Source organism: Panthera onca, chromosome D1 (genome assembly GCF_046562875.1).
Source record: "Panthera onca isolate mPanOnc1 chromosome D1, mPanOnc1 haplotype 2, whole genome shotgun sequence".
In the NCBI taxonomy this organism is placed as follows: Eukaryota; Metazoa; Chordata; class Mammalia; order Carnivora; family Felidae; genus Panthera; species Panthera onca.
In genome coordinates, this window is record NC_138348.1 from 6,173,279 (window position 1) to 6,434,885 (window position 261,607).

The 261,607-nt window shown below is 44.8% G+C and overlaps 7 protein-coding genes and 1 non-coding gene across 12 annotated transcripts; 3 read left to right on the forward strand and 5 right to left on the reverse strand.

The window, feature by feature from the left end:
- Positions 1 to 9,359: 9,359 nt before the first annotated feature.
- On the reverse strand, positions 9,360 to 163,171 carry PACS1 (phosphofurin acidic cluster sorting protein 1). Of its 2 annotated transcripts, none has more exons than XM_060607293.3 (24): positions 162,376 to 163,171; positions 50,972 to 51,059; positions 40,360 to 40,449; positions 39,542 to 39,667; positions 34,241 to 34,385; positions 33,871 to 33,962; positions 33,694 to 33,774; positions 30,470 to 30,529; positions 29,324 to 29,484; positions 28,859 to 28,952; positions 24,338 to 24,418; positions 22,812 to 22,927; positions 22,499 to 22,634; positions 21,147 to 21,251; positions 20,313 to 20,419; positions 19,453 to 19,607; positions 19,207 to 19,317; positions 18,330 to 18,432; positions 17,574 to 17,616; positions 15,385 to 15,427; positions 14,991 to 15,126; positions 12,314 to 12,540; positions 10,953 to 11,072; positions 9,360 to 10,799 (listed from the first exon to the last, which is right to left on the reverse strand). In XM_060607293.3, exons 1-24 carry the CDS (start codon positions 162,723 to 162,725, stop codon positions 10,684 to 10,686), a joined length of 2,886 nt encoding a protein of 961 aa, XP_060463276.1. In that variant the 5' UTR covers positions 162,726 to 163,171; the 3' UTR covers positions 9,360 to 10,683. The 2 variants fall into 2 exon arrangements, with proteins under 2 accessions (XP_060463276.1, XP_060463277.1); XM_060607294.3 differs by lacking the exon at positions 162,376 to 163,171 and adding an exon at positions 150,742 to 152,019.
- Positions 163,172 to 164,592: 1,421 nt separating this feature from the next.
- SF3B2 (splicing factor 3b subunit 2) lies at positions 164,593 to 180,523 on the reverse strand. 3 transcript variants are annotated; one of them, XM_060607297.3, is made up of 22 exons: positions 180,351 to 180,523; positions 180,125 to 180,174; positions 179,757 to 179,834; positions 178,747 to 178,995; positions 178,480 to 178,527; positions 176,417 to 176,534; positions 175,809 to 175,909; positions 175,405 to 175,501; positions 175,132 to 175,223; positions 174,522 to 174,737; positions 174,235 to 174,372; positions 173,988 to 174,068; positions 173,545 to 173,772; positions 172,619 to 172,768; positions 171,864 to 171,953; positions 171,644 to 171,751; positions 170,290 to 170,397; positions 169,868 to 170,010; positions 169,683 to 169,784; positions 165,436 to 165,535; positions 165,160 to 165,345; positions 164,593 to 164,839 (listed from the first exon to the last, which is right to left on the reverse strand). In XM_060607297.3, exons 1-22 carry the CDS (start codon positions 180,481 to 180,483, stop codon positions 164,768 to 164,770), a joined length of 2,688 nt encoding a protein of 895 aa, XP_060463280.1. In that variant the 5' UTR covers positions 180,484 to 180,523; the 3' UTR covers positions 164,593 to 164,767. The 3 variants fall into 3 exon arrangements, with proteins under 3 accessions (XP_060463280.1, XP_060463278.1, XP_060463279.1); XM_060607295.3 differs by having other exon boundaries at positions 178,480 to 178,530; XM_060607296.3 differs by having other exon boundaries at positions 178,480 to 178,530; positions 180,125 to 180,171; positions 180,351 to 180,522.
- Positions 180,524 to 187,197: 6,674 nt separating this feature from the next.
- Positions 187,198 to 191,288, forward strand: GAL3ST3 (galactose-3-O-sulfotransferase 3). The gene is made up of 2 exons (XM_060607292.3): positions 187,198 to 187,322; positions 189,562 to 191,288. Exons 1-2 carry the CDS (start codon positions 187,198 to 187,200, stop codon positions 190,730 to 190,732), a joined length of 1,296 nt encoding a protein of 431 aa, XP_060463275.2. The 3' UTR covers positions 190,733 to 191,288.
- Positions 191,289 to 217,083: 25,795 nt separating this feature from the next.
- CATSPER1 (cation channel sperm associated 1) lies at positions 217,084 to 226,800 on the forward strand. The gene is made up of 12 exons (XM_060607290.3): positions 217,084 to 218,512; positions 219,490 to 219,702; positions 221,014 to 221,127; positions 221,298 to 221,448; positions 221,742 to 221,833; positions 221,966 to 222,109; positions 222,263 to 222,326; positions 222,521 to 222,593; positions 222,732 to 222,792; positions 224,236 to 224,311; positions 226,363 to 226,477; positions 226,638 to 226,800. The coding sequence occupies exons 1-12, from the start codon at positions 217,174 to 217,176 to the stop codon at positions 226,662 to 226,664; spliced, it is 2,469 nt and encodes an 822-aa protein (XP_060463273.3). The 5' UTR covers positions 217,084 to 217,173; the 3' UTR covers positions 226,665 to 226,800.
- A 2,280-nt stretch (positions 226,801 to 229,080) lies between these two features.
- Positions 229,081 to 230,486, reverse strand: CST6 (cystatin E/M). The gene is made up of 3 exons (XM_060608036.1): positions 230,208 to 230,486; positions 229,602 to 229,727; positions 229,081 to 229,263 (listed from the first exon to the last, which is right to left on the reverse strand). The coding sequence occupies exons 1-3, from the start codon at positions 230,445 to 230,447 to the stop codon at positions 229,177 to 229,179; spliced, it is 453 nt and encodes a 150-aa protein (XP_060464019.1). The 5' UTR covers positions 230,448 to 230,486; the 3' UTR covers positions 229,081 to 229,176.
- Positions 230,487 to 236,159: 5,673 nt separating this feature from the next.
- Positions 236,160 to 237,908, reverse strand: BANF1 (barrier to autointegration nuclear assembly factor 1). Of its 2 annotated transcripts, XM_060607289.3 has the most exons (3): positions 237,530 to 237,552; positions 236,934 to 237,071; positions 236,160 to 236,695 (listed from the first exon to the last, which is right to left on the reverse strand). In XM_060607289.3, the coding sequence occupies exons 2-3, from the start codon at positions 237,054 to 237,056 to the stop codon at positions 236,549 to 236,551; spliced, it is 270 nt and encodes an 89-aa protein (XP_060463272.1). In that variant the 5' UTR covers positions 237,057 to 237,071; positions 237,530 to 237,552; the 3' UTR covers positions 236,160 to 236,548. The 2 variants fall into 2 exon arrangements, 1 of the variants encoding a protein (XP_060463272.1); XR_009602488.3 differs by lacking the exons at positions 236,160 to 236,695; positions 237,530 to 237,552 and adding an exon at positions 237,777 to 237,908 and having other exon boundaries at positions 236,954 to 237,071.
- Positions 237,909 to 238,203: 295 nt separating this feature from the next.
- EIF1AD (eukaryotic translation initiation factor 1A domain containing) lies at positions 238,204 to 242,967 on the forward strand. Its single transcript, XM_060607288.3, has 6 exons — positions 238,204 to 238,457; positions 239,805 to 239,983; positions 240,130 to 240,238; positions 240,340 to 240,448; positions 240,617 to 240,667; positions 241,167 to 242,967. Exons 2-6 carry the CDS (start codon positions 239,897 to 239,899, stop codon positions 241,309 to 241,311), a joined length of 501 nt encoding a protein of 166 aa, XP_060463271.1. The 5' UTR covers positions 238,204 to 238,457; positions 239,805 to 239,896; the 3' UTR covers positions 241,312 to 242,967.
- An 11,831-nt stretch (positions 242,968 to 254,798) lies between these two features.
- On the reverse strand, positions 254,799 to 254,883 carry TRNAR-UCG (transfer RNA arginine (anticodon UCG)). Its single transcript has one exon. It is a non-coding gene; the product is annotated as a tRNA-Arg (tRNA).
- Between the last annotated feature and the right edge of the window lie 6,724 nt (positions 254,884 to 261,607).

A 261,607-nucleotide genomic window follows, 5' to 3' on the forward strand; every position in this document is an offset into this window, starting at 1 on the left:
GCCCCGCGTCAGGCTCTGGGCTGATGGCTCGGAGCCTGGAGCCTGTTTCCGATTCTGTGTCTCCCTCTCTCTCTGCCCCTCCCCCGTTCATGCTCTGTCTCTCTCTGTCCCAAAAATAAATAAACGTTGGAAAAAAAAAAAAAAAAAAGGGTGGAAGGGTGCACCTATTGGCCTTGCCGAAACTCTTCCAGGCCCAGGTTTTGATCAGGTGCTCTGCAGCCCTGGATTGGAAGCTACTCTGGCACTGCCCCAACTGCTTCTAGGTCAGTGTCACTGGTGAGTGACAGCAGGATAACCACCTGAGGGACAAAACCTGCACAACAAGGCCTGGCACTGGTACCCGAGGAACTTGGGTGTTCCTTGAGTCAGGGTGGGCTCAGACTCAGAGTCCACCAGGTTCAGTGTCCTGGTGGATGCAAGAATCCCTTTGGCACCATCTGATGGAGAGATGGTCCTACACCTCTAGGTCAAGTATGTCCCAGGACAAGGAGCTCACTACATTCTGCTGTGAGACTGCTCTGAAGGCTAGGAAGTTTTTCCTTAGCCCCAAAAGTACCTTCCTGCAGTATTCATGGACACCAAACTGAAGCTGTCTTCAGGAAGGACAGCTTTTCTCTTTTGCCGATGGAGATACTTGGAGATGACAATGGCGCCCCACCCAATCTTTGCCTTGCCTAGACTGACAAACACGATCTCTTTCCTCACCCTTGCCCCAGGTTCCTGACCCTTCTCCATCCTAATTTCTCTTTTCAGGGTGTATTTTAGGTGTCAGTCCATACACTGCTCAGAATGTGGAGCTCAGTCCAGAGCTCAGGGAGCCAGACAGGGAGTGAACTTCACAGATCATAGAGGGATGGTCCCCCCGCTCAATGAGAGTGCCACCTGTCCACTGTGAAGTCGCAAGTCAGGCTAATTTTGACAGCCACCACACTGTATCTGCTTGGGGTCAGCTGGCCAGCTAAACCTAGATTGTGTACATCTTGGTTATATCCAGCCAGGTTATCCCAGATCCTGTGCCTCTGCCAATTATTTTTTCTCCCTGTGATTTTTAAAGGTAGCTAATATAGTCCTATGATGCAAAATTCAAAAGGCACATACAAGAACTGTACTTCTTTCTCTCTGACCACTGTCCTCGGCCCTTCAGCTCTCCTCCCCAGGATCTCCTACTGTGACCAGTGTCTGGTGCTCATCCTTTAGGCTGTTTGCATTAGTGCAGAGCTGGTTTATCCTGTCGGTTTCATCTGGTCAGTGTTCTTCCAGGGCCCTGCAGGTAGGAGTCTTTTGTGTTTGGGATCTGTCTTCCTTAGTCCTTACTTCAGCCTTTTCTCCGGAGGAGTGCTGGCTAGGGTGTGATAATCCAACCTCCCATGCAGGGAGACTCCATCAGATCATGACTGCATTCCCAACTTGCCAGCGAGTTCCTGGGGAGGAAATGGAATCTGGAGCTCAGGGCCCCTTTGTCATTTTTACTGAGTCTCAGTTTCTGAATCTCTTGTGCAGGGACTTTATTAGAAGGCTCTTTTTTTTTTTTTTTAATAAAAGTTTTTGAGTTTATTTTGAGAGAGAGAGAGAGAAAGTGAGGGAGGGACAAAGAGTAAGGGAGAGACAGAATCCCAAGCTGGCTCTGCACTGTCAGCATTAGAGCCCAACGTGGGGCTCAAACTCCCGAACCCATGAGATCATGACCAGAGCTGAGATCAAGAGTCAGATGCTTAACCGAGCCACCCAGGTGCCCCTAGAAGGCTCTTCTAGAGATTGGGATTCATTGGTGCAAGGGTGGGTCCTGGGCATCTCTTATTATTTCAAAACTTCAGTGGCGCCTGTGCTGTGTGCCCTGGGTTGAAAGCTTCTGAGATGTTTTTACAGGTAAGGAGACTATGGCCCAGAGAGGTGAAGGCAGCTGCACGTGCAGAGAGCCTGCTGTTCTTGGGGAGCTCAGGCTCCCAGGGACCACCATGTCTTTCTCTCATCTACAGTCTGGTTATTTTGTCCCCATGTATAAGGCAGACTGACCACATGGGGCAGAGGTCAAGAGAACTGAGGTCAGATGGCTGGTTCACACCCATGCAAAAGCACAGTTGTACACGCCCTCAACATGGCCTCAGGCAGGTCCATCCAGAGGCACTGAACAGACACCTGTCTGCCACATGCACACCTCCACGTGCGTGTGTTGATAGGCCCACGTAGGTGCATACCATACATAACCAAGCACAAACACACATCCACAACCTCTGCTTTCTTCTCTTGTGCTTTCTCTCCGTCTAATAAAGGAGCACATTCCTCTTACCATCTTTTTCCAGTCGCCCTTTATGACTTCTCCTGGATCCTTGCTCTGGCTTTCCTGCTCCCTGCAGTCTTTGGTGCTTTCTTTGTGATTCTCTTTAGGCATCTGGCCCTGCTCCTCCCTGTGTACTGAGTGGAGGAAGGCAGGGTCTGCCCTACTGGGTTCTCAGGGCCTTATCTTGCTTTCAGTGCTTAATCTTGAATGTGTCCAACCTTTTTAGCCACTGGCTTTTTATCTTGTCCCTGAGGATTCTACTGTGCATCTCCGAGGGGAAGAGACTGTTACTTATCCTGCTCTGTTCTGCATTCCCCCCACAGCTGCTGGTCTCATGCCAGGCTGCTGATGGGTGCTCTGTTGATGGAGAAAAAGGGAGGAGTCTGTCCCAGTGGTGATTCAGCTCCTTATGCCATTTTCCGCAGAGCTTATCAGCTTGCCCCCGCCTGTCCCATGCCTGGGCAAGTTGTTCTTGCTACTTTTAATGTTTTCTCTCTTGAAATCACTCCCACTGTTCTGCCCCTTCCCCTTGGATCCTCAGAAGCACGCATCCCATTGAAATCTGCGTTCTTATTCTTTTTTCTTTGGCTAGTTTCACTACTTTTCTTTGAAGTGTTTGGGGGGCACTTTTTTTTTTAAGTATAATTTATTGTCAAGTTAGCTAACATACGGTGTATACAGTGTGCTCTTGGCTTCGGGAGTAGATTCCCATGATTCATCGCTTACATATAACAACCAGTGCTCATCCCAACAAGAGCCCTCCTCAATCCATACCACTCATTTGCCCCCCTCCCCTGCCCCCTCAGTTTGTTCTCATCAACCCTCGGTTTGTTCTCTGTATTTAAGAGTCTCTTAGGGTCTGTCCCCCTCTCTGTTTGAAACTGTTTTTCTCCCCTTCCCTTCTGGGGGGCACTTTTTCCAAGCATACATCTACCCTGAAATGTCAGCAGGTTCACCCTTAAGTGCTCAAGACTGGAGGCTTCTTAAAGGTCATGCCTCCTTCACATGACGAGCGGCTCACCGCTTCCTGAGGGGCCTGTTCCACCGTGAACATCCCTGGTTGTCAGTTCTTTCTGCCACCAGGTCAAGAATCAAAGCTGCTTAGGGCTCCTCTGAGAGGCTCCTGGTTCCTATCCTCGTAGCCACTTGGCAAACCTGCATCCTCTCTACCTTGTGAGCTCCCGGCTAGACTAGAAGTGTCATCAAGCAGCTCAGTGAGAGGGCACACAGGCTTTGGGGTCATACTTAGCTAAGTTCAGTGCCACGTTTCTCCGTCTGCCGGCTGTGGGCCTTTAGGCATGCTCTGTAACTTCATCTGTTTCCTCATTTGTAAAATAAAGTTCCTAATACTTACCTCTTTGGGTCCTTGAGAGAACGGAATAAAACAGCAGAGTTAAGACCTTAACATTATGCCTGGTACGTAACAGACACAGTTACTAGTAGTTATTTATTAATATTATCACCACCAAGCTTACTATTTGGTAGACCCGTGCTAGTGAATGGAGAGGGTGGGGAGAAAGTATATGAAATGTTGGGCAGTCTCTTACGGTGTTGTTGGAGGGAAAACACATTTGGGATGAAAGCGAGCAATAAACAAGGCAGCAAATGGAAAGGCACGTCTGAATACGAGGGCCGAGATGTTTGGTGCTCGTAATAGGTGCCCTACGTGGTCAGGATGGAGGGAGCCCGGCCCAGCCAGGGGTGTTCTCACCTTCTCCCTCCTGGCAGCTCTCCCGCATGTTAAGGAAGCTCCAATCTTCATCCAACCCAGATCATTTCCCTGAGCTCCATCCAGACCTATATATTCAACTCCAATTGGACACTAACCTCTGAACAGCACACACCACCCTTGCCCTAAAAGCACCATCTCCTGCCCAAATCTCCTCCAGGGATGTACCACCAGCTGCCTGTTCACCTAGAGCAGCCAGCCAGTCCCTATCCTTGGCTCTTCTCTTTTGGCCCTAAACCTGTGGATCCTGCCTCTTAAACTGGCCTACAGTCTCCATTTTCCTGCACTGCTCCTACCTTCACCATAGTCTACGTCTCTGTCCCATCCTTTCTCAATTGCTGCAACACCCTTCAAACTCTTCTGGTCTTCAGTCTTGTTTCCTCCAATCTGCTGTCACAAGGTGATCTTGCTAAATTCCCTCACCTCACTTTTCTGCCTAAAGCCCTTTACTGGCTTTCCACTGATCCCAGGATAAAGCGCACAGTCCTCGCTCAGGCACAGAGTAATGATAATCACAGCTACAAGGCTCCTCAGTGCCCCAGCCACTTCCTTTCTCTTCAGCCCTATTACTCACCATGCCCATTGCTTTTCGGCCACGCTAAACCACATGGGGGTCTGAGAAGAAGCCAGATTCTCTCTTATCTCTAGTTTTTGCTATTTCTTGCATCCAGAACATCCATCATGTCAGGCATCTTTAAGATGCCACTCAGGTGTCGTTTCCTTTGTGACATATTCTTGGATACCCCTTTCCCCAGGCTAGATTAGATACCCTTCTGGCATGTTCCCATGCAATGTGTCATGCTCGGTGGCAATTGTCTATTTGTCTGTCTTCCCTGCTCACCTCAGAGTTCCCATATAGGTAAGAACCCAACCCCGTATTCATCCTTGTACCATCATACCTAGGACAGGAACTGGCCCATGGTAGGAATACATGTAGGATGTATGGATGATGGGAAATTTGGGATCTGAGTGGGGCCTTGAGAGATGGTCTGGAGTCAGATGACCTGAGTTAGAAATCCGGCTCCTTCTCAGCCGATCTGTGTGCATTGGACAAGTGATTTAATGTCTCACTCAACCCTTTAGCTGGCCTTTTAGTGTCTGCCATACGCCAGAGTGATGGATGCTGGAGATGTAGCCTGAGTCTCTGGCCACCTGGAGCTCCCATTCTAATGGGGTACAAAGACATTTGTTGCAGGTGACGGTGAATGCCAGGACTGCAGAAAGGGCTCAAGTAAAGGCTAACAACTGGGCTTTGGGAAGGGAGGTTGGGAAAGCCTCTCTGAGGAGGTATCCTAAAGGCAAAGGAGGTAGCTCTGTGGGGTGGGGAGAGCATTTAAGGTGGGAAGAGCCACATGTTCGGGCCTGGTGCAGGGAAGAGGGATGTGATTACTGCAAGATCAGGTGTGGTTCAAGGGTGATGAGCATGGGGGAGAGAGCAGCTGGAAGTGAAGTGAGGGGTAGTGGGGCTGGATGTGCAGGCCCAATAGACCACAGGTTGGGTGGCTATAGATAGCCACTGAAGGGCTCTAGCAAGGGAGTAAGGCACTCTGGCTTATGTTTGGGAACTCTGTGAGAGGCAGAATGGACAGGGGTCACTGTGGTGACACAGGACAACTAGGCAGCTTCTGGCTTAAGTAACAGGATGGATCCTGTGTTATTACCAAAACTGGGGAGGATAAAAGGAAATCAAGAGTTCTGTTTGGGCCGTGCTAGGTTTGAGATGTCTGTGAGTATTCAAGTCATGTAAATGCTTAAAAATGAGAGTTAGAGCTGGGACAGAGAGGGTAGGGGGAGCTCTCTGACCTTGAGCTTCCTCTTTGGTAACAAGGAAGTATCAGCTGGATTGATTTCCTAGGGCTGCTTGAAGTAGTCCATGAAATAAACCACATGAAGCACTCTGGCAGCAGCCTGACTAAAGAAAAATGCCCTCGGGTGATGTTGAGAGGGCTGTCCATGCCGTCCATCCCTGGACATGGCAGTGGGTGATGAGAAGTAGTTTAAAAACAGCAGATCTGAAATCTGCTATCTAGAAGAATTCCAAATACTGGATATCGAGGAAAACCTTTCATTCCTTAAGTGTAGGCTATGCTTAGTGGCTTCCTTCCTAAGAGCACAGTATGGAAGGGGGTGTGACTTTACTAGTCAACACTACCTTGGCTGACAAATCATGTTGATGGCAGGGACCCTTGGCGTGATGTGCTGGCAAATTCCAGTCGAGGGGCATTCTACAAAATACCTGACCAGTATCCTCAAAACTGTCAAGGTTATCAAAATGAGGGAAAGTCTAAGAAAATGTCACAACCCAAAAGATTACATGTAGCGTGGTATCTTGGATACTGGATATCTTGGATTCTGGAATGCATAAAAGGCTTCGGAAAAAAACTAAGGAACTGGAGTTAAATATGGACTTTAGTTTATAATAATGTGTCGGTGTTGGGTCATTAGTTAGGATAAACATACCATGTTAACAACAGGAAAAACTAGGTGAGGGGATACAGAAACTCTTTGTTCCATCCTTGTAACTTTTCTGTAAGTCTAAAACTATTCTAAAATATAAGTTTGTTTTTAAATTAATAATAAAACCAGCCTAGAGTTGGTATACAGGTTAGACAGAGGTCCTTCCACCTTCTGCACCCAAATGCCATCCTTCGTCTTTAGAGAATGTTTCTGGCAGCCCCAGTCCAGCTTTCACCCTTGAGGACTGAGCAAACCATCTCAATGTGTAGATAGGAGTTGCCTTGTTTTTGGAATTCTGGAAACCATTCCTACACAACCTTTTTCCTTCTCTTTGGAGTCTATCTTCTTACTCCAGGGCCTATGAGAAAACTCAGGTATGCTTGGGGCTGAGGCATTAAAGTGTCTGAGTGGTGCATCTGGACTGGGGACTCCATTCTAGCAGCACAGGCCTCTTCATTCACTCTGTCAACAGATACTCATTGTGTACCTATGATGAGCCAAGAAGTATCCTGGGTACCAAGGATATAGCAGGTAAAAAAAAAAAAATTCCTGTTTTCTTGGAGCTTACTCTCCAGTGCGGAGAGACAAACAAATGAATAATTAAGTGCCAAGGAGTGAGAAGTGCTAATAAGGAAAAATAAAGAAGGGTGAGAGAAAAGGGAGGTGCTATTTTAGACAGGTTGAGCAGGGAAGGCTTCTCTGAGGTGACATTTAAGCCAAGACTTCAATGAGGGAGCAAGCTGCATGGACCTAGAGGCAGGTGCAACAGCTTGTGCAAAGACCCTGAGGCAGAACGTGCCCGGTGTGTCCGAGGCATGTAAAAGAGGCCAGCGGGAGAAGGGCAGAGTGAGAAGAGAGATCAAGCGAGGAGGTCAGATCATATAGGCTTTGTGGGTTATGATGAGGGCTTTGGATTATATTCTTAGTGGGATGGAAAGCCATTGGACAGTTTAACACAGACTGATTAACATTTTAAAAAGCTCTCTCTGGCTGTTGTGTGGAGAACAGACTACAGGAAGAGTAGGTGGAAGCACAGACAGTTAAGAGGCTATTAGAACATCCAGACAAGAGATAGCAGCAGTGAGAGGGGTAGGGAGCTGTTGGGTTCTGGATCTGTCTCAGGAAAGCCTATAGGATTTGCTGGTGGACTGGATGTTGGGTATGAGAGACAAGAGTCAGTGGTGCTTCCAAAGGGTTTGGCCTCAGAATGGAAGAATAAAGGGAGAAGTCTGTGCACAGGGGAGCATTTCATACCACAGGGCTGAGTGTGGGAGAGAGAAGACCAGAGGCCGGAGCCCTGTGTTCCCCAGCGTTCTGAGGCTGGGGAGCTGAAGAGGGTAACTTAAGGGAGGTCAAGAAAGGGCGGGTCAGAGAAGTGGAAGGAGAGCAGAGCGCTGTCCACAGGTCAAGTGGAGAAAGTCATTCTAACAGGCAGTGGGCATGTACAGGACAGGTCAAGCAAGAAAACAGACCCTTGGATGTGGCCACTCAGGTCACTGGTGACCTTGGTAAGGGAGCTTCTGACGGGGCTGTTGAGGAGAAAAGCTTGCAGGAGTGCAAGTGGAGGCGGGGAGCATGAACACCACTTGGAGAATCTCACTTTAAAGGGAGCAGAGCCATGGCGTGGCAGCCAGAGGGGATCTAGAAGCAGAGAAGTTGTTTTTAACCAGGGAGCTGTTCCTGCGTGTTGGTGCGCAGATGCGAAAGATCCGGTAGAGATGACGGCAGGAGAAAGGGGGCAACTGCAAGAGCAAAGCCCTGGAGGTGGGAGGAGGGGAGGCCCAGGATGTGGAGTCAGACGCAGCAGGCTGGGGGTTTATGCCTCTTCCTCACCCTCATCTTTCCCATCATCTGCTCGGTCTCCTCAGTTCTAAGCTGGACCCACACCTCTCCCGCCTGGGCCTCCCATGAGCCCCCAGGTCCCCGCAGCCCCGGCACTGCCTGAGCCCTCTCCCACTGCCTCCCACCCTGGAGGCCTCTCCTGGAGCTTCCACTCTGCCCTGAGGCCACACTCACATCTTCTCTAGCTCACCTTAGACACAATTTGACTTCTGGCATTTCCTCTCACGAACCAAACTTGTTCGGTAACTAACATGCAGACTGCATTTCTGGGACACTTTCATAGACCTCACTGGACTCTTCCCCTTGGGAGGCAGGCATTATTTCCATGTTTCCGGCTCAGAGAGTTTGGTGCAGGGCCACACTGCTGGGTCCCAGAGTCTCCCTCCAATAGGTCATTAGACCACAGGGCTTGGGGGACCAGTGACAGCCCATCCTACCCGGTCACACACTCCCCTGTGGCTGTGTCCTGCAGGGCAAGGATGCCAAGTCCCAATCTCTGGGCACTTCACCACGAGAGGAAGGTTGGTGTGCAGGCCTCTCTCCTGGGAGTGTGCAAAGAACCAGGCACCCGGAGAGCAGGGGCTGTGACTGTGTTCCATCTCCAAGTTAAAGGCAGGCAGGAAAGCCAACCTAATGACAGACCCCAGCTCCACCCTCTCCCCCTAGGCCTCAGACTTCACCAGCATCCAAAAACTATGGCAGGACATCAGCCCAGTAGAGGGAAAGAACCCAAGTTCTAATTATCAATCAGAAGACAGAAACTGCCCTTGACATGTCACGGTCTTGGGAAGTGGGATTTGGGGATGGTGAGTCCCAGAGAAAAAAGGTTATTTTGGTGTGAGAAGAGTGTTATTTCTGTTTCTGACCTCTGCTTGCCTCATACCGGGAAAGACAGCTTCATGCCTGTTTCTATAATTAAGGAAATGAGAATGCGCTTCTTCCAGCCATTTGAGAGGAGTTGATTTGGAGAGGAGTCGGCTGTGTTGTGCAGAGGGGAGAGGGTCGGATAGATCCTGCATCACAGTGAGAGGCATAGAAGCCCAAGCCTTGCTAGTTGGTAAGAAATCACCAGTTTATTGAATGAAAAACCCAACATCCACTCAGTCCCCCAAACCCCACCCCTCTCCGGCCCCAAGAGAGCAGCTCAGCCCAGGAGATGCTCTGGACAGCAGGGCTGAGCAGGGGTATAAGGGCTGGAGGAGTTTGGGGAGGTATGGAGAATGAGAAAAACACTTTTCAAAATGAAGTTCTGTGCAAAAACTTCTAGAAGGGGTGAGGGCAACGGTAAAGCTCTGGAGGTGCTGGGGTGGTGGACAGAGGGCTGCGGCTGGGATGGCGGCCCTGCGTGCTCAGCTTCTCCTGAGAAGGCTGATGGTCGAGGCTGAGGAGTTGGCTCAGATCCCCATGGCAAGAGGGAGGGTTTGGAGCCTGCTGGAGAGACACCTGGCTGGGAAGGTGGGCTCTCTGTCCAGGTGGGAGGAGGGGAAGAACACACTAGGGAACGGGACACAAATGGACATGGTGGGCACGGGGAGATGTAGGGTCACAGACAATATGCCGGTGGGGGTCTGCCTCCCATCTGTCCCAGTCTGGAGTTCAGGAAGAGGCAGGCTGTGCTGGAGGGCAGGGGGTGGGAGGCAGAGGGAGGAGAGTCATCAACAAGGGGGAGCCACAAGGACAGCGACTGGTGCCCAAGCGAGTCACATGGAACCACCAAGAGACTGGCTGTGCAGAGAACCAAAGAAACACTCAAGGATGCTCGTGACATCTAGGGGGGACCTGGGGGTCAGTGAGGAAGTCGTGCATGGGGGAGACCAGGAAGGCCCCTCCACCCCAGAAATACATGGCATCACCACAGAAATGCGGTTCTGGGGATGAGGGAGGGGTGGGGCTGCTCCTGTGACTGTGGAGGGGAGGGGGTCCCTTGGGCTCAGGGTGCCCCTCCTACCCCACACTGGGAGAACCCACCGGAGTGGGAAGTGGCCCTGGGCCCCACTTGAGGGGGGGCAGGTTGGGCAGCTGGCAGAGGGATGGGGAGGGCTGGATTCCCTGCTGTGGGCCAGGGTTCCAGGTTTCCTATCTCCAGGAAGGAACTGGTGCCATGTGGGGAGACTGGAAGTGGGTGAAGGGAGGCCCAGGGATGGGTGCCAAAAGGCAAAATCGACACGCCCTGGCCTGGAATGGGAGGGAGAGGACTGAGCAGGAGGGAGGGGAGCAGCGTCCCCACTGGCAGTGTCCTTCAGGACTGGGCAAGAGAGATACAGGCCTCAGGGCCAGGAAAGGGAACGCTGGACCCAGGCCTGCTGGCCTCCCCCTGCCCGCAGGCGGTGAGGCTGGTGGCAGTGCCAGGAGGGAGAGTGGCCAGGAGATAGTGCCCTCAGGTGGCCTTGCTGCCACTGAATAGTCCCACTGGAAAGTGCTTGACATGGGTGGGCCACTGGGCCGCCAGCTGGAAGAACTTGATGTCACTCCACTCGACTCCGTCGATGGACACTGGGGTGACAGGGGAAGGAGGGGGTGACCAAGGCTGCTAAGGCCACCTCCCCAGGGTCCCTCGGGGAGGGCCATCGCCTCCCTCCCCGCAGAGTCCCCTGCCCCTCTTCTTCCCGCCCTGCCCAGCACCCCTCCTCCCGTGTCTCCCCGTACCTCTGAGCATGGTCTGCTGCTGCTTGGCAGAGCAGATGAGGCGGCTGATGCCCTCGATGACCTGGCTCTTGGAATCTACCTCCTTTTCTCGAGGTTTCTTGCTCAGGAAGATCGTGGGAACTGGAAAGCAAGCAGAACCACCAGTGTCACAACCCTTGGAAAAGTATTCACCCCCTCCCCTCTCTCAGCCCCACCGGCCCCTCTTCCTGTGTGTGTGTGTGGCGGGGGGGGGGTGGGGGGGGTGGGGGGTGGGGAGATGATCTGCTGACGGACATCCTCTCCCCCCAGCTCTGGGTAGGCAGGCAGCACGTACCAGGATCTTTGAGTCCTGCCCCCTCCCAGCATAGGCCTCTCCTTGGGCTTCAGTATCATCAACTGTGTAACGAGGACCTGGGGCCAGTTGGGTCTCTGAGGTCCCTTCCAGCTTGGGTGTTCTAGGTAGCCTGTAGGGCAAGGAGCCTGTGCCCTTGGGCTCCTGCCTACTCACTCGCACCCACGTAGGGCCGAGTCTGGTGCGGCTAGGAGGAGGGAGGCCACACCGGAGCGTCTGCACCATCTCTGTTCTAGGGATGTCGGGGCAGCAAGGAGAACACATAGAGCTGTCAGGCCTGCCCTTGTTGCTCTGGCTTTTGGCCTGGCACAGTCCCCCGCCTGCCCTCAAGAGGAACTCTGTGGAACAGAGGCACGAACAGAAAGGGGCCCAGCTGCTTTGGGAATGCTCTGAGGAGGAAGGGTCCAGCGATTAGAGAAAGCCCCTGACAGTTGGGCGATGGGTGGGGCTGGGAGGGCCCACGGGTCACCTGGCAGACTTGTGTGCTATGGCAGGTGCACAGCCCAATCAGCAGAACAGACGGCAGCAAGCTCTGCCCTAGCCCTGGCCTGGCTGTGGGGATTCTTGCCTCATACTCTCAGAGCATAGGACCCAGGCCACCCCCAACTCTACCTCTAGTGACTTAAGTGCCCCATCTTATCCAAAATGGGCTGTACTCCTCTTAATTCTTAAGCAACAAACATTCTGCTTCATGGGGACACAGTGATGTCCTCCTCTGTCACATGGTCCATCCCTGAGGGTAGTGGCTGGAAAGGCTCCCTTCATTATGGCAGCACTAACTGCCTTGGCCCCTAAGGTGCTGATGTTCAGCAGGTAGGGACCAACTGCTCACTGGGAACATCCATTTCCTTTGCTAAAGAAGGAACGGCCTTGTCTCGCAGGTGACGCAGGTCCCCGGGCTGGACCCCATGATATATGTGCTCTTCACCTTCATCCAAAGATCTCCCAGAAGCAGATTCTGTCCCAGGCCCTGAGAGGAGATGGGGAACCCCGGTGGCCCCGACTGTCCCTGGCCTCAGACGTCACTTACCTTTCTTGTTCTTCTCTTTGGTGACCACAGTCATTGCCATGGTACCGGAAAGCTGGGCCTCCCCACCATGGGGCAGGCGGGAAACCTGCACTGAGCGGAAGACGCTCTTGAGGGTGTTCTTGGAACTGGCGTCCCTCTTGTCGCCTTCCCTTCTCCGCTCACCAGGGTGGCCCAGCCAGTAGTCCACCTGGAGGCCAATCACGTCCCCATATGGGCTGTTGGGGCTCCTGAGGAAGGGGAACAGTAATGGAGAGTAGGCTCTGCCTTCAGTTTCCAACTACATGGCCAGATTGGAGGGCCCGGGGGAGACTGCCAGGCTCTGGGAGGGGTGAGAGGAGGCGGCAGATTAAACGGTTCTGGGTTCCCTCCAGTCTCATGGAATTGGTTCGTGTGGGAAGGGAGAGACAGGCTGATCAGAGGACAAAGCCAGGAGCGGATAAAGACCTGAGACACTGTGAGGGAGCCAAATACAAAGTCACAGGGCGATAAGGGAAGCAGAGAGGAAAGGAGCTTTAGGAAGAAAGCCTGCACGCATACATACACACACTCATATGCACACACACACACACCCCCAGCAAGCACGTATGCACACATATACATACACATGCACACATATGTACACACCCAACAAGCAGAGCCCAGGCAAAACCCAGCCAAGGGCTGGAGAGATTAAGTGGGGCAGAGACAGAAACACCTTGGCCAGCTCCACAGCAGCCCCAGGAGGGAGAGCTGATGGTTGCTGACCTGCGGCTTTCTCTTATTTATGGCACTTCTAGCTCAGGGATAATTTTAGCGCCGAGGGGAAAAAGGGCTGATGTTTTCTTGAAAGGAGGCGTCAGACACAATAGGTACACAGGCTACAAAAGTCATCTGACATTTCTTTCTGCCTACTTTCAGTGATTCCATTAAAAACCAGCTTAAATGGGATAGAAAAGGAGGTCAAAGTTAAGGGCTGGTCCCCAGACCCTCAGGAAGCCTGGAACCATGAGGCATTACCGGCTGTGTGGGACTTCGTCCTTTCCTGCACTGTCCCTTCCATAAGCCAGTAGAGACCACATGATGGGAAGTGAAAAGGGGAGGAGAGGGTGAGGGACGATGAGGGTTGGGATCCGAGGTGCAATGCAGGCTTCTCGCCATCTAAGAACATTCATGTTCTTCAGGGACCGTGACCCTGTCATTGGTGTTTCTGGGACAACCACGGGCTAGTGCCTCCCCTCCCTGCTGCTGAGGACCATTCCCAGGAGAAACACAAAGAGGTAAGGCAGCAAAAGGGAAACAGGGAGGAAGAAGGTGCAGGAGCCCATTTCTGTTCCTGACTCACACCTGCCCTTTCCTCACCTCCCAGCCTGCTCCCTCAAGCCCCCTGCAGGAGCATTCTGCTCCACACGCCGTCTGTCATCTCCTCCTGTTCTCAGCCCTGGCATGAGAGGTGCCTTCTGAGAGGCCACCCTGACTGCCTGATCTAAACTATGGGTACTTGAGATCCTAAAGAAATTCCTTCTCCTTTCAGAACCATCCCCCTACTATTTTTTCATAGCACTTACTGCAACCTACACAATTTGAAAGTTTTTGCTGCTCTGGCATTGCCAGGACCCAGAAGCCTGAGCTCCGGGACTCGGATGAGTCTTTCTTATTTGCTGCTACAGCTCCAGTGCCTCAAACGGGCACTCTGCTGACAGACAGACTGAATGCATGAGAGAAGGCAATAATACCTCCCGTGTGCCAGGTACCAAACCATACAGGTTCTTATTTAAGCCTCACAAACTGTGACATGGCTATTTCACTCTACTTACAAAGATGAAAATGAAGCTTAGTAACTTGTCCCAATGACAGATTCTTTGCTTGACCAAACTTTAGAAACTTTAGTCTGGCTCCCAAACTTTTTCCTAGGCCCATTTGTGTACATCTTTGTAAAATCCAGTTAGCAAAAACCCTGCTAAGACAGTTGGCAAGAGCCCCCACCCTCCCTGTCTGATCACCTGGGATACCTGCTCAGGTTCCTCATCCGCCACCACCCCCAGAAGGTGTCTGACACCCTGACCTGTCTTCAGCAAGAATCTCCCGACCCCTAATGTTTCTTCTTAGTCATTTTCCATCCACACCTGCTCCCTGGGTAGAAATCCCCACTTGTTTCGGTTGTGTTGGAGTTGAGCCACCGCCCCCGCAAAATCCATGGCAGTGCTCCCTACACCTATCTCAACGGTCACACCTTGATGTGGTCTCTCTCACTGAGCCTTAGAAAGTGTCGTTGAGTAATTAGTTTTTTACCAAAAGCTAATGTAGCGGACCTAACACAGACCCACGACTCGAACCCAGGTGTGCAGGACTCCCGTGCCCACACTCTTTCCCCCTCGCTGGGCAGTCCCCCAGCAAGACTCCTGTACAGCACTCTACAGGTTACAGAAGGTCTCTCTGTCATTTGTCTCATTCAATTCTTTTACCTGGGAGACAGGGAAGAGAGTATCCTCCATTGTTCAGGGCTGTTCCACTTGCCCGGCTAGTGACCGAAGTCTCTGAATTCGAACTCCAACGTCCTTGCCACTAACCTGCCTTCTACACTCAGTATAACATCACTGTTATACAATGCTGCAGGCGGGGGTGAGGGGGCAGTTAGTACGGTTCCTGGGCCCTGAGGGAGAGGGTCGGTGGGAAGGAGAGGTATGGGCAAGAGCCTTACCCCACGACGGCGAGGGCACTGCTCATGGATGGGGACGAAGGAGGGGTGGCTGTGGTATCTCGGCTCAGGCCTGAGCTGGAAGGCGGTGATGTGGAGGGCACAGTAAGGCTGACCACAGGCGAGTCATCCCCATCACCTGTCAGGGGGACAAGCACAGGGGGACAGCCAAGGGGTCAAGGTACCCCTCTGTCTCAGCTGTAGCTGAGCTTTTAACACCTCCCCACCACCCCCTGCCACCGCTTCACCCAGGAAGTGAAGGTGGCCACAGTTTTCCTGCTCAAATTCTGACTTAAACTTAGGAGCCCCCAAATTTTCACCTTCTGGCCTGCTGGACTAGAGATGAGCCTAGAAGGCATCACCTCACTTCACAGAAGCAAAAGAATCCCAGCCTCACCTGCAGTAGAGGGAGAATCTTCAACCAGACCCACCTTCACCACCTGAGAGAAAGAAGAGATACCGCACTAAGTCCTCTCACTAAAGCTGGACACATTTTGATCCAGTTGGAAGCAAGTGTTTGGACACAACAGCCATTACTATATATTATTTGATCAGAGGCTTTTAAAATCTTTGCAAATCCAGAGCAGCCCAGATCTGTAAGATACGTATAAAAGCCCAGTTCCAAACAATGATGTGGGGGCACATGAGGCCTTGTGGCTCATCTCTAGGGAGGGCAAAAAGCCACCTTGAAGGCAGGAACCATTTCAGTATTCTGATCTCATTTCTTCTAAGGTCACGTGGGTAGGAGGCCATTTTCCCATGTCAGAGAAGTAAAGAACCGCTCTGAGAAAGCTTAGTAAGACAGGGTGTTGCAGGGGAGGAGCTCTCTGAAAGCCTGCCTGTTGCACCAAGCAGGGGAACATGCTGATGTGCTGATACCAGCTTCCTCCTTTCCAGATCTGGGACAATATGGATAAGGAGGTGATCCCAGGCACCTTCCTGCCCCTTTCCTGCCTCAAGGAAGTGGTATTAATTTCAGCTTCCCAAAGGATTTTAGATTTCTCATAGAGAATTCTGGGAAGGACAGAGGGGGCCCTCCAGCGGCCAGCAAAGGGCATAGCTAGAAACAGACTAAATGTTACAGCTATGACTTGAAGTGACAGGTGAATTCCTGTGAAGTAGCAGGCCAAGGGCCTAGCACCCGGCAGAGGTGCAGCAGAGCTGAGAGGTCACAGAAGCTGCACCCTGGGGACTGGCAGGGAGTGGAGATAACGTGCAAATGGTCCTGTCATGGCTACTTAGAACACAGTGCTGCTATTCACGGAAGTTTGTCCCAAATTCTCTATGTGTCCTTATTTTAGTTCTCAGAAAGTAACATACCGACACTCTGAACTTCCTGGACACAACTCCCTTGCTCCCCTGGCATTATACGAGGCTGCCGGTTCCTTTGTTGGTTTAAATTTTAAATTTTTAATATTTCTCTCTTGTCTGTGAGGCCAGAGTGTGCAGCAACCCATAGCTCCACAAAGATGTGTATCAAACCATCAGCTTAGGCTACAGGCTGTGGTCTGGAGCCTCCAACATGGCAATGGAAGTAGCCCCAGTGGCTAACAGGAACTGAGTGGATCGTTCAGACAGTAGGCTTTAGCAAGGCACAAGAAAGGGCAACCGAATTTCTCCAGGCTCAGGGATCTCCCATGATCACTCAAGGCATCCAGAGTCTGGGACGAGCAAAGAATAAGCCCTTCATCTGCATATGTCCCCCTACCCAAAGCTAGGAGAGTATAGGAAAAGATACAAGCTGACTTGGAAGTGAAATTCAATTGTCTCATACATGGAAATCTGAATTTTCAACCACGCTTTTGTGGAGTGCTTTGGCCCCACAGGGTGTCAGCTCTGTCACCTCTGGGGTCCCTTTCTTGGTTGGGCCGAGCTACTGCCAAATGAAACAAAGGCCAGTGCCACCTGACATCAGGGATATTCGAGACATTTCCCTTTTATTTTCAAAATCAATGAACTCATCTAGAGATTCTCCTTTGACTAAATAGGAAGGGAAAGGAGGGATCCTTCTTTTCAGTGGTACATTTGACCCTGAAGACAGAAATACCTACTTCTTGGACTTCTCTTCAGAATATCATCTATCATTATTTCATTTCTGAGGCAGCCTTCTTTTCCCTGGAGACTGCAGAACCTATGCTCTGGATGTCCCTCCCTAGGCCAAGGCACCAGGTTCTGGGCTTGGTGTAATAAATATGAGGATACTAGTGATGATCTGGGGTAGCCCATGATTCAGGAAAAGAGGATACTGAAAGGAACAGCTCAGTACATGTTCCAGCCCAGGGTTTCTCCACTTTGGCATTATTGACATTGGGGCCAGATTAATCTGTTTGGCGGGGCTGGGGAGCTGTCTGGTGCACTGTAGGAAGTTTAGCGGCATCCCTGGTCTCTACCCACTGGATGCCACTAGCACCCCAACTTCCAGCTGTGACAGCCAAAAATGTCTCCGGGCATGGCCAGATGTCCCCTCGGGGCAGAATCACCTCTGGATGAGAACTACTGTCTAGATGAATCTTTTATTTGTGTATGTGTATGTGGGGAGGCCAGGAGAATGGATGGGGTACTGAGGAGTGGGGAGTCAGTACTCACGCCAATGAAGGGGATAAACTTCTGATAGGAGTCTTCATCAGGGCTGTTGGGAGAGAAAGAAAAGCTTTATAGTTAGTGGGTGATACTGCATGGAGAGCTGGGGATACAAGCTTTTGATATTTAAAAAAATTTTTTTTTTCAACGTTTATTCATTTTTGAGAGACAGAGAGAAACAGAATACAAGCTGGGGAGGGGCAGAGAGAGAGAGAGAGAGAGAGAGAGGGAGGGAGGGAGGGAGAAAGAATCTGAAGCAGGCTCCAGGCTCTGAGCTATCAGCACAGAGCCTGATGTGGGGCTCGAACCCACGAACCGTGAAATCCTGACCTGAATCGAAGTCAGATGCTTAACTGACTGAGCCACCCAGGTGCCCCAGCTTTTGATATTTTATTGTGGCTTCAAGGGAGTCCAGACACTACATGACACTTTCCATCATGTCTCAGGATGGCAGAGGAGCCACAGATAGAGGCAAAAGATCCGATTCTGCATACTTCACCACCTGCTCCCACGTGCGGATTTCAGCCCCTAGGATGGGCTTCTCTTATGCTAAGGGGGCATCTATTTGGGTGGGGAGGCCCAGGACAAGGATGGCGGGGCCTGGATGGAAGGCAGTAAAAACACTGCCTCTCCTATTCTCTTGAGTTGCTACAAAGAGAAACAGGTGGGGAGAAGGAAAATACAGAAAAGCAAAGAAAACTCAAGATTTAGCTAGCCCACCCACCCTAGCAGTTTCAAGAAATCCCCTGAAGTGAAACTTACAACTTATGCCTGCAGGTCAGCATGGCTTCAGCTACGGGGAGCTGGTGTGTGACACCTGCCCCACTGACATACTGCATGACCCGCCCGACCACGTCCAGTTGCTCTGCAGAAAAGACAAGAGATGACTGCCGGTTTATTTCAGCAGGCAAACCTGAAAACCTTCTGAGAGATCCCCTTGTTGAGACCCATCAGAAGACCCTCGGAGTTGAGGGAGAGAAAGGGTTCTAAAGATCCTCTGGTTTTGAATATAAGGAACGAAGAACCAAAGCGCTGTTCTCTCCCTTCTGATCTCCGTTTGCAGTTCCTCAAAGCTCCGCTCTCCTCCAGGCTAATCGTGCTCACGCTTCTATTTTGTTCATATCAATCTCGTAACCTAGAGGGACTCCTCCACTCTACCAATCTGTGCCTATCACTTCCTTCAAGGTCTGGTGACACATTTGCTACTCCTCAGCCTTGCAGAACTCAAGCTCACTCTAAGCGCTGCCACTTTTACTCTGTATTTCAGAGAAAAGACGTGGTCAGCACAGTGTTATTAGCTTATAAACAGATTGCTTAGTAACTCTTCTCTGTTTCTTATGCTTGATTTCTACAACTAGAAATGTCCTCCTCATCACCTCCTCGTGGCCCTCCTTATTTCTAGATGCATAGGAGCACAGCAAACAGCAGAGCTTAAAAATGTCCAGAGTGAAGCGGGACTGCACATAATGGGCCTCCTCCTATTAAATACTTACTGCGAAAATAAACATGCAAAGGGATTGGGAGTGGTAGAACCATAGGGAGGAAAAAAAGTAAGCTCTCCTGGCCCCTCCTTTGGCCAAGACTGGCCCTCCATGAGCCAGGTGGCATTTTGCCTCAATCCCTCACAAACGGCCATTACCTGACACTGGGGGCTCCGAGCGACTGAAGAGGTCTCTCCAGCCAGAATCAAGGAAGTTACTGCTGTATCTACTGTCGACTGAGCCCAAGTATTTGGCCACAGGGTGAGAACCTGGGAGATGGAAACCAGAGAAGGTAAAGTGGTTAAGGGACAAAATACGGCCTGGCCTTTGAGCTCCCTAACTGTCCCTTCTTAGGGCCCAGCCCCAACATGCTGCTTCAGGAGTGAAATCTACTCCATTTTTACCGAGGGGAATGATGAGAAAGCGCATGTAGCCAAGCCAGTCGGAGGTCTTGCTGGCCAGCGACTTGACAAAGAACCGGAGGATGGAGCTCAGGTAACTCTGGCCTCCCACTGCTGCCACCTTCACCGGCCTCGGCATGGAGGAGTTGCAGTTGCAGCTGGGGAGCAAGGGAAGAGTCACAACCACATTTAGAGGGTTCACCAGCATCCTACTCAGACAAAGGCCCCAAGCTTTGACTTCACTTGATTCCACAACCCACAGAGGGAAAATAAGGCAATAAACAAAATAATACACAGAGAGGCAATGAACTACAGTGCTTTTGCAGTAAGGAGAGAAACCTAGGATCAGAGAGGCAGGTGACTGTCTAGAAGGAAGAAAGAATTAGCTTAGGCTAATGGGAGACAATCTGGCAGTGCTGCCAGGGGTCAGCGGTTGGGCGTGAGCCCGGACGCCTGGAGGACCTGCGGTTCTCATTCCCGTTGGCGGGGACTCTGGGCCCCTCTGGGGAGGTCCTGACTCTGGATGCCAAGTATCGTGGCACAGTTAGAGGGATGAGAGTAAAAGGCCTTTGTAAAACCCTGGTTTTCTCCCTGGTCTTCTTCGTCCTGGGTTTAAGGAGAAGATGTGGCAGGTCAAGAGTACAAGTTGGGAGGCAGGGAGAGCAGGAGAATGACATTTTCACACCCTGACCTCTGGGGCCAGCAGGGACAACAGAGCACCGTGGCCCGCCACTGTAAACCACACGGCGACTGAGGAGTTTTGGGCTGGTGAGGCAGGGCACTCCTGTCACTGCTTAGAAGTCAGGGTGGGAGGATGAAGTCAGAGGGAGCCCCAAAGGGCAGGAGACAAGCAGAGCCCTTACTAGCGCTGAATACGGGTGAGCAAGGCAGACAGCACGGCCTGGACCTCCACGGTGGAGCAGGTACACACGACAGGCTTCCGTTGGTCCTGGAGCAGCTCTGCCACGTACTGGGGGGCAGGGAGGGAAAGGGCAGGGACACAGGTGAGTCCACGCAGCAAGAACGCAGCTCCCCCACAGGCACCAAGGAGCAGGCGAGGCCCAGCTTGAGTGGCAGGGCCCGTCCTCTGTCCTTCAGATCAAAGCCGGGCAAAGGTCAGGTCTCTGGCTGCCAGTGAAGAGAAGGTGGGGCTAGACCCCATATAGACATGCTAAGCAGGAAATGTGGGAAGGTTAAGGAATCTTTAGATTCTCATGTTGCCTCTGTAGCGTATGTTCCAGGTGTCGGGGCCACTAGGAAAGAGGGATTCTGCCGCCAGGATCTACCCGGGGGCCGGGGGCAGCGGTGACTGGGGGCCAGAGGGTATTGCTCTCCCTCTTCTGAATTGCCTTCCTGGGAACTAGGGCAACCTCTGGCATTTTGTAGCACTCCGTACCTTTCGAGATACCTGTATTCTGTTATGCTGACAGAAAAACCACACACGACCACCCTGGAAGGAAGGCAGGACCAGTAACACTATCACTTTTCTACAGATGAGGAAGCTGAGGTACAAAAAGTTAGTGACGTGAGGTCCCACAGGCCGGAAAATGACAGAACTGGGACGGGAGCCTAGAACTACAGGCTGAGTTCAGGGAAGAGGGGCCTGAGACATGGGGATCATATTCCCGTTTCTCCACGTCCTGCCTCTTGCTCCCCAGAACCCCTCCTCCCCAGCCCTGCCATCTTTAGCGCTTTACCTGGCCCTGCCAGTCCGCAGTGTTGACAAGGATGACATTTTCTGGGAGAGCTGCATCTGATACCAGGATCTGATTCAGCTGGTCATACACAACCTTTCTTGGAATCTGCAGGGACAAATGTGTCTGTCAGGTAGTCCCCAGGGAGCGTGAGGGGAGAGCAGGGTGCACTAGGGTAGAGAATCTCTGGGGCAGGGGTATTCAGGGAGAATACAGGGAGACACTGGGAATTTCTGGAGGAGACCCAGTATCCCACTGGCCAGGGCAAAATGGAAAGGACAAGGATAAAGAGTAAGCAGAGAGTCCTCAGAGAACACACTCAGACACCAGGAACAAAGCCCCAGCAGTAGTCCTGAAGGAGGAGGGGGAGGGCAGACTAAGCTAGAAACACGATCAGCATGCCCTGAAGGGTAATGATGCAGCCGAAGTACCAGGAGAGGAGGAGGGCGGTAACAGTTACCAGGTGCTCACAGAAACGAAATTGAGGGCAATGGGGAGAGAACCAAGGAGAGCCGGCAGTGGGTACAGTGTGGGGAGCCCCACTGTCACAGGGAACAAAAGGTACTTCAGGAACAGTGATTAGCAAGGAGGACGACACCTGACACCTCGCCCCAGGCACAGGCTATTCTGGTCTCCAGTTCATTTTCAGCTATGCAATAGCGGCAAACTCAGGAAGCCACGTTGACACAGACTTTTCTCTTGGTGCTATTTATCAGGTAAGCGAACAGGCTTGCTGTTAGCTCTGGAGGAAGTGTAGTTGTGTGAGGTGCCAGTTTAGAAAGGTTCCTTCCCCAAGCCCCGATACCACTGGCCTTCAGAAAGAGAAAATAATTCCTGAGGTCTGGTTTCTTCTGCTTCTATTCCAGCCTACTCTTGGGTCTTTTAATCAAAATATTTTAATATTGTTGATTTGCCAGCTTGAAATCACATTAACTGGCCCATAGTAGTACGAAGGGTATCTGAGTCCAGGTGGGTGATGTCCAATGAGATATTGACGGCTGCTGTCCTCTAGAATAACTGATTCACCACACAATCTCTAGACTGAGGTCTGATGGAGGCAGAACAAATCAGGTGTGGAACTGCCACTTGGGGGTGATGGCAGGCTGTGACAATGCTGGCATTTCCTGCTCCCTCCTCCGCTCCCTGCAGATCAGCACCGAAGCCAATTCCGCACTGGTAGTAAGTAACACATATGTTAGACTTCTCTGATTTAGATCTGTCTTCAAGACTTTTATTCAGAACATTCCACAGTATTCCCTCTTTTCTCTCTACCTAACTGCCCAAGGAAGATGACAGAACAGAAGCCAAGGTCTAGGGATGCTCAGAGGGCCCTGGCCTTGAGAGGGAGGGGGTACCTGCGTGCTGTGGCCCAAGTCGGGGGACCTCTCACTGTCGGAGCTGTTGGTTCTCTCACTCAGGGGCTTGGAGAGCTGCCGCTCCTTCAGGGGTGTGCTCCGCTTCTGCCGGGGCGTGTGTACCCCATCCACTTTGCTGCCAGAGATGTGGAAAGGAGGTAGTTAAATAGCCCCCGTGACCCCAAAGCCATTATCAGCCACTCTTCCCCCGCCCATGAGCCTATGCTAACTATGGTCACAAGCCTCACACCATCTGCTTGGTTTCCTTAATTCTACCCTCCCTGTTTTAGGATTTTCTTCCAATCTCGAGTACCTGGGAGAAGCAGAACCTTGGAGATCTGTTTTGCTGGACTTCATGGGAGTTTTGACCTTCTCTGGCACAACCAGACTTGTGCTCATATCTCCAAACATGTCCTGGTCAGTAATTTCCTGCCAGGGAGGAAAGGAAACAGCGAGGGTTACTTCCCCCTCAGTGACCACCCAGGAGCCTGGAGAGTCTCACAACGAGGGTCCGTCTCTCGCTCTCTTTTCCTAGAAGCACGTGGTTCTGCACCTATCTCTCCAATGAGGAAGTTTACTGTTTAATTTAATGGAGTGTACCCACTCTGCTGGGTACTGTCTCTTGCTACTCGATCTGTCCTCTGCATTTACGAACTATTATTTGTCAACACACAAACCTGGGCTGATGATCTGGCTTCTTTAGGTGGGGAGGAGAATTTTGATTGTGACATGACATGATTAGAATTTCTTTTTCTTCCCTTCCTTCCCTTCCTCCTTTCCTCCCTCCCTCTCCCCCTCCCCTCTCTGTTTCTTGGAATTTCATTTTGAAATGACCACTGCAGTATAGACCACAGTCGGGCAAGAGTGGAAGCTGGGTTTTCAGATTATTGGTGAACTATGAAGTGCAAGTGTCTAGTAAGCTTTAAATTAACCTTGCATCAAGTCTAATGTTTGGTTATTCACCGGATCTTTGATGTAGCATTATTTACTATAGGAAACAGAAGCCTAAGATAATTCTTCCCTGGACTCCGTCAACTACCAGGTCTCACTGTGAGGCTAATGCCTAGCACACCCCCCAGTGGTACCTGGTAAAGTTCTCTGCTCCCTCCCACCCACTGTGTCCAGCCTCCGGTCCCACTGGAAGAACTTCAGTCTATTCTGAGAGGCCCAGCTCAGATGTCCCCCTCCAGTCAGAATCACTTGTCCTTCCCTGAGCCTCCACAGAACCTCAGGTGTGCAGAGCTTGGCTCTCCTCCTGGAGGGTGGTGTCTTGATGGCAGAGGCCTTGGTGTTCTCACCTTCGCATCTTTAGTGCTTAGCACGTGTAGTTACCCAGTAAGTATGTGTGGAGCCAGTGTATAAATTGGGCACTCCAAGCGATACGTTCCATTTCTCTAGGGCTTGGCTCGCCCTCCTGGGCAGCTCCAGTCTCTTAGGGGAAGGACTTGACCAATAATCACTTGGAGATTTAACGTGTAGGCTGCCTGCTCACACTAAAAGCAACTCTGGAGGAAGGGATGGTTTTTCAGGGGAAGATACTGGTTGTCATCTCGCAGAAGTAAATAAGGATGACAGATAGTGAGAAATTATCCAAATTAGCATTTAATCAGATCTAATAAAAGAGCAGAATGGGGACATTTCTGGTTTGCTAATTTGGGGAATGACCTGGTCTCCAGGGTAGGTTATATTCCATGGGTAAGGATTCCAGGAGAAAGAGAACACAGAACATTCACAAGTCCACAGACGTAGGCAAAATTCCCAGGGAGGTCTTGAAGGTCTTTTGGCTTTATTTCTAAAGGCACAAAAACTAAGTTACACAGGAGACTGAGCTGCACATACCAGAGTGTCTGTTTCAGTCAAGCTGTCATCTTGATTTTTAATCCAAGCAGATTTGACTTTTTCTAGAGCAGCCAATTCCATCTGCAAAAATTAGAATAATTAGTCATCACCATCCAAATAACTACCATTCTAACTGGTTCTCTTGGTCCCTCGGAAGCTTAAAATGCTTCCACTTAATTTGAAGATCTCATCAAAATCTTTGGAATTTCCATCTTCTAAGAAGTGTGTTTGGTGAAAACTAAGTGTCAGAAGGATCAGCTATTCTGTCGTCATTAAATCAGTAGCACAGTGCAACTCAGAGCCCAGCAACTCTCATCTCTCGGACTCTCACAAGATGTCACAGGGAAGAGAAGATCAGCGTTTAGATGACTTTGTATGGGCCCCGCAAGGCCTCTAACTCTGGGGACAGTAAATGCCTTCGGAGGACATCCGGGGCCTCTTCTGCTTCTCAGAAGTTGCTGGGAAGGAAAATCTTACAGTTCAGGTCTTTGACTTTGAGACTAAAGACATCCATGGTAGCCAAATTTATTTTGCTTGGTAGAAACATCTACAGACCCCTCAAGATAAATGAATATACTAAGCAAAACACGCCCAATGCTACGCCATTTAGGTGTGAATTAATTCTCCCTCTGTCCCCAACTCTTATTAGCGTTTTTCATAAACGTTAAAAATTTACTTTGTAAATAACTGACACATAGAACTATATTTTTCGTATTTGCTAACATTGTTTCTGGCTGTGCAGATGTCTACGTAAAAGTCACAAGAGTTTGAGCGTTGTTGTGGGTCTTAGATGTAGGGAAGGTACTGGCCTTAGTGAATCTTTCTGGAAACCAGAGAGTCAGGAAAGATCAAAGATATCCTACCTCCTCCCAATCACTCAAATTCCTTCCTCTGAGTAAATTAAATAGTACTGAGAAACACTGGGCTTATAAATTCAAGGGGGTACTTGGAAAACTAATGAACAACTATAGCAGATGTAGGCCCTGTGTCATATTCTATCTACACCATATGGTTTCTCTACCTCAGCCCTGCTGACATCTTGGCCAGACCCTTCTTTGTTGTGGGGGATGTGTCCTGTGCATAGCAGGATGTTAAACAGCATCCCTGGCCTCTACCCACTAAGTGCCAGCAGCAACACCCCCAACCCCTCAAGTTGTGACAATCAAAACTGTCCCTGGTCGTTGCCAGCGCCAAATGTTCCTTGAGAAGGAGGCAAAAACCACTCCTGGTTGGGAGGCACTGCCCTAAACCATCTGCAAGACTAACCAACATACTTTAACTAGACCTTGTGACCCCAAATCTTGAGATGGTTTGGCTCAGAGCCAAACATAATAGTTTGCCTCAGATTGCAAGCTAGTTCATTACATTGTCTATATGAAGAACCAATGTTAACAGAGTCCAGAATCATGGGAAAGTCCTGGTTAGATTTAAGACTAAAGATGATTTCACTCAGTTTTGGATTTCAGTATCACAAATGAATTAAACACATTTAAAGAGAATGAACTGGGGCAATAACACCATTCTGCTGAAGGGTTTTAAAGTAGCATGTCAAGCCCTGGGACAAGTACAGAATTGTTTCCATGGTGAAGCTGCAACAACCTTCACTTGGCCTGGGGTTAAAGGGAACCTGCTGGCTATTCACGGACTCTTCTAGATGTTCCAAGCAGTCCCACTAGGAGCAAACTCCCAATTCTCCAAATTTCTGTTTTTGCTCCTATAAATATGAAGGGCTTTTCTCACCCCAGAACCCTGGAACACAGCCGTGCAGCAGCTGTGTCTAATTGGGTAGGACTGGAGGCAGATGCCACCAGTCCACAGTACTGTGCCCATGGGGCAATGCCGGTGCTACAGGGAGGGTACATGCTCCTGTGAGGGGGGCAGAGTGGGGTAGTATCTAGGCTCTCATTTGTATGAAGTACTAGTCTCTAACACCGTTATTTACAGTGCAATGGAAATAGCAACTTTTAGCAGCAGGAAGTCTCGGCTGAAAGGCTGTATCTCTCGACCTCCCTGACTGAAGCACTGTCAGGGTCTCTTGTTATTAGCCTGGAAAACCAAATTCTGCTGCTACTGTGTACTCAAGTCCTGGGAAAGCTAACAACTGTAATAATTTGTATCAGCAGAAATTCCTTCTGGTTTTAGTGATACACTGAATCCTCTGAAACTGGGGAACAAAAAAGAAGATTAAGAAAAACAAATAACAATGCTAGGAAATCAGAAAGAGAGGATAAAAGTTGGGCAGCATGTGCATACCTGCCTATATATGCGTGATCTCAGTATTTTTTTTCCTTCTATATTTGGAGCTTCCCTGTAAAAGCATGGCCTTGCTATGTATTTCCCCAAGTGCCTTTCATACTAAAGGATCCCAGAGTTCTACATCCACATCAAGACATATGGGGCTCTTCAAAACAGAAATATCACAGAGAATCAGCAAAGCAAGTTTGAAATCTGGCCAACAGAGCCAGAGTTTGAAGGACTCACTAAAAAGACATAGACATTCTAACAATTTCAGGAGACCAGAACCGAAATGGTTCTGAGACTATAATAAGAACAGCAACAGCAGCCTCCGTTTACTGCTTTTACTGCGTATTTCCCATGTGGTAAGCCAATACATCTATCCAGCGAGCACATGCCAGAGGATTTACCCGCATTCTCTCATGGTATCTTCACACTGCCCCACAAGGCATGTGCCTTTTGCAGGTACTCTGTAGACGAGGAAACCAAGGCCTGGCAACTGCCCCAGATCACACAGTCAGTGGAATGATGGAGTCAAGATTCAAACTCAGAGGTCTGACTCCAGAACACATGCTCTCAACTTCAGTCCCCCCCTGCCCAGAGAAAAGTTCTGCTTAGATAAGGGCCCTTGGGCCATCATATTGTAAAGACTGATACTCAGTTGACTTTTGAGCTAACTGGGCTGCTATGCTAACTCTAAGGCACCTGAGGCTCAGAGGATCAGTGGTTCTTCTCTCTAAACTGTGTTAGCCAAACAACTGGGACTGAAGTAGAACTTACAGACAAGTTCTATCCACCAAGAAACACCTTCATTAGTATAAAATAATGTATTGATGTGATAACAACAATCCCTACCATTTATTGAGAATTCATTATATGTTAGGTGTTATGCTTAGTGTTTGGGGGGCATTATCTCAGTTAATAATTGCATTTTGTTACAGTATTCCTTGTTCCGCATTCCTAGGACACTATGAAACAGTTCTCCTTTGGCCAGGTGGCAGTTTTCTCTCTAGAAGGGTCATCCCTTGTATTTATATTTGAGATGGAATCTGGCTGTAGTGGCCAATGATCTGTCTATGTGGACACTGACCATTCAGGAGGGCCGTTTAGAAAGCCCATGAGGGAGAGCAGCTACAAGCCACATAAATAGTAAGGTGAGGCCTCCTCAGCTCCAGATCAGAGTGCAAGGTCTTCAAATGGCATGCCAGAGGCTTCTCTGTGGAGGGATTCTCCTTGTGGGCTGCAGTTTTCCACCCCACATTTCTTCAGTAATGCCACCTGCTGCCACTGTTCTAGGGCCAGACAGTGCCGGCCGGCTGTGCCTTCGCTGGGAAGAGGGATGAGGTGGGAGACAGCCCCACCTGGTGGCAGCAAGCAGTAAGGCAGCCCAAGAGCTGACCCATGAGCTGCCACAGGGTCTGCAGACCCCTGGGACGGATGGCAGCCCTTCCACAGACACAGTACTTTTCAGGGGATGGAGTACCTCACATGTCATTTCTTCACAATTAATACCTATTCACAAGGTGAGTTTTGTATGCCCTCTGTTGAAGTGGAGCGAACAGAACTTAAAGGACTCAGTTTCTTAGACCTAAAGAAAAGACACTGGGCTTGCAACAGCACACCGTAAACGACACTAAAATCATGCACAACATCTTCCCTTTAGCTGTAAATGAGAACAGCTTCGTAGGGCCTGAGGTAGATACAGCATCAACCCAGGCTCCAACCCCTGATCCACTGCTAGGGGAGCCTTCCCAAGTAGGAACAGAGCATGGTCCAGGGTGATGCTGGCCTCCCGTGGTGCTACAGCAGACAGAAACTTTTTCCTTTCGGTCATCAGGCAAAATGGAAATCTACCCGCTAAATTCCTAATTCTTTGAGGGCACTGCCCCCCCCTAGGAATAAAGCCTATGTAGGTGGGCTTCCTGCCTCTTTACGTTCTTTACCTAGGCTGGAAAGCAGAGCTGCTTAACATTGGCAGGATGCCACACTCCCAGCTACCATGTTACAGATGTCGAGGGAGAAATCTGAGGCGCTGTGTGTTCTGGGAAGGAAGGCTCCAAGTCGTGGTAGGAACTGACCAAAAAAGAACACCCAAACAGCCACAGCAATGCCCACAAAGAACCAAGCTCCCAGCCAGGACTCTGATGAGGACACCCAAGGTCAACACAAGATAAGACTGCTCTTCTAAGGTCACAAAACGAGCCAAGAGCAGAGTGCTCAGAGTGTTAAGCCCCAACACTCCCCTGGTCCCTCTCCCCAACCCCCATATCCGTCGGTCTTGCTCACAGGGCTGGTGGTGTCTTTGCCGAGGCTACCCTTGCTGTTGAGGCTGCCAATCTCCGTCTGTGAGCTGGACTGCGACATCCCCTCAAAGAAGGGCCTGCGGCAAAGAAGCACAGCCAGGGTCAGTGGCCACCGGGGCCCGGAGCAGCAGCCCGTGGAAGGTTGGGTAGCGATGCAGTGTTCAAGAAAGATCAACAACCCGGGCTCGAAGGATGCCCGCTGAGGAAGGGCACAGCAGAGTGGACAAGGAGGGCCTGGACCAAAGGACTTCAGGAAAGTCCTATCAGGACTTTTGCCGGCTAGAGGCAAAAACAGTGATCCTTATCCAGACAGCTGGAGGTTCAACAGGGTGAGGAGCCAAACTCCCTGGTAATGGAGGGGAAGTGAGGGAGGGGGCCTAGGAGACTGTGCTGGCTTAGGAAGGAGACATGCAGGGAGACAATTCGATAGAAGAGGTCTGGGCCTCACTTGAGCTTGGGCTTTGGAGTGCTAAGGATGCTCTCCGTCTCTTCCATTTCAGGGCCACTGTCGCTGGGATTGTACATCTCCAGACTATCATACAGTTCATCCAAGTCCTCTTCCACCTCTCGTATCTGCTCTCGGGATACGTGTTCCAGCCCGAAGCCTACCTGTGGGGGACAAAAAGCTTTGAGTTTGGGGTTACCTCTATTAACAACTATGGTAGATGTATAACTCTTTCCTCCTGGACAGGTACCAACTGGCCTCCTTAACTAGTCGTCCTTAAGGGGCAATGCCATAGCTTCACATGCATTGGGGTAATCTTAGTGTCCTTTCTGCGATCTAATCCTGAGAGCAGGGATGTGGTGAGGCCACCTTTCCCTTTCAGTGCCTCCCTACCACTCCACACTATGGGCCTGGCATGAGAAGAAAAGTACAAGTGCTAATGTACTTCTGCCAAAGCATGGGCACAAGAAAACCCAGAGGACTATGACTCTGTGCGGGCCGGTTCCATTTTCCAGGAGCCCACAGAAGGACAAAGACACCTCTCGACAATTTTCTTCTCCATCTCTTTCCAGTCCATTCAGAAGAGAAGCCTGTGAAAACTGGCACCAGGCCGGTCAGAGCCCAGGGAGGACACGGCATCTCTAGTTTTTATTTTAAGTTTATTTATTTATTTTGAGAGAGAGGGTGCAAACATAAGTGGGGGAGGGGCAGATAGAGAATCCCGAGCAGGCTCCCACACTGACAGTGCAGAGCCCAACGTGGGGCTCAATCCCACAAACTAGGGCTGACCACTGAGGACGCCCCTACCTCACAGGCTGTTGCTCACAATGTTCCCCGTCCAATAGGAGGGAAAATTCAACAACAACAACTAGATTTGTTACTGGCACCCCGTAGCAGAGGCGTGGTATTAAACAACAGTTGAGTATAACCATGCTACCCTTGCTTCCAGGTACCGTGAAACCTTGGGTGCTACATGGAAAGCTTTCCTTTCTCTTTTCAAGTAGCTTAAAGCCCTTCTTTAGCTATGTTCTCACTTGGGGGTCCTGCAATCCTGACTCCTAGTGGCAGGAAAGAGCACACCCCAGGAACGACGGTGAAACTCAGGGGATTCTTCTACTCACCATCAACCTCGGGAGTAAGGGGTCGTACCTCATCTGAAACTTTAAACCGCTTCAGGAGGGCCACAAACTTCTGTTTGATGTTAGGTTGCTGTAGGGACAAATTGCACAATAATTCTCAAACAATACCCATTTGTGGACTGATCAAGTGAAGTCAACAGAGTGATCCAGAGCCCACTTTTGTAAAGAGCTGTGGGAGGACACGAAGACGGGAAGAGTTTCTCCCCTCTGGCACATAAAACCCACCAGGGAAGCAGGCATGAGCATTTAATGCTGGGGCAGTTCCCAGGGCTGTGGGCATAGATGGAAGGAGGGCTCATCTCTCCCTAGGGCCCTCCACCACCCACACATCTCCAGCTCATCCATTTTTCCAGTCCTTCAGATCCATGGTGCTGCTTGGTGATTTCCACCTGCACATACAGGCACCTCAAACCCAGCATTTCCAAGAATTCATCACCTTCTCCCTGTGTTCCTATCCAGGGTACCATTATCCCCCACTGATTGTAGGAGTCTGAACCTCGAGTCTCTCCCCTCCCCTTTCTCCTCAGAGCCGAGTGTTCACTAACTCCTATGCTCTTTTTCATCTGTAATACTACTGCTTTCCTCCAGGCCTTTTTCTCCCCACAACTCTGTGGGATCACCGCAATGGCCTTTGACCGACACTCCCCCAACCCTCACGCTCCCGGCCAGTTTCCAGTCTTGTTCTCTCCAGAGTCCATAGTGATTATCACAAATGCAAATCTAATGTTACTCTCCCCAAATTAGAGGTCTTCATTGGTCCCCAGTGCCCAGGGAACGAGCTGCAGCATCGGGCCCATGTGTGTCTGAAGGCTGCTCTGCCGGTCTCTAGCCTCACATCACCAACCAACACCCCACACCAGCATTCAAGTGGAAACTGCTTATAGTTCTGTAAGGAATGGCATGCTGCTGTACCCCTCTGGGCCTTTACACACGGTACCTTCTGCCCTGACTAAACATTCTCCCCCAATCCACTTGGCGAATCTCTGTTTATCCTTAGAAACCCATCTCTCTGCATCCGGTCTGTGAAGCTCTCTTGGCACTTCTGCTCAGAGTCGGTCACTTTCCCCTTAGTGCCATCACTGTCCCTTACACCAAACTCTAACTTCTAGCCCCTACTCTACTATGTCGCAGCCACTTGTTTAGACGTCGTTTGTGTCTAGACACTGTGACCTCCTTGATGGTATGGACGAGCCCTTTCTTATCTCAATGTCTCAAACTCCAGGCACAGTGATGAGCTTGGGGTCTTAAGTACTTCCTGACTGAATGATAGACTTGCCATCTGGAGACGGAAGAGACTAACTTGCAAGTAAGGCTGAGCCAGGCCTTCAAGAAAAAGCAGGGGCTCCAAAGGTAGAAGGGGCATCCACAGCGGAGAAAAAACAAACAAACAGCAAGTCAATTAGTGTGTCTAGAACAAAGTATTCTTGGTAGGGAGAGAAGAATGCATGTGTACAAAAGGAGACAGAAACTAAAGAACTGTTACTAAGTCTCTGGTAATCTGACTAGAAAGTGCCTGGAGCTAAAAAAAATAAAATAAAAAAAAATAAAAACAAAGAACAACCTTGGAGGTAGAGGATATTAATAGGAGCACTGAACTCTGGTCATATAACAGGGTAAAGCTGGTTCATAGGAGACCACAGGGAGAGGGGATTTATAAAGCTCCAGGAGGCATCCTATGGGAAGAAAGTAGGACCTCTCTTTGGTTACAGAGCAGGAAAAAGAAAAACTTAACAGAAGGAGCTACAACACAGAGTGATCCTCCAGTCTCTTCCCATTGTGAGTACAACGATACAAGATGTCTAAGGCTCTGGGGACATGCCTTATCCAGGTCATTTTGGAGTGCCAATCAAGGACTAGACACCTGAGGACAATGAAGCAGTTCTCACACTCTCTAGTCATTATTCAACGGGGGAAATCAAGACCATAGTCTTGAGAATTTACATTTAAGCCCAATGATACCTCAGGAGGCATGGAGAGGACAGTGTTGTTTCATGGTGAATGCCAGGTTTAGATACAACACATCTGGAAGGTCTGGCCTACATTTAGTTCATTCCTGAAGGTGATAGGAATCTCTGTTCTTGGGGTCCCTAGGCTAGCTCTGTACTAGAGAATCAGGATGTGTCAGGAAAAATGAAACTGAGTTTCTAGCACTTTGACTCTCCCACACTTTAGCACAGGAACTCCAGAATCAGTCAAAGTTAACTTAGACCAAGAAACAGACTCTTAACTATAGCTATAGAACAAACTGCTGGTTACCAGTGGGAAGGTGGGTGGGGGGTGGCTGAAATAGGGGAAGGGGATTAAGAGTATGATGAACTTATCATGATGAACTCTGAGTAATTTAGAGAATTGCTGAATCACCATGCTGTACACCTGAAACTAATATAACAGTATGTTAACTATACTGGAAATTAAATTAAATTAAAAAAAAAAAACCCACCAAGGTTAACCTAGAAATCCAGGTATTAAGTGTCTCAGTCCAGGACTCTTAATTTCACCAAAATAGTGACTCTTGAGGAATCTTATGTAGGAGACACAATTCAAAGGCATTTGGCCTCTAAGGTTATGGATCCATTAAGGATCCAAATATATCCAATGTATATATATCCAGTGTGTGTGTGTGTGTGTGTGTGTGTGTGTGTGTGTGTGTGTGTGAGAGAGAGAGAGAGAGAGAGAGAGAGAGAGAGAATATCTGTATCTATATCTATATGTCTGTATCTCTCCAACTATATCCAATGGAATTAGACCTTACCAATTGCTTACAGTTCTAAGCACTAGCTTATTATTTCTGGGTTAAAATGATTAAAAATTTGATACCCCTAGAGAAGACTGGGTCTGTCTATGTGGTAGGCAGGACATACTTTGAAGTAACCTCCTTGAGAGGGAACATGGGGTGTCTGAGGTGTTCTGCTTCTCGATAAAGCATTTTCTGCTCTAAAGTCTAAAACAGGGTTTCTCAACCTATTTTCTATCCTGACATAACCTGAAAAATATAACACACTCCCATAAGTAACACTGCTTCTCTACAACAGTGACTTTTAATTAGGTAGTGGTGGGGGTGGGGTGGGGGTGGGGGAGGAGGAGGAGGAGGAGATAGAGGGGTATACCAGAACCTTCAGGGAACGGCCATGTGCAGATTTTTAAAAAGACTCCAGGAGGTTTCAGTATAGCACTCTCATCCTACCTCCAAATTGAAAATCTCAGGTAAACATTCCCCAGACGTTCGAGGCTCACCCTTGTGATGGCAGAGGTTGAGGTTAGTTTCCTCCGGGTCTTCTTTACTTTCCGTAGATCCTCATCTTCATAAAACAGGTCCTAAGTGGGTAAAGGCATGGAATGAAGTTAGGGAACCCCAGGAGGGTCTGGAATTATTTCTCAAGACACTACACGTGAGGGGCTGTGGAAAGTTACCTGCCCGTGCAACGGATCATCACTGCCTTCCTGTTCTGATGAGAAACTTTCCTCCTCTTCCTCGGAATAATTGTCAATATCAGGAGAACGATCTGGAAAGAGACACCTTAGTAAGACAACCTTGAAGTGTGAAGATCTGGCCTAAGAGAATTTGGTTGGCTGGAATCAGGGCTCTCGTCGGGCGGAAATAGGTCTGGGGGAGAGGCGAGGGCCACAGCCATGGTAAGCCATGTTTTATTTTGAGGGATCTCTAAACTTCTCTTTCACAAGAACATTTTAGGCCCCATCAAGTTCAGCTTTCCCAGGACGGGGAACAGGTGATGGGCTTGTTCTTGACCCACAGGGCCTCCAGATACCACATACATCTTACCAGACAGCTTGGATTTGATTCCTTCATGGTCAATGGGCTGGCTGGACAGAGAGTAGATCTTTATTTCTGCCACAGGCACAGAGACATCCTTCACGTTACTGTGCAGGCCAAGCACCAGAGCGCCTTCATTAGGGTGCTGCATCACCTGAGACCACAGGGCAGTAATGCAAATGCCTTACTAGGGGAGGTGAGTTGTCCATTTTGATAAATCCAAATGGATGTGCAAGCCGATGGGAATGACATTCTGCTAATACATTTTCTTTCTCACTATCTTTCAAATCCAGGCCTACTTTTCTGCCATTGCCTTCAAACTCCTACTTGAAAATTATCTCCAGAAGTGCCAGTCACTGGTCAGGCCTTGTGCTTAAAAGAAAATCGAGGCTCGAGCCTGAAAATGATGGCTAATCTCTGGGACTACATTTTAGTTTTAGTACTCGACAGAGAACTAGTTCTCCAGGCTGGGGACAGCCTGCAGATGGTGATCACCTGTGTCTGGCAATGGGAAAAACGATCTATAGTACCTGAGAAAACACAGGTGGGGAAATATGGCATCCATAATACTTCACTCCCCATAGTCCCTCATACTGATTCAAAACCTGAAGAGGAAAGATAGATGGGCTGCCACAATCTCATATATTCTATTTATTAAGGTCACAGAAACTTTCCTATTTAATGTACTAAAGCACAGACATAAGTTTTTGTGTTTTTTTTTAAGTTTATTTATTTATTTTGAGAGAGAGAAAGAGTGAGTGAGCAGGGGAGGGGCAGAGAGAGAGGGAGAGAGAGAGAGAGAAAGAATCCCAAGCAGGCTTCATACCATCAGTACAGAGCCTGATGTGGGGCTCGAACTCATCAACTGTGAGATCATGACATGAGCTGAAACCAAGGGCTGGGTGTTTAACTGACGGAGTCACCCAGACGCCCCCAGACCTAAGTTTTAAAACTGACTGTGGGCCAGCTCCACAGGAGCTGGGAGCATGGCAGCCACAGAGCTCTGCACAGGGGGAAGACCTCTCCATGCCAGCCATGCAGGGTGTTTCATGAGAATGGAAGAATGGGAGGCCACTAGATCCTGAAGTCATGCATGTCATCAACTATTTCCAAACAGCAGGATTTGAGGAGCAAACTAGTGCTTTCTGGGAACAGGAAATTGATGGAAAATCCCTGCTACTGATGACAAGAAATGATGTACTGATAGGACTTCAGTTTTTAAAAGGGGGGCCTGCTCTCAAAATCTACCAGTATCGGGGTGCCTGGGTGGCTCAGTTGGTTGAGCGTCCAACCTCGGCTCAGGTCATGATCTTGCAGTCCGTGAGTTCGAGCCCCGCGTCGGGCTCTGTGCCGACAGCTCAGAGCCTGGAGCCTGTTTCAGATTCTGTGTCTTCTCTCTCTGACCCTCCCCCATTAATGCTCTGTCTCTCTCTCTCTCAAAAATAAATAAACGTTAAAAAAAAAATTAAAAAACAAATAAACCAGAAAATCTACCAGTATCATGTAAAACCTCTGCTGACAAAGCATTTAAAGAACAACTCTTCATAGTACAAACTGGGGTCTTAGACCTCAAAAAACATACTGACATAATTTAGTTTCATGTGATAAAACTTAAAAAAAAAATATTTGTTTATTTTTTAGATAGAGCGTGAGTGGGGTAGAGGGACAGAGAGAGAGAGAGCAAGAATCTCAAACAGGCTCCATGCTCAGTGAGGAGACTGATGCGGGCCTTGATCCCACGACCCCAGGATCTGACCTGAGCTGAAATCAAGAGTTGGACGCTCAACTGACTGAGCCACCCAGGCACCCCTCATGTGATGAAACTTTGTAAACAGAATACATACATGTGTAGATGTGAAGAATTTCAGTCAAATGAAATGTCTTGGGCGAACTAGGCAATCCATCAGCTGACCTGAATTCAACCAGGAGGAACAAGGATAACTTGTGGACAGGATGGTTTTCCTTGTAGAGCTTGTCAAAGCGAGTCATCTTTGACATGACTGGACCTCCCTCCCCACTAAAGGGATTTTCTTCACAGACTGCTTTTCCAAAATCTTTGAAAAAGGATTGAATTGAATGATCTTTTGGTTTCAGATGTAGGGAGATTAAAAACAAGAAAACTTGGAAAAGGGGAAAAAGAGAGACTGCTGTCTCCCTTGAATTCCTCTTCTCCTTAGAGCTTGTATTATTTGGATGGAATTGTTGACACTACTTTTTATAGAGGCTCCTCCACTTGACCTAGGTTTTTTTTTTTTAAAGTTCTTTTTAACATTTATTTATTTTTGAGAGACAGAGAGAGACAGAGCAGGAGTGGGGGAGGGTCGGAGAGAGAGAGGGAGACACAGAATCTGAAACAGGCTCCAGGCTCTGAGCTGTCAGCACCGAGCCCGATGCGGGGCTTGAACTCACGAACCGCGAGATCATGACCTGAGCTGAAGTCGGACGCTCAACCGACGGAGCCACCCAGGCGCCCCAAGGTTTTGCTGGGCTATACTGTGATGTTTGAAATGAACATGCTTCATGGCCCCTACAGGTGGAACCTCTGAAAAGAGAAAATCTGTTGTGTCTTGGAGATATCCATCCATATTCAGCTTTTTTCACCGGGGATAATGGTATTTTCTGTATAGATTTACTTTCAAATTGGCTCTTTGTTTCCACGGAAGAAAACACTTTTTCACTTTATGGTTGGTATCTACACTAATTTTTTTCTGAAGGAATTTGCCAAAAGTTATAGAGCCAAAAACCTTGTTACTAGTATAAGTATTTATGAATATATATTCTTCATGATGGTGTATTATTTTTTTGATTGCTCCGATGCTTTGATTTTTGATTTGAGAACCTGTTTTTAAGAACTTGAAAAAGCAGTCTTGCTACATCTCTGTTCAGAGACATTTGTTCGAATCTCCATGTGTCAATGCCTTACTGAATTGGTGCTTTGTCGTTGCAATAAAGCATTGCTTCGGTTTAAAATAAATAATAAAAAAATAAAACTTATTTGTGGCCCCCTTTTTTCCCCCTTTGTCAGGGTTAAGAGGATTTATCTGGCACATAAGGGAACTACACAAATGAGCAAACATATTGAAGATAATGGGAGCCTGCTTTCATCCTGCTGGAGGAGGGAATCAGAACAATGGACAGGGGAAAGGCAAGCATAAGACCAATGGTGTTGGGTTAGAATTGATTGGAATGTGTGAGCTCATGATCAGACAGACAGACAGACAGGGAAACAGGTATGACATGCGTGTGGTGTGTATGTATGTGTGTATGAGAGCATAAGCACATATGCAGATACATTTCCTAGCTCTGTCTGTTCAGGGGGAGTAGAAGCAATGACACTCCAGCTGGGAAAATAACTCTTAATAGTCATGGAACCCATTTAGAAACCAATGGTTTCTAAATACTATTCTCCGCCAAAAGGAACCAGGACTCTTCGGAGAATCAGTTCACTCCAAGGCTGGGTCAGGGAAAGTACAAGATGCTATTTTGTACCAGAAAGTAAAGAAGTGTATAAAGAATGATGGCACATATCAAAAAAGATATAGGGACTAGCTTGGAGGGGTTCCTGCTGGCCAAATCTGAGATAATTTAAGCATGAAAAAAAAAAAAGATAGAAACAGATTGAACCCCACTGAAGCAAACAGGAATCCACAGGTCCATAACTAACACATATAAGTGAAATGATCAATAAATGGGGAAGAAGAGAAAGCTCTGCCTTACAATAGAAAATGAATTAATATATGCAGCAGGAATGATGGGATTAGAAATTCACTGGCAAGCACCAAAGTAATAATTGATCCAGGCAAGAATCACTAATAGATGGTAAAACTAGTTGAAGATATGATGAGAAAAAAGGTTTGTTACACTGTCTCAAAACATCTCCCTATAAAATATTGTTTTAAATTGGGAAATACAAAAAAAAGTGTTAATTTAGGTTGGAAATCCTGGCAGACATCATCTTAACCAAGCAATAAAAGCTAACCTCGCCAGAAATGGAACCAATCGACGTGGAGCATTGCCTGTGTAGCACTTAGAAGAACACGGCATTACTTCTGTGGTAGTTCTGCCAAAAATGCATAAGCTGAATCTAATCTTCAGAAAACATCAGACAAACCCAAACTGAGGAACATCCAACGAGGTAACTAGCCTGTACTCTTTTTTTTTTTTTTTTTTTCCTTCCTTCCTTCCTTCCTTCCTTCCTTCCTTCCTTCCCTTCCCTTCCCTTCCTTAAGTTTATTTATTGAGAGGGAGAGAGGATCTGAAGCGGGCTCTGTGCTGATGGCAGAGAGCCTGACGTGAGGCTCAAAGTCATGAGCCGTGAGATCATGACCTGAGCTGAAGTCGGACACCCAGCTGACTGAGCCACCCAGGTGCCTCTAGCCTGTACTCTTAAAAAAAGTCAAAGGAATGAAAGACAAGGAAAATCTGAGGGACTGATGAAAATTGAAGGAGACTAAAAAGGCAAGACAATTAAATGAACACTATCCCAGATTAAATCCTGGGCCTGTAATGGATATTATCGAGACACTTGGCACAATCTGAGCGGGGGCCGTGGGCTGGATGATGATCCTATATCCGTGTTGATGTCCTGACCTTTATGGTGGGCATGATGCTGACTACACAGGAGAGTATTCTTATTTTTAAGAAATTAACATAGTATGGCATTAACGTGTAGTAGGGCATCATGTCTGCAACTTACTCTCAGTGGTTCAGAAAAGAAAATAATATGCATAAATGTTTATATATAGAGAGAAAAATAAGGCAAATGTGGTAATATGTTAGCACTGAAGAATCTGAGTGCAGGGTATATGGGCATTCTTTACACTACTCTTACAATTTTTCTAAGTTTGAATTTTCTTTGAAACTTAAAGAAAAACATTTTGTGAGGGAGAAATTACTTGGGATAAAAAGAACAATTACTGGGGCGCCTGGGTGGCTCAGTCGGTTAAGCATCCGACTTCAGCTCAGGTCACGATCTCACGGTCCGTGAGTTTGAGCCCCCGCATCGGGCTCTGTGCTGACAGCTCAGAGCCTGGAGCCTGCTTCCGATTCTGTGTCTCCTTCTCTCTCTGCCCCTCCCCCATTCATGCTCTGTCTCTCTCTGTCTCAAAAATAAATAAAAACGTTAAAAAAAAAAAAAAAGAACAATTACTTGGGATATCCTGAATTTCCAAAAACAGAATTAAGTTGTAAAATAAAATGAAACACCCAGCCATTAGGCTGGCAAAATCATTTGCTAGCAGGCTCAACTGGCTGGGCCTGGTGTGCCTCACAAACTCTCGGACTTAAAGACTGGAGACTGTGCCCCCTCACCTCTGCCATGTTGATAAGTCCCACAGCCAGGGTCTTATAGCCCAAGATGGTCCGGTTCTTGTAACGCTTTCTCCTTTGCAACATGATCTGTAGCTTGTTGGCATCTCGCTTCAGGAAATGAGGGTACTGCCAAGTACAAAAGAGTCAAGCATCGTTAATGAGCTCCTGGGCCCTTGGGTTCTGGTCCTGTTGGAGGATATGCAATCCTTCCGTGCTTCACTATCTCCTGTCTGTACAAGGGGGCTGCGTGGGGGGAACCAGGGGTGAAGGAGACACCATTAAGTTGCCGCTGAGGCTTCGATTCTCCTTGGTGCCTGATTTCCATTCTGTAGCTCTGTGGTACACACGTGTTCAGAACTTTGCCTCTTTCTTTGCCAAGTGATCAAATGTTTTCTCCATATGCTTCAATTTGGGATCCTGGGATTGTGATGAGAGAGAGAGACATACTAAAGAGGCATAAGGAGAAGGGAAGGAATTGAGATTACAACATGGGGGCAGAATGAGACTGAAGGGGACACACTCAGCTGGAGTGTGTGCCGCAGATTACTAAGGAGAGGTAACGGGGCTGAGCGAGATTGGGTGGGGGACCAACAGCCTTATCCAAGGAAAGGGAAAAAAAAGAACTCGGGTCTCAGCATCCTCACTGTGGCTGGCTGAGTGACTGCTTCAGCCCTCCAGGCTAGCCACAGAAGCTCAATTCATTGGGTAACTTTCATTCATTGGGCTGTGGCTGCTCTGGGATAGAAAAATCTCCAGACTGCAGGACTACCTGGGGACTAGGCTAGACATTAGTGACCTAAGATTCAGCAGCTTCTCACCTGAAGGGAGAAGGTTAATTGGAGTTCTGTTTCCACAAGTCCACTAGCTGGAAGGATGATCTCGTTGGAGCGAAGAATCCTTTTTGAACCCTGAAACCAAAAAAAAAAAAAAAAAAAAAAAGGTCAAATCCGTGTCATCAAAAATCAGACCAAAAGAAATACTAAGTTTGCAAACAACTTTTAAACTCTACAAACATTCTTACCAAATATTTTATCGGTTTTTATTATACTCATTAAAATCAAGCCATACCGTAAGTATGATTTTACATGTATTATGTTGTATGTTCATAAAAGATTTTCACATAAAAGTGGTTTATTTTTGGACGTGACTTTTCCAACATTCCCCAGAAGAGTCAGGCAGGTAGCAGCACCACGCTCACCTCTGCCTCCCTTCTTCCTCGCAAATTGACACTTCACTTGCACTGTCTTGCCTTTTCACATGCTTTTTCTTTCTCTTCTTGGATGCTCATTTGTGCTTCTGCACACAGCTAAGGCACTCCCCTTTCAGGTCCCCGCTTAATGTTTTCCCAGGAACCTCTCCTTTCAGCTCCACTTCTTCCAGCCTAAGAATGGGTTAGATACCCAGCATTTTTAGCTCTAAAGTTGGGCCAAACTATTCCTAAAGTGTAAAAAGAGATCAGCAGGAGGGCCTGAGGAATGCCAATAAATTTGTATAAATTACTTTTTCAAAAAAAATTGAGATTTAAAAACCGTGAAATGTCTACATCTTGAACACACAGGATCAATGAGTTGATAAATGCATATACCTATGTAACCCGCATCTGCCTCAAGATATGCAACATTTCCGGGGTGCCTGGGCGGCTCAGTCGGTTGAGTGTCTGACTCCTGATTTTGGCTCAGGTCATGATCCCAGGGTTGTGAGACTGAGCCCCATGTTGGGCTCTATGCTGAGCATGGATCCTGCTTGAGATTCTCTCTCGCTCCCTCTCCCTCTCCCTCTCTCTCTCTCTCTCTCTCTCTCCCCCCCTCCCTGGCTCATACTCTCTCTAAAATAAAATGAAAAATTAAAAAGAAGAAAGACGTACATTTCTATCGCTCCAGAAAAACTCTGTGATCCTGCCCAGACAATCCTACACTGCTCTCTCAGAGGCAAGCACTGTTCTGACTTCTTTCACCATAGGTTAGTTTTACCGATTCTAACATTCCGTATAAATGGGGTCATACGGTATGTGCTATTCTGGTTGGGCTTCTTCAAACATCATCTTTGAGGTTCATACAGGGTGTTGCATATATTAGCAGTTCATTCCTTTTTATTGCCGAGTAGAATTCTATTCTACTGTTGCTGAACATTCACATTTGTGTTGTTTCTAGTTTTTGGCTACTATGGCCAAAGCTGCCATTCTTGTTAGAAGTCTTTATAGACATATGTGTTACTTTTTCTAGGGCAAACACCTAAGAAAGGAATTGCTGGGTCTTAGGGTAGATGTATGCTTAACTTTATGAGAAACTGCCAGACCAGTTTCAAAGTGTTGGTACCATTCCCACCCCAGGAGCAGTGTCTAAAAGCCCCAGTTGCTCCTTATCTTCACTAGCAGTTGGTGTGATCAGGTCTTGATTCATGGATTCTAATGGGTACGCACAGTGGAATATCACTGTGGTTACAATTTGCATTTCCCTGATGACTAATACTATTAAGCACATTTTCATTAGTTTATTGATCATTTGTAAATCTCCATGTAAATCTCTATGAGGTGCCTGGTCAAACATTTTCATCCAGGTTTTTTTAACTTGTTTTTGAGTTGTAAGAGTTTTTTTATTTATACAAGTCACTTGTCAGACATATGTATTGTAAATTATTTTCTTGTCTATTCAGTTTATTAATGGTATCTTTGGATGAAGTATTTAATTTTGACCAAGTCTACTTTATTATTTTTTAATGGTTAATGCATTCTGGCTCCTATCTAAAAGATCTTTGCCTACTCCAAGACTGTGAAGTTACTCTGCCATGTTGGAGCAGATATTCTGCTGCTTCCTTGTAGAAATTTTATAATTTTGGGGCACTGGGTGGCTCAGTTGGTTAAGCCTCTGACTTCGGCTCAGGTCATGATCTCGCGGTCCGTGGGTTTGAGCCCTGTGTTGGGCTCTATGCTGACAGCTCAGAGCCCGTAACCTGCTTCAGATTCTGCATCTCCCTCTCTCTCTAACCCTCCTACACTCACACTCTGTCACTCTCTCTCAAAAATTAACATTAAAAATTTTTTTAAAAAGAATTTTTATAATTTTAGTTTTTATATTTAGGTTTCTTATCCATTTCTAATTATTTTTAATTAGACTGAGTCACCTAGGCGTCCCTCCATTTCTAATTTTTAAAAAATATTTTTATTTATTTTTGAGAGAGAGAGAGAGAGAGAGAGAGAGCGCACGCATATGAGCTGTGCTGACAGCAGAGAGCCCAATGTGGAGCTAGAACTCGTGAGCTGTGAGATCATGAGCTGAGCTCAGGTGGGACACTTGACCAACTGAGCCACCCCAAGCACTCCCAACTTTTGCTTTTACAAAATGCAAATTTTGCTTAATGCAGGAAGGAAAATCTAAATACAGTATTTCAGAATGTTTTTGTAACTAGAATAGAATTGTAATTAGAATAGTTTTGTAACTAGAATAGAATACCAATTAAAATAACAAAGGAAATTCTGCCTTGTCTGTTAGAAAACACTTTTTGTAGTAACCGCTATTACAAACAAGAATCTTGACAAAGTTTTCACCTGAGTTCAATGATTTTTAAAATCTCTGTAAAATGAATCTCAGAAACGCTGAGAGAATTCAGAATGTGGCTTATATATATAGTGGTGGTTTCAACAAAAGGTAGGAAACATTTGGCAATATTTAGAGATATTTTTGGTTGTTATAACTGGGGTGGTATCTGTGTGTATGTGAGGTATTTCTAGAGCGTAGAGGTCAAGGTTGTTGCTGACCATCCTATGATGTACAGAGCAGACCCCACAACACAATGATCTGGCCCAAATGTCTAGAGTGCTGCTGCTGAGAAACACTGTTCTAGCTGAAACCTCACCTCCACTGAGGACATGCTTCTTGGGTAGTTCTCTCAAACGGTGGTTGCTTTTCTCCTGTAATACGCACACTTGGCTTGGAGATGAGGAAGATGTCCTCCTTATTTTCATCACCAGCTCTAGAACATTCTCCCTTCCACCTCGCCAAAAACCCTATTCTGAATTGATACCCTCAGTTCATATGACCCTCTATTCCCTGCTGTGGCTGGGATCTTTAACTGTAGTCATTTCTGCTTATTTCTTGATTTCAGCTCCTCACTCACTGTTCCTTTCCCCGGTACTATCTCAGCCATAACGCTCTATGGTTTCAATATATGCTCTTTCCAACATCTTGGCTGCCTCAATCTCATAATCCCTCTCTTTCAATGATCTTGTCCTCACACTTGTCTTAGCTACTCACCCACATGATCACATGCTGAATCTTATCATTACCAATAATTACAAGCAATATCTAATCTCAGTTTCATGTACCCCACTCTCTGATTACACCTATCTTTTCAGCTCATTCTCTCTGGTTTGTCAACAATAATTCTTCTGCCGGGGCCTATGATCCAAAGATCCTTCCATTGTTTCAATTTTCCTCATGGCCCTGCTGTCCCTCTTTCCTCCTTACCCAGCTTAAATGCCACAGTCAATCTTTATAAATAAACATGTTCTTGCACACACCCTGCTGCTAGTCTGCCATAGTCATTTGGTAAATTACAACTCTGTTGAAGTCCAACTGCACTAGCTGAACATGCCCAGAAGGAATCATATAATCAGGCGGCCTGGTCTGTCTTTAATACATGTCCCTGAATCTGTAGTGGGCTGACAAGACAGTCTGGCAATTACTCTGTATTTTCCCAAGTCTTTCCCCTTTTCTGCTCTGCTTGATGATGCATTTTTCCTCAAACCCCTAACACCTCCTAACCTCTCCTCACTTTAGTTGATAACCTTTATTCCTACTTAGCTGAGAAGACAGAAGCACTAGGAAAAGGGCTCCCACAACTCCCAGCACACTTACCTACTTAGCACATTTGTGCTCATGTCCCCTCCGACCCTCCTGTTATACAGATGGAGGCCCTACTCCCATCTGAAGTCAACCACTGCACTTGGGCACCAGAACTCATCCCTCCTCACCTGCTCAGATACTCTTCTACCCAGTCTTTCAGGTCCTACAAAATCAACCTTCCTCTTTATTCTGGATCATTTCTATTAGCAAACATGTTGTTATCTCTCTGATCTTAAAACAAAACAACAACCCCAAAAAACCCTCTCTTGTCACCATGTGCCCTGCTGGCTACCAACCCCTATCTCGCCTTCCCTTAGCAAACTCAAGAGCTGTCTATTTTTGCTCTCCTGAAGTCCTCTGCTTTCATTTTTCTTGTAAATGCATTCCAGTCAACCTTCCTATCTCCACCATCCCACCAAAAATGCTACTGACAAGGTCTCAAATAACCTTCACTTTAAAGAACCTGATGACCCATTCTCATCTCCTTGGGCTTATCTGCGCCTTTTGATAGTCACTCTTGACTTCCAGCAACACTTCCTTCATCTGGCTTCCAGGATCCCATACTCTCTTTGATTTCCTCTTATCCTCTGGCTGTTCTCTCTAGGCTTCGATTTCCGGTCCTTCCTCCCCTCTCTGACTTCCTAATGCTGGAGTGCCTGGGGCCTTAATCCTTAGACTTGTTCTCTTCTCTGCAGTCACTCACTCCACTCCTAATTATCTCATCCAATTTTAAGGTCTTAATTAAATATACTCTCCAAATTATCTCTCTATCCCAGACCTCTCTCCTGGACTCTAAACCCATATATTCAATTATCTATTCAACATCTCCTCCTGCATGTTTAATAGGCATCTCAGACATAACATGATAAGCTGAGTTTTGGATCTTTCCCTCAAACCTGCTTCAGCCAGTCTTCTCCATCTCACTTAATGGCATTTCCACCCGCTAGTTGTTTAGGGAAAACCTCTGGCAGGGTGCCTGCCTGGCTCATTCTGTAGAGCACGTCGTTCTTGATCTTGGGGTTGTGACTTCAAGCACCATGTTGGGTGCAGAGATTGCTTAAATAAACTTCAAAAAGAAAAGAAAACAATCCGGTGCTACCCTCATCTCTTGCCTCAACCACTGTTATGGCCTATTAACGAACTGGTCTTCCTCATTCCTCTTCCCTACCTACAGTCTCTTCTCTATACAACAGCCACAGTGATCCCATCACTTCTTTGTTCAAAACCCTCCAATTCACACAGATCGAAAGCCAGAGACTTTGTAATTATCTGCACATATCCTGTTCCTCCCTTCTTTTTTTAAAAAAATGTTTATTTTTGAGAGAGAGAGAGAGAGAGAGAGAGCGAGCACAAGTGGTGGAGGGGAAGAGAAAGAGAGGATCCGACGTGGGCTCCATGCTGATTGCAGAGAGCCCGATGCAGGGCTCGAACTCACGAACCTTGAGATCATGACCTGAGCTGAAGTTGGACGCTTAACTGACTGAGCCACCCAAGCACCCCCACTACACCTTACGTCTTTGACCTCACCTCCTTCTGCTTTCGTTCCTCTCCAGCCTCACTGGCCACCACTTCCTTCCTCTTGGTTCTGCCAGAAACATTCCTGCCTTAGGGCTTTGCTTTGCCTTTTCCCTCTGCCTAGAATGCTCTTTCTCCAGATATTGCATGGCTCCCTCCTTTCACCTTCAAAGTCTTTGCATAAATGTCATGTCTCAATGAGGCCTACCCTGACCACCCTAACTTCTCTCACCTCTGGCATGCTAGATCCCTTTATCTTATTTATTTCCCCACAGGACATATCTCCTTCCAATAGCAACAGCCCTTATTGTTTGAACTCTCACTATCCAAATATGTGCTATAAATACTTGTAAAACTTTCTTTCCCAATTGCATTATCTGAATTGCAAACCTGTTAAAACCAATCTGTGTGTGCAGGTAACAGGACATAGAGTACAGGGCAGTCCCGGGATCACAGTGAGCACTGGTGCTTTCAAAGCATGGTGCACTACTATTCTCATCTTTCTCGTCCTTCTCCAAAGATTTGCTCTTCATGGGCCACAGTACTTGCTTCTTCCAGGGCCTAGGGCACTACCTACTTGGGTCCAATTTCAGAATTATCTTTAGTACCTTTACATATCATCTTTAAGCTATATAACAGTAGATCTTCATTTGCAGTATAGAAGCAAGACACTTTATATCTGATACTACAATATCATTACTTATAGTGCATAAAAATACCCATTATTGAGTATTATTACTGCATTAATAATTAGGTTCCTGCTGTTTTTTTATTTTTTATTTGAGAGAGAGTGTGTGTGAGTGGGGGAGAGGGGCAGAGGGAGAGAGAGAAAGAATCTTAAGCAGGCTCCACGCTCAGTGCAGAACCTGATGTGGGGCTCGATACCACAACCCTGGGATCATGATGGGAGCCGAAATCAAGTTGGACACTCAACTAACTGAGCCACCCAGGAACCTGGGTTCCTAGTGTTTTAAATGTTTCCTTTTTAAATGCAAAATTATTCATGAATGGTCACCTAAAATTTTAAGAGTCCTGTAGTAATATTTTGAGAAAATAGGTAGAGGGGCACCTGGGTGGCTCAGTTGGTTAAGTGTCCGACTTCGGCTCAGGTCATGATGTCGTGGTTTATGGGTTTGAGCCCTGCATCGATTGGGCTCTCTGGTGACAGCTCAGAGCCTGAAGCCTGCTTCAGATTCTGTGTCTCCCCCCATCTCTGCTCTTCCCCTGCTCATGCTCTGTGTCTCTCTCTCAATAATAAATCAACATTAAAAAAAATTTATAAAGAGTTGGGACCCTTGGTTTCGGCTTAGGTCACGAACTCACGAACCATGAGATCAAGCCCCACACACAAAAATTACACATCCAAGTAGCTTTTGTTTATGTAGGTACAACTATCAGTATTTACCATATTAGGAATTTAAACTGAGACATTTAAAAATATGTATAGGGGTGCTTGGGTGGTTCAGCTGGTTGTGTCCGACTCTTGGTTTCAGCTCGGGTATGGTCTCTTGGTTCATGAGTTCAAGCCCTGCATCAGGCTCACACTAACAGCACAGGGGCATGCTTGGATTCTCTCTCTCTCTCTCCCTCTGCCCCTCCTGCTCGTGCTCTCTTTCTCTCAAATAAATAATATATTTTAAAAATATAATAAAAATATGTATTAATTCACTTAAAAATAATAAACCTTTCACATGTTTACATAAGAACATTTTTTAATGAAAAATGTCTTTTCCAAAACAAAAACAATTTAGTAAGAAGATGGCATGTTTTTTTTTAAACAATTTTATTGGGATAGAATTCAAATACTATACAATTCACCCATTTAAAGTGTACATTTCAATAGCTTTTAGTATATTCAGAGCTGTGCAAACATTACCGCAATAAGTTCTACAGCATTTTCATCACCCCCAAAAGAAACCCGATACTCTTTAGCTGTCACCCTACTAATCTTCTCACCCTCTACCCCCAACCCCAGGCAACCACTAATTTACTTTCTGACTCTATCAATGTACCTATCATGGACATTTCATATAAATGGAATCATACGACATGTGGTCTTTTGTGACTGGCTTCTTTCATTTATTAGCACAATGTTTCCAAGCTTCATCCATGTTGTAGCATGGATATACCACCTTTCACTTATCCATTCGTCAGTCAATGGACTTGGTTTGTTTCCAGTTTTTAGCTCTTATGAATAAATGCTGCCAATGAACATTTATGTGCAGTTTTATGTAGACATGTTTTCATTTCCCTTGGGTAATATCTAGGAGTAGAATTGCTGGGCCACCTCATGACTCTATGTCACACCTTTTCAGGAACTGCCAGACTATTTTTAAGGTGGCTGCATGATTTTACATTTCCAACAGCAGTATGAAGGAGACAGCATTCTTTTACATTTCTGCAAATCTCTTTAATGTCTGACTAATAGTTGGATTCTCCTACCTGCTTCTGTATTCAATTTGTTGCAAAATATTGTTTTGGTTGGGTATATGAAAAAAATCCACACTCAAAGAGATACAAAGTTAAAAAAAAAAAAGGAGGAGACTTTTATAGCACTGTTACATATTAAAATCCAATTAACAGAAAAAGGACATCAGTGGCAAAACTGAGAAATCTGAATAAAGTCTTTAATTTAGTTAATAGTATTGTACCAATGATAATTTCTTAGTTTTGATAAAGGTACCATGGTTAAGAAAGATGTTAACATTGGGAGAAGGTGGGTGAGGGGAATACAGAAACTCTATATATTATCCCCGCATCTCTCCTGCAAATTTAAAATTGTTTCAAAATAAAATGTTAAAAACAAAACCCAATCCATTGGTCTATTTTGTTCTTTGAACAGATCTTTTACCCAGCATGATTTTGTAACCTCATGCACTGGTCATTTGGAAAACACGGGTTCACTGAATCAGGCAAACCTTTCTACACATTTTACTATACAACTGAGAAAACCACTGCCATTACTATCACCACTGATCTCTTCAGTAAAGTCCTTAAGAACTGGGAAGCTGTCAGGCTTATACTGACACATTTTCCAAAATTCTAATTTTCACATGAAAGATCAAATTTTATTTATCATTGGCCCAAAAGATTCTCAGTTGTTTCCCTTTAAGTGATAGGTTGTTCATTTTCAAGAAAATGTCTTCCAAGTAGCCGAGTCTGAATAACCAGTTTGTCTGTAAGCCCTTCTTTCACATAAAAATGCTATTCCGTTACAAAAGCAACTATTTTAATTCACAACTCAATTGCACAAGTGTTTGTTCAAGACAACTGCATACTTCACCATGAGCAGAAGTGCTTTATGCATGTTTCCCATTTCTGTTTTATCCCCTCACTGCTGTATCCCCTGTGCCTAGAGTAATGCTTTGCATACAATAGGTGCTCAGTAAATATGTATTAAATGAACGAATAAATGAATAAACAAGCCACTGGATAAATGAGTGTGATAACATCTGTAATTACTTTCAGCTGCTTGGAAGTAAAGCAATAAAAAATTCAGGATATTTATAGTTTTTGGGTATAATTTTAAATTTTACAGAATGTTAAATATTTAATCAGGAAATAAAGGACATTATTTCTTTTGGCAAAGGCATTTGACTGTGGGGATGGCAAAAGCAGCAGGGAACTTTTAAAACCATACCAACAGTGTTTGTACTGGAAAGCAACAGCTTTTATAGCAAAGGCAATGGTTCCTGAAAACTGGAACCCTGCCCATGACCTAGAAATGGGTATAAAATCAGGACAGAAAGAAAAGACACTGTAAGTCTCCACTTGCACATCGTTGCCGTGTACTTGTTTTTTTCAACTCAGGATGCCTGGGAATGTTTCACAGAATTGGGAGGAATTACACGCACAAAGATGAACAGGAAATCAAAATATAAAGTGGGACATGCAGGCATTCATAAAGAGTAATTAAAATACTTTAAGTTTTGAGGACTAAATTAAGATAACGTATTTATCTCAGAAAGAGAGCTGAGGATCTCAGTGTAGGGGACACATACTGGGAGTGCCACAGATGTGGATTTTAATGAGGCCACTATTAGAACAATAGACTGCTCATAATAGGTGATCTAGCTAATAAACTGTGCTGGTTAGTAGGAGTTACCATACAGTTCACTACTTTCCAACCAGTAAGAATTCACTAAATACACCATTCTTAAGCTAAAGGATCCAATCATTATTTAATGACTCTAGAATCTCAGTAAACTCTAGGGAGTCATCCTTAGGAAGGACTTACCAGTTAAGGAAGGCCTGGTAGTGGAGTTTAATGACTATATAAATTACCTGCTCTTTAGTTTCTGGTACCACTTCTGCTACCTGGTAGTTAGCTGGCAACAGGTAAATTCCTTAACCTTCCTGTAGTTCAGTTTCTCCCTTCTTTCCTGAACTTTTGGAATGCTTAGAGTACGAATGTTTGTGAAATATTTTGGGTCCCTTTAAGATACTGAATAAGTATAAAGAATAAGTGGGTGGATTGCCCAGAAGCTAAAATGTTCAGTAAGTTTTTAATTGCCAAATTTGAAACAATAATCTATAAATTTCTTCTACCCTATAGAAAACCTCGAAACAAACACTGGCCACCACAGCAATTTCTGAATCATTTATCCAACACTTTAGCATCTGTATCACTTGATCTTCATACTAATCCTGTTAGATATGCAAGGCAGGAAGAACCATTTTAAATCTTCAGACAAAGACACTAAAGTTTAAAGAAACCGAGTGGTTTAACTAAGAGACAGAACTGGGACTCCTTAAGTCTCATGAGCTCAGTCATCTTATACTCCTGCTCCTTGTTTGGCTGAGGGAGGGAGGGAGGGAGGGAGGGAGGGAAGGAAGGAAGGAAGGAAGGAAGGAAGGAAGGAAGGAGAAAAGGAAAGGAAAGGGAAAAGGGGAAAGGGGAAAGGAAAGGAAAGGAGGAAGGGAAGGGAAGGGAAGGGAAGGGGAGGGGAGGGGAGGGGAGGGGAGGGGAGGGGAGGAAGGGAGAGGCAGACCCTCATCAGTATTTCTCAAGTCCCAACAGCAGGCATAAAGTTATCCAGCTTCCTTGGACCCTGAACAATCCTGCTCAACTTACCTGTAGCTTCACAGCAATGACCACCGAGTTAAGATCTTTGTCCATTTCTTTTAGCATGACGAGTTTCTTCAGGGTCAAGCTGAATAGCCTACAAAAAATTTGAGAAAGACAATCCAGTCAAACGTAAGGAATTTAGGAGAAAAGTGATAGATGATCTGATGGGGAAACCGCTCTACCTAAAGAAAGAATGTTAGAATGCCAAACAGCGTCCTCCTTTAGTAAAAAAGCACTCTCCTGTTTAACTTTTATAAACAAGTGTCAAAAGGTATATTCTTCCATGAATCTCTGCGGATGCCCATTGATGTCAAGCTAAAACTGACACACTTTTTCCCTCATATGTGGGAGAAATTTCTGAGGGGAGACCAAGGACAGGTACAGATGTTTGTTTTGCTTATCCAGTCCCTCTTCTACTTTACATCTGATCACACCTGAAACATTTACAGATGTACATCTGTAGCAACAAGGAGATAATCCACACAGACAAAATAGACACCGTTTGCAGAAAATGATTTAAATGGCCACAATTTGGGTTTCAGTTGAATTGTGCTTGAGGTGTGCAGAAAATCTTCAGTGCCACCCAATGAGGAAGTTCCCCCTAACTGAAAGAGACAGGACTGTCCCTTGCTCTGGAGTCAGCAACTGTCATTTGACTTGACCTTGCCTTACCAAAACAGGCCTACCCTGGTCTTCTAGGAAGAGTTGGGAGGGAAACTTTGGATACTGCCTTTCTACTTCTGGTTTAAGTGGTTCAAATCCAGCACATTCTCTTCCTTGGAGAGGCTCTGACAAATGGGGACTCACACAAAGGATGCTGCTTACCAGAGTCATAACAAGTTCTCAGACTCCATTTTATGCTTCCTCTCTCTCCCGTGCTGCAGCTATCTTGCCCCTGCTTTCTATCTGTCTCAGCTCTCTGTGCTCCTTCCTCATACTCTAAACTCCAGTCATACTGAGTCTCCTTTAGGTCCTTGGGTGACACACACCTCTGGCCTTCTACCAAAGGGCTTGGCATAGTATAGCTGCTCAGCAAACATCTGTTAGATAAAATGTTATAACTTCCTAATGCCTCCTCATTCACTGACTAGCGCTGGGAGCAAGAGCTACCTCACCTGTGCTCCTAAAACATGCTCAGGTTTATTAAACTGCGATCACCTGGGTTCATGCTCTTTCCTCCAAAATCTCCCCCTCAATGCCTACCCACAGCATTATAGGTTTCTCTTTCCCTTCAGAGCAGAGACATGCTGGCCCAAAAGGAACTCTGGTTCTGCCAACATCAAAGGGATTATTATATTCCACAGAGTTGGCTGTTAAGAAACGTATGAACTGTGTTGTTCAACTATGTATCTTCAAGCCCTGCTAGAAAGGAAAGGGAACACGACTGGATGAACAAATGGAAGAGACTGGATATGCTGTCTTGTTCCTCATTGAAGGCTGCTATTTATGAACGCTTTCAACGGGTTAAGTTTTTGTTTCTTTCCAAAGCAAACATTTTCTAGCTTCTGACTGATGTATCTATATCCAAGATATAAAGAGTCACAGAACTGAATCTGGGACACATGCTTCTTCCCCTCTGCTTGTTATCCTTCTTCACCCTTTTACACATTCCATACATTTAGTGAGCGTCTCTTGTACTCTGGGTACCAGGTTAGTCGTTGGAATTGTAGAGGGATGTGGTTCGCAGCCTCATGGAGATTATACACACCAGAGGGGAAGACGAGTAATGACTTACACTCCTTGCCCTCAGCTTTTTCATGTCCCATAAGGCTCTGGACCATCTTTCCTTTTACATAACATGTAAAAATTGTCGGGTAATACAGCAGAATTTTGTTAGGAAGGAAAAACATATCATAGACCAACAAGTGTTTACTGACTCAATAAACCTTTATGCCACAGCACCTATGTCAACAAGAAAGCCAAGAATGATTTAGTACCTGAGGTAACAAGGCAATAGCAAGACTGGATTTTCTCAGTGTTTGCTTAGAAACTAGATATACCACACTGATTTCCATACTACTGGCAATAGTTCAATAGATATTTTTTGTTTGTGTTTAATGGTATGACTCAAAGGGATGTGGGGACTTAAATGCATTCTAGTTCTTCAAAGTATAAGAAAATGTGTATGACTCATTAGGCACCCACCATGTAACACGTACTTGTTATATACTGCATTATCTCATGTAAGTCTTATAATAATTCTAACAGGTGGGTAATATATCCACCCATTTTACAGATAAGGATGCCTGAAGGATTAAGAGACTTGACCAAGATCACACAAACTGGTCGAGCCAAGATGCAAACTTAGGCCTATCTTAGCCCAGAACCCAATTTAAGTTACTACAAGGCACTTTATTAGAAAGTTAGAAGAAAGTATTTTAATTACAAGTAAATATTTTCAACATACATTTAATATAACAGAAAAACTCTGAAGAAATAAGATACATTTCTGCTTAAACCACGCTCACACACAGTTGGCTGCAACAGCCCTAGACAGCTCCAAGGATGACTAAGCCTGACTGAGCCTGGCAAGATGTTCTGACTGGAGGTGCCGCAATGCATAAGAGGCTGAATTAGATTATGATCCTAGATGTTCTTGCTACCGTATGTTTTACTGGTTGGGTACTTCTTATGCAGTAAAAATACAGAATCCAAGGCCTAAAAGGAAAGGGTCCTTCCCTGATCATATTCCTGTTTTAATCAGTTTTTCTACAGCAGAAAATAACTTCACACTAAAATTATAAAAACTAATAATTCCAAGTGCTGGTGAAGATGTGGCATAACCGAAGTCCCCTGTGTGGCTGGTGAGCGCAAAACTGTACAACTGCATTCAAGAAAAGCACTTGGTAGTTTATCAGTTGACATTAATTATATGACTATTCCTACGCCGAGCTCCCAAGAGAACCCAAGAAAATGAAGGCAGACCCCACAAAAAGACAGGTACAGGAATGTTCAAAGCAGCTCCACTCATAAAAGCCCTAAATCAGAAATAACTAAAATGTCTACCAACAGAAGAATGGACAAACAAATGTGCTATGCAAAAAAGAACAAGCTACTGACACATGGGACAACATGAATGAATTTCAAAAACACTATACTATGTTGGTCTAAAGAAGGCAGACACAAAAGACTACAAACAATATGATTCCATCCATATGAAGTTCAAGAATCAATAAGACCAATGCATGGTGATAGGTGACAGCACAGTAACCGAGGCAAGTGGAGGCATGCATTGGGAAGGGACACGAGACAAGGGAACCCTTTAGAGTAACTGATACATCATGGTGGCCACGTGGGTATACACACATGCCAAACCCCACAGAGCTTTAGATCCAAGACCCATGCAGCCCGCTGTATACAAACTACACATTACTTTTTTTTTTTTTTTAAGACCAGAATGAAGGCTTTAGAGCCAGACATAGCCAGATCTGAATTACAGTTCTGTCACATTACTCTCACTTATCCAATCAGCCTACAATGAGCCAGGCACTGTTCTAGTTATTTGTGACGTTATCAGTAAACAAAACAGACAAAAATTTGTGTCACAACTTTAATTTTTATATTCTAGTGAAAAGAGTCACAAACAATAAACACAGATTTTTAAAAATTTCATAGTATGTTAGATACTGACACATACATAGTATGTGTTAAAACAGAAGTAGGTAAGGGGGATTGTGAGTGTGAAGCAGAGGGCAAGGAGGGTTGTAATTTTAAGTAAGTTGGTCAGGGTAGACCTCACTGAGGAGTTCTACATTAAGGGAAAAAAGTGCAAAGGTCTTAAGGTATAGCACACTGGTCTGTTTGAGACAGAGGAGGCCAGTGGAACTGAAGTAGAGTGAGCAAGGGTAAGAGTGGTGTGGGATAAAGTCAAATACACGTCTGGTGGGTGGGGGGCCTTAGCAGCCATGTAGGGCTGTGCAAACCATAATAAGGACTGGCTCTTATTCTGCAAGGAATGGGGAGTCTGGGGAGCTACTGGCTTTAAGTGAGAGACATGGCTTGTTTTATATTTTAATAGGATTGTTCTAGCTGTTCTATAGGATAGAATGAAGGAGAACAGAGGGGAAGGGGGAAAAGTTGAATCAGAAGGCAACTACCAGAGTGCAAGCAGTAGACCACTTGTAGTTTAGAGGGTAGGGTAGCAGGGTGGCAGCACCGGAGGTGGTAAAAAATGGTTTGAATTCTGAATACACTATTGAAGATGTAGGTCAACTCCTGGGTTTTGGGCCTGAACATCTGGAAACAACCCGGTGCGGTTATCATTAACTGAGGTGGGTAAAACTTTGGGTAAAGCAGGCTTGAGGAATTTAAGATCAACTGGACACTTTAAATTTGAGAGGTCTCTTAGATTTCTAAGTAGAGATGATGAGCAGCGAGTTAGATATAGAAGTCTGCCTCTGGGCTGAAAACATTAATATGTAACTGTGGCATAAAGGTGGAATATAAAGAAATGAAACTGGATGAGATGATCCATAGACTGAGCACATATACAAAGACAAGAGCACCAGGGTCAAGCCCAAGAATACTTCCACATTAAGGACCAAGAGGTGAAGATGATGAACTAACAAAGCGATCAAGAAGGATCACCAGGGAGGCAGGAGAAACACCAAATAAGTGGGATATTCTAGAAGTCAAGAGAGACTGGTCAGCTGTATCAAATGTTGCTGATGGGTCAAGAGAAAGACTGAGAACGGATGACTCAATTTAGCCACACGGACCTTAACAAGAACAATTTCACAGAATAGTGAAAAGGAAGGCATAACTGGAATGAATTTGAAAGAGAAGGGGAGGAAAGAACTGGAGACAGAAAATATAAAGACACAAATCTGTCTCAGTCCTAGCTCTACCCCCAGCATCCTGAGTAGTAAACTTCTTGTCCAACAGAAATACAGTGCAGGCCACAGGTATAACTTTCCTTTCTGGGAGTCTGCAATTTTGCTATGTGCTAGGAAGAGGGTACCCAACCAACGAGCCCCCAGTAAAGACCTGGGCCCTAACTCTCTAAGGAGCTTTCCTGGTAACAGTATTCTCTAGGTGTTGTCACAATTCAGTGCATCTTGTGTGGCTGCACTGGGTGAAAACTCTTGAAAGCTTGCACCTGGTTTCCTCCAGACTTTGCCCATGTACCCTTCCTCTTTGCTGACTTTGCTTTCGTATTCCTTTTGCCGAAATAAGTCATAGCTGTGACTACGGCTATGTTCTGAATCCTATGAGTCCTCTTAGGAATCCTTGAACCTGGTGGTGATCTGGGGGACCCCCAGCCCAGAGTGGGCAGAAAGGGACAATTATAAAAGGGTACTTTTGGGGTGATGGATATGTTCATTACCTTAATTGCGGTGATGATTTCACAAGTATGTATTTATGTAAAAACTTGTCAGATTGAACACTTTAAATATGTGCAGTCTATTGTATGTCAATTACACTTCAATAAAGCTGTTTTTTTTTTTTTTAAAGGAAGGTTCCGCCTATATAGTCTGCTAATTGGCTGCCCCACATCTATTTTCCCCTTTCTGCTTAATAACAGAGCACCAATTTTTAGCTAAGCATGTTGCTTCCTAAAATAAAAGACCACACTTCTCAGCTTCTTTTGCAGTTAGGTGAAAACACATGCATAAAATCTGGCCTGTGCATAAGTGGACATATTAGGTATGACGAGCGGGAAGATTTTTTAAAGGGAGTCCACTCACCTAACAGGTTCTTTCTCCTCCTTCTGGTCTGCAGTGTAGGCTGATGGCTCTAGCTCCTGCAGTTAACTTGGACCATGAGGGAACCTTGATAATTCGAGCCATGTGTGAGGAATGTGAATTAGATTTCTTTTTTAATGTTTATTCATTTTTGAGAGAGAGAGAGAGAGAGCGAGCGAGCGAGCATGGGGAAGAGGCAGATAGAGAGGGAGACACAGAATCTGAAGTAGGCTCCAGGCTCTGAGGTGTCAGCACAGATCCTGACCCGGGGCTCAAACTCATGAACTGTGAGATCATGACCCGAGCCGAAGTCAGTCGCTTAGTGGACTCAGGCACCCAGGTGCCCTAGGAATGTGAATTAGAAAGAGAGAAGCCAGGATCTTTGATGACACTGTAGGAGCTACTATTATCAACCCTGGATCGTTTATCTCTGGATTTTTAAATTTTATTTTTCATTTAATTTTTAAAGTTTTATTTGTTTACTTATTTTTTAATTTGAAATTTATTGTCAAATTGGTTTCCATTCAACACCCAGTGCTCCTTCCAACAGGTGCCCTCCTCAATGCCCATCACCCACCCTCCCCTCCCTCCCACTCCCCATCAACCCTCAGTTTATTCTGTTTAGAGCTGCACTTTCAACAATAGCCAAATTATGGAAAGAGCCTAAATGTCCATCAACTGATGAATGGATAAAGAAATTGTAGTTTATATACACAGTGGAATACTACTTGGCAATGAGAAAGAATGAAATATGGCCTTTTGCAGCAACGTGGATGGAACTGGAGAGTGTTATGCTAAGTGAAATAAGTAATTTTTTTATTTTTAAATAATCTCTACATCCGACGTGGGGCTTGAGCTCACAATTCCGAGATAAGAGCTGATCTCTACCAACTGAGCCAGCCAGGCACCCCTTTTTATTTTTTTATGTGAGGAAGAAATAAACTGCTATCTTACATAAATATCTTGTTCGGGGATTTGTGTGTGTGTGTGTGTGTGTGTGTGTGTGTGTGTGTGTTATATGTAGGTAAACCTATTTTTAAGTGATATACCAGGAACAGATTCCCAAAGTGTTAGGACTCAGTCACCAGCTCCCAAATACTTTTAAGAGAACCAGATGAATTATTCCCAAAGTCAATTTTAAAGAGTGATGCCCTATCAAGAAATCCTGACTCTCACCCTTATGAAAGGAAGGGAAGATATCTCACAAGTTAAAGGAAAAAAGGTTCTTTCCACGATCCTTAGAAGAACCAAATTCCTAGACTTCTGCATTCCAGAGAGCTCCCCAGGAACCTCTGCGGTACCGTGGGTTGGAAGCCAGTCTCATGGTACAACTTGGGAACGTGGGAGCTGGCTAAAGACTCCTCTGTACCTCCCTTCCAACTTGTCTCCTCATCTGGTGACGAGACAAGAGTGAAGTTCTAGCTAAAAGTTTTTAACCAAAGGTTTCAAATGGAATGTATGGCTGGGATTCCCCAGCTAGTCCACCTCTGGAATGTCGGTCAAAGGCCAGATAGAGAAACATGCACCTCTATGTGCCAGAACGCAAAGAAGTCAACCATCTGCCTTTAAAGTAAAACAGAATATCACAAAGACGGCTGAAATCCAAAGGACTTATAAAGGAGGATTCCAGGTTATTCAGCTCAAAAATAATCTTCCCTTCTACAAAGGCATTTTGAACTTATACTGATAATAGGACTTGTTTATTGTCATTTTTTAAGACTCCATTTGTAAATGCTAGTGAAGTCCAGCATTAATAAAACAACGAAATGTCAAATCAAAGTCCCCTGATTACTCAAAGTGCTTCTTCCTTCTGCATTTTGGTCTCTTCCTGATCCCACTCCTTTCTTTCCTTGTTGGGTAACCTTTGGTGACCTCTGTGCCTCAATTTTTCCACATAAAATGAAGACAACAACAGCACCCCACTTAATAACATTGTAATATGGTTTAATTGAGGGAATGGAAGGCAAAACAAGGCCCGGCACGTGGTAAGATGCTATACCTGCTACACTTGGAATTGTCATCAGCAATCACCATTATTTATCTGTTCACTGTTTAAGGCTGTATTTGATCTCCTTTGGGGATGTGGGGGATCGACTTCCTTCCAAAAAGAGCAGTGAGGCAACGGCCATTCTAAACAGGGAGGGAGCTCCTGGCCTCTACTCTCATCCCCTGTGCCCAAGTCATTTCCCTTCTACTTTGCAGGCACTGGAGCCCTTGAAGAGAACACCCTCACTGCCACCACCCACAGGAAGGACAGTCAGAGTAACACTGATGGAGTCTAGAACTGGGTTAAAGATTTTCTTTTTGCCCAGCAAGATTTCCATCAACCATTTACTGTATAGATCTTCACTGTACTTAGCTCTATACTAGAAGCTATAAGGTACATAGAAAAATAAGGCATAATCTCTGTTTTGGGGCACTTTATAACCTAGTTGAGAAGACAGGATTTAAGTATATCAAACAATTCTCTAACAACTGTAACTGCATACAAAATTAAGTACTAAGTTACATACAAGAAGATTATGAGTGATTGTGCTACAGCTTCAGGGAGGACATATCACTTGAGCCCAGATAAATTCTCTCAAGAAATTATTTTCTTTGATTCCATTAGACTGAATCTGAAAGAATAAAGCTGTCTCCTTGATAAGTGGATAGAGAATGATACAATAATATAATAACAAGAATCTTTTGAACCTTCTAAATTATTCTATTTTGTGCTTCACTGTAAGATAAAGGAGAAACAGCCTTAAATGTTTTCTACAAATGGTTCCCAACCTGTATTTCACAGCTGTTTCAAACTTAACTCCATGTAAATCAGAACTAGAGAGGCTCACCAAAAGACAGTCCTATTCTACCCCCATTCCCCAAATCTATTCTGTACTAGGGTATCAATGAACAGTGAAATGGCCACATTTTGCACAGAAAAGGGGGAAGAAAGGAGAAACAAAGATCTGGAGGGAATCAAAAACTGCATAGTGAGTCTCTGAATCACACTGATGGTCCTTTTGGGACCAGAAGACTGGTGACCTGGATGATTTTTGGCCCTACCAAGAAATGACTATGTTATATGAGCAAGTCAATTTTTTTTCCCTTTCAGTTCTTTAATCGCAAGATGGGGAGAAAAAAAACAAAGCTCTACCTTCTCCCTGCAATAGCATTTATCAGGACAAAGAGCAAATTAGTAGAAAAATTTATGGAAAAAATGTTCCTTTATGAGAGTAATTTTCTTTTCTTTTTTTATAAATTTTTTTTAATGTTTATTTATTTTTGAGACAGAGAGAGACAGAGCATGAACGGGGGAGGGCCAGAGAGAGGAAGACACAGAATCCGAAGCAGGCTCCAGGCTCTGAGCTGTCGGCACAGAGCCCGACGTGGGGCTCGAACTCACAGACTGCGAGATCATGACCTGAGCAGAAGTCGGACGCTTAACTGACTGAGCCACCCAGGCACCCCAGTAATTTTCATTTCTACAATTGCTTCAATTTTAACAGGGCACCTGTACATGTCTGGATGAGCTTCAATCACAATAACACAAAAGGTAAATTTCTGAGCAGTGTACTTAAAAAAATTTTTTTTAACATTTATTTATTTTTAAGAGAGAGACAAAGCACGAGAGGGGGGAGGGGCACAGAGAGAGGGAGACAAAATCCAAAGCTGGCTCCAGGCTTTGAGCTGTCAGCACAGAGCTTGACACGGGACTTCAACCCATGAACTGTGAGATCAAGACCTGAGCCAAAGTTGGACGCTTAACCGACTGAGCTACCCAGGTGCCCCCTCCTTCCCCCACAGTAGTGTACTTTTACTGCTTAAGAAGTTACTTGAACATGTGGACATTGAAGTTATAATTTTATATAAGCATAGACTGAGAAACAATGAATTAAAGCAGTAATATTTTAAAATTAATAACTCTAAAGCAGATTTTTAAAAAGCAAACCAACTCAGTTGTCATCCCGAAAGGCACAACTTGGGAGAGATGGCTTGAATGAGATAGAGAGAAATGGACTTTACAATGAATGGGTTAAGAGGAAAAAAGACTTCTTGCTTGTTATTGTATCACAAAGAAATCAGATGGAACTAGGCAATGTTCACATGGTGAAACAGCACAGAATGAGAAAAAACTCAGACCCAAACAGAAAACATTACCGAAGAATAGGCTCTGGCATGTTTTATTCTGTAGCCATAGGATGTGACTTTCTGTGAAGCAAAGGAACATAAGGTTAAGTAAACCCCTAATTTTCAGCCACTTAGCATATGTTTATTTTGGGGGCATAAATGCCAATTTCTTGCACATGCCAACAGGATTTATAACATTACCCCCCCCCCCTTTCTACAATCTCCTTGATGATAATCTAAATGGAAAGGGCCTCAAATATGGGGGGGGGGAGGAAAGAGGAGGGGTCTTGCTATTAAAACTACACATGAAAATCCTCAAGTCTGTAGTTCCTTCAGTGATACAGAACAGTTTTATCACCTATAAACTAGAACTGCTGTGTGAACTAAGAAGTATGAGAAGTACCAAAGCATAGAGCCTGGCATATCAGAAGTGCTCAAACAGGTTAAGTGCCCTCCTTCCTTAACCTTTCTTTGCTCAAAGGAAGTCTACATACCATCAGCATCTGCCAAGTCCTAGTCACTTAAATCACACTCCTTCATTATGACAATCCCTTAATCCAAGTGTTTCTGTGATAGAGGCAGAAGACGTGTATGGGAAGAACAAAACAAACAAAAAACCCTCTGAATTTTGGTCCAGCCAAAAGTAAGTGATCTTGATGTGAGAAACAAAGGCAAGCCGAGTGCAAAGCACAAGCTAACCCCCTCCTTAACTGACAGAGATCCCAGGCAGGACATGAGTCTCCATCAGTTTGCAACTGTCTTAATGATTTATAAGAAAAAAGGCAATCTCCAGAAACCTACAGACTCAATTTCCTGGAGCCCTAACATCACTGTTCCCTCCATAGGATAGAAAATCTTAATCAGTCACTCCAAGTGCAGCTCTTTTTGCCCATGGGTCCTGACCCCATGCTTTAATAAAATCACTTTTTTGTATTGAAGAGGTCTCAAGAATTCTTTCTTGGCCATCAGCTCTGAACCCCAACACTTCAAACCACATCCATCTGAGTCAGAGGCAAGAAACAATAAAGTGCATTAAAACAAAAAGATAAACATACCTGAGAGAGACTCTCAAGGCAAGCATGGTTGAATATTAGGGACTTATTAATACATCTTATCACATTAATAGGTTTGAAAGAAAAAAATGCAATTAGTTTATTAGATGCTAAAAAGGCATTTGATAAAATTCAACATACATTACTAATTTTAAAAAAGACCCTTAAGAGGTACCTGGCTAGCTCAGTCTGTACAGCCTGCAACTCTTGATCTTGGGTTGAGTTGGAGCCTCATACTGAGTATAGAGAGAACTTAGAAAAAATAAAAAATAAATAGGGGCGCGACTGAGTGGCACAGTCAGTTAAGCATCTGACTTCAGCTCAGGTCATGATCTTGTAGTTTGTGAGTTTAAGCAAAGGACTGTCCATAATTTCTTTGAAGTGACAAAAAATACACTAGTGCCAGTTGTGGGCACCTTCCAACATTCTGAAAAATCACTGATTTCTGCCAAACACCGTGGCCTGAGACTGAGCACAGAAGACAATCGCCTACAATCCCGCAGAGAGAGAGAGAGAGAGAGAGAGAGAGAGAGAGAAAAGAACCATTGGCTCAGTTGTGATCATGTGATGTTCGGCATCCTATACTGCTTGTTGCAAGACATCACTTGTTTATCAACTTAAAATTTATTAGCAATGGTTTGCTTGTCTTGTGGAACACTTGCAGAACAAGTTACAATCCAAGGTTTTACTGTAAATGATACCAAAGCTGAAAACAATTTCCAGTTGCACATATATGACTGTGTACTAGAACTCAAGAGAATCAACCAAAAAGCTAGGAGAATCATAATGAAAATATCAAAATAAATATATAAAAACACAAAATGTCCTTAATGCAAACGATAATAATTACCTATAATTAGAAAGTAGAGATGCACATAGTAGGATGCACACAGCAGTATTCAAGGGGGAAATTATTTTGTAATTAACTTCACAATACTTTAGAAAAGAATTTTAATACTTGTTCAATCTAGGAGATGAATATTCATGGAGGTTCATTAAACCCTTTACTTTTCTGTAGGTTTAAAAAATGTCATAGTAACAAGAAAGAAAAGAAAGAAAGAAAGAAAGAAAGAAAGAAAGAAAGGCCACTATTCCTGAAACCAATACTATACTATATGTTAATTAACTTGAATTTAAGTAAAATCTTGGAAAGGGAAGGGAAGGAAGGGAGAGGAGGGGAGGGGAGGAAAGGAAAGGAAAGGAATCCAGCCAAGAAACTTTTGGGGAAAAAAGAGTAAAGAAGAAGGCTTTATCCAACAGGATATTAACATGGATTCTAAAGCCAAAGTAATTAAAACGTCTTGGTATTGGGAAAAGAATAAACAAAGAGATTAATGGAAGGGAACAGAGTCCAAAATTAGACCTAAGTATAAACAAAAATTTACTCTATGAAAGAAATAGTTGAGTTACTCAATTAATAAATAGTATCGTAAAACTGGCTAGTTATTTGAATAAAAACAGTGATGGCTATCTCACCCCTTACAGTACTGCATACACAGATACAGTATATTTAGAAATGAGGGTTAGTTAAAACATTTTCAGGTAAACAAAAAGTTGCTGTCAAGATGTTAGTCAGGGTTCAGGTGTCTGGGTGGCTTCATTGATTAAGCATCCGACTTCAGCTCGGGTTATGATCTCGTGGTTCAAGCAAGTGGGTTCAAGTGGGTTCAAGCCCCATGTTGGGCTCTGTGCTGACAGCTTAGAGTCTGGAGCCTGCTTCAGATTCTGTGTCTCTTCTTTCCCTGCCTCTCCCCTGCTCACACTTTGTCTCTCTCTCTCTCAAAAATAAATAAACATTAAAAAAAAAAAAAGATGTTAGGGCTGCAATCATCTTGCCCAGGGCTGCAGCATCCCCTTCCCAGGTGGCTCACTTACAAGTACTGGCAATTGACAGGTGGCCACAGTTCCTCTTCCAGGGCTGACTGACAACCTCATAACATGGCAGCTGGCTTCCCCATAGAGTGAAGGTTCCAAGAAAGAGCAAGGTAAAAGGAGAAATGTATCTTATGACCCAGCCTCAGAAGTCACACTCCATCATTTCCTGAATGTTCCTTACATTTCCTGAATGTTCCTTACACTGTGTAACCACTAGGACAGTGTAACCAATGCCCTTTCAGGTTAGAATGGTCGGCCCTATAGAGTGGGAGGGAACTACTTAAGAGTATGAATTCTAGAAGGTGAATCACTGTAGGTGCCTTGGACAGTGGCTTGAACATTAATGCTACTTCTTAAGGATTATTGTAAAAATAAGAAAATGGTCCTAAAATATCAGGATAGGAAAAGAAATGGTGGACAAATAAAATCGCAAAAATGTAGGTAAATTTAAACAAACATGGCTAACATGAAATAATGTTTGATTTACACATTGTAAATATTACAGCATGCACGAGACAGGAAATGACCCAATCACAGAATGTTTTAAAGGTCCCTGAATTGTTTCAGAGGGAAAAAACGGGAAACTAACATTAAACTCTTACGTAGTCAACACTCAAAGTTTGAGAGTAATCATGAAGAAACTAAAAGTTGAATACCTATCTTTCAAACTCATAGTTTAAACGGTATGTGAGAAAAACCCTCCACCAATTCAAAAGGAAACAAAGAAAAAGCGTTAAAAAAATAATTACCCAGAAACACAGGAAAAAGAAGAAATGAGAAAATACTCTGAACCCAACATTAATGAAACATTATGTATCAAAACTAAAGAGGTTCTTGGAGGAGATTTTATTTCATTATTATTTTTTCAGGAAACAACCGTCTTAAGTAGTTATGTTAGATAAGAAGAAATGCTGAAACTAATGAGCTAAGCAGCCATTAAGACATTTAAAGAAAATAAATAAACCCAAACACCTAAAAGTAAGAAAATGGTAAGGACAAAACTAATTTTATAAAATAGACAATAAGATACATGTCTTAGTAATAAAATTTAGAAACCTGAAATTGTTATTTTTTTCATTTTTAAAAATGTTTATTTGAGAGAGAAAGAGAATGGGGGGAGGGAGGGAGAGAGAGAGAGGAAGACAGAAGATCTGAAGCAGGTTCTGTGCTGACAGCAGAGAGCCTGATGTGGTGCTTGAATTCATGAACTGCAATATCATGACCTGAGCCGAAGTCAGCCACCTAACCGACTGAGCCACCCAGGCGTCCCTGGAATTGTTTTTGAAAGGACATATTCCAGATAAAGCAGAGACTTACAAGACCATGCCACAAACCACTTATGCAAATTAAGTTGGAAATTTAGATGAAAAAGGCAGATTCCTAAAAAATATAACATAAGAGAAATGACCAGGGAAGATGGAGAAAACCTGAGTGGTCCTATAACCACTGAAGACACTGGGCAATAATTTTGAACTCTTCTAAGAAAGAAAACATCAGGTCCAGATAATTTTTAAAGGCAAATTCTATCAAACATTCAAGGAAGAGATAATTTTAACCTTATACACATTTTCCAGAGGATAAAAAAAGGGAATACTTTCCAATTCATTTCATAAAATTACCATGGATCCTAATCCACAAAAGAGAAAAATTAAAAGCCAATCTCATTTATAAGCATAAACATAAACTTTCAAAACAAAATATTAGCAAATAAAACCTAGTAATGTATTCTAAAAAATACACCATGACCCATTTGGGTTAACTGCACAAATGTAAGGTGGTTAGAAAACCTAATGTAATTTTCTTCATCAACAGATTAAAGACTAAAATATACAATCATATCATATCAATATGATCAAATCATATTAAACACTTGGTAAAAGTAAACATCCTTTCATGTAAATGCTCTTAGCAAACTTAGAATAGAAAAACATTCCTTGACATAAAGGATACACACCAAAGACCTTAACGATAAAGTATTAGAACATTCCCTTTAAAAGCAAGACTATGACAAGGTATCCATTTCCACTTCTATTCAAGGGTATACTGTCATATGCTAGTCAGCCCAGTAAGAGAATAAAGCACAAAAACAAAAACACATAAAAATATAAGGATTAAAATGGAAGAAACAAAAGTCATCAGCTTATTTGGGAAATCTGAAAGAATTCTCATTATCAGACTGATGAGAGTTTAACCAGGTTGCTAGATTTCCAAAAATCAACTTCATTTCTAAACATCAGCAACAAAGAAATAAAATGTAATTAAAAAAAAGATACTATTCACAAAGCAACCAAAGTTAAGACACCTGGAATAAAACAATAATAGCAAGAGGTAACAATTACTAAGCATTTATTACGTATCCCTATGAAAAAGAGACTCTTGTTAACTGTTTTGCAGATGAGGAAACTGAGGCACAGAGAGGCTGATTTACCGAAGATCGCAGTTAGTAAGCAGCTAAGTGAGGATTTAAACCCAGGCAGTCTGGTTCTAGAGCCTTTGCTCTTAATCACTACTCTAAACTGCCTTCCTTTGCAAGATGTGCAAGGCCTCCATGGAGTTGCAGGATATTTTGTACATGTATAAATATTGTTCTGAGACATTAAAGAGGTAAAAGAAATGCCATGCTCATGCATAAGGGAAATTCTAGCATCAAGATCTTAATACTCCCCCAAATTGATACACAAAATTAATAGAACACTGATCAAAATTCCAACAGGATTTTCCATAGATGCTAATTCTAAAATTTATAAGGAAAAAGGCAAAGAAAAACCAAGATACTCTTCAAGAAGAGAGACAGGTGGGTAAGTCAGCCTATCAGATAACCAGATTTATTACAAGGGAATATTAGTTGAGACAGTATGGATTAGTACAGTAACAGAGAGCTCAACATAACAGACCGGAGTGCCTAGAAACAATCCTACAATTAATTTTTTTAATGTTTACTTTATTTATTTTGAGACAGGGAGAGAGAAAGCGTGAGCAGGGGAGGGGCAGAGAGACAGAGGTAGAAAGAGAGGATCTGAAGCAGACTCTGCACAGACAGCGCAGAGTCCGACACAGGGCTCGAGCTCACAAACTGTGAGATCATGACCCGAGCCAAAATCAAGAGTCAGATGCTTAACCAACTGAGCCACCCAGGCGCCCCCAATCCTACAATTATACCAAAACTTTGTAAGAATAAAGTAGTATTTCAACAACTGAGAAAAGAATAACTATGAAATAGGCGAAAAACTGAATCCATATCTTACACTATATATAAAAAATAATCTCCAGGGGGAATAAATGCGAAATGCAAAATTATAGGAGAAATATGGGATATTATCTTTCATTACTCTGAGGTAACGATGGATTTCTTCAGCAAGATACTGAAAACACTGAGAAATTCAACCCCATATTAAAAAGTTCTCATGAACTTGGAGGAGACATGTGAAATTCATAATACTGAGAAAGGGTCTAGAATATAAAGAACTACAATTCCATAAGAAAAGACTCACAAATCAATAGAATTGTGGGCAGAAGATATGAACAGATGTTTCATATTTCCAGAAGAGGAAACACTAATAGCTAATAAATACACAAAAATATGCTAAACCTCATTATGAATCAGGGAAATGCAAATTAAAATCAAAATATCATTCACACCCACAAAATTGGCAAAGCTAAATGTGGGTGAAGACGCAGTGCAATGGGAACTCATATGCTGCTAGTGGGAGTATCGACTAGTACAATCACTGAGAAAACTATTAGGTATCATCTTATCAAGCTGAACATGTGTAGAACCCATGATCCAGAACTTTCTCTCTTAGGGAAACTCTTACCCTTGTGTACCAGGAGACACGTGCAAAAGTATTCACAGCACTCATGACCCCTATGACCTTGGGTAAACTACTTCATCTTCCTACACCTCTCTTTCCTCGTGTGTAAAATGAGGACTGCCATGCCAACCTCATTATCGCGACGATTCATACGTACAAAAGCACTGAGAACAGTGCCTGGCTCATGTTGTATCCTCTACAAATTAGGTATTATTTGTATTATGCTCGTTAGAACCCATACGTACACTGTTGAAGAGCAGAAAGATAAACTGGGGTATATTTATACAATCAAGTGCTATCCAGCAGTGAAAACGTATGAACTAATAAGCTTACACTTCACCATACATTGATCTCAAAACATAACTTTGAGTTGCAGAAGACTACATATAGTATGTTACAATATCAAATCCAAAACCAAGCAAAAATAAACTATTAATTGTTTAGGGACATACATGAAAGTAAAACTATAAAGAGCATGTGGCTGAAATATAAAAGGAAGTTGGGGTATATGAAGGAAACAAAGAAGGCACAGGGAGTGAGGAGAGCAGGAAGATGTGGGGTTGGAAAGGCAAATGGAGGCTGGGCTATACAGCAGAGACCTTTACTTGATCGTGGGAAGCCACTGAAGTATTATAAACCAGTGGATGATATAAAATCATTTGTGCAAGACCACCCTACTGTCATGTGAATAACTGTCCACAGAAAAGGGAGGGTGCAAACAGGAAGACCAGTTAGGAGGCTGTTGCAGTGGTCCAGGTAACACAGGAAGAAGATTTGATCTGGAGTAGTAGTAGTAGGGATGGCTAGAAGGGTAGAATTCAGGAACACTCTGGTAGAACTGATAGATCTTGCTAATGGATTAAATGCAGGAGATGGAGCAAAGAAAGCTCAAAGATGTTTACAGGGTTTTGTTTGTTTGTTTTTTTTTTTTTGAGTAACTGAGTGTATGCGATGGCATTACAGTTTACTGAGATGAGGGAGATGGGGAAGTTTTGGAAAAGTCAGGAGATTATTAAGTTTGAGACATCCTGAATATCCGAGTGGAAAAATTAAAGTAGACAACTGGCTATACGAGTCTTGAGCTCAAGGGAAAGATCAGGCTAGAGCTAGAGATTTGGGGGTCATGGCATAAAGATGGTATTTAGAAGAATGGGAATGGCTGAGCTCCTCCAGAGGAAAGTCAAATAAAAAGAGAAAAGGCTGGCATGCCTGGGTGGCTCATTGGTTAAGTGACTCACTCTTGATCTTGGCTCAGGCCATGATCTCATCATGGTCTGTAAGATTGTCAGCTGTGCTGACAGCTTAGCGCCTGCTTGGGATTCTCTCTCTTCCTCTCTCTCTCTCTGCCCCTCTCCTCCTTGGTTACACACACACGCACTCTCTCTCTCTCACTCTCAAAATAAATAAACATTTAACAACAACAAAAAAGGCCAAGGATGGAACCCTGGGCATTCCAATGTATACATACAAGTACGGCAGCAGAAGAGAAAGCTTCCAGTGAGGTAGGAAAAGGATGTGCCCTCATGAACCTAGAGAAGAAAGTGCTTAAGATGATGCATCAAACACTGCTGGGAAATAGAATAAACTGAGGCCAGAAAATGGAGAATACTAGTGACCACAATACTAGGCATTTCAATGTAGTAAAAACAAAAGCTTGGTTGAGGGACTTTTTCTCCATAAAAATACAAGCAGTTGCAGGGCGCCTGGGTGGCTCAGTCAATTGAGCAGAGGACTCTCGATTTCAGCTCAGGTCATGATCCCAGGGTTGTGGGATCGAGCTCTGTGTCGGGCTCTGTGCTGAGCATGGAGCCTGCTTAAGATTCACCTCTCTCTCTCTCTCTCCCCACCCCCCCGCCCCTCTCCCCTGCTTGCGCTCTTTCTCTCTGAAAGAAAGATAGAAAGGGAGAGAGGGAGAGTGGAAGGAAGGAAGGAAGGAAGGAAGGAAGGAAGGAAGGAAGGTGAAAAGCAGTTGCAGATGAAGAGGAGAACAGGGAACAAGATTTCAAGCTGGAAAAAGAGCAATGTGGTACAGAAGAAAGAACTTGGTCTCCATACTGACTAGCAAGTGAATGTAACAATTACCACTGTCTAACATTCAGCTTCTTCTTAAGATATTGGGACCAAATGGTCTTGTCTAAAGTCCTTGTGGTTCTCAGAATTCCCCTGGAAAGAGGGAGGTTTATCTGAGAATACAGGGAAGAGAAGTGACTGGGGACCTGAACAGAATAAGTCAACAAGATAGAAAAGATTTTTTAAAAGCAGTTCTGGTATGACTCTAGAATTATACACAGAAAAATGATATAGCATAAAAGTACCCAGAATGTTTCAATTATGTACTACCATATCATTATCCCAGGACCACTGTACTATTTTTGAAATCACAAAGGTGAGGAGTTGATCTTTCTTTCCTTTGTAATGAGACTTGACAGACAAACTGAACAACACATGAGGAAGAAATCTTTAACTCTGAAGTTCAGAAGCATAACGAAAGCAAAATGCTAAAAACAAAGATCTCTCTCTGTCTCCTCTTGTCCCAATTATAGAGGTAACTCAGCCATCCAAATCCTGCCGCTCCACACACACTAAAGAGCCAGAAAGGAAACCCCAAACTGTTACCTCCATTCTGTTTCCCTTTCTTGTTTGCCTTCTCTTTCCTTTATTCTCTCCCAATATTCAGCCGCTGGCAGATTCTTACCATGTTTAAAATAACAAAACAGGAAAACTGTAATTTGGGTTCAAGATGTCTATCTCTACAAAGACAATTAACATTTTTAAAAGTAGGGCACGCTGGGTCTGAAACAGCTTGCCATTTTACCTTTAAATGATACATTTTTAAGTACTGTATAACCAGCTGTTTTTCTTTCTTTCTTTCTTTCTTTCTTTCTTTCTTTCTTTCTTTCTTTCTTTTTTTCTTTTTTTTTTTTTTTTTCCAGAGATAGTTCCATCTTTCTCTGATCTCCCCATCCATCCTACCTCAAAGCAGGAGCCACATTTTGTTCCAGAAACAAACAGCTGCTGGCAGCGGGAGGTAACAGGATAATCCTTAGGCATTCTTGTTAAAGGACTTCACAGAGAGGAACTACCATTATCTTACTGTTTGAAATCATAGGGCTTCAAATAAGAATACGTGACACATCACAGCTATCTATTCAGAGATCTTCCACCTTGAAAAGAATGCGGAGATGTGAATGAGCATCTTTAAAGTCCACTATTGGGGCTGTAATACCTGGAGTACAAATTCAGATTAAGATCTAAATAATCATTTACTTTTTTTTAGATCAGAAATGTTAGAAGCAACAAACTAAAAAATGAAACGAAACAAAATGAAACGAAACAAAATGAAATGAAATGAAATGAAATGAAATAAAGCCTGGTCCCAAAGTAATTATAAATGTTAGGTGAGATTAAGATACTGGGATAAGAAGAGTATCAGGTCAGGCTCTACCAAACCTATTTTCAATCTTTTTTTTTATATCAAAATAAAATTTTTTTAACATTTATTCATTTTTGAGAGCAGAGACAGAGCATGAGCGGGGGAGGGGCAGAGAGAGACAAGGAGACACAGAATCTGAAATAGGCTCCAGGCTCTGAGCTGTCAGCACAGAGCCCAACGTGGGGCTCGAACTCACGAACCCTGAGATCATGCCCTGAGCCGAAGTCGGATGCTCAACCAACTGAGCCACCCAGGCGCCCCTATATTAAAATAAAATAAAACTTACTTGTATGGTTTTTAGTATTGTTTTAGTTATTCTCTAATGGCAAATTTAATGGACACATTTATAAGTCTGCCTGATGCACAGACACACAGACATACACTCTCCCTCTCTCTTTCTTCACCTTTCCTAAGGGCTCCAAATAAAAAGGGTTGTTTTATTATGCTTTTCAGGATTATTTACATCTAAAATGTTATTTTTTACTTTTTCCACCCCAAATTTATTGTCTATAATATTTTGAGATTTCTTACTTGGCTTTAGTCTACAAATGCAAGATTTTAAGAAAATATTTTTGTGTGTCTGCATAAAATAGTTGTCCCATTGACAACTTCAAATATGCCTTATTTTCACCTTTCACTGTATTCGTTTCCTAGGGCTGTCATAACACGTTACCACAAACTTGTTGACTTAAAACAAAAGCACCTACGGGTGCCTGGGTGCCTCAGTCGTGTAAGCGTCCGACTTCAGCTCAGGTCATGATCTCGCGGTTTATGGGTCTGAGCCACGTGCTGGGCTCTGTGCTGACAGCTTGGAGCCTGAAGCCTACTTCGGATTCTGTGTCTGCCTCTGTCTGTCCCTCCCCCACTCTCTCTCTCACTCAAAAAAAAAAAAAAAATTGAAAAAATTAAAAAAATAAAATAAAATACATACACTCTTCAGGCCAGCAGTCCTTAAAAAACATAAATCCAAAACCAAAAAACACCAGAAATCTATACTCTCATAGCTCTACTGGCCAGAAGTCCAAAATTAAGGTGTCGGCAGGGCTGTATTCATTTCCTCTAAAGTCTCTGAGGGAGAGTCCTTCCTTGCCTCTTAGTTTCTGGTGGCTGCTGGCTGTCCCTGGCATTCCTTGGCTTGCAGACATATCACTCCAATGTCTATCACTGTCTTTACCATAAACTTCTCCCTGTGTTTATCCTGTTTCTGTATGTCTCAAATCTCTCTCTCTCTGTTCCCGTATAAGAACACCAGTCATTGGATTTAGGGTCCACCCTAAATTCTGGAGGATCTTGTCTTAAGATCCTTAATTACATCTGCAAAGACCCTATTTCCAAATAAGGTCACATTCAAAGGTACCAGGGGTTAGGAAATAGGCATATCTTTTAGGGTCAAGGGTTCAACCCACTACATAGATTAGTATCCACCTGGCTGGGATCCTAAAATAAAATATGTCTGCCTCTCATGGCACTTGTCATGTTCTTCCTAGAATCCAGCTTGACTTGAGAAAAGGTATTATTTATAGGAAGTCAATAATGAATCCCTTAGGAATGCTCACTTCCTAATTTAGCTAACTTTGAATTCAAATAAGAGTTTTTTTCTATAGGAAAAAAACATAGCCAAATGAATCTCTACTTTATCTGGCTGAGATTTCAAGTGAGAATTTACTCATTGTCCCAATGGAATTTTATTATTACTATTGCCCATAATATATACATTCTAATTTTCTACTTGAGTTTAAAACCATGGATTTATTCCTTTTTCCCCCAAATCCAGGAAGAAATTATTTTCCATTAGGGAGAACTAAGGTTCCATTTAATCCAGTAACCCCCTCTTGGTAATCTGTAACTACTTTTAGTTCCCTTTCTCTCCCACAGTGTCATCCTTTACGCTAAGTCATGCAAATCATGCGCACGTGCACGCGTGTGGGCACGTGCGCACGTTTATTCCCCGTAGGACTCCTTGACAGCCTTTCCACTCATCAGTCCTACTTATTTATATTTTCTTTTCTTCAAGTTTGTTTATTTAAACAATCTCTATACCCAATGTGGGGCTTAACCTCACAACCCTAAGATCAAGAGTTGCACACTCTTCCGACTGAGCCAGACAGGCGCCCCTATTTATCTTTTCTATTTCGGAGGCTAATGGGAGTTCTTTAAGTCTTGGCCATACACACACAGAAAGAACAGCAGCAGTACAGCCCTTAGAAAAATAGCCTTCCACTATTCTAAATGCTTTATGTATATTAACTTAATCCTCATTCTATGAACAGTATCATCATCTGTGTTATACAAATGAACAAACTGAGAGATCGGTAAATGGTGAGACCAGAATACGAACCCAAGCAGGTGGGCTCCAGAGTCCATGTTCTTAAATGCAAGACTGCCTCTGATGTAATGTGCCAAAATGTTCCATAGTGGTGAGGTTACAGGTGAGTTTTTAAAACTGCTTCTCTATATATCCCACATTTCCTACAATAATTATATAGATTAATTCTGTGACCCAAAAATATTCATTTAAGTAGAAGGAAAAAAAGTATCCATTTGTGAGGGTACAACATAATAGTAAGCATAGAACACCATGAGCCAGGCACTGTTTGCAATATGTGATTTATATACATTAATTTAATCCTCAAAACAATTATGATCTTCAATCATAGATGAGAAAATAGAGGCACAGAGAAGTTCAATAGCTTGCCCAAGGTCATACCGCTAGCATGTGGCAGCCAGGATTGTCTAGCTTGAGGCTGTGATCTTAACTAGGTTACGTTGCCCAAAATGAGATACAAAAGTGTGGTGCTAAACTCCAGTCTGACTCTGCTAGAGTGTACTAATGCCAAGAAAAGATGTGTTTCACATCCTGTCACCCAAACCGGATAAAAGACTATTTGAAAACTTTCCTTTGCCACTAAACCTCTGTACCTATTGCTGCTCATTAGTACAGCCATCCTAAGTACCACCCGTCTCCTGATTTCCCACCACTGAGGGGCTTTTGCCCTTCCCATAGGTCACACTGCTTCCACCTCTTACCGCACTCACCATGTGCTTCCTGGAATCACAGTCATCCCATCCTAAATGTGTCTGAAGGACAAGGACTCTGTTCTTACTCTGACGTGAATCCCTCTAACTCCTAGCACAGTGGTTTAGAAGAAAACACATGTCCAGTTTGTTTAAACTGTAATCTCTACCATTCAATGTAAATATATTTAAAAGGAAGATTTTTAAGGGAAAAAAATGTGCTTCACCACACTAAGTACAAAAAACCTAAGTGTTTTCATTCTAATAGACTTCTTAATTGGACAATTTTAGCCCAGATTAGAGGGCATTTATTTTTTTTTAATATGAAATTTATTGCCAACTTGGTTTCCATACAAAACCCAGTGCTCATTCCAACAGGTGCCTAGAGGGCATTCAAATTACCCCTTTCTAAACAGTGTCACAAATGCAGAATACTTTTTCCCTTTGTCATTGGATAAACTGGGCATTTTGCCAAATCTTTTTCTAACTAGGTCCTGTGGTTAATTTCTTAATCTGTCAGCATCTCCTTGCATCTTGGTAAAAGACAGTTGGACTTTTTTCCATTGTTTTTGTGAAAGTGAGGTAATCTTCCTATGGCAGCCTCACAGGAATAGACTCATCACTAAATAGCTGCCATCCTTTACCTATCAGGTGAGCAAATACCACCACCACCACCTAAAACAAACAAACAAAAGCCCTACAGCACTGTGGGCAAGGTTGTGGGAAAATGGGCATTCATACACTGCTTGTAGGAACCTACTTTGGCACACCTTTACAGAGGACAATTTCTACCCAACTTGCAAATGCATATAATCTTTGACTCAGGCTTTCTACTGCAAGAATTGATTCTATAGATATACATTGTAAATCTCACGATGATAGCTGTATAGCAGGCTCATACACTAATAATCCAGATGAGGAGAAAAAGGCCTCTAAGAAATAAATTTTTGGGTAAAAGGGGAACTCCATGCAACGATAGTATAAATGAGGTATCAGGGGTGCCTGAATGACTCTGTAGGTTAAGTGTCCGACTCTTGATTTCGGCTCAGATCATGATCTTACAGTTTGTGAGATTGAGCCTTGTGACAAGCTCTGTGCTGATAGTGTGGGGCCTGCTTGGGATTCTCTCTCTCCCTCTCTCTGCCCCTCCCCTGCTCTTTAATGTACTCTCTCTCTCTCTCTCTCTCTCTCTCAAAATAAAGAAATTAAAAAAAAAAAGAGGTATCATAAAAACTTGAGGATATAATAAAAGCATGTTAAATCTGCCAACAAGAAAAAAGAAAAGCAATGGTAAATCCTAGGAATAAAACCCGGAAAGTCATAAAAGAAATGATCCAAAATGAGGCAAGGTAAAATATGACATAATTTTTTTTAAGTTTATTTATTTTGAGAGAGAGATAGAGGGAGGGAGGGGCAGGCAGAGAGTCCTAAGCAAGCTCTGCACTGTGAGTGCAGAGCCTGACACAGGGCTCGAACTCACCAACCCATGAGATCGTGACCTGAGCCAAAATCAAGAGCTGGATATTCAACCTACTGAGCAACCCAGGTGCCCCAAAATACAATTTTAAGTAAAATTTATGAAAAAAGAAGTCATGTGATCTTATCCTGGGAACTCTCCTTTGAATATAGAAAATGTAATCTTGGTACTGCAAATACTTAGATTTGTAGGACTACAGTCACAATAATTATACAGTGATAATTATTTATTATGTTATTTATTATGTCTTTCAATTTTAAAGTAGGAGAATAATATCTAACTAAAGTTAATGGCATTAATGGAAGCAGAAACAGAAGTATAACTAAAACATGTAGGTCACAAAGTTAACAACAACAACTACAACAACAATAAATTTGAAGATAGTTTCCAAACACAGGTAGGAGGAAGAAGAAAGAAAATAAAGGGCTACACATTAAATTCTCATTTTTCACAATAGAAAGTCAATAAATCTTTTATAATTCAACAAAGAGAGGCAAAAAAAAAGTGCAGTTATGTCCCATGGGAGGGGCTCTTCCTAGTTAAAGGGGTGATTCTTGGTTGGTCTAATCCAAAGATGCTAGTATGTATATATTTATAAGAGAGAAAGAAAGAAAGTGTAAGTGAGGGGCAGAGAGAGAGGAGACAGAGTGGAGCCCAAAGTGGGGCTCGAGCTCACCTGAAGCGGGGTCTGAGCTCACTCACTGTGGGGCTCGAGAGCATGAACTGTGATATCATGACCTGATCCGAAGTTAGATGCTTAACCGACTGAGCCACCCAGGTGGCCCCAAAGATGCTAGTCTTATTCTAAGAACAAAAAGAACTGCAAAGACGTCTTAACTTGTATCAAGTAACCACACTAGTAACAACATGGTATTATTTAAAAACTATTATATATAGTGTAGGATAAAAGACATAAGTAATTATGATAATGTTAAGATTTTTAGCATAAAAGAAATGCAAGTTAAAAGAAAAAAGTTTAAAACCCTGAAATCAAGATTTAAAAAAAATTTTTTTAATGTTTTTATTTTTGAGAGAGAGTGAGAGCATGAGTGGGGGAGGGGCAGAGAGAGAGAGAGAGAGAGAGAGGGAGACGCAGAATCTGAAGCAGGCTTCAGGCTCTAAGCTGTCAGCACAGAGCCTGACGTGGGGCTCAAAAACCATGAGCCGTGAGATCATGACCTGAGCCGAGGTCATAGGCTTAACCAACTGAGCCACCCAGGCACCCCAAATCAAGGTTTGTTTTTTTTTTTTTTTAAAGAAGAGAATTCTTTAGTTCTGACCACTTGAAAAGGCTTAGAAGCAATGATCATCTCAGTTGCATTAAGTATCCCTATTACCCCAATTGTGGTCTCTAAATACTATTTCCCATTAAAAGGAAAGTAATGGATTGTAAGCCTGGGGCAGGAAGTGTATAAGCCTAGAAAAATCTTATCATACCAGAAAGCAAGGAAGACATCAAAGACTACTAGGATTGTATCAAAATGCCATGGAAGCCACCTTGACAGAAATCTCAATGGCCAAAGATAGGACAATTTGAACATCCAAAATAATGATGGCAATAGATTGAAAATCACCAAATATATAAAAATCCACGAGTTCATAACACACACACACACACACGCACACACACCCCGACTTTGAAGGTAGCCAGGGAATGAACTCATCATTCTGAAAATAGGGAAATAAATAAAAAGAGTCAAACCCTCATTTACATGGCATGTTACCTCACTCTACTCACGCTTAAACAATGACAGCTGGACAGCTGGACAGAGGACATCACTATGTCCTCAACATCTGTCATGCATCAACATCCAGAGGCAGAAAATAAGAACTCACTTTCTTAGGTCTCATTTTCTTTTTAAAGTTTATTTATTTATTTTGAGAGACAGCACATGAGTGCAGGGGAGGGGAAGAGAGAGGGGGAGAGAGACAGAGAGAATCCCAAAGCAGGCTCTGCACTGCCAGTACAGAGCCTGACGTGGGGCTTGAACTCACAAACCATGAGATCATGACCTGAGCCAAAATCAAGAACTGGACGGTACCCGGGTGCCCCAGCTTAAACTTTTTTAAACTTAATTTTTATTTGTATCAAAATAACAAGTATACACTATTTACAAGAGCAAATCATACTACAAGGCTTAATCAGCAAAAGTTTCCTTCATCCCTTCTTACTTCTTAGTTGGCAGGAATAGGAAAGAAGTAGTAACCTGAAAGGGTGAGGTGCTAACTGGGTACTAACTCTTCCATGCTTCAGACTTTCAACTAATATTCCTATTTTCAGGCTCAATGTATATCCCATGTTCACAGATACCTAAAACTTATCCCAGAACATCGCCTACTTACAGCTGAAAATGGGTTTGCTTCTCATTAGCTTCCACCGTAAGTTGGAAGTTTGCTTCTCATTAGTTCCATTATAAGCTTCCATCTGTATCTCATATAGTCCCTGTGCCTGCTTTTGTTTTCCTTTCTCTCAGGTAAGTATCTAGGAATGGATTACTGGGTCCTATGGTAAGTATATGTTTAATATTAAAAGAAACTGCCAACTGTTTCCGAACAAGCCATACCACTTTACTTTACATTCTCGGCTGAACACTAAGAAAGTTCAACTTGTTCCACATTTGTCAATTTTAGCTATGCTGGTAGATGTACAGTGGTAGTTCACTATGGTTTTAAACTGTTTTTCACTGACGACTAATACTGGAAGTATCTTTTCATGTAACTTCTGGCCATTATTATAGCTTACTTGTGAAGTATTCACATCTTTGGCCCATTTTGAAAAGTGGGGTTACCAGCTTATTGTTGGATTACAACTTCTTTACAGTCCTTGTCAGACACATACATTGCACACACATTGCATCTATTTTATCCCACACTATGGTGTGCTTTTTCCTTTTCTTAATAGTGTTTTCAAAGACCAGCATTTTACTTAATTTTAAATGTTGATTTATTTAAAAGAGAGAGCGTGCGAGCGAGGAGAGGGGCAGAGAGCGAGGAGAGAGAATCCCAAGAGGTCTCCACACCATCAGTGTGGAACCCAACATGGGGCTTGAGATCATGACCTGAGCTGAAATTAAACAGTTGGCTGCTCAACCGACTGAGCCACCCAGGCGTCCCAAAGACCAACATTTAAAATTTTTATAAAGTCCAATTTAGCATTCATTTATTTTATGGTTTGTGCTTGTTGTGTCCTATTTAGGAAATCTTTTCTTACCCAAAGGTCATAAATATTTTCTCTTATGTTTTCTTCCAGAAGCTTTATGGTTTTAAACCTTACTTTTAGGCCTCTGATCCATTTTGACTTATTTTCTGTGTAGGATATACAGTAAGGGCTAATGTTGGTTTACTTTCATATAAAAATTCAGTTGGCCCTGCATCATTTGTGGAAAAGACTTTTCCTTTCCCTACTGAATCGTTTTGACACTGCTGCAGAAAACTTCTTGTCTACGTATGTGTGGATCTATGTATGTAGGACTACTCTTTTTTTTTTTTTAAGTTTATTTGTTTATTTTGAGAGAGAGAGCAAGCAGGGAGGAGCAGAGAAAGAGAATCCCAAGCAGGCTCCATGCTTTCAGCACAGACCCTGATGTGGGGCTCGCTCCCACAAACGGAGATCATGATGTGAGCCAAGGTCACGAGTCGGATGCTTGGGGCGCCTGGGTCTCTCAGTGGGTTGGGTGTCCGACTTCGGCTCAGGTCATGATCTCACGGTCTGTGAGTTCGAGCCCCGCGTCGAGCTCTGTGCTGACAGCTCAGAGCCTGGAGCTGCTTCCGATTCTGTCTCCCTCTCTCTGTCCCTCCCCCACTTGCACTCTGTCTCTGTTTCTCAAAGATAAATAAATGTTAAAAAATTTCTTAAACCAATTGAGCCACCCACACGCCCCTATGTAGGTCAACTTCTGAACTCTATTCTGTCTTGTTTTACCTATATGTCTGTTCTTTTGCTAGAACCGTAACTTCATGGTACTACACGTAAGTCCTTCCACTTTGCGCTTGTAAAAACTGGATTTGCCTATTCCAGGTCTCCTGCATTTCTATATGCATTTTAGAGCTGGTGTGTCAATTTCTACAACAAAAATAAAACAAAATTCCGAGACTGTATTATATCTACAGATTTGTAGAAAATTAGTATCTTTATGATATTGAGATTTTCAATCCATGGGCCCATTTAGGTCTTTTTTTATTTCTCTCAGAAATGTTCAGTAGTTTTCAGTATACAGGCTCCACACACATTTTGTTAAATTTACCTCTAAGTATCTCATGTATCTGGATAATAAGGCAAATGGAACTATACTCCCCCACCCCCAATTATTTGTTGCTAGTGTATAAACAATGATTTGGTTTTGAGTAAACTCACCTTGTATCCTACAACTTTGTTAAACTAACTTATTAGTCATAGATGCTTTTTTTTGTAATCTCTTAATGAATTTTTACATACATGATCATTTCATCTGCAAATAGCAACCATTTTATTTATCTTTTACAAATCTTAGCCTTTTTCATCTTTTTCTTGCCTTATTGCACTGACTACAACTTCCAGTACAATGCTGAATAGATGCATTTAGAGTAACATCTGGGGATGCCTGGGTAGCTCAGTCGGTTAAGCATCCGACTTCAGCTCAGGTCATGATTTCAGTTTGTGCGTTCAAGCCCTGCATTGGGTTCACAGCTATCAGTGAAAGCCCGCTTCAGATCCTCTGTCCTCTCTTTCTGCCCTGACTCAAGTGTGCTCTCTGTCTCTCTCAAAAATAAACATTTAAAAATAATAAAGTAGACATCTGTGCTTTGCTACCAATCCTCCAAATAAGTTATTGAGTTATATAGCTTTTTTCTCTTCATTCTGTTAATATGATAATTTACATGATTGATTTTCAGGTATCTAATCAACCTTGCATTAATGAGATGAACCCTACTTGGTCACAATGTATTATACTTTTGTATATATTTTTAGATTTTATTTGCTAATATTTTGTTATGTATTTTTACAGCCACATTCATGAAAGGTATTGGTCTGTGGTTTTCTTTTTTGTACTGTTTTTGCTTGGTTTTGGTACCAAAGTAATACCAGCCTCACAAAATTAGTTATGAAGTATGTGCAATAGGTATTACATTCAACAGAATAAAACAGTGAATCCATCTGGACCTGAAGCTTGCTTTGTGACATAGTTTTTATTTGGTAAATATAGGGCTATTCATTATTCAAGTTTCTTGTTTCTTCTTGTGTCAGCTTCGGTCATTTGTGATTTTCAAGAAATTTGTTCCGGGGCACCTGGCTGGCTGAGTGAGTGAAGCATCCAACTCTGGATCTTGGGGTCATGAGTTCAAGCCCCGTGTTGGGTGTAGATTACTATTATTTATTCAATTTTTTTTTTAATGTTTATTTATTTTTGAGACAGAGAGAGACAAAGCATGAACGGGGGAGGGGCAGAGAGAGAGGGAGACACAGAATCGGAAGCAGGCTCCAGGCTCCGGGCCATCAGCCCAGAGCCCGACGCGGGGCTCGAACTCACGGACCGCGAGATCGTGACCTGAGCCGAAGTCGGACGCTCAACCGACTGAGCCACCCAGGCGCCCCTATTTATTCAATTTTTTAAAGTTTTCAAATTTATTTTGAGAGAGAGCAAGCAGAGGAGGGGCAGAGAGAAAGAAAGGGAGAGAGAAAAACTCAGCAGGCTCCGTACTGTCAGCACAGAGCCCGACACGGGGCTTGGACTCATGAACCACGAGATCATGACCTGAGCTGAAACCAAGAATCAGACACTTGACCAACTGAGCAACCCAGGTGCTCCAGGTATAGAATACTTTTTAAAAAATTAAAAATTAACTTGTTCATTTTAATTGCTAATTTATTGGCATAAAATTGTTCATAATAGTTCCTTATTATCCTTCTAATGTCTAGTGGATCTGTAGTGGTGCCCCTATTTCATCCCTAATGCTTATAACCTGTGTCTTCCCTTTTTCTTGGTCGCCATAGTTAGAGGTTTATTGATTTTATTTATCTTTTCTAATAATCAACTCTTGGTTCAACTGATTTTTTTTTCTATATTTATATTCTCTCTCTCAATGATTTCTGTTCAAATCTTTTAACCCTTTTCTACTCAAGGTTTAAGTAAAAAGTCTACTTTTTCAAGCATTCCAAGTTACAGCTTATATAATTAACTTTAGATCTTTCTTCTTTTCTAATTTTAGTATATATGCTATGGAAGCAACAGTAGTCTTTCTTTTCTAATAAGTACTTAAACCTGTAAATTTCTCTGAGCAGTGCTTTTGCTGCATCCCACAAATTTTGATGTTATATTTTCATTATCATTCAGTTCAAAATATTTTCTAACTTCCCTTGTGATTTCTTCTTTGATCCCCAGGTTGCTGAAAAATCAATTTCCATATATTTGGAGCTTTTCTACATGTCTCTATAATTCATGATTTCTCATTTAATTCTTTTGGAGTCAGAGAATATACCCTATATCACTTTTTCAAGATTTTATTTTAAGTAATCTCTACACACAACGTGGTGCTTGAACTCACATCTCCAAGATCAAGAGTTGCATGCTGTCCTGTCTGAGCCAGCCAGGTACCCCAGATATCAATCTTTTAATTCTACGGAGATTTGTTTATGGCCCAACACATGGTTAAATCTTGGTTACTGTTTCATATGCATGTAAAAATGGAATGTATTCTGTATATTACTCTGTAACAATTATGTTACGCTGGTTGCCGTGTCACTCAGATCTTCTTTGCCTTTACTGATTTTTGTTTCATTTTTCAATCAGTTACTAAGAAAAGAATGTTAACATCTCTAATAATGATTATGGATTTGTCTATATCTCCCTTTAATTGCATCAGTTTTTGCTTAAATATTTTGAGGCTCTATTATGGGCATACACATCTCCTTTTATATCTCCTTAATGTACTCTTTTTTTTTAATGTTTATTTCTTTATTTTGAGGGGGAGAGGGGCAGAGAGAGAGAGAGAGAGAAAGAATCCCAAGCAGGGATGTCAGCACAGAGCCTGATGTGGGGCTCCATCTCATGAACCACAAGATCATGTGAGGCAAAATCAAGAGTTGGCTGCTTAACCGACTGAGCCACCCAGGCACCCCCATACGGATTCCTTTATCCTATAGTGTCTTTCTTTATCTCTAGTAATATTCCTTGTCTTGAAGTCTATTTTGTTTGATGTTAACATAGCTACTTCAACTTTCTTATGCTATTTACATAGTATATCTTCTTTCATCCTTTTACTTTCTATTTTTTTTAAATTTTTTTTAATGTTTGTTTATTTCTGAGACAGAGAGAGACAGACCATGAGTGGGGGAGGGGCAGAGAGAGGGAGACACAGAATCCAAAGGAGGCTCCAGGCTCTGAGCTGTCAGCACAGAGCCCCACATGGGGCTCGAACTCACAAACCATGAGTTCATGACCTGAACCCAAGTCAGAAGCTTAACCGACTGAGCCACCCAGGTGCCCCATTACTTTCTATTTTTTATAAGGTTTTTAAAAAATGTTTATTTATTTTGGGGCACCTGGATAGCTCAGTTGGTTAAGCATCTGACTTTGGCTCAGGTCATAATCTCACGGCTAGTGAGTTTGAGCCCCACATCAGGATCTTCTGTCCCCCTTTCTCTCTGTCCCTCCCCTGTTGGTGCTCTAGCAGAGAGAGAGGGAGAGAGAGAGCCCCAAGCAGGCTCCACACTCAGCACAGACCCCGGCACGGGACTCAATCTCACGACTGTGAGATCATGACCAGAGCCAAAATCAAGAGTCAGACACTTCACCAACTAAGCCACCCTATTGCCCCATCCTTTTACTTTCAACCTGTGTCTCTGTATTTAAAATTTATCTGGTCACAAAAAGGCAAAATATAAGAACCTTACAAGAGTAAATTTCCATTTGCCCCATACTATCTTGGTGCTACTGTTATCATGCTACAGCTCTACACATTATAAACCCAACAACACGGTATTATAATGTTTCGTTTAACATCATATTTTGGAGCAATTCAAGAAAAAAATAGTCTTTTACTTTTACCATTTCACAGATTTACCATTTCTAGTGCTCTTCATCTCTTTCTGTAGATCTGAGCTACCATGTGGTGTCATTTCCCTTCCTTCCAAAAACTTCCTTTAGTGTAAGTAGTGTAAGTCTGCTGATAATGAATTTTCTGTTTTTGTTTATCAGGAAATGTCTTTATCCTTCATTTCTGAAAGACAGTTTCTCTGGATGTTGGATTCTTGGTTAGTAGGTTTTTTTCTTTCAGTATTTGAATGTCTGGTCTCCACTGTCTCCGATAAGTTAGCCATATTTGTAACACTGATGTTCTATATGTAATGTGTCAGTTTTCTCTATCTGCTTTCAAGATTTTCTTTTACCTGTGGTTTTAGCAGTTTGACAATGATGTGCTTACAACTGCCTTTCTTGTGTTTGTTCTCCTCAGAGTATACTGAATTTCTTGGATCTGCAAATTAATATTTGGGGAGTTTGGGGCCACTGGTTTCTTCAAAGTGTTTTTGGCTCATTTTTTCCCTCTCCTTTTGGAACTTCAATTTCAGCTACATCAAACTACTTCATATTGTCCTACAAGTCTCTGAGGTTCTGTTCACTTTTCTTCAATATTTTTCGTTTCTCTCTTCTTTAAACTGGGTAATTTTTTTTATTTTTCAAAATATTTTATTTTTGAGAGAGAGAGAGAGCGAGCACAAGCAGGGGAAGGCCGACAGAGAATGGGGGACAGAGGATCTGAAGCTGGCTCTGCGCTGATAGCAGTGAGCCTGATATGGGGCCCAAACTCATGAACTGTGAGATTATGACCTGAGCTGAAGTTGGACGCTCAACTGACTGAGCCACCCAGGTGCTCCTAACAGAGTAATTTGTATTGTTCTGTTTTCAAAGGCAGATTATTTTGTCTATTATTTTTGAAAGTAATCAATTAACCTATTTATTTACTTATTTTCTTTTTACATAATCTCTATGCCCAATGTGGGCACAACCTTGAGATCAAGAGTCACATGCTCTACCAACCGAGCCACCCAGACGTCCCTTGTCTATTATTTCAAAACCGCTCTGCTGTTGAGAACATCTAGTGAGTTCTTATTTCAGTTATTATTTTATTTAATTCCTAAAATTTCCAGTTTTTCAGTTTCCATTTCTTTGTTGTAATTTATCTCTTCAATCACTTTCCTCTTTAATTCTCTGATAGTTTCCTATACTTGGTATCTGTAATAGTTCAAGTCTTTGCCTGCAAAATCCAACATCTGTACCTACTTAGACACTCAAGTTGATTTCTACTGATTGCCTTTCTTCCTGTGAGTTACACTTTTCTGTTTCTTTATATGTCTAGTAATTGCAGGCTGAAAACTAGACACAATAGATAAGATGTTGCAGCAATTCTAGATTCTGCTGTCCTTTTGAGGACTGTTGCTTTTTCATTCTACTAGGCAGTTAACTTGACTAGATTCAAACTACAAATATGTCTCTCCTGTGGTATACCACAGCTGATAAATCTGTTCAGTTCTTACAGCTTCTAGCTCCTGCTTTCTTAGCCTGGCTCCCTAGGGCCTCCTCTGCATAATTTGGCAAGTAGCCAAAGATCTGGGCCACTTATACTCAGATTTGAGGGCTCATGCTCTCTGTGATTTTGTTTTCTGTGATTTCCCCCTCATTTTCTAAATGCTCTGCCAGTCTCAGGGTCTGTTTTCTGACACCACAAGCCAGTACTTCAGCTTTCTACTGCCTGAGTTATGCACAGTTTAGGAATGTATTCAGTTAAATTAAAAAACACAAAACAAAAACAAAAAACAAACTTAGAGAGTTCAGCTAGTGTAAGTCTGTCTTTCAAGGACTGATTCTTGCCTCTGTTTGGTTTGGTTGGTTTTTATTTTTGTTTTGTTTTGCTGGGTCCCTTGGGGTCTCCCCTACACATCTGGAGTTTAACAACTGTGATGGCTAATTTTACATATCAACTTGACTAGGTTAGCTGTTTTACCAGAGAGCTGGTAAAACATTATTTCTGAGTGTGTCTGTAAGGGTGTTTCTAAAAGACGTTAGCATTTAAATTTTTTTTAAGCATTTTTCATTTTTGAGAGACAGGGTGTGAATGGGGGAGGGGCAGAGAGAGACGGAGACACAGAATCTGAAGCAGGCTCCAGGCTCTGAGCTGTCAGCACAGAGCCGGATGTAGGGCCTGCGGGGGGCCGTGAGATCATGATTTGAGCCACCTAGGTGCCCCAAAAGATGTTAGCATTTAAATTGGTGACCAAGTAAGGCAGAGAGTCCTCACTGAGGGTGGGTGTGTGTCATCTAATCCACTGAGGGCCTAAATAGAACAAAAAGGGTAGTGGTGGGGGGGTATCCTTGGCTGGCTCAGTCAGTAGAGCAAGTGCCTCTTAATCTCAGGGTTGTAAGTTCGAGCCTCATGTTGGGTGTAGAGGTTACTTAAAAATTGGGGCGCTTGGGTGGCTCAGTCAGTTAAGTGTCCGACTTCGGCTCAGGTCATAATCTCACAGTCCATGGGTTTGAGCCCCACATCAGGCTCTGTGCTAACAGCTCAGAGGCCTAGAGCCTACTTCAGATTCTGCATCTCACTCTCTGCTCCTCCCCTGCTTTCATTCTGTCTCCTTCTCTTTCAAAAATAAATAGGGGCGCCTGGGTGGCGCAGTCGGTTAAGCGTCCGACTTCAGCCAGGTCACGATCTCGCGGTCCGTGAGTTCGAGCCCCGCGTCAGGCTCTGTGCTGACGGCTCGGAGCCTGGAGCCTGTTTCCGATTCTGTGTCTCCCTCTCTCTCTGCCCCTCCCCCGTTCATGCTCTGTCTCTCTCTGTCCCAAAAATAAATAAAAAAACGTTGAAAAAAAAAAAATTCAAAAATAAATAAATGTCAAAAAAATAAAATAAAATAAAATAATAACATCTTAGGGGTGCCTGGGTGGCTCAGTGGGTTAAGTGTCTGACTTAGGTCACTGATGAAGTCATGATCTCACAGTTTGTGAGTTTGAGCCCCACCATGGGCTTCCTGCTGTCAGCACAGAGCCTGCTTTGTTCCCCTCTCTTTCTGCCTCTACCCTGCTCACACTCTCACGCTCTCCCACAAAAATAAAAACATATTTTAAAAATTAAATGAAAAATAAAATCTTTTAAAAAATCTTAAGAAAACAAAAAAGAACAGGAAGGTAGAGGAAAGGTAAATTTGCTCTCTCTCTGCTTGAGCTGAAGCATCCATCTTCTCCTGCCCTTGGCCATCAGCACTGCTGGTTCTTGGGGTCTTGGGCTTAGACTGGGACTTTCACCATCAGCCCTCTAATTCTCAGGCCTTTGGACCTGGACTGAATTACACCACCAGCTTTCCTGGTCCTCCAACTTCCAGACTCCAGACCATGGGACTTCTTGGCCTCCATAATTAAGTGGGCCAATTCCTACAGTAAATCTCCTCACATGTATCTAAACACATCCTATTGATTTTGTCTCTCTGGAGAACCCTAATATAACAGTCAACCAGGGATTTGGCAGCAGTTTTACTCAGATATTGAACCTCATCCTTTCTGTGATTCTCTCTTGCTTTCAGAATTTCCCCTTGAATTTCCAGCTGCTCTTCCATCCCCAGTCTCTCTTCTCTGTCACCTCTCACCTGTAGGCTAGTTTTCCACTGTCCTTGCATTCTGCTGTAGCCGCCACCACGGGGACTAGAATATGCCTCTGAGCAAAAAAAAAAGAAAAAAAGCCACCAATTTGCAAAGTCTTGCTCCTTACCTTACAAATTTTTAGGCATCAATTCTCCTCCAGTTTCTATCTGCTCTTGGAAGTTTTTAGTGTTTTCTTATATTTTGTTCAGATTTTCTATTATTATTCTAATAGAATAGAAGGTTTGAGCAACCACTTCATTCCATCTCCTTTACTGGAAATCTCCCCTAATCCAACGGAGAAGCATTTACAATCAAATATAACTTTATTTTCTTTATAATACCCTACCTTTAAAGGCATAGTGTTATATACAAAAAATTTATAAGTAATAAAATTTTTAAAACAAGGAACAATAACATCTCAATGGTAAAGTCCTGATTGTCTTCAGAAATTCATTGAGTCAAACAGTCCATGTGCCACATGTAACAAAGGTAGAAAAGGCTTGGGACTGTTTTTTTCTATTTTAATGAAAAGGAAACAACATAAAATGAAAGAAAAATAGCCCATGCCCCAAATTAAAGAAGCTAGCTAGAAACTGGAATTCTGAACCTAGAAAATGAGTCTTCTTCCTGCCTAGGACTCGCCACAACTCAGTCTGTTCTACATTTAGTAACTGGAGGACATGGGGAAAATAGAACTCTTCTTTGTTTTAGTTTTGTTTCGCTTTGTTTTGATAGTCTCAATGGGTATTTTTGCAGTGAGGAGAAAAAAAACATGGATTGAATAGCTATATTACTGATTACAGTACTGGATTCCAATTACTGTATGGAAGAATTGCTGTATTATATGTCTCTAATAAAGTATAAATATTTGCAGGTGATCTGCTATGTGCAATGCGCTACATAAAACAGGAACAGAGAAATGGGATGAGGGAGAAGCAAACAAATATGAGTAAGATCAGTGTGCCCCCAAAGGTTTTTTTGGTAAACCTCCCAATTCCAAATTTCAGTTAGTATTATGCTGCGAGTTGCTTTTCAAAAAAGTCTGTGTGTGTGTGTGTGTGTGTGTGTGTGTGTGTGTGTGTGTGTGTTTATAAAGTATTACTGGTACATTGTAGAAAAAATATCTAATTTATTTTGGAAATATATAAGAGAGTGAAAGAAATATCCCATATGCCTCTAAAGACGATTACTGTTAAAAGTCTAAGGAAAAAAATGTGTGAATGTGTGCCCATCAACCTTTCAGCATATGCTTTTTGTACTTCTCTCTCCCTCTTTCTAACAAAATGGATATTATTCATATCTTGCAACTTATATTAATTAAGTGGGTGTCTTTCCATGTTAGTAATCTTCCTGGACTAAACCTGCAGAATTTCTCTCCCCTAAGATAAAGGTGGCTCAGTGGGTTAAACGTCTGACTTAGGTCGCTGATCAGGTCATGATCTCACAGTTCATGGGTTTGAGCCCCACAATGGGGTTGCTGCTATCAGCACAGAGCCTGCTTTGTCCCCCTCTCTCTCTGCCTCTACCCTGTTCACACTCTCGTACTCTCTCTCACAAAAATAAAAACATATTTTAAAAATTAAATAAAAAATAAAATCTTTTTAAAAATCTTAAAAAACCGAAAAGAACAAGAAGGTGGACAAAAGGTAAATTTGCTCTCTGCTTGAGCTGAAGCATCCATCTTCTCCTGCCCTTGGCCATCAGCACTGCTGGTTCTTGGGGTCTATGGTGCGCAGCCAGGATGTCTCCACTTAACTGCCTTTTTTTTTTTTTAACTCTTGTTTTTATTTTTTTTATAAATTATTTAAAAAAATTTTTTTTAAATGTTTATTTATTTTTGAGAGAGAGACACACACAGTGCGAGTGGAGGAGGGGCAGAAAGAGAGGGAGACACAGAATCTGAAGCAGGCTCCAGGCTCTGAGAGGTCAGCACAGAGCCCGATGCGGGGTTTGAACCCACGAACCGTGATATCATGACCTGAGCTGAAGTTGGACACTAAACCGACTGAGTCACCCAGGCGCCCCAGTTCTTGTTTTTATTTTTAAACCTGACTTCCTAGGGCTTGCTGTGTCTATACAGTTTAACAATCAGCCAATGATTGGCTAAAGGTTGTGCTTTCGTATCTAGGCTTCCAGCCTCTGCCCAAGGATCTATGGAGGGATTACAGAACACAAAGTGTAGGTGTGCCCCAACTTTTACTTTCTGCTGGACCCTCTTGCATCTCCATCTATATACATTCAGCTTCTCAGCCCAGCAGGGACATGTGGATAGCTTGGGACCTCTTTAGTCTTACCTACAAGTGTGCATAGGCTCCAGGCAGGACTGCGTAGAGAGCTTTTCAAGCCTTTCTACAGCTGTGTCATTTCCAGATTCTCCATTAAGTTTTTGGCTAGTCCACCAGTCTATTGCTTGACCCAACTGGGACGATTATTTAGGCTACCAGAACTGCCTTGTTCGCCTGCCACAGAGATCACAACTTTCACGGACAATACCGATGGGCACGGGCGTTTTATCTTCTGTTCCAAATCAAGTGGGCCTCCTCTGGCAGCCAAGTTGCTAGTTTTCATGGTCTGCTCCACCCTTAGAGAACTACTACACTAGGGAGACAGGTAGTCCCAGGCAGGACATCAAAAACTCCCACTGTTATTACCCTCAAATCAGTAGTTTCCCACGGACAAATACTTCTCAGTCTGTTGTTTGCATTTGTTCTATTTCCAGAGCCCTGAAATGTTTTGGGTTTTTTTTGACAATTTCGCCCAGTTTATTGTTGATTTTGAGAAGGGATTTGCCAGCTTCCTCATTCCACCTATCAAAGTCCTGCCTCCGTCCTCACCTACTTTTCTTTTTTTTTAATGTTTGTTTATTTCTAAGAGACAGAGAGGAAGGAGAGTGGGGAGGGGCAGAGACAGAGGGGGACAGAGGATCCGAAGCAGGCTGCTCAACTGACTGAGCCACCCAGGTACCCATCGGTTATTTTTGAATCTTCTTTCATCTTCAAGTGTACCACTCAGTCTCATGACATAAAACTACATTATAAGTCAAATATGACAACATAAAGAAAAATGAACATTCCTCACATCCCAAGGTCTTCCTATGCTATTCTACCACACACCTCTAGGTGTTGAAAGAACAAAATATAACTTTTTTTTAGTTTTTAAAAAACATCTATTTATTTACTTTGAGAGAAAAGAAAAAGAGTGAGTGGGGGAGGGACAGAGAAAGGGAGAGAGATAATCCCAAGCAGGCTCTGTGCTGACAGCACAGAGCCCTACGTGGGGCTCGATCCCATGAACTGTGAGATCATGACCTGAGCCAAAATCAGTAGTCGGATACTTAACCAACTGAGCCACCCAGGCACCCCCAAAATATAACTTTTTAAAAGATGGCTATATAACTCTACCGGGTCTAAAAATAAACCACGCCCTTGTGTTTCAAGTCTTACCTCGGTACCATAAACAGGTTTCACCTTGACCCTTTCATGAAAGAAAGCTGCTTGGCTATTTCTTGTTCTCCTTTCCTGTCAGCTACGTGTTCTCTCTATTGACTGGCATCTGAAATCACCCATCAGCTACCGAAAGCTGGTTGCCCAATATCTAGTGAAGACAGACTACCCTGATAGCCTTTTATGTTTATTTGTACAAATAACAAACCCAGAACTTCTTTTCCCTTGTCTAATAAACTTTGTTCTCTTCCTCAACATGATCCCATTTCTTTTTGTAATATAAATGGCTCATACTGCTGTACCTTACCCTATTAAAACTGCAAAATATCACATGGTTTGCTCTGGTCATTCAGCAAACAGGTATTATCATTAACTTTTGTTAGTCTTCCTATTCTTTGATAAGAACCCAACTCAAGAAAAAACTAAATATAGTTAGTTATCAGTAAGAGGCAAAGGGGATCAAAGTTCAAGAATCTCTAACTCAGTTCTACGATTATGCAATCCCTCACCCCCAAAATTTCAATATTGTTGCTATGCTGATACTGGCTGAGTTTGTGAAAAAACATTGATTATTCCAAATCACTTTGGAATTTCTTAAAATGCTTTTTCCTCACAAAATTCTCCAATAGCAAGTGGCTTCCCAAACTGAATATTATAAACTAAATCAGGGCAAACACTATGGCAATCTAATTTCTCATCCATTTCTTCCCTTAGGTTGGTGGTACAACATGACAGACGCACACAAAAGAGCAACAACCACCATAAAGGACTCTGAGGCAACCACAGCCAATGTAGATGAGTACACAACAGTGAGGGCATCAGCCGCAAAACATCCCAAAACCAGACATCCACTATTCTTTATGCTCAGAGGCTGCTCCAAAACGCTTTCCCAGCATATTAGCGTCACAAGTGAGTAAGAAATAAGCCACCTGAGGAATGAAGAAGGTGGAAATGCCTCAGATAGCATCTCTTCCAGACAGCAAGATGCTTTAAATAATCCACACAAAGACTCTCGAAGCCAGTAGTCCATTACAAGTAGAGTTAACTGATAAGGTAGGATTGGTTACAAGAAGGTAATTCAATTGCAAGACTCTTGACAACACCATAATCTAATACTGCTTGGGAGGGAAATCACTCTTTTTGTTTGGCATATTCATTAACAGAACCACCTGACTGCAGTTTTAAAAATTCCATCAGGAGGGGCACCTGGGTGGCTCAGTCGGTTGAGAGACCAACTTCGACTCAGGTCACGATCTCACAGTTTGTGAGTTCGAGCCCCGCGTCAGGCTCTGTGCTGACAGCTCAGAGCCTGGAGCCTGCTTTGGATTCTGTGTCTCCCTCTCTCTCTGCCCCTCCCCTACTCATGCTCTGTCTCCTCTGTCTCAGAAATAAATAAACATTAAAAAAATTTTTTTTAATTCCATCAGGAATAAAAAAACCTCTTATAGTCTTTAGTCATTAGATTGACCTGACCTATCTATAAATAAAAACAATTTCTGGCCGGGGCGCCTGAGTGGCTCAGTGGGTTAAGCGACTGATTTTGGCTTGTATCATGATCTCCCGGTTCGTGAGTTCGAGTCCCACATTAGGCTCTGTGCTGATAGCTGGAAGCCTGGAGCCTGCTTCGGATTCTGTGTCTCCCTCTCTCTCTGCCCCTCCCCCAGTTACACTTTCTTTCTCTCTCTCTCTCTCAAAAATAAATAAACATTAAAAGAAATTTAAAACAATTTCTGGTTGGGGTGCCTGGGCAGCCGACCTCAATTCAGGTCATGATCTCACAGTTCATGGGCTCAGGACTGGCGTGAGGCTCTGTGCTGACAGTTCAGAGCCTGGAGTCTGCTTCGGATTCTATCTCTCTCTCTCTCTCCCCACTCATGCTCTGTCTCTGTCTCTCAAAAATAAATAAATGTTAAAAAAAAAACAAACAATTTCTCGTCAAACCACACAGCCGGAGTCAAAGTAGGCTAAACTTTGGTTTGTTGAGTCATTTTATTTTCTCAGTGATGGCATACCAGATACAAATATCATTCATGGATTTGGAGCTTTCCCAGTGAAGGTGTCCACATGAAGTGGATAGAATGTAAAAACCCTGGACATCATTCAGATCAATGCAATGTCTCAGGGCTGTGCTAATGGTGTAAGTAGTGTTAGATGGCAGCTTGCTTGAACCCTTCTCCGCTCTTTTCAAGACTTCCATTCCCATTTGGCTTTAACGAACAGCTCTGAATTATAGAATGCATCAGGTTTATATCTGACAAAAATTATTTACTTCCTCTTTTTTTATAAGCTGCTGGTTCAGAAGAGATAAAACATTCTACCTGGACTATAGAAAAAGAATATATTTGTCTCTCTATATATAATCTCAAAATCTTTTCAATGTTAATAATATTCGGGATGAGAAAACACCTTCCAAATCCACCAAGAGAGAAATTAAAGATATAAAAATAATAACATTGCATTAAATATATTAGAAGTTCAAGGTAAATAAACTTTAAGACTTTATAAAATAGAATAATACTGCAGCACAACAGACAACAAAATGTATAATGTACACAAAATATATGAATGCGATGAATTTATTCTCTGCAGCATTGTTTGCAATAGTAAGAAATTTGAAACAATTTAAGCATCTTTCCTTTTTTCCTAAATAAAATCCATGAAGTCTCTAAACATTCCCCTCATACTGGAGGAAAAAGTTCTTAACTAAAGGTCAGTCAAAAATCTTGTTTTTGCAGGGCCTCTGGGTGGCTCAGTCAGTTAAGCGCCCAACTCTTGGTTTTGGCTCAAGTCATGATCTCACAGTTCGTGAGTTCAAGCCCCGCGTCGGGCTCCGCGCTGATGATGCGGAGCCTGCCTGGGACCTCTCTCTCCCTTTCTCTCTGCCCCTCCCCTGCTCATGCTTGTGCTCCCTCTGTCTCCTCCTTAAAAATAAACTTTAAAAACTAAAATAAATAATTTTTTAAAAATCTTTTTGTGTTCTAGATGAGAAGCTTCAGTATCACTTCAGAAACTTGTGAAAAATGCAGAATCCCAGGCCCTACCCCAGACCTACTGAATCAGAACCTGCATGTCAATAGATCCTGGTTATTCCTATGTACATTAAAGTTGGGGAAACAATGAATATAAACAATGCCCAAATAAGTCTTACAACTGACACTAAAATCCTAATCTCTAATATATGATGTTGCATCTCTTGATATAAGAAAGAGTGAGTGGTGGCCCTCTATCTACTAATGTCCACAGGACAGCCCGATACTGGCCAACATTTTTGTCACTCTTTCTCATCAAAGGTTTGGATAACGACATGAAAGAGATGCTTAATTTGCAGGTGGCACAAAGCAAGAGGTTGCTAATGCAAGAAGTAACAGAGTCAAACCACCTTGACAGGCTGAACATTTAACTATGGTAAGTATATAAAGAGTTTTACATTTAGGCTAAAAATTTCAATAATGAATGTGTAAGATGTGTGATGGTATTCTTGGCAGCAAAACATAGGAAAATCCTCGGAATATATCCACAAGTATGTCATGAATTTAACATAATGGGATTTCAAATCAGCAGGAGAAAATGAATAATAAATAGTACTGGAGGGTTGCCTGGTGGCTCAGTCAGTTAAGCATCTAACTCTTGATTTTGACTGAGGTCATGATCTCACAGTTCATGGGTTCGAGCTCCACATCGGGATTTTCTCTCTTTCTTTCTCTTTTTGCCTATTCCCTGCTCATGTGCGCATGCGCTCCCTCTCAAAGAAAGAAAGAAAGAAAGAAAGAAAGAAAGAAAGAAAGAAAGAAGGAAAGACCAACAGGCCAAGAGAAAGCTTAACCTGGAGAGACTGAGGCTGAGAGCTGACCTCCAATAGCTGAAGTGCATTCTTGTGAATTAAAAAATTGAGTCATTTCTTGCTATAAATGGTTGAATCAGGATTGGGGGTGGAAATTCCCATGAGTTAAATGTCAGCTGAGCATATAAAAGAACTTTCTAAGAATTAGCAGAGTCCATAAATGGATTCAGGCCAAGACTAAACAGCCAACTTCCAGGAAATTTTTGGAAGGAAGGACCACATTAGAAGGGAAACTAAGCTGTGTGATCATTGAGGTTCTGTCAAACTCTAAAATTATGTAAGTCCATCCCAAAGATCACACGGGCTCTGGAAAAGTAAGAGCATGAAATCAAATAATGACAGGCTCTCACAACTCCACAAACACTGAACACAAGAACACTTGTGGATATATTCCGATATGCTCATCACTCATAACTCTTTATCATAAGTACAGCAGTCTCTGGGGGAGGGGGAGAGGATATGAATGATTTGCTGAATCATGATTTCCTGTACCCAGGAGTATGATGAGCTTTTTTGTGGTAGTGGGGTTGAGCAATCCTGTTTCACTCACTCTCCTAGGCTCCTCCATTATTGAAAATGAAAGCAGTTTTTTTTAATGAATATAATTTATTGTCAAGTTGGCTTACATACAACACTCAGTGCTCATCCCAACAAGAGTCTTCCTCAACGCCCATCACCCATTTTCCCCTCTCCCCCACCCCCATCCACCCTCAGTTTGTTCTCTGTATTTAACAGTCTCTTGTGGTTTGCCTGCCTCCCTCCCTCTCTATTTGTAATTTTCCCCCTTCCCTTCCCCTATGGTCTTCTGTTAAGTTTCTCAAGATCCACATGAGTGAAAACATATGACATCTGTCCTTCTTTGACTGATTTATTTCACTCAGCATAATACCTTCCAGTTCCATCCACGTGACTGCAAATGGCATGTTTTCATTAAAAGCAGAGTTTTGAAAGACAGTGAATTAGGGGCGCCTGGGTGGCGCAGTCGGTTAAGCGTCCGACTTCAGCCAGGTCACGATCTTGCAGTCCGTGAGTTCGAGCCCCGCGTCAGGCTCTGGGCTGACGGCTCGGAGCCTGGAGCCTGTTTCCGATTCTGTGTCTCCCTCTCTCTCTGCCCCTGCCCCGTTCATGCTCTGTCTCTCTCTGTCCCAAAAATAAATTAAAAACGTTGGAAAAAAAAAAAAAAAAAGACAGTGAATTAGTGTTGGAGGGTTAAGTATGAAGTCTCCATAGTATGGTTCTTTGTTGCATAAAACCCATAACCCATAACCCATGGGAGCTACCTAGGTATCAATGTCACTTTCACTACAGTCTTATTATGAGCTAAAGAGCACAAACAAATAAATGATACAAGAATTCAACTTACAAACGGGTTGTATTCCCGTTTGCAAGTCAGTTGGATAGAATTTGCAACAGCACTAAGAATGTGGAGAGCAGGAGAGAAGGAAAGCTAAGAGGAGGGTGGGTCCCTCAGCTAGCCTATATCAGTGCACACTCAATCCACAATGTATCTGAAATACTGAGCACCAGCATTTTTCCCAAATAGAAATACCACTGGAATATTAGTAGTTTATAAAGTGAAGTAAAGTTGAAGAACTGTTTTATTTACCTGGAATCCTAATGCTTAAGACAAAAGCTGAGAAGGTTAACAAAAATCTGTAAAGATTCTGAAAAGAACGTCTTATGTTATCTCAAAAGCTCTACAAGTCAGCAACAGTGAGTCTTTCTTGAGGTATCTAATTTCACTCCAAAATTAAATGCTTCCTTTTACCTTAATAAGGACATTCTGCTAAATACTTTTTAGCTGTGATTGGGCAAAGTTTTTAGTTCAAAACTGTAATGAAGAAAATGAGTGGGAAGAAGAAAGAAGATACTTTTGAGGTAAGAGAACAAATAAGAAGATCCCAAAGAGGAGATAAGAAGGATTATCTCAAGTAAAATTACCCAAAATGCAAGACAGAATAAAAGTCCATAAAGGATGGGGTAGGGAGAGAATTCTCCAGGAAAGGGAAAGAAGATGACACTGACCAAATTTCTGTCCAGGCCATCAGGGGGCACCATGATTCCAGGACAACTCAGCTATTACCAGGGTGTAGGGAGAAGAATCTAACTGGACTTTCATATTTATAAGACATTCCAAAATGGGAATACGATACTAAATTGTAAACCATGAGAAATGCTTTCATAGACAGGTTAATGGAGGGAAAAAAACATTAAAAAAACAAACAAACAAAACTAGTTATCTGCCATTTGTTCCTATATTAGCTTATCCAAATCAGAAAGGACAGTGATAAGCAGTACCATTTGGTGTCCAGAAGGAAGGAAGGTCAGGGAAAGCTGAAGAAATTTCTTCATGGAGCTCTGCTGCTCTGAACTTAGGAAGGAGTCAGGATGGTCAAGGCAGCATAGAGTATGGCTGGGGCCCCTCAGACCCAGGTTGTGGTGCAGGGGGATTAAGCCAATGGGGATTTCAGATGAGGGCAGAGGTAAGAGACGAGAGCAATGACAATTTATATTCACCATAGGAATAAATATGTTTTATAGATATGTTAAAGCTAGCTTTTCATATCTCTGAGAAATGAGAATAAACATGGGGTAGATGTCACCGGCATCTGAAAAAGAAGGAGGTCAAATGTCTTGCTCAGTATCACACTTAATCAGGACAAGTATTACTGGTATAATGGTTTCACTTGTCTGGTTCTTTCCACTAGACATAGATTCATTATTTAAAAAAAAAGCTTTTTTTAAACAAAAAGCATTGTTTTAAGGTACATTTAACAAAAAAAAAGTCTGCTAAATATCCTGGCCTGGACAATACATACAAGCAAATCTGTTTCTTCAGAAGCTACTCTGTGTGGTCCTCCTACCTCAGACCTTCTGGCAAGCAAAATCTAAGACATCTCTTCACCTATATTACCTCATGAACCATTAGCCTTACTAGCTGTTCTGACAACCTGGACCAGGGTTAGCAACATCCTTAGTCTTAAGTGCCAATCAACAGCGAGGCTTCCAGCAGTCACTAGAGAAGCCAAAGAGGAGACCCAGAGGAGTGACAGCCAAAGGAAACACAAAGAGGAGAGAAGTATAAGTATAAAAACAGAGAAGAAACTGGTATAGTAGTTTACTTTACAGAGTGCCACTCAAATTGTCATTCAGTGAGATCTCTCTTGCTAGTTGCTTTCATCTGTCCCTGCAGTGGAATAAGAATGGTTATTCATCCGTGCAATTTTAATAATATTGGCTTAAAATTTATGTAACACAACCAAAAATGTTAGAAATGCTGTTTTTACATCAACACTTGGTGTTTAGGAGTTCTCCCAGAGGAGGTAATGAGCTTTCAGAATTGTGGGGGCAGCTTTGTTCTGAGACAGGATGGGCACACACTGCCAGGGTGTCTGCTAGGCATTTTCATAAGTTATTTCATTTAATCTTCAAAAATATCAATAAGGAATGGGTCATTATCTCCACTCTATAAACAACAAAACACATACAGAAAAGATAAATGACTCACCTGAAGTTTTAAAACCAGTGACTGGCAGAGCCAGATTCAAACTGGAGGCTGAAATGACAGCTGCCTTCCTCTCCCTGAGAAACAAAAAAGCAATTCCTCCCACCAGCAGTATATGGGCCACTTAGGACTGTCTGCACTGCAAGAGATACTGCCTCCAAAGTCCATTCATTCATTCAAAATAGATTTACTAACTGCCACCATGTGCTAGAGCAATGTTGCAAACACAGATACAACCATGAATGAGCCAGATTCAATGCCCTACTCTCATAAACCTAGCTGTGAAGCTGTGGGGGGAGGGAGGGAGTGATGCAGTGAATAAATATAATAAGCAACATAAATAATATCAGAGAGTAACAATGACTACCAAAGAGTGAGAAACAGAGGGGAATGGGGCAAGGGTCCTGATTCAGACTGAGTAGTCAGGGAAGGCTACTTTGAGGGAGCAACATAAAGCCGAGAATGGAAGGCAAGAACCAGCTGTGCAGATAACTAGGGGTAGAATATTTGAGGTAAGGGAACTTCAAGTAAATTCTCTGAGGAAGAAAGAGGGTTGGTATGAAACAAAAAATAGACCTATTTGGCTGGAGCAGAATAGGGGAGAGAATAAGAGGTGAAGTTAGACGAATACACAGAGATAGGTCATATTGGTCTTGAGGCAAAGCTAAAGTGCTTGCATTTTATTCCATGATTGGAAATGAACAGAGATTTTTTTTTTTTTAAGCATGGAAGTGACATGTTCTGACCAGTGTTTATAAGAGGTTACTCTGTCTCCTAATGAACTGGAAGGAGGCCAGTGGGAAGGCCAATGCTGGAGTCCATAGGACAGATGATAGGTTTATAGTAGTAGCAGGTGGCATTGAAAAGACAGGGGCAGGGGTACCTGGGTGGCTCAGTCAGTTGACCATCTGACTCTTGATTTCAGCTCAGGTCATGATCCCAGGGTTGTGGGATTGAGCCCTGCGTCAGGCTCCATGCTAAACATGGAGTCTTCTTAAGATTCTCCTCTCTCTCTCCCTCCCTCTGCCTCTCTCCCCCACTCACTCACGCTCTCTCTCTCTCTAAAAAACATTTCATTAAAAAAAGGAAAAGACAGGGACATATATAAGATATATTTTGGAGCTAGAATGTATAGCACTTGCTGACAGGCTAGATGTCAAGAACATGAAAAAGGAAAGAAGCAATGACTTTTAGGCTGTTGGCTTAAGCAATGGGGTGGAGGGTGGTGCCCATTTCCTTTGATGAATAAAGGCTGGAAGATACTTTTTGTTTTTAATAGGGAAAGGATAAAATAAAGAGGTCTGTTCTAGCAATGCTAAGTTTGAGATATCAGAGACTCGGAGCTATCAGGCAGGCAGTGGGTAAACTGATTCAGAGATCAATGAAAAAATCAAACTGGAGATATAAATTTAAGAGACACCTAAAAACCTAATGTGTTTCTTCTAATTAGAAGAAACTTTAGGGTAATTTCTTAATGACCTGAAGATAGGAAAAGATTTCTTTAAAAAGTTATCAAAAAGCACAAATCTTGGGGCGCCTGGGTGGCTCAGTCGGCATCCAACTTCGGCTCAGGTCATGATCTCACAGTTTGGGAGTTAGAGCCCCGCATCAGGCTCTCTGCTATCAGCACAGATCCCACTTCAGATCCTCTGTCCCCTCTCTGCCCCTCCCCTGCTCACACTTTCTCTCTCTCAAAAATAAACATTAAAAAAAAAAGCACAAATCTTTATACTTAGAAACACTGAAGGAAATGACTATATCAAAATGAAGGACTTCTGTTGAATAAAAGGCATTATGCACAAAGTTAACAGATGAGGGAAGGCCAGGAGAAGACGTCGACAACGTTTGTAACTGACCTAGGATTAATATCTAGAACATATAAGAAACTTCACTGGAAAAATGAGAAAATGACATGACCAGGTCATTCATTAAAAGAGATATCCAAAGATGAATATATACAGAGACCTCGTCCTCACTAGTAATCATAGAAATATAAATTAAAACAAGATAATACATTACATCCACCAAATTGACAAAAGTTCAAAAGACAGATAGCAAGTGCTGCACTTTGTAGTGGGAATTTAAAGGGAGCAATCATGTAATAATCAGTGAAACTGAGTATTCTCTGTGACCTAACAATTACACTTGTTGGTATTTAGCTAGAGAAACTCTCGTACAAGTCTTTAAATAGATACATATATGAGGGCTTTCATCAGAGCATTGTTTGCGGTGCAGAGAGTAGGAGAACAAACTAGGTGTCCATCGCTAAAGGAACAAATAAATAAAAGGTGGTGGATGCTAGTGATAAAACACAATGAAACAGCTAAATGCAACATGTAAACACAACCACATGGACAGAACTTAAAAAACAGAGTTAAATAAAAAAGGATCAGAATGAGAATTATGACATAATACTATCTATATAAATTTATAAAAAATACCATATAGGGATACAAACGTATCCAAGGAAAAATACTAAACACATGAGAAAAGATGCCAATGGGGACGGAAGTGGGAGAAAAGACAGAAAATGACAATAATGAGAAATAATAAAACAAGGAAGCAGTCTTGTAGTATCAATATAAAGTTCTATGAACTGAGTTGTATAATAAACTCTGCATTTGAGAACTAAAAAAAATAACAAACTTGCAGGGCAACGGAATGTTCCTTCTGTTCCAACTATCTTTCTCAAAGTGCCTGTCATTCCGGCAGTTGATTCATTAGATAAGGAAGGGAGCCAGAAGGGAGAAAGGAGGGCACCATGCCATAGTATAGATGTGGCCACACTGTAACATGCACCCACCTTTACCACGGCATTTATGCATTTATCAGAGTGCTGAGAGTGTGTGTGTGTGTGTGTGTGTGTGTGTGTACACACACAATTATCTTCACACCCTGAGAGTTAGATCCTTAAGGGTAGAACTCATCTTCATAAACCCAGAACTCAGCACAGTGGATGCGACAAAAAACATAGTATAAATGCTGACTGGGTGACCGGTTTTGTTGCTTGGTAGACTGGATGAAAAATCAAAATTAGAACCCAACTTAACTGTTTTCAACTCAGGTGTACATTTAGTACAGCTATTATAATTCTTGACTCTTATAATGTAGCCAAATGCATGTTCAATAAGTTATCACTGGAGATGGCTAGGTCATCTAGATGCTAGATGTCCCTAGGTTGCTAGCATTATTTCTTCTAGCATTAAAACACATGCCCATTTGGATGACAGATACATGAACAAACATATCACAAAAGTAAACTCTACGGCTTCAAGGAAACATCAGAGATGCTACAGCAAAATCAGAAGTGTGAATGATAAAAAATTTTAAGTAGGGGGAAAAATAGAAATGTAGTACAAGTCAGATGATTCCTACTACCTGGCAGTGCTAGGTAGCATTAAACCACTGAAATTACTATTTGACACTGTATGCACAACATGTGAAAGCCCTCTGTGCTAACTTTTAATCAATTTTTTTAAATTAAAATTTTCTTTTTTATTTGAGAGAAAGAGAGCATATGTGCAAGCAGGGAAGAGGGGCAGAGGGAGACAGAATCCCAAGCAGTTTCCATGCCCAGTGCAGAGCCTAACCAGGGCTTGATCCCACAACCCTGAGATCATGACCTGAGCCAAAACCAAGAGTCAGACGCTCAACCAACTGAGCCATCCAGTATAAAAATTTAATCAATTTTAGGGGCGCCTGGGTGGCTCAGTCGGTTGAGCGGCCGACTTCGGCTCAGGTCACGATCTCATACTCCGTGAGTTCGAGCCCCGCGTTGGGCTCTGTGCTGACCTCTCAGAGCCTGGAGCCTGTTTCAGATTCTGTGTCTCCCTCTCTCTGACCCTCCCCCGTTCATGCTCTGTCTCTCTCTGTCTCAAAAATCAATAAACGTTAAAAAAAAAAATTTAAAAAAATTAAAAAAAAATAAAAATTTAATCAATTTTAATTAATTAAAAATTAATCCATCTTTTAAAGTTTTTATTTATTTATTTTGAGAGAGACAGAGACAGTGTGAATAGGGGAGGGACAGAGAGAGAGAGGGAGAGGGAGAGAGGGAGAGGGAGAGAGTGAGAGAGAGAGACAGAGAGAGAGAGAATGAATCCCAAGCAGACTCTGTACCGTCAGCTCGCAGCCCAATGTGAGCCCCCAAAATTCATCAAATTTTAAATCAACTTAATTACAGCATAACTTATATACAATAAAAGGTACCCATTTTAAATGAACAGTTTAGTAAGTTTAAATGTATGCACCGTGTAACCACCACCATGGTCAAAATATAGACCACTTCTATCACCCCAAAAGTTCCTTCATGTCCCTCTGTAGATAGTCCACTCCTCTGTCCCTGGCTCCAGGTGAACGCTGATTACCTTAGGTCAAGATAGCCATTTTTATGTACTTAACATAAAACAGGTTTAATTTTATATTGGGAAAATTTCAAACACACAGTAGAAGGGTATAATGAACCTGATATAACTAACACTCAGCTTCAACAATTTTTAATGCATGACCAATCCTGTTATCACCCATACTCTTGCCCACACCCCTACTTGCATTGTTCTTAAGCAAATCCTAGACACCATTTCTCTTCTCATGTAAATATATATATATATATATATATATATATATATACATATATATATATATGTGTGTGTGTATATACACACACATATGTATTTTTTTTTATATTGAGAGAGAGAGAGAGAAAGAGAGAGGGCATACGGACACAAGCAGGGGAGCAGCAGAGGGAGAGGGAGAATCCCAAGCAGGCTCCATGCTCAGTACAGAGCCCCATGCCGGTTCAATCCCACATCCCACAACTATAAGAGCATGACCTGAGCTGAAATCAAGAGTCGGATGCTTAACCAACTGAGCCACCCAGGCACCTCATATGTAAATATTTTAATACGTAGCTCTAAAAGATATTCTTTCAAAACATATCCATAATACCATCGTCATTTAAAATAACTGACCATAAGTTTCTCAAGACTATCAAATAATCGGTCAATATTCACACATTTCTCAGGTTGCCTCACATTTTTTCCTTCATTTTGTTTTCTAAATCAGAGCCCTATATTACCATTGGCTCATTTATCTCTTAAGTCTGTTTTCATCTATAAGTACCCCTTCTATCCTTTCCCCCCTTATAATTTATTTGTTAAAGAAACTAGTTTATTTGTCCTATAAAATCCTTATAGTTTGGAATATACTGACTGCAGCCGTAAAAAACATTTACCATGTTCTCTGTTCCCTTGCATTCCATACAAATTTGTAGTAAGATGTAGAGGTTTTAACAAGCTCAGGTTGGCAAGGCTGCTTTACTATCAGGAGACATATATATATATATATATATATATATATATATATATATATACACACACACACACACACACACACACACACATACATACACACACACAGTCTAATATTCTCTTTTTGTCTCACTTTTGGAAAAACATAGTCTTTTCCTCAACTAATTGAAAATAAAAGCAATTATTACAGGGTATAAAACTCCTTTAATCGAGAGAAATGCAAGACATCAATCCCCATTAAACACACTGCTTCTGGACTAGAGTCATTCCTACAAAGAAGAGTACTCACTGAGTCATTGTTTGAAATTTTAGATGGTTCTAACCACTGTATCCACATGTCACTTATTTGAAGTTATACATAACATAAACTTCCATGTTCAAATCTTGTGTATGTCACAGCTCCTCCTGTTATATTTTTAGCTCCTGAGAGAAGAGAGACAGTCTTACACCTCTACTCAGTTCCTAACACAGACAGCCCTGCACACAGACGAGAATGATAACCATGCAGTTCTCAGCTGAGGAAAGGCCCTTCTCTCTCCTTGGTGCAGTCCAGCTTCTTTTATCCATTCTTCACAACTTTCCTCCAGAGTCTGCACCATCCACATTTTATCAACCAGAAAGCAGAGGCACATAGAAATATGAACAGTGAATCAACGGAAGCTTACAATAACTCAAAATCACTGGTCGCTCAGGAAAACCTGCTGAGTTAAGTAGTGTTTCTACTTTAATGACTCCTCCTTCCCTTCAGGGAAATATGCGAGTCTACACAATATGAGTCTTTGAGAGAAAAAGCTGTGGATATTGCGTAGACAAAGAACCAGAGGGCCGGTAATGGGACCTTCCTGCTCTCTTTGGCAGGACAAGTCCCTGCTTGACAAGAGCCAAGTTATCACAAATGGGAGTAAGAATCAGTTTAATTAAAGAGACAGGCCATAAGGAGTGCCTGGCTGGCTCAGTCGGTGGAACATGTGATTCTTGATCTCAAAATTGTGAGTTTGAGGCCCATGTTAGGTGTAGAGATTACTTAAAAATAAAATCTTTAAAAAAAAGGTGGGGGGGGGGGGGGAGATAAGTCATGAAATTTGGGATGGGGAAGAAGAGTTTAGATTCTCACCTCACCAGAGTCCAGTGTTGAAGCGTGTTATTATGGCACTATGCAGAGGAAGTTAAGAGTCATTAGCAGAACACTGGGGCCTCTCCTTCCCATTTTGATAAAACCCTCTGCCACCTGCAGCAAAGTGTTGCACTCATAGCTACTGGGCCCTCCGTTGCCAGTCACCTCCCACTCATCTCTGTGCTTGGCTGGTTCTTTACTGCCTCCAGAAATAAAAGTTAGAACATTAGACTTGCTATGCCAGCAATCACTACCTGGTAACATAAAATCCAGAAGCACAGGCCTATACTTACTAACAGCATAACCTCCAACAAAAGGATAGAGCTCTCACTCATCCCTACCCCCACGCCTGGACAAGCACAGATTAAATTAAGAATTCTCAAAATTCCCAATGGTGTCAAAAGCATTTAAAGTTGCCAGGTCAAAGATTCATTTTTTCAGCAGACAACCACAAAGGATTTCAGTGCTACATACAGTGGAAATGATTGTAAGAAATTCTAAATATGGACAGATCAGTAATTTAAACTTTTTCTAATGGCTGATACCTTCTTTTCAGTTCAATATCTGATTCTAAGTCAGACTCCAATTAAGGAAAGCAAGACCCAGTTTTCTGGTTCCACTGGGATTTACTCATTCAGGGATTACCTGTCTGCCAGTTGTGAATCTGTTTCCAGTCAATACTCTACTGAAAACTGTCGTGACTAACCAATGTGTTTCAGAACAAGGAAACACCCTGGTTACTAGGAGTCAAGGGCAAAGTAAAGCCCACAACAAGGAACTCTCACTCCTGGTCTGGTGCTTTCCCCAGCAGGCCACTGCCATTGTCTTGAACCAACTGTGTAAAGTCTGAAAATCAACCTACCTAGGTTCTTGATTTCCTCTTCAGAAAAGTGAGACCAGCTGATCTTTAAAAGCTATCTCTATTCCAAGATTCTACAATTCTTTTGACAAATATGTGCAAATCATATGCCAAGCATAGAAGTGTGCACAAAAAATCAGAAGTAAACTTGGAAGAGCCGCCAACAGGAGACATGTACAAAAAATAAAATGCAAAGAAGAGAAAGTCCATGACAGGGGCGCCTGGGTGGCTCAGTCAGTTGAGCCTGAGTGTCCAACTCTTGCTTTCAGCTCAGGTCATGATCTCACGATTCATGAGATCAAGCCCCGTGTCAGGCTCCACACTGACAGCACAGAGGCTGCTTGGCATTCTCTCTCTCCCTCTCTCTCTCTGCCCCTCCTCCACTTGACACGCGCGCTCTCTCTCTCTAAATAAATAAATATTAAAAAAAGAAAGAAAGTCCATGACAGAATAGTAGTACATAACAAGGGCTTAAATTAACACAAGATATAGTGTTCAGTGAACAAAGAAAGTCACAGAAGAGAAAGTACAATACAAAATTATTTCTGTGAGGGAAAATATATGTGCATATGTATGGTTATATATGTATCCTTCATGAAGTATGGAGAGAAATTAGTATAGCCAACTATCAACAATGATTATCCCAGGGAAGGACTCCAAGAAATCTCCAATTTCTACTTAATTTTTTTTCCAATTTCTACTTTAGAAATTGAATCTTAATTAATCTTATTTAATCTTTTAATCTTTTTTCCTAGTATGTTTTACTTTTGCAATCAGAAAAACAAATTTTTTTAAGGAAAAAAGCAGGGGCACCTGGCTGGCTCAGTTGGTAGAGCATGTGATTCTTGATCTCAGGGTTGTGAGTTCAAGCCCCATGTTGAGCATGGAGCCTATAGGGGAAAAAAAAGAAAAGGAAAAAAGCAAAAGAAGAAATTCAAAGCTAGCAATTTGCCAGGGCAATAACATCAATAATCCTATATCATACTCTCTCCCCTCTATTCAGATGGAAAGTTAACTGTCCTTTATTATCTCCTTATATATGGCAGAGGTAGCTGTATTCAACTATGAAACCACTGTTGATAGAAATCAGAAAATAGAGGGGTGTCTGGGTGGCTTAGTCCATTAAGTGTCTGACTCTTGATTTTAGTTCGGGTCATGGTCCCACAGTTTGTGAAATCTAGTCCCGCGTTGCGCTCTACGTTGGCAACATGGAGCCTGCTTGGGATTCTCTCTCTCTCCCTCTCTCTCTGCCCTTCCCCTACTCGAGCTCTTTCTCTCTATCAAAATAAACAAACATTGGGGTGCCTGGGTGGCTCAGTCAGTTAAGTGGCTGACTTCGGCTCAGGTCATGATCTCACAGCTTGTGAGTTCAAGCCCCACATCAGGCTCTGTGCTGACAGCTCAGAGCCTGGAGCCTGCTTTGGATTCTGTGTCTCCCTCTCTCTCTCTCTGCCCCTCCCCTGCTCACACTCTGTCTCTCTCTCTCTCAAAAAATAAATAAACATTAAAACATTAAAAAAAAAACAAAAAAAAACAAAAAACAAAATAAACAAACATTAAAAAATTAAAAAAAAAAAAAAAAGAAATCAGGAAATAGCGCATGAGAAACAGAACCCCCATGGGGCGCCTGGGTGGCGCAGTCGGTTAAGCGTCCGACTTCAGCCAGGTCACGATCTCCCGGTCTGTGAGTTCGAGCCCCGCGTCAGGCTCTGGGCTGATGGCTCGGAGCCTGGAGCCTGTTTCCGATTCTGTGTCTCCCTCTCTCTCTGCCCCTCCCCCGTTCATGCTCTGTCTCTCTCTGTCCCAAAAATAAATAAAAAACGTTGAAAAAAAAAATTAAAAAAAAAAAAAAAAAAAAAAAAAGAGAAACAGAACCCCACTGGTCAATCTGACTGAACACTAACACTTAAGTGGCAACTATCTGAAATGTAAGCACTAAAGCTGACAAGATATTTCAAGCAAAAATGAATAGTTTTCTTCTTAAATTACTTTGATACTTAAACTATCCCAGTGCTCCATTTTGTTTTCCTTACATAGGCATAATTAGATTTTAGTTAGAATAAGACCACAGTCAAATTATACACTGGTAACTCTACTCATAAGAGTGACTAATGCATACTCTCATTCACTTTCAATTACTTAATGTGACTTAGCCCTTTGACCCTAAAAATCACTCTGAATCTACTCTCAAAATAGATGATGGAATACAATTATTTCTAAGATCACTTTCAGTTATTTGGTTCATATTTTTTTAATATGGGATCAAATTCCATTGAGCATCAAGGTACTGTCTCAAAATATTTCAAATACTGAAATTTCATTATATCAAATGATGCCAAAAATAGAAATTTAATTGCAACAAGATTTGGTCTATGTATTGATGAAATGATGCTGCATTTTAAACAGAATTTACAGGACATTGAAGTTCATAGCAGCAGTACTCACAATGGCCAAAAGGTGGAAACAACCCAAATGTCCATCGAGAAAGAGAGATGTGGAAAGGAACAGTCCCTCTTCGTCCCCTGGATAGTCTTATATCTATCTGTGTCACCTGAAATCACAACAGGCTACCTGAGACCATGGGGAGCCACCCACGACAAGTGAATGCACTGAAGATGGCAGGGCAGGAAGATGGAATGAACAGCAATGTCTTTGCTGAGTTGCTAAATTAACCAGTACTGGAGTCACCCTGTCTCCAGACTCCTTGTTATCGGAAATAGTGTCTGTGTGTTTAAGTCATTGAGTTGGTGTTTCTGTTCCTTGAAGAAGGACTGATAGCATTTATTGACCTAAAAAACTTTGCGCTCTGTGAGACTTATACAACAATGAAAGGTAGTATGATCTCTAAAATTAAAAAAAAAAACAAACAAACCTTGTTCTTGTCATTAAAACATGAGAAAGACAAGGAGCACCTGGGTAGTTCAGTCAGTTGAGCATCCAACTCTTGATTTCGGTTCAGGTCATGATCTCACAAACCCAGTGAGATTGAGCCCTATGGCAGGCTCAAGTGCTGTCAATGTGGAGCCTGTTTGGGGATTCTCTCTCTCTCTTTCTCTAAAATGAATAATTTTTTTTTTAATAAGAAAGGCTTAGAACAAGTAAAGAACAAGGTTATTAGGAAAAGCAAAGTGGGTCTACACATTTAACAATCTGATGATAAAACACAGGCTCAGATGGGAATGCAAGTTGGTGCAGCCACTCTGGAAAACAGTATGGAGGTTCCTCAAACAACTAAAAATAGAACTACCCTAAGACCCAGCAATTGCATTACTAGGTATTTATCCAAGGGATACAAGTGTGCTGTTTCAAAGGGACACATGCACCCCAATGTTTATAGCAGCACTATCAACGACAGCCAAAGTATGGAAAGAGCCTAAATGTCCATCAATGGATGAATGGATAATAAGATACACACACACACACACACACACACACACACACACACACACACACACACTGGAGTATTACTGGCAATCAAAAAGAATGAAATCTTGCCATTTGCAGCTATGTGGATGGAACTGGAGGGTATTATGCTAAGTGAAATTAGTCAGAGAAAGACAAATATCATATGACTTCACTCATATGAGGACTTTAAGAGACAAAACAGACGAACATAAGGGAAGGGAAACAAAAATAATATAAAAACAGGGAGGGGGACAAAACAGAAGACACTCATAAATATGGAGAACAAACAGAGGGTTACTAGAGGAGGTGTGGGGGGGAAGGGGCTAAATGGGTCAGGGGCATTAAGGAATCTACTCCTGAAATCATTGTTGCACTATATGCTAACTAATTTGGATGTAAATTTTAAAAAATAATAAAATTTAAAATAAAAAGAAAGAAAGAAAACATGGGCTCAAAACTAGCCTGAATGGGTGATTGTGCTTCATTTCAGAAATACTAATTGGAAGATAAGGACTGAAAATAGTCTTTATGTTTACAACAACCCTATGAGGTAGTGATACTATCCTCATTTTACAAATGAAGAAACTGAAGCACTTGTCCAAAGTCACCTCATCCATGCAGCTTCTCCTCCAGGAACTCTTCTCTCTTTTCACTTAGCTAACTCCTACACATCTGTCAGTTTCAATTTAAATAAATATCACTTCCTTAGGACAAAAAGGCTTCTCTGATGTGTCCAGACAAGGTCCAAAGCCCCTGTTACACACTCCACTGCATTCTGTGCTCTACTGCAGCACAGTGTACACTCATGACTATTTCAATATCTGTCTTCCCCACTAGGGTGCACATACCCTGAGAATAGTTCTGTCTTGTCTGCCACCATAGGGTATTTCCAAAGCTGTGTAGAAAGCCTCGCCCGTAAGGGGCTCACAGTCTGATAGAGCGGTAGCAAGTAAATAGTTCCTTACAATGTAATGTGGGAGGCAGAAAGCCATGCATAAGACTCCATGGAAACACAAGACTGGGAGTGAAGAAGGCTTCATGGAGAAGATGTCCCTTGAACTGAGTTCTGAAGGATAGCAATGCAAGAAAAAGCAGAAAAAGGAGAAAGGTGTTCTAAGCAGACAGAGCTTAAGGAGATGTAGAGAAAAGAAAGAGGCTATGAAACTTTAGGGAAACTCCCACTAACTCACTATGGCTACAGCTTGATGCTAGGTAGCAAAAAAAATGAAACCTGAGAGATAGGGAAGTTTCAGTTCCATATTTAAAGATAGCAAAACATTGCAGAGACCTCTAAAATAATCTAACGACAATAGATATGATGGAGGCACTCACTGTACATCAGGCACCATGCTAAGCACTTCACGTGTATAATTTTGTTTCATCTTCACAACCACCCTGAGTATTACTATTCCCATAAGGAAGTCAGACCACACACAGCTAATAAGTAAATGGCAAGCCAGGCCTTGAGCCACAGCCATAATACAGGACTCCAAAGCCTGTGCTCTTAACTACAGTCTAATAGTTGCCTAGCTTACTATACATTGATATGATCTTACATAGTAACATGTAATTCAAATAATTATCTTGATTCTACCAGGAGAGTTGGCTATTTAGTGGAACCCCATATCTTTTTCTCATTAAGCATATACAAATCATAAACACAAATATTTTATACATTGGTTTTATTTAAAGTATATAATTAGTATTCAATAGACTTTTATAGATGAAGATCAAAAGAAAGTTATTCAAAGATATAAAATGCAGTGTCCTGACTGACAATCCAGGGCTACCATTGTTGTTGTTTAAGTAATCTCTATGCCTAACATGGGGCTCAAACTCACGACCCCAAGATCAAGAGTTGCATGTTCTCCCGACTGGGCCAGCTAGGTGCCCCCTGACTGATAATTCAATAAGGTCTCTAGAACTATGTTACCTTTACACCACCAAAAATTACATTTAGCAAACATTAGAACTTCTCGGTCTGTCTTCTCTCTCATCAAAACTAACCTTCCTAAGGGGAATTAAAATTATTCATTAAACAACTCAATCAATTATTGAGAACAAGTGGAAAGGGAAAAAGTAGTTAGTACAGAGGAAAGATGGCATGACACACAAAATCTCTTTTCCCTACTATCATCTGTCTCAAGCATGGGAAATGACAATGTGATTGAATGTACGAAGATAGACACTCTATATGCCAGTTCAAGTTAAAACAGAGCTAGAAAATGTATCACTCAGGGAAAGTCTTAGTTCAAAAAACTTAGTATTTTAGGAAACCAGTTACCAGCAAAACGGCAAATGTATTAAGTCACAGTTGATGGGCTTTTAATAAATCATTAAAACAACTACTGGAAAATCTTCTTTGCTTTTTAAAATGTCTCCTAATATATAATAGGAGTCCACAGACTGATAATAATCATTAAACACTTATTGGTGCCAGGAGTTTTAAGAACACAATCTCATTTAATTCTTACAAGGTCATTCTTTTTTTTTTTTTAATTTTTTAAATGTTTATTTTCCAGAGACAGAGACAGCGAGAGCAGGGGAGGGGCAGAGAGAGAGAAGGAGACACAGAACCTGAAGCAGGCACGAACTCAGGAACCACGAGATCATGACCTGAGCCGAAGTTGGACACTTAACCTCTGAACAACCCAGGTGCCCTACAGGGTCATTCTTTTAAAAAAAAAAAAAATTTTTTTTTGTTAACGTTTATTTATTTTTGACAGAGAGAGAGAGACAGAGAATGAGTGGGGGAGGGGCAGAGAAAGAGAGAGAGAGAGAGAGAGAGAGACACACACACACACACACACACACAGAATCCAAAGCAGGCTCCAGGCTCTGAGCTGTCAGCACAGAGCCCAACTCGGGGCTCGAACTCACAGACCGCGAGGTCATGACCTGAACTGAAGTCAGACGCTCAACCGACTGAGCCACCCAGGTGCCCCCCTCCTTTAAAAAAAAATTTTTTTTTTAATGTTTATGTATTTTTGACAGAGAGAGAGACAGGGCATCAGAGGGGGAGGGGGAGGGGCAGAGGGAGAGACACACAGAATCTGAAGCAGGCTCCAGGCTCCGAGCTGTCCGCACAGAGCCCGCCTCCAGGGTCATTCTTGTAACTACATTTTTAGATGAGTGAACTAAGGCACACACAGTTTAGGTAAGTTGCTCAAGGGCATATTAGTAGCAAGTGACAGAGCCAGGATTCACATAAATCTGTCTGACACCAAAGTGCATGCTCCTTCCACAATGCAGCAATGTCTTTAATGAGCTGAAAGATGCCTAGTGACTAATTTACTCACCAATCAACCCTATCATTTAGAGACTTGTAGGCAGATTAAAGGACTTTCCTAATGTCCCCTGGTTAGTTTACAACACAACCGAAAGCGAACCCCATATTTCCTACTCCTCAAACAAGCACGTTCTGTATTCATTTTGACTCATACTAAATCTTTTTGAAAAACATTAAAAATTCCCCCATAAACAAATTCAAAATAGACAAAACAAGAATGATGTAAACGCCTGTTACTGTGCACTGAGGTGTGTATGCATTATGTTTTAGTGGCAGATAGGAAAAGTCTCAGTTTCTATACATGCTAGTTGCAACTAGCAGCTAACAGAAGTTAACAGGATTTTATGCATTCCTTTGACCACTATCAAGTGTTCAGCCTCCTGCTTTTCAGTAGGGCATTGACAGCATTGAAGCAGGAGATGGCAAAACCTTTTCTATAAAGGGCCTAAATATTTGAGGCCTTGTGGATTGTGCCATTTCTTTTTTTTTTTTTTTTTTTTTTTAATTTTTTTTAACGTTTATTTATTTTTGAGAGAGAGAGAGACAGAGCATGAACAGGGGAGGGTCAGAGAGAGGGAGACACAGAATCCGAAACAGGCTCCAGGCTCTGAGCTGTCAGCACAGAGCCCAATGCGGGGCTCAAACTCACGGACCGTGAGATCGTGACCTGAGCCGAAGTCGGCCGCTTAACCGACTGAGCCACCCAGGCACCCCAGATTGTGCCATTTCTGTTGCAAATACTCTATAGTTTTAAGGAGAAAAAAAGTAGCCACAGACAATACAGATGAGCGCAGTTGTTGTGTTCCAACAAAATTTAATTTATGGATATGTAAATTTGAATTTCATATAATTTTCACGTCACAAAATATTATCATTCTTGTGATTTCTTTGAACTCCTTAAAAAGATATGGCTTGTGGGCTACAGAAAAAGGCAGTGTACCAGAGGGCATCTCCCCATTCTGCATTAAAATAAAGAAGTAATGGGGCGCCTGGGTGGCGCAGTCGGTTAAGCGTCCGACTTCAGCCAGGTCACGATCTCGCGGTCCGTGAGTTCGAGCCCCGCGTCAGGCTCTGGGCTGATGGCTCGGAGCCTGGAGCCTGTTTCCGATTCTGTGTCTCCCTCTCTCTCTGCCCCTCCCCCGTTCATGCTCTGTCTCTCTCTGTCCCAAAAATAAATTAAAAAAAAAAAAAAAATTATTTAAAAAAATAAAATAAAGAAGTACTGGGGCGCCTGGGTGGCTCAGTCGGTTGAGCCTTCGACTTCGGCTCAGGTCATGAGCTCACGGTCCGTGAGTTCGAGCCCCGCGTCGGGCTCTGTGCTGACAGCTCAGAGCCTGGAGCCTGCTTCTGCTTCTGTGTCTCCCTCTCTCTCTGACCCTCCCCCATTCATGCTCTGTCTCTCTCTGTCTCCAAAATAAATAAACATTAAAAAAATTAAAAAAAAAAATAAAGAAGTACTTTAGGGGTGCCTGGGTGGCTCAGTCAGTTAAGCATCTGACTTCGGCTCAGGTCACGATCTCACGGTCTGTGAGTTCGAGCTCCGCGTTGGGCTCTGTGCTGACAGCTCAGAGCCTGGAGCCTGCTTTGGATTCTATGTCTCCCTCTCTCTCTGACCCTCCCCTGTTCATGCTCTGTCTCTCTCTGTCTCAAAAATAAATAAACATTAAACTAAAGAAGTACCTTCCCTCAGAAGAGAGCAAAGGAAAAGCATCCAGCAACATAGCAAGGCTATGGTCTTTTTTCTCCTCTCAGTTCTGATGCCAATGATGCAGGAAGCCTTCGGGACCATCCCTCAGTCCCGCTTGGGGGAGGTGTCCCACTTTTGTGTTCTCACTCAAACTTGGGCCTATCTCTATTCTAGCACTTATCACAACATACTATGATTGATTATTCAATTGTCTGTACTTCCCCAAGCATGAGGGCAAGCAATGTTTTCATTTGTTTTTTAATTTGTATTCTGACATGGATGCTCAAAAAAAGTGGGAAAGATAAAAGAGGAACAAGCTCAGAAATTTTTTAAAAATTTTATGTCTACTTATTTTTGAGAGAGAGAGAGCATGCGAGCATGTGCGATCGGGGGAGGGGCAAAGAGGGGGACAGAGGATCCAAAGCCCGCTCCATGCTGACAGCAGACCGCCGGATGCGGATGCGGTGCTCAAACCCATGAATCGTGAGATCATGACCTGAGCTAGTCAGACATTCAACTGACTAAGCCACCCAGGCGCCCCCAAGTTCAGAAATTCTTACCTTTATACAGTATACCTTTATACAAGCCTCTGTGTCACACAGATTCGATGGCACACACACCTGGGGTGTAAATCAGTGGTGCACATACTTTTTGCATATGTTGTTTATGTCCCATAAATATGCACAAACACTTCAATCTGTTCTGTACTGTTATACCTGCTCAAGGCCAGGCCTCTGATTAACTTGTTTAGACTAATCTAGATAAGAAGGATCTAGGCATAAATTTAAAATGACCCCAGGGTCAGGGCACCTGGGTGGCTCAGCTGGTTGAGCGCCGACTTGGGCTCAGGTCATGATCTTGTGGTTCATGAGTTTGATCCCTGCATCGGGCTCTGTCTGAGCTGACAGCTCAGAGCCTGGAGCCTGTTTCAGATTCTGTGTGTGTGTGTGTGTGTGTGTGTGTGTGTGTGTGTGTGTGTGTGTGTGTGTGTGTGTGTGTGTCTGCTCCTCCTCTGCTCACACTCTTTCTCTCTCCCCAAGAATGAATAAACATTAAAAAAAAAAAATGACCCCAGGGTCTCCAGAAAAACTTCAGGGTATTCTGGGGTTCTACAGAGCACAAATGGAAAAATCCCTGTCCTACAAAGTAGCCTCAAAAAAGAAATGACGTCTTCAAATCATTTAAAGAAAACATGAAAAGCCACATTACCCAATACAATATGAAAATCAGGGTGTGTGGGTGGCTCAGTTGGTTAAGCATCCAATTCTTGATTTCGGCTTAGGTCATGATTTCACAGTTTGTGAGAGTGAGATCGAGCCCTGTATCTGGCTCCACGCTGACATGGTGCTTGGGATTCTCTCTCTCTCTCTGCCCCTTCCTTGTGCACATACATACGTGTGGGCTCTGGCTCAAAATAAACATTTTTTAAAAATTAAAAAAAAAAAAGAAAATCAACATGGAAAAGTCTACCTCATCACTATCACAGGGATAAACATCTTTTAATCACACAAAGTCAGATGGCTGACCCTCTACTGCAGGGTTCTTAACCTTTCCTTTGTCATGAGTCCCTTTGGTAGAATGCAGAAGCCAACAGACCCCTTCTCAGAACAATGCTTGTGAATATATAAAATAATATGCAGTTTTAAAAAAGAAACCAGTTACAATAATAACTAACCCACACTACCTCCCCTGTAACATCCTGACTTTTTTCGCTGCTTTATTTTTATGCTTAGCATTTGTCACTAACAAACTATACTATTTTGTGTTTTGTTATTTAGTAGCTGTCTCCACAGCTAGAACCTAGTTTTCATGAGGGCAGAGAAGTTTATCTATTTTGTTCATCCCTCTATTCCCAAAACCTACAAAATGCCTGACATATAGTAATACCTAATGTATATTTGTTGAATTATTATAATCCCTGTCTCCTGGGGCACCTGGGTGGCTCAGTCGGCTAAATGTCTGACTTTGGCTCAGGTCATGATCTCACCGTTTGTGAGTTCGAGCCCCGCGTCGGGCTCTGTGCTGACAGCTCAGAGCCTGGAGCCTCCTTTGGACTCTGTGTCTCCCTCTCTCTCTGCCCCTCCCCTGCTCACATTCTGTCTCTCTCTCTCTCTCTCTCTCTCTCTCTCTCTTGAAAATAAACATTAAAAACAAAAATTAAATTCCTGTCTCCTAAGAGCTATACTCTAAGGACAAATCAAAGCCAGTTCTACTAGAAATCTGTCATCCTTAAGAAAGATAATATATAATTCTTCATATTTACAAACACCTTCTTGGTAGACACTGGAACCCTCTTACAAGCACAATCTCATTCATTCACAGTAAACTTAATATCTAATGATGAAAGGCAAAGAAATGACATAAGGTACATAAGGCAAATGCTTCGTCAGGGAACAAAATCCATGGGCCAGGTCTGCTTTTTCACTCTGTTCCTTCACTTTACCCGTTGCCTTCTGAAGCTTTTGCTGCATTACCCTAAAGTATAGAATTGTTCCCGCTAAAGGTATCTATCTAGTTATACACTACCAATAAGAGACACTTCCATGGGATCTGGCTTTCATAGGATCCAAGAAGACTCATTCGTAACAAATAGCTAAACGCTCCTTTGCAACCAAGTTCTAGAATTTCCAACTTCTTCCAAAGGCAATTCTTAAATAGAGGAAATGGTTTTCTTTTAAAATGAGTCTTTGTTTTAATGTTCATTTTTTTAATGTTTATTTACTTTTGAGAGACAGAGAGTCAAAGCACAAGTGGGGAAGGGGCAGAGAGAGAGAGGGTGACGCAGAAACTGAAGCAGGCTCCAGGCTCCAAGCTGTCAGCACAGAGCCTGAGCGGGGCTCGAATTCATGAACCATGAGATCATGACCTGAGCCAAATTCAGACGCCCGACCGAAAGAGCCACCCAGGCGCCTCTCTTTTAAAATTCATCTTAATCACAATAAAGTAAAAGGAATGAAAACTCTCAGACATGATGGGCTACCTATACTGTTTGTTTCATATAATCCTAAGAGAAAGCAAGCTCAAAGCCAAGACAACTAAACCCACAGAGAAATGTAATGATTTCTACTAACTGCAGTACCTTCACTCTATAGCGTGATAACAAATTAGAATGACAAATCAGAAACCGAAAAAAGAAAGAGGGGGAGGAAAGATGAGGTTAACAACAAGGTCAGTTAATATGAAAGAAAACAGCGTCCTCCGACTGTTTCATAACTAAGTAAGCCGTCAAAACCTAACATGAAGGCAGTTTGGGCTAACCTCCTTGGGTGGTTAAAACAAACGTCAGCCTGCTCTCCACCCCTCTATTTGCCCAAAAGTAGAGCTGAGAAAACACGCTTATATCATGGGGATTTTGAGATATTCAAACACATCTGCTTAAAATGCAACTTTCTAATTCTGCTTCAATATCAGAATTTTTCATATTTGTACATCTGCCTACATCCTGGAAAAGAAAATGTGAAGAAGCAGCCTTTCGGTGTGTGTTTGCTAATAAACTAGCAACAGCTGGTCATCAACAGAGGCTGACTGAAACTTCCACAGCGATGATGTGCATTGACAGGATATCAAATTAAAACACATACACACACACACCAATGGAGAGAGAAAACATTTTTCACATATGCTTGACTCCAGCTCAACGAGAAAATATTAACCTAGAGCAACCATTACCACCAACAGCTGATTTCTTATATCAATCTAGTTCTAATCCTTAGCCATGTATGCTTCTTTTGAACTAACTAGGTAATTAAAAACTGTAAGATAATTTTGCAACTACTTATAGTGCTGTTGCTTTACAATCACACCTAAAAAGAAAGCCCTGAAGACATAAGGCTAATTAAGACCTATGGTCACACAGAACTTACATTTAACCTATTCTTCCAAAGCAAAGATTTCAAATGGTGTCCCAACATTAAAACATCAGTGAAGTACTCCATACCTCAATAAACTTTAAAAAAAAAAAAAAAAAAAAAGGTAGTATAGTTGGTGGGAATGCAAACTGGTGTAGCCACTCTGGAAAAGAGTATAGAGGTTCCTCAAAAAATTAAAAACAGAACTACCCTACAACCCATCCAAAGGATACAGGAGTTCTGTTTTGAAGGGGTACATGCACCCCAATGTTTATAGCAGTGGAGCTATCGACAATAGCCAAAGTATGGAAAGAGTCCAAATGTCCATCAACGGATGAAGATGTGGTGTGTGTGCATGTGTGTGTGGGTGTGTGTGGGTGTGTGGGTGTGTGTATATATATATATATATATATATATATATATATATACACACATATATATGTATATATATATATATATACACACATATATATGTATATATATATATATATACACACACACACCCACACACATATATATGTATAATAGAATATTACTCAGCAATCAAAAAGAATGAAATCTTGCCATTTCCAATAACATAATCTTGCCATTTCCAATAATGTAGATGAAACTAGAGTGTGTTATGCTAAGCGAAATTAGTCACAGAAAGACAAATACCATGACTTCACTCATATGTAGAATTTAAAAGATAAAACAGAGGAACATAAGGGAAGGAAAGCAAAAATAATATAAAAATAGGGAGGGGGACAAACCATAAGAGACTCTTAAATATAGCAAACAAACTGAGAGTTGCTGGAGGGGCTGTGGGAGGGGGGATGAGCTAAATGGACAAGGGGCATTAAGGAATTTACTCCTGAAATCACTGTCGCACTATATGCTAACTAATGTGGATGTAAATTAGAAAAAAAATAATAAATGAAAAAAATGAAAAAAAAAGAAATAGAGGCACCTGGGTGGCTCAGTTGGTTGAGCGCGTGACTCTTGGTTTCGGCTCAGGTCATGATCTCACAGTTCAGGAGTTCCAGACCCACATCAGGCTCCACACTGACAGTGCAGAGCCTGCTTGTCCTCATTCCCTCTCTCTCTCAAAATGAATAAACTTAAAGTAGTATAATTATACAAATGAACAAAAAATGAAAAACCCTACAACCACAAATTTATTTACATTAATCTAAAATAAACTAAGTATTTAGGGTATTAGTTAAATAAACTGTGTTTGGTCCATTCTGTGGAATACTACATAGTCATTAAAAAGAATGAAAGAAGGGCACCTGGCTGGTTCAATCACTGGAGAGTGCAACTCTTGATCTCGGGATTCTGAGTTCCAGCCCTATGCTGTGTGTGGAGATTACTTAAAAATAAAATCTTAAAAAAAAGAGAGAGAAAAAGAATGAGAGAGACCTTTAAGTACTAAAAAATGGAAAAATCTCCAAGATACCTTGTTCAGGAAGAGTAAGCTGATCAATTCATACTGATTCTACTTCTGTAAAATATTTATGTGAATCTGTGTATATATATTGTATGTGAATGCTTGGGAAAAGATCTAGAAGAATACATGCCAAATTCTTAATAGTGATTTTGTCTGAGGAGCAGGGAGAAGTGAGAGAGCTCTGCCAGGATTTTCACATTATATTCTGTGTATGGCCTAAATATTTTATAAGGCTGTAGTCATATTTCACTTGTGTATAAAAAGTCTTTTTTTTTGAGAAGGGGACGCAACTGAGTGAGGGACAGAGAGAGACTGAGAATCTCACAAGGGGTAGAGAGAGAAAGAGAAGCAGGGCTCGTGTTTTTTACCCAATGCGGGGCTTGAGCTCACCCGAAGTAGGGCTCGAATTCACCCAATGTGGGACTCAAACTCACGAACTGTTAGATCATGACCTGACCCAAAGTCAGATGCTTAACAACTGAGCCACCCAGGTGCCCCTCAAAAAGTCTTAATAAAGGAAGAAAGGACTAGATGATTCTATGAACTAAAGGAAAGAAAAACAAGATGAAAATATGTTTGATAACAAATAAAGTATAATGTCAGAGCAAGAGTTTGACTATTAGTCTTCTAGCTACCATATCTCAATGTAAATAGCTTTTAGTTCACCCATTATGTTGACAGTAAAGGATGAATCATAAAGAATAAGATTTCTGAAGTGGTAAGTCTACTATGATCAAAATGATGATAGATGTTAAACTAGATTTACTGTGGTAACCACTTTTGCAACATATACAAATATCAAATGTTCATGTTGTATACTTGAAACTAGTATGTCAATTATACCTCATTAAAAATATATACAAGTCATATCTAAAAGAACTGAGAGTTTATTTAAAAAAATTTTCTTTATGTTTATTTATTTTTGAGAGAGAGACAGAAAGAGCGCAAGCGAGCAGGGGAGGGGCAGAGAAAGAGGGAGACACAGAATCTGAAACAGGCTCCAGGATCTGAGCTGTCAGCACAGAACCCGATGTGGGGCTCGAACCCACAAACTACAAGATCATGACCTGAGCCAAAGTGGGATGCTTAACCAACTGAGCCACCCAGGCACCCCAGAACTGAGAGTTTAAAATGTACACTTCTTATGTCTTCCTATCAAGCCAAATGAACTACAAATATTTTCTTGTTTATTGTAAAACAGCCATATTTCCATTGAAAGAACTTGTTCTTTGGAATTGAAATCCAACTAGCCTTGATGGCAAGTTCCATCTGAAAATTACCAATAGCACTGAAATTAAAAAGATGCTCTGCCAACTAAAGTTAGAGGACAGGAGACCCAAAGAATGTTGGTACTGATTCAGAAACAAGAATGCTTGCATGTCTAGGATGAGTCAGCAGACAGCTAGGAGATCTTGAAATTTAAAGTTATTGGCTCAAAAAGTAGAAAAGTAAGACAAAAGAAATCCAAAATGCACTTAGATGCAGAGACCAGAAGTTTTTTAACTTTACTGAAGTATAGGTTATATGCAATAAAATGGACCCGTTTTAACTGTACATTTTGATGCTTTGACAAATGTACACACTTGTGCAATCACCACCATATTCAAGACACAGAACATTTCCCAAACCCCAGAAGGTTTTTTGTGTCTCATCCGAGTCAAACTATTCCCATGTCTGGCCCCAGTTAAACATTTTTGTCACTATAAATTTTTTTTTTTTACATTTATTCGTTTTTGAGAGACAGAGAGAGACAGAGCACAAGCGAGGGAGGGGCGGAGAGAGAGGGAGACACAGAACGGGAAGCAGGCTCCAGGCTCTGAGCTGTCAGCACAGAGCCCGACGTGGGGTTCGAACTCACGAGCTGTGAGATCATGACCTGAGCCGAAGTCGGACGCCTAACCAACTGAGCCACCCAGACGCCCCACATTTTTGTCACTATAGACTAGATTTGTCTTTTCTAAAATTTCATATAAATGGCTCTTCTGTGTAAGGCTTCCTTTTACTCAGCATAATGTTTTCAAGGTTCATTCCTGTTATATCATTCCTTTTTTTTATAAAAAGTTTTTATTTATTTAAGTAATATCTATATCCAAAGTGGACCTCAAACTCATAACGCCAAGATCAACAGTCGTATGCTCTTCAGATTCTGTGTCTCCCTCTCTTTCTGCCCCTCCCCTGCTCTCTCTCTCTCTCTAACAATAAACGTTAAAAAAAAAAAAAGTTGCATGTTCATCCAACTGAGCCAGTCAGGCACTCCAGCGCTTCATTCCTTTTAATGGCCAAATAATAGTCTATTGTATGGAGCCCAATTTGTTTATCTGTTCATCTATCAATGGACATTTGGGTTGTTTCCAGTTTGGGATTATAATGATTCAGTCTCTATGAATATACGAACACCAGCAGCTCTGATGGCTTTCAGTTTCTAACTCAGTACGGTCCACACACTCTCAGTTCACCACAGCTCCAACCCTTACACTGGCTCTATAACCATGAGAAAAGGAATCAGTCATTCAACAAATAGATATTAAGGACCTACTGTATGCCAGGAACTATTCAGGCACTTGGGATACAGTAATAATTAAGACCGTACAATCCCTCTTCTGTACAACTTACAATCTTTTGGGGGAGACAAACAAAAATAAACAGGAAAATTTCAGACAGGATATGTAACAAATGTTAAAATAATATATTAACAGTGTGCCAAATTCAAGTCCAGCAGCCAGGGAAGGCCTATCTGAGCTGAGATCTGAAGACACAAATGAGATAGCCATGTAACATCTGAGATTAAAGCACTCTAGGCAAAGAGAACTCCAAGTGCAAAGGTCCTAAGGACACAATGAACTCCTCTCCAAAAAGTAGAGAAAACGCCAGGGTGACAGAAATGTAATGAACCAGATTAGGTGAAGGGCTAAGAGATGAAACTGAAGAGGTAGGCAAAAGCCTATAGGCCATAATAATAAGTTTGGGTTTTATTGGAGGGTATTAAGCAGGAAAGTAAAATAATCAGATTTGCATTTCAAAAAAGACCGCACTGGCTGTGTACACAATTGTAAAGGGAAAGAGTGGAAGCAGATCAGGTAGGTGGCTACTGCATAACGCAGGTGGTGTTGACTTGGACTACGGGGAAAGCAAAGGAAACATGAGAGATCAGGATGGTTTTAAGACGTCCTAGAAGTAGAATCAACAGGTCTTGCTAATATGTTAGATATGGTTAGTATAAAAAAGAAGAATCTATGACAATTCCTGTGTTAGACTTGGGCAACTGGGTGGTTGACAGTGCCATTTGCTGAAACGGGGAAAACTAGAGGAAAAATAAGTTTGGAGTTGTAGGGAGAATCAAGAGTTCTTTGCTAGTTAGGCTAAATTTATGATGCCAATTGAACATCCACAGGCAGATGTCAAATAGGCACTTGGATATATGAATTTGTGGTTAAGAGGAAAAGTCAATGCTGGATACATAGTATTAGGGAATAGTATCTGAAACCAAGAAGCAGATTATACAATTTTGCTTCTGAAAGTAATATACATATACCTTGGTGCACCACCATCACACCAGATAAATAGGACTCCAAAAACAATTTCACTTGGAATCAGAGGTAAGGGGGATAGGAAGGGATGAATTTTATATCTGAACACACACACACAATGCTGAATTTAAACACTTTTTCGAGACTAAACATAAGGGATACCTGGGTGGCTCAGTTAAGCATCTGGCTCTTGATTTAGGCTCAGGTCACGATCTCATGGTTTGTCAGATCAGGCCCCACATTGCCTCCACACTGATGGCGCAGAGCCTGCTTGGGATTCTCTCCCTCCTTCTCTCTCAAAATAAGTAAATATTTTAAAAAAAGATTAAGCATAAGATTTCAAAGAAATGTTGTGGCTGTAGCAGGCAGTCTTTGGACTGTAAAAGACCCCTAGAGATACATTTTCATCTCTCTCTGAGTATTTCAGGGAAAAAGCTGGAGAAGCATCAGAATACGCAACAATTAACAACTATCTATACAGACTGCACCACTGTGTCTGTAGCTGTGGGGATTACAAAAAGATAGAGTAGTACAATTGTTAAGGACATGGACTTGCATGCAGTCTTTAGAGCCAAACAGATCTAGGTTCAACTCGTACCCTTGCTACCTATTATCTGTGGAAACAATAACTCTCATAACGTTACCGTAGGGTTAAATGATGGAATACTTACAACGCACTTAACCATAGCCTCTGATTAAACATTAACCCCTAATACTGTCTCTCTCCAGGGTCTCACTGTCTAATGAAATCTACAAAGTACAAGTTTCTAAAAGAACAATAATATAAACTACATACGAAAAGTGCTAAACATGGTTGGTAGGGTGGTCAGGAAGCATTGAAATTTGGGCTAAAGAAGATTATTACAGAGAAAAAGGAAGGCTTTTAGCTTTTATTTACTTTTATTTTTATTTGAGGGGGAATAATTTAAAAAAAGAAAGAAAGTGAAAATGTGGACAAGATGAGAACTACCATTTACTGAGAACTTACTGAGAATTCTTGCTTATCGGTTCTTTTAAAAAAAAAACTTCTTTAAGATATAATTCACATGCTATACAATTCATTCACTTAAATTTTATAATTCAATTTTTGTTAGTGTATTTACAGAGTTGTGGAACCATCACCACAATCCATTTTAGAAGATTTTATTCAACCCAAAAAGAAATCCCATACCCATCAGCTAGCAGTCACTCCCCATTTCCCCTCAACTCTACAAGCCCTTGGCAAACATTAATCTGTTTTCTAACTCTACAGATTTTCCTATTCTGGTAACTTCATATAAATAGAATCATATAATATGTGACTGGCTCCTTTCACTGAGCATAATGTTTCCAGAGCTCATCTATGTTGTAGGTTAATCTTTACTTCATTTTTTTGGCAAATAAATTCTACTGTATAGACATTTTCTTTATCTATCCATCAGTTGATGGACATGTGGGTTATTTCCACTTTTTAACTACTATGCGTAATGCTGCTATGAACACTCACATATAAGTTTTATATGGACACGTCTTCATTTTTCTTAAGTATACACAGGACTCCCCCCTCCCCCCCCCCCCCCCCCCCACTTACCCATGGTTATGCTTTCTACGATTTCAGTTAACTGCAGTGAACCATGGTCCAAAAGTGGATGATCTTCCTCTGGTGTACTGTCAGAAAGTCAATAGTTACCTAACACCACATCATAATAACCATGTCATTCATCTCGCTTCATCTCATCATGTAGACATTTTATCATCTCACATCATCACAAGAAGGGTGAGTACAGTACAATAAGATATTTTGAGAGAGGCGTGCTGCTCCAACTCTTGTTTTCAGCTCAAATCATGATCTTACAGAGATCAGGGAGCCCCAAGTCGGGCTGCACATTGACAGCATGGAGCCTGCTTGGGATTCTGCCCCCCTCTCTCTCTGCTCCCCTCTGCCCAAAAAAAGATATTTTGAGAGAGACCACATTCACATAACTTTTATTACAGTATATTATTATAGTTGTCTATTTTATTATTAGTTATTGTTGTTACTGTGCCTCATGTATAAATTAAACTTTATCACAGGTATATACGTATAGGAAAAACAGTATACATAAGGTTCAGTACACTCCATGGTTTCAGGTATCCACTGGGGTCCTGGAAAGTATCCCCTTGGATAACAGGAGACTGCTGTACCTAGGAGTGGAATTGCTGAGTTTTACAGTTAAACTGCTTTGTCTTTTGAAGAACTGTCCACACTGTTAAAGGAAACACGGTCAGCTCCAAATATTAAAATGACAGTAACTAATTACCTAACATTTCTGGGCAACTGAAGTTACTATCACTTTTCATACTTTCAAATTGTTTATATGGTTTTTAAGTTTGTCATAAAAAGTCTGTAGGGAAAGGTAAGCATGCAGAAAATAAAGAGCAGATCAACAGGCCAGTAAAAGAGAACACTATACCTTTACATCCTCCTTGAAAAAACTGAACACTTCCTGGGACAAACTGGATACAAAAGCCAACATTATAGTCATTTGTGAGAAATGAGAAAAAGAGGTGCTTAGTATCAATTAAGTGCACCCATGTATATAGGATAGGTGTACGAATGGGAAAGCTACACGACCAAGTGAAATGTTTTGCCAACTCTTCTATCCTCTTAAAAGACTGTCGACTGCATTTTATGTTCTCTTTTATGGTCCAAGGTCAAAGAAACAGTGGAAATTTCTTTTATACTGATCAATTAATTTCACTAGTTTATTTTTCCCTTTGTTGTGTGGCCATTAGAAAATTTAAAGTACATATATCTGTAAATATTCTAAAAGCCAACAGATTGGGGCACCTGGGTGGCTCAGCTGGTTAAGCATCTGACTTCAGCTCAGGTCATGATCTCACGGTTCGTGGGTTTGAGCCCGGAGTCAGACTCTGTGCTGACAGCTCAGAGCCTGGAGCCTGGAGCCTGCGTCAGATTCTGTGTTTCGCTCTCTCTCCACCCCTCTCCCACTCCTCTTCTGTCTCTCTCAAAAATAAACAAATATTTTTAAAAAGTCAATGGATTATATACTTTAAATGAGTGAATTCCATGGTATATGAGTCAGATCTCAATAAAGTTGTTTTGGGTTTGTTTTTTTTTAAGTACATGTGTGGCTGGTATTGTATTTCTATTTCACAGTGAGTTTCTCCATTTCTGAAGTTACCATGAGTCAGTTAGTAATAATGAGAAAAGAAGAAAAAAGGTGAAAAATCACATTTATTTCCTGTTCATATCATAGCCTTTGTGATGGGCCTATTTAAATTTTTTAGCGTTTATTTATTTTTGAGAGAAAAAGAGTGTGAGTGGGAGAGGGGCAGAGAGAGAGAGAAGGAGACACAGAATTGGAAGCAGGCTCCAGGCTCTGAGCTGTCAGCACAGAGCCCGATGTGGGGCTCAAACTCACACGCAGTGAGATTATGACCTGAGCTGAAGTTGGACGCCTAACCAACCGACTGAGCCACCCAGGCGCCCCTGTGATGGACCTATTTAAAAAGCAATATAAAATTATATAGCTAATAAAAAAGAGAACCATCTACAGAAGAAATTAACTTTAATAATTACAATGGACAGTAAGCAGAGTATTAGGGAATATTCCACATGAGGATAGAAAAAAATGGAATAAAGAAACCAAAAATATATAAGGCCAGCACTACAATCAAGAAGACCAAGAAAGTCCCACAACAACGAACACCTAGTAAATGTTCAATACATGTTAGATGGAAGGACAGAAGAGATGGGTGAATGAACAAGCACATTTGGAATAGAAAGATAAAAGGAAGGATAGTAGAAAACAAAAAAGATACTTAATAACTTTTTAAAAGCCTCTACTACAAAATTATAGAAGTAATTGAAAATTAGCTCAGTTTACATGTCAGCAGATCACCTGTCTGGGGGAAGTTTACAACCCAAGGACCAGAAACATCAGAGACAAAGAGCTGGGCACAGAAGCATCCAAAAAGAGAAGGATCACAGAGAGTATCTAGCAGATTTTGAGTATTTTGTGGAGTGTGCTAAGAAGTAAAGACATGGTGCCTCAGTTGGTTGAGCACCCAACTCTTGATTTTGGCTCAGGTCATGATCCTGGGATTGTGAGATCAAGCCCCATCTCAGGCTCTGAGCTGAGTGTGGAGCCTGCTTGAGTGTTGGGTTTTTTTTCCTCTCTCTTTCTCTCCTTCTGCCCTTCTCTCCCACTCATGTGCATGAGTGCATGCTCTCTCTCTAAAATGATAGTAAAAGAAAAAAAGAAGTAAAGACATGCCATTAAAATCAGGAGGCATTTGGTAAGAGCTTTAGTACTTTATCAAAAGATCATGAAGCAATAAGGCATGCAATAAGTGCTTTTTGATTATTTCAAGACCATGAATCATCAGTGAGACCAGTGTAGGAAAAGGCTACTCCCTCTAACTCCATGCTGTTAGAGAAATCAATTATACTCTCATAAGCGTGTCTGAGCACAGGCAGGAAAACCAGCTCAGTTTAAAGTGTATGGCAACCAAGACCAACTTAATTTAATGTTATATGTATCCCCCTGAGAGGAGAAAATGTTGGCTGATTATGTAAGGAATTCTCTGGAGTCATAACGTATCAAACCACTTATGCCATTTATATAGTAAGAACTTCACAAAATGCTGCATCAGTAATTGCAGTTTCATAAACAGAGTATTACTGTTGTCTGACAACCTCCTTTATCATTTATTAATGGCAAACAGTAGGCTCTGACAGGAATAGTTTTCACTTAACACCAGGAATTGCCTTTGGAGAAAGCTAAGAGATAAGGAAAGAGAACCAAAGGTTCAACTCAACTTGAAGAAAAGAAGTAAGAAAAAAAAAAGTCAGTAATTTTCAATAGAGTATGAAAAGGAAAATCATTGGTTGTTAAATTAACACAGTTAAATGTCTGAGAAGTAGAGGTTGAGAAGAGGGGCTGGAGTAACCATAGCTGACAGGACTAAAGGCAGGCGAAGACAAAGAGGGTTTGCCCTAGAGTTCGAAGGAACTGCCTTCTTGTCACTGTATGCGTGATTTCCTCATATTACTATGTTTTATGCTATTATGCACAAACCATGGATATATTTATTTAAAGACGTGCAAGAATATACACGACCATCCCAAAGAAGCTTTCCTTGACACGTGTATACACCCCTACAGTACTTATCACCCTTCTCTGTCTCCTGTATAAACTGAGCTTCATGAGGACAAGGTACAGGCTATCCCCTGAATCTAACATGGGTTTGGCATCTCATCTGAAGCATAATGTTATTTGTTCCAGTAAAAGAAATGACACTTGGTATGGACTGAATTGTGTATCTCCCTCCTCAAATTCGTATGTTGATGTCCTAACCTCCAATGTGACCATATTTGGAGACAGGGCCTTTAGGGAGGTAAAGTTAAATGAAGGCATAAGAATGAGACCCTAATCCGGTAGGATTAATGTCCTTATAAGAAGAGACACCAAAGATCCATCTCTTTCCCTCTCTCTCTGTGTGCACAGAGGAAAGGCCATGTGATGACACAGTGAGAAGTGGCTGCCTCCAAGTCAGGAAGAAAGGTCTTAATAGAAACCAGCCCTTACGGCACCTTGATCTTGGATTTCCAGTCTCCAAAACTATGAGAAAATGAATGTTTGTTGTTTTGTAATGGCAGCCCACAATGACTAATGCAACACTCAAACTAGAATACAGATGTTCTCTTGGTCTCATTGTAAGTTGTAAGAAGGCAGCTCCTTAGCAGGAGACTATGAGATGGTATCATGTGCAGGACATCAAGGACATCAATACTTGTCTTTCAAAGCTAGGATGAGAGGGGTAGCTGGGTGGCTCAGTCGGTTGAGTGTCCAACTCTTGATTTTGGCTCTGGTCACGATCCCAGGGTCATGAGATCAAGCCTCGTGTCAGGCTCTGTGCTGAGCATGGAGCCTACTTGGGATTGTCTCTCTTTGTCTCTCTCCCTCTGCTCCTTTCCCCCAGTTGTTCTCTCTTTCTAAATAAATAAATATACATATACATATACATATACATACATACATATATATATATATATATATATACACACACACATATACATATATATATTTTTTTTTTTTAATGCTAGAATTAGATTTTTTATAAGTGGGTAGACTAGGCTAGGTCCTGCAAGCTAGTTATGCAGACTCAAGAGCCATATGCCATAAGCCAGACTGTTGTACTTCTGACATTTTCTGTACTCATTTCCCTATTGGTCTTGGTACTAAAACATTTCCTGGAGATCTCTAGCCAATCTCAGTTATGCCAAAGCAGGACCAAGAGAAGGTGTTTTCCTTTTTGCTTATTAAAGGGAAAAACAAGGGCACCTGGGTGGCTCAGTGAGTTGAGCATTCAACTTTAGCACAGGTCATGATCTCATGGTTCATGAGTTTGAGCCCTGCATCTGAGCTGACAGCTCAGAGCCTGAAGCCTGCTTCGGATTCTGTGTCTTCCTCTCACATTGTCTCTCTCTCTCTCCCGAAAATTATATAAACATTAAAAAAATTTTTTTAAAAAGGGAACAACAGTATCCCTGGGGTCAAGGTAGTACGGTGTAACAGTCATATAAGAAGATTCCAAGTAGAAGGTGAAACTCAGTGTCCTAGCCACTTCAGTCATTCAACAAATATTTACTAAGCGCTTACCATACAACTGACCCATATCTAACCACTAGGGATCCAACAGGAAAACCCCTTGCCCTCACAGAGGAGCTTTCATTCTAGTTGGGAGAGTGGAGGAGATAGTAAACAATAAGTATATTTTATAAGGAAATATAAAATATATAAAAAGTATATAAAATATATATTAAAAGTGTGTTAGAAGTTGACAAGTGCTGTGTACAAAAAGAGGTAGGAATGATACGGGGGCAGGGGGCTCAGGGCAGACCTAACTGGGAAGGTGACCCTTAGGCAAACACTTACAGGAAGAGCAAGAATGAACTGTGTATCTACCCAGCAGAGGCAGGACAAAGAAGCAGGTCATGTCTGACATTTTCCAGGAAGGGCAAGATTTCTGTTGACAGAATGGAGGGACCTATGAGGAAGCAGTAGGTGATCAAATTAGTAAGAAAGGCAGAGAGTCATTTTAGGTAGGCTCTCGTAGAGTACTTAGAAGGGTGTTGACTTTTACTTTGAATTAAACGCGAAAAGGTACTTCATCATCTTCCCATTGGTTAAACTTGGGAGGTAAGATTGTGGAATCCCTCTGTATTTTGTTTTGTACTGCAGAATTCCAGCTCCTAACAAGACACTCAGATGAAGCCTCGAGGCAATGGCTGGAATGCTATATATAACCTAGAAATGTAGTTTGGTAGAACAAACACAAACACCTATTGGAAACTCATCATATTCTTAGGAGATACAGAGAGAACAATTTTGCACATGGAAAAACTGAGACACAAAGAAAAGACCTATCCATGTTTTCAAAGGCAGTCTGAAAGTGAAATGGGAAGAAAACCAAATGAACTCCAAACGAGTGCAGCCAAAAGGAAACACTGCCTTTCTAAGGCACAGAGGAAAAGCTAGCCAGAATGTGCATCTCAGACCAAGAGGAAAGAAGGGACATGCTCTCAGAAACACACTCGTACCCAACCACTCCTTTCCACCTTGCCTATTCATGTTCTATTTTAAATAAGAGGGGTTTTGTCTAAATGTAAGCCTCAAATCAGGCTCTAACCAAGGATGCTTACAGGCATACTTCCTGCTGGGAAGAATACTGTAACAATTTATGATGGGATAAAGTGAAACAAACACCTATCCATAATACCCATCAACCTTTCCAATGCTGAGATTCAATATGAGCCCCTATTTCTGATTACTGCATTATTTGTGATCTACAGTAAAGGTTATATATCTGGACATGGTACAGAGGTAGGGGCAGGCAAAGAAACATGGAAAAATTATTTATTTTAAAATCATTATTGAAAACATGAGGAAACAATAGTATTAAAGAAAATTTTGGAGAGAAAAAAAACACCCCAAAACCCATTGTCTGAAAACAATGATTTCATGTTGGTATTATCTTGCAGTCTTTGTCTATATCCACATATAATTTAGACAGGCAGTGTGCATGTAAGATTTTGACCCATCTAAACATGGTTCCACATTTCTAGCGTCTTCGTAGTTACTAGTTTTAATTGCTGCTTACTACTCCATTGTATCAATGAAGCGGTTTTCTAAACTTTGTTGGGAAAAAAGTATAACACATTTACGTTAACAGCATCATTGCCATCTAGACATATCATTCTTATTCTCTCAAAAGGCTCCAAATGTGTCTAGTGCAGAAGAGAAGCAAAAAGACTAAGGCAATAATTATTTATTCAGCAATTATTTACTGAGTGCCTAGCCTACTAAGTATCCAGCATTGATCCAGGCCCTGGGAATAGAGTAGTGAACACAAAAACCACAAAATCTCTAATTTCACGGAGTTTAAGTTCTAGTTGGGGGCGGGGGTGGGAGGAAAAAGACAATAAACAAGGTAACAAACGGAAAAAGGAATTCTTAGAGAAACTTACTTTCTCAAGCTATAGAGTGAATGATAAAGACAGAGCAAAACAAATTCCAAAGCTTCTGATTCACAACTATGGCTGTTCCTAATCTATACATTCAACACAGTCTTCTGACAGTAAACCCAGAAACCAGTTTCTTCTAGATCAGGGCTGAGCAAACTTTTCCTATAAAAGCCAGACAGTAAATATTTTGGGGCTTTGAAGGCCATAGGGTCTCTGTTGCAACTACCCAACTGTGTCATTATAGGGTGAAAGCTCTCATAGATAATGTGAAAATGAACGGATGTAGCTGTTGGCCAATAAAATTTTACTTAACAAACACCAGCTGAGAATAACACTTGGCCCGCAAGTTCTATATGGCTCATAAGATCCACTCAAACATTGTTAACCAGAAATAGAGAGAAGATACATATGCAATCCTCAGCTGGAAAATCCCATTGAGTTTTCCTCTGCAATGACTCATTTTGTCATTTCCTTTCCACTTCCATTGCCACATCCCCAAATCAGATTTTTATTACCTTTCACTTTATTACCTTTCACTTTCACTTATGTACATCCCCCTGCTTTTGCATATGCTATTCCTTTAACCCACATTCCCTTTCTTCCATTCACCACCTATTAAAATCTTCTCTGTAAAGTCCAGTTCAACTAACTATAAATTAGATAATATCGAGGACTTACTGTTAATTATTTCAGGAAGGATAATAACATTGAGGTTGTGTATTTTTCATAAGTGTTCCTATCTGAGGCACCTGGCTAGCTGAGTCACTGGAGTGTGCAACTCTTGATCTCAGGATTGTGTGTTTGAGGCCCATGCTGGGTGTAGAAATTACTTAAAGATTAAAACTTTAAAAAAAATAAAAATAAGTGGTGCTTGGGTGGCTCAGTCAGTTGAGCGTCTGACTTTGGCTCAGGTCATGATCTCCTGGTTCATGAGTCCAAGCCCCACATTGGGCTCTATACTGACAACTCAGAGCCTTGAGTCTACTTCAGATTCTGTCTCCCTCTCTCTCTACCCCTCCCCCACCTCTGTCTCAAAAATAAACACAAACATTTTAAATAAATAAACAAATAAATAAATGTGTCCCTGTCTTGGGACACCTGGGTGGCTCTGTCAGTTAAGCATCCACTTAGGCTCAGGACACAATCTCTCGGTTAGGGACTTCAAGCCCCACGTCAGGCTCTCTGTTGTCAGCACAGAACCTGTTTTGGACCCTCTGTCCCCGCTCTCTCTCAAAACTAAATAAACATTTTTAGGGAAAAAAAAGTGTTGTTGCCTTTTAGAGATATATATAGAAATTGTTATAGAAGAAATGCTGTGATATCTGAGATTTGCTCCAAAATAATGGGGGGTGGGGTGCCAGGGTAGCTCAGTCAGTTAAGCCTCCAACTTCTGCTCAGGTCATGATCTTGCCCTTTGTGAGTTCAAGCCCTGCATTGGGCTCTGTGCTGACAGCTCAGAGCCTGGAGCCTGCTTTGGATTCTGTGTCTTTCTCTGTCTCTCCACCCCTCCTCAACTTGCTCACGGGCACTGTGCGCACACGCATGCTCTCTTTCTCTCACTCTCTCTCAAAAATAAACATTAAAAAATTTCAAAATAATCTAGGGGTGAATCTGGGGGAAGGGAGTGGGGATACAGATGAAACAACCTTGAGCTGTTAATGAAGCTGAGTATTGAGTTCATAGGGATTCACTGCACATTTTCTCTATTTTTCCCTATTCTTAAAATTTTCCATGAAAGAAAGTTGAAAAAATTCCAGTTCAAATGCCAGATTCTACAGAGGAAGTAATGTCTTTTTTTCCTGTACTACATGAGCATGTACCTCCATTTATTACTTCTTTCAATCTGCTTTGTACTCCTATTTGCTGTTTATACCAAGACAGTGAGTTCTTTAAGGACAGGTTCATATCACATTCATCTTTGTAACTTTCCCAACATGTTTTACATATAATTGAGATCTTTTATTGTCTGCTGAAGTTTATCTGAAAAAAGACCAAAATCAAAGAGACCAGAAAGAAAAACAATAGCAGGAGCACCTTACACTCCGGATCAAAATTCAATCTGAAAAACTTTTATCATATCTACTGAATCATTTACATAGAGCTCTTGGGCTATCCGTAGCTTTGAACTTTAGTCATCCAAACTACAAGTAGAAAATTGCAATCACTCCCTTCAACATTCCTGGAGCCTGGGGAGAGGGCAGGGAGGGAAAGATTTTTGTTCCTAAAAAGGAGATGGCATTATTCTCTACTACTGACTTCAACACCACTAGTATTTTCTTTTTTTTCTTTATTAAAAAAAATTTTTTTAATATTTCTTTATTTTTGAGAGACAAAGTATGAGTGAGGGAGGGGCAGAAAGAGAGAGAGAAAGACACAGAATCTGAAGAGGCTCCAGGCTCTGAGCTGTCAGCACAGACCCCGACGGGGGCTTGAACTCACAAGCCAAAGTCAGATGTTTAACCGACTGAGCCACCCAGGGACCTCAACACCACTAGTATTTTCAATCATCATCATCATCATCATCATCATCATCATCATCATCCCAATGAAATCAGAGTGGTTATCAGGTCAAGAGTTTCAGTGGAATCAGGTGTCTGTCCTATTTATTATGCATCCATTACTTAGCTATACTGCAAATCCTCTCTCTAACATAAGAGAGAAAAAAATCTTCCTTCAGCCATTCAATGATGCTAATTATCACAAAGAACCTAGGTTGGTTTGATGTGAAAGAGATTAAAGAAGTTCCAATCAGGTAGCTCTGGCTTCAGATTTTAAATGTCCTAAGTGCCTCTGAAAGACTAGCAAATACACACTGCTATATTTAGCAAAAGGTTCTCTCAACCCACATTATATAAAATGAAAATAAAAACTCTGCTTCTGAAAGATGGCCAGCTTTAAAAAAAAACAAAACTTAATGGATAAAATGTGAATACCCAGGATCCTGGCCTGGAATGAAGAAATCTCATTTGCTGGGTCCACCACAAACAGCAAACAATGAGCAAGACACCACACTCTTTCAAGTGATCATCTATCCCGTAGCTTTGCCTATAAGTTCCAATCCTGCCCATGGACTCATATGCTTACCATGTCTCCAAGTGTCTCCAATTTCCTGATAGGCAATTTTACTATATGCAAAAACACTTATTTCCAAAAAAAAAAAAAAAAAAAAAAGCCATCAATGCACCTTCCCATTACCATTTTTCCCCTCCTTGTCTCCTTTGATGGCACATCTGCTTTAAGACTCCAGGAATATTAGGGTGCCCGGGTGGCTCAGTCGGTGAAGCGACCGACTTCAGCTCAGGTCATGATCTCGCAGTTCATGAGTTCGAGCCCCGTGTCGGGCTCTGTTACGACAGCTCAGAGCCTGGAACCTGCTTCCGATTCTGTGTCTCCCTCTCTCTCTGCCCCTCCCCTGCTCATGCTGTCTCAAAAATAAATAAAAACATTAAAAAAAAAAATTAAGACTCCAGGAATATTGAGTACTCCTCTCTCTTCCTCATTCCTGACCACTTTTTCTTTAAACCTTGTCCCTCTCCATTCCTATTCTTGTTCCTATTCTCTGAGTCTAATCTTTATCCCTTCATAATTAAATAACCAAATCAGAAAACAGAATATGTGCACAGCTATTAAAAAGAATAGAGTAGAACAAAATCTCTTGACTTACAGGCATTTTTACAAGGTGTTCAGTAAGAAAAGCAAGATGCAAAAATCAATTTTAATATAATTCTATTTTTTAATGTTTATTTATTTTTGACAGAGAGAGCAAGAGCGAGCATGTGCGAGGCGGAGGAGAGGCAGAGAGAGGGAGATGGAGAATCCAAAGCAGACTCTGTACTGACAGCAGAGAGCCGAGGCAGGGCTTGAACCCACGAACCATGACATCATGACCTGAGCTGAAGACAGATGCTTAACCGACTGAGCCATCCAGGTGCCCCTATGATTCTATTTTTCAATGTTTATTTTTGAGAGCAAGCGCATGCGCATGCGCATGCACACGCACCCCAGTGGGGGGAGGGGCAGAGAGAGAGGAGGACAGAGGATCCAAACCGGGCTCTGTGCTGACAACAGCGAGCCCAATGGGGCTCAAACTTACGAACCATGAGATCATGACCTAAGCCAAAGTCGGCCACTTAACTGACTGAACCACCCAGGCTCCCCAGTATGATGCTATTTTTAAAACAATATCCCCAATCCACTATATGATGTGTATATACATTTTTATATTATACAAGAAAAAATATATAGAAGGATGAAGATATGAGTTACATGGTAGGGAGATAATTCAAAATGAGAAAATAAAGAGAAGGGGGAAATGAGGCAAGCAAAAGAGAAAACAACAGACTTCACTAAACAATATATATAGAAAATATGATCCCTTTTATGTATCTGTGTAAATATATATATATTTATTTTTTAAAGTTTTAAACAAAATGAAAAGTATTAAACAAATTCAAATGTACAAATGAAAGGACCTTCTATTTATTCAGAAAAATATTTTTAAATACTATGCTGATTTTAAAACATGTCTACAGGGCACCTGGCTGGCTTAGTCGGTAGAGCATGCAACTCCTGATCTCAGAGTTGTGAGTTCAAGCCCCATGATGAATGTAGAGATTACTTAAAATTACAAAAATCTTAAAAAAAAAAAAAAAAGTCTACAAATTATTTGACAGTCCTCTCATGAAAAGGTAGAAACAGGGGCACCTGGGTGGCTCAGTCGTTAAACATCTGACTTGGGCTCAGGTCATGATCTCACAGTTTGTGAGTTCGGGTCTCACATCAGGTGAACTCAAGCCCTGAGTCAGATAAGCCCCACTTCTCTCTCTCTCCACTCTCTCTCTCTGCCCCTCCTAAGATTCTCTCTCTGCTCCTCGCTCACTTGAGCCCTCTCTCTCTCTCTCAAAAAAAATTTTTTTTTTTATTAAAAGAAAGAAAGAAAAAGTAGAAACAAATTCCTCTCCCCTTAAATATGGGGCTGGGCTTAGGCACTTACTTCCAAGGAACAGAATGCAGTGAAAATGATACTGTGTGACTTCATAGGCTAAGTAAGAAAAGGCAACATGGCTTCCACCTGGCTCTCTTTTGTAATGTGTGCCCTTGGAACACAGCCACTATGATGTAAGAAGAAAAAAGCCACATGGAAGGCCACCTATAGATGTTCTAGCCACAGCCCTGGCTGAGGTCCCAGCCAACAAGCTAGCATTAGCCACCAGACATGGCAGTGAAAGAGCCTACATATGATTCCAGCTCCCACCCAGCCTTTGAGCCATTCTGCTCCTTGAATGGAGCAGAGAATTCTTGCCAAGCTCTGCCTAAACTGCAGATTTGTGTGCGAAATAACATTGTCCATATTTCAAGTGACTAAGTTTTGGAGTGGCTTTTTTACATAACAATAGGTAACAGGAACAAATACTATTTAAGATTTTACAGAGTAAACTAGGTTGCTTCTCACTTTCCACCTCTTTGTCCTAGGAGTCATGTTAAGAAGTTTACCATTTCTCTGTTTTCCTGCTTCCGTCTGCTAGTGTTCAAGGACATAAGGTACTCAAGTGGGGTACATACATGGCAAATGGAGAAGGCCAGGGTGGTTGGGAGGGAGGTCAATTACAATAAGCAAGTAAGTTAATGAATTGAGCAAATAAATAAATATTCTGAGACTAATGAAAGCCAGATTTCTCATTCTTGAAAAAAGGTACTTACAAACATGAAAAGCGGTAAGGCTAGAGAGAAACCCAAGGTATTATATTGAAATTAAAGATATGAGCTTGACAGGCACCTGGTGGGTCAGTCAGCTGAGCATCCAACTCTTGATTTCGGCTCAGGTTGTGATCCCAGGGTCGTGGGATTGAGCCCCACATTGGGCTCCATGTTGAGTGGGGAGCCTGCTTAAGATTCTTTCTCTCTCCCTCTCCCCCCTTTCCCCCTCTGCACATGCTCTCTCTCTAATTAAACAAAGAAGTAAATAAGATATTAGTTTGCACGGCTTTTAAAGATATATACAGAAATAGATAAAGAAAGAAATGAGAGAGAGAAAGAGAGAGAGAGAGAGCGAGCTGTACATACATACCTATATTTCTGGGCTCTGTCTGAAAAGAGCACCTAAAAGCAAGGACATCCTAAAGCACTGAGCACAACAAACCGTCAAATGTTGGTTTCTAAATACCATCCTCCATGAAAAGAACCTGGACTCCTTAGAGAAATGGCTGATTCCAGGAATAGGGCAGGGAAAATACAAGATGACCCTGGAACATCCTGTTGTTCTAGAAATCTAGAAGTGTTCAAAGGATAAGGACATATAAAAGGGAAACAGCTTGAAAGGGCTCCGGCTGACCAAAACTGGAGTAATCTGAGCATCAAAATAAATAATAATACTAACAAATTACAACTCAATGAATAAATCATAAATCTGAGTCCATACTGAAAGAAAGGTAGGGAGGGGGGAGGGAAGGAATGAGAAAACTCATCTTTACAGCAGAAGGCCAATTTATAAATGCAGAAGGCATAATGGAAACAAACAAAAATCATCACTTGGCAAACATATCATGGCTGCTGATTTAGGGAGGACAGTAATGCTGGTAGCTTGAATTTGATGAGGAATAATATACTGGCATAATCTCAAACTGTCTACACATAAAATACTTGTCAGTTATAAAAAGAAAAACAATGACTTTACAGTGAAGAAAAGCAGAGATAAGTGGCAGCCACCAACATGACCAGATGATCAAGGTTAACATCACTGGTAATGGGATTGCTTAATATCGTGTGTCCCTTGATATGAAGTACTGAGAATATTACACATCATTTCTATGATATTTTTGCCAAGAAATCATGACCTGAGTCTGGTCATGAGGAAATATTAATGGATTCAGCTTGCAGATCATCCTCCTGAATATAGGACTGTTGAGGACAAAAATGACAGTAAAAGACTAAGGGGTTACTGCAGGCTGAAGGACATGGAGGACATGACAATGAAGTCCACTGCATGTTCTGCACTGGGATCCTGGACCAAAATGGAAAAGGAAACATTGTTGGGGCAGCTGGCAAAATGTGAACAGGGCCTGTTGCTAAAGGAGTAGGTTTTTATCGATGTTAATTACCTGACTTAGATATGTAGTAGTTAATTAGGAGTGCCCTTGACTGGGGAAAATACACACAGAAATAGTATGGAATCACAGGACAACACACATGAAACTTGTTCTCAAATGGCTCAGAAAAACCAATTTAGAGAAAGATAGTCTAATAGAGTAAATATGGTAAAATATTAACAGTTTGGGAATCTGGCTGAAGTGAGAGGAATGTGGAAGTTCCTCCCAATCACAGACTGGAAGAAAATAGTACAAGTATATTTCATTTTACTGCGCTTCACAGATAAAATATTTTTTACGAATGTAAGGTTTGTAACAACCCAGTGTCAACCAAGTCTGTCCATACCATTTTCCAAATGTACTTGCTCACTTTCTGTCTCTGTCACATTTTGGTAAGTCTCTCAATATTTCAAGCTCTTTTGTTATTATTATATTTGTTATGGTGATCTGTAATCAGTGATTATGACTTGCTAAAAGCTCAGGTAGTGGTTAGCATTTTTTAGCAATAAAGTATTTTTTTTAATGTTTATTTATTTTGAGACAGAGAAGGAGTGCCCGTGCACGCGCGCTCTTGAGCAGGGGAGGGGCAGAGAGAGAGGTAAAGAGAATCCCAAGCAGGCTCTTCACTGTCAGCACAGAGCCCAACACAGTCTCACAAACTGTGAGATCATGACCTGAGCCAAAATCTAAAGTCAGACACTTAACCTGACTGAGCCACTCAAGGCGCCCGGCAATAAAGTATTTCTAAATCGAGGTATTTATGTTGTTTTTTAGACATAATGCTATTGCACACTTAATAGACTATGAACACAACTTTAACATCTATTGGGAAACCAAAAAATTCATTTGACTCCCTTTCTTGCAATATTTGTATCAGTGGGGTGGTCTGGAACTAAATCCACAATATCTCTGAGATATGCCTGTGTATATCAGATGCACACACATGCATGCACACACACTCACATATACACACACGTATCTGAAAGGACCTGATCTGTAAGATATAAATAACTGCTACAAATAAATTATTAAAAGACAAACATACCAATTTATAAAACAGGGAAGATTTAAACAGATTTTTCACAGAAAAGCTATCTATCCAAATGGCCAGTCAGTAGGTACTCAATGTCATATTAAAGAAAGGCAAATTAGGGGTGCCTGGGTGGCTCAGTCGGTTAAGAATCCAACTCCTGGTTTTGGTTCAGCTCATGATCTCGCAGTTTGGGAGTTCAAGCCCTGTATTAGGTTCCATGATGACAGTGCAGAGCCTGCTTGGGATTCTTTCTTTCTCTCTCTCTCTCTCTCTCTCCCTCTCTCTCTGCCCCTTCCCTGCTCATGCATGTGTTCTCTCTCTAAAAACAAAAAACTTAAAAATAAAAAAAAGAAATGCAAATTAAATGAGAGGGAGTTACCATTTCGCACCCATGACCATGGCTAATTAAAAAGACTGACAAAACTTGGGGTGCCCGGGTGGCTCAGTCAGTTGAGCACCGACTTGGGCTCAGGTCATGATCTCACGGTTCGTGAGTTCGAGCCCCACGTCAGGTTCTGTGCTGACAGCTCAGAGTCTGGAGGCTGCTTCCGATTCTGTGTCTCCGTCTCTCTCTGCCCCTCCCATGCTCGTGTTCTGTCTCTCAAAAATAAATAAACATTTAAAAAAATTTTTTTTAAAGACTGACAAACTAAATGCTAGTAGGGATGTGGAGCAATGGGAGCTTTCATACATTACTAGTCTTAGTTATCTACTGCTGTGTAATAACAGTGCCACGAACTTAGCAGCTTAAAACAACAGGCATTTATTATCTCACAGTTTCAATGGGTTAGAAGTCCAAGCATAGTTTAAGTGGGTCCTCAATAAGATTTCAACCAAGCTGTTGGCTGGGGCTATGGTCTCAAGAGAGGCTTGAGTTTCCAAGCTCACATGGATATTGGCAGCATTCAGTTCTTTGTGGGCTACTGGACTGAGGACCATGCGTTTTTGCTGACTGTGAACTTGAAGCTACCCTCAGCTCCCTGCCATACGGCCCTCTCCATAGGTAGCTCACAACATGGCAACTTGCTTCTTCAAAGCTGGTAAGGAGAGAGTGTCCTCACAATATAGCCATTACAATCTGATGTAACATTATCACATACACATAACGATGTATACCTTGTCACTCTTGTCATAGCCTATTAGAAAGGAACAAGTCCCACCCATATTCAAGGGGAGGGAATTACATTAGGCATAAATGCCAAGAGACAGGGGCATGGGGGCCACCTTAGAATCTGTCTGCCACACCAAGTAGGAATGTAAACTAACACAATCACTTTTGGTAAAATGGCAGTTTCTTATAAAGTTAAACAAATAGCTACACTAAGACCTACCATTTTACTCCTACATATCTACCCACAAAGAAATGAAAATATATGCCCATATAAAGACTTGTACAAGAAAACTCATAGCAGTTTTAGTCATAAAAGCCAAAAACTGTAAACAACCTCTGTGTCCATCAACAGAAAAACATATAAACAAATTGTAGTCTCTTTTTCAATGAAATACTACTTGGCAACAAAAAAGAATGAACTACTAACACACACGACATGGATGAATCTGACAAAAGAAGGTCAACACAAGAACACATCCTACTGTATATGATTCCATTTATATGAGGTTCAAGAACATACCAATTAATCTCTGGTGATATAAACCAGAACAGTTACTGCCTATGAGAGGTGGGGACTGACTGCAAGTAATCAGTATGTTCTATATATTGATTCAAGTATTGATTACATAAATGTATATATTTGTCAAAACTCACCAAGCTATAAACTCAAGATCTGTGCATTTTACTGCACTTAAATTTACTTCTAAAAAAGAAATACTCATGTACATATTAATAGAAAAGAGAGTTTAGCATGGTAATTAAAAGAACAGATTCTGAGGCTGCACTGCCAAGGTTTAGACTCTGGCTATGTTACTTTCTTGGGCAAGTTACCTAACCTACCTATTTGATAATTAAATGAGTTAACACACACACAGCAATTAGAACAGCACCTAGTATGTATCAGGCACTCAATGTTAGCTATTATTAAACAAAACAAAAAAAAACAATTATTAATGTTAGGAAAAATTAAAAGTTGGCCGGGAAAGGAAAATCACAGTTTACTACATGACTGAACAGTGACTTGCTTTTCTATTGTCATAATAATAAAAACAAAAATTACACTTTTATTGGGAGAATGTGGTGATGGTGGCAATCTTCCACATATGGAATTCACCATAAAAAAAGACTGTCTCAGAAACAAGCCTTGTAGAACTACTTGACTCTCCAAAATATATGTATAACACTGATTAAAAATAAATACAACAAGGAAAAAAAACTATTAGGGGGAAGTGGACTATTAAAATATAAAACCAGGCTGGGGTGCCTGGATGGCTCACTCAGTTAAGCATCTGACTCTTGATTTCGGCTTAGGTCTTGATCTCACAGCTGACATCATGGAGCCTGCTTGGAATTCTGTCTCTCCCTCTCTTCCTGCCCCTCTCACATACACGCATGTGTGCGCACACATTCTCTCTCTCTCTCAAAATAAATAAACTTAAAAAAATTAATAAAGCCAGGTAGGAAGGGGTATCCGGGTGGCTCTATCGGTTAGGCATCCAACTCTTGGCTTCAGCTGAGGTCATGATGTTGTGGTTTCGCGAGTTCAAACCCCACCACATCAGGCTCTGCATCGGCAGCATGAAGCCTGCTTAGGATCCTCACTCTCCCTCTCTCTCTGTCTCTCCACCACTTGATCTGTGTCTGTCTCTCTCAAAATATATAAACTAAACTAAACTAAAATAAAATAAAATATAACAAAACAGGAAAATAATCAAGTACTGACACTCAAATGAAACCAAAACACAACTAAAAGAAGCATCTAACTGTATAAGAAGTCTAGGGGCACCTGGGTGGCTCAGTCTGTTAAGTGTCCGACTTTGGCACAGGTCATGATCTCAACAATTTGTGGGTTCGAGCCCCACCTGCTGACAGCACAGAGCCTGGAGCCTGCTTCAGATTGTCTCCCTCTCTCTGCCCCTCCCTGCCCCCCCTCCGGCACTCTTTCTCTCTCTCAAAAATAAATAAACATTTAAAAGAAGAAGAAGAAGAAGAAGAAGAAGAAGAAGAAGAAGAAGCAGCAGCAGCAGCAGCAGCAGCTGCAGTCTAGAGAGAATATTAACCATGGGAGAAACATACTGAAATTCAGTATCATTTGAGTATTATGTATATTCCATATTAAAATCGCAGAGATAGTATTCTTCCTCTCTCACAACTACATTTCAAGGTCTTATCACCTTTTTATTCAGTAGTAGGCCAGGCATTTCTCAATCCACTGGCTAGAAAACCATATAGAGAATTAATATGAATAAGGATTTAATTATAATAATGTATCACCTATATTCACATGGAAACTTTCACTGAGGAACATAAAACTTGCGTTGATTTTACCATAATCTTCAAAGCATTTCTAAGCAGTAAGATCATGAAGGAAATGGAAAGTGAGTGGTTTGCCTACTTTCATTCTGAAAACCAAAATTAAGATATAGGAATCACAACAGAGTAGTGATCTTTTTACCTTCCTATAAACACACAAGCTTTTAGAAAACAGACACCACTTTCCACCAACTTATTGCTATAGTGACCATGCGAGAAGAACCCCAGTGGAGCAGATCCAGCCTATTTAAGAGGCTTCACCTTGGTGACTGTGCTAACTGTCCCAAACTCACAAATCAACATCAATGGCATTTCTCTTGTACTCTAAGACAAACTGTCTCATCTTTTCTTCCCAACAATCTTGAATAGTCAGCTAGGCAGCTATTTTATTTCTTTCCATTCTAATGAGAAGATTGAAGATTAAAAGGTAACTTAATCCCAAATCACAGAGTTTTCATTAAAGGAAGACTTAATTCTTCTGGCTCCAAATCCAGTGTTCAATCCACTCTACCAGTATATTTATGCAAACAGAAGTTTGTGAAGATGAATCATTTGCTAATTTTTAAAGTCTAGATTATAGATGGCAACATTTGAAACTACTGGCTTGGGGCACCTGGATGGCTCAGCCAGTTAAATATCTGACTTTGGCTCAAGTCATGATCTCACAGTTCCTGAGTTCAAGCCCCGCGTTGGTCTCTGTGCTGACAGCCTGTCAGCATAGAGCCCACTTTGGATCCTCTTTCCCCCTCTCTTTGCCCCTCCCCTACTTGTACTGTCTCCAAAATAAATAAATATTTAAAAAAAGAAAAGAAAAGAAACTGTTCGCTTAGGTCTCTTCCTAAACAAACAAAAGGTCAACATATTTGAGGACATTCAAGCACACTTACATTTATGGGCTATGATAACTGTAATAAACACAAAATGTTTTAATAAGTGAGCCTTGAGATGCCTGGGTGGGTCAGTAGGTTAAACATCTGACTTAGGCTCAGATCATGATCTCATGGTTTAGGAGTTTGAGCCCCACATCAGGCTCTGTGCAGACAGCTTAGAGCCTGGAGCCTACTTCGGATTCTGTATCTCCCTTTCTCCCTGCCCTCGTCCACTTGCACTCTGTCTCTCTCAAAAGCGAATAAACATCAAAAAAAAATTTTTTTAAGTGAGCCTTAATACAGTAATGATGGTAGTAATGCCTCTAAGGTGCTTTCCGGATTGTCACAATGATTGGGAACTTTACTGACATTTAATGGTGGAAAAACCAAGAATGCCAGACATCCTACAACCCATAATCCCTGTGAGTCTTGCACAACTAAGATATGACTACCTTCTACATCTTTCCAACATTCATGTAAGTGAAAGCATTCCACCTAAAGGGAGAACCAGGTTTCAGAGTGCCTAAAGCTTATTTCATTTGAAGGGTCCTGTATAAGAAAAAGCATACAAGTTCACAATTACAAAATTAGGTCTAGAATTTTAAAATACCAAATATGTAGGACTACATCTAAAGAAAGATGTACAATATTTCTATACAAATAAGTGCAGAATCAATTAAAGAAGATCTAAGTAAATGGAGGGACATATATCCATTAATTGAAAGACTCAATATTTTAAGGATTTCAACTCTCTCCAAATTAATCCACAGATTCAGAGCAATCCTAATACAATTCTCAAAAACAAAGGAAATTGAAAAGCTGGGTCTAAAATTTCTAAGGAAATGCAACAGAGCAAAGATCAGTCAAGGCAATCATGAACACACAGCTGGAAAACTTATACCACCAGGTAACAGGCCTATTATAAAGATATAGTAATAGAGACATGGAACATTAGTGTAAGCATGGACAGATTCACCAATATACAAAACAGAGGGTCTAAAATAGACCCACATGTAAAACATCATGTGATTTACGATGCAGAGCAGTGGAAAAAAGATAATCTTTTTAAATAAATGATGCAGGGAGGGTGGGGGTGCCTGGGTGGCTCATTCAGTTAAGCATGCAACTCTTGATTTCAATGTAGGTGATCATCTCACGGTTCATGAGCTTGAGCCCTGCCTTGGGCTCCATACTGACACTGCGGAGCCTGCTTGGGATTCCCTGTCTCCCTCTCTCTCTGCCCCTCCCCTGCTCGGTCTTTACTTCTCTCTTTCTCAAAATAAATAAACATTTTTAAAAAGTCATAAAAAAATAAATGATTCAGGGGCACCTGGGTGGCTCAGTCAGTTGAACGTTTGACGTCGGCTCAGGTCATGGTCTCACAGTTCGTGAGTTCGAGTCCCGCTCTGGGCTCTGTGCTGACAACTCAGGGCCTGGAGCCTGCTTCAGATTCTGTGTCCCCTCTCTCTGCCCCTCCTACATTCACGCTCTGTCTCTGGTCTCTCTCAAATAAACATTTTAAAAAAATTGTTTTAAATAAATGTTGCAGGGTTAACTGAATATCCATATGGAGGAAAATATATCTTAACCCTTACTCACACCACACACAAATATCATTTCCATATGGACTGTAAATTTAACTGTAAAAAGTAAAACAATACAGCTCTTAAAAGAAAGCATCAGTGGGGCGCCTGGGTGGCTCGGTCGGTTAAGCATCCGACTTCGGCTCAGGTCATGATCTCGCGGTCCGTGAGTTCGAGCCCCGCGTCGGGCTCTGGGCTGACAGCTCAGAGCCTGGAGCCTGTTTCGGATTCTGTGTCTCCCTCTCTCTGTGGCCCTCCACCATTCATGCTCTGTCTCTCTCTGTCTCAAAAATAAATAAACGTTAAAAAAAAAAAATGTTTTTAAAGAAAGCATCAGTGAACACCTTTATGATACTGAAGTAGGCTAAGATTTCTTAAAGAGGACATAAAAGGCACTAAATGTAACTGGGAAAATTGATAAATTGGACTAAATTAAGATTAATAATTTCTGTTCATCAAAAGACACCACTGGGGTGCCTGGGTGGCTCAGTCAGTTAAGCATCTGACTCTTGATTTCAGCTCAGGTCTTGATCTCAGGGTCGTGAATTCAAGCCATGCATTGGGTTCCACACCGGGTGTGGCACCTACTTAAAAAAAATGAAGTGAAAGTGCGTCTGGGTGGCCCAGTTGGTTAAGTGTCTAACTTCATTTTGGCTCAGAACATGGTCTCACAGTTTGTGAGATCAAACCCCACATCAGCCTCTGCACTGACAGCATGGAGCCTGCTTGGGATTCTCTCTCCATCTCTCTCTGCCCCTCCCCTGTTCATGCTCTCCTTCTCTCTCTCTCTCTCTCCCTCCCTCTCTCTCTCTCTCTCTCTCAAAATAAATAAACATTAAAAAAAATGAAGTGGAAAAAAAATTAAGTGAAAGACACCATTAAAAGAGTAAAAAGGCTAAATAAATAAATAGGCAATCTATGGGGGTATAAGCAGATATTTGTAAGAAAAAGAACTGTAAGTCAATAAGATACAGAGACAACCCAATAGCAAAATGGGCAAACAACCTGAATAGACAATTCATAAAAGAGAATATCCAGATAGCTAATAAGCTTATGAAAAAGTATTCAACATCTTGAGGGAAATGCAAATTAAAAACACTGGAGAAACCATTTTACCCCTAACCAGAAGGATTAAAACAAAAAAGACAAAGAATACCACGTTTTGGTGGAGATGTGGTACAACTGGAACTCTCATATTGCTAAGCCGACCATACACATACCCCATGATCTGGCAATTCCACTCCTGCTTATATACTCAAAGGAAAGGAAATGAAATATATGAGAGTGCTTATATCAACCAATAAACATGTATAAGCATGTTCACAGCAGCACTATCCATACATCATCACCTCAAACTGGAAATTTTCCATGACCATTACGACAGAATGGTTAAATAACCTGTGATATATTCACACAGGGAACACTACACAACGAGAATACATGAACTGCAACTACATGCAACAATGTGGATGAATCACACAAACATCATGCTGAACAAAGTCAGATACAAGAGTGTACACATATGAAGTACAAAGGCAGGCAAAACTTGCCTTACACTGCTATAAGCTAGGATACTTGTCATTTTTGGTAGGGGGAGAGGTAGTGATTAGAAGCGGGCAAGGCAATGTTTTGGGTTGTTGGCAATGTTCTGTTTCCTGATGTGGATGCTAATTATGTGGGTATGTCCAGTGTGTAAAAATTCATTAACTGTACTTATTATGTATACTTTTCTAAGTATAGATTATACTTCAATAAAAGGTTGTATTTTTTTAAATTTGGTATAGGGCCATGAGGTAACCTGTGCACATGAAAAGCCTTAAAGCTTAAGCTTCATTAGATTCATAACAAATTCGCCTTTGGTCCCACCAGACATATATGTATATATATGTAAATAATTATCTTATAATGACCTAAGTCTGTATCTAAATAGATTTTGCACAGAAATTTCAGTTTTTTCATCATTTAATATATAAGGAACTTTCCAGGAATGTAACTACTATGTGGATACAGGAAGGGCTGTATATTGTTTTGTTCAGAACTTTATGAAGATTTATTCAGAATTCTAGAAAATCCTATCACCAATGGCATTGCCACATATTATCTGAGTCACCCACGCAATACACCTGTATCAGTCTCTATTTATAGGTGTCATATTTACAGAGGAAAAACTATGTGCACCTGCAAGCACCTGACAGCTATGGTTTCTGACGTGCCATGCCATTTACAATGTCTTCTGAGAATTCACATATAGAAATACAGATTGTATTACAAAGAGCCTTCCTTTTATCTTTCCTTCATACTGCAGTTAAGATATCGTAGACATGTTGGTAAGCTTTATTATCCGGGAATTTCATTTCAGGATAGAAAAAGGGCCATAAGTTCTAATTCCTGAGTTTAGTATCTGCTCTTGTACATGACTCACATTATCCAAATCACAAGTTAAGTAATATACTTACCTAAAATGTCAAAAAAAAAAAAAAAAAGGGGTGCCCAGGTGCCACTCCAAAAGCAGTTACCTAAATATATCTATCATAAATTTGATCTAGACATGGTAAACAGAATAAAAGGGAAATAAGAGTTCAAACTACAAGATCTAACTAAGCTTCTTTCCTTTTAAATCAGTAAGATCCAGTTTGGCATTCACAAGCAAAGGACTCCGTTATTTTCCTGTTCTCTTTTAAAAATAGCTCCACCTTCAAGATTATACAAATTAGATCATTCTGCAGCAGGATTCCTCCTTACAGAGCAGCTCCCAGGAAGCACAGACAGGCTGTCTGCTGTTGAGCATTACTCATTAAAAAAACCAAAAACCAAAAAACAAAAACATATTTTTGACTTTTCAGCTTCACTGGGTTAGTGACAAAGAACATGTGCTATAGGTATCAATAGCTTCTGCAACAGATCTCCCTCATTAAAACCCATCAAATAAATAAGGATCACAGAGGAGATACCACACCAAGCAAGCATGACAGCAGAAAAATCAGGGATGTTGACACTCAGCTGCTCCATCATAGCTTCATCATGGCCTAAGCACTAAAAGAAATTAATCTAACTTATTAACACAATCAGTTGCCAGTCTATCGATTATTCCATCACCCAGTAAATTCCCAAGGAAATTTATTTCCAATTAATTGCAGATGGCAAAAGTAGAAACAGGGGCGCCTGGGTGACTCGGCCAGTTGAGCGTCCGCCTTTGTCTCAGGTCATGATCTCACCACTTGTGGGTTTGAGCCCCGCATTGGGCTCTGCTGATAGCTCAGAGACTGGAGCCTGCTTCGGATTCTGTGTCCTGCTCTCTCCCTGTCCCTCCCTCACTCATGCTCTGTCTCTCTCTCTCTCTCTCAAGAATAAATAAAACATTAAAAAAATAATTTTTAAAAAAGTAGAACCAAACTCCCTCAAGAACCTTGACGAGTTCAGTTATACAGATCTCATTCTTATATAATGTCACTTAAGCAAGATAAAGTGGTGACAATAATAGTAAATTTTTTTATAAAAATCAGAAAACCAACACAAGGAAGTTAATGAAATGTTCAAGTCATCTTTGAATCCTTTTGCTCCATCATACCCCAAATCCAACCCATAAGCAAATCCTTTAGGCTTGAAAACATACCTAGAATCTGATGAATTCTCTTTTCCTCCACCTCTACCAACCTGTTCCAAGCCAATATTAGCTCCCACGACATCATCACAACACCTCTACCTAGACTCCCTGCTTTCACCCTACCCTTCTTTATAGGCTATTCTATACACAGTGGTCAGTGGGTATTTTAATATGAAAGTCATTATCATGCCTCTTCTGTGGCTCAAAACCTCTAATGGCTTCCCATCTCACTCAAAGTCAAAGCTAAGTCTTACAATGGTCTATAAGATCTGGGTCCCCTTTGCTTACTCACTCCTCTTTCATTTGGCTCAAGTGCACTGGCCTCTTGGATGTTTCTGGAACCTACCAGTTCTTGCTGTCCCCTCTACTGGCTTGCTTAAATGTGTGCTCCACAAGGACTGTTCCCCCTCTCTGAGATCTTTTAGAACACCTTATTTAAAACTAACTCTCTCTCTGCCCCATTTAACCCCCTTTCCTACCTTACTTTTCCCCACCAGACATACCCTATCATTTGCTCATTCATCTGCTTATGGTCTGTTGCCCACCTAGAAGGTAAACCCCACAAGAGCTGAGATTGTGTCTCTTTTATTAACTGTTCTCTCCTCAGTGTCTGAAATAGTGACCAGCATATGATGTATACTCGACAGTTATTTGCTGACTAAATGACTATTAGGTAGAGGAAGAGTTAAAGAGACTTATCCAAATCCACATGATGAAGTAAAGCCAAATAAGAAACCAAATTCTAAAGTCAAAACATTTTTGGCATATGGTTTTAAACAGATTATAGCAATTTGCTAACTTTCCTACAGTGATAAGAATAGGAGGAAATACCTGAATGAGCATCAAACAAAACAAAGCAAAGCAAAACAAAACAAAACCCAAAGAGAGCCATCATTCCAAACATTTTTCTAAAAATGTTATCTTAAATGGACTCAAATAAGATGAAGCCTCACCAACTGAGACATGCATTCATTCATCAGTGAGGCTGCCTGAGAACGAGGCCCTTGCTGAACTTAAGTAAACATATCACTTGGCCTAAGTCCAAAGCATGCCAAACGAATTTTATGACAAATCTTAGTTTAGGAGATCATGTCCCATTTCAAGCCCAAATTCACCCCCACAATGAAATGATAATTTCCTTTTTCTCCATGGAGAGAAAAAGCTCACCAAAAAGATTAATGGGTAATATTTAATAGTATTATAGCTATCCTTTTTTTATAAGTTTTTTTAAAGGAAAGATAGAGGGGATTATCTACAAGTAATAAAAACAAAGCGATAATGATAATTACATACAGTTAATGAACACTTCTCCCCATTAAAGACAAGGGCATAAACAATTTATTGCACATTTTGGTGACAGAGAGGAAATACAATTAAATCCATTAATAGCTACAAGAGTTTTTATGTTCCCAAAGGACCTTGGTTTCCAGAGTTGCTTATTCATTTTCATCCACAGCAAAAATGGTGTATGGCAGAGACGACAAATTCTGTAGACTACTTTCCACATACTTAAGTTTTGAGGAGACAATTTTATTAAACAATAAAACAAAACAAACAAACAAAAACCTACTTGTGGGGCATCTGGGTGGCTCACTCAGTTAAGCATCCAACTCTTGACTTCAGCTTAGGTCATGATTTCATGGTTCAGGAGTTCAAGCCCTGTGTCAGGCTGTGCTGACAGCACGGGGGCCTTCTCTCTCTCTCTCTCTCTCTCTCTCTCTCTCTCTCTCTCTCTCAATAACTAATTAAATAAATAAATAAACACACTTTAAAAAAACCTACTTGTAGGGGTGCCTGGGTGGCTCAGTCGGTTAAGCGTCCGACTTCGGCTCAGGTCATGATCTCGCGGTCGGTGAGTTTGAGCCCCACGTCGGGCTCAGTGCTGACATCTCAGAGCCTGGAGCCTGTTTCAGATTCTGTGTCTCCCTCTCTCTCTGACCGCTCCCCCCCCTCCGTTCATGCTCTGTCTCTCAAATAAATAAATGTTAAAAAAAAATTTTTTTTAATAAAAATAAAAAAAATAAAAAAATAAAAAAACTTACTTGTGAAGACAATGTAAAAGATGACTAATGTATCTATCACAGTCTATCACAGGTCAACAAATATTATATCATCAAATTCATAGTTTCACTGACATTACCCAAAGATGGTATGATTTCTATGAATATAAATACTCAAACATTTTACAAACATTTTGTTTCTCTTCATAACAAATCAGCAAGGCAAAAAAAAAAAAAAAAAAAAAAGTGTATTCACTTTTAAAAAACGAGAAAAAAAGTGACTTGCCTAGATGTAATCAAAACAAATTTAACCAAGCAATAGATATAGGGCTTTACTTACCAATTCATAATTCTCCAACCAAACGCAAAATTTGACTTGTATCTCGAACTGCATCTTCAAAAGGGTTTTTGACTCCTTAAGACTTTAGAAGATTAACCCTCTACCCTAACTCACCAGCGATCCCATCCTTGGAGTACAACCCAGACGAAGAAGTAGGTAAAATGTTTCTTTCTAGCCCTAAAACACTCCGGCTGTGAATCTCCCCTATTCAAATGATACTGTCCATTCCTCTTAGCCTTCATAATACAGAGTCATTCACTCCTAACATATTTGATTGTCTGGTTTTTAGCCCATGGTCTAATCAAAGCAGTAAAGCAGAAAGAAGGCATATTGAAGCAATGGGGGAAATAAAACAAAAACAAAACTAAAAAAGCAAACACATTAGTTTAAAAATATGCAACACATACCAGTCTACACTCTTCAGCTCAAGCCCTGTTGTTAACCATGAGGATCTCATTCATCATGATGATCCACATTTGAAAAGAAGTTAATCTGTGTTTTACATACTCTTAAGGAAGAACAGAAACATATTAATATATTTGTAGATTTCCAACTAAAATGAGACAGTAGAGTCTTGGTACTTATTAAAGGAGAGAATTAACATACACACACACACACAAATCCAAATGTTTCATGACAGGCCTTAAATGTATTAACAGGTTTCTCCTGTAAGAGTAGAATAGAATTTTTCTATAGTTTGAGACATAAAAAAGAAAGCTTAAAGAGACAAGAGAAAAAATATCAACCCCATTTAAATCCTCATTTTCTTAGGAGTCACTTAGCTTTTATTGGTAATAAATGACTAGCTGTAAACCGGTTTAGTTGCTCTTCTGGCTGCCAAACCAGAGCTAAAGAAGTCAGCAGGTAGAATAGGGAAGCTGTCAAGTCAAATTGGCTCAAAACAAAGTTGTGGTTTGCAGGCGGGGCCTGCACCATCTCTTCCGTTCATATAAGCTGGCAGGATGTAGAAACAGGATCCTGATCCAGCCACTGCTTCAGAGAACCAAAATATTTTGTTTTGACTTTCTAGACTATTAAGCTTGGGGTTTGGCAGGATCTGTGTCTAAAGTGAATCCAACACCTTATGATAGTCCCACTGAGGAAATCGTAATATCAACAAAGTTGCCCTGACTGCAGAAAGAAAGCAGACTTTGGAGGGGTACTGGGGAGAGACCAGAGAAGTTGGACTGGCAATAAAGATAGCAATAGTAATAGTAGTAACAGCTATTATTTTTAAGTGTTTTCTATGTGCTACGTAAGCATTTACTTGTATTAATATCATTTAATCCTCATAATTAATGAGGGGTAGGGACATTAGGCCTATTTTGCAAATGAGAAAATTAAAGCATTAGAGAGGTTAAATAATTTGCCCAAATCACTAAATGGTAAAGGATAGAATCGGGATTAAAATCCTGGCTAACTGGCTCCAGAACTGGCACTTATAGCCATTGTGGTATTAAATTTCTTACTATCTATGATTTGGTAATAGAGCAGCATTCTGTAATTCTAATATGACAAAATATAAACATTAAATATTATTTGTCAACTAGGAGAACCAGCCAGGGCTCGGGGAACACCAAGTTTAAACAGAGAAATCGTTCTGGTGTCAGATAATCATAAATCATGAGACAAATCCCAGCTCCACCTACCTCTAAACTGTGTAGCCTTACAAAATGCCTTCACCTCACTGGGCCTTGATTTTCCTTTCTGGGAAAGGGATCTCAGTACCTGCCTCTGATGGTTATTGTGACACGCAGTAAATGCTCAATTAGTTAGGTTTATTTCATTCAGGCATCAGCTAAAACATGGCTTCCCCAGAGGCCTTCTCTGACCGCCCTATCCAAAAGTGCCCTTCTGCCAACATTCTCAATTCCCTCACTATGCTTTATTTTTCATCGTGGTACTCACTCATTACCTATTTATTATAAATATATTGGTTTATTATCTTTCTCCCTCCACCACAATGTATACTCTAGGAGAGAGTTAATTTTGTCAACTTGTTTGCTACTTCTTCCTCAGCACCTATAGCAGTGCTTGGCACATAGAAATACTCAGTAAGTATCTGCTGAATGAAAGAACTGTGTATAACAGATTTTCATTCAATAAACATTATAAATAAAAAGGTACTGTTTATGTGACAAATGTACTTATTGAGCACCTATAAAGTAACTAATAAATGAACAAGATTATTTCAGATGATAGTAACTAGTTGTGAAGATTTATAAACTCCCAGAATGACTAGGCAGGTTATGAGAGCTTTCCAAGGTGGTGGGTTAACTGAGATCTGAATGATACCCAGGAGCCAGCCATTTGATGATGTGGGACAAGGCATCCCAGGTATAAGTGCAAAAGCCCAAAGGCGGAGATGACCTTGTCTAAGGCCCAGCTTCCCCAGAGCCAAGTGAGCATGGTGGAGAATGACAGAAGAGAAGGTCAAAGACACAGGAAGAGGTCACATCCTAAAGTCTTTCCTAAGGCATGAAAAGGGGTTTTACTCTAAGTATGATGAACAGTTATTTGATAGTGTCACTAATCTTCACCCACTAGAATGTATACTTTATGAAATCAAGGATTCTGTTTGTGACACACACCAGCTGGTCTATAAGCATTTGCTAAATGAATGAACTGGGAAGATTATGAAGAAGGGAGTGGCATACGCTGATTTTCCTTTGAAACATCACCCTGAACTACTACTAGTGGTTGCATTCTGGAGGAAACTAAGGTGGCAAAAGATGGGTAGAATTACAAACAGCAGAGTGCAGTGTGGTTTGACAGGTATGGTAATACAAAGAAACGGAAGAATAAAGCAGCTCTGTAAACCTTGAAGCCATTTGTTGTTTTTAAACAGGAGACAGGAAAAGGTCAGTGAGGAGAGAAGAAGTAAAGGACAACTGATGTCCTAAGCCTTTTGTGTTTGCTGTAGTGAAAGAAAGAAAGAAAGAAAGAAAGAGAAAGAAAGAAACTGCAACAAAGAATCTCTATCTCACCTATGAAAGGAGGAACGAAAGGAAACTCAAGACACACACAAAATATTTTGAAGAACAACTGTAAAGAAAAAACACCTTTTTATGTCTAAGCACAATAAGCAGTCTAAATTTCCTCAGGGACAAGTCATAAGCTAATTATACCCACAATGTGACCTGGGGGAAATCTTGCTCACAGTAAGGTTTTGAGAGGCAAGCTGTCATTTGGAAGAGTTAGTCCACAAAAAGAGGAACAGGTATTCCTCTGGTAGGAATCAAGTTTGAAAACATCACTCCCTTCGTATCTACCTTTATCTGTATCAGGCCACTAAAAAATACATACAAGGCAAATTACAGTGTAACTACTAAGATCCACATCACAGTTCTAAAAATTTTTTGGCCAAAACATTCTATGGATATTACCTAGTGTCATGTTCACAGAACTTAGAAGCACTACGAGGGCTGAAAGGGTGAATGAAGAGTGGGTTTATCTGGACCATTGCTCCGAAAAAGAAAAAGGGAAAAACAGTATTCAGGACCAGAAAATGTGTGAAGCTGCACCTAAACTCAGAGATTCTCACCTTGAGTATATCTTAAAACACTTTACTATCTAAAAGGATCTACATAAATATTTAACAAATAAATAAATTGGGGCGCTTGGGTGGCTCAGTCAGTTAAGTGTCCGACTTCAGCTCAGGTCATGATCTCACAGTTTGTGAGTTCGAGCCCCGCGTCGGGCTCTGTGCTGACAGCTCAGAGCCTGGAGCCTGCTTCGGATTCTGTGTCTCCCTCTCTCTGTGCCCCTCCCCTGTTCATGTTCTGTCTCTCTCTGTCTCAAAAATAAATAAAACATTAAAAAAAAATTTTTTTAAACAAATAAATAAATGTGTCATTTTCAATACTACTTTGTCAGCTATGCTTCATCATCCACTCACCATGAGTGTCTAGAACATTCCCCATTCACCACATTTGCTATCAGTAAAAAGAAATACGCAACTCTAGAACCAAGAAAGGTAATGGGTAGAGCAAAACTTTAGTCCCCCATGTCTTCATCCATTCAAAAACAAAGCTGTTCTTTTTTTACAGCTTTATTACAATACAAAATTTGTAAGGTTCACTCCTTTAAGGTATACAATTGAGTAGAGTTGATATGTAGTTTTAAATATATATATATATATTTTTTTTTTCAACGTTTTTTATTTTTTATTTTTTTTGGGACAGAGAGAGACAGAGCATGAACGGGGGAGGGGCAGAGAGAGAGGGAGACACAGAATCCGAAACAGGCTCCAGGCTCCGAGCCATCAGCCCAGAGCCCAACGCGGGGCTCGAACTCACGGACCGCGAGATCGTGACCTGGCTGAAGTCGGACGCTTAACCGACTGCGCCACCCAGGCGCCCCTAAATATATATTTTTTAAAACAATATTCACTGGTCTTTTCTGTAACACATTTATTACATAAAGTTTAGAAATCACACCAAAAAAAATAAGGCCAAAAATTATTATCATACATAATCCAATCATCTAAAGTCATTTTAGAGTTAATGACTCCAGGGGCACCTGGGTGGCTCAGTCAGTTAAACATCTGACTCTTGATTTTGGCTCAGCTCATGATCTCACAGTTCATGGGAAAAGCACAGGGCCCACTTGGGATTCTCTCTCTCCCCCTCCCCCATGCATGCACTCATTCTCTCTCCCTCTCTCAAAATAAATAAATATTTTTTTAAAAATTAAAGTTAAAAAAATAATAATGAAGTCTGTAAAATTAATGTCTCCAGTTAGTTTTCTCAATAGGTATTGACTAAGACCTAAAATTGTGGGAAACAAACGGCAGGAAGGCATCAGGAAGCAATTCCCTACAGGAAGAAGTGAGCAGATTAAAAGGTAAAAATCTTTAAAGGAGAACAACTAACAGAAGAAAACTAACAGGCCCTTGAAATAGTGAAGAAAAGGGGCATATTAAAATAATTTAGAAGAGGACAAAAGAATTCAGTTTAATTAAATGAATAAGGAGAAACCACACAGATATTAATACTAGAAATATCACAGGCAATTTTCTCTTTAAAATAGTGTTAGCTGGGGCACCTGGGTGGCTCCGTCGGTTAAGCGTCTGACTTCGGCTCAGGTCATGATCTCACAGTTTGTGAGTTTGAGCCCCACACTGGGCTCTGTGCTGACAGCTTAGAGACTGGAGCCTGCTTCAAATTCTGTGTCCCTCTCTCTCTGCTCCTCTCCTGCTCATGCTCTGTCTCTCTCTCCTTCAAAAATAAATAAAAACATTAAAAAAATAAAAAAAAATTTTAGTGTTAGCTAATAGAACTTTCTATGGTGCTGAAAATGTTCTATATCTGCCTTGTCTAATACGAAAGCCGCTAATCACATGTGACTAGTGTGACAAGAAATGTGGCTAATAAAACTAAGAAAGGGAATTTAAAATTTTATTCAATTTTAACTTAAATAGCCACATTCAACTAGTGGTTACTGTACTGAACAGCACAGCTTTAAAGAGAAAACAGCTTATGATGTTAAGATGTAATTGGATATCAAATGGAATGCTTTCACAAACTGTTTTCTAGAAGATACACAAGCTAAGAAACCATTTATCATCATTTACTGGCCTTCTCTACTGCTCTTCTACTCTACTTCTCTACCCAAGGTAGAGGCCAGGTTTAGGTCAGCCTAAGCGGCAACCTGAGCTGTGACTACAGCTATTCTCTGGTTTGTAAAAAGGAAAAAGGGAGTACAGGTCCAGCAGGCTTTCTAACCAGACAACTGCCCTATGAATGGCAGGAAAAGGAAAATACTCTATAGAGTTGGTGCCTAGGCATAAACATCGTGATTCCCTAAAACCCTCAGAAGCTATGCTGGTTGTTCTTCCAACTAGGCCTAGGGAAGGCCTAGGGAATGGAGGATTCTATCAGTGCTTGCCAATCTAGAAACAAACCACCTCACTCAATCCAGCCCAAGGGGCTTCTGAAAGACATTCTAAGACCAACTTCAAACTCTCTTTTCTCAAGAGCCCTAATACCACTCCGAATCCATAATGGAAAAAGACCAGCTCTTGTGAGCATTCCCACAGCTAGTCTAGATGTCTAAAGTACCCGCAGCATGTGACACCACAGATGCAAGCGAAGCCAACTCCAAATTTCAGAGGACCCACTGAACCTTCAAGTCCAGGCCAAAACAAGACAAGCCTCCTAGGTTGAAGCAGTGAAAAGATACAGCCCATATTCTTACTTGCACCTCCCTCATGCACACTGAGGCAAACACTCCCAGTAACAGCTTACTGGCTCAGCTAAGAAATTGGAAAACTAGTTTAAAAAGAAATCACATAACCACTAATGTGCCCAAAAGATCTGTAAATCAATACTTGTAAAGCGGACTTGTGAAAGTCATTCTCTTTCTGACAAGGAATCTGAGCTTCCACAGGGACAATGGATAATATTACCACGAGAGAGAAGATATTCTATTACAACACTCACAATGTGAAACTCAAATCTAAGATACAAAGATGCTTTTAAGACTTTTAATGGTAAGGCAATAATAGAAATTTCACCAGGTCTCTCTTATTTGACCAATTTCATTTACTTCATATCTATCATTTAAGAAGTACCTTCTCTTACAATCTATAGGTCCTATTATATATTTATTTCACCCACATTTTAGAATGAATGGCAAGTAAAAGTGTTCCCAATTAATGGATAAAAAAACTAAAGTGTGGAAGAGTTTGCCTTGGCATCCAGTAAGAATACAAGAGTAATATATCCTGGCTTGCCTAGTGCTTTTGTGGTTAGAGGGGCAACTGCCCCTAAGTGTCCTGATGAAAATAACACTTCTACTGTATACTAGTCATGCCAACTTAGCCATGACCACCTCCTTTGGTTCTAACAGTTTTGTCCAAGCAGGCTTAACTTCAGTACCCCCTTTAAAAAAAAAATGTGGTCTAAGGAGAAATGTGACTCATAACTCCTGAACTCTTTCCCTAAGTGTACATACAGATAAGGATATGCAAATGTGCTTTGTACTCAAAGACAAATGTGATACAGTTTGTGAGTGATACAGCAGAGCACATTTTATCTCCTAATAATTGGTTTTACAAAATCCACTGAGGAAATTTTGTATACCTGTGAAATTTAATGATTTTTCTGCCTCTCCTACTTAAGTATCTCAAATAGAGAAAAGAACACCAGGGGAAACTTCACCATATACCACACAAGACCCAAAGAGAAGAGATCAACAATGACACTCTAAAACTCTTCCCTTGGGGCACCTGGGTGGCTCAGTTGGTTAAGCATCAGATTCTTGATTTCAGCTCAGGTCATGATCTCACAGTTTGTGAGTTTGAGCCCAACATCAGTCTCTGTGCTGACAAAGCAGATTGGTATTCTCTCTCTCCCGCTTTCTCTTTGTCCCTCCACCACTCTCACAAGCGAGCTCACTCTCTCTCAAAAATAAACAAACATTAAAAAAAAGATAACATCAAACAACATGCCACCTGGCCAAATGTCACCATACCACTAGCCAAAACATGGGCCATAGGAGAGGAAGCACTACTTAGTACAGAGGGAAAACAATGCCAACGTCTAAAGCTGTGAATTTTAAAAAGGAGCTATAATAGATCCACCCGCTTGTAACAGAATCTTAAAAGCCAACTGTATTTCCTAGTGATCACCTGTGGAAAGCAAAAACAGAGACAAGACTAGGGCTTTTTCCTTCATAATTCCCATCTTTCTGTACTGCTTGAATGTCTAATCATGGACATGTATCAATATTTTAATTTAAAAAATGTTGATAAAAATGTCAATGAATAAGGGCATCTGAGTGGCTCAGTCAGTTAAGCTTCTGACTGTTGATCTGAGCTCAGGTCTTGATCTCGGGGCCATGAATTCAAGCCCCAAGTTGGGCTCCATGCCCAGCATAGAGCCTACTTATAAAAAAAAAAAAGTGGGGCGCCTGGGTGGCTCAGTCAGTTAAGAGTCCGACTTCAGCTCAGGTCATGATCTCATCATTTGTGAGTCCCAGCCCTGCATCGGGCTCTGTGCTGACAGCTTGGAGCCTGGAGCCTGCTCCGGATTCTATGTCTCTCTCTCTCTCTCTGCCCCTCCCCTGCTCATACTCTTTCTCTCTCTCAAAAATAAACATTAAAAAAATTTTAAGTCAATGAATAAAACAATTTAGTGGGTTGTTTTTTCTGTTGTTTTTTTGTTTTGAGAGAGGGAGACAGAGGACACACACGGACACACACACACACACACACACACACACACACACACACACGGCAGAGGGAGAGAGAAAGAGAATCCCAAGCAGCTCGGAGCCTGATTCCACGATCCTGGGAGCGCAACCTGAGCCAAAATCAAGAGTTCGACACTCAACTGACTGAGCCACCCAGGTGCCCCCAATTTAGTTACTTTAAAGCCAACTATCAGTATTCTCTCCAACCATAAAATGTTTTTAAAAAATACTACAGATTCTGAAGGAATTTAGTAGATGTTAAATAAGAGCAGAGTAAATACTTGAGAAACAACTAGTACAATGTTCATCTTTATTTAAATATCTAATAAAGGGAAAGGTTTTTTTTTCCCTGAAAAGCAAATTATATTTCTACTGGGATCAAGAAAAGGAAAGTGACCTTCCTAACACACAACTTTCAACTCTCTCTTCTCTGTACTAGGTAGAGGAACACATTTGCTAAAACTGAGTCCCACAGCATATATATACACATATATATAGCCTTAGATCCACAATCATGTTCACATTTCTTTTTTTTTTTTTTTTTTTTTTTATTTTTATTTTTGGGACAGAGAGAGACAGAGCATGAATGGGGGAGGGGCAGAGAGAGAGGGAGACACAGAATCGGAAACAGGCTCCAGGCTCCGAGCCATCAGCCCAGAGCCTGACGCGGGGCTCGAACTCACGGACCGCGAGATCGTGACCTGGCTGAAGTCGGACGCTTAACCGACTGCGCCACCCAGGCGCCCCTCATGTTCACATTTCTTAAGTGCACGTTTCACACGCTTCTCACTTGAGTTACACGAGACAAGAACGTTAATCTTAGACTATCTACAGAGTGCTGTACACAGGTTGCACATTGCCAATATATTTTAAACAACATGAACAAGTAAACAAGGAGACCTCAAATTAACCAGATGACTCTAGTAATTGGAAGGGCCAATAGCGGACATTTTCTCCCCACAGGGTGTTATTTTCCATCCTGCAGATAAAACAGCATGCTCCAAAGAGCACAAGTGTTCCACAAGGAGCTGGGAGGCACAGGGTGATAGCTGAAAAACAAAGTCAGAGCAGGACAGCTGACAATCTCAAAGACTCGTTAGTAGACATGACAACTGCATGCTCTCGGCAGGGGCAAACAACAAGCCAACCAAGCCTCTCACACCAAGTTAGCGTAGTAATTACCGATTCACTCAGGAAGATGGGCAGTTTCTTTGGCTAATAATTTATTACATAAGACTTCTCAGTGACCAACAGGTGCAGAAAAAAAAAAAATCAAAGATTTTATTTATCAGTGATTTTATTTATCTCCCTCTGTTGCACAGCAGCTTCTTCCCAGTTGGCTCAATGCCTTTTCAATCTAACAAGCTAGAGAAGGCAATTGTCCAGATGTCACCTGTCAAACATAGCGATAGATGTAAACGAAGAATGGGCAAGCATGTATTACTAACACTGGACCAACGTGGGAAGGGGCACAGTGCTTTTACGTTTGAAAGTAGATTAGAATACTTCAGCTACAGACGGACCTACCTAGAAAGAGGCCTGCTAAGGACCATTACACACTAAACTCCCACTTGAGTTTGGTGTTGTGCTAGGGCACTGGCCAAAACAAACTAAACTAACATGGCTTCTGATTACCCTAAAAGAAGGGCAAAGAAAAAAAAGAAAGCGTAAGTCAGTGAGGTAAATGCTGAAACACAAAGGACATGAAGAGTGAGGGAGGAGGAGCACGAACAGGGCACAATTTAGCATTATCTAAAAAAGTTTCAGATGTATACCCTGCAAATAGCAATTCCACCCCTACATATAAAAACAGAAAGAAACTTTTGCAAGGATCACTAGGAGTCCTGGGCAAAACTATTTACGGCATTATGCTCCCATTAACTAACAAGAAACAACCCAAGATATTCACCGAAAAGAGAAGTATGATATAGTCATAAAATGAAATTATATCCGTTAGTGAAAATATTTAAACTACAGCTACCATACCCCACTGACAAGTCCCACAAACTTAATGTTGAATTAAAACACACACACGCACTAAGTCACAGAGCACATACAGTATGATAGCACTTATATAAACTTCAAAAACACCCTAAACCATATTGTTTACAGATGCATGTATGCAGCAAAACTGTTTTTAAAAGACAAGGGAAATAATAAACACACAATAGTGTTTACCTTTGTGGGGGGGGGGGGGAAGTAGGGCATATGGTCAGGAAGGGGCATCCTGAGGGCCTCATTCAACATAATTTATAATGTTCTGTTTCTTAAACTGAGTCAAGTATAGAAATGTACTTTTCATCATTTTGTAAAATACCCTAACCAGGAGATATATTTTTGTGTGTGTGTCTAATTTTGTATGCATGAAACGATTCAAAATAAAGAGAGAGGGAAATAAATAGAGTTGAGGCTGGAACCAGACAATGCTTCTTAACCCCTACTGACACGTCCATCTACCCAAGGCTGGGCTAAAAGAATAAGGAGTGGGTCCAAAACTCCGAGACAACAGAATCAGCTCAGTTTAGAGGTGACAAAAAGATCACCTCCAGGCACTTTTCTGGGCTTCCCAGGCGAAACCAGCTCCCCAGTGTCTGCTCAAGGGCTAAACTGTAAGACACTGCACACTGTCCCCAAAGAGTTGGAGAAAGGCTGCTTTGCCAATACGGAAACAGAAAACATCACAAACTCAGGCATATTTTACCAATGAAAGGAAAGTCCCCAGATGGTTCCAACAGGCAGAGGAATGGATTGAATTTAGGAACAAGGCAGTAATTTTATGTAGCCCTGCAAGGCTAAGAGAATTTGTGACTAGCTACTGGGGAGGAGGAAGGGGATGAAAAATACAATTAAAGACACACTAAATAGGGCTTTTACAAGAGCACAGAGGCCGGGGCAGAATGTGTGTAATCTGAAGCACAAATGAACGTGTGTGTGTGTATTGAAGACCAACTAGAAGCCTCCAGGGTTACTATATGGGCTTTATCTGGCAGAAGGTGACAACCGACTTTGGCACACGCTGAGTATATTGGGAAATAATAATATCAAAGGACATCTATGTAACATATGTACAGCCCACGGGCGCCAACGAGGCAGGGAACAGAGGCAGTGACATTCGCGGGGAAACTGACCGTCAGGAAGGCCGGATTCGGTCAGATCAACGAGAGAAGGCCCAGGGCTGAGAGTCCAGGAGGCCCCAATCGGGGGAGAGGAAGAGGGTGGTCCCGGCCCGAGGCAGAAGGTGGGGCTGCCAGGAGAGGGCGGGGTCCCCGCAGGAGGAGTCCCGGGAGGCCCTCCTAGAAACAGGCCGGGCAGCCAGGGGGAATCCAGGGAGGGGGGCGCTCCCTTGGGCGCTGGGACGGAGAGGAATGAGAAGGCGGGGGCCTGTCACAGACCTGGCCCTGCGGCCCCGAGGGCCCGGTCCCCCCGCCCGCCGCTCACCTGGGCACGCAGCTGGACGAGCTCCGGTCCACCTCCCAGGTGGCGTACAGGTTCATCTGCACGGGGGCGGGGGTGCGGCCTGGCCCCGGGCCGCCGGGAGGCGCGGACCCGGAGGCCACCGCGACGGCCATGGAGGTGGAGGTGGACGAGGACGAGGAGGAGGCGGCCGCCGCCGAGGTGGACGAGGACGACGAGGTGGCCTGGGCCAGCTTGGGGGGCGTCGGCTGCTGAGGCGGCGGCTGCTGCGGCGGCTGCTGCTGTTGCGGGGACTGGGCGACCCCGGAGCCCCGCTGGCCGCTGCCGCCCCCGGCGCCTCCAGGACCACCGCCCGCCCCTCCGCGTTCCGCCATGGCCCGGCCGGGGGTGGGGGGCGCGGGGATAACGGGGATCGGGGCGACGCAGAGAGGACGCCCAGGCTTCTCCCACGGTGGCGGCGAGGGCTCGACTCGTCTCCTCAGCCCGCCCGCCCGAGCGCGCGAGCGAGCGAGCGAGCGAGAGGCTGCACGCACGCGCGGGGCCTCTCGGCGCGCGGTCCTCGCGCTCGCCCGCCGCTGCCTGTTGCGGCTCGCGCCGCCGAGACACTGGGTGGGCGTGTCCGGGGGGGCGGGGAGCTCTGGCTCGCGCCGGCCCCACCCAGCGCCAAGGGGCGGGGTTCGCGCTCGCGCCCGCGCCCCAGGGGAGCCTGTGGGCGCGCTCTTCTAGCTTCCCTGGAGAGGAGGCCTCGACCCCGGCTGGCTCGGCCAGACCCTCCCCTCAAATCCGCAGTGCGAGCGGCAGCCAGCCGGCCCGGTCCTCCCCTCCCCCGTCGTGCTCTCTGCAGCAACAGCCAGGCGAGCGGAAACTCCGCTTTTCCGGGGCGCGGCCCCGGCTGGGGGTGGGGGGGCGGGGGGAGGGCCTGACGCGGGAGCGCGCCTCGGGCCCCTTGGGTCCCCGGAGCCTACAGAGAGGCCGAATCCCGCATCGCGGCATCCTGCTTGGCCCCTGCTCTGCCACCCCGGGGTTTCTTCACAACCTACAAAGGGAGCGGGTGGCGACTCCACCGTCGGCCCGGTGCGTCTGTGGGCCGTGAAGTTTCCGTCCCTGCTGCTCTCCATGGAAGGCAGGGGGCTCAGGGACCTGGAGTCCAAAAGGCCCTGGCAAGGGTGAATTACGAACCTAAGCCCTGGCCCACCTGGAGCCACCCTTCCCCCCCATGAAGCATTATAGAGTCCCAAGCCCCCCCATCCCTGCCCTCAATTGCTTCCACCTGTAACGTTTTCTCTGCTTCACCGTTTAATTTCTAAAATCCTACTCCCCCAAGGCCTACCCCGATTGCCACGTCCAACATGGGATCTCCCACACTACCACCCACATCCATCACCTCCAGAAACCATCTTGAAGTCTCCTGACATCGACGTCTCAGTTGCTGCACTTCCAGCAAAGCAACGCCAGTAGCACCACAGCAGAACTTCTCTCCCAGCACCCGGCAAATGCCCGTTGGGCCCCTTAAGTCCAACCTAGTCTAGCCTGTTGGGAAGACTTCTGAAGACCAGAAGACTAGAACCTGGAGAAAGCAAGCTCCCCCTCCCTCCCCCTACCAAACTTAGAGGCTGGGTGGCTGAAACCACCCAGGGATTCACGGGGACTCCAGACAATCTAGATTTGGGGCTGTGTTCTCTCCCAGGTAAGGACTTAAGACTCTTGGCCACAGGTCTATTAGGAAGGCCTGACCTGGCCTACTTCCCAAGCCCACTGCACTTCCTCAGCCCAGCCAGGGTGCTAAGCTGGCTATTTTTAGTCCCCAAGGACAAAGTAGTAAGGTCAAACCAGACCTAGAGATACTGGCCCCAGAGCCTTCCTACAAAGGCAGGTAGTGGTGAAACAATTTCAGCATGGCTTTGGAGTTATCACCAGTCTCAACTGCAACATCTGACCCAGGTGCATGCCCCTGGCACTGGGGCAGCCCCGAGGTTGCAGAAAAAGCCCATTTTTTAGTCCCTTTGCCCGAGGGGATTAAAAGACACCTGGGTGGCTCAGTCAGTTAAGCATCTGACTCTAGATTTCAGCTCAGGTCGTGACCTCACCATTCAAGCCCCACGTCAGGCTCCGAGCTGACAGTGCAGAGCCTGCCTGAGAGTTTCTCTCTCTGCCCCTCCCTCTCTCTTGTTCTCAAAATAAATAAATAAACTTAAAAAAAAAAAAAAACACACATAAAAAAACGAAGGAGGATCAGAAGTGTTACATATGCATCTCTTTCCTTGGGAAACAGCTTTATTTACAAAACAGATCTAAAATAAGAACATGAAATGACAAGCCCTTGGGAACTGTGGGAGAGCTGGCTCTCGGGGACCATGTGTGAAGCCCAAGCATCCAGACAAAGAGCTGAAAGGAGGGCCAGGTATGCGAGGGGGACCTAAAATTTGAACTCCTTATATTTCTTGCTGCCCCCGCGGCTGTCCTGGGGCTGAGCTTTCCGTTTCTTTTGCTGGAGGAGAGAAAGAGAAACAGGTTACAACAAGTGAAACAACCCACTGATCCCCAAGACAAGGGTGGGCAGCCTGACTCAGCCACACAGATCTGTGGAAAAAAGTGCTAAAACTGGATTCTCAGACTTGGATGAGCTCCCCTCCCTGTGCCTTAGTTTCATCATCCTTAAAGAGGGCAGCCCACCAGAGGATTTCTAAGGTTTCTAGCACCAGGGAAGCTCAGGGCAGCAGACAGAGAGGACACCACTCCACTGAAAAAGGAGTCCCTCGTACCTAGTTCCTGGCTCACACCCAGCCAGGTTCCCCTGTGACCTCCTACCTTCTGTTTGGCAGCATGCTCAGCCACCATGTCACTGAAGTCTTCCTTCTCCACCTGTGCCTGCTGCTCCCGCACATGCTCCTCATACTTCTGGGTCATGGCCATGGGATCCAACTCCAACTCTTCAGGTGCCAGGGCCACTTCCACACCTTGCAGCTCAGGAGCTGGGCCCTTCCGGCTCATAACCTAGAAAAGGGATCAGAGTCTTGTCATCTACAGAGAGGCTTAGAAGACTTAGTTTCCGCCCCCTTTTCCAGCCCCCAAAAGAATACTCACTGTGGACATGTCATAGATATGGGTTGATCCCATCATGGCTCCCCCAACAGTGGCCGTTCTCTTCTCTGGTAACACGGTGAACAGCTGAGGTGTCTCACTTCTGCAGAGGACAATGGGATCAGGCCCAAAAAGGAAGGGATAAAAGGGTTTCCAGAAGAGGAAGCAAAAAGAACCCAGCTCCCGGAAGAGATTCCAAGACACCCAGAGGAAAAGCAATGCCTAGGCCGCCTCTGCAGGTCATGGAGACCCACAAGAAGAAAGGATTGTGTCAGTGGGGAGAGGAGTGGGATGGCACTGATTCTAGGAAATATAGCCTGGAAGGAAAACAGAGACTGAGTTAAGGGATCCCCTGAACCAAGTTTAGAGGATCAGAGTCCAAGATTCCCACACGTGAAGAAGGGCTAAGGGTCAGGCTTAAAGTTTCTGAAAGAACTCTGGTACACAGAAGAAGGCAGGAGAGAAGACACTACAATAGCTCCTGCCCAAAGTTGTACCTGGGGTTCTAACACAGAGAACTTAAACTTCCAATACTTCCTAGGGTGCAAGAACCATCCAAGCCAGTCTTACCTAATCCTTGTTCCCTATACTCCAACCATAGTACCCTTCTTTCTTTTCTTCCTTGAATATGCAAAGCCTGAGACTTCTGCTTCTGGAGAAGGAGTAACAGGGACCAGATTTACCCTCCCACCTGAAACGACCAAAAAATGGGCAGAACACAAGAAACAAAGGACATGGGGTAACAAAGGGGAGCGACTCATGAGAGACAGGAAACAAATGAGGTGCGTCCTTCAGTTGCCCTGTCTACTGCAGTGAGAGAGTCTGCAGGCCATGAAACAAGGAGGGGGAACCCATGTAGAGCCCAGAGGACTTCATGAGTTGAAGGGATGAACCCCAAAGTCCACAAAGGCCTAGGCAGCTACAGATCACAGGACAGAGTCTTAGGGAAGAGACAGCAGCACAGAGACTTGAGAACTCAAGAGACCTAAAGAGGGCCCTCCTCAAGTACTCAAGGGAGTACTCTGTGTGAGGAAAGTACCAGAGCCAGGGAAAGAACCACCCACCTGAAAAGCAAGACTTGAGATAATCAAACTGTTTCCAAGTACCTTGATGGTGTTCCTGAACAAAGCTGAAGATTTGTAGAAATACCAAAGAGGGGCACCTGGGTGGCTGAGTCAGTTAAGCGTCCGATTTCAGCTCAGGTCATGATCTCACCATTCATGAGTTCGAGCCCCACCTCAGGCTCTATGCGGACAGCTCAGAGCCTGGAACCTGCTTAGGATTCTGTGTCTCCCCCTTTCTCTGCACCCCCCCCCCTTAAAACATTAAAAAAAATTTTTTTTAAGTAAAAAAAAAAAAAAAAGATACAAAAGAACCCTGGGCCCAACAAGGTAAATTTCACCAAGTCTGGCCTTCAAACAAAAGTAAACAAGCATGAGCAGCAGCAGAAAACACAATCCTTAATGAGGAAAATAATTAATCAATTTAAATCAACCCAGAACCAGCATGTTATTATAACTGCCTGCCATCTGGTTCAAAAATAGACACCCAGAACATATGAAAAGATCCAAATCATACGGCTAGAGATGAAAACGACACTGGATGGGATTACTGTCAGATTAGAACCCACGGAAAAAACTTGAAGAAACAGGAATAGAAATTTTCTAAAATGAAATACAAAGAGAAAAGGGGTATTTTGAAATGAGCAGAGCATTCATGAGCAAGAGGGCAACTTCAAACAGACCTAATACATGTATAATTGGACTTGCCAAAGGGGAGGAGAAAGCAAAGGGAACAGAAAATATATTTGTAGAAATAATCAGAGTTTTTCCAAAATTCATAAAAATGATTAACTCACAAATTCAAGATACTTACCTAACCCCACACAAAGAAACATGAAGAAACTACACCATACCACACAGAATTAAATTGTTCAAAATGGGGAAAGAGAAAATCTTAAAAGCTGCCAGAGATAAAAGGACACATTATATACAGAATAAAGGAAGGAATGGGAACGCAAGCTGGTGCAGCCACTCTGGAAAACAGTATGGAGGTTCCTCAAAAAACTAAAAATAGAACTACCCTACGACCCAGCAATTGCACCACTAGGCATTTATCCACAGGATACAGGTGTGCCGTTTCGAAGGGACACATGCACCCCCATGTTTATAGCAGCACTACCAACAATAGCCAAAGTATGGAAAGAGCCCAATGTCCATCGATGGATAAATGGATAAAGAAGATGTGGTATATATATACAATGGAGTATTGCTCGGCAATCAAAAAGAACGACATCTTGCCATTTGCAACCACGTGGATGGAACTGGAGGGTATTATGCTAAGTGAAATTAGTCAGAGAAAGACAAAAATCATATGACTTCACTCATATGAGGACTTCATTGTTTCACTATATGCCAAGTAATTTGGATGTAAATTTTAAAAAATTAAAATTAAAAAAAATTCTTAAAAAAAAAAGAAGGAAGGAAAACAGACTTCTCATCAGAAACAATGCAAGAAAGTCACCACAGCAACATCTTTAAAATACTGAAAGAAATAAAAAAATTTAATAAAACACTGTCAACCTAGAATCCTATACCTGGCCAAAATCTTCCAAAAATCTTTGAGGAGTACCTGGGTGGCTCAGTCAGTTAAGCCTCTGACTTAGGCTCAGGTCATGATTTCACGGTTCATGGATATGAGCCCCCACAAAGGGCTCTGTGCTGACAGCTCAGAGCCTGGAGCCTGCTTCAGAATCTGCGTCTCCCTTTCTCTGCCCCTCCCCCTGCTCGCCCTCTGTTCTCTGTCTCTCTCAAAAATAAACATTAAAAAAAAAAATTCTGGGGCGCCTGGGTGGCTCAGTCAGTTCAGCATCCGACTTCGGCTCAAGTCATGATCTCACAGTTCGTGAGTTCAAGCCCCATATCGGGCTCTGTGTTGATAGCACAGAGCCTGGAGCCTGCTTTGGATTCTGTGTCTCCCTCACTCTCTGCCCCTCCTCCACTCAGGCTCTATCTGTCTCTCTCTCAAAAATAAACACTTAAAAAAAAAAATCTTTCAAAAGGACAAGTGAAGAAGTTTTGAGACTGCCAACACTTGAAAGAATTCATGACCAGCAGCCACACAAGAAATGCTGAAGGAAGCCTTTGTACACAAAGAAATGAAAGATCACTGAAAATGGCAATTACATAGCTTAATATATGACTAATTATGTAAATCTCTCTACAAGATAACTTAAAAAAAAAGATAACTGACCTTTTAAACAAAAATAACCACAGTGTAGGATTTATAACATGTAACAGTAAAAAGCGTGACAACAGTACAAAGGTTGGGAAGAGAGAAATAGAAGTGTGCTGTTGTTAGGTGCTTGCTACTCTCCAGAAGTGGCATATCACTTGAAGGCAGACTGTGATAAGGATGGATATTATAAACCCTACAGCAACCGCTAAAAATAACAAAACAGAGCTTAACAGTTAGTAAGTCAACAAAAGAGATAAAATGGAGTCATAAAAAATGTTCTATTGAGGCGCCAGGGTGGCTCAGTCGGTTAAGCATCCGATTTCAGCTCACGTCATGACCTCGCAGTTCACGAGTTCAAGCCCCATGTCAGGCTCTGTGCTGACCGCTCAGAGCCTGGAGTCTGCTTAAATTCTGTGTCTCCCTCTCTCCCTCTCCATTCCCTCTCTCTTACTCTCAAAAATAAATAAACATTAAAAAAAATGTTTTTAATATTCTATCAATCTAAAACATAGGAAAATGGGAAGATGGAACAAAGAACTGTACGGGCAGAAAAGAAGATTATCTCATGGAAAAGGGGTCAATTCACCAAGAAGACTGGACAATCCTACACATTTATGTCCCTAATAAGAAAAGTTCCATGGCAGGACCATGTGAAACCCATGCCTGTCTTAGGCACTTCTGGTTCCTCCTGCCCCAGATCACCCCGTGGCTGGCTCTTTCCTAACATTCAGCTCTCAGCTCAAATACCTCATCAAGGCTTTCCCAAAGACCTCCCCACCCCCCAAATCTCTCTACATCCCATTACCTAGCTTACTTTGCTACACCATCCTATCTCCACCTGACATGACTTTGTTCTCTAATGAACTGCATACCAAGCGTTTTTCACTGCCTAGAGCAGTGCCTGGTGTTCAATAACGGATTCACAAGGGAAGGAAAGGGGGGGAAAGTCAGCTGGCCAACCCAGAGGCTGAAGGGAAAAGTCCTTCCCTCTCAGCCCTGCCTGGCTCCCTCACCCGTCCATCGCTTCCTCAATCTTCTTCTTCCTCAGCTCGATGAGCTCAGGGGTCTCCATGCCAGCCGGCACTGACGAGAACCCTCCAGGAGTGATGAGTCCACTGTGAAGACAGAAACAAGCTCTGAAGTAAGGAGAAGGCCCACAGTGCCGGACTACTTTAGAGACAGACCCTGCTCTCCCCACCTGTCTGCAGGGGTAATAAAGCCTGTCTCATCTGGTTTATCTTCATCACTTTCTTCCTCTTCCTCTTCTTCCGAAGACTCCTCATCGGATGGCTCCAGCTCCCCCCAAGGGGTCCTATCAATCTCTTCCTCCTCGGTCTTGGTCTGAAAGAGATCATTCATTCATTCAGCAAATGTTTACTATAAGCCTATCATGTGTCAAGCTGTTGCAAACTGAGAGAATATAAAAGTAAACAGACAGACAACAGCCTCCGCCTAAGGAGAGCTCATAGTCTAGTGGAGAGCCTGCAACACAGCTCAGGAAATGCATACCCTTTTTCAGACTTTGAAACTTCAGAACACCCAGCTCCTCCCTCATAATGAATCTATAAACCAACTGTCTCTAAACTTCATGACCTCAAGTAAGACAGTCATGGTCTATACCTGAAATTCAGCAGCATTGGTTCCGAACACATCACCATAGAGTGGTTTCCCAGTCTCATCTACTGGGGGTTTGCCCCAGCCACCAGCGTGGTACCCAAAGGAACAGCTCTGCGAGACAGGAAATGCAAGTCAGTTCTGCTCCTAAGCTCCAAAACCCTGGAGCTCTGAAGCCCTGGAGAAAAGTCACACTACAAAGAATAGAAACTAGCACTTGGTAACTCTGGAAACTATGATTTCAGACAAGAATTAAACATCATAAAGCATTATAAAGCAAAAGTAATAAGCAACAAAAATCCAGAGGCAATAGGATGGGAAGATGGGAAGCAGAAAGTAGACTAATAACTTCAGCCTTCAGGGTAGAGCCCATGCTGTCTCAAACTAAAAAAAGTACTTTAAACAACAGAACTCTAACTTCTTCCTGATTTTTTCCTAACTTTGAAAATTCTCTCTCTCCCTTTTCCCCTCTCCTGGGCTCTCACGTGCTCTCCCTCTTTCTCTCTAAAGATAGATAAACAGAAATTTCTTTAAATGTTCGTTTATTTTTGAGAGAGAAACAGAGCACAAGCAGGGGGGACAGAGACAGATGGAGACACAGAATCTGAAGCAGGCTCCAGGCTCTCAGCTGTCAGCACAGAGCTCGAGGCTCGAGCTGCGGGGCTCGAGCTCACGAACCGTGAGATCATAACCTGAGCTAAGTCGGATGCTTAACCGACTGAGCCGAGGCAGAAGTTTTTATCTGAAGTTTAACAATTCTTTCTTTTCACTTTAGTGAGTTTGCTATCTATTAAAATTTTTACGTTTATTTATTTTTGAGAGACAGAGAGAAACAAAGCATGAGCGGGGGAGGGGCAGACACAGAGAGGGAGACACAGAATGCAAAGCAGGCTCCAGGCTCTGAGCTGTCAGCACACAGCCCAAAGCAGGGCTCGAACCCACAAACCGTGAGATCATGACCTGAGCCGAACTCGGTGCTTAACCAACTGAGCCACCCAGGCACCCCATTAAAATTGTTTTAATTTAATGCTTCATGTTTAAAAATGAAAACTTAATGCCATTCTTGAGATAAAATTATTTCTATCAATGTATGTATCTGAAACACATTTGCCAAATTTTAAATCTTGACTATTTCTGAGTGATGAAATTATGGGTGATTTATTTTCATCTTTGACCTTGTTAAATCTAATTAACTATTTTATGACGAGCATGTCAGATTTTTTGAAAAACAAAAACTATTACCCTTTTTTGGGGGAAGAAAAAAGAAAGAGAGACATGGTGGGATGAGAGAAGGAAAACTACATCATCCTCTAGTTAACAAGCAGGGGCAGCTAAAAATGAAAGAAAGGACAGTATTCACCTCGGGGATGGGGGAGTTCAGCCCAGGAATTTTCAGGTTGGGGTACGACGGGGGTGGTCCATATCGCTGCATGGCAATCAGCCACGGGGGAGGGACCTTGTGGGCATTCTGCAGGAAAAAGAGAACAGGATATCATCTGCCCAACCCTGTCCTTTGTCTCCCTTCTGCCCTAATTCCCACCCTCTTCTTGGCTTCCCCAGTCAAGGTAACTGGCACTCACTGGTCCTACTGGCATCCCCAAGGAAATCCTCAGCTCATCAGACAGATCTCCTGGCTTCTTCTCCTTCAGTCGTGTTTCAAACTCCTTCCCCTGAGAAAAAAAGCAGAGCACGTTGTATTATCAATGCCAGACACACACCGGGAGTTCAATGGCAAGAGGACAAGAGAACAAAGATGAGAAGTCCCAATCCACACCAGATACAAAATCCCACTGAGGGCTGCTTAGTGCCTGTCGATTCTCAGCACTCCTTTCCCTGGCTAACGTAGGAAAAAGAAAGGCCAGGAAGGAGGGGAGAATCAAGATTTCCAGTGCTGACATTAACCCACTAGAAAAACATGGCCAGATTTAGGGCCTGCTTTCTCCTCTGTAAAATGAGGGCACTCGACAAGATCATCTCCAAGATCCTTCCACCTTGAAAATTCCCTAATATCACGGTGACTACTATTTCAAGGATCAGGAAAAAAATAAAAACTTTTCTCCCACCCTCAGTCCTAATTGTTTTATACAAGCATCCACCACTTGGCCCCTCTGTCCCTAACCAATTACCACTTTTTAAAGACATGGTCTGGATCTCTCCTCCCAAAAAACCACCTCATTTTAAGATTTCAAATTCTACTCCATCCAAGGGGAGTTAATGAACAATTCTAAGGCTGAGGGTAGGAGCCACTGCACCAGCTTAGAAAGCCTTCCCAACCAAGAGTCACACAGCCATGACCAACGGCCCAGCCTTTGCTCCCCAGCCCCCACACCCGAACCTCATAGTATAGGTCCCCGTGGATGGTCAGTTTGGGCTTGGTCTGCCACTTGAAGAAAGCATCGTGCAGTTTCTGGTAGTCAATGTCAATCTTCCCCATCTTGGGCCGAACCTTCTCTCGCATTTTGGACTTCATGGTCTTCTGTTCTTCCTGTGGAGAGTGGCAGAAGACAGGTCATAAAAGGTATTCACCAAGTCTGACACTTCCAAAGAAATAAAGAAAAACCTCATTTATGTCATTCCACAAGTCACCAAAATCCTTCCCGTTCAAACCTCTCAAACTTACATAATCCATATTGCGCAAAATCGATGTATCATATAAAATCATCCTTGGCTACGTATGTCGATAAATATTCTTTTAAGCCATCTGATCAAGAGAGTGACCTCATTAGCTGCCTCCGGAGAGAACCGGGTGACCGCAGTCTAACTGGGAGGCAGTTCTCATCGCGCACTTCTGTACCTCCTGAATTTTTTGCAGTATACACAAGTATTAGCTACTCAAGGTAGATAATTTAATTTAATTTAAAAACTTGGATCTAAGAAGTTACACAGCTGCCATGGATCTCTAGCCACAAAACGTATCAGGCTCACACTGGTAACAGAAAACGGTGGACACAGCCAAAGGCAGCCTGCAGGAAAAGCAGTCACTGAGTGCAGATAGCTCAAAGAGCTGGTAGTGCAGGCAGGGGACGAACGAGGAGACAAGAGGGACACCTAGCTCGGAACACTGAGGCAAGCTCTGTCTACCCTTCACGAATTGATGCCTTTCCCTCTCATCCTGTGTCATGTGCAGTGCTGATTTCTGGAGAACGGATAATTAGTTAAGAAGTAGACGGGTTTGGGGAACAAGATTCCTGATTTTCAAACAGGCTGATATTAAGGATGTGGATCCTGCAGGGCAAATGTGAGCCCTGCCCCGTCCCTTACCTTCTCCTGCAAGGCCTCCCGCATCTCCTGGATGCCTGTGCGTTTGATGAAGTCTGGCAGCTCGAAGGGAGGCTTCTCAATGCCTCGTTTGCCTTGTAGGTACTTGCGCTTAAAACACCAGTGGCGTGGCACAGGCACAGAATTCCTGGTGGCCTTAAGGTGAACCAAGAGCTTGGGGTCCTGTGCGGTGACATCATGCATCTCCACAACGTCAGGCCGAGCCACGAGCTGGAAACCATAGCAACGTGCCGCTAGAAAGCCCCAACCTCTCAAATCTAAAACTTTCTCTTTCTCTTCTTCAAAGGACACATACCTAAGTCACCCAGGCCTCCTTCAAAACCCTCCTCCCTATCCCCCAAAGAAAACCCCTGTGGATTTCTAGGAGCTCCTCATGTGGTCTCCCGGCCAGGCTCCGGGCTCTGCTGGATCATCTAGGGTCTCACCTGCTTGAGTTCAGCCACAGTGAAGCGATTCATTCGGCGCAACTTTTTCTTGGACAACTTGGGGGCCTCGGGCTTCTTCTCCTAGAACAAAACCATCACTTCTTTTGAGCAGGACTATTAGGAGCGAATCACACTGCCCAGCTCACCCCAGAGGGATTCTCCTTTCCAAGAGTTCACCATGGTCCCTCACGGGTTGCATCTCAGCCATCTCAAGTCCCTATCTCCCCGACAGCGGAGGGGGCCTCACCTGTTCATCATCACTGCTATCGTCGTCACTGTCCTTGTGCTCCTCCTCAAAGCCCTTCTTCTTAGGGGCTGCAGAGTTCTCCAGTTTGTCAAGTTTCTCTGGCTCCTTCTCTTTCTCCTTCTTCACATCATCAGTGAGCTGAGGAGACAGACGCCACGAAAACCCCGGCTGTGTCTCTCCCTAGTTCTTGAACCCGGCGCTGGAAAGATGCCCTCCTTACTGTCTTTCCCCATCCCTGCCCCTTCCCCGCTCAGCTCTGCCCCTTCAGAGTATGCTGCTCCTTGTACCTTGAAAGCCTCAAAAATCCTCTTGAAGAAGATGAAGTTGGGCTCATAAATTTCAGGTTCTTCGGTCACGTACTCAATTTCAACATCAGCTGCCGGGGAGTCAGAGCCACGGGACCGGGTTGACTCTTTCTCTCGGTCCCCAGAGCTCTCAGAGGACGCCCCCCGAACCCGCTGGGGCTTTTTCTTCTTCTTTCGGTTCCGACGTTTCCGATTTTTCTGCCAAAATAAGGAAAACCAACTGGGTCAGAGAATCCAAGTACCATGCCTGCCGCCTAATTTCCTCATCCAATTTCCCCAAAGAGCTAAGAAAAGAGGCCTTGAAGTCAGGCTCCAAAGTTCTGCCCCTCTCAAGCTGTGTGCCTTTCAGTAAATTGCCGCACCTCTCAGAACCTCAGTTTTTGCAGCTATAAAACAAAGGCATGCACAGTACTCTGCACTCCAAAGATTTACAGCAATTAAATGAAAAAAAAAAAAAAAATCCCTAAAACGTGTAGGACAGAGACTGGCACAAAACAGCAGCTACTACACATCGATCACTCAGAACTGGTGTTACTTTAGTGCCCAAATACTGTCTCCTGACGTTCCTTCCAGACTCAGCTCCATCCCATACCTCTTTCTTGGATACAGACACTGTGTCCTCCTCAGTCTCTGACGCTGACTGGCCCAGGGACGAGCGAGTGTCCGTTTCCATTTCCTCTTCCTCTGTAAGGGAGGAAGGTGGCTATCAGACTCCCCACACTGGTACCCTGCCACTCGCCCGCAGTAACTCCTCTTTACCGAGAGCCAGTTTCTCTCTCAAACCCTCCTTGGGGAAGGGATGGAAGAATGCAGACTCGGCCGCAGCCTCTCTGTCCCTGCAGCCCGTGGGACACAACACACTCACCCTGCTGAGAGTTCATCTCTTCCTGGCGGCTCTCCTTCAGCTGCAGGATCTTTTCCAAAGCCTGGGGGATCTTGGGTCCCACAGAGGGGTCATCCATCTGCAACAGACAACCCAGGCAGAGGGGATGATCCCAGGATTTCCACCTCTTGTACCAGAAAGGCTGCCAGCCAGGGGATGTCAACAGCAGACAGCAACACTGACTGCATCAAATCATCCCTCAGCTCCCCTCAGAGTGAACCTCTGCCCCAGAAATGTCTCCCAGGCCCTATTTCCTGCCATATCTTGATATGCTTTAACGAAGCATGGCTTCCTCCTTCACCCTCCCACCCCCAGAAGTCCTCCCATCTCCCAGAATTCTCCTAAACCACCCGCTCCTGTCCCTAGAAAGAAATCACCAATCTCACCTCTCTATTCTCATCTCCAGGGGGTGGCGGGGGACCACGAGGCCGGGGAACTGGGGCCCCCATGGGCAAAACAGTGGGAGTGGGGCCGACCGGAGCAGCAACTGTGAGAAGAAAGAAATGCAAGGTCAAAGGAGACAAAACACTCATTTTAAAAATTACCTTCTTTGGGGCCACCCGAGCAGTTCAGTTGGTTAAGCATCCAACTTTTGATTCGGCTCAGGTCATGATCTCACGGTTCGTGAGTTCGGGCCCCACATCGCGCTCTGCGCTGACAGCACAGAGCCTGCTTAGGATTCTCTCTGCCCCTCTCCCACTCATTCAAGTGTGAGCTCTCTCTCTCTCAAAAACAAACATTAAAAAAATTAGCTTCTTTGCTAAAGGTGTGATAGCCTCCCTTAGGGGGAGGGGCTGACAGGGAGCCAGTGAGAGCTTTTGGGGTACTAGTAATATTTTGGTTCTTGGTCCAGGTGCCGGTCGCACGAGCGGTCAGTTTTTAACAATTCGTTGGACTGTACACTTACAATATACGCACTTCACGGGGTCCATACTTACGTGCAAGAGTTTTCGATCGTGTTCCTTTCCCTTCCCTTCCGTTTCCAAGGTCTTACCTCGAGGACCCAGAGGAGTGCGAACACCAATCTGACCCATGTCTTGCGGGGGCCGAGGGACCGGGGTGCCCATCTTTGCAATCTCCTGCTGCCGTTCTTGCTCCAGGAGCACAGCTGCCTGCCAGAGACATGGGAGTGAAGACACAGCTCGGAAATCCATTGAACAGACAGCCTCTGGCAAGTGGATTCTTTAAGTCGAGGAACAGACCCATGGAGGACAATCAGGGATGGCTGAGCTTGGACATCCTCACCACCTGCACCTTTCTAGACTACCGATCCAAATGGAGGAGGCCTCCCCTCCCGTCAGAAAAGGAAACCCCTGGAAATAAAAAAACAAAAACAAACAAACAAACAAACAAAAAAACAGCCCAGGAAACTCCTGGTTCCTAAAAGAGAACTTAACACTTAGCTTAACACTTAACACTTCTCCTAAGAGAACTTAGATAGCTACACACTATCTTCTATTTTCTAACAATGGTTTTTTTTCCCCCAAGAAGTTATTCTTTTTTATTTTGAGAAGGAAAGAAAAAGAGCACACACGAGCGCGCGCAAGAGTACTAGTGGGGGAGGAGCAGAAAGAGGAAGACAGAGAAGCCCAAGCAAGACTCCTTGCTGTCAGTGCACAGCTTAACTCGGGGTTCAACCTCCCAAACTGTGAGATCATGACCTGAGCTGAAACCAAGAGGTGGACAGTTAACCAACTGAGCCACCCATGTGCCCTAAGGCATTAAGTTATCTTTAAGGAACAATAAATACTTTTCTTATACCTGCTCCTCAAGATCTAGCACAATCTAGGGAAAAAGAGCACTTTGTAAACAATTCTACATTCACTCCTATTAATGCTTATTTTCTAATACTCGCAGTAACCCACTGGGAACAACTGATAAAACCCATCTCTGGGACTGAATGTCTTATGTATCATTCCCTAACTTACACCTACCACAGTCTAAATATGAATAAATGGCAAAATTAACCCAAAGTCCTCCCCAAGGTACCAAAAACGACATCACATAAAACTAATACAGATTAGCAAACTTTTTTCTGTAATAGGCTAGATAGTAAATATCTTAGACTGTAAGGACTGAAAAGACTACAGTATATTCTTGATTTGTTTCCTTTTTTTAAAAATAATCCTTTAAAGATCTATAAGCTGGGGCACCTGGGTGGTTCAGTCAGTTGAGCACCCGCCTTCAGCTCAGGTCATGATCTTACATTTCAAGAGTTCAAGCCCCACATTGGGCTCACTGCTGTCAGCACAGAGCCCCCTGTGGATCCTCCATCCCCCTCTCTGCCCCTGCCCCATTGGCACTCTCAAAAATAAACAAACATTAAAAAAAAAAAAAATTAAAGACAGATAAGCCATTCTTGGTGGGTGGCTCAGTCGGTTGAGAGCCCAACTCTTGATTTCGGCTCAGGTCATAGTCTCACAGTTTGTGGGATCGAGCACCATGTTGGGCTCCGCACTGGCAGCATGGAGCCTGCTTGATATTCTCTCTCTCTCTCTCTCTCTCTCTCTCTCTCTCTGCACCTCCCCACCCACATGCACATGCTCTCTTTCCCTCAAAGTAAATAAATAAACTTAAAAAAAAAAAAAAGAGAGAGAGAGGCAAGTGGATGGCTTAGTCAGTTTGGCCACTGACTCTTGACTTCGGCTCAAGTCATGATCTCAAGTCTCATGAGTTCAAGCCCTGTGTTGGGCTCTGTGCTGACTGAGCAGAGACTGCTTGGGATTCTCTTTCTCTGTCCCTCCATTGGTCTCTCTCTCTCAAAATAAATAAACTTAAAAAAAAATTTTTTTTTTAACAATAAGTAAATAAATAAGTAAATAGAAAGAAAGAAGAGAAAAACCACTCTTAACTCCCAAGCCCTACAAAAACAGATCACAGTCTGTAGTCGATCAACTCCTGGGCTCCAGAAAAGATGGGATTATCTGGGAGATACTAGAACTCAAGGATGAGATGACCTCCACGGAAAATCTGAATGGTGCATCATGTTTTGGACACTAAGCACTAAAGTGACAGCCAGTGGACTGGACCATGGGGCCAAAGGTTGGGGGGCATTACCCGCTTCTGCTGCTCCAACAGCTCATGTTCCTTCAGTGAATGATCTCCCTGCTTAAAAAACAAAACAAGGTTACATCGGCACCACCACCCCACGGGCCACACCGCCACAGCTCTGCTTCCTGGGGTTCTTCCAGGCTAGGGTCTGTGTTCTAGTCTTTGGTCCAGACCTGCCCTGAGGAGTCGGCCCCAGGATCCAACTCTCTCTGAGGCTCCATTTCCCCTTTAGGACCCTGAGGAGACCCAGGCCCAAGCTGACCCCTGTCCCACCTGCTTGGCACGCTCCTCTTGCTGCATCAGCAATGCCGCCTGCTGCTGCGCCAGCTTTAGCCGCTCCTCCTCTGACAGAGCCACAGGCTCACCCACCCGGAGAGGAGGCGGGGGTCCCAAGTTTGGTGGGCGGGGTCCAACTGCCATAGGAAAGCCAAGGCCAAGGCCTGGTGGAGGTGGTGGGGGTGGCGGAGGAGGTTGCAGAGGGGGGAGTCCCATGGGTGGCGGCGGCATGGGAATCCCAGAGAGCTGTGGAAAAAAATGTGAACATCAACTAGGAAACATTTCTCTACTGCGGATATTTGCCGGGGATCTACTGTGAGCCAGGTGCTGGGACTCAAAGTCAAATAACAAATAGTTCTTGAGCTCAAAAAGAGAATACTCTATAGCGGTATCGGTGAAACAAGATGCTAACTTTGGGGCACCAACCAATGAAAGCTATAGACTCTCTCCCCAGAAAAACATGAACACAGATTTTGCATACAATTTCAGGAGATTCAAGAACACTTCTAAAGTCCACCTGGGAACTCCTCATCCCACACACAAAAACCAACAAAACCCGTCAGAGCCACTGTCCTAGAGAAAAAGTCACATCCTGGCTCAGAAAGGACATGGCAGTTGAGAAGACTTAACACAGGAGCCAGTGTGTCCCAATGACTCACTAAACGTAAAGGATATGAAACCAAATCAGGGAGTGAGCCATAACGTCTCATTAACTAAAACGAGAACTGTGTCCTGGAAAGGCAAAAAAGAGTTATTTCTAGCAGAAAGAGGATCAAGTCTGGCTTCCAGACTATTTAAGCTGGGATCTTAAAAGACAGACAGACTTTGGAGAAACAGACATTGATTAAGGAAGGAGGTGAGGATCATGACCAACGGAAAACTAAAGAGCTCCCAACTGTCTTTGCATTACCTCTCTGCCCAATCTGTTAGTTGCGTCCACAATACACTTAATGTGAGAGGGGCTACCTGAACAGAAGGCATCTTACAAAGCAGAACAACCTCCTTACCTGTGCCGACATGGGAGGAGGAGCTGCTTTGTCCCCATCTTCACCTCTCAGAACCGGCCGATTCAGCACGATGCCAGTCTGCAAAAGAGAAAGAACTCCAGGTCAGTCCAAGAAGAGCTGTTCCATAAAACGACATTCACTCCCATTCATTTGACAAAATTTAACCAGCGCCTGTCTGACAGAACTTGGGCTAGCCATTGAAGAGAGCTAACATATATACAGAAACGATTACAACTCGTCAGATAATGACAAGAACGGCGAGCCCTTGCTTACTGTGTTTTGGTACATGAGAAACTAAGACCGAGTCATGACGGATCGCGAAGGCCTCCAGAAACGGCCTATCCCCACGTCCCGCCGCCAACACTTACCTGGCGGGTGTAGGTCTGCAGCCGCTCCACCAGCTCCTCGCGACTCCCTGCTGGGCAAAGCACAGGATCAATGGGGTAGGTCAGGCCGAGCAGGCCCGCCTGACCCAGTCGGGCCCCAGCGGTCCGCCTCCGCCCCTCCCCACCGCCTCCGGGTCTCCGGGGTAACCAAGCTCCGCTTCTCCCTAGGCCTACGCTGCCCCGTCTCTTGACCTCCCGATCTCCTTACCCTGGATCGGAGCTCCGATCTCTGCCAGTTTGGCCTGAAGCTCCTGGGCAGCCCAAGCGCCATAATGCCCGGGAGGTGGCGGCGGCGGCAGCTGCAACTCTCCTTTGGGAGGCTCGGGATGCTCGGCCGCCATCTTAGCCGCAGGAAGGCGCGCGACCAACCCGGAAGTTCGGGCCAGACCTGGTGCCCACTTCCCGGAACTTCCGGCAGCGTCTTACGTCACGTCCGCTGGACGGTTGGCAGGCCCCTTTGGATCCCCAGGTCCCCAGGCGGCCTGGCCGCGAAGCCTTCTGGGAGTCGTAGTACTCGGGTCCCGTTTTCCGAGGGTCCGACTCCGGGAGCCTGGATCCGAGCTAAAGCACGGGGAACACTGGGGCTGGAGCGAGGGCGGGGCTATGGACGAAGATGACCCCGCCCAAAGGCGTGCTATTTGCGTCTGACCCGCCCAAGCGCAGATCAGCCTTCCGGCCCGACTCCGAGCTCTGGCGCGAGAGGCCCGGACGCTTACGTTCCTTAGGGAGTCCTAAAGGACTCATTCCCCGGCGGCCGCGGGTTGCGGGCGCCAAGCGGGAGGTTGCAGCCGATGCCTGTGATAAAACAGTATCTGATTGTCTGCCCGCCCACCCCCGGCCCACGGAGGGATGAATGGGCTGAAAGAGGATCGGAGCCGGGAAAGAAGCGGGCTGAGCTCCAGCTGCCGACCCGGGGGGAGGGCCACAGTAAAGCCCCTTTTTCCACCTATCAGTTCCGCTCAAATGTCTCTGTTAAGCTTTCTCCAGTTCCGCTCAAATGTCTCCGTTAAGCTTTCTCCCGCTTTCCTTTCCTTCCTTGGAGCTCCCACAACATGTGCAAACATCTACCATTTGTTTTAAAGCCTCGCCCCCTTTTCTCCACCTCCTCCGCAAGAACGTGATCAGGGACTTAGTCTTTTTGCTGTCTCGCAACATCTGGCGTTCAAGAGCTGCATCGTAATGATTGATGGGGGGGGGGGGGGGGAACCGAACCGGTCTTTCGGGCAACAGGATTTGCGTAATTTTTAGTCTCGAAAATGAACTGAGGACTTTCTGTCCCCTCATCCCTACCGGCCTACCAGAGGAGTCGACGCTGCCTCACTTACCCTGCCACCACCAGTGGCCTGTGCGTCTGAGGGAGGAATGTGCAGATGCCCCCTGCCTGTCCAACTCCCACCTTTCCTTATCCTAATCTGTCAGTCAATTCAGTTTCTGTCCTCACCTCCGCCACTAGCTCTGAAGGTCCCCTTCCCATTTTTAGCCCTGCCCTCTCACTGACAGGCTCACTGCCTGTGTGAGTGTGTGGTGTTGAGCGAGTGAGCTGGAAAACTCAAATAAAATGGTCTCATTTTCCCCCCACACCCACACCCTTCATATCTTCTTTCTAGCATGCTCCATGTCATTGACTGACCCCCCCCCCCCCAAAGAGAAGTAGCTGAGGGCGAGGAAAAAATAATGGGGTGCCGAGTCTAGGGAAGGTGGGTTCAAGAGAAACAGAAAAGGACTGAGCCAGGAAGGCTGCTCACATCCTAGCCCTGGATAGGAAATTCTCTTTCCTCCTGTCCAAGCCTTGATCCTTCCTCTTAAAATCACCATCACCACCCCAGTCTCCTAACACTCCCAAAGGAAAAGCCAAACCCAGAAAGGACAGAAGAAATACGTGGTATTCTCCCCTCCAGCACGTCAGCCCACTCAGGTAGAGCCATTCTGACCCAAAGGAAGCATCTTTCTGCTTCCCGTAACTAGAGAGCTGCTGGCAGGTCACCTGAGGCCGAAGGGCCCTAGACATGTGTATGTGCTGGGGACGGTGATGGGGGTCTCTGAGACAAGATAAACTGAAGTCTGATAGGTGAGGAGGTAATGTAGCTATGGCCAGAAAGGGACAAGTGGGACCTCATTATAACAGCTCTGGGACCCAGGCAGGACAGAACCTCCCATTGTGCTGAGGCAGTCACTGAGGGGCAGAGAGAAGTTGACATTCCCAACAGGCCAAACTGGGACCACAAGCAGTTCTCCTGATTCCAAGAGTCCCCATTCCCTTCACCCTCTTAACAAGGATCCTTGCACAATAGCTACCTGTGCGGGGCTAGAATGGAATCCAATTCCTTCCAGTCCCAGTTTGGCGGGCTGTCCCAGCTCCAGGCTCTTGCCCTAATAGGTCAAGAGGGTAGGAGAAATCAGAAGTCCATGAGAACCAATGAACTAAATGTAGGGCTGTTGGTATCTGCCATGACTTTGAGAGGTGCTGCTGCCCAGCTCCAGGTGGTAGGAGTTAGGGTCTAAGAAGGGAGCAGAAAATTCAGGACCACCCCCTCCCCCCACCCGGGCACACCCACACACAGACACACAGGAGTTTACACAGAGCCTTCACACATATCACCTCTGCAGTCTCCGAGCAGCTCCAAGAACAGCTCTCTATCCTAGAGCTGAAAGTATCCAGGCCCACGGAGTTGGCTCTTCACTCTGGGTCTTAAGTTCAACAAGGGTTGAACTTGGGTTCTCAGATTCCCAGTACAAAGTGCTAAGGCTCTGGTCAGGAACAAGTGAGTCTGGAGTCCTGCTGTAGGGTAGGAGTGGGTCAGCAGCAAGGGGATTGCCTCAGGGGCTGGAAGGAAAGGGTCTTCAGGGGTGGGAGGGCAAATGGGACCAGCCCCCAGGCTGAAGCTGTGCTTCTCTGCTGGAGGTGGACAGAGAAGAGGAGGGAGGTAGTATGTGGGTGCTGGTAAAGGTACCCGTGTCTCTAACTCCCCTAGGACCCACCAGGCCAAGGTCGCCCAATAGAGCCCAGGAATGTCCAGCAATGCCAGAGTATCCAGATACCTTCCAGGCCTCAGTTTCCCCTTCTGTAGAGTGAGGGCAAGATGCTGGCCACATTGCTGAATCTCTCTGCAAGGCTGCCGGGCGATGCCCGCATCCGAAGACGCCACCCGGAGACTGTTCCTGGGCAGCCTTCAAGTCAGAGCTGCCCCCTCCTCTTCCCACTCCCCTTCCCCTCCCCCTCCCCTGCACGCTGCCGGCCCCCGCCCCCGCCCCGCCTCCGGTGTGCGATGGGGGGGCGGACGGCGGGCAGAGCGGAGAGGAGAGCGGAGTCGCCACCTGATCCCATCCAGGCTCGGAGAGGAGAGCGAACCGGCGCTCGGCGCTCAGGGTCCCCGGCGCCCTGCGATCCGCATTGGATTTCGGGACAAGGGTTTAGAGATAGCGACGACCACCCCAGACCCGGGTCGGAGGCAGAGCCCGCGGCGTAAGTACTGCAGTGGCTGGCGTGGGGCAGGGGGACTGGGGTGGACCGGGCCGGGACAGGGGACGGACGAGGGGTAGGCAGGAGAGTGTCGCGGGGGCCTGGTGCCTGGAGAGCATGGGGGCGGGGGGCGCTCTACCCCCTGGGGAACGAGAGAAGCCGGGGTGAGAGGGCGAGTCTGGCCTATCCCCTGTGGTGACCAGATCCTAGTGACCGGATCCCTGGGGTAGGTGGGGATGAAATTGAGGGAATGGGGGCTGAAGGGGCGGTAGTGATGGAGAGAGAAGGATGAAGGGAATTTGGAGGCAGGGATGACGTGGGGGCGGATGGCAAGGAGAGGGGGCTGGGGAGGACCTGGCAGCAGGCTGGGAGGAAAAAGGAAGGAAAAGAGAGAGGTGGAAAGATATTTGATCTCCTGAGCCACTAATCGGCAGCCCCCTCAGCCCTCAGCCCCTTCCTCTCTAGTGCCCTGGGCAGTTTCCCTGCTCACCGGGCTGTGCCGTGCTCTAGTAAGGACGGAGTCTCCAGGTCACCCAATGGTCAGGGCTGGTGGTCCAAGCCGGGACACCCTCCCCCTCTGAGAGCACCCATATTGGCCCTAGAGCTGGAGGGGAGAGAGAAAAGGGCTCATTTGGGAGTGGGTGGGTGTCCAAGCCCGTTTTCAAAGCTCTGCCTAGCTATACCATTTTTTCCTTTGGTTCCCTGGAGAAAGGAAAGCAATTTGCAAAACCAGGCAGCAGCCTGAGGTAAATTGTTCTGACTAAAATTAGCACTGATATTCTGATGAGGCTGGGCATCCTGACCTGTCTGGGACGGCGGAGGGAAACTCTCTCCATGGAGAAGACACAGGGGAGGCAGAGGAGTTTGAAGAATACAAGGAGCAGGAGCCAGGGCCCCAGGAGACCACCACCCACCCCACACCAGCCTGGAGATTACAGAGGTTAGATCCAGCCCTGGCCAGCCCCCTCCCCGGGTGCCAGTGCCCTGACTCCATCTCCAGAGGAGGCATCATGGAGAGAACTTGGCAAGGGAAGGGAGGCCGCTTCCAGTGTCCAAGCAGCACCCTCTCTGAGGACCTGGAATGTTTAGCCTGGCCGAGTGCCCACCCAGAGGAGACAAGGTTACTGCTTTCAAATACCTGAAGGTCTGTCATGGAGAAAAATGATCCATGTGGTCTAGGACAGCAACACTAGCAATCATGTAGATGGAAGGTGGAAGGGGGCAGGCTGACCAGGGCACTCATAGTGGCAGGCTGATCCTAGCTGTCCCAGAAACAACTTTTGAACAGCTGAGGCTGTTCAGAAACGGACCAGGCTGTATCTGAAGGTAGTGAGCGTCCCGACACTGGTGGTGGCCAAGCAGAAACCGGTGCCCACCTTAGAGGTGGTGTCCATGAAGTTCTTGCGCTAACGATGCCCTATTTCAAGGGGACCTTAGACGAGGGTCTGGCTGACTGGGTCCCCAGGGCTAAGACATGGAGGGGAGTGGGACGGAGGAGACCACCAAGCACCCTGTTGTCCTTCTCTGTGTGGCCTGCTTGAAGCACTTCCCAGGGAGAGTCCCTGCTGCGCTCTCTCCGGGCTTGACCTTCTTGGCTGACCCAGAGTCCTCTGAAAATAGAATAGTTTTAGCGAGTTTAGCAGTGATGTGAATAGGTTGACTTCCCACTTTGCCCCCTTGGGAAACTCCCATCTTGTCACCAAATCCTCTAGGCAAGACGAGTGCCAGAGGCCACAGGCTCTGACTTCCCTTGTAGGCTTCCTCACCCTCGCATAGCCAGCCCTTCTCTGCCCTTAACAATCCTTGAAAAGACAGCAGGGCCTTAGGCTTTCTCTGCTATGCCCTTGGCTGCCCTCTGTGTTGGACCCTTCACCCCCCTCGGCTCCAGGCAGATTAAGTCTGTCTGCAGGCTGGTGGAGGAAACCAGGTGATGCGGCCTGGAGAGAAAGGAAAGGCCTAACCATCACATCATTCCACCCGAGCAGGTTTAAATGTAATCCAGGACTAATGAGAGGAGAGGGGAAGGTAGTGGTAAAGAAGAGGAACTAGAAACCAAGCTCTAGGCCCCAGCAGGAAGTGATGGTCAAAAGTTTTTACGTTACCTCATCCCTCCTGGGACTCAGGTGTCCTAGTTCCACATACGTGCAAATGCCCATAGGGTTCCAGGCTCCCTCTCCCCTTTCGAGAGGTGTGAATGTGAGGCTGATGCTGAACCCAGACCTGGAGACTAAGGCCCCTGAGACACAGACACCACCCTAGTGGGGAGACAGACATTGCTGCTGAAGCTGTCTTTCCACCAGGACTGCCAAAGGCCAGGCTGCCCTTGAGCCAAGGCATTTGTGCAGAGACAAGTGACTGGCTGGAAAACAGGCCCTCCCTGCTTCTGCCTCTCACTCCTGCCACTCACCTGGGATGGAGGCCCATCTTCTTCTGGAGAATCTCAGCGGGGAAACAAGCAGGAGCCCCTCTGTGTTCCCCACACCCCACCCCTCTCTCCTCTCCCCGGCTGCCATGTCACGGCCTTGGCCAGGCACCTCTCACTGCAGAGTCAGCTGACAAAGTGGCCAAGGTTTCAGGTGTCTAGGGATGGAATCCAGATAGGGTTCTGGGATTTCAAGTCCTTCCTTTCTTTCTCTCATGGATTTATTGGTCTTGGGCCCTCAGGGCAGGAGCCCAGCTAGGAAGGCTCGGGCTCAGAAACATGTAGAAGTACCAGAGTCCAGAGCAGGGATGGAGAAATCCGTGTTCTGTGGAAGCAGCACACATTACATCTAGAAGGATGGGCTTTGGAACCAGAAAGAACAGGTCTGAATCCTGATTCTGCCAACAACTGTGTGACCAGGGACGAGTAGCACCATGTCATAGAGCCTCAGTTTCCTTGTCTATAAGATGGGGAATAATGCCTGTGTTAGGGTGTGCGGGGATTAAACGGCATTAAGTATGTACTAGTATGGTACATGTAGTAAGCCGGCAGTATCGATGCCTTACGCATGTCAAGAGACTCGAGAAGATACAGGTCCAGTCAGTGGTTTCTGAGGAGCTCGGTCTCTGGGGAGTCAAGACCAACTCTTGGCTGAAGCAGTCAGGCAAGGAATCCTGGAAGAGGGAGACCTTGAATTGAGACTTCTGTGCTTTAAGCCAAGCACTGGTGCTAAGGCAAGTCTACTGGGGGCGGGGAGACAGAAACAAATAACCACAAGACAGACAAATTAGGGCCAGGCCGAGAAGCTGAGACAGGGCTCCAGGGAGGAGTGGCTACCGCTTGAAGGGCTGACCACACCCCAGAGCCTGTAATTCCACCCAAGACTAAGTTATCTAGAGGGTGCCGAGATAGGGTCTTGGAAACGGGAGGTAGGAATCCGATCTTCTCTGGCTTCTCTGCGCACCGCACCCTTTGGAGCTCTCCTTTGCACCAGTCCTGCTGGGGCCCACAGTCCATCTCCTCTGCCCGCCGCAAACCTGTTTGCCTCCTTCTCCTGCCAGGCCTCTCAGGAATACTGGCCCTGCTACCAGAGCCCCAGGAGCCCCCATGAGTGCTGGCGAAGGGAGTCCTGGATAGCGAGGTCCCGGCTGGTCCAGGGGTGGGTACCCCATCATGCCACCCATCCTCCAGCACCTGCAGCAGGCCTCCAAGATGATGAGCCGCAGAAAAATCCTGCTGCTGGTGCTAGGGTGCAGCACCTTAAGCCTCCTCATCCACCAGGGGGCACAGCTCAGCTGGTAAGGGGGCAGGGCCTCACTGCATGGGCGGGACCCAGGGGAGCTGCATTCTTGCCTGGTGGGCAACGGAATTGGGAACTCTCCTTCCTACTCCTTCTATCTGCCGGAAGGGTCTGTCTTCTGCTGGGCTTTGTTCCTTCCATTTTTCTAAACTTATTTTTTTTTAATGGGCTCTATGCCCAACATGAGGCTTGAACTCATGACCCCAAAGACGAGTGTCGCATGCTCCACTGACTGAGCCAGCCAGGCGCCCCTCCTTCCCTCTATTCTAGTTGTGCTTTCTATATATTCTCTTTAGATCCACACAACCTGCTTGGGCAGGCACTGGTCTTCACTGAAAGGTTGCTTGAAGTCCTAGAGTTAGTGACTTAAACTGGGATTCTAATCCCGTCCAAATGCTGCCCGTGGCATCACACTCTGAGTGCCTCCCCAGAGGACTGCAAACAACTTCTCATTACTTATGCTGTGCTGGGCAAATCCCCTCACTCTTCTGAGCCTGTTCCCTCATCTACAAAATGGGGATGATGCTATGGGTGACCCAGTTACTCCCCGTGATACAGGATACGTGATGACTAGCAGTAGCCCTTACCCCGCTCCATGACTCACTGTGTGAACCCACCAAGTCCCTGCACCCTTCAGGGCCTCATTCCCATTTTCTACATGGTCTGCCCATAAGAATGGTGTGAATAGGCCCAGTTCTTGTTGGATGATTTAACGGTCTTTTGGTAGGGCATCTGTGTAGATATTATCCTGAGCCCAAATGGGCCACAGATAGGAAATCTCAGTGGTGTTCTCAGAGCTGCTTAGAGTTCTCATTACATGATGCTTAGGATAGAAAAGAAACAATAGTAACTCAAAATATGCAGGGAATTTACAGGTCACCTGTCATCCCAAACACCCTTGTTTCAGGAATAAGGAAACGAATGAAAGCTTCATGAAGGCTAGGATTGTTGTCTGGTTTTTATACTACTAGCATATTTCTTGAACCTAGAACAGTGCCTGGCATATAGTAGATGCTCAGAAAAAAAAAAAAAAAAAGACTTATTGAATGAATGAGGCTCCAGAGAATCTAACAGAATCACGAATCAAATAGATTGCCTCAAAGCCCGTGCCACTCACCTACAAGGTGAGAAGCCAAAGAGTAAAAATGCGAAAAAAGCTAGAGAACGAGAGAATATGGTGACTTTATTTAGTTGCCAGACAATGTAAATGATCTTTCTCCTTCTGGTCCTCAGTTTCTACATGTGTAGAGGAGACTTTCTCAAAGATCTCCAAGGGCCTCTGTCCTTGTATTAGTTGTTTCTGTGTAACCCAATTACCTCAAAACTTAGCACCTGAAAACATCAAACACTTATTATCTTGGGGCATCTGGGTGGCTCAGTCAGTTAAGCGTTGGACTCTTGATTTCAGCTCAGGTCATGATCTCACAGGTTCATGGGTTCAAGCCCTACATCAGGCTCTGTGCTCAAAGTGCAGAGCCTGCTTGGGATTCTCTCTTTCTACCTCTCTCTGCCTCTCCCCCACTCATGTTCTCTCTCTCAGTCTCTCTCAAAATAAATAAAACTTTAAAAATAATTTTAAAAACACTTATTATCTTGCTTCTGTGGGCCAGGAATCCAGGTGTGGATTACCTGGGTTCCTCTGGCTCAAGGTCACATGGCATTGCAATCAAGCTGGCTGCTAGGGATGCAGTCTCATCTGAAGGTCTGATTGGAAATGCTCCCCTTCCAAGCTCATTCACGTGGCTGCTGGCAATATTCAGTTCTTCAAGCAGGCTGAAAGAATGAGGCCCGGTTCCTCAGGGACTGTTGTCTCCCGGTGCCTCCCCATACAGCTGCTTACAGTATGGCAGTTTGCTTCTCCTTGCATGAGTCATCCCAGAGAGAGGCAGAGAGACCAAGATAGAAGCCATTGTCTTTTTATAATGTAATCTCAGGAGTGACATCCCATCATTTCTGCCCTATTCTATTCCCGAGCAGCATCAAGTCCTGCTCATACTCATGGGGAGGGAAATACACAAGGGCGTGAATACCCAGAGGCCAGCAGGGATCACTGGGGTGACGTCATACTAAAGGCCGCCTGGCATATCCCTCTACTGGTTCATGGGTACAGTCCGGGTTGGACCATTCTGTGGCCCATCTCACCATCCTTGGGGAGGGGCAGGGGTCGAGAAGCATCCCTCTCACACCCTCCACCACCACCCCCCCCCCGCCCCCCGCCCACCTCCCGAACTCTGCAGGTACCCCAAGCTGTTTCCTCTGAGCTGCCCGCCTCTGCGGGACTCACCGCCCCGCCCCAAGCACATGACTGTGGCCTTCCTGAAGACGCACAAGACTGCGGGCACGACTGTCCAGAACATCCTGTTCCGATTCGCCGAGCGCCACAACCTGACGGTGGCCCTGCCGCACCCGAGCTGCGAGCACCAGTTCTGCTACCCGCGCAACTTCTCGGCACACTTCGTGCACCCAGCCACGCGGCCACCGCACGTGCTAGCCAGCCACCTGCGCTTCGACCGCGCCGAGCTCGAGCGCCTCATGCCGCCCGGCACCGTCTACGTCACCATCCTGCGCGAGCCGGCCGCCATGTTCGAGTCGCTCTTCAGCTACTACAACCAGTACTGCCCGGCCTTCCGGCGCGTGCCCAACGCGTCGCTCGAGGCCTTCCTGCGCGCGCCCGAGGCCTACTACCGCGCGGGCGAGCACTTCGCCATGTTCGCGCACAACACGCTGGCCTACGACCTGGGCGGCGACAACGAGCGCAGCCCGCGCGATGACGCCGCCTACCTGGCCGGCCTCATCCGCCAGGTGGAGGAGGTCTTCTCGCTCGTCATGATCGCCGAGTACTTCGACGAGTCGCTGGTACTGCTGCGGCGCCTGCTGGCCTGGGACCTGGACGACGTGCTCTACGCCAAGCTCAACGCGCGCGCCGCCAGCTCGCGCCTCGCCGCCATCCCCGCGGCGCTCGCGCGGGCCGCGCGCACCTGGAACGCGCTCGACGCGGGCCTCTACGACCACTTCAACGCCACGTTCTGGCGCCGCGTGGCGAGCGCCGGCCGCGCGTGCGTGGAGCGCGAGGCGCGCGAGCTGCGCGAGGCCCGCGAACGCCTGCTGCGGCGCTGCTTCGGCGCGGAGCCCGTGCTGCGGCCCGCCGCGCAGATCCGCACCAAGCAGCTGCAGCCGTGGCAGCCCAGCCGCAAGGTGGACATCATGGGCTACGACCTGCCCAGCGGCGGCGCCGGTCCAGCCACCGAGACCTGCCTCAAGCTGGCCATGCCCGAGGTGCAGTACTCGAGCTACCTGCTGCGCAAGCAAAAGCGCCGGGGCGGCGTGCGGGCCCGGCCGGAACCGGTCCTGGACAATCCGCCGCCGCGGCCCATCCGGGCGCTGCCCCGCGGCCTCCAGGGCCACTGAGCTCTCAAGAGTCTGGATCCTACCCTGCCCGCCCGGAGTCCTGCCTGGGACTGCCCCCGGGCCATGCGCCTCATCGGGGCCTCTTCTGCTCAGTACTTGGGGCCTTGTCTCCCAACCTGAGCCTGCCTCCCTAGGGTGGGTTGAACCCCATCTTCGTGGTGGGTGCTGATAGGCCCGATCGAGCCCCGGGCCACCCTCTTCTCCTTCCTAACTGGTTGGTAACTTTGACAAGAGGTCTGAGGCCTGACCAAGAACTGCCCACCCTGCCGCCTTCTGTGGGTTGAGCCCCACCTGTCTTTTTTCAAGTGGGTGAGCCCAGGCCTCAGAGGGAGGCTGAGCCCTGGGAAAGGCTGCTTTGTCAGCTTCCCGGGCTGCTCTTCCTCTCAGGGGTCAGAGACCCCCCCACACCATCTGTCTTCCAGGTTCCACCCTCCCCAAAGACCTAAGCTGCTCCCAGACTCCCAGAACCAAGAGTTCTTGGGTTGGGTTTTTTGTTTGGTTGGGTTTTCTTTTTCTTTTTTTCTTTCCTTCCTTCCTTCTTTCTTTCTTTCTTTCTTTCTTTCTTTCTTTCTTTTTTTAATAAAATACTTTCAAAAGGTACAGGTTGGTTGTCAGTCATTGAAAGCCAGATTTCCCACGTTTGAGGATGAGGCAGATGCCCAAGAATAGCAGCTGTGACGGTCCCCATGAGGAAGGGGCCCAGGCGCAATCAAGCTCCTCCACCGCCCTTCCCAGAGGCTTACAATTCTCAACAACCTCTTGACTGGGCTCACTGGTGCAGACTGGCCACCTCAGCTCTACTTATTTTTCATTTGAGAAAATCCAAATCACTCCTTTCCATTCAATTCAGCCCCACGTACTGAACGTCGTCTCTAATTTGGGGACATAGGTGGGCAAGGCAGATAGGGTTCATGGGGCTCATGGGGAGACATTGGAACTGGAGTGGGACATGTAAACTGAAGGAGGGACTGGAGCTGGGTAGAGGGGAACACTTCAGGCTGAACGGGGGGACTAGATCATACTAGTAAGGAGGTACTCAACTCCCCCTTTTGAGTCACCAACTTCACTACGGGTCCTCCCCACAAGGAGAAGATACCCTGTCTCAGATAAAGTCCATTCCCCGCCCCTGGTGTTCTTCAGCACAGCAAGACATCCAGCACTTCAATGTTTATTTATTTTTGAGGGGAGAGGGGGGATGGAGGACCCGAAGCAGGCTCTGCGCTGACAGCAGTGAGACTGATGCGGGGCTCGAACTCACAAACAGTGAGATCATGACCTGAGCAGAAGCTGGATGCTCAACTGACTGAGCCACCCAGATGCCCCATCCAGCACTTTAAAATGAAACTCCAGGAGCACCTGGGTGGTTCAGTTGGTTAAGGTCCAACTCCTGATTTAGGATCAGGTCGTGATCTCACAGTTCGTAAGATTGAGGCCTACGTGGGCTTGCTCTGACAGCGCAGAGCCTACTTGGGACTCTCTCTCTCCCTCTCTCTCTCTCAGGAGAGAGAGAGAGGGAGAGAGAGAATAAACAGTGAGGGACGGAGAGAGAGGGAGACACAGAATCTGAAGCAGGCTCCAGGTTCTGCGCTGTCAGCACAGAGTCCGGCACGGGGCTCGAACTCACAAACTGTGAGATCATGACCTGAGCGGAAGTTGGATGCTTAGTTAGCTGAGCCACCCAGGCACCCCTAAACTCAAAAAAATTTTTTAAATAAAATGGAACTCAAGACTAGCAGAGAATCAACTTTTTCTGTTACTTTCTTTAGAGCTATGTTGACCTATCCGGACAAGTCATAAAAATAATAGCTAACACGGTGTGCTGTGTGCCCGCCACTAAAGTTTACAGACTTTAACATACACTAACTTATGAGATAGGTACCGTCTATGGGTGATGGAACTGAGGCTTAGAGAGGTTAAGTAACACTCGGGGTCATACAGCTAAGCCTTGGACGGTGTAGCTTCAGAATCTATGCTCCCTAAGTGCTATCACACTGCCATTTGAAAAGAGAAGTTCCTGTACCCTAGCCTAGGCTGACTTCCAGGACCTTCCCCCAAAAGAACGTAAGGTGAAGGAACCAAGACATTGCTATCAGTTCCTCTTTATTTTATTTTTCACAGAGACGATTGTTGACCTGTCTGGATAATAGAGATTGCAATGGTTAGTTGACAGTTTGGATGACAGTCTCCGGGCTTGAAAAGTGGCTGCTTTTATCGCACCCCACTTTTTACCAGTAGAGCTCTGGAAAAGGCAAAAGAATACAGACACGCAAAGCCATAATTAGGTTTCGGGCGTTAAGCAGCAGTAAAGAATTGTACTCGACTCAAAGTCGTCTATCCAAAGAAAAGCATGGACTGACCCCCCAGTCCAAGAAGGTGCCTGTCTGCTACTGTCCACCTCCGGCCCTAGCCTCTGATCATGCCTTTCCCAAGAACATCCTTCACCTTGTCTTGTGCCCTCCTGGAAAATTCAGACTTTCCTGTAAGATCTGTCTTGATAGACCTCTCCTGCCTTCCCAGACCGTCAGGCTGGTGGGCCTTTTTTTTTTTTTTCTAATCAACGTTGCCCCGCTTCAGCAGAGAGTACAGTTCAGGATTCAAGAACTAACTGGAAGCATCTGGAATCATCAGGTCCTGGGAGAGGGTTTCTCTGTAGAAGCAAAGGCAGACCCTAAGTAGGCACCAAATCAAATATTAGCCTTCAGTGACTAAGCAGGGGTGGGGTGGGGTGGGGTGGGGAGGGGCCCTCTGGGACTCCTTGATCAAACATCTCCAGCTTCAGCTACAGGGAACAGCCCCTGGGTCCCAATGCCTTGCAAAGAGGCTTCTTCCATCAACACGCATGTGGTACTACCCACTCTGTGCCCACTCTACACATTTCCAGGGCTGGGCAGTGGGTGAAATGTGGTCGCTGCCTCAAGGAGCTCACAATAAGGTCTGGGACAGGTGTGTAAGCAGCTACCCGCAGAGAACCACACACGTGCACTGGGTGTAAGAAAGCTGGGGCCTTTGTGAGCCGGGGAGTGCTGGGCTCCCCGGTGGGAAAGGCACACCAGCACCAACTTACGAAAGGCCCTGAATGTCCTGCTTAGAAGTTTGGATTGTCTCATGTGGGACTCTGGAGTGAATGGAATGGCTGAGATGAGCTTCAGGGGAGGCCGGACTGTCCCCAGAGCAGAGGGGTCATGATCTCTCGCCATCTGCAGTCCCTTCCTGGCTGGCACAGCAGCACACAGGTGGGGACCTCTGTTGTAGATGGAGAGGAGTCACTGAAACAGGCAGGAGAAGGGTCTCCAGTTGCAAATGCTACTGGGAAGAGGGACATGGCTAAGAACAGGGACACCAACTAACTTTCTTGAGCACTTACAATGGGCTGGGTGCTCTTCTCTGTGCCTATGTGTTTTCACTCATTCGATCCTTCCACCAACCCTGGGAAAGAGGTGTTATTCTTATCCCCCTTTCACAGAAGGGGAAACTGAGGTACAAAAAGGTATGGTGTCCAGGCTCACTGGACCGGGAGAGGCTGAACCAGGACAGCACCCAGAGGGCTTGAACTCCCAAGAACCACCCTGTCACTGGAATCCATTGTCCCACCCCATCAAACACACACTCAGGAGTCCCAGCTGGCTCTATTCAAGAGCCTCCTTGTAGAAGCCTCCTGAGAGCAGGCTTGAGTGGGAGACAGACGTAGAGGGCCCAAGCGCTTTGGGTGCCTGAGGTGAAGGTGGCAACCTGCCAACATGATTGGGCAGCTTCTCAGGCTGTGCCAGAGAAGCAGAGAGGGACTGCAGGGCTGTGCACCTGAGGAGAGAGGCAGCCCCTGGGGGGCACCCAGATGAGAGGAAGGATGGGAGAAGGAGAGGCCTTACGGGGGAGGGAGGTGAGCATGGCATTTCCATTCTCAATCTCAGAGACCTGACATTTGCTCCTCCGACCCAGAACGGCTGCAGGAATCTGAGGGCCCAGGCTGGCCATTCCTCTCCTCTCCAAAAGATCCCCCTGCACCTTCAGGTGGGCAAAGGACAGGATGAGACCAGCCTCCTCCATCCCCACTCTCCACTGCCATACAAATCTCATAGGGTTTTCCCAACACTCAAGCAACAGGGGAGCAGGAGTCAGAGCCTAATACCCCATTACAAATGGGAAGACTCAGTCGTTCGAGCATCCAACTCTTGATTTTGGCTCAGGTCATGATTTCAGGTCATGGGACTGAGCCCTGCCTCAGTCACCACACTGAGTGTGGACCTGCTTAAGATTTTCTCTCTCCTTCCCTCTGCCCCTCTCCGCTGCTTGCTCTCTCTCTCTCTCTCTCTCTCTCTCTCTCTCAAATTTAAAAAAAAAAATGGGAAGACTGAGTCCCAGAGTGGACATGTGGCTTCCAGAGGTGGCCTAGAGCCAGGGCAGAGATAGAGTGGGGACCGTCCCATGAGCTGGAGAACACAAGAGGCAGGATCCTGGGTCTTCTATCCCAACTTTGAGTCCAGCCTAGAACTCCCCTCCTCAGTGTTCCCCAGATTCATCAAATGCATTATGTTCAAAACCAGACATCTCACCTTCTGCTCAAACCAGCGTCTCCAGTGCTCTCAGTTTCAGGGACTGGCGGTCCATTCAAGCACATGCTCAAGTCTCAGTCCTTGGGGTCTCCTTAGCGTCTCCCTCCCACTTTCCCCCATACCACCTGTCACCACATCCTACAGATTCTGACTCCTGTATAGCTAGCATCTACCCACATCTCCTTCACCACAACACCTGCCTTGGTCCAAGCCATCAGTTTCTCTATGGTTATGTCAATGGCCTCCTAAGTGACCTACTTGCCTCAGGCTGCTCACAGCAAACACAGTCTCCTCTCTGTATCCAGAGTGATCCTTCTTAAAGCAACCTGACCTTATCACTCCCCCATCTGAAACACTGCCTTCTTTACCAGCCCACAGGGCCCAGCCTAGTCTGATCCCCCTACCCAAAAACCTTTCAGCTATATCTCCCATTACTCCTCTACCCCCATCATGTTCCAGCCACATCGGATTATACACCATTCTCTGAATGCAATGGTATGCCAAGTCTGACTCTTACTGGCTCTTGAAAGCTGAATTTTGTCAGCCAGTTGTTGAACACAATAAAATTACATTAAAGACTAAAATTAAATTATTAGGGGTGCCTGGTTGGCTCAGTCAGTAGAGCCTTGGGGCTCTACTGACATAGCCAATAGCCTATGACTATTGACCTTGGGGTTGTGGGTTGTGGGTTGTGAGCTCGAGCCCCACATTGGGCATAGAGATTACTTTAAAAAAGTAATCTGCTGAGATCAACAGGGCTCGATCTTACGATGGTGAGGTCATGACCTGAGCCTAAATCAAGAGTAGGGCACTTAACCAACTGAGCCACCCAGGTGTCCCCCCAAAATAAAATATTTAAATTAAGTTATTAAATTCTATAGACTTATCATCAAATTGGGTTTTTTAAGAGCAAAATTAATAAATACTGACAACCCACTACTTTCTAGTTAGTTTGCTATATTTTACTATTGCTTATGTTTTTAAGGTTATCTATGTCTACCTTATCTGCCTGGTGGTAGAATGATGCGTTACTTACTGCACATTTCTTCCAAATGTTAAAATGGTTAGTGTAAAATCAGCCATGGTAGGAATAATTACACTACAAGTCAACAAACACTACAAATCAAGTTGATTCATTGTTTTGTTGGTCATCTAGACCAGAGTTCAGCAAACTACAAGCTGAATCTGGCCCATCACCTATTTTTGTAAATAAAGTTTTATTGAAACACAATTACACTCATTCATGTACCTATTATTCTGTGGTTGTTTTGTACAACAATAGCAGAGCTGTGTGGTGGCTATGGAGCCTCTCTGACCCCCAAAGTCTAAGATGTTTACTATTTTGTCTTCCATGGAAAAAGTTTGTTTCTCATTAACAACAACAAAAATATCAACCAATATTCACATCAGAACTGAACATGGAGAGATGGTGTTAAACATTTACCACCACACCACTGCCTAAAATCTGATGGGCCTATTCCTACCTCCATTCTTTGCACATGATCTCCCCTTTGACCACAATGCTTTTTCTCTTTTGATCCACCTGGAGAGTTCCTACCCATTCTTTTAACATGTCCCTTTTCCCACGCTCTTGTATCAGTTAGCAATGTGCTGTGTAACAAACCACTCCAAAACATAAAGGTTTTAAAAGACTTATTATTCATTACATTATTGTTCATCTGGGTGGTACTGCTTATCTGGGCTGGGCTTGATTGACCTCAACTGTGCTCACTCACAGTCCATGGCCAGCTGGCATGGTTGCTGAGATCTGTAGAATGGCCTCAACCAAGATGATTCAGCTGTGCTCTATATGGTCTTTCTTCTCTTTAGCAGATGAGCCTGGACATGTTCTCATTGTCCAAGTGTGGGTTCAAGAAAGCAAGAGAAAAACAAAACTGTCCTGAGGCTTGTAAGAGACACTCTATCACTTCTGCCATATTTGATTGGCCAAAGTAAGTCACAAGACCAGTCCAGATTTAAGGGGTGGGATAATACATGGTGTAGAGTCCCATTTCAAGGGGCATTATGGATAGAAGGAGGGGGCGATTTTTACATTCAATCTATCACACTACCTTCCCCTCTTTCCTCAAGCAAAGGAGCTGTTCCTGATTCTGTGTTCATGCAGCACTGCTAAGAAGCAAACCAAAACAAAACCTGTCCAAAGTGCTTTGTTAAGATAAGAAATCTACAGAGACATTGATTTATTTACCTTTGTTTACAAAGAGACAAGAGACGTGGACTGAACTTAAAGTTTCTTTTAACAAAGAAAATGGCAGTTTGTGTATCTTTTTTTTTTTTTTTTTTTTTTTTAATTTTTTTTTTCAACGTTTTTTATTTATTTTTGGGACAGAGAGAGACATAGCATGAACGGGGGAGGGGCAGAGAGAGAGGGAGACACAGAATCAGAAAACAGGCTCCAGGCTCTGAGCCATCAGCCCAGAGCCTGACGCGGGGCTCGAACTCATGGACCGTGAGATCGTGACCTGGCTGAAGTCGGACGCTTAACCGACTGCGCCACCCAGGCGCCCCTTTTAAATGCTTATTTATTTATTTGTTTTGAGAAATAAAGCAAGCAAGCAGGGGAGGTGCAGAGAGAGGGAGGGAGAGAGAGAGAGAATCCCAAGCAGGCTCCACGCTGTCAGTGCAGAGCCCAATGCAAGGCTCGAACCCACCAATGGCAAGATCATGACCTGAGCCAAAACCAAGAGTTAGACGCTTAGCCGACTGAGCCACCCAGGCGCCCCAGTTTGTGTTTCTTTTAAAATGACTTTTTCAAAATTACTTTTAAAAGGGATACTTTCTATCAGCCAGGATTTTATCAGAGAAACAGAATTACTGGGAGTGATTATATACAATGAAGATGTCTTAGAAGGATGAGACCCTACATAATTGTGAGAGCTGATTATATAAGACTGGTGTCTTTTTATCTGGTACTGGAGCCAAAAGACGGTAGGCAAGCAGTTGAGATGAATGTAAGGTGGGGGCAGTAAGAACAAACTGGCACTTGTGAGGCTGAGCTAGACCCACAGGATAGACCAGAACCCACATCAGTTCCTCTCTGCGTGTAAGCTTCCAACTTTGATGATTCAGGTGACCTACAGGAGAAGAGGGCACTCTGTCAGGAAGCCATAGTTGCACCAGAACAGAAGTGACAGAAGATGGGGCGCCTGGGTGGCTCGGTCGGTTAAGCATCCAACTTTAGCTCCGGTCATGATCTCGTGGTTCATGAGTTCGAACCCCGCATAGGGCTCTGTGCTGATAGCTCAGAGCCTGGAGCCTGCTTCAGATTCTGTGTCTCCCTCTCTCTCTCTGTCCCTCCCCTACTCATGCTCTGTCTCTCTCTCTCTCAAAAAGAAACATGAATTTTTTTTTTAAGTGACAGAAGTTGAAGGAGGATCTGGCATAAGCCAGAGGAGCTGTAGACCACGCTGCCCCACGCCAACAAGGTGACCCCCTAAATGATAAGGATCATTGTGGATGAGTTGCAAATTATGTCTGGTGCCCCCACACCCACCTTCCTAGTGGAAAAAGGATATAGCTCCTGTTTCACTTCCACTTTCCAAATCTTGCATCAAATCTCACTTGTGGGCCACACTAAGTCAGGACTATGCAGGGAAGAGAAGTCTGGAAAACATAGTTCCAGATTCACTACAATGGCACTGTACAAATTCACTGTAGTCTCAGATGTTAATTCAAATATTATTACCCATGGAGACCAATTAGCACTGGAGGCCTTTAGAGGTTAAAGGCCACATTCCTAAGGCCCTCAGATTTGTGCTGTAGTTATTTCCCCCATCCCAGAATTTGTTGTGATATTAATGCTCAGTAGCTGGCAGAATCTTTCAATGGTTTCCTGCTGCTCTAGTGTGAGCTATTATAGTAAAAAAAAAAAAAAAGTGGGGGCGGGGCAAAAGGAAACCCCTGGAATTGTTTTCCCAGCCCTGAGAAGTTATAAACCCAAAACAGTACCAAAGCTGGAGAAAGTGCAGAGATCAGGGCCACCATTAGTGACTTGAGACAGGCAAGTCACTTACCCATTTGACAGGAGAAAAGCAAACTTAATGATGTGGCAATGTTAATCACAGCTGCAATCCTACATTTGACAGCTTTAAAACATTTTTTAATGTTTATTTATTTTTGAGAGAGAGAGAGACAGAGCACAAGCGGGGAAGGGGCAGAGAGAGAGGGAGACACAGAGTCTGAAGCTCTAGGCTCCGAGCTGTCAGCACGGAGCCCAATGCGGGGCTCAAATCCACGAACCGCGAGATCACGACCTGAGCCGAAGTCGGACGCTCAACGACTGAGCCACCCAGGCGCCCCTATATTTGATATTTTTATTGCAGAAAATCAATATAAACGCCAACAACTGGTATATGAAAGCAAATATATAAGAAAGGAAATGCTTTCTTTTAGATTCCCGTGAGTATGGAAAATGAGTTTGCTTGTCCATAGCAGGGATAACAGTATCTGCCGCATCAGTGTCTGTTATAACAGTATCTTACTGTCTTGACCCTGGTGGCTTAGGCCATCCTCCCACAAACCGCAAGGTCCAGAGGGACTCTGACGGTCTTGAGAACACCATGCTGATAAACTCAGTTGACACTGTATGTTAACTGGATGCTGAGCGTAGGAAAGAGTAAGGTACACCTTGTGTGCTTTAGACATATGTGTGCCAGAGATAAACCCTGTGGAAGTTCGAGGACCTGGCACATCAGGAAAGTTCCTAAGGGTCCAGAGGTCTGGAGCATGTTGCCCATGTCTTGAAGAGAGACCCCAGTTGCTGCCCTTTCCACTATGCATCATGAAGAAAGAGGAGCAAGGAGCAATGCGCCTTCTGGGTTTTGGAGCCCGCACGTATCATGTTTGGGCATGCTGTTCTGACTCATTTAGTAGGTAACCTGCACATCCGACAATGTTTGGTTTGGATCGAAGAAAGTCTCTTCCAAAGTCCGGGCTGTGATGCAAGCTGCCCAGCTTAGGTGTCGGCCATAGATGCCACGCGGAGACCCACGCGAAGCCCCAAATGGGAGCATCGCAGCTAAGACCTTTGGAATGTTGGCCATGCTATCCTCCACTAATGACTATTCCACATTCTAAAAGGCAGCTTCTGGCTTGCTACTGGGACTCGGTAAAGACTGAATGCCTGATCTGGAACCCAAATGTTCTGCGGGTGTCATCTGGCCCGCAGACTCATGAAATTGGATTTTCACAGTTGCATCCCACTAGAGGTTGAAGCGGTGTATATGATCCTGGGCCCGAGCAGATCCAGAAGGCACAAATGAACCACACAAGCAGGTGGTTCAGACTCCCATGGCACCTCCTTCTACTGTTTCCCTTCCTTTCCCTTGGTTTATACTCAAAGGCTTCAAGGGGATGAAGGAAAAGTACAAGCCTGCTTTACAGAAGGCTCTGCACAGTAGGCTAGTGACAGCCAGAAGTGGTCAGCTGTTTCACCACAACCCCATTCACGGGCGGCCCTGAAAAGTGGTGGGCAGAATGTCTGCCTCCCAGTGGGCAGAACGTTGGGCAATGCAGATGCTATCCACTTTGTGTGGGAAGGAAAGAGGGCCCGAGGTGCAGACTTATAGGCACTCATGAGCAGTGTATGATGGGCTGGCCATTTGCAGAGACTTGGTAAAAACACAACTGAGAACTTGATAACTTGATGGTCTGGGAGACAGGTGTATGGATGGCTTCTTAAAATGCTCACAGAATGGGAAGACATTTGTGTCCCATATAAATTCCTATTAGGAGGGAATCTAATTGGAGGAGTCCTCACCAATTAGATAAGATAACCCATCTTGTAGATTCATTCAGCAGCTTTCCCCGACCAAATGAGTGCTTTCCTGATGGACCCATGTACAAAGTGTGAAGCCACCAGATTTCTACATGTGACGGGAGATTTTCTGTGCTCTTTTTCCCAGAATTTACAGGGGTTTTTTCGTTTTTAATTTTTAAAATTAAAAAAATGTTACCATGGTAAAATATGTGTAACAAAATTTACCAGTGAAACGTGTTTAAGTGCACAATTTAGGGGTGTTGAGTACGCTCACAATGCTGTGTAACCATCATCACTCTTCATCCCCACTTTTCATCTTCCCAAATGGAAAGTAGCCTTTTTAATAATAATTCCCCTTTATCCCCTCCCTCTAGCCCCTGATAACCACTCTTCAACTTTCTGCCTCTGAATTTGCCTATTCCGGGTACCTCGTTCAAGTGGAAGGGTACAATATTCGTCCTTTTGTGTCTGGTTTATTTCACTTAGCTTACCGTCTTCTGGGTTCATCAGTGTTATAGCAGGTGTCCACAGTTCCTTCCTCTTTAAGGTTGAGTACCATTCCATTACATGTGCATACCACATTTTGTTTATCCACCCATCCGTCCATGGACATTTCTGTTGTTTCCGCCTTTGGCTACTGTGCGTAATGCTGCTGTGAACATGGGTTTTCAGGTACAGGTTCAAGCCCCTGCTTTCGATTCTTTGGTACGTACACAGAAGTAGAATTCTGGATCATATCACACAGTTTTTTTTAAACACTCTCAAGTAAAACGGTCTTTGTTTCATACAGTGAACCATTTTGTAGCACCACTGATTTTCCTTCCAAGAGTTTTTTGCACCAGCGCCTCTCTGTGAAGAAAGCAATATGTATGACAACACCAAGCCTTTGTTTGTTGGGTTTGGGTTGTGTTTTGTTTGTTTTAACAAGAGCAGTGAAAAGTCTTATGGAGCAAATCCTTGATGGGAATACCATCAGTTCAAACACTAAGACAGTCTCTCTAAGACAGACCATTTGAGTCCATATATGAAGAAAATGCTAAATATAGCTTGGCTGTTTATTTCTTTGTTTGTCAAAGCTGTTTGCAGCACAGAAAATTCTCTTGATTATCGCCATCCCTTACAAATCTTACATGTACTATATATCATAGCATTTATAGGTGAAATCATGGACTCATCAGCCTAGACAAATACCTGGGTTTTTTTTTTCAGTTTGTTTGTTTGTTAAATGTTTATTTATTTTGAGAGAGAAAGCAGGGAGGGACAGAGAGAGAGGGAGGGAGAGAAAATCCCAAGCAGGCTTCACGCTCAGCACAGAGCCTGACACAGGGCTTGATCCCATGACCCTGGGACCATGACCTAAGCTGAAATCAAGAGTCAGATGCTCAACTGACTGAGCCACCCAGGTGCACCCAACATGGGGCTCGAACTCACAACCCGGAGATCAAGAGTCGCATGCTCTTCTGACTGGGCCAGCCAGGCACCCTTATTTTTCAATTTATTAACAAACAAACAAACAAACAAATAAACAAACAGCTTTTCAGCATCATGTGACATCATCGGTACATCAACTTTCATTTGGCATCATGTACTAGTATTTCACTAATTTCATGTGCTGGCATTAAGTTCTCTTTTCTAGACAGTAAGTTCTGCTACCAAATAACTTGCTCTTTGAGCCTTTTTACTGTATGTGACCTTTAAAATAAAAGCCTTTACCGTTTGCTTTGAGATACTAATTGATAACAATGAGCTCATTTACTTGTCAAATGGCTGTAATTTGTGGTTAAGTTCTTCTCAATATTGCTGAAGCCATTGCTGCCTTTGTACATTGTAATTCTTTACTACTAACACTACCAGATTTGTCCATAGTCCTAAACTTCTCCTCTTTCATTTCATACCTCATGATAAAAAAATCACCACACTGGACCATCAGACATATTTGTAAAACACAAATGCTAATAAGATACACAATAGTAGGGCATACATAATAAGTCACTAAACAAGAAACTTGCAAAAATGTGAAATCAAGCTAAAATTCACTTCTAACCTGCATCATTCATGTTTTATAGTGCGTACGTCAACAGCAAAGTGGCAGGGAAGCAACTGAGTCAGAGCGTGTAAAAATTATTTATTTAGAAGGAAGTTTTCCTCTGATTTTTTTTTAAATTTTTTTTAAGGTTTTATTTATTTTTGAGACAGAGAGAGACAGAGCATGAACGGGGGAGGGGCAGAGAGAGAGGGAGACACAGAATCGGAAGCAGGCTCCAGGCTCTGAGCCATCAGCCCAGAGCCCGACGCGGGGCTCAAACTCACGGACCACGAGATCGTGACCCGAGCTGAAGTCGGACGCTTAACCGACTGAGCCACCCAGGCGCCCCAACCTCTGATTTTCTTTTAATGTTTATTTATTTTTGAGACAGAGAGACACAGAGCATGAACGGGGGATGGTCAGAGAGAGAGGGAAACACAGAATCCGAAGCAGGCTCCAGGCTCTGAGCTGTCAGCACAGAGCCCGACGCGGGGCTCAAACTCACTGACTGTGAGATCATGACCTGAGCCAAAGTCGGTCGCTTAATTGACTGAGCCACCCAGGCTCCCCTCCTCTGATTTTCTATCACACCAAAAAGCTTATCTGCTCCTGTAAGTCAGTCATCTGTGCATAAGGGGAGGTTGGGAGCAGTAATTCAGGAGGGCCAGGGCTAATGGCATCAGTCTTCACCTCTTCCTGTCCAGGCAACCCAGTGTTCACAAATGATCAACATTTCCTGAGCTCACCTTGAAAACTCAGGCAAGAATCCTGGATGAACACAGTTCCACTGTGCGTTGCCAGATGGGGCTGAACGACCTCTAGTGGTTTCTCAGGCTGCTTAGAGACTGTCCATCACAGGGCACATGAAGTTCAAAAATAATGCTGCTTTGCACTCTCAACAATAGCCAAATTATGGAAAGAGCCTAAATGTCCATCAACTGATGAATGGATAAAGAAATTGTGGTTTATATACACAATGGAGTACTATGTGGCAATGAGAAAGAATGAAATATGGCCTTTTGTAGCAACATGGATGGAACTGGAGAGTGTTATGCTAAGTGAAATAAGCCACACAGGGAAAGACAGATACCATATGGTTTCACTCTTATGTGGATCCTGAGAAACTTAACAGAAACCCATGGGGGAGGGGAAGGAAAAAAAAAAAAAAAAGAGGTTAGACTGGAAGAGAGCCAAAGCATAAGAGACTCTTAAAAACTGAGAACAGGGGCGCCTGGGTGGCTCAGTCGGTTAAGCGTCCGACTTCAGCTCAGGTCACAATCTCACGGTCTGTGAGTTGGAGCCCCGCGTCAGGCTCTGGGCTGATGATGGCCCAGAGCCTGGAGCCTGCTCCCGATTCTGTGTCTCCCTCTCTCTCTGACCCTCCCCCGTTCATGCTCTGCCTCTCTCTGTCTCAAAAATAAATAAATGTTTAAAAAAAAAACAAAACTGAGAACAAACCGAGGGTTGATGGGGGGTGGGAGAGAGGGGAGGGTGGGTGATGGGTATTGAGGAGGGCACCTTTTGGGATGAGCACTGGGTGTTGTATGGAAACCAATTTGACAATAAACTTCATATATTGAAACCAAAAAAAATAAAAAAATAAAAATAATGCTGCTTTTTTTTTTTTTTTTTTTTAAATACACAACCCCTAGCTTAGAAACATCTCAGGGGCAGTTCTGTGGCTCTGAAAAACCCTAGTTGAAAACTTTGCCCTAATAGAAAGGAAGGAAGGAAGGAAGGAAGGAAGGAAGGAAGGAAGGGAAAGAAAGAAAGAAAGAAAGAAAGAAAGAAAGAAAGAAAGAAAGAGAAAGAAAGAAAGAAAGAAAGAAAGAAAGAAAGAAAGAGAAAGAAAGAAAAGAGAAAACTTTGCCCTAGAGTGTTGATCCTATCTGCTTCTTATATCCACACTCTAGTCCTTGGGAAGGGGGAAAATGGAGGTTTACATACCCAGCACAGGGCTGGATCCCACAATGACCTGGGATCATGACCTGAGCCGAAACCGACTAACTACTCAGGTGCCCCTGCCCAACACTTTAAATCCAAGACTGGGAAGTTCTCACATTGTCTCTGCTCTCTTTAGCCACACCTAGATGCAAAGCTCACTGGGAAATGTACTGTCTAGTTGGGAAGCCATGTTCCCAGGAAGAAGAGGAGAATGGATTTTTGCTACAACTAACAGTCCTACCACAAACTCTTTCCTTGTCTGCTGTTAGCAATAGATACTGAGCTCCTTGAGGCCAGGGACCATGTCTCTTTCATTTTCCGGGAACATGGTACCCAATGCCGCTGTGCACCTGGCTGTGCCCAAGCACTCAGGAAGCAGCTGTAGTCAAGCGTGATCCATGAGCTTCCAGAAGAGCTGCACCAGGCAGAATGAATTCAGTGTGTGTGAGAAGTAAGGGAGATGATTCATTTTCGGAAGTACCAACTAAAAGCTGTACTGTCTAATTAACAATAGGCTTGCAACCTATTGGAAATATGTACGACCCCCCACCACCACCACAATGGAGTGAGTCCCAAACCCTTAGACACTTCACTTCCTGGTTCTTCCTCTCTCCGTTTTGCGAGCTTGTTTTGGGGGGCTTTGCAATGAGCATGCACCAAAGAACAGCGGGAGGAGGACTGAAAGTCTCTGCACCACCTCAGGGAATGTTTATTTGTTCCGATCAGATTACTCTTTGCCTTACATGGACATAGGCGCCCTCTGGGTAAGGCTGGAACCCCTGTAGTACTCAGCCAATGAGGAACCAGGGGAGGGACTTACATGCTAGGAGATAAATGGTCTGCTGTGGCTGCCCCCAATGTGCCTGTCCATCAGACATCCCCTCTTGCAAGAATGTTGATTAAAGCCTCACTTCATTGTGCTCCAAGTCTCCATGTCCCTCCTTTAATTGGGTCAATGGGCTTGTTTCTCAGTGTACAGGAAAAGGTTTGCAGTGAATTTCATCAGGAAGACAGGACAGCATGGTGGTTAAGGGGAAAGACTTTGGAGTTAGCACTGACTTGAAATTCGTATTCACTGGGAACTCATATATACTGAGCCACAGCACCTTCCTCTGTACAATGGAGAAAAAAAATATGCATCATGTGGGATTATTGTGAAGATCAAAGTACATGAAGTAGGTGCTCAATAAATAATGGCTGATAGTTTTATTTTAGTAATAATGTAAGAGGGACGTTTCCATCACTGTTAAGGACGGAGACAATAGTAATACCAATTAACATTTATTGTACTTTAGTAACTTAACTTTTTGATCCTATGAAATAGGTGTTATTATCTCCATTTTACAGAAGAAGAAACTGAGGCATAGGAATATTAAGCAATTAGCCCAAGGTCACATACCTATTTACACTGGAGCTAAGCAGTTTGAACCCAGAGCCAACTGGTATCTAGGTAGGACTGTGAGCCACATGGCCTCTTAAAGTTCTTTCCACCAACAAGGCTAAAGCAACTGTTGGGGCGTATAGTGTCACCCCGGACTTCTTGATCCAGCTTTGCCTTTGACCCAGTGGGTCCCCTTAGGCCAATCCCTTCCCTTTCCTTTTCTTTCTCTTTTTCTTTTTTTTTTTTAAAGTTTATTTCTTTATTTTGAGAGAGACAGTGTGCATGCGTGCAAGTGAGGGAGGGGTGGGGGGAGGGGGAGAAAAAAAATCCCAAGCAGGTTCCGTTCTGATAGTGTGGAGCCCAATGCAGCGCTCAAACTCACAAACTGTGAGGTCATGATCCAAACCGAAATCAAGAGTCAGATGCTTAACCCACTGAACCACCCGAAGCCCCCCTTTTCTTTTTATTAATTTAATTTTTACAATCATGATAAGTATATTCTTTAATCCCTATCATCTATTTAATGCATCACCCTACCCACCTCCCCTCTTGTAATCATCAGTTTTGTCCTCTATAGTTAAGAGTCTATTTCTTGGTTTGTCTCTCTCTCTCTTTTTTTCCTTTACTTGTTTGCTTTGTTTCTTCAATCCCACATATGAGTAAGATTATATATTTGTCTTTCTCTGAATGACTTATTTTGTTTAGCACTCTCTTCTCTAGCTCTAACCATATTGTTGTGAAATAGCAAGACCTCATTCTTTTTTATATCTTTTTTATATAGTATCCCATTATATTTATACCACATATCCTTGTCCATTCATCTGTCAATGGACACTGGGCTGCTTCCGTAGTTTGACCATTGTACATAATGCTGCAATAAATATAGGGATGTAGGAATCCTTTTTAATTAATGCTTTTGTATTTTGGGGGTGAATACCCAGTACTGCAATTACTGGGTCATAGGGTAGTTCTATTTTTAATTTTTTGAGGAACTTCTTCCCATACTATTTTCCATAGTGACTGTACCAGTTTGCATGCCCACCAAGAGTGCATGAGGGCTTCTTTTTCTCCACATCCTAACCAACACTGCTGGAAGCCGAGCTATCCCAGCCTGAGTGGCAAGGCCTGGGCTGTGGACGGATTGGTGACTGCAGGGTGGCCCTCCGACAGTGAAGCTTCTTGTACTCCTGCTTTTAGGTAATTCGGCCTTAAGACTACCTGTGGTACTGTCTATTGGGGAATTGTCCCCGGCAGGCCCCCTGGGAAAAGAACCATTAGGGAAGAAAGTAAGGTTCTGCAAGAAATTGTGCGGCCTTACATTTAGCCCTTGCCATCCCCTATGGAGACTCCTCTGCTTACAGGAAGGATAGCCTCATACCTTTGCCAGCAAAGAGGGCCTGTAAAGAAGAGACATATGGGTTTGAAAGCCCCACTCTGGCAACTAAGGAGTGTATCTCTGGGCACAGGTGACTTCAACCCCTAGGCCCACCTAGCCCCCCGGAGGCATTCCAGATGATGACTGAACCTAGTCGGTTCATTGCCTCCTAGGTGCATTGTCTCTCTGAGAATGTATGAGGCATGGGTTTCTAAGGCTTTTTCAGCCCCTTTCTGGCACCTCGGACGGAGGCAAACACATTGTTCTTCTGGCCTCATGTGGTTAGGAGGTCATGTCCCTGTAACTCTTCCACTTGAGGTGTTGAGAAATGGAGGGCCTTTCACGAGAACAGCAAAGCAAATGCTTTGTAGATTATAGATGAATGCAGATGCATAATGGAATAATGTAAGAAATTAATCTATAATCAAAGCGTATGCGGGAAAGTTAGGGGAAAATCGCCATGTTATTTCTTAAATGTTGTTTACACATAGGAACATTTTCAAAATTAGGTAATGTTAGAAAAACATAGATGACATATGCTCCAAGGAAATCACTAGCATATCTAATCCCACGTTTACTGCAATAAATCGGCCAGTTCAACACACTGCTGTTGTCTGTGTCCATTTTTATCTTAGTTTTAGTTTTTTATTTTAGTTTTGTTTTATTTTCACCGACGCTGTTCTTCCTTCGGGAACCCCTGGACCTGCTGGTGCTGGACTCCAGCACAACACGTGTTTCTTATTTTAGCCATTCTGACAGGTGTGAGGTGATATCTTATTCTAACAGGTATGAGGTTTTGACTTGCATTTCTCTGATGATGAGTGATGTTGAGCATCTTTTCATGTGTCTGTTGGCCATCTGTGTGTCTCAATGTCTGTTCATGTCTTCTGCCCATTTTTTAATTGATTGCTTGTTTTTTGGGTGTTGAGCTGTCTCAGTTATTTCTATATTTTGGATACTAACCCTTTATTAGGTCTGTCATTTGCAAATATCTCCCATTCGGTGGGTTGTCTTTTAGTTTTGTTGATTGTTTCCTCCGCTATGCAGAAATTTTTTATTCTGATGTATTCCCAATAGTTTATTTTTACTTTTATTTCCTTTGCCTCAGGAGACACATCTAGAAAAATGTTGCTATGGTTGAGGTCAAAGAAATTACTGCCTGTGCTCTCTTCAAGGATTTTTATGGTTTCAGTCCTCAAATTTAGGTGTTTAATTCATTTTGACTTTATTTTTGTGTATGTAGTTTCATTCTTTCACATGTTGCTGTGCCGAGGTCCAGCCCCAACACCATTGGTTGAAAAGACTGTATTTTCCCCATCATATATTCATTCCTCATTGGTTGAAGATTAATTGACCTATAATTGTGGGTTTCTTTCTGAGTTTTCTATTCTATTCCATTTATTACGTGTCTATTTCCGTGCCAGTTCCATAGTTTTAATTACTACTACTTTGTAATATAACTTGAAATGTGAAATTGTGATACCTCCAGTTTTGTTTTTCTTTCTGAAGACTGCTTTGGCTTTTCAGGATCTTTGTGGTTCCATACAAATTTTAGGATTATTTCATCCAGTTCTGTGAAAAATGCTGTTGGTATTTTGATAGGGATTGCATTAAATCTAGATTGCTTTGGGTAGTAGACATTTTAACAATATTTGTTCTTCTAACCCATGAGTGTGGAATGTCTTTTCATTTCTTTGAAATTTCTTGAAGTTCTTTCATCAGTGTTTTATAGTTTTCAGAGTACAGGTCTTTCACCTCTTTGGTTAAGTTTATTCCTAGATATTTTATTGTTCTCAGTGCAATTGTAAATGGGATTGTTTTCTTGATTTCACTTTCTGCTGCTTCATAATTGGTATATAGGAATGCAACAGATTTCTGTATATTGATTTTGAATCCTGTGACTTAATGCATTCATTTATCAGTTCTAGTATTTTTTGATGGAGTTTTTAGGATTTTCTACATATGATATGTCATTTGCATATAGAGTTTTACTTCTTCCTTACCAACTTGGATGCCTTGTATTTCTTTTAGTTGCCTGATCACTGTGGCTTGGACTTCTACTACTATGTGGAATAAAAGTGATGAGAGTGTGCATCCTTGTCTTGTTCCTGACCTTAGGAGGAAAGCTTTTAGTTTTTCACCATTGAATATGACGTTGGCTGTGGGTTTTTCATAGAAGGACTTTATTACGTTTGGTATGTTTCCTCAAAACCTACTTTGCAGGGTTTAAAAAAATTTTTTTTTAATGTTTACTTATTTTTGACAGAGAGAGAGAGAGAGACAGAACATGAGCAGGGGAGAGGCAGAGAGAGAGGGAGATGCAGAATCCGAAGAAGGCTCCAGGCTCTGAGCTGTCAGCACAGAGCCCGACATGAGGCTCGAACTCACAAACTGTGAGATCATGACCTGAGCTGAATTCAGACATTTAACCGACTGAGCCACCCAGGCGCCCCTGCAGGTTTTTATCATGAATGGATGTTGTACTTTGCCAAATGGTTTTTCTGCATCTATTGAAATGATCATATGGTGTTTAATCCTTTCTCTTATTGATGTGACATATCACGTTGTTTTGTAAATATTGAATCACCCTTGCATCCTGGGAATAAACCCCACTTGATTGTTGTGTACACTTTTTAAAAATATGTTGTTTGTCGGGTGCCTGGGTGGTTCAGTCAGTTGAGCATCTGACTTCGGTTCAGGTCATGATCTCACAATTCATGACTTCGAGCCCTGTGATGGACTCTATGTTGACATCTAAGAGTCTAGAAACTCCTTCGGATTCTGTGTCTCCCTCTCTCTCTGCCTCTCCTCCACTAGCATTCTGTCTTCCTGTCTCTCTCAAAAAAAATAAATAAACATTTAAAAAATATATTGTTGGATTTGGTTTGCTAATACTGTGTTGAAGATATTTGCATCTATACTCATCAGAGATATTGGCATCCTGTAGCTCTCTTTTGTGTGTGTGTGTGTCTGGTGTCTTTATCTGGTTTTGGTGTCAGAATACCTCATGGAATGAATTCAGAAGTGTTCCTTCCTCTTCTATTTTTTGGAATAATTTGAGAAGAATAGGTATTAACTCTTCTTTAATTTTTTTTTTCAACGTTTTTTATTTATTTTTGGGACAGAGAGAGACAGAGCATGAACGGGGGAGGGGCAGAGAGAGGGAGACACAGAATCAGAAACAGGCTCCAGGCTCCGAGCCATCAGCCCAGAGCCTGACGCGGGGCTCGAACTCACGGACCGCGAGATCGTGACCTGGCTGAAGTCGGACGCTTAACCGACTGCGCCACCCAGGCGCCCCTAACTCTTCTTTAAATGTTTGGTAAAATTTGTCTGTGAAGCTGTCTGCTCCTGGACTTTTGTTTTGGGGGAGTTTTTATTATTATTATTATTATTATTATTATTCTGCTTCAATTTCATTGCTGGTAATTGATGTGTTCAAATTTTCTATTTCTTCCTACTTTAGTTTAGGTAGGTTAACGTTTCTCGGAATTTATCCATTTCTTTTAAGTTGTCCAATTTGTTGACATGTAGGTTTCCATAATATTCTGTTACAATTGTTTGTATTTTTGTGGTGTTGGTTGTTATTTCTCCTTTTTCATTAATGATTTTGTTTATTTGGGTCCCCTCTTTTCCCTTTTCTCTCTCTCTATCTCTCTTTCTCTCTCTAGCTAGAAGTTTATCAATTGTGTTGATCTTTTCGAAGAACCAGTTCCTGGTTTCATTGATGTTCTGTTGTTTTGTTTTGTTTTTAGTTTCTATATCATTTATTATTTCCTTCCTTTTGCTGGGTTTGGATTTTGTTTGTCCTTCTCTCCTAGCTCCTTTAGGTGTAAGGTTTGGTTACTTGAGATTTTTCTTGCTTCTTGAGGTAGACCTGTAGTGCTACCCTCTACACCCTCTTAGAAACACTTTCCCTCTTAGAAACACTTTTGCTGCATCCCAAAGATTTTGGACCATTGTGTTTTCATTTCCATTTGTTTCCATGTATTATTTTTTAGTTTCTTTCTTTCGTTTTAGTAATCTCTACACCTAACATGGGGCTCAAACTCACAACTTTGAGATCAAGAGTCATACACTCTTTTGATTGAGCCAGCTAGGTGCCCCCTATGTATTTTTATTTCTTTTTTTTATGTTTATTTATTTTGAAAGAAAGAGAGAATGAGCAGGGAAGGGGCAGAGAGACAGAGAGAATCTCACGCAGACTGCACTGTCAGTGTAGAGACCAACCTGGGGCTCAAACTCACAAACTGTGAAATCATGATGTGAGCTGAAATCCAGAGTCAGATGCTCAACCAACTGAGCCACCCAGGTGTCCCTTTTATTTATTTTTTGATTTCTCGGCTGATACATTCATGGTTTATTAGCATGTTATTTATCTCTAGGTTATTTGTGGTCTTTCTAGATTTTTTTTTCCTGTAGTTGATTTCTAGTTTCATAGTTTGTGGTCAGAAAAGATACATGATATGACTTCAATTTTTTTTTGCGTTTGTTGACACTTGTTTTGTGGCCTAATATGTGATCTATTCTCAAGGATGTTCCATGTGCACTTGAAAATAATGTCTATTCTGCTGTTTTATGATGGAATGTCCTAAATATGTCTGTAAAATTCATCTGATCTAGTGTGTCATTCAAAGCCATTGTTTCCTTGTTGATTTTCTGTTTGGATGATCTGTCCATCAATATAAGTGAGGTGTTAGGGAACCTGGGTGGCTCAGTCAGTTAAGTGTCCAACTTCAGCTCAGGTCATGATCTCGTGGTTTGTGGGTTTGAACCCCACATCGGGCTCTGTGCTGACTCCTCAGGGCCTGGAGTCTGCTTTGGATTCTGTGTCTCCATCTCTCTGCCTCTCCCCCACTCACACTCTGTATCTCTCTGTCTCTCTCTCTCTCAAAAGTAAATAAAACATTAAAAAGAATTCGGGGCGCCTGGGTGGCACAGTCGGTTAAGCGTCCGACTTCAGCCAGGTCACGATCTCGCGGTCCGTGAGTTCGAGCCCCGCGTCAGGCTCTGGGCTGATGGCTCGGAGCCTGGAGCCTGTTTCCGATTCTGTGTCTCCCTCTCTCTCTGCCCCTCCCCCGTTCATGCTCTGTCTCTCTCTGTCCCAAAAAAAATAAATAAAAAACGTTGAAAAAAAATTTAAAAAAGAAAAAGAAAAAAAGAATTTAAATATAAGTGGGGTGTTAAAGTGTCCTACTATTATTGTATTACTGTCAATTATTTCCTTTGTGTTTGTTATTAACTGTTTCTTTTATTTATTTTTTAATGTTTATTTATCTTAGAAAGAGAGACAGACTGTGAGCAGGGGAGGGGCAGAGAGAGAGGGAGACACAGAAACCAAAACAGGTTCCAGGCCCTGAGCTGTCAAGCACTGAGCCTGACACAGGATTCAAACCCACCAGCCATGAGATCATGGCCTGAGCCAAAGTCAGAGGCTTAACCAACTGAGCCACCCAGACGTCCCTGTTATTAACTGTTTTATGTATTTAGGTGCTTCCACTGGGTGCATAAATATTTACAGTTTTATATCCTTTTGTTGGATTGTCCTCTTTATTATTATATAGTGTCCTTCTTTGTCTCTTGTCACGGTCTTTGTTTTAAAATCTCTTTGGTCCAATGTAAGTATTGTTACTTCAACTTTCTTTTGATATCCAATTGCATGATAAATGTTTCTCCATCCCTTCACTTTCTTTCTTTCTTTTTTTTTAAAAGCTTCTATTTTTAAGTAATCTTTATACCCCATGTGGGGCTCAAATCCACAACTTCAAGATCAAGAGGTGCATCTTCAAGATCAAGCTCTTCCAACTGAGCTGCCCCTCCATCCCTTGCCTTCAATCTGCAAGCGTCTTTTGGTGTGAAATGAGTCTCTTATAAGCAGCACATAGATAGGTCTTGTTTTTTTATCCACTGTCATCCTATGTCTTTTTTTATAAATCACCCTATGTCTTTTGTTTGGAGCATTTAGTCCATTTACATTCCAAGTAATTATTGATAGATATGTATTTATTGCCATTTTCTTACTTGTTTTATGGCTGTTTCTATAGATTTTTTCTGATCCTTCCTGCTCTCTTTCATGGTTTGTTGACTTTCTTTAGTGATATACTTGTATTCCTTTCTCTTCATTCTTTGTATAACAACTACTGGTTTTTTGATTTGTGGTTACCTTTTGGTATATAACTATCTTCTGCATATACCAGTCCATATTCAGTTGATTGTCACTTAAGTTTGAACCCATCCTTTACTCCTCTCCCCACCACATTTTAGGTATATAGTATCATATTTTACATCCCCCCCTCATTTTTTTATGGATCCCTTGACTGATTTTTACAGAAATACTTATTTTCACTGCTTATATGTTTGTTTGTGTTTTTTTGTAGGGCTGGTTTAGTGGTCATGAATTCCTTTAGTTTACGTTTGTCTGAGAAACCCTTTATCTCTCCTTCTGTTCTAATTGATAGCTTTTCTGGATAGAGTATTCTTGGCTGAAGATTTTTCCCTTTCAGTACTTTGAATATATCATGCCACTCCCTTCTGGCCTGCAAAGTTTCTGCTGAAAAATCTACTGCTAGTGATGGGGTTTCCCTAGTGTGTAACTGTCTTCATGTCTTTTACTGCTTAAAATTTTTTTTTCTTTATCACTACTTTCACCATTTTAATTACTATGTGTCTTGGTGTGGACCTCCTTGGTTGAATTTTGGGGTGATATCTGTGCCTCCTGGATCTGGCTATCTGTTTCCTTCCCCAGATTAGGGAAATTTTCAGCTATTTCTGCCCCCTTTTCTCTCTTCTTCTTATGAGATCCCTATAATGCAAATGTTATTACCCTCGATACCCTTGATGGAGTCACTAAGTTCCCTAAGACTATTCTCAATTTGCATAATTTTCCTTCCTCTCCTTTGCTCAGCTTGGCTACTTTCCTTGACTCTGCCATCCAGGTCACCAATTCATTCCTCTGCTTCATCTAGTCTGCTATTTATTCCATCAAGTGTATTTTTAATTTCATTTATTGTGTTCTTGATCTCTGATTGCTTCTTTTTTATCTCTGTGTTAAGAGTCTTACTGATGTCCTCCACTCTTTTCTCAAGTGCAGTAAGTATCTTTATGATCATTACTTTAAATTCTCTATCAGGTATATTACTTATATCCTTTTTGTTTAGGTCTCTAGCTGTGATTTGGTCCTGTTCCTTCATTTGGAACACATTTCTCTGTCTCCTTGTTTTGTATAACTCTCTGTGTCTGTTTCTGTGTGTAAGGAAACTCTGCTACTTCTCTTGCCTTTAACAGTAATAGCCTTCTGAAGAAAAGGTCTGTAGTGCCCTGCAAGTGGAGTGTCCCATTCCCTAGGGCTTGGAGCTTCAGGGAGTAGGATCTCTTGTTGTGTGTGTGCTCTGCTTATTGAGTCCTGGCCTCTTTTTCCCTCAGTTCAGTTGTCTGCACAGGTTCTCTTTGCCTATTATTGTTAGTGTTTGGTCTCCAGCAGGAGTGGGGCACGTTTTAACAAGGTGTGAAGTGGTCTGCTTGCAAAATGAAAAGTTCCCCTGCTGTGACTGGACCCAAGGTCCAAAAAAAATGTGCAGGTAGGGAGATGAGGTATTGGTGGGGTTTGCACTGGTCTCCTGGGGAATGGGGCACACATCAGGAGCATTAAGGTCAGTGTATCTGGGAAGGGCAGATTCACCAAAGTGTGAGGGGGTGGGGCTTGGTATAAGCAATGTAGGTAGTGAGTGTTGGCTGTGCTGGTTCCCACAGGTGTCTGTTGTTTATGCCGAGGAGTTGGGAGAGGGAAATTACACCTGCCAGCCCCCTTGTTCCTGGAGGGGTCTCCCTGTGATCCCTGTGTCTCTGGGTCATGCTCTGAAGTGAGCAAATCACTCTCCCTCCCATCTGCCCCCCAACCACTGGTACTTTTTCAAGCTTCTGTACCTGCATGGACTGTTTGTCGTGCTGTCTCTTTAAGGGCAGGGACTCCACTTCCTAATGCCCTCCAGGTTCTCCCAGAGCAGAGCCTGCTGATTTTTAAAATTCTAGATTTGGGGTGTTTGGATGGCTCAGTTGGTTGAGCTTCTGATTCTTGATTTTGGCTCAGGTCATGATCCCAGGGTCATGGGACTGAGCCCTGCATCAGGCTCTGTACTGAGAGTAGAACCTACTTAGGATTCTCTCTCTCTCTCTCTCTCTCTCTCTCTCTCTCTCTCTCTCTCCTCCCTTCTGTGGCCATGCACTGAAGAAGAAGTTCTCAGACACCAGATTGAGCAGATGTGCAGGACTACCTCTGTGAGAGAGCAGCAGCAGCTGGGGTCTGGGGTCTACACATAGCCTTTATTTCATGTTTTCATTAGATATAAGTATCAAAGCATATCAAAGCATGGAAAGAGAACACAAAGGATCTTTAGACATAAACCAGACATGCACCTGCTGACTACATGAAGACATTCAGGGAGTGGGTGTAGTTTCAAGGAGTGTCAGGGAGTTACAACGGGTTTTGTATCTTAACTGTCCTCTGGGGGGATCAAGGGGCTCTGTATCTCATAATGTTATCACATTTGACAGCCTTGAGACATTGCTGATGTTTCAGTTATTGCCCCATTCACCCTCTAGGACTTACAATACATTCTAGAAATAACTCCACACTCTCCCTCTGCCCCTCTCCCCCACTGGTGTTCTCTCTCTCCCTCTCTAAAAACAAACAAACACCAAAACAAACAAACAAACAAACACCCAAAACTTCCAGGCTTTTACTCCCAATTGTTGTAAGAACTCATGAAATTTGGCACCTCTTGCTTTCAAGGACAAATATCATGGGGATTCATGCTCTCTGTTCATGGGCTCCCTGGTGTGAAAGTCTGTTTTCACCCTTCTCTGAACCACTGGTTGTTTCCCCACCATTGATGGCTATGGTCTGTTTCACTCTCAAATCGTGTCTTCATCCTTCCTAACTTCTTTGATGTGGCCTCTTCTCTACCTTTAGTTGTGAGTTTGTTCTTCCAGGCTTCAGCTTGTTTTCTGGGTTATTTACCCTGATGTGAGTGTTATTTAGTTGTACCTTTATCATGAGGTGAGCCTAGGGACCTCCTATTCTGCCATCTTCCCAGCTGACCCTATGGAAATAACCCCTTCCCTTTTCTTGACCTCAGTTTCCTCATTTTACAATGAAAAGACTAGACACAATGATCCTTGATTCTGAACTATAATGTTGAGGAGGAGGCATTTTGGAATTAGACCTGGGAAGGGGCTTGCTGGTGACATCATAAAGGGAGAATTCCGTGAGAAGACTCGGGCTTTCCTAGAAACCCCAGTGCCACAGCTTAGGTGGGAGGAACAATTCAGGAAGGAGTCTTTTGGCCCACATCTTGAGCTCTCCTCGTTCCAGAGGTCCCAGCATAGTCATGGATCAACACTCATTGGCTAAAACAGCTCAAAATGAGGCAGACACCAATAATTTGGATGTGTTATCTCACCCCAACTCACCAACGCCACAGCACAGACCAGGCCATAGTGGAGTCCACCACCATCGTGGGTCTCATTACCACGGTGGGTCCCACCACTATGGTGAGTCCCACCACTACAGTGGGTCCCACCACCATGGCGGGTCCCACCATCAAGGCATAGTCCACCATCATCATGGGTCCTCCCATCACATGGGGTCCCACCACCATGGTGAGTCCCACCACCACGGTGAGTCCCACCATCATGATGGGTTCTCCCATCACAGTAGGTCCCACCATCACGACAAGTCCCGCCATCATGGCACATCCCAGCATTATGGCATATCCCACCATCATAGTGGATCTCACCACCTTGGTGAATATCCAGACTCTCATGACAATGCCTCCTCTCATGATTCTGGCAATTCCCACCACCCCCACCACTCCTACCACCGTGGTGAGGCCCACCATCATGGTGGAGCCCACCACTCCACATCCCTTGCCCTGGCTCCTTCTCATGGCACTGTTCATGGTGATTACCACCATGGTAGCAGGAGATATCATGATAGGCCCCACCACCGTGGTGATTCCTACCACCATGATGGGCAGTCTCACCACCATAGGGGGTCCCACCACCATGGTGGATCTCACCACTATGGCGAAGTTTCCCACCATAGTGGGCTCCATCACCAAGGTGAGCCTTACCACCGTAAGGATTCCAACCCCTATGGTGGCTCTCACCATCACAGTGAGGTCCATCAGCATGGTAAGCACCATCTTGAAGTCCACCACCACGGAGGGCCTCTTCATCACGGAGAGACCTATTCCCACCATTCCTATGCGGGGTCCCACCAGGATCGCATACCTCGCTCCGGCAGACACCCCAGTGAGCACCACCATGGCCACCATAGCAAATGCCACCATGGCCACCATGCAGAGTGCCACCATGGTGAGCACCACCACAAGGAGCATCACCATGGCAAGCACCACCATGCTATACGTCGTCATGATCATCTCCCTGGTGATCACCGCTATGGGGAGCACCATCATGGTAGCTCCCAAGTCTTTGGCCCACACAGGTCTCACAGTGTGGCCAGACCGTCTCTCCATTCTGGCGTAATAGCCCTCCACCCCAGCATGGCACAAATACAGCACTCAACCTTCAGCTTGAGACGTTCCCTCAGTGTAGTGTACTCATGTGCATCCCAGATATCCAACAAAGTCCATCCTCAGGATTCCTCCTCTACAACTTCCTTGGAAACCAGGTCCGAAGAAGATGAGCAATTTCAGAAGCGTAAAAGTGAGTCGCTGCTCCCCGCAACCCCAACTCCCACTGCCTGGCCCAGATTTCAGGCCTGACTCGGGCCCTGCACTGACCTTCGGCAGATCATGAGGCATGACTCTAACCTGCACGCATATTCCATTGGCTATCCGCTCACCTGGCTGTCCATCATCCATCTTTTGTTCCTTGAACGACGCACCTCTTAGGCCATCTGCTACTTGTTCATCCAGTCATTGCCTTGCATATGTACACTCACTGATTGAACATTTCTTCTTGTCTCATACAGGTGCCTGGCCTGCCTGGGCCCTGGAAGCACAGAGAAAAAAAATCCTGCCCTCAAGGGGCTCCAAGACGGGGGGTGGTCACTTAGACAACCAATCCTAGACTAGCCCACCATATCAGGGCAGTTACCACTGTGGATTCTATTTGTCCACATTTGCCCCCACTCAACCATGAGCATCTTGACAGAGATTGGGAACCGGTGTCTGAATGAGGGTCTTGAGGGCAGGAGGGACCTTAGCTATTAATTCACAGTCCCCCAAGCTTGGCCTCTAATGGTTCAGTAAACAGAGCAACAGCCTCACAAACAAGCAGAGAGGGGCAGGTACCTAACTGGATAGCAGCAGGGAAGGCAGCTAAAAGGAGGGGACGTTCCAGCAGGATCTCGGAGGGAGAGGGAGAGTTTACCCAGACGATGGGTTAGGGACGAGAATGGGGTTTTCCGTGCTTAAGTTGCCACGTGGGTAGAGAAAGGCCTGGAGGTGTAGAAGCATGAGCCTGCAAGATGAGCCTGAGTAGACCACAAATCCCAAACAGGCCGGCATCTGCCACAGAAGGGGTCAGGACGGTGGCCGCAGGACCAGCACAGGACTAGTCTATGGGCACTTCAGCGAGTGAATGGTAGGCAAGCAGGCAGGCATGAAGACGAACCCCAAGTCAGTCTGGGAGTACGCCTCCTCCTCCAACACAGACTTGACTTTCTGTCCCCCTTACAGCCGCCAGAACTCAGCGGGCCCACAAGAAGCTGCACACCGTGGATCTCTTCCACAGGCTGTGGGAAAAATTAAGCCACCTCACTCAGCGCCTCCGGGGAATGCTTAGGAACCTGACTGAGTCCTTACCCTTTGAAGCCTTCATCTTCCTCGTCGTCAGCCTCAACACTATCATGCTTGTGGCCCAGACTTTTGCCGAAGTCGAGGTCCGGGGTGGTAAGAGTTGGGGACTCCCCTTTCACATGGAGCCGGCCATAGATCTTGTTCCAGGCCTCCTGTGGGCCTAATCTAGTGTCGGGCGGTTTATGTAACTTAGCTCATTTGATTCTGACCCGTGGGAAGTCGACAGCATTGCCCAGTATTCAAGATGAGCCTCAGAGATTTTGCTGAGGTCAACCAGTCAGCCACAGACAGGCCCGCAAAACTGGAGGACGTGCTGTTCGTGATACAGACACCAGGTGGCGCGCCAACCCTAAACACGCCGCTTTGCGGGGCAGCTGGTGGAACCCAGGTCGCCCAGAAGGGCCCGGAGACCCTGGAATGCTGTGGAAGGGTGAGGGTGGAAAACTGGGGAAGGTGGGCCCTAGGACTCCTGGTAGCAAGGTGAAAGAAAGGCCTGCCACAGCACACATTAACTAAAGAGAGAATAAAGGTGGCTGCATTCTTATTCTTACGGTGTGAAATGAATGTAATATTCACAAAAATGCTAGAGACAGACCGGTGTCGTCACCGGACCAAGGTGGGTCTGCTGCTTGGTGAGTTACAGGCAGACTACACCAGGTTGAGTTAACTCACAAGGTCATCTTTGTCTGTAGAAATAAGGACATCAAGGGAATACTTTCTTTTCTTTTCTTTTTTTAACATTTATTCCTTTTTTGAGAGACAGAGAGAGAGAGAGAGAGAGAGAGAGACAGTGTGAGCGGGGGAAGGACATAGAGAGAGGGAGGCACAGAATCTGAAGCAGGCTCCAGGCTCCGAGCCGTCAGCACAGAGCCCGATGCGGGGCTCGAACCCACCAACCACCGTGAGATCCTGACCTGAGCCACCCAGGAGGCCCCAAGGGAAATACTTTCTAAAGCTGTGATTCCCCTAACAAGGGAAAGCAGACTCCTTTTACTGGGGCTGGGGATGAATATTCAGAGGAGGATTTTAACATTATAATGAGGCTGAGAGGAACTTTCTGGCAACTCTCGGATTCTGTGCGGGCAGTCTTTCTCAAATGTTTCTTTTTTCGGTTCCAGCAGTTCCTTCCTTAGTCTCTAAAAGGTAAGACTGACTGACAGGTAGAAGCTTCTAGAAGTTTCCTGAATTCAGGAGATCAGTCCTGAGTTCAGGGGGTCAGGCCAGGGATGGTGTTATCACTGCTTTACAGACAAGAAAACTGAGGCACAGAGCGGTGAAAACACACAGCCATCAGGGCAGAGCCGGGTGCTCCCTGCAGGGCTGTGTGAGGTTCCAGAGGGGAGGAGGGGAGAGGGGCTAAGGTTGCTGGGGGTGGCCCCGAGTGAGCCGCTTGTGTCCGTGCAGAGTGGTACTTCATGGCCTTGGACTCCATTTTCCTCTGCATCTACGTAGTGGAAGCTGTGCTCAAGATCATTGCTCTAGGCCTCAAGTATTTTTCTGACTCCTGGAACATTCTGGGTGAGTGAGGATGGTGTGTGTGTCTGTGTGTGTGTGTGGAGGGAGCCACGGGACTGCTAGAGGAGGCTGAGGACGAAAGCGGAGGGCGTTGGTGTCGGGAGGACAGGGGGTCTGGGAGCCAGGTGCCTGGGCAGGAGTCAGTGACACCCAGCCCCCCGCTGTGCCCTCAGACTTCTTCATCATGATCATGGCTATGCTGGACTTCATGCTCTTGCAGTTCAACTCCTTCTCCTTCGTCTACCACCAAAGCGTCTTCCGGATCTTCAAGGTCTTCAAGAGCCTGCGGGCCCTGAGGGCCATCCGGGTCCTGCGGAGGCTCAGGTCAGCTGGGCCATGGTTGCCCACCCCGGTGTGGGGACTGCACAGGAGATGGGGACACGGGCCCGGGCAACCAGCGTGTCTCCTGCGACCTGTTTAAGGGATGGGGGCTCCAGCCCACTTCTGATAAGCCTCCTGCCGTCTGCTCAGACCAATCATTTTCCAGAGAGGGCTGGACTGTCCCAAGCCCCGGGCAAAACGGGGACCTCCTGCCCGCACTTGCAGTTTCCGGCTGCCGGGCACAGATCCCCACCCCTGCTCCTGCATTCAGCCTCGCTCTCAACTTCTGCCCACAGCTTCTTGACCAGCCTCCAGGAAGTGACCGGGACTCTGGTCCGGTCCTTGCCGTCCATCACCGCCATCCTTAGCCTCATGTTTACCTGCCTCTGTATCCTGTGCTGTGGGGGCTGGGGTGGGAGCCCGAGGTGCTGCGGTGGAAGGGTTTGTAGCGGTGTGTGTGTGGGGGGGGGGGGGGGGGTGGGCGGGACCCTGTGAGCCTGGTTTGGCCCTGAACAGCCAGTCCTCTTCTCTGTGGTGCTCCGGGCTCTGTTCCGTCAATCTGACCCCAAGCGCTTCCAGAACATCTTCACCACCGTCTTCACTCTCTTCACCATGCTCACCCTGGACGACTGGTCCCTCATCTACCTGGACAGCCGGGCCCAGGGTGGGACAGGCCCCAGGCTGGGTGCAGGGCAGGGGCTTGGCTTGGGAGGGCAGACCCCGAGGGCTCCGTTACCCCGTATGCGAAGTGGGGCTTCTGATGCTGGCAGGGGTGCCGTCAAGGAACTCACAGCTCGAACGACGCCCTCTCTCCCAGGCGCCTGGTACATCATCCCTATTCTCATGATTTACATCATCATCCAATACTTCATCTTCCTCAAGTAAGGACTCCACCCCTACTTTGCTCCCCAGCTTCACCCCCACTCCCCACCTAACTTGGGGCACCCCTGCCCAGCCTCTCCAGCCATCTCCCCTCGGTTGTGCCCCAACGAACCCGGAGGAGGGTTGCAGGGCGTCTCCTACAGCCTCCTCCTTGAGAGTACCCACCCCCACTGCCCATCCCCACCATCCCCAGCCTGGTGATCGCCGTCCTGGTGGATAACTTCCAGATGGCTCTGCTCAAAGGCCTGGAGAGAGTAAAGCAGGAGGTACTGAGTGCGGTGGGGCAGGTGGGCCGGTGAGGGAAGCCAGAAGGGGTGGGCACAGAGGCTGGAGGGAAGGGTGGAGGGTGTTCCAGAAAAAGGCAAACAGGGGACTCTGGCAGGACAAAAGCCTTTTCTTCCCAGAGGGCAGCCCGGATCCATGAGAATCTACTGGATGACTCACTGACCGAACTCAGAAAATCAGGTGCTGGCCCTCCTTCCACGGTCAGACACAGAATTCCGGTCTCAGTGGCAGAGTTTGAGAATCCGAGACTCGGGAGAACTTACAGAGCTTAGACCTTTGGTCCAAAGAGCTCTAAGGCGATCCTCTAAAAGCCAATTAAGCGGATAGTCAATTCTTGAAAGCCCCCTTTATGAAATGACTAATTAGCCAGATTATGATTTGCCAAATAGTCATTTCTTCTAATAACTTATAAAGGTTATAGCGGTTGGTTTTACATGGGATGGTTTTGACTGCCTACACACTCGTCCAGACTCACTCAAAGTGGATTGAGAGTAAAAATTGAAGTTTCCTGTACATGTTCATTTTTACAAAGCCGATTTCCTGAACGATTGACGTTGAGACAGTTGGTTTGCTTCCTGCTTAAAGATCTTCAGAACTTTAGAATCTGAGCTCCAAGAATCCCACTCTTAGGCTCATCAACACTAGAGGACTAAGGATCCCCAGGGGTCACCTGGTCCCTCACCTGCCCCCTCCATCAGGGTTAGACACTCAGGGCAAAAATGCTTAAGGAAAAAGAGGAATTAATTGGCTCAAATTACTTAGCAAATTCAGGGTGTGGGGGTTTTCAGGAATGGCTGGATCCAGGACTCGAATGCTGGTCAGGAGTTGGTCTCCTTCTACCTCTCTGCTCTGTAGTCCTCTGTGTGGTTTTGTGCTTAGGGTGGTTCTTCCCTTGTGTTAGGAAAATGGCCACCTGCCACTCTAGCCCCAAATCCTTGCAAATTAGCCATCCCTAGCATGCCCAGCAGAGAGGTCCTCTTCTCCCAACTGTTCCAACAAGGACCCAGAAATGAGGCTTCTTTTCTTTGATCATCTGACGATTTTGGAACCAATCACTATAGCCAAAAGAATAGGCTGTTCTGATTGGCCAGGTCTGGGTCACATGTCCTTGGAGGTAGGGGGCAGGGTCAACCCCTGCTGGATGGTGTGGACCCAAAAGGCACAGGAGTGATTCCTCAGGAAAACTGGGGGACTTTCACCAGAAGGAGAGACAAACGAACAAACAAAACTGATACCCACTCTGCATGGAGAAGCCATCTCTTTGGGGCCATCATGGACAAAAACTCCTTTAGCCCCATTTGATTTTTGTTTTTTAATGTTTATTTTTTGAGAGAGAGAGAGAGAGAGAGAGAGAGAGAGAGAGCACGAGTGAGGGGAGGGGCAGAGAGAGAGGGAGACACAGAATCCGAAGCAGGCTCCAGGCTCTGAGCTGTCAGCACAGAGCCCGACACAGGGCCTGAACTCACTAACCGTGAGATCATGACCAAGTTAGACGCTTAACCGACTGAGCCACCCAGGTGCCCCATCCTTTAGCCCCGTTTGAATATCTCTGTGACACAAAAGGTTCCTTCTACCTCCTCTCGATCCAGGCATCTCCTTGACGTTCCCCTTTTTTATATCCAGAGCCTGAAGAGGTGGTGAGTGAACATACCAAACAGAAGCAGTTCATTGAGAAGAAATTTGGGACCATGACTGAGAAGTAAGGAGGCGCAAAGGGAGGGGCGGCCATGGTCTGGCAGGGAAAGGGACATCGTCCACCTCTCTGGAAGGGGGGGTGGAGCGCCAAGGCTCAGGTAGAGCCTACGGGTGGAGGTGGAGACCACAAGTGACTTCTGCTCACCCAGAGCCATCTTGTGTCGCCAAGAGAATCCCACGAGCGGTGCCTAGAGGGCCATGAGAGCTCCTCGAGGCTGAGGACAAGCGCAGGGCATCGGAGAGGTCCCAGAGAAACAGCGATCCTGCTCATCTGTTTACTCAAGGAGCATCCCTGACCCTTGCTCTGGGTCAGGCCCTGCGAGGGTTCCAGGGACCCAAAGATGACACGGACTAGGCCCGCCCATGACAACCCTATTGCTAAGGACCTGTGCTGGGCCATGGAGAGCAGTGCTCGGTTAGGTGGAGGGATGAGAAGGATGGGTCGAGGAGCGGCTTGGGAAAAGGCCTGGGAGGCAGATGGTCAACACCCCATTCTCGTCGAGTCAATTGGCCAATTGGTCCAGGATGGCTGGGGACTTGTGGCTGTGCTCCTGGCTGGGGGACCTCGGCACAGACTCCAGCTTCCTGGCTCCCCAGAGAACCTTCTCTCTGAAAGCTGGGCCCCCCTCTACCTCAGCCAGTCAGGCTCTAAGCCAGCCGACAGGGCAGCCTGACTCCTGGAAGCCTCCAGCCTCTCCTCACCCACCATCAGAGCTCAAGCCCCAACAGGCCCTCTGTGATCAAGCCTTTGCCAGCCTCCCTCGTTGCCTTACGGCCACTCCCACCCTGGCACATCTGGGCCTTTGCCCACACTGTCCTCTCTAACTGGAGTGTCCTCTGGCTGCCAGTGCCAGGCTCAAGTGACCAAGATTTGGGAGAGCTGAGCTCCAATCCGGCTCGCTTCACCTCCCGGCCCTCCCGGCCCCTCCCTCCACGTTCCAGCAACTTGGCCCCTGGCACAGCGGACCCTTGGCACCTTTCCTTGGGGGTTTCTTGGCCTCCAGACTCTTCCCCACTGGTCCACCTCCACTACGAGTGCTCTCTGTTCTTGTTTGTGTTGTTGTTGTTCATATGTTTTACTCTTTCCTTTCTTAGTGGTCTTTGTTAAAAGTAGTTTGGGCTTTTCCTTCATCGTCAGCATTTAAGACCCTACAAGACGCTTGCCTCCTTTAGGCATCCACTCTCTACAGCCTCCTTCCCTGAGGCCTGCCCTGGCCCCCAGCGTAACCCCGTTCTTCTGGAGTAGGGGACCAGGAACCTTGCCTAAGCCTGGCAAACCCTCACGTGTCTTTCAAACTCAGCTCCATGGCACTTCCTCTGGAAGCCTTTTCTGATCCCCGGTAGTGGATGGGGTTTTCCTCCTCGGGCACCCTCAGCACTCTGTGTTTCCACTTATCCCGAGTGTAAACACTCAGTTTGCTTTCCTGGCTCTGCTACAGGCTGAGCTTCTTAAGGGCGAGGAGGGTTTCTTGTTCATTTCTGTGTCCTCAGAGCACCTGGCAGTGTTCATTTATTTCAGTGTCATTTGGTGGATGGATTTATAATACAGGCGGGTGATGAGGGGGTTGATGGGTGGGTAGTCGGCTGGATGAATGGTTGGGGAGGGGGGTTGTGAGGTGGATGACTGCACAACACGGTGAAGGGGTGGGTGGCTGGGTCCAGGGACGAGCAGGTAGATGGGGGCGCGGGTGAGCAACTACAAGGTTGGGATGGTCGGATGAGTGAGTGGATGGCTGGGTAGGTGGGGGCATGAATGGGTCGATGGGTGAGTGGGTGCCTAGAGAGGTATGGGGTAGTTGGAGGGGCAAGCAGACGGGTGGGTGGAGGGAGGGAGGGATAATCGGGAGGGTTAGCGTCCTCCGTGGCACAGGCACGCGCGGGGCTTTTTACTCGTGGAAGAGAAGCACCGCGAAAGGCCACGCTCAGAAGAGCCGCGAGGGCGGGCTGGTGGGTGTCAAGCAAGAGGAGCTGGAGTGGGGGGAGGGCTCTGGCAGCCCAAAGGGCCCTGCCAGGCAGGTCAACTCGGCCTCTCCTCTGCCCCCCTCCCGCCCCCAGGCAGCGAGAACTCCTGTTCCACTTCCTGCAACTGGTGGCCGGGGTGGAACATCATCAACAGAAATTCCGCTCCCAGGCATCCGTCCTGGACGAGATTGTGGACACAGCATTTGAGGTGAACAGGGCAGGACCAGAGGAGAGGGGCCGGCATGGGAGGACCCCAGAAGGCCAGGCATGGGAGGCTCGCCCCCAGACGTGCCCCTAAGGGTCACAGGGGCAGGCGAGAGGACAGAGGCCAGTACTGGCTCAGTCGGCCTCCCATCCTACCCCTGCAGACTGGAGAAGAGGACTTCAGGAAGTGACCCCTCGATGGAGAGAGACATGGGATGAAAGCCTTCGGCCTCTGGCAAGCTGCCCACCAGGGTGGGCCAGGACAAGTTCCTACATCTGCTGGAGTGGTTGTCGGGCCCACAGGGCTGGGCCCTAACAGAGTTTTAAAACCCCAAGTGGCTCTGTGTCCTCCCTGGGTAAGCCAAGGCACAGGGCAGGGGAACTGTGTGCACTGGCGGGTGTACATGTGTGTGTGTGAGTGTTGTGTGTGACAGGCGCTGTTCTTGGTCCCCTCCAGCCCCCCACCCCCACCCCCAGGGCCTGCATCCTGGCTCGGGCCCACAGTGCATTAGCAGCAGCCAGAGAGGTGACTCAGAAAGGGGGCCAGGCTCGGTGCTGGAGGGGTGAGTGGGCAGTCACCTTGCTTCGGGGAGGAAGGTCCATCTGGCCCCAGAGTTGGGAGGAAAAAGAACCAGCTGGAACAGCCCCTGGTTGTCAGGGCCTGGGGGATCAGTAGGTTCCAGAAATAGGGGCTCAGAGTCCAGGAAGCCGGGCCTACCGAGACCCTCAGAATCCAGTACAAGAGTGCCGACCTGATGGCGATAACATGCACTCAGAGGTCAGAGGTCATTGCCATACCCTGCCCTGCCTGGGGTCACATTAAAGAACCCAAGTGAGGGGAAGCAGGGTGGAGGCTGTTCAAGTCCTCCTGGCCTCAGGCTATTGGTTGGAGTGCAGGTGGGGGTGGGTGGGAACACAACGTATGTGTATATGTGAGTGTGTGTGTGTGTGTGTGTGTGTGTGTGTGTGTTGAGGGGACAGATGAGCCTCTGTTGGAGGAAAGCAGAGAATGAGACTAATGGTCGCCCCCACTCCCAACCCTGCCTGGTCTAGGGCTTAGATGAGTTCCCCTACTTTCAGCCTGAACCTGGGCAAAATGCCCAGAGCCCGGCCCCATGGCCTTGTTGGAGGTAAGGCTCTGACCCAGGTTCCCAAGGGCCTGGGCCCGGTGCCGGAGACCTAGTGCTGAGTCAGGCTTGAGCCCAGCCTTGGCACTTCACAACCGGAGTGGGGCGTTGCACCGTCTACGGCAGCCACCTCGTCCCTGGTAGAGCGAGGCCAGGGCACAGTACGGGCTGGAGGGGGTCAGGAGCAGGATGGTTTTGCCAGTCTCCCTCCCCCTCCACCACCTCTAGGCTGGGCCAGACAGAGGTGAAGACTCCAGGCCCTCGGGCAGAAGCAGAGCCTCACTCCCTGGCCCGGCCCGGGGTACCGCCTGGCCCGAGGCCCGGGAATAGACTGTGTAGACGAGATGCCATCTGGGATCCGGGCACTGATTCCGGGGGTGGAGAGGCCACCTGGCAGATATCTGCAGGCGTCGCCTCACCCACCGCCTCACGCATTCATTGAGTAAGCATTTCCTGCCACTTCCCCTGCCCAGTGTCGGAGGCTCCTGCTAGGTGGCCCACGGGAGCCCTTCCAAGCGGAGGCCGACCTCCACACTCCATGGCCCTGGGCTGTCTGAGCTGTCTCGTCTGACAGGCTCAAGCAGGGCTGAGGTTTTCCGTTGCACCCCTAGTTCCCGTCAAACTCAGCCCCTTCGCTCCTCAGTGTTCCGTGTGGAAGTTACCTCTATTTTCCGCCTCCCCATCCCTACCCCTACATAGCCTCTGGGAGCAGAGGGCAGGGCCTGGCACCCGGGGCTGCTCCTCATTAGGTCCTAGCACTGGGCAGGGGGCTGGAGGCAGGCACGATGGGGGCAGTGAGGGACAGAAGACCGGGGCAGGGGCATTCCCCAGGTCCACAGCCACCAAAGTTCAGCCCGCCAGGGCCTGCTGGGGCCCACGCCTAGTGCTCCCAAGGGATCCTGTTCCAGGTGTGTGTGCGTGTGTGTGTGTGTGTGTGTGTGTGTGTGTGTGTGTCTGAGGCACAGCTCCCAGTGGGGGATGTGGGTCTCTGGGGTTATGTGTTTGGAGGTCTGTATACATGTCCAGGCTGCTTGGGGTGGAGGGTGTTACTTCTGTGTGCACCTGTGTTTCTGGAGCATCCAAGTGTGTATTGTGGTTTGTGTGTGTGTATGTGTGTATATAGTGAGGACGAATGGTACACACATATGCAGTTGTGCATAAAATGTTGCAGTTCCGTTTTCTTTAAATGACATCAAATTGCATCTGTCCCCTCATCCCTCCTGTGGGCAGATGTGACCTCGGTCCCCTTGGGGCTTCCTGTCCGTCCCCTTCCAGGAGTCTTGCCTGGGGCAAAGCACTGGGGAGTCCCCCTGGCGTATAGCCCACAGTGTATCCTTGAAAGCCGCTGTCCCTGCCCTCAAGGTCTCGTGGCCTGTGGGGACTCTGCCATCTCTGGCCCACGTGAGGGTATGGGATTCTCACAGGCTGCGAACTCTGAGTCCTGGGCAGCGGGGAGTGAAGCACTCAGGAGAGTCCAATGTGAGAAGCCGGCAGCGCTTTATTGTGACAGATACATCCATGGATGTGTGCCTTCCGCGCCGCACCTGCTCCCTCCGGTGCCCATGCCTGAAGGGGTCTAGGTTATGGTCACACAGTTATGCTTTAGAAGTTGGGAGGAATTCTGCCAGGGGACCACCAGGATCTCGAAGTCACAGAGCAGTTTCTGCAGGGAGAGAAGGAGAGGTGAGTGGGGCCCCAGGCCTGACTCCCGGTAACCGCCATCCTCAGCCTGCGACGCTGTGCTCTGGGGTTCGAGAGCGGCGGTCACTGGCCCAAAGGGACAATGAGTCAGATGGCCGGGACTAGATCCCAGATCTTGCTGGCCTGCTCCTGTGAGGGAGAAGCCCGTCTCCTCCTCTCTGTACCCCACCCTGGCCTGGTGAGTGAGTCATCCAGGTGGCAGGGACAGGTTCAGCCAGACATCAGCCTGGCCAACCAGACCAGTTCGGGCCGGACAATCTAGGGCCTTGGGTGCTGGGCAGTGGGATGCGGGGCTGTTACCTCCTCCTGCACGCCTGTGGCCAGGGGGCAGGTAGTGACATCTACGCCATCTCCGGTGGCCACGTTCTTCCGGCAGGCTGTGCTCCCCATCTCTAGGGTCAGGTAGTACTTGATGCCGGCCACCAGCTGGGGAGGGAGGGCAGGAGCGGGTGAGGGGCACCGGAAAACTACCCCGGACCCAGACCTCTCCCCCCTCTCCACGTTTGGCATGCTGGGCTGGGCCTCGGGATTCAGACCCTGGATGGGGAAGTTCTGGTGGCGACCCCTGGGGAGAGGGGCGGAGGCCCGGGCTACACAGGAAGCTGAGACCCAGGTGTGCACATGTCCTGAAGCCCACCGCCCCATCTCCCTCACTCCCCTCTCCCCAGTCCGCCCCTCAGGGCGGGGGCTACCGTGAGGCTAGTGAGACAGGGCTGGATCCCGTCCACTGAAAGCTGGATAGGTCGTTCATAATGAATTCTTGGCATTAATCCGATTTAAAAAATACATCGTATGAAAATGTCCCGATTACTCTCGTGGCACCCCCTCAACCTGGCCACCGGCTGAAAGCCCTGCTGGCCTGGTGGGAGGCTGCCTCTCGCCCCTGACCCGCCCGCCCGTCCACACCTGACTCTGGGCCTTGAGGATCCTGGTGTCGCGGAAGTAGTAGAGGCTGTTGCTGCCCATGTTGTAGCTGGCCACGGCCGCCTGCGCTGCCTTCTGCACCTGCGGGTCACTGAGTGACAGGTTCTGGCGTTCTCCGACTCTGCGTTCCGCCCGGCGGGCACGGGCGTCACCGGGCAGCGCCAGGAGGCAGAGCGCGAGCAGGCCCAGGCCCAGAGCCCGCGAGAGGCTCGGGGGCGCCATGGCCACGGTCGGTCGGTCGGTCGGTCGTCAGTGTCAGGCCCTCAGGGGCGCGCCGTTTTTATAGGCCAGCGGCCCCGCCCGCCCCGCCCACCCCGCGGCAGAGGCAGAGCCGGGGAGGGGTGGGAGCCTGGGCGATCTGAGAGGCCGCCGTCCTCGCGCCAAAGGGGGCAGTCCATGGCCCCAGCACACCTGTGTCCCCCGCGATGCTGCCCTGCCCTCCAGGGACACACCCAGTTCGTGAGTGAAAGGACCGTGACAGTCCCCGGCAAGTGCCACCATTCAAACAGTTCCATGGAAAGCTCAGCCGGCATGAAATACCTACAACCGTTGGCGAGGTCTTACTATTGCCACCGTTTGCTACCTGTGTAACCTGGAAGGAATGCCTTAATCGCTCAGTGCCTCAGTTTCCCTCTCTGTAAAATGGGTTGCTGTGAGAACTCAACAGGCAAAGTGCTTGGAGAAGCCCTGGTCCTATAAATATGACAGGAAAGGAGACCAGTGCACTGAGCTGGGCACCGTTTGACCCTCCCGGCCAGCATGAAATGGGAATTGGTAATGTTTCCACCTTACGCAGCGAGCCACAGGATGCAGAGGGGAGAACGATTTGCCCCAGGATGTCAGCTAGTAAACAGTAAGTGATGATGCTGGCTTTTGAGCCCAGGCAGTCGAACTCAAATCTGTGCTTTCAGACCACGCTGAGCCCAAAAGATGAAGACGGGCCAGAAAGAGGGGTGTGTGTCATACCAGCTCAGCTCTGGTGACTTGGACAAGTCCCATGGCCTCCCAAGGCCTCTGTGTCATCATCGAGGATAGGTGACCACTCTTACCTGCTAAGGTTATACTGGCATTAACACCCGGGACTGGGCCACCCATAGGTAAATTGTGCTTGCTGGAGGTAGCAGCCAAATAGGGCACTAGGAGTTTTTTTAGAAAAATCTGGTAATCAATGGACAGCACTGAAGCAGCTAACACGGGAGAAGTCTGAATCTTGGTGGACTTCCTTATTTGTGTTTTAGAGTTCAGTGTAGCTTGTACTTTTAATCACGAGTTGTGGGGGGTAGGGGTGCATTTTGCTCTGGGGCACGAAGATCTTGTTAGTGCTTAGGGCCTCCAGGGATCTCGCTTGGGGCTTGTAAGGGGTAGTGGGTTATAGTACCTGACAAACCGTGGGGGGCTATTACGATGGTGAATATTACGACCAGGTAGAATTCCCGGTCGGTCGCAGAATCCCGGGGCCAGGAAGGGCCGTGATTTCCTCCCAGGGAGACCCAGACCAGCTGCTCCCCACCCCCTCAGCCCAGCTGTGAAAACCAATCTGGGATTCCAAGGAACAGTCACACAGTCACAGGATAGGCTCAGGTGTCTGCCTTAAAGGGACAGATGCCCGTTTGTGGGAGAGCCGGCTCACTTGTGGCTTAATGAGGCAGAAACCCAACCTGAGAGAACCTGGGAGGGGGTGGAGTAAGAGGCTCAGGGCAGAGGAGGGAGAGGCAGCCCCAGGGGGCCGGGAGCCTCCCCAGGCTCTCCCCGTCCTGCTCTGCCATTACTTGGAGCTCAGCCATGGCCACACTTACCTCCAACAGCTCCTTGGAAAACCAGCCAAGGCCTCGTCTCTGACCCACCAAGGGCCGGTGGGTCCCTAGCTCGCTGGCCCCTACCCTCCCCCTCACTCCTTTGCACCGGTGCGAATGAGCACCACAACCTAACAGTCTCCAAAGATCTTTCACCCACTGGTCTATCCTAAGCACTCTTAGGTAGTAAGCATCGAGCTTGTTTTTCAGATGAAGAAAGTGAATCAGAGAGCTCAGGTCATTTGTCTAGGGTCACACAGCTAGAAGCGGTGTCTTGGTGGGAAAAGAGGGATGGGGCGTCCTGGTATGTGAGTCCTGGACGTGAGTCCCATGTCTCCACGGGGATATGAGGTCTGCTGTGTAGGCGGAGGCTCCCTGGAGGCAGGGGGACCCCAAAAGGATTTTCCCAGGGCTGGGTCTCATCTGGAGAAGAGCCCTCGGCCTGGGCTCCATCCTGTCGGGACCACTCTGGCTTCCAGAAGGAGGCATGGGCCAGGTGTGAGCTCGGGGTTGGCCCTCCCTACCGGCCATAGGGCACAGTCTTCTTTTTTGCTGTGGCCCAGGGATCCCAATCCAGGTTGCCCGTGGCACCACCCTCTTGCCTCTGGCCGATGGGTCTTGCTGACCAGGGTGGGCTCTCGACATCTTCACCCTGGGATCAGGCTACTCGGGGCCTCGGTGCTGCCCCCAGAGCCCTCTTCCCTGGACTTCCAGTTGGGCCACGGATATTCCCTCCCCCGGGGCTTCGCTCCCCTTGCCCTAAGCACATCTGAGAAAAGAGACGTTAAGGCAAGGAAAGCTGAGATCCAGGAAGCTCCCATCGGTGGAGGAGTGCCCCAGAGTGCCCGGGGCTTCAGGTTCATTAGCTGGTTGAACCTTTACCAACCTATACCAGGTGACAGAGGAGAGAAGTCAGGCTCAGAACAGTGAGCAGCTGGCCCCAGGTCACACGGCAAGTCGAGGAGGCCCTGATTCAGAAGCGGGTCTGGCTGGCTCCTTCAGGCTGTCAGCAGTCGAGGCCACGAGTGACAGTAGAAAGAGCCTTGGGTCCCTGAGGGGGTGTGGGCAACGGGGAAGGGGGTTGATAGGAAGAACGTATCTTCTGAGCCTTTCACACCGTCTGGGCTGCTACTGGGCCAGAGTGGGTTGGCGTGTCTCAGGCTGGGGTTCATCCCTAGCCTCCCATTTCCCTCCGGGAACAGCAGGACCCCTTCCGGACCCCAGAGCGTGGAAGTTGGGTTCACCCCAAGCTCTGGCCACATCTGAGTACTCATAACTAGAGTGGCCGAGCGGGTCAAGCTCTGGCTGGGTACCGCAGGGGAGGGAGGAACAGGGGGCAGTATCTGCTGACTCCCGTGCCCACCCGTGCCCCCTGGCCGGGCACATCCTGTTGAGCAGTTTGGGTTGACATTTAGATAACCTCCTACCCGTCCCCGCTCAGGTCTGCTTTCTCCAACATTACAGGCCTTGGTCCCTATGTCCTGCAGGCTAAGTTGGGGCTGGATCTCTGAAGCCACCCTGTCACAAAGTACATTCTAGATGCCTTCTGTCTCCTGCTGCTCTAGGACTGAACCAGGAACTTGTGTGGGGTGCACTAAGGGACCCAGATAAAGGGTTTCGACCTTTAACGTGTCACAGACGCTGCCTGAGCCCCAAGTGAGAGGTGAGATAGCAGGGCCCAGCCGCTTCAGAGACAAAGACTGTGGGCGAGGCAGGGAAGGGCCCACGAGACTGTGGGTGAGGAGGAAGCAGAGCGGGCAGTGTGGCCCACGAGCTTCTGCTGGGCGGGCCCCCTTGCCAGAACCACGAGAGGCAAGACCTGCCAACCGGCATGGGCAGGAGCCATGGGAAGGGTGTTGTGGGGGAGGAGGGAGTCTCCATTGCCTCCCGAGCGTCAGCAGCCATCTGGCAGCGTCAGGATTGAGGTAGGGGGAGGGCATGGCCCTGCCGAGCCCCTGCCTGAGCACCCCAGGCCCGTGTGGCAGTGTCACACCGCAAAGGGTTGAGGCTGAGGGGACTCTGAGGTGGCCCTGGACCCATCCAGGAAAACATCTGAAACTTAGCCTGAAACTCCACGGACGGCCTGAATTACCACCGCGGTCTGGGAGTCAGACTGGCATCCTCCCAGAAAGTGGTCTGTAACACAAGCTGGGCCCTGCTCTGGCCACCTGGTGCCCTTCCAGGAGGGCTGCTCACTTTCCAGACCCAGCCCCGCACTCACCCCTTACCCCGACCAATAACCATCCTGTTTTCCAAGTAATCACGTAATTGCTCTATCCCTGGGGCCTTACTTTTGATTTCCTTTTTATCCTTCCACTGTTCTGAGACGTAGCTTATACCGGAAAAGCACACAGTGCGTATGTGTTAACAAATTAGTCGACGCCTGTATTGCCACCCCCGCCCCCAAGCCCCCCGCTGCTCACACCTCCTTCCCCCAAAGGGAACTACTCCGCTTCTACTCGTCTTTTTTCTAGAGTCTTACCACCTATACAGGGATCCCTGAGCAGGGATCCACTTAACTTTACGTGAACGGCATCACGGCATTTGACATTTTGGGCGCTCGGTTCACCTGTCCTTTGTTCACGTTCACTGGTACCGACAGCCGTTACGGTTGGTCCAGTTGGGGGTTGTTATAAATGAAGCTGCGGTGAACACGCATTCGTGAGCACGCGTTCAGGTGCGGACATGCGAGAGTCCTTGGCAGTGGCCCCGGGAGCAGACCTGCAGGGTCACAGGACAGGTCTTATCTTTAGTTTCACTAGAAAACGCCCAACTGTTTCCCCAAGGGCTCATACCAATTTACACTCCCACCGGCTGCATGGAAACTGTTGCTTCACTCCCTCATCAGCACTTAGTATTGTTTGACTTTGGAATTTTTGCCAGGGAGTGGACAACGGCATCTCATTTGCGTTTCCGACTCCTGTGATCGAGCACCTTTTCCGAAGCTTATCCCCCATTTGGGGTGTTCCTTTCATGGCTGCCATTCAAGTCTTTTACTCTTTTTCTATCTTGTCTGCTTCGTCTTCATCATCGTCAAGTTCTCTGGATGCAGCCCTCTGTTGTTTATGTGTGTTGCCCGTATCCTTTCCCACCCTGGGGTAGCATTGCCACTCTCTTTGGAACTTCAGACAAAGTTGCTATTAGCGGAGTTGAGTTTATCAACTTTTCCTTCACTTTTCCCTTCCCCGGGATCACGAGAATCTTCACATAGTATCCCAATTTTTTGCGTCTAATACCTGTCACGCTCCCCTCACCAGACTGTAAGTCCTGCGGGGAGAATTCTGTAAGCAAGGAGTTCCTCATCAGTGGTCCGGGGAAAGAAACAAAGCCAAGCAGGGCTGGGTGCCACACGGCTAGCGTTATACCTGATCCTTACAACCACCTCATTTGCCAAGTGGGAAAACAGAGGCTTGGAGAGGCCAAGTGACGTGACCAGGGAACAAAGGGCCCTCAGGTACGTGGGTTTTGAGCTACATTTTGAGGGCCAATCTGGCAACTTCCGAGCAGGAAGTCCATGGTCAAATTACTTAGTCTCTCTGAGCCTCTGGTTTCCTCACCTACAAAAGAAAAAACAATTACCTCTTACCAGGGGAGAAAAATATGCTTGCAAGGATCTTAGCTGCGGGCCTGGTTACCACTGAGCGTTCAACAAAGACCAGGACAAAAATATACCCAACAAAAGTATAACTCACTCGAGCCCGCGTAGTTGTGATGTCCACGTTCTTTCTGGCTCCCTAACCTCCCTAAGAGAGCCAGAGGCCTGGCCACTCCTCCCAAAGGCCAGGAAAGCACCCGATGATTGGCAGGTGAACTCTTACCTACATCTGATTCACCCTCTTCCCGGTACCCTGGACTCCCACTGACTTTTCCACCAGGTGCTGCCTAGCCCAGATGTTGACTCGGATGACATCTGGAACATCACAGCCCACCCAGATCCCAGGGAGATATCAGCCCACACTCCCTGCCAGGTTACTAAGGGACACGCCAAAGCACCTGGCTGAGGCCTACGTGGCTAGGGTGGCTGCCCTCCCGGGTAGGAAGGAAGCCACCAGTTTCGATCTGCACTGATAAGGAGTGTCGCAGACCTGGTCAGTCTGTGGGGAAGTCCCAGCCCACCTGCTTTTCAACGCACAAAGCCCAGTCAGGAAGGCCACTGACTTTATTGATTTAAAAAACTTTACAAGGACAGTGACTGTTTTGCCAAAAAAGAGCCAAATAGCATAAAACAGACCAGAGGTGGGGGTGGGAGTGGGGGTCAGGGAAGGGCCTGGAATCCACTCGGGAGAAGCTGGTAATTGTTGACATGAAACCGGCAGGGGATGGAGAAGGGAAATGCATGCAAGGGCGAGAATTTCAAAAAGTTGAAATGGTGAGGGGAGAGAACTCCCAAAAGACCTTGGAGTACATCAGAGGTGGAGTACGACAACAGCAATCTCTTCCTTTGTAGAGGACAGGGGAGGAGTCCCCACGCGGCTGCAAACTCTGGAGACTCCGTGCTGGGGCCAGGGGCTGGGGGCTCCCCGGAGAGCCTCACAAGAAGGCGTCGCACCACTCCCGAAGGCACCCGAAGCAGTCCCGGGACTGCTTGGCATTGGCACCGCATGTGTCCTTCAGCCATTCCCGGAAGAGATCTTCATCTTTCTTTAGCACCAGGAACTGGCCAAGGACCACGTAGGCCTGCACAACGGGCAAAGTAAAGGGCATGCTGCTCAGTGCTCGAAGGCCACTACTGTGGCTTCAAAGCACGTGAGGCTGGCGGGTACGACAGGCTCTGGCTATCCCTTCAGATCACACACCACTGTCCACCCCCAACAGTTACTCTCGCTTTCCTCACCCCTAACTGCCAGGAAACATGGTAGTCTGCCCTACCCACACTCACCGCCCCCCCCCCCAGATGCATGCAGTCACCCCGCACCTTGTCAAAGCCCCTTTCCTCCAGCTTCTTGCCCAAGACTTCACCAATCCCGGCCAGGCTCCCCACTGGCTTTTCCCCCATGGGCTCTGCCACGAAGTCTCGGTGTTTTTGGGAGGTTGTCATCTTGATCAGCTTAATCTAGGAATCCCAAGAAAAGGGAGTTAGGGCTGAAAACCGGGAACTCCCAAGGGCCCAGGGGCCCTGTTCTAGTAAGAGAACGCGAAACCAGCCATTACGGCGGCTACCCCGATCCCCCTCCTTTCACGGAGGAGAGAACCGGGGTCCAAGAAGAGTGTTTTCCCCGCCAGGCAAAAGAACCTTTCCCTGCGGGATCTGGGTTTTAGCGCTGCCCAGGAGGAAAAACTCTCCTGCCCTCACAGGTGGCGCACTCGGGGCAGCGGGAAGATTCCCAGAGTCGGTAGCCGGGGCCCTCCTTGAGCTGTCACTCCCTGTGTGTGACCTTGGCTGGGCTAAGAAGGCACTGACCCCGCCAGGAGCGGCTCCCCTGGGCCGAAAAGCAAACGAAGGGTCGCTCTGCCCCCACTCGCCCGCGCACGCCGCTCACGGAGCGACCGCGCTGGCCGGAGCGCGCGCACCTGCTCCTCCCGCGCGGCGGGGTCCACGCACGCGCTCCCGCCCCGCCCTCCGGCCCCGCCCCACGCGCGCCGCCCCGCCCCCTCCACGCGCCGCCGCGCCCCGCCCCGCCCTCTCCCCGCCCGGCGGCCGAGCCCTCTCCGAGGGCGCATCCTCTAGGCCGCTCCAGCGCTCGGGCTCCTCTCCACCCCTCCTCCCCGCGCCTCCTCCCGTCTCCAGCTCCGGCCCTGCTCCGCAGCTAGCGCTCACCGGCAGCTCCCGCTCCCGTAACGGCTCCTCCCGCCACCCGGCTGCTCCGAGCGATACCTCAACCCACTAGAACTTTCTTCCACTTCCGCTTCCGGGTCGCCTCAAGAGCCGCCTGTGAAAAAAACCTCCGAATTGGGCGCTTCTAGCCGCCTCGAGCCATAGAGATGAGGCGCTCTCGACCTCAGTGGCGCCTTTAGTAGGCTTGGCTTTCGGGTTGCCTCTCGGGAAACCCGGCTGCTTTCTGTGGTCTCGCTTCTCGGGCAGTATGTCCGGTCTCAGGAAGCTGGGGCGTCGGAGAAAACTCCGTTCCCCGCTGCACGCATCGGGAACTTAAAAACTTAGCCTCGGCTGACCTGGCGGTGGGAAGAGTTAAAGAGACGGACGAAGCGGGGGAGGGTAGCCAGGAGGCTTCCGCGGTAGCACCGGAAGTACGGTGCTCGGAAGGATCCGACCCAGGAGGGCTCGCGTAGTCCTCGTCGTCACTGGGCTTGGAGGAGTCGGCTAGAAGCCAGAGGCGCGGGGGACCTGAGTATATGTCCACGCCATCGTCGTGACCGCCGGCAGGCCGCTTTTCTGTGCCTTCGTTGGCTTAGCTGCGAAGTGAGTCGTGGGCGAGCTGCTCTCAGCCTCCTGGAGAACGAGGTCGTTCGGGCAGCGCCCGTGGGAGACGCAGGCCAGAGAGTAAGTGTGGGTCTCGCTCTCAGCGTCTTTCCTCCAGGAGAGGGAGGGAGGAGGGCAGGGGACAGCAGCTAGAGGTGACACTTTGCAGTTTCCTTTGGAAACCTTCAGCCTTGGTGGAACGAGTCCTGTCTTCTCAGTACCCAAGTCAGAAATCAGATGCCGCAGACCAAGCCGGCTTACCCGACCTTTTATGAACTTGTTCCTGGCTCGGACCATGGGTCTCTGACTATAGTGTGTTGAAAAATTGAGCATCTGTGTTGTGTGGCTGTGCTAGGGATGTACGGATGTGTTGAGGAACGTAGTTAGGTCCTCTCACACTCCTTCCCCGGGCGGCTGCTGGAATGACTTATTTCTGTAGGACATGTATTTAGTTTCTGTGATTGTGCCAGCACATGTGGTAACAGGAGGGTTTTTTTTTTATATTTATTTAAAAATGTTTACTTAAAATGTGTATTTCCGGGGGCGCCTGCGTGGCTCAGTCGGTGGAGTGTACAACTTTGGCTCAGGTCATGATCTTGCGGTCCCTGAGTTCGAGCCCTGCGGCGGGGCTCTGTGCTGACAGCTGGGAGCCTGGAGCCTGCTTCAGATTTTGTGTCTTCTCTCCCTGCCTCTCTCTTGCTCGTGCTCTGTCTCTCTGGTTTTAAAAGTAAATAAACATACATACATACATAATTAATTAATTAATTAAATGTTTATTTAGAGAGAGAGAATGAATCCCAAACAGACTCCTAAATAAATAAATAAATAAATGGAATGTTTATTTAGAGAGAGAGAGAGATTGAATCCCAAGCAGACTCCCGGCTTGATCTCACAGCTGCGGGATGAGGACCTTAGACGATGTCAAGAGTTGGACACTTAATCTACTGAGCCACACAAGCACCCCAATCAGTTGTTTTTATGTGCCATATGCTGTGCTAAGTGCTTTGCTTGCCTTCTTTTATTCTACTAACGGTGATCAGAGTTAGCTATTATTTTTCTCTGAAACTAGGGAAGTTGAACACCTGGGACATAGCCAAGATAGAATTTGAATCCTAGTAATTAGATTTTAAAGGTCATGTTCTTTTTTTTTTTTTTTTTTTAACGTTTATTTATTTTTGAGACAGAGAGAGACAGAGCATGAACGGGGGAGGGGCAGAGAGAGAGGGAGACACAGAACTGGAAGCAGGCTCCAGGCTCTGAGCCATCAGCCCAGAGCCCGACGCGGGGCTCGAACTCACGGACCGCGAGATCGTGACCTGAGCTGAAGTCGGACGCTCAACCGACTGAGCCACCCAGGCGCCCCTTAAAGGTCATGTTCTTAACCAGGACATAGTCACTCGTCAGTAAAAAGTCTTTCTCCGTCTTCAGAACAGTCCTGGGTTCTGAACTTGCCATCGAAGAAACTCAGGAGGAGGAGTTGACAGTCTCCCCATCCCTCACCCCCTGGGACGGGCCCCAGCATGTCTCAGGCCACCAAGAGGAAGCATGTGGTGAAGGAGGTGCTGGGGGAGCATATGGTGCCCTCTGACCAGCAGCAGATCGTGAGGGTGAGTGGCATTGGGCATAAGCGGCTCTGCCTCCCCATCCTTCTACTCCCCTTGGACCCCTAGCATGGCGGTAAGGTGCAGCACAGCTCACTGAGTATTTGAGCTGGCTGATGAGGCTGACTGGTTCTTGGTCTCTCTTGGACCAGGTACTCAGGACCCCAGGGAACAATCTGCATGAGGTGGAGACAGCCCAGGGGCAGCGCTTCCTGGTGAGCATGCCCTCCAAATACCGGAAGAACATCTGGATCAAGAGAGGTGAGAGAGGTAGCCCTATAGGAGACAACTGTTTCCTGGGGGCTTGGTTTCCCCCGCTGCAAGCAGGATTTATTGTGTCTTTTCTCCTGTCTTACCTGCAGGCGACTTTCTCATTGTTGACCCGATTGAAGAGGGAGAAAAAGTGAAGGCTGAGATCTCCTTTGTGCTCTGCAAAGACCATGTGCGCTCTCTGCAGAAGGAAGGGCTCTGGTAGGGTGGTCCCCTTGGTCACTGCCTGTCTCATTTTGGGGGATATTGACTTCCTAGCTGTGGAGGTGGGGGAGGGAAGATGGCATCCCAGGCAGGGACAGCTGGAAACAGCTTTTTTGCTGATAGATTTTTCTGTCTTTTCTGACCTCGGTTCTTCTCTTGGTACAGGCCTGAGGCCTTCTCAGAAGTGGCTGAGAAGCACAACAACAGTAGGAACAGGTGAGGAACAAGCCTTAGGACAGAAAATAGGGGCTAAGGCCTTGGAGACTTGAGGGGAAAATAGAGATCTTCTTTCTATCTGTGTAGAGTCCCTGGTGAGAGCTCCAGAATATGTGGTTGTGAGTGTGGCTTGAAAGTCAGATGCCTGGGGTTAAAATCATGGCAATACCACTTGTAAATGAATGGTTTAAGTAGGTTACTTCATCTCTTAGGCTTGGATTTCCCCGCCTGTAAGATGGGAGCTTTGTGAGGATTAAAGGAGTTAATGCTTGTAAAATTAGTTAGTATAGCACTTGGTATGTAGTGTGAGTCCATTGAGTGTTGGTGATTGGACTCCTTATTAAAACCAGTGGTTCTTGCAGACTTTTGATGTGAGGTGGGAAGTAGTCTTTAGACAATTTTTCTTGGCCTTATGCCCTCCTTTTTATGGGGCTCCTTGATTGCCAGTCTAGTTTTTCCAGAAGGCATTGGGTTAACCCTGTCCCTTTCCCCCATGCAGACAGACTCCGCCAGAACTCCCAGTGGAGCCACAGTCATCAGGAGAAGAGTCCAGCTCTGAAGATGATTCTGACCTCTTTGTTAACACCAATCGCAGACAGTATCATGAGAGTGAGGAGGAGAGCGAAGAGGAAGAGGCAGCCTGAGTCCCTCGACCCGCTTCTCTTGCCCAGAGACTAGGATTGGCTCCTCTGAGCTCAGACATTCCTGGGGTGCTCTGCAGATCTTCCCCCTCTGGATGGGGGACAAGGCAGGGCCCCTCTCTGAACTGACCTTCTGCTCAAGGAGAATTAAACCCCTGGTGGGTGACGACTTGTGCTGGTGTCTGAGTGGCTCTCTGGAGGGAGGAGGGATTCGTGAAGTTACAGACTGCTCCTTGGTGCAGGTCCTAAACGGGCAGGAAATGGAAATGGCTGGAACCTTTCCTAGATTCTCACTGGGCACTCAGTAAGTGCCAGGCCCTGTGCTGTGCCTTCATGCATGTATTTGCTAACTGGGAGCAATCCTTCTCTGTTGCCTGCTGGCAAGTAATACTGAGTCAGGCATTCAGGAGCACGGCGGAAGGATCTAGTGCCTCCGCCTCTAAGAGACACTCAGGACAAATTTCATAGTGCCTCGTAAGCTGTTTTCCTGGCATGCCAGTCACCACGACTGCAGGAATGCCCACCTCCGTGCCGTGGCGTACATCCTCTGCCTGGTGGCGGCCTTGTGGCTACACAGACCATTACTCCTCAGCCCTCTTGCAAACCATCCCACTTGTCCTTTGAAGCTCATACTTCTGGCCATACACTCCCTCTTCATTATTGGCCTTGACCTAATCACTGTTCAGATGTTGAAGAGTTTACCCCCTGGCTTAGAGTCTTCTATTCCTGCTTCTGTCGTCATTTTCTACCTCCTGGGAGTGGGTCTCTTCAACACTGTGTGTGGCCCCCTACTTCTTTGTCTTCCACTTCAGGCCTGCTGCCTGTGTCTTCGGTCCCTCCCTGGATCCCTGCCATTGATAGGAATTGCCCTTCTTGAATTCATACATCTGTGCAGTCACCACGTCCTGGCTTTCTTGCTTGCTTGCTCAACTACCTCCTCTTTATCTTTATCTGCAGGCCTCTCCCCACCCCCCCACCCCGCTCCTTTCCCTTCTTACTGTTACTCTCCTATCTCCACTTTCCTATACCCTCCCGCTCCCTTGTTTCCCTCCACTGTGTTCATCTAGTAAAACCTAACCCCGGCCAACCTGTTTACCTCTCTGCTTATGCTCAAGTAACTGCTAGAGAAAACAGCCAACCTAGCTCCCTAGTTTTACCTTAAATTCATAATTAACAAAACCTCAAGTGGACACTCAGCACTGCCTAGCAGATCTTCTCTGGGATGTTGTATTTCAAAACTTTTACGTTGTCTGCCAATTCCTCCTTGTCTTAGGTGTTGACCACATACTTCATTAAATCATAGCCTTTGGAGGGAACCCTCACCTCTCCGTTACCAAGCGTACAAATGTGCTCGTGGATTGTCTTGTCTCTAATGTCCCCATGTAATCCAGTGGGACTAAAACCTTTTCTGTTGTGCTTTGGAGCTTGTCTGTCCTCCTGCTTAAGGACTGTATGGAAGTTTTGGTTTTTGTCATCCTTTCTACTGGATGTGTTAGCATCGAACACGCTGTAGACTCTCCCATCCAAAACAGCCTGAAACACCGGTCGCTGTTCCCACATCCTCTCCAGCTACTGCTTCATTTATCTGCTTCTTGTTCACTTTCCTTTATAGTATCTTAGTATAGCTTTAAACGTATACATGTGTATGTGTTTGTATGTCTGTGTGTACAAAAAACAAACTTCAGGTGAGTTAAGGATATGTATGTATGTGTATATTGAACTTGGCTGAAATTTATTTTTTATGGGAAGTGACTTTTGCTAAAGGGATAGTCATCTGTATACCATCTACTGAAGGGGTCGTTCTTCACAGATTTAAGGTATCTTAAAATAAACGAAATTCCTGCGTATTTATGGGTCTCCTTTCGGAATTTCTAATCTGTTGATGTATGTGCACCTACCACGTTTTATGGCAGGATTAATAATCTCATAGCTCCCTCATCTCTGCCTTACTATTCCTTGAAAATTTCATATTTTCTCTTACATAAGAACTCTAAAAGGAACTTGTTAATTTCCACTTAAAAATCCTGTTGAGATTTTCATTGGCAGGGTTTTAAATCTAGCTTGAGGGGTGCCTGGGTGGCTCAGTCAGTTAAGTGTCTGACTTCAGGTCATGATCTCATGGTTCATGAGTTCGAGCCCCACATTGGGCTGTGTGCTGATAGCTCAGAGCCTAGAGCCTGCTTCAGATTCTGGGTCTCCTGCTCTCTGTGCTCCTCCTCTGCTCATTCTCTCTCTCTCTCAAACATTAGTAAGTGAATAAATCTCCTAGCTCAATTTGGAGAAAAGCGCTATCTTAACTCGTGAACCATGAGATCATGACACTTAACGGGCTGTGCCACCCAGACGCCCCTGAATTCTTCAGTTCTCGTGGTTTTTCAGTTAATTCTCTTGGCTTTCTGGGTAGTCCAGTCATGTCCCACTGGTGGTAGTTTTATCCTTGACACTCTTTTTTCTTTAGGGATTACAGGGATCAGGACCTCCAGTGTAACGTTGGGTGGCATCCTTGTTTTTCTCCCAATGGGAATGGTTCTCATGTGTCATCACACAGTTCTTGCTCTAAGTTTCTGCTAGATAAACTCCATTAGGCTGAAAATGTTTCCTTTTGTTCCCAGCTTGCTGAAGGTTTTTACCCTGTATTTAACAATGATGGATTTTGCTATCTCCTGAGTTAACCAAAAGTCTTCATCTTATTACTGTGCTGCTGTCCATGAACAGACTTCCTCAAGCTGTCCTTGGGTTTGCTTGTAAGCCCTGTTTAGTTTTAGAGGATTTGTTCATTTCTTTAGGATTTTTATATTTACTTCTGGGCCAATTTCACTTTTTGTTTTAATGGTGTCGCTGTTCCATTTTGATAACAGCATTATGCTAGCCTTGTAGAATGGATTTGGAGATGTTTAATCTTTATCTTTTTCTTTGTTCTGCAATAATTTGTAGAACAGGAGTAATTTGTTGCCTCAAAGTTTGGTAGGCTTTATTTATAAAAATATCTCTGTTTGGTTCCTTTTTAAGGGGTAGATCTTTGCTTTTTAATCCTGTGCCATTTTATTCAGGTTTTCTATCCTTCAGTCCATTTTGGCAGTTTATATTTTTTGAGTCGTATTTCATGTGTATTTAAGCTGTTTGGGGCATCATTTTGGACCTTCTTACTTATAAGCGACAAAATCTAACTCCAACTAGCAGAAGCAAACCAGGGCTCGTTGACAGAGGTCTAAGAATACAGCTCTAGGCAGAGCTGATCCAGGTCCGGCATGATTTCGTTAGGACTCTCATTTGTTTCTTGGATTACCTCTGCTTCTGTAGGTGGACGAATCTCTTTCTCCCTACCATTGTTTTCTGCAGGAAGCTCTGGTTTACACTCAGTCCTTACAGGCAAAGAGTTCCTCCCTTAGCATCTGTGTATTTCACAGAAGATCAGTGGGTATTCTTGGGTCGCTGGCCCTCTCCTGAGCAAGCGCTGTGGCCAGAGCTGAATAGGGAGGATGGGGGTTTGGTGGGAGGCGAGATGAGCCAAACCTGATTCGTATGTACCACGTGCTCCATAGAATAGAGAGGTTCTTTTACCAGAATAAGGAGACGGGGTGAGAGCAGTTAAAACCAACAAACATTTGTCCTGTATTCTGTGCATTTTATTTTCTTTGACTAGCTTTGCAAGATGTCTGCCTACTTTATTGGCCCTTTCCTTCTGTTTCTTTGGGTTTATTTGCTCAAAGCTACCTTATTGAGTTGTGTGCTTCATTTCAGTCGTGTTTTCTAGCATACTCGTGGCTACCAGTGTTCCTCTGAGTACTCCTTTGACTGTTACCTGCTTGATCATATGTATCTGCGATTTTTTTGGCATTGTATCTGTAAGCCTGGCCTTAGATATTTCTCTAGCTTTCAGTGATTGTGTGATGTACCTAATAGCCCCTGTTTTCCCCCTGAAACCTTTTCATCACCATTTCTCCATCTCTTCTCAGTCTTTTAGCTCCTGTGGGCCGTAGCTAAGCTTCCCGATGCAGGTACAGTCCTGTGTTCTGCATAGTACTCCCCTTTGCCATTCTCTGAAGTTGAATGCCCCCTCCATTTCCCAGCTTAGCGGCAGAATCCAACCATGAGTGAATAGATCTCCCAGAATGAGCTGAGTATTCTAAGAGCTCCCCCTCCGCCCCCCACGATGCCATGGTCAGTCCATGCAATTGGATGCCCAATAGTAGTAATTTGTTAGGTTTGAGACTTGTGGCCCTTCGGGCTCTGCGCCTGTATCACTTTAGCATCGGCCTTACGGCAGGTCATTTCCACTAGAACTTCCCCACCCGCCTCCTCCCTCACCATGCGGCCACCGGCATACGGGTGCCAAGGAGCACACCTGGTAATCTGAGCGAGCCACGTGTTTTTTCTCCTTTAGCCTGTGACTGCGGTAAGCTACCTTGACAGTTTTCTCATCTTAAAACATCCTTGCATTCCTGGAATAAAACAGCCATGATATATTTTCCAATATATTGCTGGACTTGTTTTTCTGATATTTGGGGGCATTTTGGCATCCAGGCTCAGAAATGAGATGGTTTAAGTTTTTTCTCTCCTGCGCTGCCCCTGTTTTTATATCGAGATTATTCCAACTTCATAAAATGAGTTAGAGAGGGTTCTATTGTCATTACAAGTGTTTGTACAACATTGGAATTTTGGATTTCTAAAATTTTTGGTAAAGCTTGCTGTAAAACCATGGTGCCTGGCATGTTTAGGGTGGGTAGGAAGTTTTTTTTTTGGTTTGTCTTGTTACAAGAGCAAGACATTACGAGCTGGGGAGAGGAGCAGAGGGAGAGGGAGAGAATCCCAAGCAGGCTCCAGGCTCAGTGTGGAGCCCCATGTGGAGCTCGATCCCATCACCCTGGGATCATGACCTGAGCTGAAATCAAGAGTCAGCTGCTCTACCGACTGAGCCACCCAGGCACCCCAGGTGGGGAGATTTTTAACTCTAGATTTTTGGTGATAATAGATCGTTTAGGTTTCTCTGTTCTGGATTCTGTGATACTTTTAAGGAAAAATGTTTTCCTATTTTGTTATCTTTGTGCTTTCAAATTTATCACAGAGTTCTTTGTAGAACTGCCTTATGTTTGTAATCTTGGCTATCCACATTGTGTCTCCTTTTTTGTATCTAATATTATTGTGCTTTCTCCTTTTTTGTCAGTCTTGGTAGACATTTCATTATTCTTCAGCGCATCAGTTCTTTGTTGTCATTCTTCTTTGCTATTAGTTTGTTTCTATTTCACGAATCAGAAATATGAATTTCCCTTTTTCTCACACTCGCCTGAGTTTATCCTGTGGCTCTTATTCTAACCCTTGTGCGTGGGCACTTCGGCTCGACCTCCTGCCCGCGCCCAAGCCTGAAGAAAAGGTGAAAGAATTGTATGCCCTTCATGAGGCCACCGCTTTGTAAGATTTGCCATGTTCTACTCCTTTCTACACACAACATGCATAGGTTTTACATCGAGTTGTTATGTCTGTTTAACCTCTTTTAGAACAGATACCTTAATGGGCTTTTTTTTTTTTTTTTTTTTTTTTTTTACAAGTTCAAGCCAGTTATCTTATTACAATGTACCATGTTTGGATATCTGTGATTCTTTATGCATACTTAGATTTGGGTTAAACAATTTTAGCAAAAATAGCTTAGGACTGATGTGTTCCTATTGCTTATCTAAGGCGCATGGTGGTGATGGAGAAGGTCCCAATCACTGGTGGTGCTAATTTTGATCACCTGGTTAAAGAGATGGCTTCTAGATCATTTCTCTACAAAGGTGCTCTTTTCCCTTTGTGGGACAGTCTTACCCTTTCAGGCCAAAATGTCCTTTGATGCAGGTCTGTATGCATTTGTATTTAGTTATTATTATTAAAAAAATTTTGTTTAATGTTTATTCATTTTTGAGAGAGAGCACAAGCGGGGGAGGGGCAGAGAGAGAGGGAGACACAGAATCCAAAGCAGGTTTCCAGGCTCCACGGTGTCAGCGCAGAACCCAACATGAGGCTCGGACCCACGAACTGTGAGATCATGACCTAAGCTGAGGTCAGAGACTTAATCAACTGAACCACCCAGATGCCTAATTTAGTAATAAATTAAATTATTTAATTAGTAAGTTAAAATGTACATACAATTTCCCATCATAACCATTTTTAAAGCATTTTTTTGAATGTTTATTTTGAAGAACGTGAGTGGTGGGAGGAGGGGCAGAGAGAATCCCAAGCAAGCTCTGTGCTGTCAGCTGTCAGAGCCCGGTGTTGGGCTTGATCCCACAAACCATGAGATCGTGACCTGAGCTGAAATCAAGAGCTGGAGGCTTAACCGACTGAGCCACCCAGGCGCCCCATCCCATTGTAACCACTTCTTAGCATACAGCTCAATAGTGGTAAATACATTCACAATTTTGTGCAAACACTCTCCTTTTCCGACTGGCTTGGCAGAATGTCTTCAAGGTTCAGCCATGTTGTTAGCGCATGTTAGAATTTCCTTTTTACGGATGAGCCTGTCCCATTGTTTGTGTATACCACAGTTTGCTTATCCATTCACCCATCGGTGGACTCTTGGATTCCTTCCACCGTTTAGCTATTGTGAATAATGCTGCTATGAACGTGGGTGTACAGGTGTACAAGTATCTCTTTGAGACCTTGGTTTTAACTCTTCTGAAGATATGCCCAGAAGTGGAATTGCTGGATGATAGGGTAATTCTATTTTTAATTAAAAAAAAAATTTTTTTTAATGTTTATTTTTGAGAGAGAGAGAGGGAGACAGAATCCCAAGCAGGCTCCGTGCCGTCAGCACGGAGCCTGATGTGGGGCTTGAACCCATGAACCATGAGATCATGACCTGAACCGAAACCAAGAGTTGGATGCTTAACCAACTGAGCCACCCAGGCGCCCCTCTATTTTTAATTTTTTAAGGAACCATCAGCATACTGTTTTTCATAGTGGTAGCATTATTTTACATGCCCACCAACAGTGCGTAAGTTTTCCAATTTCTTCATATCTTTGCCAACACATTATGGGTTTTTTTTTTTTAATAGTAGCTATCCTGGTAGGTGTGAAGTGTCTAGTGTTTTATTATAGTTTAGTTTTGAGTGTTTTCTAATTTCCATATGATTCCATTTTTGGTCCATAAATTATTATATTTAAATATTTGATTAAAAAAATTTTTTAACATTTATTCATTTTTGAGAGTGAGAGAGACAAAGCATGAGCAGGGGAGGGGCAGAGAGGGAGGGAGACACAGAATCCAAAGCAGGCTCCAGGCTCCGAGCTGTCAGCACAGAGTCCGACGCAGGGCTCGAACTCACAGATCACGAGACCATGACCTGAGCTGAAGTTGGACGCTCAACCGACTAAGCCACCCAGGCGCCCCTAGTTGATTATTTTTAATAATGTAAGCACCTTCAAACTCACCACCACAAAACAAAGACTCCAGCTGACTCTACAACAACCCAAGCTATCATTTGCCTCCACCCTCCCATCCTAAACCCTGTCCGTCCCATCTTCCGTTCCTCCACCCAAGGCAACCAACTTGGACTCTGTATGCCCTTGTCTTCTTCCCATGTCATTTTCTTCTATCTACGTGCGTTTTCTAAAAGGTTTTTTTAGGGGTACCTGGGCGGTTCAGTCGGGAAGCATCTGGCTCTTGATTTTGGCTCATGATCTCAGTTTGTGAGTTCGAGCCCCACATCAGGCTCCGTGACAGTGCGGAGACTGCTTGGGATTCTCTTTCTCCCTCTCTGCCCCTCCCCTGCTCAGTCTCTCTTTCTCTAAATAAACTTTTTAAAAAGGCGGTTTTTAACCTTATGAAAAGGATGACATGCCAAATGTCATATTTAGGGGCTGATGTTTCATTTAATATATTACTTTGATTCTCCTGGTTGCTGTAGTTCATTTGTTTTGACTGCCAATAATATTTCCTTGCGGGACTCTCTCACAATTTTTCCATTCACTCTTCGGCTGGTGGCCCTTGGGGTTCTTCCTCCCCGCCTCCCCCTCCCCCAGTTGTAAATATTCTGGTAGGTAATCTGTGCCGGTGTGAAAGTTCCTCTTAGGACATTTCTCGGGCACGGAATTTGTCACAGTTTTAGGCGATGCCACCAAATGTTTTCTGAAGTGGCTCCATCGATGGACATTCATCAGCTGTGGATCCCTGAGGGGACTGAAGGATTTCTTCCTGTAGTCTGTCACCTTTTGCTTAATCGATTTTGAGTTTATGGTATTAAGTACAACACATTCAAAACTGCTGTCTCCTTTTGTGAATTGAACCCTTTCTTACGGAGTGATGCTTTCCATCCCTCCAGATGCTTTTCATCCTTGTTTATGTGATGTTAGCATAGCTCCCCCCGGTTTCTTTTTTTTTTTTAAATATGAAATTTATTGTCAAATTCGTTTCCAAATCCCAGTTTCTTCTGCTTAGTATTTTTCTTTCTGCCTGGTAAATGCTTTTCCATACTCTTGCTTTCAGATGCTCCACCCATCTCTACATCGTAAAAGTTGAATCACGCATCACTATTTTTCCTTTAAATGATACACGCAGCTCATGTAACTTCTTTTAATAATTGGTATAGGGGACCCATCTGTCCTATTTGGCAGTTTGGATGGATATAAATTTCTAGATCCTAAATCTTTTCCTTCAATACTTTGAAAATATTACTTGATCGTCTTCTTGTTTTCAGCGTTGCGATGGAAAAACCTGACATTGGTCTCGTTCTCATTGCTTTGCATGTGGTATGCTCTTTCCTATCCGTGTTATCTGCGCTATTCGTAAAGTTCTAGATGGTGTGTGTAGATGTGAGTTATTCTTTTTTCTTCTCCTGGCACTCTTTGGGCATTTTGTGATCCAAGGTGCTTTATGTTTATATGATTCCAGGAAGTTTGTCTCCATTATTTCTTCAAACATCTTCTCCCTCCATGTTTAGATTTCTCTCCAGAATCCCTGTTTTTCAGATTTTAACATCTTTATTTCTACCTTCCATATCTTAGCTTTTCTTGTGCAGCTGTTTTCTTTAGTCCTTCCTCTTAGATCTTCTCAGTCTGGTATTCTGATTTCCCTGTTTCATGCCTAAGAGGTATCCCTTCTGTTAGACATCCCGTCTATTATGTTCCTTTTTTTTTTTTTAATGTTTATTTATTTTTGAGAGGGGGGAGGGGCAGAGAGAGAGGGAGACACAGAATCCGAAGCAGGATCCAGGCTCTGAGCTGCCAGCACAGAGCCCAACACGGGGCTCAAACTCATGGACTGTGAGATCCTGACCTGAGCTGAAGTTGGACGCCTAACCGACGGAGCCACCCAGGTGCCCTCCGTCTGTTGTGTTCTTTACTTCAACTCAGGTTGACTTTTCCAGCAGGTTGAAACTGCAGCTGACCATACTAGAAATTTCCTTCCTAGAGAATTCTGGGAGCCAGCATCTAACCCTTCAGCAATAGCCCGAGGGCAAGGCAGCGAGGGCACTTCCCCAGCAACTCACACCCGTCATGGGTGGAAGAGGGCTGCTCCTGGGGGGTTGGCTTCCAGCCTGCCCCTGTGTGGGTACACAGACTTCGGTGGCCAGGGAAAGTCCTCAGGCAGAGAGTTGCGTGTGATGGCCATGGAAACCTGGCCAGCACGCACGCATCTGTCATGTGCTGAGGGGATGCGTGTGGGGTTCTACAGAAGGCACATCCCAGCGGCAGGGAGAAGACCCTGAGAACTGGTGGAATGGAATTTCCGAAGCTGAGACCGTCGTTCTGTGGGGTGTGCAGGAGACGGGGCTCAGTGGCGGCGCCGGGTTCGCAGCTTCTTGATCTTCCAAAACTTCCTGTTCCAGAGGGCCTTCAGGCACGGTCTCTCGCCTGCTGGCCTGGCGCACGGGCTTCAGTAAGGTTCTTAAATGTGGAGTCTGCTGCCTTCAAAATACAAAGAAGCTAAACTGGCATAGGGCTTCTTTCTTTGTAGTCGGAGGCATAAGGCCGGCAATTTATCCTCAGTAGGTGCCCAGACGTCCCTGAAGGAAGTTACCTGCGTTGCAGGACCCCGGATTTTGCCCTCACCCAAAGCCCAACCATCTCTGCTTATCTGTATCTGAGCGGCGTGTGAGGCAACATGGACAGTTGGCTCAGTAGGAACCAGGGTCCGTGTCATCGACGTAGTGGAAAGTCAGGACAACAGCAGTAGCTCATATCGTGCTCCGGCCTGATCCACTGATGACACCTGCAAGAGACTCCACAGCCCCTACGGAAGGCGTAAAGGCACTTGGCACACCTTGCCTGGTGACGCAGAGGAATAAAAGCACTGGCCGAGGCTGTCCGCTGCGCGTCAGCAGTGACAGCAACTTTTCAGCTGCTGTTGCCATAGAGTCCGATGATGCTAACTACTAAAGTGTGTGTGTTCAGTAACCCTCACTGGTTCGCAGTGAGGTGCCAAGGGCCAGAAACCTTCGTTCCCAACCGGTCCCGGTTGTTAGCCATGGAGGTGGTCGTGGGTACCACAATGCCTCAGTGGTTTTTGTTTGAGACCAGCACTCTCTTTTCCTCCCTGTGGTATGCACTCTGGTTCCAACTGTGTGCCCCGGGCCCAGGGCCCACATGAGGTTGCTGGCTCCGTATTCCGCCCACATTTCTAGAAGCTACCAGCAGAGGTCACGATGAGCACGTCCAAGCGGCAAGTCAGCACCCACCCCTGTTCGGCAGCAGCCGCGCCATCCGTCCTGATTGTGGGATCCAAGACCAGCCACAGCAGGCCAAGTCCAACTGGGGGCTCCAAGTGTCTCAACAGCAACTGCGACACAAGTCCCATGCCCCACGGGGAACTCACTTACAAGGCGCTATCGGTCCCCTCCCCTCCAGCGTATATAAAACAGAAGACGTGCTTGGAGAGGGGTGGGGAGCTGCCTTCGTCTTTCAGTTTGAAAGTATCCAAATCAGGGTGCCGGGGACTCAGCAGTATCTGTCCCCCCAGATTTTTCAGAAAATGGCATGGAATCCAGGAAACCATGAGAGGCCGAGGAGGGGGTGAGACCTCAGAACCCTACAGGGGTATTCTCCCCAGAGGCCTCCTCACCCCCCTATTTTGAGTGTTTCCCTTCTAGAAATTGCTGGAACTTTCAGACTCTTACTTTCCTTGCTCCCTTCATTTGCCTTGTCTCTGAACCCTCCAAGTGCTTTCCTCCTTCATATGGGTCCCCTGTCACCTTATGTCTTCCATAATCTAGCATTTTGATAGTCAAGTTGTGCCTTATTAAACCGTCCATGGCCACACATAGCTTTGCGAGAGGGGGCCTTTGCAGGGAGAACCTCCCCTTTCTTCGTTCTCTGTCCAGACACTTTTTGGGCCCCCTACCTCCCCGCCAGCTGTCCCCTCCCCACTCCCCAAGGCAGAGCATATCTTGGCACAGAGAACTATTTTACTTCTCTCAGTGTCTCCCAGAGCCAGTGCACAGAGGAGGGAAAGGCCAGGGGTCTGAGGAAGGGCAGGTCACGTCGTGTGTCTGTGCCGAGCAGGGGCATGGTAAGTCTGGAAGGTACGGGGCTTGGAATGCCAGGCTAAGGGGCTTTGACCAGAACTGCTTGAGGTGGCAAGATCTGGTACATCGAGTCTGGGAAGGGGAGACGGATGGCTAGAAGCCAGCCCAGCCCGTGTGCAGACCCTGAGTGAAGGGACTCTGACTTCCCAAGGTGTTGGGGCTTCAGAGAAATGGCCGAGGAGGAGAGACTTTGACTCACCCCGGTCTCATGAGCAAGGACGGCCATCCCTATCTTATACCAAGGTGAGGGCATTCAGACCAACTGAATATAGGAGTTTATCACCAACAGACAGGAGGAACTTCTAGAAGATGAACTTCAGAAAGAATGAAAAGAGATCAGAGAGGGAAGAGATCAGAATGAAAAGAGATCAGAGAGAAGAGATCAGAGAGGGAAGAAGGAATGAAGAGCAAATAAGTGACTGAGGATGATGTCCAATTTGGGGGTGGTTCTTAAAAAGTCAAAATTAAGTACTGGAGAGCAAAAACCCAAAAGAACAGAGAGCGATAATAATAAAGTGTTCTAAAGGCTTTGTATAGGTTGAAGGGAGATAGATCCATTGACTAAGTTTAGACTTTTGTCAATACACTTGGTGAAATGTAAGAGTACTCTCCAAAAGAATAGAAATTGTAGGGCGCCTGGGTGGCTTCGTCGGTTAAGCGTCCAACTCTTGATTTCGGCTCAGGTCATGATCTCACAGTCGTGGGATCAAGCACGGATCTTGTTCAAGATTCTCTCCCTCTCTCTCTCTGCCTCTCCCTTGCGCTCACTCACCCTGAAAGAAAGAAAGAAAGAAAGAAAGAAAGAAAGAAAGAAAGAAGAAATGAGTGTATACCTTCTGAGTCAATAGAAAGAAAACGTACTGGGGCGCCTGGTTAAGTGTCGACTTTGGCTCAAGTCATGACCTCATGGTTTGTGAGCTCAAGCCCGGCTCCAGACTCTGCACCTTCTCTCTCTCTCTCTCCCTGCACCTCGTGGGATTCTCTCTCTTTCACTCACACACTCTCAAAAACAAATTAATTAATTAACTAATTAATTTAAAAAAAAAGAAAAGATATTTAAAACCCAATCATTAGAAAAGAAAGCAAGGAAGCAGAAAAACAATAGAAAGCAGGACAAACCGAACATATAAAGGTTGTGTAGAATAAAAACGACTCTGTTTTTGTTTAAGCAGAAAAAGAATTTTGGAGACTGTTTTAGGTGACACGTTTTGATGTTAATTTTCTGTGTCAGCTTGACTGGGCTAAGGGATGCCCAGAGAGGTTTTATTTCTGGGTGTGTCTGTGGGGCTGTTTCTGGAAAAGACTAGCATTTAGATCAGCAGGCGGAGTAAAGAAGGTCCCCCGCCCCAGTGCTGGTGGGCACCATCCAGTCCGTTGAGGGCCCGGAGAGAAAACCGGCGAGGGAGGGTGAACCTGCTCTCTGAGCTGGGACCGCCACCTTCTCCTGCCCTTCTGGACTGGGACCCACGCTGTCGGTTCCCCTGGTTCTTGGGCTTCAGACTTGGACTGACTTACCCCACTGGCTTTCCCAGTTCAGTCCACAAACGGCAGACTGTGGGACTTCTCGGCCTCCATAATTATGCGAGCCAATTCCTATAATAAATCTCCGACATATGGGTATATCGTGTTCATTTTGTTTAATCCACTCATGGAATCTCAGGAAGCTCAGAGACTCAGAGGTTCCATGGCCAGGAGAAACACCACTTCGAAGCGTCCAGTGGCCCCAACTGGGGAAGTGTTAGCCCTGGAGGTGTCTCACGGGGCTGGCCCGGGACCTCAGCATCCATACCCTACCACTCTTTCTTCTGGAAGTCAATAAACATCAGAACTGCTTTCAGCATCATTTCCACTAGTTGACTTAGAGCTTTTATTTGATGTTTATTTATTTTTGAGAGAGAGACAGAGAGACAGAGTGTGAGTCGGGGAGGGACAGAGAGAGAGAGGGAGACACAGAATCTGAAGCAGGCTCCGGGCTCTGAGCTGTCAGCACAGAGCCTGACGTGGGGCTCGAACCCACGAACCGTGATATCATGACCTGAGCCGAAGTCAGACGCTTAACCAACTGAGCCACCCAGGCGCACCCCCAAGAGCTTTCTTATTTGAAATAGATGATGTTTTTTTATCAAACAGAATGAATACAATTGCATGGTTTTCTTATTTAATTGTGCATGTAATGAATGATGTCAATAGATTCTCCATGGAGAATCACCCTTACTCTTCTGAAATAAACCTCATGGTGTATTATTCTTTTGATACACTCCCGGATGAGATTTGGTATTTTATTTAGAGAGTTTGCATCTATATGATTTATAAGCAACATTTGTTTTTTGCAGCATATTCCTCAGAGTTGGCTATTCCCATTTTATCAACATCATAAAGTATGCTAGAGTGTTACCATCTTTCCCTGGGGTCTGGAACAGTGTAAATAGCATATGAATCATCTGCTATTTATTTTTTTTTAATTTTTTGATGGTTATCTATTTTTGAGAGAGACGGAGCGTGAGCAGGGGAGGCGCAGAGAGAGAAGAACACACAGAATCTGAAGCAGACTCCAGGCTCCAAGCCGTCAGCACAGAGCCTGACGCGGGGCTCGAACCCATGAACCGCGAGATCATGACCTGAGCCAAAGTCAGATGTTTGACCGACTGAGCCACCCAGGCGCCCTGGAATCATCTGCTATTCAAAGGCGAGACAGAACCATCTGGGTCTGGTGCCTTTTTTGATAGTTCAAAGAATAACCACAACAAAGATTTACACTGTGTTTAGATTTGGAAAATTAATAGTGGCCCTTTGAAACACTGTAGCAGGAAGACAGGAAGTTACAGGCCTGGGAAATGATAGATCCTTAAGAGAAAAAGGAGAAAAGTGAGCTTTCTTCAAGTGAATGGAAGAATTCATGGACTTTCCTCAGTTCTCAAGCTGGACATTTTTGTTACTTATGCAATTATTGAAAACAGTGCTTGACATATCTTTTTGTTAATGTTTATTTTTTTATTTTTGCAAGAGAGAGCGAGCGAGCGAGCACTATGGGGGTGGGGCAGAGATAGGGGGACAGAGGATCTGAAGCCTGTTCCGCGCTGACAGCACAGAGCCCGACGCAGGGCTCGAACTCACAAACTGTGAGATCATGACCTGAGCTGCAGTTAGACGCTCAACCCACTGAGCCACCCAGTGCCCCCAGTGCTTGACATATCTTAATGAACTTAATGAACTTAATGACCATGAACTTTTTATTTCATAAGAGAAAAAGATGAACTTCCCGGAATGTAAGAGCCAACTTAGAAAATAATACGACGAGCAACAGGAATTTTAGCTTAACAAATTTAGCTAGTGAAGCAATTTACAATCTTATAAAGGGAGCCAATATTTCTGACTTTTTGCTCCTTCACAACAAAGGGCCTTATATATATATACTTTTTTTGCCTTCACTATCTTTAATCATCTTTCCAATCTCTTGTTTGGTCATTAATCTATTCCTGAATTCTACTGGTTTCAAGGTCAATCTTGGTATTTTACATTATCCTAGGAAATGATTAATTTCCTTTGAATTTTCCAGCTGGTTGTTGTACTTTTTCTCAAAAGCATTCCCTGGTGATTATTTTGATTTCTTCTGGATCTGCAATGATGTATCCTTCCTCTTTCTAAGCCTGTATATCCTTAAGTTTTTTACTGAAGAATATTCATACAATAAAGTAAAAAAATAACAAGTATACAGCTCACTATGTTTCCACAAAGTGAGCAAACACTCCTGTATCCAGCACCCAGAAGAATAAATAAAACGTGTCCAGCCCAGCTCCCCTAGTGGCCGCTCCTCGTCAGTCTCTACCCCCAGAAACAATATACTGACTTCTAAGGGCATAAATTAATTTTCCTGTTTTTGTAAAGCGGAAGCAGTGTGTATGATTTTATGCTTTACTTCTTTACTTCTCTACTATGTCTTGAGAGCCATCCATGTTATTCATTCCATTATATGAATATCCACTGTTATTTATCCATTTTACTGTTGATGGACATTTGGCTTGTTTCCAGTTTGGGATGGTTATAAATAGTGCTGTTCTGAACATCCTTGTTCATGTTTTTGGCTGAACATATGTACATTTTTCTGTTGCTAAGCCAACATTTTTGCTTTTTTTTTTTTCTTAATTTTTTTTTTTTTTTTTTTTTGAGAGAGAGAGAGTGCAAGCGGGAGAGGGATGGAGGGGGAGGGGAGAGAGAGAGAGAGAGAGAGAGAGAGAGAGAGAGAATCCCAAGCAGGCTCCATGCTGCCAGTGCAGGGATCGATCACACAACCCTGGGATTATGACCTGAGCCCAAATCAAGAGTAGGACGCTCAACCGAGTGAATTACCCAGGCTCCCCTTTGTTCTCTCTTTTTTAAATTTTTTTTTCAACGTTTTTTATTTATTTTTGGGACAGAGAGAGACAGAGCATGAACGGGGGAGGGGCAGAGAGAGAGGGAGACACAGAATCGGAAGCAAGCTCCAGGCTCCGAGCCATCAGCCCAGAGCCTGACGCGGGGCTCGAACTCACGGACCGCGAGATCGTGACCTGGCCGAAGTCGGACGCTTAACCGACTGCGCCACCCAGGCGCCCCTGTTCTCTCTTTAAAAAAAAATTTTTTTTTAGTTTATTTTTTGAGAGAGAGAAAGAGAGAGAGCGGGGGGGGGGGGGGCAGAGAAAGGGAGAGAGAGAGTCCCAAGCAGGCTCTGCACGGTCAGCACAGAGCCCAGTGCGGGGCTCAAACCCACTAACTATGAGATCGTGACCTGAGCCAAATCAAGAGTAGGACGCTTAACCAACTGAGCCACCCAGGCACCCCATGTTCTCTCTTTTTAAACAAAGCTTTACAATAGAAGTTTTCAAATATATTCAAAAGTAGATGGAATGGAATAATGAACCCCCTTGTGCCCATCACCCAGCTTCGATAGCAATCACCTTGCTACCCCTGCCTCATATATCCCCACTCCCCATATTTTTATTTATTTATTTATTTTTAATTTTGGAGTAACTTAAAGCAAATCCCAGATCTCAATGCATACTCCTGGTGGTTGTATACGTTCTAACACACATATCATATATATAATATATACACATGTATATTATATGTTTCTCTAGCAGATAAGGATTTTTCTCTTAGCATAACCATCTGATGGTATCATGCCCAACAAAATTAATAGTTGCCTTGATAGTATCATCTAATACCCAGTCTGCATTCAAATTGCTCTGATAATCTTAAAAATGTTTTTCTCATCCTGTTTGAATGAGGGCAGAGAGAGTCTACATTGTGCTTTCCTGTGGATGTCTTTTTTTGTCAAGTTTTTTTTTTTTTCTTTGAAAGAGAGTGAGTGGGGGAGGGGCAGAGAGAGAGAGAGAGAGAGAGGGAATCCCAAGGAGGCTCTGTGCTGTCCGCTCAGAGCCCAACACGGGGCTTGAATGCACGAACTGTGAGATTGTGACCTGAGCCAAAACCAAGAGTCAGAGGCTCAACTAAGTCACCCAGGCACCCCATCTGTGTCTTTTTCATCCACCACATTCACCTCTCACCTTTTCTTGTGCCTTTTATTTTTGGTGAAACAGGTTCACTTGCCTGTGGACTGTCCATGCGTGATTTGGCTGTGTCCTAGTGGTGATGTCTTTTTTTTTTAAATGTGTATTTATTTTTGTAGGAGAGAGAAAGCATGAGCAGGGGAGGAGCAAAGACAAAGGGAGGCACAGAATCCAAAGCAGGCTCCAAGCTGTCAGCACAGAGCCCGACGAGGGGCTGGAACTCACAAACCGTGAAATCACGCCCTGAGCCGAAGTGGAGCCCTTAACCTACTGAGCACCCCCCCCACCTGGCGCCCCCTAGTGGTGATGTCTTAATGTGCTCTGCCGTTGCCCGTTTTTCGTGTAGACTGGTAAATTTAGAAGCTATTGTTTTGGAAAGAACACTTCACAGGTGATGCTTCTGCATCACATCAGGAGGCATGTTCTGCTTTTAAATGTGAACATTGTGATTTTAGATGTGAAAATTGACCCGCGTGTTCAGGAATTGTTGGCAAGACGCATCTGTTATAAAGTCTATCGACCTTCACGTGATGGTTTCAGCAGCTGTTGGTCGAGTTCATCATGATCCTGTTGATCAACCTTCATTAACCAGGCATTGCAAAAGGGTGATTTTGTTCTCATTAGATCATTAGTTCTGTATCCTCAGCTGGGATTTTTCTAAAAGGAAAAGCTTTTCATTATTAGCTATTTGGTTACCCTCAAATATAATAAGTAGAGGAGAAACAAGAAAAGTCTTGTTTTTTCTTTTTTTAACATTAATTTCAGCATTATCTGGCGCCTGTACCAGCCAGAGCCCAGCAAGGAGATAGAAGGAGCCACTTCAACGGTGAGAATGTTGTCTAAAGAACCATTCAGCAAAGTCTTTAAGAACTGAGAAAGCAGGGGGCGCCTGGGTGGCTCAGTCGGTTCCGACTTCGGCTCAGGTCATGATCTCGCGGTCTGTGGGTTCGAGCCCCACGTCCTGCTCTGTGCCGACAGCTCAGAGCCTGGAGGCCGCCTTGGGTTCTGTGCCTCATTCTCTCTCTGCCCCTCCCCCACTTGTGCTCTGTCTCTGCCTCTCAAAAAATAAATGTAAAAAAAATAAAAGCGAGCAACTTCTGAGAGTATTATGAACTCATGATTTTTTAAAATGTATTTGAGTGTGTTTGAACCCAAGTCATTAATATTTTTGATGCTTAAATCGTCCTATCTCTGGCTGGCGGTGGTCCCTTACAGGTGGCTCCTGTGTCAATCTGACAATCCCCGTCCTAGGTTCCTTGCTATCCAGCGTGACAAGATATTTCAGACTCAGCTTGTGTATTTCCTGCCCCAGACCCAGAGTCCACCTTCTCTAAAGATACCTGCTTCCTTTTAGTGGTAAGTGGTTTTTGTTTTTGTTTTTGAGAGAGAGAGAGAATGAGCAGAGGAGGGGCAGAGAGAGAGGAAGAGAAAATCTCAAGCAGGCTCCACACTGCCAGTGCAGAGCCCGACCCTGGGCTCGATCTCACGAACTATGAGATCATGACCTGAGGCGAAATCAAGAGCCGGATGTTCAACTGACTGAGACACCCCAGAGCCCCGTGATTTCTTAATTGTTTATTCATTTCTTTTTTTCTTTTTTTTAACGTCTATTTATTTTTGAGACAGAGAGAGACAGAGCATGAATGGGGGAGGGTCAGAGAGAGGGAGACACAGAATCTGAAACAGGCTCCGGGCTCTGAGCTGTCAGCACAGGGCCTGATGCGGGGCTCGAACTCACGGACCGCGAGATCGTGACCTGAGCCGAAGTCGGCGCTCAACCGACTGAGCCACCCAGGCGCCCAATTGTTTATTCATTTCTTAATGGCTCTTTTTATCCTTAGTTGATACCCCAGTAGGGGGTGTAAAGTCAAAATGTATTTTTTGTGTCATTCAAAAGAATTTTTTGCTATGTTGCTATGCAATCAACTTGATATAAAATTCGGTTCACTTGTTTATTTAGGCTTTTAGGGATTGCTTTTATATTGACTTACATTTAAAAAATAATGTAAAAAACTTACCTGGTTTCCAAAGTCAAAATGAGAAAACAAGACACATCAGAGAAGTCCAGACTTCTTCCGAGTTTCCACTCAATTTTTTTTCTTCCATCGTTTTAGAGAAAATAAGATTATTTGCGTGTATTAACATCCCTCCACTTTGCTCAAAAGTTCAGAGGTCTGTCTAGCTTGAGCAGTCTCAATTCTTCAAGCTTTTGCTCTGTTAGACACCAAAACCAGCTTCCAGGGGCTCCCACTGGTAAAACTTGGGACAATTTGAGGTGGGAACTTTTGTCTCCATCTGGGAGCCAAGGAGGCGGGGCTCAGCGGGGGCACAGAGTGCACCCAGGGTCCCCAGGGTCGTGTAGATGATGAGCTGGGTGAGACCTGGCCTAGTGACCAAGGAGGGAAAGGGAATTTGTTCCTCCCGCTGTTGCACCCCCTCCTCTGGGAAACAGCCCCTTCTGGGCACTTGACATTGAGGCCTCAGAGGCTTGACAACCCAGAGCCCTGCTCAGTAGGCTCCTTAAGCCACCTGGCTCCTTCCTGAGGATGCCAAGGGACGATGTGGGACCAGCTGGGAAAGGTGGGGCAGGGAGCATAGCTCCAGGGGGCAGTCATGGGCTTGGCGCTGAGGGGCGCCCAGGATGGCACCTCGGGGGCAGACAGGAAAGCATTCAGCTCACCAGCCTATGCTCCGAGGACCTACTGCCAACAGCCCAGACTGGCACCTCTTACCGGTTGCATCGGGATGCCTGGGCCGGCCCTGCCTGAGCTGTTTCCGGCTCCGACAGTGACAGCCTCCTGAGGGACCGCTGCCTACGGAGTGAGGACTGAGGTCGGCACGGGCCCGGCCAGGGCGGGAGCCGCACGAGGCACGGTGACCGTGAACACCGCCAGCCGGGTCTCACGAGCTTCTGGGAGAAATGTCCTGAGTTCCAAACGCTAGAGCCAGCGTTGGCGCCCCGAGCCCGCGGGCGGCCTTCCCCAGGGACCGGAGGGGCGGCCGAGGTGGAAATTCAACCCGGGCGAGACCTCACACGAGGGAGACCATGAGCTCAAAGCAAGCGTGATGTGACCGCTTGCTGGGTTTGTCCGGCAAAACCGTCCCCAAGAGCAATCAGGGCAACTGCGTGTCGCCCGAGCTTACACTTCCTGCGAGACCGTTTGAAACCATCCTTCTCTTCTACTTCGTGTTTGTTGGCCTCAAAAAAAAAATCCGTGAACCACCTGGAATGTGTTTGGGCGTCGGTGGCAGCAG

Excerpts from the sequence above, each read along its gene's own strand:
- PACS1 (XM_060607293.3), bottom strand. The coding sequence starts at position 162,725 with ATGGCGGAACGCGGAGGGGCGGGCGGTGGTCCTGGAGGCGCCGGGGGC. Across the intron at positions 34,386-39,541 it reads GACTTATCAACATGGCAGAG|GTGATGCAGCACCCTAATGA; the intron begins GTGAGGGGGCAC and ends CTGTGGTCTCAG. Across the intron at positions 33,963-34,240 it reads AATCAAATCCAAGCTGTCTG|ATCGTTCTCCTGATATTGAC; the intron begins GTAAGATGTATG and ends GTCTCTTTCCAG.
- SF3B2 (XM_060607295.3), bottom strand. The coding sequence starts at position 180,483 with ATGGCGGCCGAGCATCCCGAGCCTCCCAAAGGAGAGTTGCAGCTGCCG. Across the intron at positions 175,224-175,404 it reads AGAGATGAACTCTCAGCAGG|AGGAAGAGGAAATGGAAACG; the intron begins GTGAGTGTGTTG and ends CCTCCCTTACAG. Across the intron at positions 164,840-165,159 it reads AGCATGCTGCCAAACAGAAG|CAAAAGAAACGGAAAGCTCA; the intron begins GTAGGAGGTCAC and ends TCTCTCCTCCAG.
- GAL3ST3 (XM_060607292.3), top strand. The coding sequence starts at position 187,198 with ATGCCACCCATCCTCCAGCACCTGCAGCAGGCCTCCAAGATGATGAGC. Across the intron at positions 187,323-189,561 it reads CAGGGGGCACAGCTCAGCTG|GTACCCCAAGCTGTTTCCTC; the intron begins GTAAGGGGGCAG and ends CGAACTCTGCAG.
- CATSPER1 (XM_060607290.3), top strand. The coding sequence starts at position 217,174 with ATGGATCAACACTCATTGGCTAAAACAGCTCAAAATGAGGCAGACACC. Across the intron at positions 218,513-219,489 it reads GCAATTTCAGAAGCGTAAAA|CCGCCAGAACTCAGCGGGCC; the intron begins GTGAGTCGCTGC and ends TCCCCCTTACAG. Across the intron at positions 224,312-226,362 it reads TTTGGGACCATGACTGAGAA|GCAGCGAGAACTCCTGTTCC; the intron begins GTAAGGAGGCGC and ends TCCCGCCCCCAG.
- CST6 (XM_060608036.1), bottom strand. The coding sequence starts at position 230,447 with ATGGCGCCCCCGAGCCTCTCGCGGGCTCTGGGCCTGGGCCTGCTCGCG. Across the intron at positions 229,728-230,207 it reads TCCTCAAGGCCCAGAGTCAG|CTGGTGGCCGGCATCAAGTA; the intron begins GTGTGGACGGGC and ends CTCCCTCCCCAG. Across the intron at positions 229,264-229,601 it reads CCACAGGCGTGCAGGAGGAG|AAACTGCTCTGTGACTTCGA; the intron begins GTAACAGCCCCG and ends CTCTCCCTGCAG.
- BANF1 (XM_060607289.3), bottom strand. The coding sequence starts at position 237,056 with ATGACAACCTCCCAAAAACACCGAGACTTCGTGGCAGAGCCCATGGGG. Across the intron at positions 236,696-236,933 it reads AGGAAAGGGGCTTTGACAAG|GCCTACGTGGTCCTTGGCCA; the intron begins GTGCGGGGTGAC and ends CCCGTTGTGCAG.
- EIF1AD (XM_060607288.3), top strand. The coding sequence starts at position 239,897 with ATGTCTCAGGCCACCAAGAGGAAGCATGTGGTGAAGGAGGTGCTGGGG. Across the intron at positions 239,984-240,129 it reads ACCAGCAGCAGATCGTGAGG|GTACTCAGGACCCCAGGGAA; the intron begins GTGAGTGGCATT and ends CTCTTGGACCAG. Across the intron at positions 240,668-241,166 it reads CACAACAACAGTAGGAACAG|ACAGACTCCGCCAGAACTCC; the intron begins GTGAGGAACAAG and ends TCCCCCATGCAG.